We start from the raw sequence: 251885 nt of genomic DNA on the forward strand, positions 1-251885 counted from the left end.
TGACAGCAGAACAACTGGCTCTGTCTCTTACTCCACATATCTCTTCCTCCTTTGCAGCAACAGAAGCACAGAGGTTGTAGCAGATGAGATCTTGGAGCTTAAAGGCAATAAAGTTAGCTATCGATCAATACTCTGCCACCACCTCTAAACCCACAGCTCTGTCTTCCTCTCCAGCAGCCAGCACAAGGTCAGCCTTGGGGTCCACATCCTGTATTTGGACTTGAGACGTGCGAGGCTGCAAAGAAAGCAGGATCAGTGGACAGACAGTGTCTGGGCATGAGTGAACAGAACAAGGTGAAGGAATGAGCTTATTCACTCAGAGCATAGGATGCTGCAATAAACCGCAAGCTGGACGCAGTTTCACAAACTATATTTAGATATTCTGCATCGCTGGTGTCTCTGTGGACAATCCAAAATGAAGCCCGGGACTAAAACCACTGAAACTTTAGTGTGTGATCATGTTTTTTTCACTATGGAAAACAGATGTTTGTTCTCATTCAGCCATTTTTCCCTTGGACTCTCATCCTAATCGAACTCTTCTCATCACATTGTACACTGAAACGCTGTAATATTTAAAACAAAGTTAACTAAGAACATTTAGCAGTCAGTCAGACACAGCTGACACATAACAAACACCTTTTTGATGAAATCTTTTATTTTAGAATTTTTCAGAAAATATAGAAACAACATAATAGTGCTCATCTATTAAGACACAACAACACAATCACAATATTGTTGGTCACAAGTCCCAAAACAGACACACACAAACACACACACACACACATAAGAGTTTTGGTGCAAACGTTTATGTGCTGGTGTATTCAGTCTGTTTCTTTAGACGTAGCTCTCCCTGCCTTATGTGCACGTGAGCTACATGAGGACTTGTGGGTTCAACTGAGCTGAAGTTTGAACTTTACGTCGAACTCCAGAGATGTAGAATATCATATCATCAGCAAGCATTTGGTCTTTGTAGCTTTTAAACTTTCTAAACACAGAGTACTGACTCACTGTAAGCCAGTATCACACAGAAATAATCAGCTGGCTGTAATATGGAACGTCAGGACTGCCATAATGAATTAATTAAATACACCATTAAATGATTAATTAAATGTGGCAATAATTAATTAAAATTGGAAATAATCAATTAAAATGGGAAATAATTAATAAAAAATTTTTTTGACACATTTAATTAATTAATTATTGACACATTTAACTAATTATTTATTTATTTCATATTTTAATTAATTATTGCCACATTTAAATAATTATTTAATGGTGTATTTAATTCATTCATTTTGGCACACTTGAGTCCTTCAGGTCTCACCATGAAATAATTTTATCTGTCAACCTCACCCATCAAACCCAGGGGGCGGGGTTAACGCTGATCGAGTCAAAACCATTGCTTTGGCCTGGTGGCCATTGTTTTGAGCACACAAAAACCGGCATGTGGAAACTAGCAGAACTAAACTTTGAAAAACTCTGTTTGTGTGTCACTAAATACCGTTTTAATATTTTTTTAGCCGAGAATGTAGCGGTTTAATCTTCAGATGTCTGGTCGGTTTGTCAAGATACAGCCTCTTTGCAAAAGTGCTTCGATGATTTCAGAGATGTCCAGCCCAGTCTCACGGCAAAGCGTGGGATAGACCCGCTCGCCTCGCAAACAATCGAGCTGTTATTACCGCCGACAAAGCGCAGGCCCCGGTACACAGCTGTAATAACCCCCGCTGACACTGACTTCTTTTACTGAGGTTATATTTATCGGGTTTTTATTTCCTGATGTTCGTATGTGTCCTACGTGTTTCAGTCGCCAATTCTGAATTATAACTAACATTAAAAACATGTTTAAGGAGGAGAGAGAGCAAATAAATTCGATTAACAGCTGATCTTTGGGATTCAATTCAATTCAATTCAATTTTATTTATATAGCGCCAAATCACAACAAAAGTCGCCTCAAGGCGCTTTATATTGTACAATAGATCGCACAATAATAAATACAGAGAAAACCCCAACAATCATATCATATGACCCCCTATGAGCAAGCACTTTGGCGACAGTGGGAAGGAAAACTCCCTTTAACAGGAAGAAACCTCCGGCAGAACCAGGCTCAGGAGGCGGGGCCATCTGCTGCGACCGGTTGGGGTGAAAGAAGGAAAACAGGATGAAAGACATGCTGTGGAAGAGAGACAGAGATTAATAACAGATATGATTCGATGCAGAGAGGTCTATTAACACATAGTGAGTGGCTGGAAAGGAAAAACTCAATGCATCATGGGAATCCCCGGCAGCCTACGTCTATTGCAGCATAACTAAGGGAGGATTCAGGGTCACCTGGTCCAGCCCTAACTATATGCTTTAGAAAAAGGAAAGTTTGAAGCCTAATCTTGAAAGTAGAGATAGTGTCTGTCTCGAATCCAAACTGGAAGCTGGTTCCACAGAAGAGGGGCCTGAAAACTGAAGGCTCTGCCTCCCATTCTACTTTTAAATACTCTAGGAACAACAAGTAGGCCTGCAGAGCGAGAGAGTTTAAGTGCTCTAATAGGGTGATATGGTACTACAAGGTCATTAAGATAAGATGGGGCCTGATTATTTAAGACCTTGTATGTGAGGAGCAGGATTTTGAATTCAATTCTGGATTTAACAGGAAGCCAATGAAGGAAGCCAAAACAGGAGAAATCTGCTCTCTCTTTCTAGTCCCTGTCAGGACTCTTGCTGCAGCATTTTGGATTAGCTGAAGACTTTTCAGGAGTTTTAGGACATCCTGATAATAATGAATTACAGTAGTCCAGCCTGGAAGTAATGAAGGCATGAACTAGTTTTTCAGCATCACTCTGAGACAGGATATTTCTAATTTTAGAGATGTTGCACAAATGGAAGAAAGCAGTCTTACATATTTGTTTAATATGTGCGTTAAAGGACATGTCCTGGTCAAAAATGACTCCAAGGTTCCTCACAGCATTACTGGAGGCCAAGGTAATGCCATCCAGAGTAAGAATCTGGTTAGATACCATATTTCTAAGATTTTCAGGGCCGAGTACAATAACCTCAGTTTTATCTGAATTAAGAAGCAGAAAGTTAGCGGCCATCCAGGTCTTTATGTCTTTAAGACATTCCTGCAGTTTAACTAATTGGTGTGTGTTATCTGGCTTCATGGACAGATAGAGCTGCGTGTCATCTGCATAGCAGTGAAAATTTATGCTATGTCTTCTAATGATGCTGCCTAAGGGAAGCATGTATAATGTAAACAGAATTGGTCCTAGCACTGAACCCTGTGGAACACCATATTTAACCTTAGTGTGTGAAGAGGACTCTCCATTTACATGTACAAATTGGAGTCTATTAGATAGATATGATACAAACCACTGCAGCGCAGTACCTGTAATACCTACAGCATGTTCTAATCGCTCTAATAGGATATTATGGTCAACAGTATCGAACGCAGCACTGAGGTCTAGCAGGACAAGCACAGAGATGAGTCCACTGTCAGAGGCCATAAGAAGATCATTTGTAACCTTCACTAAAGCTGTTTCTGTGCTGTGATGAGCTCTGAAACCTGACTGAAACGCTTCAAATAAGCCATTCCTCTGCAGATGATCTGTTAGCTGTTTGACAACTACTCTTTCAAGGATTTTTGATATAAAAGGAAGGTTGGAGATTGGCCTGTAATTAGCTAAGACAGCTGGGTCTAGAGATGGTTTTTAAGTAAAGGTTTAACTACAGCCAGCTTGAAGGCCTGTGGTACATAGCCGATTATTAGAGATAGGTTGATCATATTTAAGATCGAAGAATTAATTAATGGCAGGACTTCTTTGAGCAGTTTTGTAGGAATGGGGTCTAAAAGACACGTTGATGGTTTGGAGGAATTAATTATTGAAGTTAACTCAGAAAGATCAATTGGAGAAAAAGAGTCTAACTTAACATCGATGGTACTAAAAGTAGCTGTAGATAATATTACATCTGTGGGATGATTATTGGTAATTTTTCTCTAATGATTAAAATTTTATTTGTGAAGAAGTTCATGAAGTCATTACTAGTTAACGTTAAAGGGATTGTTGGCTCAGTAGAGCTCTGACTGTTTGTCAGCCTGGCTACAGCGCTGAAGAGAAACCTGGGGTTGTTCTTATTTTCTTCAATCAGTGACGAATAGTAAGATGTTCTGGCTTTATGGAGGGCTTTCTTATAAAGCAACAAACTATTTCTCCAGGCTAAATGATGATCCTCTAAATTTGTGACACGCCATTTCCTCTCCAGCTTACGAGTTATCTGCTTTAGGCTACGTGTTTGAGAATTATACCACGGAGTCAGGGACTTCGGATTTGAGGCCTTAGTTTTCACAGGAGCTACAGTATCCAGAGTCGCACGTAGTGAGAAGGTAAAATTATTAACAAGATAATCAACCTCTGTTGGAGTAGCGTTCAGATAGCTGCTCTGCTCTATGTTGGTACAGGGCATTGAAGATGATAACAGTGGGTGGATTATATTCTTAAACTTAGTTACAGCACTTTCAGAAAGACATCTACTGTGATAAAGTCTACTCTCCACTGCTGTGTAATCAATTATTGTAAATGTAAATGTTATCAGGAAATGATCAGACAGCAGAGGGTTTTCAGGAAACACTGTTAAATGTTCAGTTTCTATGCCATATGTTAAAACAAGATCTAGAGTGTGATTAAAGTGGTGGGTGGGTTCTTTTACATTTTGAGAGAAGCCAATTGAGTCTAATAACAGATTAAATGCCATGTTGAGGCTGTCATTTTTAGCATCTACATGGATGTTAAAATCACCCACAATAATTATTTTATCTGAGCTGAGCACTAAATCAGATAAAAGTCTGAGAAATCAGAGAGAAACTCTGTGTAAGGCCCAGGTGGACGATAGATGATAACAAGTAAGACTGGTTTCTGAGTTTTACAGCTGGGGTGGACAAGGCTAAGCATCAGGCTTTCAAATGAATTAAAAGTCTGTCTTGGTCTTTCGTTAATTAATAGGCTGGTGTGAAAAATTGCTGCCACACCCCCCTCGGCCTGTGCTTCGAGGTTTCTGGTAGTTAGAATGACTCGGGGTGTTGATTCATTTAAACTAACATAATCATCCTGCTGCAACCAGGTTTCTGTAAGGCAGAGTAAATCGATTTGTTGATCAATTATTAAGTCATGTACTAACAGAGACTTGGAGGAGAGAGACCTAATATTTAATAATCCACATTTCACTGTTTTACTCTTTGGTTCAGATGTGGATACTGTATTGTTCTTTCTTTGTGATTTTCTATGTTGAAGTTGTTTGTTGCTGGTTTTGGTTTGTTTTTGTCATTTTGGGAGCTGACACAGTCTCAATGGAGATGGGTTTTGGGGGTAGCAGGAGGAGAGAAGCTGCAGAGAGGCGTGTAAGACTGCAACTCTGCTTCCTGGTCCCAACTCTGGATAGTCATATTTTGGGGAGTTTAATAAATTTGTCCATATTTCTAGAAATGAGAGCTGCTCCATCCAAAGTGGGATGGATGCCGTCTCTCCTAACAAGACCAGGTTTCCTCCAGAAGGTTTGCCAATTATCTATGAAGCCCACATCGTTTCTGGGACACCACTCAGACAACCAGCAATTTTGTTCAGTAATCAGCGTGACCTGTGTATAAACGCATAAAAGAGATAACGTTGGTGTTTCTGTCATGTAGTAACTGCTGGCTTTAACTGTACAAAGGTTGTTCGACACTATGAAACACATACAGACTTCATGATGTTCGGCTAATATTTTTATTGTGAATATTAATCATGAGGGTAAACGGCCCTGTACACCACAGAGCGAGGTCAGCATATCCACGATATCTTCAGCTCTCTAAGTTAACCCAGTTTCCCAGCTGACTAATCTAACTGTCATCTACAAATATGTCACGGGTCTTATGATTTTACAGAAAATCATCCTTGTTACTGCCAACTATTCCAGAGACGTGGAAATCTACAGCATAAAGAACAAAAAAATTATAGCAGTCTAACGCAACACTGTAACAGAGATGAACCGTCAGTTTGTCACAGATCAAAGTGGAAAGTGATTGGTTGAACAGGTGTTCGTGATCTGTGTTATCTGCATTTTCATCAGCGTAAGAGACTCAGCAGCAGATTAGAATAACAGTTATACATTTAATAAATCACCAAATTAATACACGAAAGAAACGATCAAACCTGTTCCGACAATTTGAGTTTGTATTCCCTCAGCTGCAGACTCGCTGCTGTTTAAATGTTTGAGAGCGAAGATTAGATATAAAGCAAACGTCAAACAGACTCAGTCTGCGTACACATTTGATATGAGGCCAGCACGTATAGTGGCTGTGTCCTGTTTTAAGATCATATATGTAAAATTGTTGTCTGACCTCCATCGATCCAGCCGCTCAAAGTCCGTGGTTACCATGGTTACTGCATAAGCAGCTGTAATTTAAACAGCTGGCACAGCGGAAACCTACCGGCGACATGACTGTTTATGTTTTTTGTTGCAAAAGAACTGTTTGAATGGTTAACTGAAGTTAACTTGGATAAATTATAGTTATGGAGTATCACAGATAACGCCCACATGAGCTGTGTGAGCCCGTTCTCACTCTCGAGGCTTAACATCCCGACGTTTTGTCACGTCCCGCGGCGTTCCTGAGGAACGCGAAAGGTGACCTTCCACGTTGTTATGGTACGCGGCGGGTTCCAGCCCTGTATTGCAGCCCTAAACCTAACCTTATCCCTAAGCCTAACCATAACCTTATTTGTAACCTTAACCATAACCGTATCCCTACGCCTAAACCTAACCTTATCCCTAAACCTAACCATGACCTTAACCAGCACTTTAATGACGTGAAATAGTCTTTTCCCAAGCGATTTTAAGGGAAAAAGCGAAGATGTGTAGATTGAGTCCAAATGGTCCTCATGTGTCCGCAGTTTTCCGATGTCGTCACGTAGGAACGCGTTGGGTGCCCGAAAACGTAATATGTTGACGATTTGTCACCTAACGTAAAATGTTACGATTTGGGAGTGAGAACGTGTTGGCTGTGTGACTGTTCACCACTACACTGAAATAAGTAGGCTATTACTGAAATGCACGTGCTATATCATAAACTATGATACAAATAGGGAGGTCCTATTAACATGTTTAGTTTTAAAGGACACCTTCCTGCCTTTAGTCTCATTCATGAGCAGTATTAGTTTTCTCCTAACATCCAGAAGTCTGCACGATGCGTTTCATAGTTTGTAACAAGCCTTTGACAGTTAAACATAACATGACCGAAAAAGAAAAAAAGAAAAAAAGAAAGAAAGAAAAAAAATCACAGAAATTATATGTTAACCTCATTTATTTTCAGTTAAGTAAACTCTAAAAATTCTAACAGACAGCTGGTGCTTAGAATACAGTTGAATAACTATTAAAAAACAGATGATGTAATATTTCTGTCCAGGTTGCAGTCTTCATGATGAACATGCTGTTGCAAACTCTGCTCCTCTCGGTGGAAATGCGCCTTCTCTTTCCTCTTTGTATAAAAACATTTTAAAAGTCAGTTTTATCTCAAAATTCACTGTTAAATCCAAAACACACCAGATAAAGAAAAGCAAATGGTTCAGTCTAACACATGTGCCAGTGAACCATTAAACGTCTGTAAAACTATGCAGTTATGAAACATAACTTTGACCTCAGCCAAACCGATTTGCTCAGTTGTAAATAAAACAGCGACGTAAACGTGACCCGACAGACAGAACCTGAGTGAATTAAGTCCAGTGTTTAACCACTGAGAGCTAAAACTCAGGTGAGGTTTCAAAGCTGTGTGCGGTGATTGGACATCAGCCGCTGAAAAAGCTGGTTCGCTTATAAAGTGCTCTGTAGGGAAACAAGCTCCAGCAGCTCTGCGCTCAGGAAAGAAAACTATATTTATTTATCTTGTGCAGAAAAATGCGCCGACATTGCGTTATATCGAGCACCGGCTGCCCAGTCAAACTTTGACTATCACCAGGTAACGTGGGCGTGTTTCTTGAATTAGCAGCAGGTGTTAAACAGCTGACAGGTGAGGAGGAGGATGCATGCAGGTAAACTGAGGGCCTGTTGAGCTGATCGCTGGTGTCATTAGAAAAATGTCAGCTCGTTCTTTATGTTACAGAAGCACAGAGACACAAGGCCAGGCGGAAAAAGACGATCGTTCGGTGAAAATGAGAATCTGCGAATGTAACATGTGGAACACAGAGAGTGGAACATGTAAACAAACCGGTTAACGTAACCCCCCCCCTTCCCCCCCTAAAAACTAACAAACAAACAAAAAATAAAAAACAGTTAAAATGGAACACCGGGGCTGTGAGCTCAGTACACTCTCCTTAGCTGACTGTCAGCAGAGCGAGTGACATCTCTGAAAACATCTGAGCACTTTTGCAAACAAGTTCTATGTTGATAACCTGACCAGACGTGACGATTAGGCCACTACATTCGCGGCTAAAACACTGTTAACACTAGGTTTACTATCCTGCGCAAATTTGCGTAGCTTCCCTAAACCCAACACCCCCTAGAATTACTGGCTTTTTTATTTTCTGGTGCAAGTCCCGAGGTGTTAAGCACCCCTGCTGAGATTTTCACAGGTCGTCAGCTTGTTTCTCCTCCAGCTTTTGTTGTGCAAACCACCCATTATCCTTGAGGCCTGGCACATTTGCATTTGCTCACTCAGAGTTGCTCAGATCCAAGGCAGGCCAAACCTCTGTGTTACAACTTTCAGAAATGCCTGGTAGAAATGCTTCAACTTACTCATGAGATTTTGACCACATTTCTTGCGGAAGTCACAACTATACTGAATGCACGACCGTTGTTGCCAGCTGCAAGAAATGCTTGGTAGGGAACAGCTGTTCCCTGCCAAGGTTCGTTGTCCATTCACACAGTATATTGCAACCAAGCCAGACAAATTTGGGATCAAGTTCTGGATGGCCACGGATTTGGACACCAAATATGTCTGCAGTGCATCTCCTTACTTGGGAAAGGACCCCAGTCGTCAGAAGGGAGAGAGGCTGGCAGAGAACGTGGTCATGAAACTGATGGAGCCGTTTTTGGATGATGGGAGAAATGTCACAACGGACAATTTCTTTACTTCACTGTCACTGTCGCACAGACTGCTGCAGCGCAAAACAACGTTACTGGGCACGGTGAATAAAGTCCGGCGTGAACTTCCTCAACTTGCAAAAGATACTGCAAAGCAAGAGGTATTCTCCACTTCAGTGCTTAGAAGTGGCAGTGTCTCCTTGACAAAGTGTAGTTGGTGACAGAAAAACGGGGTATTTTAAAACTTTACAACACCACCATTGCTGCCTGTGATTTGAAATGTATTCTGGGACACCTGGCTGGCCCAAGTCCACACAAGCAATCGATTATCTAGGCTCGACCTGTCTTGACTGACTTTGCACGGCAACCAATCAAATGTTAGAGAAGCTGCAGTGGCAGCTTTAACACCGCCCACTTAGTTTGATGGGTGAGGCTGACAGATAAAATGATTTCAAGGAGAGACATGAAGGGGACAAAAGTGCCAACATGAATTACATAAATAAATCATTAAATAATTAATTAAAACTGTCAATAATTATTTAAATGTGTTATTAATTAATTAAATATGTCCATAATTAATTAAATGTGTCATTAATTAATTAAATGTGTCAATAATTAATTAATTATATGTGTCGTAAATATTTATGTAATTAATTATTTATGATTTTAATTAATTATTGACACATTTAATTAATTATTTAATGGTGTATTTAATTAATTCATTATGGCAGTCCTGGCGTTCCATAGGGGGCTGTAAACTTATTATTTTAACCTAATATAATGACCTAACATTCCCGTGGATGAGGTCAGAGAAGTATCGATTGTGCTGTCAGTCCTGTGTCAAAGCTATTCTCTGCTATAACTGACAAAGTGACATGATCCATGTGACAGTTTAACCTGAGCACATGTTTATCAGTGTTAAACAGACATGCTGCAGCACTGCGCTGTGCCTGTAATATGAGTTTTTACTAAACACAACTTTAAGTCTCATTTCTGAATTTGTGAGAGAACGACTTGGCTTATGTTAATACAGATTTTTGGACTTTGGTCCAGAGGTGAATGAATGTAATGCTCCAGATGGTTTTAGAGAAACTGTAAGTGCCTAGGAAATATTACTTTTAAATATACATGTTCACAATATGGACGTTTTGTAAATGATAATAGAAACCTGCGGTGTCTTGATTCGTGCTCATCAATAATCTAAATATTTTCAGTGGATGAAGTGTCGTCAGTCTCAGCTGACTGACGGTTTCCCTAGATTCTAACAGGACAGTTACATGATGACCAAACCTTTGACTAACAGTGACGTCGTTTCTTTATTATGTGAACTGTACCACAGAGGGCGGGGCCATGGCTGCACTGCACGGTTAGATGGTGGAAGATGTCTCCTGTTATGCTCACCTGTGATTCTGACATTTCTTCACAACATGTGATGTGACGCAGTCTTTGAGGCGCTTCAGCTGACCTTTGCTCCTCTCAGTTTTTCTTGGCTGGGTTGCACCACAGCGGCCACAGCTGGGTCAGAGGTCGTGTGGGTTTTAATGACACAGAAGCTCCGAGACACACAGATACAGACGGAGATGCTTGAAACTGTGAAAGTTTGGATTTTGCCTTCTTCTCCTGTTATATCAGCGCTTATGTGGCGATACTGACACATGTACCCAGCAGCTCTTTGATGGGGCTATCTTCCATCTTCTTTGTGAATCTAACTCTTACCAGTTAATGGTGGTGGACATTTGCATTTGAATGATGGTGAAACTGAGCTTGTGAGCTCAGGTTTATGCAGCAGGACTGTTTATAAAGCTGTTTAAGGAAACCTGCAGTCAGCTCAGACTGAGACACATGAAACATTTGTTCCACTGAAAACTCGACGATGAGAATGACTTCTGTGGGAGAGACCTGTGGTATTTTTACAGGTTGTGATGTCAGCTGCAGGTGATGTTTCCCACCTTTAAACACATATTTGTTAATGGGCTGTGTTGTTAGACAGTGATTATGCAGGTATATCCTTGCTGCTAATAACACTCACTATATCCATTCAGTGAGGACATTTTAGTCAAAATTATGACCTAATTACCAAATTTAACATTGAGTTGATTTCAGTGGGAAGCCAGTTACATTACATTTCACCTCATGTGTAATTACAACAGAATTAATGTCAGCTGTGGTAATTGGCTTTCAAGGAAAAGTCAAGTAAGTAATAATCACAGACAGGGGCTAGCGGGGAAACGTGATATTTACTTGGGAGAAAATTAATCATTATCATGTTTTTTAGACTGCACCAACACTGCGAGCCAAACACGACGTCACACAGCTGAGATGAAGCTGTGTGTCATTGATGACTAATGTGAAACTTCAATGAACCAACCAGACTATCTGCCTTCAGCAGTTTCCTTTATGTTGATGTAAGTTAGTGCAAAATTAATTCTGCAAAACCCCACAAGCTGTAGACACGCTGTAGACTCGTTGTAGACACGCTGTAGACACGTTGTAGACACGCTGTAGACACTGTAGACTCGCTGTAGACACGCTGTAGACACGTTGTAGACACGCTGTAGACTCGTTGTAGACTCGCTGTAGACTCGTTGTAGACTCGCTGTAGACACGCTGTAGACACGTTGTAGACACGCTGTAGACTCGCTGTAGACACGCTGTAGACACGTTGTAGACACGCTGTAGACACGCTGTAGACTCGCTGTAGACACGCTGTAGACTCGTTGTAGACTCGCTGTAGACACTGTAGACTCGCTGTAGACACGCTGTAGACACGTTGTAGACACGTTGTAGACACGCTGTAGACACGCTGTAGACACGCTGTAGACTCGTTGTAGACTCGTTGTAGACTCGCTGTAGACACGCTGTAGACACGTTGTAGACACGCTGTAGACACGCTGTAGACACGCTGTAGACTCGTTGTAGACTCGTTGTAGACTCGCTGTAGACACGTTGTAGACACGTTGTAGACACGCTGTAGACACGCTGTAGACACGCTGTAGACTCGTTGTAGACTCGCTGTAGACACGCTGTAGACACGTTGTAGACACGCTGTAGACACGCTGTAGACTCGCTGTAGACACGTTGTAGACACGCTGTAGACACGCTGTAGACTCGCTGTAGACACGTTGTAGACACGCTGTAGACACGCTGTAGACACGTTGTAGACACGCTGTAGACACGCTGTAGACACGCTGTAGACACGTTGTAGACACGCTGTAGACACGCTGTAGACACGCTGTAGACACGTTGTAGACTCGCTGTAGACACGTTGTAGACACGCTGTAGACACGCTGTAGACACGCTGTAGACTCGTTGTAGACTCGCTGTAGACACGCTGTAGACACGTTGTAGACACGCTGTAGACACGCTGTAGACACGCTGTAGACTCGCTGTAGACACGTTGTAGACACGCTGTAGACACGCTGTAGACTCGTTGTAGACTCGCTGTAGACACGCTGTAGACTCGCTGTAGACACGCTGTAGACACGCTGTAGACTCGTTGTAGACTCGCTGTAGACACGCTGTAGACTCGCTGTAGACACGCTGTAGACACGCTGTAGACTCGTTGTAGACACGCTGTAGACTCGCTGTAGACTCGTTGTAGACTCGTTGTAGACACGTTGTAGACTCGCTGTAGACTCGTTGTAGACACGCTGTAGACATGCTGTAGACACGCTGTAGACTCGTTGTAGACTCGTTGTAGACTCGCTGTAGACTCGTTGTAGACACGTTGTAGACTCGTTGTAGACATGCTGTAGACTCGTAGACTCGCTGTAGACACGCTGTAGACTCGTTGTAGACTCGTTGTAGACTCGCTGTAGACTCGTTGTAGACACGTTGTAGACACGTTGTAGACACGCTGTAGACTCGTAGACTCGCTGTAGACACGCTGTAGACTCGTTGTAGACTCGCTGTAGACTCGCTGTAGACACGCTGTAGACTCGTTGTAGACATGCTGTAGACTCGCTGTAGACTCGTTGTAGACTCGTTGTAGACATGCTGTAGACTCGTTGTAGACTCGTTGTAGACTCGCTGTAGACACGCTGTGGACACGCTGGCACTGAAAGCTTATTCACTGTCTGCAGTTTAAATCCACTCCACACTCGTTCTCCCACAGACGTTCTCCGACACCTGTCCCCGTCTGAGAACACCTCCAAACGTTTCTCCTCCATCTTTATGTATTTAAAGCCACTCCCTCTACTCAGATTTTAAAGATAGAAAGAGAGACAGAGAAGTGTGTGTGTGTGTGTGTGTGTGTGTTTGAGAGCAACCTGTATTCTACAAATAATGATTTGCTATTAGCTAATTCCTGTGGATTAAAGGATTATTGGAAAAAAATCCCCTCACACTCACACAGACCCACACACACGTGAAGCTGTGTGTCATTGATGACTAATGTGAAACTCCAATGAGACACACACACACACACACACACACTCAAACACGCATAAACAGTTTGTGATTTTCCAAAATTAAATGATAGTTTCTTAGTTTTAAATTGTATGTATTGTGTATCTTTGCAGATGTTTTAGGTTAAAGAAAAAAGTTTTTGAAATTGTAAAAACATAAAATTGGCTCCAAATACTAAAACGCTGTAATACAAACAGTCACAGTTAAATTGAAGCTGTTGGCTGTCGTCTAATCTGAAACATGTTGTACATGTGCTCCATATTTAATGTGGTAAAATGACTACACAAAGGTTATTACAACATCCTGTTAAATACACACGATCGTTGCTTTAGTTGGGAGTTTTGCTGGTGTCCTGGTCACAAACCGCAGCCTGAGACTATTCCTACATCCCACTAACTTTCCAAACCACTGCAGGATGGTTTTTAAATTACAACTGATGCTGATTTTAAATGGAAAATTAAATGGAGAATTACAGGTAACTCTATTAATTACATTTATAAAATAGAACTGATATTTAATGAATGTAAAAACATCAACATATTTAAACCCTTTATAAAGAGTCAACAGTGGAGTGGTTTACACTACTGAGTCTGCTGACTCAGTGTTGATGGTTTTATTTAGTTAGTTTCTGGTTATACTTCAGTGATTGTTAGCTCTGACATAGTTATGTGTCCCTGTCTGTTCTTGTCTCTGTGTCCCTGTATGTCCTGTGTGTCTCCACTCAGTCGTGTCTCCATGTCTCAGTCTGTTGTTGGTCTCCATGTTCGCTCTGTCTTCCCTGTCAGTCTAGTCTGCGTCTCTGTGCCTATCTTGTGTTTCCTGTTTTACTTTGATAGTCTCGTGTTCAGTTTTTTGAGTTTTGCTTCCTCCCAGTCTCGTCAGATTAGGTTCAGCTGTGTCTCCCTCCTGCTTCCCTCGTTGTGTGTATATTGTGTGTGTTGTCCTTTGTTCCTCGTCGGGTCGTCTGCTGATCTCTCCTCGTGTTTCCCAAGTTCCTCGTTTCCAGTTGCTCGATTGTTTTTCGACGTATCCTTGTCACGGCTCGTAGGATGAGCCGTGTGGAATTATTAAAGGACCCAAAACGCAGGCACTTCAGATGTGAGGAAGCTTTATTCATGGAGGTGGTAAATACACAAGGTGAGGGTGGCGAAAAACAGAAGTGAGTAAACCTAAACTGAGAAAACTAAAGAGCAAACCTGAAATGATAACCGAATGGGGAGAAGGACAGAGAGACGCAGACAGATGCAGGGAAACCACTCAGGATGACGGAGGAGATTAACGCAGACGAACCAGCAACAGGCAGAACACACAGGGCTTAAATACACACAGCAGTAATCAAGGGATGAGAGACAGGAGGGGAACACACCTGGGAGAAATCACAGCTGACGGGACAGGGGAAACATAAACAGAACACGCTCACATGAGACAGAGACCTTCAGAATAAAACAGGAAACTCACAGACACAGAACCAGACAAGACACTGAATTTAACAGACAGATTCAAAGGCAGACAGCGTGACACCATGGACAGACAGAGGGAACACAGAGAAGTGGGAGCAGGCAGGCACAGAACAAAACTCTAACAAATGGCAAACCTTAACAAAAGATATAACAGAATAAACCAGAACATAGAATAATATAAAGAAACACAAAACACTGAGTCGTCAGACTCAGGACCATGATAATCCTGTGTGGTTAACCGTCCCCAGTTTAGGTTGCTAGTTTACCATAGTCTCCTGTCGCCTTTTGTTCACAGTGTTTTGTGCAGCCCCAAGTAAAGGCGGACCTTCTGTTAAATTTAGAATAGAATAGAATAATCCTTTAATCCTTTAATTGTCCCACAAGGGGAAATTTGGTTGTAACAGCAGCCAAAAAGTCACATATACAAACAAACAGTACACAGGACACAGAACAGAAACATACACAATGTTTCTTACATATTTACATTAAGGACAATGGTTACTATATACAGAGAGTACTCTACAGTTATTAAATTTCCACCTCTCTCTTTGGCTCCCAGTGGTTTGTTTTTTGAATCGATGTTGTAGTGTGGCGTATTCCCTCGTTGCTCAGTCCTTGAATCTTTGGTACTTTCCCCGCTATGTTTCCTAGTTTTATTATTTACATTTCTAATCCTTAGTTCTTGTTAATTTTGCCAGTTTCCTTTCATGTCCAGAGTGTCTTAGGTTGTGTCCCAATTCAGCGATCAAGACTTCCGTGGCACTGCGCCGTTAAGTGGACTACTTAAGCATGCTGCATCTACTAATTACGAGAAATGCGGAAGTGAGAGGCTTGTGAAATGGGATGGTCTAGCCTTCGTCGTGCTGTTCAGGTTGCCTAGCAACCATGACACTAACCGCAAGAAACATTTCATACAGCTTTGTTTGACAGAAATGAAGGAGCTGTCCGTTCATTTTTTTTATGACATCACTTTGATTAGTTGAGTATCTGAGGCTGAGACCACAGGACTGTAACAACATGATTGTTGGGCTTCATTTCTGTACTGAACAGTCATTTTAAGATTAGTTAGTAAATAACAATTAGCTCATGTTGTTCATGAAATTAAAGTCATCTCACTGTGGTAATGTAAATATAATATGGACAATATTATAGTTATTGTCAGATTATTATGAGATATTACAGCAGTGAGCTTGAACTCTGTGACATTCACTGGACTTCAGTAAAGATTCAGGTTGCATGCTGCAATGCTTACATATACGTGGGACAAGGAAATGTACGAGCTGTGATAACTGTTGCTGATAGAATGAAGATCAGACTGATATATGAAATATTCCTTTATTGGGTGAGAAAATCAGAGCATGTCATAACTGCTTTAAGTCATACAGAATAGATATCAGAGCCTTAAACAGGCTGACTTCTGCTAAATGGGTCAAACTGGGCAGAAAGTCTACAAACACATAACATCCTTATAGAATATGATGTAACACTATAGATCAACTTAGCTCAGAATATATAAAGCATATAAACAATTACAGCAATATGATGCAACAAACACAGCAGTGCTACTAATCCAAAATACTCAAAGCTTCATAGAACTGAAACAAACATGTATTTTTAGCTCCATTCTGCTGCTGATACATACTTTAGGTTTCTGAACATTAAACTTGTTGCTGCCTTTCATAGTGTGTAACTTGAAGGCCCTGAGTACTTTCTCCCACACTGAAAACACTGGGATGATAACATTATTTGAACATTACCTAATAAGACTGATTCAGGACAGACAATTAGTTATGTTAAACTTTCCTAGCAGTCCTTCACAAACAGGGAACAGTCTGTCTATTCTCTCCATCTGTCAGCTGCTGCTGGCTCTTCCTCCTCCTCTTCCTCACACACTGCTGAGTTTGTCCTGGTGGATCATCAGGGGTGCAAAGCCTCACAGATGATGTGCAGCAGTGGGTCCCTCAGTCTGTCCTCACTCTGGACACTTGCAGTTGTCACACATGGAAATCAAATGTGTGATAAGCTGCAGGATTCAAACACAAGTGTAACTTATAAATACATGTTCATACTTTTATTCCACAATCAGAGAGAAAGAAACAGAGAGAGAGTGCAGGACAGACAGACAGGTGACAGTCTCAGGTGTACACACTGCTAAAAAACAGCACAAGAGAAGGAGGATTTAGTGTTTGTGTTATTACGAGTGCTAAACAAGAAGAGTTCCAGATGGTCCAGTGGACACATGTGTGACTCCTGTGATTAAAGCATCTTTCTTTCAGCTTAACGAGTGAACCGTCAGCTCGTTCAAACACACGTTAAAGTCCGTTTGGCTCGACACCACCGAACAGAGGCAGCAATATAACATAGCTAACATTAACAGTGCAGTGAATCCTGCTTGTGCCGTCATATTCAGGACTGCAAACCGAGCAGCATCACTGACTTTCAGCTTGTTGTGTTTGTGGATATATGACTGACTTTAATTATCCATAAAATCATCACATCTCTGTAAGATTAAGGTCGACTATTGAACGGCGTATATTTTAAAGTAAAGGCTTTAAAACCAAGTTAGTACAAACATCACTAATGTCACATAACTTTGCCGACATGTGGCCAACAGTAATGTTTTAATGTTCTTCATTATTAAACATTCGCACATAAATAAGTGACATAATATTCAGTACTTACTTTTGAAAATTCATTCTTCGGCCGCTCCGCTTCAGCCGTCTGCCATTTTTTCGGCAAAATTATCCACACCCACCGCCGTGCTATGAATTGTGGGATATATGAGACCACGAAGTGTACACCGGACCACGCTTCGAATTTGGGGAAATCGGCGGCGCATTTGGAGACCGCATTTGGAGTACAGTTCGGATTGGGACAGTCGTCGTCGAGTCGCTGTGACGTAATAGGTCTCAAAATGCGTACTCCGGAGCGTGCGGTCGCTGGATTGGGACACAGCCTTAGTCTTTCTGTGTGTCCCCTGCTCTCGCTGTGCAGTGTTTCCTATTTTATTTTGAAAGGCCCTCCTCTCATGTGTGTTATATTCAGAGTTCCTTCCCCCATCTTGTTGTGTCTATCTGCTTCAGCTCTGTTCCCATGTGTGTCCACTTCCCCTCATCACCTATGGTGTCAGTGTCCCTTTGTCCCTTATCAGAGCATGGTAAATGGTAAATGGACTGATTCTTATATAGCGCTTTTCTACTCTCCCGGAGTACTCAAAGCACTCTATACAACACGCCACATTCACCCAATCACACCCATTCTCACACGCACTCCCTCTATACTCAGTGCTTTCTAACTACACTCACACACATTCATACTCCGATGGATGCATCGGAGAGCAACTTGGGGTTAGTATCTTGCCCAAGGACACTTGACATGCAGACTGGAGGAGCCAAGGATCGAACTTCCAACCTTCCGATCAGTGGGTGACCTGCTCTACCTCCTGAGCTACAGCATCTGTTCCTAATGAAGGGGTCGCTTTTTGTTAAACCTCCATCTGTCTCCATGTCCACATTTGGGTCGAATGTCACATGTAACCAATGCAAAAACTCCACAGTTGTCAGATTTTGAAGGAAAAGCATCTTGTTTATCTTTAAGGACGGATCCTTGTTTGGTTTTCCATCATTCCTTTGAGGGTAGCTGGTTTTATGTAGCGCTTTTCTACTTTACCTGAGCACTCAAAGCGCTTTGTTCTGTATAACAGTCACACACATTAACACTGCCAAAGGATGCTTGGCTTAGACATCAACTTATATAAATATAATTTTCCATAACTGTTGCTTTGTAGTTGCATGAGCGGTAATCAAACAGCTCAGTGTTGTCTCTGGCAGAGATAATGACCGTGCAGGAATACATGTTTCGTGTTTTTAACATATTCATGCTGTCCCTCTTGTCCCACCTGGCTCCTGGTAAGTGAACACATGCAGAGGAAAGACAGGAAGGAAAGACAAGCTGTAAGGTCAGCAGCTTGTTCTTTGGATAATAATGAAAATAATCATGACAACAATAATAACAGGATGGCATGATATCCTTTTTTTTTTTAACTTAGTAATAAACAATAAATTACAATTTCAGTATTTCCCTCAATAATAGAAGCACTTTGTGATGCATTTGCCTGATTAGCTCAGTGACATCTGGGTCACCAGTGTGAGAAAGTCATTAAGTGTTTAAAAGCTCAGAAATGATTTCAGCTTTAAAGTTATTTCATGTTAAAATTCTCTTTGGGTTTTACAGAGTTTATGTGATCACAGGGTGTGCTGCAACTTTGTTGGAAATACATAAGTGTCTGTGTGTGTGTGTGTGTGTGTGTGTGTGTGTGTGTGTGTGTGTGTGTGTGTGTGTGTGTGTGTGTGTGTGTGTGTGTGTGTGTGTGTGTGTGATCTGCTGGGTGTGTTTTAGTTAGCTGACTTCTATCAGTATGAACACGAAGCCTCCCTGCTGCTCTCTCTGAGTCTCAGGCTCGCTGCCTGCTCCCTCTGTGTCCCAGCAGTGCCAGCTGTTCACTTTCTCTTCAACAACTGCAACGAGGTGCTGTGCTGCTGCCAGTGGGCAACAGAGCTATGCACTGTGCCAAGCCAACACAACACCTCATCACACACACACACACATACACTGGTGTAGTGCATACAATGACTTGCAAATACACAAACTACTTTCATACAAATGGCTTCTCCCTCTCAAGCACATTAACAGCGTGGAGGGATCGACACTCACACACACACACACACACACACACACACACACATTGCAGTTCAGTATGTTGTTGTCTAGTCTAACTTGTGTTTGTGTTGTAACCCTGACACTAACAGTCTGTTCATCCAAAATACAAAGAATTACTCAGTAAACGTAATATTATTCAACGGTGGGGCCATTATTATTTCTGGCTTCCTCCTTAATTCAGTAAAGATCGAGGTATATTTAAAAAATAACAATAAAATGGAAAAGCTGGATGTCACAAGGCTATGGATTAGGTCTAACAGGGTGCAAGTATAGATTAGTTAATTTGAAGACAAAAAGCATTTGCCGTATTTTCTGCACTATAAAGCGCTTTTAAAATCCTTTAATTTTCTCAAAAATCGACAGTGCGCCTTATAATCGCCTTATAATCATATAAGCGCCTTATGTACGAATTCTGGTTGTGCTTACTGACCCCAAACCGATTTTATGTGGTACACGGCTCTCAAAAATCTGCCAAAAATGTTTTAGTACGACTTTGGTAAGCTACGAAGCCACACCGCTTGATGGATTGTCGGAGCATTATGGCTACCGTAGTCAGGAGCCTCGCGGCGTAATCTGGGTCCTAAACTCCGTCCGCTTCAGGTCCCAAAGTCAAACGAACACTGCAGCATCACTGAGAGTTAAAAACGGTCTAAATTCTTTCATCTTTAATAAAATGATCAGCGTTCCTGCTTTACCAGGTGTAACAATTAAGTTTAACATCCAGGCATCCATGAAAACAGGATTTATTACATTTAATGGAGTTAGAAGTTAGCAGGAAGTTAGCGCGCTAGTTTCCACCTAAACATGATATAGCATGTTCTGACTGAGAGATTTCTGAAAAGGGCAGCACGGTGGCACGGTGGTTAGCACTGTTGCCGCACAGCAAGAAGGTCCTGAGTTCAATTCCACCATCAGGCCGGGGTCTTTCTGTGTGGAGTTTGCATGTTCTCCCCGTGTTTGCGTGGGTTCCCTCCGGGTACTCCGGCTTCCTCCCACCGTCCAAAGACATGCAGCTTGTGGGGATAGGTTAATTTGATAATCGAAATTGTCACTAGGTGTGAATGTGAGCGTGAATGGTTGTCTGTCCCTGTGTGTTGGCCCTGCGACAGACTGGCGACCTGTCCAGGGCGTACCCCGCCTCTCGCCCTATGACAGCTGGGATAGGCTCCAGTGCCCCCCGCGACCCTGGAAAGGATAAGCGGAAGCGAATGGATGGAGTTAGAAGTTAGCAGGAAGTTAGCGCACTAGTTTCCACCTAAACATGATATAGCATGTTCTGACTGAGAGATTTCTGAAACATTCAAACGTACAGCTCTGCTATCACTTCCAACATAAATGAAGACAGAAAACTAAACAGCAGTGACGTTTGTAGGGTTACTGAAGTTGGGCTAGCTGGTATATAATGATGTGCTACGTGATTGTTAGCATAACATAAACAGTGAAGCTGGAGGATGAACGCTAACTTTTTTCCACTGGATAAAAGTTAACGTGAGGGTTCCCGATGGTTAGGGACAAATGCAATCGCATGGCAGGATGCTGTAAACGGACCAAACTTCAGTCAGGAGAATAACTGAGATAATCCATCCACAATACCAGGTTAGTCATTAATATACTGCAACAACATGGGAATAGAGCAGCTGCCAGAGAATTCAACATTAATGCATCAATGGTACGGAAGTGGAGGAAGCAAGAGAGAGAGTTGAGGAACGTTTGACTTATCTGAGTGTTTTATTTTGCTTTTAATGCGCCTTATGGTCTGAAAAATACGGTAAGTGGTTTGAAAATGTAAACATGCAAAAATCTAGAATATCCAGACAGGTCTCTTTCTAAAATTCATCCCTTTAGTTTGGTTTTCAGTTTGTTTGCATTAACATGTGTTATGGTTGAGTGTGTGAGGTGTGCAGAGGAGGGACCGTGGGTATACTGGACAAAGAATGATGAAGGTGGAGCTGCCATGCAGGAGGAGGAGAGGAAGACCTCAGAGAAAGTGGATGTAGTGAAGAAGGACATGCAGAGGGCTGGTTTGACAGAGAGGAGCAGGGTGACACCTGAATGAAGCAGCTGAAAAAGAAGAAGGTTCATTATGTTGAAAAAGGAGAAAAGAAACGAGCAAAGAGTTTTTGTGCTAATAGATGGTTTTTGAGAGTGTTGATTTCAGGAGTCATGTAAAATATATGATAGTTCTCTTGAATTGGCTGCTACATACAACACTGAGGAAGCAGCAGTCCAGGCTATGAAGGCAGAGAGAGAGAAACAGAAGGTGAGAGAGGGGAAAGTTGGACGCACATAGAGATTTATTAAGGGGTCAGAGTCAGGTCATGTAGGTGAGTCGGCGTCGGTGAGGGATTGGCACTCAGCAGCTCTGAATGCGATCTGATTGGTAGATAAGAGGCTGGGCCAAACACAGATGCTGTGGGGCCTGACAGGCTTCCATGCTTCTTTTATGAGTGGTAGCTGCAGAGTTTGACTTTCTCGGGCAGCGTGTTCCTGCAGACAGTAGGACTGACTGATCTGACATCAGCTTGATTCAATGTTCAAATGCCAGAGGACTGCTCAATGTGGCGGCACGAGGTGGGAATAAAGTAAATACTCTTCACAGTTTTAAAAGACAACGCCACCCTGGGAATTTCACCCAGAGAATACTGGAAGTAACACTAAATCACCAAAAAGGCACTTAGGTTCGCTATACTCAGTACAGAGACGAGGTTCAATGATAAAACAGTTTAACAATTTATTAATGATTATTTAAAACAACGTATAAAAACACAATCATAAATATCAATGTACAAATATGCTTAAAAAAGGTATTCAGAGCTGAGGCTTACCAGTGGAAGGGCAGGGATGCCACGCACAAACTAAAAAAAAGAAAAGAAAACACACCAAGACACAAGTGCAGCACACTATCACACACTCACACTAATAAACTAAACAAGGCAGGTGTGTACACTCAAAGGATCCCACCACCAAGGCACCCTAGTCTCCTCCACGTCGGCACTCCGCATCTGAATAAAAGAAACAAAGAAAATTTTAATATATTACAACAAAACTAATATGCAGCGCTGGGGGATAACCCAACTGCAGGACCACACTGGTAATCTGCAGCTAGAAAAAGGGCCTCCCACCAGTGGCGTAACAAAAATCAAAACTACAAATCAAAACAGAAAAACGACATACAATCTGAATAAACCATTAAAATCTGGAGCAAACGGAATCGCTGTATTGCTCCAACTTGCCGTCTGCCCGACTATAAGTTAGTCATCCAGTCAATCAATATGCACGCCAGCCGACTCCCAAAACCGGCTGGCATATGGCCGCTGTCCACGCCGACGTCCACTTTAAAAGCTGGCAGCAGCAGGAAAAGTAACCTCGCAACAGGAACAGACGGATAAAGCAAAGTAAAGCAAAGCAAAGCAAAGCAAAGCATAATAAGTATTTACTATAAAAGAACAATAAAAGGCAGAGATCGTAACAAAACTGAATTACGTACCAAGTAAACAGCGTCATGAATCATGAGCAGAGTGGCTCATAGGAGGCTTCTACAGCTACAACCTAAAAACAATATCTGTTTACCACCCAGTAAGGTAATATAGTACGCACTACACTGAGTAAACACCTACCAGCTGCGATGGAGGCTTCAGAAGGGTAACCCGCAGATGATCGCTGCAACACCAAGGGAAGTCAGGTGACCAAAAAGGAGATCACAGGTAAGCGATCCAGGAATGCTCAAAGGGCCACTATTTATACTAGCGCCCCCTAATGCGCCAGGCTGAAAGTGGGTTGAACCGAGGAATAACATTCATCCTGCCACATCAACATGGAGGCATCACACCTGCCCTTCATGTACACTTGCCTAAAGAGATATGCTGAACATGGATGAAGAACAGTCCAGAGTGGACATACCTTTCAACCATACGGTTTTCAGGTACACTGTATGTATATTGTGAAACAACACCTGTGTTAAATTTGAATGGCTTCATTCTGAACACTGACATAGACGAGGAGATCTAGAGCACATTCAGGACGGGGTCTAAAAATACACTGTGGGGGATTTGGAAGCAGTCCATGGGGGGGCACAGCTAGCTTCATGGGGAATACAATGAAAACCATGTAGTTCATTAAACCTGCTACTCTGCTGATTACAAAAGGAGCCACACAATGTTGAATCTACAAGAATATTATAGAATAGAATAGAATAGAATAGAATAGAATAGAATAGAATCTAAATAGTAAAGGGGAATAGTTTTGAGAGTCTGGAGGTGTGGGACGTGACTGACATGAGGCACCTACCACAGGGCAGGGGGGTAAAACAGGTGGTGTGCGGGGTGTGAGGGGTCACCTGTGATGTCCCTGGTTTTCTGGAGACAGGAAGATCTGAGGATGGCCTCCAGGGGTGGCAGAGAGGAGCCAGTGATTTTTGGGTGGTGTTGATGACCCTCTGTGCAGGCTTCCTGTTCTCAGTCATGGTCCCTGAGTACCAAACACCAGACCTTCTTTACCAGGGCGATGGTGTTGTGGGTCCAGGTGAGATCAGCCGAGATGTGGGTGCCCGGAAACCTGATTCCACCTGTTCTCCATTTATAATGAGAGGGGCCCTGTCTGTGCCTCCTGAGGTCAGTTGTGAGTTCTTTTGTTTTAAAGACGTTCAGCTTCAGGTTGTTTTCTGAGCTCCAGCGGGACAAGTTCTCTACCTCCACCCTGTACGCTGTCTCATCTCCATTAGAGATGAGCCCAAACACGCTGGTGTCATCGTTATACTGGAAGATGACGTTGGTTGGGTGGGTAGGTGAAAGTCTCACCAAAACTCCACCAACACATCCATTTCAACACTCGTGGAGACCGGCTTCTTGACCACTGCTACACCTCTTTCCGGGATGCGTACAAAGCCCTCCCCCGCGCCCCATTCGGCCAATCAGATCACCGCTCCATCCTGCTTCTACCCGCCTACAGGCAGAAGCTGAAACAGGAAGCTCCAACCCTGAGGGCGGTGCATCGTTGGTCGGACCAATCGGAGTCTACGCTGCGGGACTGTTTTGATCACGCGGACTGGGAAATGTTTCACGTGGCTGCTAATGACATTGATGAGTACACAGACTCAGTCTGTGGATTTATCAGAAAATGCGTGGAAGATGTCGTCCCATCCAGAACAGTTAAATCCTTCCCAAATCAAAAACCCTGGATTAACGGAGATGTTCGCACGGCGCTAGCGGCATGGAGCACCGCTTTTGCCTCCGCGAACACATCGGACTACAAACACGCACATTACCAACTCCGGAAGACGATCAAAGCAGCCAAACGTGAGTACAGGGACAGGGTGGAGCAACAGTTTGACAACCCTCGGAGTATGTGGCAGGGACTAAACACGATCACAGACTTTAGAGGAAAACCAGCACACCGCGGACCACGGGCCTCTGTGTGAGGATCTAAACGTATTCTACGCTAGATTCGACACAGCGAACACCATGAGACCGGACAGTGTGCGCACCGCGGATGACGTCAGTGCGCACACTGTGTCTGAGGAGGATGTGCGGAAGTGCTTCAGGAGGGTGAACGCACGCAAAGCTACTGGTCCGGACGGGATTCCCGGCCGCGTCCTCAAGTCATGCGCGGCTCAGCTGGCTGGAGTGTTTACACACATCTTCAACCTTTCCCTCTCTCTGTCTGTAGTCCCAGCCTGCTTCAAAATGGCCACCATCGTCCCTGTACCCAAATCCTCCACCATCTCATCATTGAACGACTGGCGACCTGTAGCCCTGACCCCATCGTGAGCAAATGCTTCGAGAAGCTGGTCAGGGACTTCATCTGCTCCGCACTACCCGACTCACTGGACCCTCTACAGTTCGCATACCGCCACAACAGGTCCACTGATGATGCCATAGCCCTGACACTCCATGCTGCCCTGTCACACCTGGAGAAGAGAGACACGTATGTGAGAATGCTGTTTGTAGATTACAGCTCAGCATTCAACACCATCGTTCCTCGAAGCTGGACAGGAAACTGCAGGATCTAGGACTGAGCAGCTCCCTCTGCAGCTGGATCCTTAACTTCCTGTCTGACAGACGCCAAGTGGTCAGACTGGGCAGCACCACCTCATCCCCATCACACTGAACACTGGTGCTCCACAGGGGTGTGTACTGAGCCCTCTCCTGTACTCACTCTACACCACGACTGCACGGCCACTAACAACTCCAACATCATTGTGAAGTTTGCGGACGACACTACAGTGGTGGGTCTTATCACCAACGGTGATGAGACGGCCTACAGGGAGGAGGTCAGCGCCCTGACCCACTGGTGTCAAGACAACCATCTCACCCTCAACGTCACAAAGACAAAGGAGTTGATAATGGACTCCGGAGGTGCAGAGGAGTACACACCCCATCACCATCAACGGCGCCGCTGTGGAGAGAGTGAGCAGCTTCCGCTTCCTTGGTGTACATCTGGCTGAGGATCTTACGTGGTCAGTACACACAAACAAAACAGTGAAGAAGGCGCAGCAGCGCCTCTTCTTTCTCAGGAGACTGAAAAGATTCGGCATGAGCCCCGCATCCTCAGGACCTTCTATCGCTGTGCCATTGAGAGCATCCTCACTGGATGCATCACCACCTGGTACGGCAACAGCACCGCTTACAACCGCAAAGCTCTCCAGAGAGTGGTGCGGTGTGCTGAACGGATAATTGAGGTGAGCTTCCCTCCTCCAGGACATCTACAGGAAGCGGTGCCTGAGGAAAGTGGGAGGATCATCAAGGACTCCAGTCACCTCAGCCATAAACTCTTCAGACTACTTCCATCAGGAAGGAGGTTCTGCAGCATCCGGTCCCGAACCAGCAGACTGAGAGACAGCTTTTTCCACCAGGCCATCAGACTGCTGAACACTTCATAGACACCTCACCCTCACTACTGGAACTTCAACATTATGCACTCCATACTGTACATTAATGCCACTGTTTTGCACATGTCCAACTACCAACCTCTGTATATTTTATATTTTATATATCTTATTTTATTGTTTACTCTATTTCATTTGTAAAACATGTATATACACACTCACACACACACACACACACGTAGAAAAACATATTTAGTACACACATTCAGTAATGTATATACCTTTATATATGGTACATATATTTATTACTTTTAGATTAGCCATTTTATATTTTGCTTGTTGCACGTTATTGTATTTTGCACAACTCTGTTGCTTGTGAAGCTCGCACACAAGAATTTCACTCGCATGTACTGTACCAGTGTACCTGCACATGTGACGTGACAATAAAGGTGATTTGATTTGATTTGATTTGATTAGGTGTGCAGTCATAGGTGTACAGGGCGTAGAGTAGTGGGATGAGAACACAGCCCTGTGGGGATACAGTGCAGAGTGGGGGGAGAGTGTGACTGGTTAGGAAGTCTCTGATCCAGGAACAGGTGACGGGGGATCTGAAGGGGGTCCAGTTTGGTGCTGAGGCTGATTTATTACCTTTAAAATGTTTGTACTGGTTTTAATTGGTAGGTTTAAGCCTTCATTAGTACATTATCTCAATGGTAATGCTGTTAGCTCTTGCTCCAAAAATCCATAATACTGATATCCAAGATGTCCATGATGAGGAATCAGGTATTTCACAGAGCAGTGAGTTATGTGCCAGTGGATAAATCTGGGACTTTTGTTCCTTATGAACAGCTGTTCAAAGTAGTTGGCAACTTTTGACAGTTTATCAAATTTCATACTTGACACTTTTTTGCATTTCAAGCTGCTTTCAAATCATATTACCTGCAAAGAGACTTTCAGCAAAGACAGCACGTAGTCAAGATATGTTGTGTTTTATTGTTTTATTGTGTATTTGTCATGTAACACTAAGTAAAGCAGGTGAGGCCAGCGATGGTGGTTCTTTGTCTCAGCTCGCATTTTTGTAAAAGTTGTTGCGTACCATTGTTTTACTCTCTGTCCACAGGCAAATAAAGCTCTGTCCTGCTGTCTGTCCAGAGTCGTCTCCAATGGTTTTAATGGTTAAAGCCTGATAATCAAAAACATTCAAACGTTTTCCCCTCACTTACCTCCGGCCATCCAGCCTTAACGAGGTTTAACCTCTCGTTGTCTGACATTATTAACACGATCCCTCACACCAAGTCCACCACCTGTGCCCTGAACATTGGTGCTGCACGTTCTAAAGGAACCATTTGTGAGACCTTTGCCTTATTATACTCAGCACTCTTCAGAAAGTCTTTTATGAAAAGGCTTCACCTGGTCAGCAGTCATCTTTTCAAGGTTTCCTACTGAAGTGTTGCTTCTAAAAACATATTTTTTTAAAATAAAAAATCATATTTTTCTTCATATCTGAGGAAATGGATTATAAGCACTGTTGAATTCATTCACATCAGCCTGTTTAAGCTCCACAAGATTTAATAATAACTAAAGTTTGTGTGATGTGGGAGCCAATGAAAAGATAGAACAAACCTAAACAATTTATTAAATGTTCATAAAATGCAAGAGGACATTCCACCTTAAAGGTTGCTGGTAGCTGCTGTTTGCCTTTGATCATTATTGGTTCTCTGGCCTGTATGTGCAGGATTTATGGAGAGAAGTGCAGTGTGTGAGCGGTGAACTGAACATGTTGTTAACCATGAATACAAACTGACAGATACATTAGTAAAGTCTCTGAGTGACAGCAGGACATCACCTCTGCATCATCTCAGTAAGCATGAGCTCCTTACTTTGTGCTCATCTGTTTTCATATTGATGTGTTAGGTTCATTTAACTTTACTTATGTTGTTTGGCCTGTTTAACACACTCAGGTCAGGGTTTGTTTTTAATCAGCTTGACTAAAGGCCTTTTTAATAATGACGAATTTCTACCCACTGACATGTTTGATGGGTTTCAGTCTGAAACTGATGCAGAAAGTAATGATTTTATATTAACAGCATATTAAACTTACAGAGAGCAAACACGTGAAGGTTAAAGCTGAACTTCTGTGAATGTGACATTTTGGTTATGACACTCTGGGTGATTCACAGATTTTGAAACTGAACATGGCCTTGGTTGTACTTTGAACACACCCTTGCCCTGCCTGAGACGCGATGGTGGGATGTGGACTGCTGCAGCAGCCAGACGGTGCTGGGACAAAGTGACACTTTCAGGCAGAAGTACACAAGTGTGGAAAAATCAGTCTGTGTTTCTCCTGAATTATATTCCCTGTTTGTGTAGTACAAAGGGGATTCTTGCTCTGCCTCGTGTCGTCCTCTCACTGCCCTACCTGCTTGTATCCACTCGTTTGGCCTCTGAAATGTCACTTTTCCATCCCTCCATTTGTTCCCACTCATCCCTCCTGCTGTTAAATGAGTCCTATCTGAGGAATCACCGTTCTCTTTCTCATTCCCTTCATTATTTACTGAGGACACAGCTGGACTAAAGACACAGTAATGATATCAGGACAAAGATATCTGTGCCGGCACAGCACTCTGAAGGACCTCTCTCTCCTTTTTCATTGAGGCCTTTCTTGTTATTTCCTCCTCTCGTTTCACAGGTTTTTCCACTGCTCTGTTGCTTTAGCTTGTTTCTTGTTCTGTCCTTTGTTGCTGTCCTACTGTCTCAGTTCTTGAATCTTTACAGAATGATCTAGTTTGCTGGTTTGATACTCTCAAAGACAAATCATTGAGAACAAAAAGAGGACCGTGTCTTCATGGAAACTCTTTGCTGTTTGTTTTTGTGCCTTATATATTTCTCTTCTGCTTGCATTTCTTCTTTCACTGCTTTCAGCAGTTCACCAGCACTACAAAGCATCTCTGAAATGCCTGCTGCTGATGTGGCTAAAACACACGGCCTGTGGGAAATGTAGTTTCCATCCACCCGCCTCATTTCCCAAGATGCTTTAGGCCTGTGGTTCAATAAATCAGATGCACTAGTTTCACAGAAATGCAAATGTTGGTGCCAGTGCAGTTAAATTCTCCCAGAGATATATTACTGCCTCTTGTTGTGTGTGTGTGTGTGTGTGTGTGTGTGTGTGTGTGTGTGTGTGTGTGTGTGTGTGTGTGTGTGTGTGTGTGTGTGTGTGTGTGTGTGTGTGATATATTGCAGCCAGCCACTGGGAGTGCTAAACCTGAACGGGCTGGATTGAGAATTGCACTTCTGTGACGTCAAATCTAAAGAGGCACTGGACTGCATCCTGAGGACAGGACCTATTTTGTTTCAGAAAAACAGACTGAAGCATTTCACCCATTCTTTTGTTCTCTGCAGCAAATGATTGTTTTCATAAAAAAGCTTCTTTGTGTGTGAATGACTGCAGTGGAGCATTCAGATGCACATGCAGAGAGTGAAAGACTGGAGTGATGAGGATGTGACGTCTGCTGTGGCCTTTTAGCTGAGCAGCCAGGCCGTCTGTGATGGTCCTTTAACAGATTTTTGAACATTAGAGGCTCCATCCCTCCACTGTCCACAGGAGAGTTTAGACCCCCTTACGGCCCACAGCCTCTGTCTGGGGGCGACCCTCCTACGTGGAGCCCTGGTGTCAGTGTGAATGAGATACTGCCGTGTCAGGCCCTCCATTACACATCACATCAAACGACAGGAGAGAAGAGAAGGAGGGAGGGATGAAGAAAGAAAGTTTATTGATTCTTAACACCGTCTGATCAGTACCAAAGAACTTCCAGGTCAACACTCACAGGTATTTGACACAGCAGGATGTTAGCAGCACCCAACTGGTCAAAGTCTTATAACAGTAAATGTTCTTAATATATATATATATATATATATATATATATATATATATATATATATATATATATATATATATATATATATATATATATATATATATATATATATATATATATGTGTGTGTGTATATTCAGGACACATGCAATACTTGTGTCAGAGCATTATTTCTGCCATAGCTCTGTGTTTAAAACCCAGGGCATTAAATAAAGTTAAAAAGCATCACTCTGAATGCTTTATTTTAAAGAAAATTTGTGGCGCTGGTGACTACAGTGTGTTGTGTAAAGTGCTTTCAGTGCACGAGTAGGAATACATACGAGTAAAGCTGCCGGTCCATTTACCTGTGAAACAGTAACTGTGAGACTCGTCAGACTCATCTGTACAACCTGCAGAGAAAAGCATCACGGCCACAGTGTTTAATCCACAGTGTATGTCCCGAGCTTCCCATCTGCATCTAATGTTTCTGTGTCTTACTTCCTGTTTTATTGTGTCATGTGCTTTCTGTCTTCAGTCATCTCTTTCCTCAGGGTGCTTTTACCTTTCTTTAGACTCTTAAGCAGGTGTGTACCAGAAGACCCTGTACACGATCAGTCCTGTGGGCCCCTTACTTTTCTCTCCACATTTCTCAACATACTGCAGTTTATTATTATGTATGTATAGCTATGGTTCAATGGTGTGACAATCAGGTACATTATCTCCTTCATTTTTATAGGTATTTATGATTCTCATGGTACTAAAAGCTCAAGCTCAGTTTCTAATAGGCTGCATAATTAAGATTTCAGTTGTATCTGGTGGATGAGACTTTGCAGAAACAGATAAAAGCAATCAGCTTTCCTGACATGCAATGGTTCAAAAACATGAAGGCCAAAAGATGTAAACAAAGTCCTGTCCTCATCCTCTCCAGCACCCTCGGGCCAACCGTTGAGTTTCTCTCTTCACTTCTGTCAGGAGTTTTCCTGTATTGCAACTCAGGTCGGAATAAAACGCTCAGACAGGTTTACGTGTACACGGGTGAGACTCAGGGAGACTCGCGCCGTGTAATAAAAAGCAAGAGTCTTTATTCAGAGAGCACATGCAGGAAGAGAGAAAATAGAACTGCAGGCTTCCTGTGTAACTTCCCCATTTAGGAGTCTGCACAGAGTTGCAGAGTTTAAGCTGAATGCTGAAAAGAGCAAACACATTTAGATAATGAAACGTACTTTTAAGCATAACATAATAAAAATCCCAAAATCCTAAAAAATCTCTTATCATTCCCTCCTGTTGTACATATGATATGTACATAGCAACCACTAACAGTGTATCAGCCTACGGCCACTTGTAAACATTAGTAGTCAAGACATCATAAAATAGTGGGTTTCGTGAGTTGTAGACGGTTCATGTTGTATCCAAGTGTCTATCTCATTATCACCTTCCTCATTCTGTGATAGGGTGATGTAAGCATGAATTGAAGCAGAATAACAGTATTATAACACCAACAAAAACAAGTCCTTTAATCAGCAGGGACTTCCAAGAGCCGCTCAAAAGCCACGTAAGCCAGTCTTCTGTGTTTGCGGCATAGTCTCGTTGTTGTGCATCCCGAAGTTGTCTGAGTGTTTTCAGAGCATCAGTCATGTTCGGTGAGTGCACATTATCTGGAATGTATGTGCAACATGTGTTTTTAAAGAGGACACCTTTCTCCTTTCTCGGCGAGAATCATGTCCAATGCTACCCTGTGTTGCATCACTGCAATGCACAGAGCGTCAATCTCCTGATCCCATTCGTCGTTGAATCTACATGAAGCATCCAGAACCTTTTGTCTTTCAGTCCAAAGTTTAAATTCCTCTGGGACATCGGAACCCCATATGGAATCATGCTGCTTGAGGTCTGGGGTGCTTCGTCTTTTCCTTGTTGTTGACGTTGAAGTTGACGTGGCGTCCATGGTTATCTTGAAAGTGTGGTCAGATATGAAAATGGGAGCGCACTGACCTGTCCAATTCCCAGGAAGGATATCCCAGGCCATCCCTTGCACCCAGAAGGTGCCATTTGAGATGTTGCTGCTCTTCACGGGCCCTCCAGGACCGTGTGTCTGTACTGCTTTGCAGTTGGTGGTGTTTCCCATTGGCGTGGATCCGTTCTCTTGGCGGTAGCATAGGCTGTGGCTCAAATTCCCATTGTTTTCAAGAAAGACTGGGAATGATTTAGCCTTACTTCTGTGCTTCACTTTCAGGTCAACCCAGAACCATTCGTCACATGTGCCATTTCGCAGTCCTATCTGGAGAGGTTCCTCATGGTTGACCACGATTCCCTGGAATTGATGCCCATGGCTGGCGTAGCGTGCGGCACACTTTGCCTGAATTATGTCCATTCCCTTCGCACACAAGGTGGCGTATTGTGTCGTTGGGGGCATATAGGAGCAAACATAGCAGGCCTTTCTGGGTGTGCTGTCATGTATATATCGATACCATGCGTTGTTCATCTTCTTTCTTTCGGGTGAGTGTTAAGAAACTCACCAGGAGTGCAACATTAGCCACTAGGAGGACGAGTGTCTTCATGATGACCAGACACACCTGTGACCTCTGATGAGTAGACTACTGGCAAGAAGAAGAAGGCGGGGTATACCCGATCAGCCCTCCCTCCACCAATAGATCACCATACAGGAGTTAGGGGTGTCGGCGTCTAAACGTTTAGGTTGTCACTCACTTTTTTGCAGTGGCTTTGATGGATCCAGGACGGTCTTTCTGCTATTTTGCAGGCAGTAGGTGTGGTGAGTAGCACTTGATAAGGACCTTCCCACCTTGGTGAACTCCAATTTTTCTTTTGGAGTACTTTGATCAGGATCCAATCACCTGGTTTCAACCTGCAAGATACTGGAGAGTTGTTTAGAACAATCTCTTTATTTTCAAGTAATTTCAAGTTGTGTCCACAGTTTGTTGTGCTGCTGCTTTTGCGGCTTTGGTCTGCCAAGTTATTGCCTTTAGTGACCTCTGAGCAGCCTTTCTGGTGTGCAGCACATTTACAAAATGCTAACCGTTTTGGCAATATAATTACTTCTAATAGTGTCTTTAGAAGATCTCAAAGTGTTGCACAGCTGAAAAAACATACTGTCTGTCAGTGTATATATTTATATCTTGGCCTGCGTGTGTGAGGATGTCAACGGTTTCGCTTCTACAACTCTATCTGCTGTGGTTACTGCATAGCCTACAATAGCCTACACAGTTTCGTCCTAGGCTGAACCGTCTACAAAAACATCACTGAAACCAGCTTCAAGTTACTGAATGCTTCTTCCGCTTTCTTCTTTGTAGATGCAACACTACATTTTGACTTAAGGCATTTTAGGCAATTCCTATTTCTCAAAAAATTCATACATCTTACATATTTCAAACTTTTAAGTTAGGAAAAACTTTGCATTGCTTATAGCTCATAGCTCACAGCTCTAAAACTCGTCATTGTTAAATCATGTGCCTAATCATTATATGTCACTGTGATCCACAGTATGATCACAAATTTGTTTTCCAAACTTACAAAACAAACAAACAAAAACAAAAACAAATTGCCTATGGCCTAAAGCTTTGCGTTCATATTAATTGAGTGTAAGCTGCTTTCTTCATTGCAAGTGTTTATTGCCATAAGGTTTAATCCGTGCATCATATCACTGAGTTCTAAGTTCAAATTATCTCCTCTGACCCTTTCCAGAAATAATTTCACATATAACAATTTGAGTATGTGTTGTCTATTCATAGAGTTCTGTTTCTCTCTGTGGGCTGTCTTGACACTCCACAGGCACACATATTCCCTGTTTCTGCAGACTAATCGAACTCTTTTGTTTCTCTTTGTATTCATAGTCTATAAACCCTCTTTAATTCTACTATATCTTGATCTAAAAACGATACACCTTTATTTCACACACACTTTTAAATTGAGCTCTTTCAGACATCAGGAATCATCACACACACTGCCTTTTCAAAACCTCAAAACCTACTACTCACAGCATTTACACAGTTAAAATCACTCAAAATATGCTTTCATACGAGTATTTCAGACATGCTTTTCAAGATATATAGAGGTCACTCACTGTACATCCACAGTAATGAATTCAAACTCTATTTATACAATTGTGTGAGCAAAACCAGCATCTCCATGCGCGTCACTGCTCCTCATTAGCTTGGTAGTGTCCACATATTTAATTCAGCTTCTCATTAGTTGTTAGTATAGGTTTGCTCTTCATCCTAACAAAGTCTCATCTAAGATGACAGGTTTACAAGCAGGTCAAGTGTCTCTATGCACCCGATTAGTGTAGTTATTTCCTTATTTTCTTCATCTCATATATCATTGTACTGAGTTTGAGCAAACCTTAGGCTTGACTCAGACTACTTTTAACAATCTTCCACCTCACATCATAACTGACTGAGGTGCCTCTTCTTATTAATAGTATGTCATTATTAATGTTATCATTGTATTGTTTTTCCTTTTTTATAACAGCAATAGTATATTACAATACGCTACTTCACTACTTTACTACTAATATACAATAGTATATTAGTTTATATTTTATTATGTATCCATCACGGGTCTGTGTGAATCTGCAGCTTCACACCTTCCCAAGCTGGAGACATTTTCCTTGGCTGAACAATGACACAGCCTTAATATACCTTATGCATCTCTCTTTCTTATTTTTTGTGAATTATCTGATTTCATGCATTCTATTCATTCTAGGCACGGTCGTCATGCCAACTATGTTTCATTGTTAATACCAGTTTACAGGTTGTTAACCTTCCTATTATCTCCTATTATCATGCTTTAATTTAAGTTAACCTTAATTTAACCTTTTGTTTATTCCACTTCATTCCTCTTTCATTTTAAAATATTACAACTCTTGTGTACTCTTTGTTTTCTTTTTAGCTTCCTTTTCAGTATTTATTTCTGCTTGGAGGGTTTCTTATAATTTAGTCAATGCATTTTCCCTCCCACGTGGGACATTTAGGTTTTCTTTGGATTTCTCCATCTGTATGCACTAATTTGTCCGGCGCCTGGACATTTCTTTTCTAACCACTGCTCATCAGCAGTGAGTTACCCATTTTAATCCTCTTAATTTTAACACTTTACAACTACACAACTGCGGCACCTTCTCTGGCACGAGAATCGAGAGAGGTAGTTGACACGGCCTTCTACTTTCAAGCTATTCTTGAAAGCGGTGTCAACACGACCTGTTTCTCTCTTTTCACCAGTACTTGGGTGGCCAACAGCAAACAAAACAGTGGAATAGTTCAGCCTCCTTATTGTGCTGTAAATTCAACTTATTCCACCAACAAAAATAAAACAACAACAATACCTTTTCAACGCGTACTACGTTTTATGGACGAGGTTTATCTAAAAATGCTTCCAGCCCTTTTCCAGGCGAGCCTTTACTTTTAGGAATGCTACCAGCCACTCTGGGCGAGCCTAAACGTTTTACGCGAGATGTCTGAGTGTTAATATTCACCTGGTTGCTGATTCACTGCCGGTCTCTCAGGTTTACCTCATCGACCCCCACCGCCGTGGACCACTTATAAGAACGCCGGCCAGAACCCGAATGTCACGTCTCTGGACTTTATATCCTCTACCTAGAGAGGAGCTGTCGACAGACTTCAGCGCGGGCTTCTCACGGCGTCAGGACTCGATGAGGCTTTCCTGTGGGATCTCACAAAAATGCTGTATCCCATCCAGCTCGAAGGACCAAGAAATGTCAGGAGTTTTCCTGTATTGCAACTCAGGTCGGAATAAAACGCTCAGACAGGTTTACGTGTACACGGGTGAGACTCAGGGAGACTCGCGCCGTGTAATTAAAAAGCAAGAGTCTTTATTCAGAGAGCACATACAGGAAGAGAGAAAATAGAACTGCAGGCTTCCTGTGTAACTTCCCCATTTAGGAGTCTGCACAGAGTTGCAGAGTTTAAGCTGAATGCTGAAAAGAGCAAACACATTTAGATAATGAAACGTACTTTTAAGCATAACATAATAAAAATCCCAAAATCCTAAAAAATCTCTTATCAACTTCCATCAGCCTGTCTGCACAGAACCAAGCCACAGAGATCCCAGAATAACTATAAATCATGTAATTATATTGAAAATTGCAAACATTTCAATAATTGTCCAAGTTAGGTTAAATGAGGTTTGTAATCTTTACAATGATATGACACAATAACCATTATGGTTTCTGACATGTTACTGAAAACAGAGATTAGAGATGCTGCTGGTCTCTCAGGTGTACTCGGGAGCATATGCAGGTATGTGGGAGTTTTTAAATGTTTCCAAAGTGCAGTGTCATGGTGATGTGCTGTTTCCTCAGCCTCAGGCTTACTGGTCTAACACACAATAAAGCTTAAAGCTGCTTGATGTTCATGTCGTTACACTTTCAGATCAAACTATTGACAGAAGTTACTGTTTCAGTCATTTACAGTGGCTCTGTCTGAGCTCAGCATGTAGAACATGTTTTAGTGAGGGACCTGCTGCTGCTTCTGAAATGAAGGGCCATGTGTTGGATGGTGTTAAGCTGTGCCGGGTCTTTTTATGGATGCAGGGTCACATCAGCTCACTCTCCTTTTAGCTTGTCTCCCTTCTGTCTTTTGATTCTTTGCTTTCTTAGCGATAGACATGACCCACAGTGTGCATTTACAGTGGCTTAGCTAGAACAAATTGGCTGTGCTGTACAGGCAAGTCAAGCACAAAGCAGACTAAACCATTACGTTTTTATTAAGGGGTGAAAGTGGCATTTGGAATCTAGATTCAGTTACCCACCTGATTTAAACAGGTAACTGAACTAGCACACTCATTACTTAGAAATTTTAAAAAATGAAAACATAACCAAACATTTTTCATTTGGGACTTACATGGAGTGCTTCCATCACTGGAGGCCTGAGAAGCCGCTATAATGTGTTGTTGAGTCTTCTGCCACCCATTTCCATCACACTCCTATGTTCTATGTTTTTAGCGGTCTTAAGATGAATATTTAAACTAGATGAGAGAACCAGAGACCACTAAGCCAACACATCATGTCCTAAATAGTGTTTCAATAACATTCATTGTGCTCATTACACATTGGTAGCATCTCCTACCTCTATATATGTATGACCCATAGAGTTTCACAGTTTCAGTGTCTTTGTGTCTAGCCCAGGGGTCGGCAACCCGCGGCTCCGGAGCCGCATGCGGCTCTTTAGTCCATATTTTGCGGCTCCGGGTGGTTTGGGAAAATAAATTAGAAGCATTTCGCTGAAGTGTATTTTATTTGTGTTTAGTTCTTTTTTTAACTTGTAGTTCTAAATTGGAAGATTATTGTGATATTGAAATATAAAAATAAAATTATATCTTATTATTTTTTTCATCACTCAAAATACGCGTCACACGTGGAAGCCGGTATACCCGCCGAAACGCCGTGCATTTATCGAGACTTTCAACCCCAGGTAGGCCAATTATGGATCTTCGGATCCACATTATGTCAGCAGCTGTTCTCCACCGTGAACTATGTTAAAGACAAACACCGCTCCCGCCTCACAGATGACAGCTTACAGTCCTGCGTAAAGCCCTCGAAAGCCCCGATTTGCAGACGCTGTGTGCAGAGGTTCGGGACCAGAAGTCTCATTGTAAACATATCACAGCAGACCCGACGATGTTTCCATGAACACGCTTTTCAGCATCTCTTTATTGACCACTTTTCACACACGGTTGCTGTACGCATACAGCCAGCTGTAGCTTTCCAGCTCACAGCCCGACAACACAACAGCAGAGAGAGCACAGACTTTAAGGCGGCGAGGCGCGATTGCGGGTGCCGCTCAGGTGCGTCCGACTCCCATGCAGCGGCACTGCAGACCACGCCCCGCCACACACATTAACAAGGTAAAATACATATTTAGGCAGAATTTTGCAAATATCTATTTTTTTTAGCAGCATAGTGCTTTTTTTTCCAATTACTTTTTAAAAGTCAGGTCAAGGCTCCAACAGCCCAAAGGAGATATAAGGATGGCGGCTCACAACAGTTTTTGTTTGCTACATGGATCATTTTAGTTCAGCTGGGTGTCTTTGCTTTTGTTATATTTCTTTAAGAGTTCAAAATGTGTTAATTACATAAATAAAATGTAATTTTCTCTGTAGCACTTCATGGATTTTATAAGCAGCACACCTTAGTTTCTCTGTGGATTCTTTTAAAAAGCAGTTAAAAACGTTTCTGTTCAAACAAGCCTTTTGTTGATCTACGTATTTTATATTCTTTACATTATTTACATTTGATCTTTTACATTGTGTATAATGTCTATTGATTGTATTGTTTATTTTAATATTTGTGTACAGCACTTTGTGACTGCCTGTCTGTGAAAAGCGCTTAATAAACTTTACTTACTAACTTTAGATGTTCACACAAAGCACAAAGGTAAAAAACAATATATACAGTGTTATCTTCATTTTAGATGTCAAAAAGTATTTGCGGCTCCCAGTGTTTTCTTTTGCGTGGAAACCGGGTCCAAATGGCTCTTTGGGTGTTAAAGGTTGCAGACCCCTGGTCTAGCCAATAGCATTATCTTGCTCCTCCTCTCACAGTTGAATAACTGGTGACCAGACATCAACCATACTTTGTTCAAGCTTTTTCCAAATTACAATTTTTATTTAGATAAAGTTCTTGTACACAAAGCAGCTTTTGTAGCAACAACAAGAATCTGAGAATATAAATGAAACAAAGTTTTCAGTTCAATTCAATTTTTCATATAGGACCAAATCACAACAACAGATTCCATCGAGGAATTTTATATTGTATCGAAAACCCCAACAATCAGATGACCCCCTGTGAGCAAGTGCTTTGGCAACAGCGGGAAGGAAAAACATCCTTTTAACAGGAAGAAACCTCCAGCAGAAACAGGCTCAGGGAGGGGTCTTGTATATTCAAGACCTTGTATGTGATGAGAAGGATTTTAATATATATTTTAATAGAATAAGCTTCTTATTGTCTCTGATTCACAAGAGGCCTAATGTTACGGCAGCTATAGCTCCTTAGCTCCTATAGAAGTGTGGTGGTCTGTTGTAGGGTATTGCGATCCGATACAGTGCAGTTACCATACCAAACAGTGATGCAGCTGCTCAGGATGCTCTCGAGAGTCCCTCTGTAGAAGGTGGTGAGAATGGATGATGGGAGATGGGCTTTTCTCAGCTTCCGCAGGAAGTAGAGACGCTGTTGGGCCTTCTTAGTTATGGAGCTGTTGTTGAGGGACCAGGAGAGGTTCTCCACCAGGTGGACACCAAGGAATCTGGTGCTGTTGACGACCTCCACAGAGGATCTATTGATCTTAAGAGGACAGTGATCTCTCTGTGCTCTCCTGAAGTCAACAATCATCTCTTTTGTCCACATTCAGAGACAGGTTGTCGACTCTACACCAGTCCGTTAGCTGTTGCACCTTCTCTCTGTATGCTGACTCGTTCTTGCTGATGAGACTCACCGGAGTCGTGTCATCGGCGAACCTAATGATGTGGTTCAAACTGTGCATTGCTGCACAGCTGTGAGTCAGCAGAGTGAACAGCAGTGGGCTGGGCACACAGCCCTGAGGGGCTCCAGTGCTCAGTGTGGTGGTGTTGGAGATGCTGTTACCGATCCAGACTGTCTGAGGTCTCTCTGTCAGAAAGTCCAGGATCCAGTTGCAGAGGGAGGTGTTCAGGCCCAGCAGGCTCATTTTTTCAATCAGGTGCTGAGAAATGATTGTGTTGAATGCTGAGCTGAAGTCTATGAACAGCATTCGTACATACGTGTCTTTATTATCCAGGTGGGTGAGGGCAAGATGTAGGGTGGTGGCGATGGCGTCATCTGTTGACCGGTTGGGGTGATAGGTGAACATGAGTGGGTCCAGTGTGGGTGGCAGCAGGGTCTTAATGTGCCTCATGACGAGCCTCTCAAAGCACTTCATCATGATGGGTGTGAGTGCAACAGGACGGTAGTTATTGAGGCAGGACACTGGGGACTTCTTTGGTGCTCAGGGAGAGGCTGAAGATGTCAGTGAGGACATCTGTCAGCTGGTCTGCACATTCTGTGAGCTCTTTCCTGGGGGTGTTATCTGGACCAGCACACCAACCAACAGACAAGTGGTCTGAATATCCGAGATGGGGGCGAGGCTTTGCTCGGCACACACTGGGAATGTTTGTGTAAACAAAATCCAGTGAGTTTTCCCCCTCGTAGAAAAGTCCACTTGTTGATGGAATTTCAGAAGCACTGACTTGCGATTTGGATGGTTGAAATATCTGGTGATGATAAACAGTAAATCGGGGTGTGAATTCTGCAGCTCAGTGATCTCCCTGTACAGCTCGCAGAGCGCCTCTTTAGCGTTAGCGCTGGGTGGGATGTTCACTGCTGTAATGAGCACAGCAGTGAATTCCTGAGATAAATAAAAAGGTCTGCATCTAACAGTCATTAGCACTACCAGCGATGAGCAGTAATTGGACACTAGCACAGAGTTCTTGCACCATTCCATGTTGATGTCGACACACCAGCTACCACCGTGAGTCTTACCACACAGGGCTGCATTTCTGTCTGCACGAAATGAGGTGAGCCCGTGTAGCTGAATGGCAGTGACCAGAACTCTGTCACTGAGCCATATTTCTGTAAAAACAAAGCAGCATTCCCTAAATTGTAGTCCAGGTTATTGTCCAGTGAGCAAATGTTTGAGAGCAGGATGGATGGAAGAGCTGCCGACTTGGATTTGCTCTTAGCCTGGTAAATATGGTTTTATGGGATTTGCAAATGATTACATTCTTTTTTATTTACATTTTACAGTGTGTGTGTGTATCAACTTTTTAGAATTAGGGTTGTATGTTGTTTCATATCACATTCATTTATGTAAGGTCTGGTTGTCATTGCATACTTTTACTGTCAATCCACACATGTATATGACAATGAATAAATGTGCTTTGCTAAAAAGTGTGTTTACCCAGACTGACTCATCACTTCATCAGCACGCTGCTTTGATTCAGTCCCACCCACACCATTCTGCTGGCACATGTACTCACTCGAGCACCAACTGTGAATTAATCCAAATTCAAAAATAGCCCTAAGAAATTCTATTTTCTGTGGTTTGAGTACTTGCTAAAAATCTACCATATCAAGTGCCATGAGCATTGTGTATGCAAAACATATACATAATCAGTGATTTTATAATTGTATCCTCATGTGTGGGGTAGTTGTTTAAACATGAGTTTTATAAATCATCTTTTTTTAATTTGATAATGTTGAGTGATGAATCTCAGTGATGTTTTGATTCATGCTAAATCATCCAGGTAAGGATGATCATCCAGGTGTCATCCACATACCTGTACCAGTGATGTTCTTGGGTGTAACCTCTGGTATGAGGTCTGGCCAGTAGCACTGTCCTGTTCTAAATGCTTCAGACAATCTATCACCCACTACCTGGGTTTCATCGGGCCATAAGTGTTTTTGGCGGGGTGATGAGGTTATGTACTAATTGGAAGGTTGGTGGTTCGATCCCAGTCTCCTCCAGTCTGAATTCCAAATAACTAACCGTACGTTGCTCTCTGACCCATTTAGCAATGATAACATTTTCTCATGAGTCTTGCTGATTTAGCAAAACTTTGCACTAACCCTGGTCTGCCTGAAGGATGATCATGTTGTTGTCATTACTAAGTGATGTGAGTGCCTTCATCTCCTCCATGCTGATGTTGCTTGCTGCTGTCTTTGCTTTGGTAAGACAGGCCAAAACTTTGGTCTGCAGTTTCTCTGCTTCCACATCTGCAATGTTTTTGTTTTGAATTGCCGATTCTGTGGCTGTGATCAGTTCCACTAGCAGGATTTGTCTCACCATTTTTGTCACTCCTCAATGACAAAAATACTTATGAGCCCCTGAAATGAGACCCAGGTGGTGGTTACAGGAAGAAGGTTATCCGAAGCAGTTGAACAGGACAACGCTAGTAACAGAATCTAATATCACAGGCTGTACCCTAGGGAAGCTACACGACGTTTGTATGGTTTACCAAAGATACACAATCAGAGTGCACTTTTAAGCAACTCGGTCACCTATAACATCTCTAAGTTTCTGGCTTTGATCCTCAACCCGCTGGTAGGCAGCTCTGAACACCACATCCAGAACACTTTGGATTTTGTTGAGAAGGTGAGAGATGTCATTATGGAGGCAGATGAAACCATGGTCTCCTGCCGTAGGACAGCAGCTTTCATAATGTCATAATTTAAACTGTCCTCAATTGAGAGCTGTGCATACTTCTTGAGCTTTCCCCACTAGTTTGCACAGGAGCAAGAGAGACCATACACTCATTGGCCAGTGTAGTGCACCTGCAATGCACTCAAACACTGAAATATGAATCTACAGAATCTCTGAAAGCTGGGACTAATTTGATGTGCCTACTTACATCTGGCTTAGGGGATGGTGACTGAGGGGTTGACCAAGGAGTAGAAGGACTGGCAGATACAGCAGCTCCCCGCTCCATCTCCAGAGCCCTCACCCTGACGTGCATGGTTTCCACCTGCAACTGCTGCTTTTTTAACTACACCTCCTTTATGCACAGCATTTGCTGCAGCTCCTCAGCAGAGGTGCCAGTTTGAGAAGGGAGATTTTCCAGTGGGGGAGGAATGCAACTGTGTCTCATTCCCTCGTTGTCCCTCTGTGTATATAAACCCTGTGTTTGCTCTTTGTTGCCTCGTACCCTCTCTATACTGTGTGCTGTTTCCATGCTCCCAGTTTCCCAGCGTTTCTGGTTCCTAGGTTCCCAGTGTTAGATCTTAGTTTCAGGGTTTTTCTTTGTGTTTCATGAGTTTATTTAAATGGAGGCTTTTTCCCAGCAGTAAAGCTGCCGTTTTAAGTTTCGTCTCCGTGTTCGAGTCCTACATTTGGGTCCTTCCTCCTGCCTGTCGCACAGCGAACCATGACAGGCTACTAACTAGGTTAAATTTAGTGATCTGGAACAATAAGCCACGAGGGTCTGTTGATTCAAGGCTAGAGTAACCTGTAAGAAACCTTTGAGTGATGGAATAATAATACATAATTAAGCAGGAGCAAAGACAAATTTAAAAAATAATAATCACAGAATCAAATCAAACTGAATTATATTCATCTAATTAACCCAATCTGATCTGAGTTTGTTCTGGTCTTTGAGAGGAGAGAGAACAGGCACATCCAGGCCTGAAGATGCACTTACTGTATGTCTGAGTTCTGTGTTGATGATAATAATCCAACAGGAGAGCAGCCATACTTGGAAATTCATTCCCCCTGGAATACAATGGAAATCCAAAACTTTTCAAAGTTAAAATCTACAGGAAAACAGTGGAAATACTTGGACATTAAATCCAACAGGAAAATAATGGAAATCCAAATCCTTTTGAATTCATAGTCTAACATGGCAAAAATGAACAGAGAAAAAGCCCAAAAATATCAAACCAAACTGTAAGTCCACAGGTCAGACAGCAGCTGATCATTCCATCACCTCGGCCAACATTTCCAACTGAAATTCCCACTTTCACACGGTGGTCTTTTCCTGTTTCATTTCCTATGTCCTCTCTATTTTTGGTAATTCCACGCCAGTGGAAACCCAAACAAAACACGCATTATGAGGCTCTAATGCCTGTGTCTCAATCTCACGGCCCATGTCACCCCTACTTGCGGCCCGCATAACGACGTGAAGAAAGATTTTTAAAAATGATTTAATATGAAGGCAATAGGGAGAGTCCCACATAGCAAAGTTGGTATGGCCCAGATCTGGCCCACACAATGTGCTTACACATGGCCCACATACTGCAAAGAATGATGGCCCTTTGGTGGCCCAGACCTGGTTTGCCAGAGGTGGCCCACACATGGGCCACCACAAGGCCAGTTGCAGACACACTGGTGGCCCTGTGCTGGCCAAGAACAGTTTCACCTCTGGCCCCAGATGTCAGCCTAATGTGTACCTTAATCAAGCCATGTAATAACAACATGTGCCAGAACATAATAGTGCAAAAGTAACATGACAAAACTCTGTTAAGACAGTGAATGGACTGATTGGATTGGATACGATACAGAGAAGATTAGCATGGCCCCTGCGCAAGGATGACACGCAAATTCGTGAAGCGTTCCACATTTTAGGGGTAGCTGTAGCTCAGGCGGTAGAGCAGGTCATCTACTGATCGGAAGGTTGGTGGTTCGATTCCTGGCTTCCCCTAGTCTGCATGCCAAATATCCTTGGGCAAGATACTAACCCCAAATTGCTCTCCGATGCATACATCGGAGTATGAATGTGTGTGAATGTTACTTAGAAAGCACTTAGAACAATGCGCTTGTGCGAATGTGGTGTGAATGGGTGAATGCACAAGTTGTGTAAAGCGCTTTGAGTGCTCAGATGAGTAGAAAAGCGCTATATAAGAACCAGTCCATTTACCACTGATTCTTATATAGCACTTTATTACTCACCCAGATTACTCAAAGTGCTCTATACAACACACCACATTCACACTCTAAACTGAGTGCGTCCTAACTACATTCATACACATTCACACTTTCGATATATAACTGAAGGAGCGAGGGATCGAACCACTAACCTTCCGATCAGCAGGTGACCTGCTCTACCACCTGAGCTACAGCCACCCATGAGTAAACCCTCACTAGGTTTTGGATAAAGTGTACACTCACAAACCTGTCAAACCTGCATTTGAAACGTTGGCTACCATAGCAGTATAATACTGCAACATGGCCTTTGGGTTTTCAAACTAAAATAGGAAAATAGGAACATAAATAGTGCCTCATTGCCAGACCTGGCCCACATCTGGTTGACATACACCCTGCCACAACACCAGTCAGTCAGAAGTGCCAGCTTGATGCCGGATCTGGGCTAGACCTGTTTTCTATGAGCCTGGGCCACATAAACCAAACAATAATCGGGCCAGATGTGGCATGCCATCACATAAAAAGTGGCATCATCGCCAGACCTGGCCCACATCTGGATGACATACCACTTACCATGCCAGACATCAGCCAGCAGTGCCAGCTTGACACCAGATCCGGGCCAGACCTGTCTGCTATGTGGGGTGTTACAGGCATAGTCCTAAAGAATGTAGCCTCATGGGCAGTGTAGTCCGTGCTGCAGGGAGAATGGACTGCCATGCCCGTTATGTGTCTGTGAGCGTGAGGGAGGGAGAGAAAGTAAAAGTACGAGTCGTCACGGAGCAGAAACGGGAGACAGAAGCATGCAAATATAATAATAACCACTGCAGCCAAAAAGAGTGTCTGAGGAGCCCAGCTGTAAGTAAGCTATTAAGACTCAACTGTACACTGTGTTCGTGTTTTCCTCCAAAACAATAAGTTCCATTGGAGCAGCCTTTCAACGCCTCTCTCTGTCTCTCGCTAGCAAAGTTGACCCACACAACAAAGTAAAGCTAGTTTTCAGCTACGAGCCCGACATGAACCCAACGTATTAGCCAGAGGTCCCTTTACTACGGTTTGGAGCCGCGGACCTGTTTTATATACGCGCGGAACAGTTTTCTATATGAGATCGCTGCAAAAAGTGCAGCCTTACCTAATGTCCACCCTACTGTTATTCATTTATATTAATGTTTAAACATCTAGTTGGTATTGGTATGGTGAGTATCCTTCAGTAATAGTAATAACTCACACAACAATAGTACATCCATGTAGTTGTAAAAGCATGATAATATATTAAGTAATCCAAAGTATTCAGAATACGTTACTCTGATTGAGTAACGTAACGGAATATGTTACAAAATACATTTTGGGGCATGTAATCGGTAATCTGTAGTGGAATACATTTTAAAAGTAACCTTCCCAACACTGACCATAAAAAGCTGGATGTCATGTTTTTTAACTCGGGGGGGTGTCAGTCACTTTCATTCAACCTTTCTCGAAAAAATAAAAAATGACAAATGACAAAATAAAGATTTTTTGATAGTTTTTACAAGGGGGATTTATTTATTTATTTGCACATGAGTATGTTTGCTAATAATGATGGCGCTAATAGAAGCAGTCAACAGAAAAAAAATAATAGCGCTGTTTTAACAGCACCGTCTTTCATCTGCGAGCAAATGCCCAAATGCTTGTTGATGGAGCTGCAGAAGCTGCTGATAGCCTAGCATACCCAGCCGGATGGTGGACACGTACATGCTCATGCAAGTTAGTCGTGTTTGAGTACTTTGCTCGCACTATACGTCTGCACAAAAGGGACACTGCTTTGGTTACATCCTCAGGTTTACCTCTTTCATCTGGTTTAAAGCCAAAGAAATCCCAAATTGGCAACTTTATGTTTTTTTAGTGCTGTCAGCGTTAACGCGGCATCATCACGACTAACACGATTGACAATTGGGGGGGGGGGGCTAGTTCATACCATGTTTGGACTTCTTCTGTGTTGTAAACACGCAAATCAGTCCGTGCATGATTAACCAACCCTATTTCACAGCATCGCTCCTTCTCTTTCTCCTCTGAGTGGAGAAGCTCTAAAAATATAACTTACCTTCACTTATTTATTTAACTTAATAACTTTGTTATTTAGTGAGTTTTGTAGTGGATGAAAAATAAATATAGCAGCAAAATATGAAGAAACTGCTGTTTGCTGTGCCTCTCTGAGGGCCCATAAATTAGGAAGATAGAGAGGGAACAGAGTGGGGTATATACATATTTTAGTGTTGCTCATTATTCATCCATTAGCTGTTTTTTTCAGGGAAAGACTGCGTTTAAACCAAATATCCTCCTCACAGCTGAGCTATAAATTAAATGCAGTCAGCTCTGTCACTCGTATACGGGTGTTAACAACATGCTTGTTTTCATCTCTAACTGAAGGATTATTCCACTGTATGCTGATGTCTTCTTTTCATCCAACCCATTAAACTGTAAGATGTATGTGGGTACAAGACAATATTTTACTGAGCCCATAGTTTGTTACAGCAGTTTAAACCACGATGAAATACTAATAATGGCATGCTGCATATGGTAACTATACTAAAATAGTAATACGTAAAATAATAATAGTAAGACTAAAAATCTAAATTCTAATACACATAATAGTGTTAATATTAAATAATGCTGGATCAGCCTCGTAGAGCTGTGGGTGACCCAGAGCTGTACTGAGCTCTGAGCGGAAAAGCACTATTTATAAGTGCAATAGTTATTGTGCTTAAATATCATTTTCATGTTTTAACCTTCTTATATATTTAAAACAGGCTCCTTACTTTAGGTTTGGTTTGAGTAAGAGAGGAGGCTGAGGGTGGAGCTGCTGTGACCACACAGGAGGGAATGGAGTTCCTTCTTTATTACATCGAGCTGTTGTCTCTGTGGTTCATTCATTTACTATATAAGTCGAGCTGACTCTCATTAGCTAACGTCAGTTTATTGAGTTATTTTCTTAAGTGATTGTCTAAGTAGAATTTTGTTGAGGTGGCCTCCTGTATGTTCTCGGCTGCCCTGATATCCCCGAACCCTGACTGGACTCATTTTCCTGTTTAGGTTTAGGTGTGGAGGCAAAGCCACAATACCTCTTCAGTAATCTAACTTTTAAAGGAGTATTTTTTTAACAAAAGTATTTGTACTTTACTTCAGTAAAGTAAGTCTGTACTTTGCCACCTCTGACCGTTACAGACAGACCACTGCAGCGTGTTTGTCAGGCAGTAATCCATCAGCAGTGACATTTCCTGAAGACTCGATCACAGTAGAAACAGCCAGACTTCAGTAAGTAAAGAAAGTGATCCTCACTGGGCAGCCATCACTGTAATATACAGACGACTGCATCCTCTCTCAGATTCAGTGTGTATGCAGTCTCAGTAGGAGATGTTTCATCAGTGCTGTTAGCTGGACTCTCTGGTATGTTTGAGGACAGGTGGCCAGTAGTTGTTCAGCTCAGCTGGTATGGAGGTGGTGAGGCTGTATGGTGGAGGAGACAGCAGAGGCCTGTGAACCAAACCTGTTGGAGAAACGGTTCAGCACCTTCACAGCCTCATCAGTCCTTAAAGCTCTGTTAGTACAAGAGGAACTTACTTTGGGGTTAGCACCACTCACATTACAGTTTGTTCTGCCAGCGTGTGTGGGCAGAACATGCAGGTCCACTGTTCATGCACGCAGGAGATGCAGTGCTGCATTTTCTCGAGTGGTCTTACTGCTGAAAACCTGGTACTGTGTTGATCAATGAGATACTGATGGTAGAGGCGTGTGTGTGTGTGCGTGCGTGTGTGTGTGTGCGCGTGTGTGCGCGTGTGTGTGTGTGTGTGTGTGTGTGTGTGTGTGTGTGTGTGTGTGTGTGTGAGGAGAGCAGGTCTGCATTAACGCTGGGCTGGTCATGGCAGAGCTGTCTATAGGAAGGGTTAACGATGTGGACCAGCTTCTGTTCACATGTGTGTATGGGTGTGCGCACACAGAGAGATGCACAGTCTCTTATCCTCGTGTGGTTGATGTCAGAATACTCCAGAGCCTCCTCTCTCCTCCTCCCCATCCTCTCCTTCCTTGTTCTTTTCCAGCCACTCCTCTCCCATCCAATCCATCCCTCCTAGTCCCTCTTTTTTTCCTCCAATCACTCCCTTCCTTTTCTTAAGGACCTCCCAGATCTTTTTAGTCCTGCCTTGCCTCCGCCTCCTCCTCTACTCTCCTTTCTCTTTCCCTCCTGCATCTCTCCTCTCTCCCTCCCTCCATAGCCGTTTGCGTGCCTTGGTTTCTGCACCTCTTTCGCAAAGTAAACAGAAGAGAGAAGAAGAGAAGCAGAGGCTTCACGTTCCTACACACACACACGGGATTATCTTTCGCTTCAGCTGCTGAGAGTGTGTGCTGGCATCCTCAGTGGTGTGTGTAGAGCCTATGTGTGTGTGTGTGTGTGCATCAGCTGTATTAACTCTGACTGCTCATTGCTGCCACTGAAAGAAGTAAAGAAGCAAGAAGGGAGGGGACAGGAAGTGAAGGCAGAGAGCGAGAATAGTGAGAGTGAAGTAAACAGAAGTGTAAGTGACTCTCTATGAGTAAGCTGTCCCGCCTCCACATGCTGTGCTCTATGGCGAACTCTGGCTGTGTGCTGCTGTCCGGGTCTGGGATGTTGGCCCAGTCTCTGCATTGCCCGCCTGCTTTTCTCTATCTGCCCCAGGTAAGACATTACACAGCCACCAGCAAACATCCTTCTCTACATTCTCCTCATCTTCTTCTTTATTATTTTGCATCTATTGTTTCTATTATTGCTTCAGTGGCACTGTGACCCAGCTCTGTGTGTCTTATTGATACAAACATGTTCACAGGTTGGCACTTTGGAAAAACTTTAATGAGCTTCATCGACATCCGTGCACACTTCACTACATCCATGTCTTCTGCTCTGGTATGCACACACTCATGAACATGGACTCATAACTGTTAACTAAGCTGTGTGTGCCCGTGTGTGTGTGTGTGTGTGTGTGTGTGTGTGTGTGTTCAGCGGGCAGCAGCACAGGGACAGATGTCAGCTCAGAGCTGAATTTGAGAGCAGCAGTGAGTAAGTGCTGGCTCACTTCTTGAAGTGGCTCCATGCCTGTCGCTCCGATGGCTGTGTTTCTGTTAATCGTGCTGTTTTGCTTCAGTTATTACTCTGCACCTCACTCTGTTTGTTTACTGTAAAAGTACTCAGCAGATCGGTCAGCTGCCGTGTTACGTGCCAGCACATTGCATGGCTCTGCGCGAGTGTGCGTGTGCCTGGTTTTACTGCTGGCACCATGTGCGGTGGCAGGCGGTCCCTTTTTCTCTAGACAGTCTGTTATTGCAGCCGTATAAAATATGATAAGACTGGAGAGAGCTGCCACATAAAATACGAGCACGCCGCAGTGTGCAAACCTGCCACATCCTGACTCCAAATAGTCAGCACACATCACCTTTACAGGGCAGCCCAGACCATGCACAGAGAGATCGCAGCAGCTGGGGTCGACAAACACACACACTTTGTTTCATGTGGCTACACAAATGCCACGACTCCTCGGGGAAGCAGTCTGTTAGAAGCTAATGGTGTGTGTGTGTGCGTGTGCGTGTGTGTGTGTGTTCATTGCCTATGGCACACGTGGGCAGAGCTTGTCGCACCATTTTGCTGTTTTTCCTGCGCAGACTTTTTTCATCTATGGAAAACACAAATGTTGGTCATAAAAAGTGAAACTATTGTTGCTGAAGTGCAGCGATGCGCTTTAACCCTTCACACTCCTGATGTTTTCTTTGGCATGTGAATTTTCTCCCCACGAGTACTAAGAGACGTTTTAGTTTTCACATCTTTATGTCATCAGGTTCAAACTTTTTGTCACAGCACAAACCTCCACATCCTTGACCGAGTGCAGCAGATTCCACAGCTGCTGTTTATGCAAAGCTTTGTACCGATTCCAGCCGGGAAATAGACACGTACGCAGCGAGCAGCTCGTCATTATAACACTGAACACTGCAATACTTAAAAAAGCAAAAAATACAGCATTACAGTATAAGTACTGTACTTTATCTGTTTATATTTTATCCACTGTGTGTTGGACGTACCTGGCCATACATGCAAACTGATGCTCGGTGTGTGCTGATGTGGATCAGGTGCATTGGACATGTTCTGATGATCTTCTCAGAAACTGAGAGAAAGAAAAGTGTAAATCAGTATCTGAACAGCTGGTAGTGGTCAAGGCTCTGACTGTGTGCTGTGTTGAAACCCTCTGTAGGATCCATCCGTCTGCCCGTCCTCTGTTTATCCATATGAACAGACAGCAGTGACTGCAGCTAAGCATACCCCCCATATATTTCTCTCTTCCATCATTGTATATTGGATTTCCTTTCCCTTGCTCCTCTTCCATCCTCCTTTGTCTCTCTCCCTTTTTTCCGAGGCATTGCCTTGGAAAATGCAGTCCTCTTAAGTCAATAGCATGTGCTAAATTTGCTTGTGCAAGCTCCTTTGCACTCCTGAGGGTGGAAGGGTTGGACTGAGGAGGTATGAATCTTTACCAAAGCACACGGACACTTAAACACTTCCTGTCTACTGCACCTATCGTTGGAATTACACTGAGGAGTGTGGAGAAATAAACTGTTCATGTTCCTTTCACTCTCTGCTTGTCTTTACTCCAGTAATAGTGAAACACTGTGTGTGGATTTCCAATAGTACAGCTGAGAGTACTGCATGATCTTTACTGTCGACCAAAAACAGTGTTATGCAAACACATGTGATTTATCTCTGTTTTATTTATATTTACTGATTTATTTGCTGCACACATTCTGAGTTTTGTGCATGTCTGTTGTCTCAGGGCCATGATATCACTGTGATCCAGGGCCATTTGTCTTTCCACACAAAATGAATTCATGATTGTTTATTACTTAACCTATAGTCTCCACGTGAGTGTGTATAAGCACCTGATGACATCTCATACAGAATGCACATGCTTAAACACGCAGACGGCTCAGACGTTAGAAAAGAAAAAGCTTTAGCGGCTCGTTTCACTCTGAATAGTAAAATCTTCGTTATAAAAATCATTCCAGTGGTTTCGAGGGTTCTGGGTTCTCCCAGTGTGAATCCTGCATGTTCTCCTCGTGGCTGTCCAACACCATGTATGTTAGCTTAACTCAATTTCAAAGTGACTGTAGGTGTAATGAGGGTGAGTTTGTTGGCCCTGTGCTGGACTGGTCATCTGTTCAGGCTGTGTCCTGCCTCAGGGCAGCTGAGACAGACGCTGAGGTGTTAAGAAGAGGAGTGAATGTATTTACAGCACGATCCCAAACAGTCTGTGGCTTTGGAAACCCTCGTTTGTGTGTCCTCTTGTTCTCTGTGCTTGATGTGTAAGAATAAAGTGAAGTGCTTGTTACTGCTAGAGGAAACTCTAATCTTTCTATCTGAGCTTCAAAGGTCTCAGTACACACAACCATCAGCATCCTGTACCACTGCAGTTTTACTGCCTTCATGAGTTTGTCGGCATGCACAGAGCACCACCACCGCTCTCCTTTCAAATGTAGTTTGTTTGAACCATCACGCCATTGCTGGTGCTTCAAAACACAGACATGTTCAGTTCAGCCTAGAGAAAAGAGAAAAGCAGGAACAAAGAGCTGAAAATAAAAAAAATAAAAATGGAGACAGTATTTAGAAAAAGGTAAATATTAAAGAATGATAAGGATTTCCTGGAATATAAAGACCAAACTGAGTCGGGGTTAGGGCTGTTCAGCTGAGTTAACTGTGTAGTTAACATTGCACATACAGGCAAAAAAGCAAACACAACAAATTAAAAATAGTTTTTCTCTTAGATGTTAGGACCTGACACACCCACTGTCACAGTGAAATCATCTGTTACACACACGCTGTATCTTCTCAGAGCAGGACAAAGTTTTCCTGAAAGTGGGAATATGCTTCCTAAAGTCAGAGCCGGCCTGTGCAGCAGGATCAGGCTGGATGTTACCACACAGTCTCTAAACATCAGTGACCTGCTCTTTCATGACTTAAATCACTGTTCTATTATTTTTGAACTGCAGGCTTTCATTCCCTCATTTTAAACAATATTAATTACTGTGTTCAGAAAGAAGATTGTTCCTTTGACATTTTTACTATTTATTTCATTTTATAGAAAGTGTAAAGAAAGTGATCACACTCAAAACATGAGCAAGTAAGTGACTCATGTTCGAGTGAAAGTTCCACAGTATGTGCTGAACAGTTTATATAACATCCTCCCTGAGCCTGGATGAGTCCAGCTGCTCTGAGCGTGTTTTACATCTCATGAATTCAATGGATACATGAATCTATAATGTTGCTAAGCATGCACGCACACACACACACACACACACACACACACCTCTGGGTCAGGCAGTCTGTTCTATTCTCTTATTAGCTTTTCTCACCAAAGTCCCAGTTTATAAAACACGAACCGTGTAAATGAAGGCAGGCCTGGTTTCTTCTTTCTTTCAGTTTCATTTTTATTTCCCTTCATGTGTTCAGACAGTGTTGAATAGGGACATGCACCGCCTTCTTCTTCTTCTGGTCAGTGTCTTACATGTTTCATGTCATCAAACAGTTAGTAAAACAAACTGCAGTTTTTAAGTTGTGTTTGAGACAGGACTTTGATCAGACCTCCACAACGTTCGTTTTGTTTTGTAATTTCTTAGTTGTTCTGATCCATTCAGTGGTGGACGTGCTGGTGTATTCTGGATCATTGTCCTGATGAAGCAAAGTGTGTCTGAGCCTCAGCACATGGACTTTCTCAATTTCAGAAGTCGTCCAGTCTTCACCTCTCTGCTCTCCTTCTTGGCTGAAGAATTGTAAAATACTATGATTTCTATTTAAATCAAAAATTTACTACAATTACAAAAACATTTACATATTATTTATTAATTATCATGTTTTTTTTATCAACTTACAGTGACAAGAGGTGGAGGAAGTTGTTAACATAAAACGATATTATTGGAAAATTGTAAAATTATTAAAAGTAAAAATATATATATACTCTGCAGAAAAATGTTCCTCACGAGTGTTAAATGGATTCATTTTACTGCTGCATATCTTTCAGACCGAGCTCATTTTAAGTACTTTATATTCTGCTTGATGTCCAGCATCAGATTGTGTGTGTTCACATGTTTGCAGACGTTCTCCTGTGAGGATCACGTGTTTCTAACAAACAAAGCAAAGCAAAAATAAATAAAGCTAAAGAGTTTGTCATGAGTGTGACTCATGGTTAACTGTCAGTTTTTACAGGTGGGGTTAAAATATTGATTTCAAATTAAGCTTCAATGTTGGCAAAACAGCTGGTTACATTGACATTCAGGTAAATTTGGGAATATCGTTGGTATTAGCCGGCAGCTGATCCCACCTGGTCACCTGTTTGATTACATCAGACATGGTCAGAGCTGCTGTCTCCTCCATTTTCTCTACATCACACACAAAGCACAGATCGTGTGAAACAGTGAAAGCTGAGCCAGCAGCAGCTTGCCTCTCATGCTGGTCTTCCATCAGTTAAAGGCCAGAGGTTTGTCCTCTATGTGCACAAACCACCAGAACAGAGCTGCTGGCCTCTCAGCTCGCCCAGCTGAAGCCTGTATAACAGAGAGAGCTACAGTTTCCTATGAGCATGAAACAAGTTCCAGCAACAATAGCTGACTGTGACCACAAGATGGCAGCAATGTAAAGGATGGTGGCAAACATGTGAGGAACTTTATGACAGTGCTGTCAGAGAGGAAGGGGGGATGTCATCACTTCAACATGTTAGAATTTTTTAGACTTGACAAGGCATGCACTGTTTTTATCGTTTATAGATACAGTGCTTGCAGTTTGTTTTCACCATCCTGTGGAAGGTTTATTCCACAGCTGCCTTCAGCTGTTAGTGATGGTATTTTTATGTTTCTGTAATGGTTAATACATCACTGTGGGGAAGCTCAAAATGTAATTTAAATACTCTCCATAAATTTAAGTTATTTTTCTGCTAAATAGAAGCAGAAAAGTAGATGTTATTATTTTTCTGATTAGAGTGCCAAATTACAATTATTTCAGTTAATTTCAGTCATTGATTCATTTCTGGCTTTACTGAGAAAGTTCAGTGTCCCAGCCCATAAAACAGTAATATGTTATTTGCCTTGACTTTACTAGCCAGCATGTTAGTTGGCAGGCTGTTGAGCGTCAGTCGTATTCGATTCTGTGTCAGTCTAACAAACCTTTGCATTACTGTTTAACTGATGTGCACCTCTTAGAAACAAGTCTGCTTGTTCCTCTTGGTTTGCCATGGAAACACTTACATGTAAACACAGCACACTGAAGTTATTTCCTCCATTAACAATTGTAATATTATATTGGCTTTGATTGTGTCTGGCTTCCTCATAATGCTAATACATCTGGGAAATAGTACGCTCATAATCAGCCAGTCAACATCTGAACCCAGTCAAGTTTCTTGCATTGAACTTAGAGTTAAAGTAATTCATTTTATTATTTTTCAATAGAATTTGCTCAGCTCAGAGCACGACAAAGCTGAACCCAGCATCACAGTAATGCGTGTTTTAGCGAGATACTTACAGGCCATTGCAGACGTGCAAAACATTTCATTTAACACATTTAAGACAGCTTGTTGGGAGCAGTGTTGTGACAGGGCACCACAAGGTCAGAGGTCACATTTTTGTGCTTAAGTGAGATGATGCATCTTTACTCCGGCATTCTTGCGTGTTTGTGTGTGAACATTTCATTTGATGTTTTAGGCATTTGCTTGCATATTTGCAATGAGAGGTTAGATTCTGAAGAAAGTTTTTTTTATTTTGCACATGAAGCACATCAGTGTAAACCTGACTACGCTGACTGAAACCTCAAAACATTTAACTCAACCACATCATCTCTTTCAAGTGTGCAGGTACTAAAAATTTTATTTACTGTTAACTTAAAAGATTAAAATGTATTTTTATATTGTCATTTTATTAATATATTATTTTTAATATCTATAAGTTCTTTATAATTTAACATTTTGATGCAACAGAATATAATTACAATTAATTACAATGCAATTACAATCTCAATAATGTGATTATAGATCAATTACAAGATATGTCTTTTTTTAAGTATTTAAGTGTAGACTACTTATACTGCAATTATTTTATTCAGCTTTGTTTATTAAAATATTTATAGACTTGTAAGAAGCATCACATAAATATCTTTATAAAACCACTAACATGGACAAGAGCACCAGGAAGCGAGCCTGCTAAGGGCAAAGGGAAGAACATCAACCTTTTGGGATTTACTTACCTGGATGATTGAGCTTGCATTGAGACATCTACCTTATATCTTCAAAAATAGATAAAATAACTTCATTTCAAAAACCTTTTTCGAATTGCACTTTAATAAACTGCATTTCAACATCCATTTCCCTTTCCTGTTTGCTCAGGGATTAACATGTGGGTTAGCAGTTGGATTAGCAGTTGGATTAACAACTTCATTTTTAAAATCCTGCTGCTATTCAAATTAGCCACACCGTGGGATGTAAGGAGCTCTCTCATTGGTTGGTCAGACACAGGCTGTCTGCCAGCCTGGATTTTTCTAGCTCATAGCTTCGCCCTGCTAAGAAGCGTGTGTGCTTGTACAAAGGCCGTTCAGCCTCAGGATTTACACTCGGCTTGACACGGATATGTGAAGAATGAAGGGAGCCTGCAGTGAAACAGAGAGCTCAACCTCTGACTGAGTGCCTGTTTACGCAGTCTGACCACCTGTTGAAGGTAAGGTGCTAACGTGGCTAACGCTAGCATCACCGCACGTAGCCCCGTTATGTTAAGGTCATCTTAGCTCATGAAAGTTTTACGTCGCAGCTGTACGAGCTCGCTACGTGTTTTGTAAGCTGCTGTGCTCTTCACAAATAAAGCTGGAAGCAGCTCAGACTGTTAGAACCAGCACTGAGGCCCGTTACATTTATACAGTGTTAGAGCAATGGCTGCAACCTACAGCCTTTAAACTAGCGATTACAATGCTGACAGTAAACTCGTCAGTCCAGATGTTACCACATTACTCTATGGTACTTAGAGTTAAAACAACTGAGACAGGCTGATTAAAATAACAGCTGTCAGTTCTCTCATTCCTTATATCAAGACTGGAGATCACACTACTGATTTCAGTTCATTTAATATGTGAGTGCACAGATTCATTCTCAACTGGACATAAATGATGATCAAGGGTTGATTATATATTGAGGAAGTCATCAAATCCCAGCCTCTAACACAGTGCGCTGAATCTTAGCTTTGAATGTCCAGTATATTCTAATCAGTGCAATGTAAGCATTCACTGAACCTACAGTATCTACCAGAGGTGTGGACTCGAGTCACATGACTTGGACTCGAGTCAGACTCGAGTCATTAATTTTATGACTTTAGACTTGACTTGAAAAAAGGTTGTAAGACTTGTGACTTGACTTGGACTTTTACACCAGTGACTTGGGACTTGAATTGGACTTGAACCTGTTTACTTGAAAAGACTTGATATTTTACCCAAATCTAAAATTTAACATACATATTATATAAAAAGTGCGGACCATTAATTCACTTTATTCATTCATTCATTCTTACCACACTCCGTATGTATGTGAGCGTGGGCTGTAGCACAGCCAATCAAATTAACCAGATTTGAAAAAACAAGAACAAAAACGCTCGAGCCAAAAATGCTGCCAAGAGTAATTTCTTTCGGTACATAAACTATGAAGTAGTCAACAAAAACGAAATGCAATATGCAAAACATGCAAGAAGAGAATCACAGACGGAGATGGAACAACTTCCAACTTTGTCCGACATTTGAAGTTGCATAAAGAACGGTAGGTGGTGCTTTTTTTTTTTTTTTTTTTTTTTTTGCTACGACGAGACAGCTGACTTAGCTAACTTCATCTTATTAGCAAATGTTCTTCGGCTACGTTGATGATACTGTTTGGCTTTAACAGGTATGATATGTTTGTCATGCTATTTTAAATCCGGTCCTGCAAGCGCATCCAAGAATAACATGCAACTTGTTAGCTCAGAATTGTCGGTGAATGGTGAGCAGGGTCCGTTTCAGAAAGTGGGTTCTGTAGCTGTACTCAGTCTCTCTCCGTCTCCTCCCCATCATTAACCCCGTGGAGATTTAACCCAGTTTAGACTGACAAATATTTATTTTACCATCACATCACAATTCAAAATCACTGTGTTTAATTTGCAATTAGTGTATGGTCGTGTTTAACTTTTGCATGTCTGAGCCAGGGAAAATTTTTTTTTTGGTTAGAAAATCTGGCCCACCTTAGTGTGTAATTGAGTAGTCCTGCTATACATGGCCTTTTTCTTCTGTCATTTATGTCAATACATCAAATAAAATACTTTGATCTTATATTATTAGCTGTTGTTTATTTGCAAAGGTTATTCTCAACAGGGATGCTAGACAAAAGCGGCGTTTTCTACAGACAGCCTAGCATACGCTCTCCACTTGCAGTGAAAAAAAAGAAAAACACCTCTTCCCTATTGGTGTTAGAGTTTACCATGTCAGCCAATCAAAAAAAATGATAAGGCAACATGTGACATTTGGTTGTTTAGGAGAAGGGAAGTTTTAGGAGTGACACCCATGACGGAAAGCGGGCGAGCGAAAGAAAGAGAGAGAGAGTTTTCATATGTGAGACATTAGTGACGTTTAGCGTGTATCGAGGCTATAGCTAGTTCGTTGTGTAGTTATTGTTTTGTATTGTGTGTCGGTTAGACTGCTGAATTTCATATTTGATCTAAAAAGCTGTCAAAGGCAGATTCCAGTGTAAACGCTGTCTCCACATAGAAAACTGGACTGTTGCACCTCCAGTTGTCAGACCTGCAGGGTTTAGGCCTGTGGTGTTCTCCTCTGTCTTATACTGAACACAAACTACATTTTTTGGACTGGCACAAATAATTTGTGTGCCTTCTTATTTGATGCAGCACACCTGATTGTTCTGTAAATAGATTTAAATGGTTATATAAAAAACGCCTGAGGCCTTGGCTGCATTTTTAGGTAAATAGTACCATATAACTTTGTTGTTTGCAAAACTTGTGCATAATTTTTAGAAATGTACAATTTCTATTTGCATTTCAAGTTATAAAAATTATGATTCGTTAAACATGTAAAAAAAATATAACTTTTTTCTACTTGGATTCTGAATTTTTTTTGTCTGAATTTAGATCAACTGTGCTAATATAGTATACCAAAATGAAAAAAATAACTCAAATTTCAGATATTTGAGGTTGTGCTGTAAATAATGATACCAAACAAGGCAAGAAAAACACATTTTAAAAGTGCAATATAGAAGTAAAATCAAAAGTAGTCAAGAACGGCCAATTATACCCTGGACCCCAGAGGGTTAAAAAAAAGACTTGAAAGGACTTGAAATTCAAAGTTTCGGACTTGGGACTTGACTTGAAAGTTGTCTGTCTTGACTTGCGACTTGACTCTGACTTGCTTGACTTTACTTGAGACTTGACTTGTGACTTGAGGATAAAGACTTGGGACTTACTTGAGACTTGCAAAACAATGACTTGGTCCCACCTCTGGTATCTACACCTGTGATAAATGTGTGGTAAAGATATAGATAATGAAATTTAATTATTAATACAATATACATCATGAGAAACAAAAGCTGAAATTAATTCAGTTTAGTACTTTTCTCTGTATGCTCTGTGATTATAAAGGCCTTAAATTCTGTGATATATACTGTAAATGATTTTCACAGAGGTCTTAAAGTAGTTAAATCACTGCTGATAGTCTGGTTGTTTATATTTTCACATGTTTTTGTGTCTGTAGGGCTGTTTGATGACGATTTGGACTCCTCTGGGAGATGAGGACACACCCACATCTGTCCCATACTGCAGCCATTGATGGTGTTACAGCTCTGAGTCAGCTTTGGGCCATCAGACGCACACACTGGAAAACCAGCACCTGGACTTCATGCAGGAGAGACGGCCTCAGTGATGATGGACTCTGCATCCTCTACTTTACCTCCTAATCTCTTTCTCTTTAACACACAATTAAAATCACTCCAAGAGAGTGTAAACTTACTGAGGATGTCTCTAACTTGTACGCATTTGTACTTTTACTTGTTTTCTGAGTTATATTTAAGAACAGTAAAGTTATTCACATAAAGTTTTTATTCTTCTGTATTTATTCTTTTGTATCATGTACCACAGTCATACTGAACTTTACAGACCTGGTGAATTGGAGGAGAAAAAAAATCATATATATACATATATATATATATATATATATACACATATATATATAAAAAAAAAACACCCAGCACGCCCCTGCGGGCGGTCTATCCTTCAAGCTCGGGTCCTCTACCAGAGGCCTGGGAGCTTGAGGGTCCTGTGCAGTATCTTAGCTGTTCCCAGGACTGCGCTCTTCTGGACAGAGATCTCCGATGTTGTTCCCGGGATCTGTTGGAGCCACTCGCCTAGCTTGGGAGTCACGGCACCTAGTGCTCCGATTACCACGGGGACCACCGTTACCTTCACCCTCCACATCCTCTCCAGCTCTTCTCTGAGCCCTTGGTATTTCTCCAGCTTCTCGTGTTCCTTCTTCCTGATATTGCTGTCATTGGGAACCGCTACATCGATCACTACAGCCGTCTTCTTCTGTTTGTCTACCACCACTATGTCCGGTTGGTTAGCCACCACCATTTTGTCCGTCTGCATCTGGAAGTCCCACAGGATCTTAGCTCGGTCATTCTCCATCACCCTTGGGGGCATCTCCCATTTTGACCTTGGGACTTCCAGGTTATACTCGGCACAGATGTTCCTGTACACTATGCCGGCCACTTGGTTATGGCGTTCCATGTATGCCTTGCCTGCTAGCATCTTACACCCTGCTGTTATGTGCTGGATTGTCTCTGGGGCATCTTTACACAGCCTGCACCTGGGGTCTTGCCTGGTGTGATAAACCCCAGCCTCTATGGATCTTGTGCTCAGAGCTTGTTCTTGTGCTGCCATGATTAGTGCCTCTGTGCTGTCTTTCAGTCCAGCTTTGTCCAGCCACTGGTAGGATTTCTGGATATCAGCCACCTCCTCTATCTGCCGGTGGTACATACCGTGCAGGGGCCTGTCCTTCCATGATGGTTCCTCATCTCCCTCCTCTTTCTTGGGTTTCTGCTGCCTGAGGTATTCACTGAGCACTCGGTCAGTTGGGGCCATCTTCCCAATGTATTCTTGGATGTTCGTTGTCTCATCCTGGACTGTGGTGCTGACACTCACCAGTCCCCGGCCCCCTTCCTTCCGCTTAGTGTACAGCCTCAGGGTGCTGGACTTGGGGTGAAACCCTCCATGCATGGTAAGGAGCTTTCTTGTCTTGATGTCAGTGGCTTCTAGCTCCTGCTTTGGCCAGCCTATTACCCCAGCAGGGTACCTGATCACAGGCAGGGCGTAGACGTTGATGGCCCGGATCTTGTTCTTACCGTTCAGCTGACTCGTCAGGACTTGCCTGTCCCTCTGCAGGTATTTGGTGGTTGCAGCCTTTCTAGCGGCCTCTTCATGGTTCCCATTCGCCTGCGGGATCCCCAGGTACTTGTAACTGTCCTCTATGTCTGCAATGTTGCCTTCTGGTCGTTCAATCCCCTCAGTTCTGACTACCTTCCCTCTCTTTGTTACCATCCGACTACACTTCTCCAGCCCGAATGACATCCCGATGTCATTGCTGTATAGCCTGGTAGTGTGGATCAGTGAATCGATGTCTCGTTCACTCTTGGCATACAGCTTGATGTCATCCATGTACAGGAGGTGGCTGACAACTGCTCCGTTCCGTAGTCGGTATCCGTAGCCAGTCTTGTTAATGATCACACTGAGGGGGTTCAGGCCTATGCAGAACAGCAGTGGGGACAGAGCATCTCCTTGGTAGATCCCGCACTTGATGGTGACTTGTGCCATGGGCTTGAAGTTGGCCTCTAGTGTTGTACGCCACATCCCCATTGAGTTCCTGATGAAGGCTCTTAGGGTCCTGTTGATCTTGTACAATTCTAGGCATTCCAGTATCCAGCTGTGGGGCATTGAGTCATAGGCCTTCTTGTAATCAATCCAGGCTGTGCACAGGTTGGTCAGTCTGGTCTTGCAGTCTCGGCTGACTGTTCTGTCTACCAGTAGCTGGTGTTTTGCGCCTCTGGTATTCTTGCCCATCCCTTTCTGTGCCCCACTCATGTATTGACCCATGTGCCTGTTCATCTTAGCCGATATGATGCCTGACAGGAGCTTCCATGTAGTATTGAGGCAGGTTATTGGTCGGTAGTTGGATGGGACCGGTCCCTTCTTGGGGTCCTTGGGGATCAGGACCGTCCGACCTTCGGTTAGCCATTCCGGGTGTCTCTCGTTAACTAGCAGCTGGTTCAGTTGTGCTGCCAGACGCTCGTGGAGTGCAGTCAGCTTCTTCAGCAAGTAGGCGTGAACCATGTCGGGCCCTGGTGCTAGATAGAGGAGGTGGCTGATATCCAGAAATCCTCCCACTGGAAACCATTGTGTCCAGTTAAAGTCAATCGACTTTTTTAAGGAGAGTTATTAGATGCTGTGCTCATGAGGACAATGAGTTTTAACTTGCAGCACAACACAAAGCTGCCATACTGGATCAACGATCAAAACACTTAATTGAGCAGAATTAAGGCCAAATGTAATATCCTCATATGATGACACATCACACACGACCCAGCATTGTTCTAAGAATGCAAACTTTCTTATTGGAAGTTTTCACAGCTGCCAGAAAGGGACAGATTTCTGTCTGGTCTTAATGAGTGGTCGTTGCTCTCTCGTTTTCTCTGGAATTGCTGCACAGAGGATGTAACACCCATGATAAGCACTGAGGTGTGTATTCTTGTCAGGAATCAGCCATACTCAGCTTCCAGGTTAGGAAAAGTGGAACCAGAAGATATTCAAATGCATCTCTCCACAGCTGCTGATGAATTCTACAAAAAACAAAGTTTGTTAAAAACATTTGCAGGTGAATCACCACTGATTTATCAGTGACATCCATTTACTCAAAAATTACTGACAAGTGGATAACTAGAATATATAGTTTATAATTTCAACAATGTACTGTACAAAATGGAACTGTATATGACAAATGTGGTGTGGTGCTTGTGGAATTTTTAACAAGGACCCTACAAAACTTTACAGTACTTATTCTGCCAAACTTCTGATGACTACGTGTGCAGTTCCTGCTTTAAATGCATTCACTTTTAAGATTAAGAAATCTAAGTGATAAGAGGCCAGAAATGTTTGAACTACCTTATGTACCAAAATCACTGAGGCCGTCTCTCCTGCATGAAGTCCAGGTGCTGGTTTTCCAGTGTGTGCGTCTGATGGCCTAAAGCTGACTCAGAGCTGTAACACCATCAATGGCTGCAGTATGGAACAGATGTGGGTGTGTCCTCATCTCCCAGAGGAGTCCAAATCGTCATCAAACAGCCCTACAGACACAAAAACATGTGAAAATATAAACAACCAGACTATCAGCAGTGATTTAACTACTTTAAGACCTCTGTGAAAATCATTTACAGTATATATCACAGAATTTAAGGCCTTTATAATCACAGAACATACAGAGAAAAGTACTAAACTGAATCAATTTCAGCTTTTGTTTCTCATGATGTATATTGTATTAATAATTAAATTTCATTATCTATATCTTTACCACACATTTGCCACACAGGTGTAGATACTATAGGTTCGGTGAATGCTTACATTGCACTGATTAGAATATACTGGACATTCAAAGCTAAGATTCAGCGCACTGTGTTAGAGGCTGGGATTTGATGAATTCATCATATATACAAGCTTTGATCATCATTTATGTCCAGTTGAGAATGAATCTGTGCACTCACATATTAAATGAACTGAAGTCAGTAGTGTGATCTCCAGTCTTGATATAAGGAATGAGAGAACTGACAGCTGTTATTTTAATCAGCCTGTCTCAGTTGTTTTAACTCTAAGTATCACAAAGTAATGTGGTAACATCTGGACTGACGAGTTTACTGTCAGCATTTTAATCGCTAGTTTAAAGGCTGTAGGTTGCAGCCATTGCTCTAACACTGTAAAAATGTAACAGGCCTCAGTGCTGGTTCTAACAGTCTGAGCTGCTTCCAGCTTTATTTGTGAAGAGCACAGCAGCTTACAAAACACGTAGCTAGCTCGTACAGCTGCGACGTAAAATTTTCATGAGCTAAGATGACCTTAAAATAACGGGGCTACGTGCGGTGATGCTAGCGTTAGCCATGTTAGCACGTTACCTTCAACAGGTGGTCAGACTGAGTAAACGGGCACTCAGTCAGAGGTTGAGCTCTCTGTTTCACTGCAGGCTCCCTTCATTCTTCACATATCCGTATGGAGCCGAGTGTAAATCCTGAGGCTGAACAGCCTTTGTACAAGCACACACGCTTCTTAGCAGGGCGAAGCTATGAGCTAGAAAAATCCAGGCTGGCAGACAGCCTGTGTCTGACCAACCAATGAGAGAGCTCCTTACATCCCACGGTGTGGCTAATTTGAATAGCAGCAGGATTTTAAAAATGAAGTTGTTAATCCAACTGCTAATCCAACTGCTAACCCACATGTTAATCCCTGAGCAAACAGGAAAGGGAAATGGATGTTGAAATGCAGTTTATTAAAGTGCAATTCGAAAATGTTTTTGAAATGAAGACTTGAAAAGCATTTTAAAAATCAGTTTATTAAATTGGAATTCAAAAATGAATTTACAAATGCAGATTTTATTCTACAATTCATTAATTAAGCACAGAATTTTTTATTTCGATGCAAGTGGCTCTTGTGGTCCTCCGTAATTCTGAATCTCTGTGATGCAGATATACTGGAGGAGCTGCAGTGTGTTTCACATTGACATCGGCGACTTCCTAAAAGGGAAGAGAAAAGAAGAAGAGTTCACTCGGTGCATAAAGTTTACAGGTGTCATCATGACCTTTCTGTCACTCCCATACAAAAGAGCCTGTTTCTTAGTCATGTGACAAAAGTCAGCTCAAGTTATTTACAATACTGTGGTTTGGATCAGAGCTTTGATCTGGATAGAAAACATTAAACAGCTGCCTATGAACATGAGTTCTAAAGCAGGCAAACATGAGTTATTATCAGTGAAACTTTGTGGTAACAAATGTATCTTTATCATTATTCACCTGATGATCACAAACATTCAGCATATTCTGCACTTCCTCTCATATCTTATCGCTGCCTTCTGTCTGCATCGGGTCGTGGTGTGTGTCTGTGTTCAGCGCAGGTTGATGTTTATGACTCGGTGAACCTCCACACTAACCTACAAACACCAGGAACACAGAACATCAAACATGAAGACAAGTAACTGACTTAGCTGTCAAATCTCACTTTTAAAGAGGAATTTCCCAGTTTGTGTGCAGCTTAGATGTTGTCCTAATTACATTTTTAAGAATGGGCACTGAACCTCTTTGTATCACAAAGCTGAAATATATTTTTCAGCCTTGTGAGAAAATGAATAGAGTACATTAGACTGCTTCTTTTGTAAATCAAGAAAACCCCACAGTTCCAACACGCAGTTCAGTTTGATTATAAAACAACTTTCTTCTAACCTACAAATATTTATTGGGCTCACAGACTTTGAATCTGGGTATTAAATTTAATCAATGTGGACAGAAGCTGCTGCTGTTGCTACCTGAGTCATTTAGCAGCAGACAAGTTGTTAATAGGAACCAAAGTTTTAAGATGAAAAACACACTTGATTGTGAGGCTGCTGTAAAAAAAAAGCAGTCACACTTTTCTCAGGTGTGTCGTCGACACGTTTTTGTACACAATCAGTTAAAACTGCAAAATCGACGACGTGTGTTCAGAAACGAGCGCGAACATCAGCTGACTGACCTGCGTGTGCGCTGTCTCACAGCACATTCAAACGCACATTTTCTTTGCTGCCACATAATATCCTTGCACATTTACAACAAGCTAAAACATAATGAAGCTCCTGTTTTACCTCCCAGATGTTCCCTCCTGTCACACGGCAGCCATATTGAACAGATTTTTCTGTCAGCGTTGTTCAGCGTAGAGTGGAAACGTTGATGTGTGTATACGGAGCTCAGAAAAAAACATTTACTCAAACATGGGCTACGTCCACACTAGCCCAGATAGATCTGAAAAAAGCGTTTTCGTCTGATAACGTCTTCAGTCGTTTTCACAGAGTTGTGCGTCCACATTGAAATGGCCGAAAACACTTACGTTCCAGTACTGCACATGGGTGAAATGCAAGAAGATTCGACCTGCCTCATTTCTGTCTGCCGCTTATTTACTTTCTGGCCCTTTGAAACGTCGCAGCAAAATGTGGAGGAAAAGCACCGAGTTTTTTAAATGGACTAACAATGAGGTGGAGTTGTTGCTGCAAGGAACACAAAAGTACAAAGTTGCAAAAGCGAGTGAGAATTAAAGAATTTGAAGAAAAACTATCTGGAGCATGTACAGACTGATATTAATCTTTAATAGGGCTGTCAAAACTGAGAGCAAACATAACAACTGCTGTATAATGCCCTCCGGTATCTTAGTTTAATTGGTCACATGACTGCATCATATGACTAACATGCGTCATCGTTTTAGAAAGTCTGCATTTTTGCTGTCCACACTGCGACGCGAAAGCACTGTTTTTAAATGTATGCGTTTTCGAGGGCGTTTTCAAAACGCTGTGTTTTCCATGAGCGAAAATGCCATCTCAGTGAGAAAACAATGCGGTTTCAAACGCATTAGTGTGGACGTAGCCATAATAATGGAGGAAGCAGTGTTTACTCTGTTCCTGCATATAAGCTTTAAGGTGTTTAAACACTGTGAGAGATTTAGATGGATATCCCCACAGTCTTTATCAGTCAGGTCACCTGTCGGGGTTTACAGTGGATACCAACAGTGAGAGTGTGAACAATCAGAGCGTGTCTCTTCATCTGAGTCAAATCTGGTGAGCCCACCGGTCACTGTCGGCAGGATTTTAGGAGGTACAAGAACAAGTCATAAAAATCTCCCTTAAATCCTTGACTGTGGAAAGCTGCACAGACCACCTCTTTGCAAGCACATGAAGCTCACCTACTGCCTTCAGTGTTCAGCATTATTTCAAAGACCACATACTGTCTGTGGAAACCAACAGAAAAACAAAGTCAGTCCATTTTATAAATTACTGAGTGGTCAGGAGACACGATCAAACATGATTTGAAGGGAGATCCACTGCATTACAACGTGACACTGTGACTAAGCATCAATACATGTGCATTCATTTTTGATTGTAGGTATGCATGCTACTCTCTATTTGCAGATAGACAGATGACATAAGATAAGATAAGAAGAACTTTATTTAGCCTGAGGGAAATTCTTTCGTTATACACATGGTCAATGCAGCAAGACAAACAGAGGATATACACAGCGGTCCCTCGTTTATCGCGGGAGTTACGTTCTAAAAATAACCCGCGATAGGTGAAATCTGTGAAGTAGCCAACTTTATTTTTACAATTATTATAGATGTTTTAAAAACCCGTCACTACACACTTTATACACTTTCCTCAGACAGGCATGAACATCTTCACACTTTTCTCTCCTGTTTAAACACAAAGTTCAAACCTTCGTAGAAAAATAAGTCCAGTATTACAGAATGAAACCAAAGACACCTGCAGGTGACGACGTTTCATCGACATTGTTGTTTGTTGGGGAGGAAACTTACAAACATACAGTGCAGACCTTCAGAGTCACACTGCTGGGATCCAAGATTTATGTAAATTTGACAAGCTGAACGCTTTCTGTACTGTACAGGAGACACGGCACGAGATTGACTGACAAAGGTCTACAGCCAATCAGGATGCAGAACACAATGCGCTGCAATAAAAACAAACAAACAAACAAAAAATAACAAACGTTTAAAATTGCACATAAAAAATCAGCGAAACAGTGAGGCCACGAAAGGTTATAGCGAGGGACCGCTGTATACAATAATATACAATAAGAATTGTAGTAAACAGTGGTATACAGTAGGATATTGCAAATATAATATCAAATAACTCAAACGAAGTAAGAATATAAGTATAGCAGTAAAGTACATAGCATAACTATCAGTGCAGGTGATTCTAAAATTTGCATCCTTATATCTATGATCCAGTCTAAGAAATGTGTATGATTGAATTATTGCTTATACAAAGGTCCATGTTATGTAAAGGACCCACAGCTCACAGACTTGGAGGCTCTTGGTTGTTTATTTAACAATATTTCCAGTCTCAGGTTGTGAAGCCCGTTTCCACCACTAAAAAAAAAAAAAAGTATCCATAACTCGAAATTTTGAGTTATAGATAATTTTTATTTTTAGTGGCGGAAACAGGCTTCCATAGCATACAGCTCTGGTACTAAAGCAGCGGAGGCATGACCGGGTGATGGAGAACGGCTGTGATGGAGAACCCATGGCTCCACCCCTCTCCCGCAGCTGAGCCACAGACCACGCCCCGCACAGTCTATTTGACATTCATGATAAAGATAAAAAACACTAAGAAAAACATTTACAACCCATCAGTATCATTATTCCCTCTTACTGACTATGAGTATGAATATGAGGCGATACTGAGATGAAAATACTTTCTTATATTTGGGACTCACTCATATATAGTATGAGTGCTGCAGTCAGATGTTGTAGAAATGTTCAGCGTGTCAGCAGCTGGATGGTTCTTGCAGAGGGAGGAGCATACACCATAAAGTCACATGCTCCTGTTTACAGTGGAAGATGGCGTTCAGGACATTAACTCAGACCAGCGATGCCCACTGAGGCTTGTTCACCACAACCATGGTTGTTTAAATTTGTTTGCCAAACATTGGGAAAAACTGGCAGTATCCTGGAATATAAAATATCTGAGGATACAGACATGGCTGCTCCACACTGTGGTGGCGCTCCTTTGTTCCAGTCACACAGAAAACAGACGTCAGAGTCGGGATGACTGACACGGTCTCCTCCTGTCTTTACTTCCACTGTTACTAAGCTTGTTCCATATAATACTGAACAAATCTGACAAATGTTTGAAGATTTTTCTTGTACAATAACTGTAATATATATATTTATGGTCTGTTAAACAGCTTCATTTGAGCTGTGAGGCTTCACCCAGTCACACACACATTCATAACATTCACACTGACCCATGCATGGGGGGCAGCTCCAGGTTCAGCATCATGTCCAAGGATGCTTTGACTGGATCGACCCAGCGACCTGTTAACCAGCAGAACCACATACACAGCCTTACCTTCATACCATGACAGTTTTCCAAGTTACAGGCCTTTGGGGAGCATGAGTGGCCTAAAACTTTGCACCTTTGAATTATTTTCATGGCCGATGAACAAACATCTGTTTGTGTCACCATCCTGTGTTTCTTCAGCACATTTTTTTCTATAAACAACTTTAGCAGAAGTGTTATGAGATGTTTCATAACTTCAGCAGAAAGTCTCATTTCTAATAATGTTGCAACTTCAGTCAGTTTTGATGTTGGTGCTATGCCACAGTGTGGACAGCAGTACTGGGCACTACATGGTGACTTACATTCACTATAAATCATCAGTTTGTGTAGATGTCCAGTGGGGAGTGAGAACATGCTGCCTGGCCTCCACTCCATATCCTGCGTTGGCTGATCACACAGCGTGCAGCATGCATGTGTGCGACAGCAGCTGTTGGTGGAGTCCTATATGTAGCAAAGCCCCCTTTATCATAGAAAAATCATGACTGTGGCAAAGACCCCTCGGGTGAAAAGTTCACCAACACAGACTCGCTCACACAGCTCACTTGCACATTATGCAGTGAAAATGCTGTTCTCCAGTGGTGAACGAGGCCACTCTGAGCCATTTTCATTAATGCCACACCATTAATGAGCGAGAAAACGAAATGGAGAAGGAAAATATGGCCATCAATCGCTGGTGTTGTTGGCAGGTGTATAATGAAGTATCAGAGTCCAATTGAATTGGCCCTAATTATACCAGCCTCCAGATATCTCTTCATCTTTACCACTTCTGTTAATGTGTGAGCGTGTCTGTGATTGTGCGCAAGCCTTGGACACACGTGGATTAACACAAACACACACACAGTTAGGCTGAGTGTGTTTGCATTGCTGCCGTACAGACTCACACACTCTGTGATGCTCTGTTAACCAGTGGGAGGTCTGCTCTCTCCATACTTAATTACAGAAGCAGCACTTAAGAGAAATGAGATTATATTAATTGAATTCATCTGATAATATTACGCAGCAGTTTTGCTGGTGGTCTGTCCAACTACTGCAGTTGGACCACAGAGCTCTACGACAGAAGTGCAACAGCCATCAATCTGCTAACACAGTCAGATACCTTTTCTTCTCTTCAAATGACACAGATAGATAGATAGATAGATAGATAGATAGATAGATAGATAGATAGATAGATAGATAGATAGATAGATAGATAGATAGATAGATAGATAGATAGATAGATAGATAGATCTTCATGCCTAAAATGTAGTGCGTGCTTCCAGATGTGTCTGTGGCACACTTCACCTCTGGAGACTGAAGTTTGTCTGTGGTATTGGAGCCTGACTTTTACTTGTTTCGTTTTGTGTTTTTGGTATTTTATTTTATTTGCAGTCATTGTTTGATCAGGGACCAAAACTCCTTTGTTAGGTTTTGGAATAGATCGGGGTGTGAAATGTTAAACGTGCTGATGTTTAGTTCCATTTCCAATCATATTGTGAGGTTGAGTATTTGTTGATGTTCAGAATCTGTGCTATAATGACCGTAGTGACATCAGTATGAGACAGCAATGTTTAATAATGGACAAGCTTTTAAAGAAAAAAATATGTTTCCACAGTGTCATCAAAAAAAGTGGATTTCAAATTAAATTCAACTTTCTAAACCACGTACCGACTTGTAGTAGCAAGATGAGCCAGCCAGAGTATATCCTGACAGAAACCAGCACTCCACAGGACTACAACACAGGGATGGACAGTCACACACTGTCACATCCATGGATTTATTTAAAACTAGCATTCATGTTTTCAGACTATGGGGCAGCAGGAGCAGCTGGAGGAAGCCCACACAGGCACAGGAACATCCAGGCCAACCCAGACACTGGTCAGGCTTTCGGGCTGACCACTGCACCACAGAGTTGTTAGTGCCAGTTCAAAACAGTCAAGGCGATACAGGAGAAGGAACCCCAACAATCCCAAAAGTAGTGGTCAGGAAGACGGAGCAAAGAAGAAACAACATTCAGCATTCAGATCTTTGGAGCAGTAACCACAGACGAGCAGAACTCCATGCAGACAAAGCACAGACTAAGACACAAGGTCAATGTAAAAGCACAGAGAGTGAAACAGAGGAGAAAAAAGGCAACTCGCCCAACTCACCACAGGAGCTCCCCCAGCAGTCTGTGTGCGTAGCAGCACAACAGTGTGATGGTTCAAGGTCACATTAAGCTAAACTGTAAGCTGTAACAACAAAGACAGTTTAGGCCTTCTGTTAAAGTTCACCGTGTCTGCCTTCTCAGACCAAACTGGTAGCTTGTTACTCTATAGTAGGAACATTTGACACAGAAATAATAATCAGCTCAAGTATTTGTAATACCAGCAAATATAAACAAATAAAACACTAAGAGCAACTGTAAATGTTTTGACTACAAGTTTACAGTAAAAAGCCCATTTATCCCTTATACATGAAAATATGAAAGAAGTCAATTCATTTCTTTTATTTGCATTTTTAAAAGTGTGTTTGTTTTTATTCTTATTCCTGCCTCAGAGTGTATTTCCCTCATAAATCAAAGAGCTGTATGTTACTTAGCACACCAACCACATAGCACCTGTACTTTAAACAGGGTGGTGTATTTCGGTCGTACACACTGGAAGTAATTTGGTTGTCGCACATTACTTTGAAGCTGCCTTCGGTCGCCTAGGTTACACTAATTTATTTAAATGACGTGACTTTCAAATTTGATTTCGATTTTCAATGCACACCATGTCAGCATATGACAAGTTTTATGCCTCAAACTTTGTTGTCAGACTGTTTATCATCTTTGTAGAATCAACTAAACAAACTGCTTTTGTGACCGGCCGCTGATAACAAAGAGCTACAATTTAAAACTGGTTCTTTGTTATGTGCAGACACAATACTGGCTCATACCTGAGTTAGAAGACTTTGTAATGCTGGAATGATTCACAGGTGAGTGTTGTGTGGCTTCACAACATAAAACATTCCTGTGAAAATGGTCAGATACAAGGACAGGAAGGAAAATGAGTGGAAACGCAGCCAATGAAGAAAACCGTGTTTTCATGTTTTAGCATGTCAGGCCATCTGTGGCTCAGGAATAAGAGTGACCAGTGCGCCCGGTCTTTTCAGGTGCCCCTGATGTTTCCAGTGTCAGCTCATGTGTGTGGTAGTTAAAGCATACATGCATAGAATAACTGCATGGGAGGCGAATATGAGCTGGAATTTATAAACATTTTGACTCATTAATAAAGGACTTTGTGAATTTTAGCTTGTTTAGCATTTACTGGGTGCTGAGTAAATAGATGCCATAAGTCTGCTGCAGTCTGACCACTTGGAAAAGTTTTACTATTTAGAGTTATACAGTACAGCTGCCAAGTGCCAGTGGATGGGAGCATAATGTGTCTCATTGATTGGAATATCCACATTTATGACATGGGAAAAGTCAGCTACAGACACACCAAAAATCTGTGTAACAAATAAGAGTGTGGGCGGAGCATAACAACACGTAACAGCCACACTGCAGGACTCTGTAGCACGTCCCATACACACAGGCAGCGTCCTGTCAGGAACTTCCTGTCTTCAAAATAAAAGCACGAGCTCCTTTCAACAGTTTGGTTCTCACATCTATTCTTGACATTTTCCAGCACCAATTACCTACCTTACACACACACACACACACTCATATATCTTCTCATGCAGCAACCATTTTTTTCAGGCGTCACCTTTGGCATGTCATGCAGAAAATTAATTTGATTGGGCAGAGTGCTTGCCTTTCAATATTTTCATCCTGGGAGCAGAGTTGTGGGTAACTCTCTAGACAAGTCCCGGGCATCCATCCAAGTTTCCACCCTCTCCTCCCACTCTGCAGTGTCAACATTAACCATGCATTATTCGATCTAGTGGGAAACATATAGCTCAGGACAATGCTCCATCCAGTATTTCCACTGTGTGCTTCTAGACCTAACATCCAAACTATTTGGACGTATTTGCTGTTTTTCTTTGAATAAACGAAAATGCATTTTTTTCCATATGGTCATATTTCTATAAGACTCAAAATATTATGTTTCTATTTAAATGTGAGCAGTTTTAGTCACATGAATAACTTCTATGGTGCAAATTGTATGGAATGTGGGATCTGTGGTGTCTGACATTTTTGGGCAAATTTGATAAAAACAGGAATTAATGTAAATCACCACTGGAATTCACTGTAAGGGCATTGCTGTACTACAGGAAGAAGAGCATTAAATTACATTATAATGTATAATACCTAAAATGTTAGCTATGAGGTGGTTGCCATCAAAAGTCCAACATGGATTTGTTTTGTAAGTGGGACAAACTTAGCAAACAATGTTTTACATAAAACCTGTGTGATGCTTAGGTCTGTGGGAACAACTTTCAGTGTTTACCAAAAGAAAATTAATGCAGTATATTATAATTATTATTATTTCAACCTCACAAGTTCTTTGGCTTGTTTTCTGTGAAGAGTATAGTGTATGCAATAACACATTTTCAGCTACTTCACTGAGACTGATTGTAAATCAGCTTCAAAACAAGCCCATCTGCAAACAGCAGCATGTCAAGAATGGTAACACTGGTGAAACTGGTCTTGTTGTCAAAGGAATGAGATGCCCTGCATGGCTGGCAATATGGTTCAGCCCGGACCGACAGAGATTACTCTTCTGTAGGACATCAAATCTGGTTTCATGTCAGGAAGTGTTTCCTCTGTAGATCCAGCAGCAACAAAAAGAAGAGCTGGATCCTGTGTGGGTCCAAGTTCGACACGAAGAGTATATTTCATGTTGACTCATTTTTACTTACATAGCACTAAATACAACAACAATTACTTATAAACACGTCTCCCTCTGAAGCTCAGGTCCTCTGCCTGGTAGTTTCAAGTTTCTGCAGTATTCCCAAAACCACACTCAGATGTTGTGCCTGGAATCTGCTGGAATAACTGCTCCTAATGCTCCTGCTACCACTGGAAACACTTTGAATTTTACCTCAAGTTGTTCCTTCAGCCTCTGGTACTTGTACTGTTTTCTAATACTCCTTCCTGATGTCGATGTCCACTGGGATCTCTGACATCTATCACAACTGTGGTCTCCTGTTCCTTGTCTACCTCCACTATGTCTGAGTGGATGACCAGCAGTTGCTTGTCTGCTGGATCTTAAAGTCTCACAGGACCTAGCCCCGTTGTTTCAACCTCTTTTGGTGCCGTCTCCCATCGGGAGTTGCAGAGCTTCCTCTTCCCTGAATCACTGTTGGTCCTCCAGTTCAGTCTGTCATTCAGGTGAACATCCAGGTAGCTGTCCACTGTTTCCACCTCCATAATGTTGATGGTTTCCTTCTTCCACAGGTCAACCACCATCTGTTTTCTCTTACTGGCATTTAAATGGACTGGTTCTTCTATGGCACGTTTCCACTCTCCTGGAACACTTAAAGCACTTTATGCAACATGCCTCACTCACCCATTTACACCAGCACTTCTTTCTGTGTAAGTGCTTTCTATCTAACCATCACACATCACATGCAGACTGGAGCAGCCAGACATTGAACTAGCAACCTTCAGATTAGTAGATGCCCTGCTATAACTCCTGACAGAGATGTTCCCCTCCCCAGCTCCCTGTACTCTGACTCCTGCACCTTTAGCACACCCCACCACTGCAGTGTCCTGAGAGAACCTCTGCATTTCACGTTTCACTGATGTACTGGAAACCACCTCATCACCCAGGGTGGCCCCCAGCCGTACATAACCCGGGTAAAGTGAAACAGGGTATAATATATATTAGAGGAAAAGACTCCTTGAAAAAACATTTTAAAAATATCTCATAAACAGATGTAGGGAACGAGAGAAAGGCGGAGGTGCACGGCACAGGAAAAGTGAGGCTGATGGGAGGGAGCGGGCAGAGAGTGTGGCCATGCTGAGCTGTGAGAGACAGGAAAAGGGAGAAGAAAGGCAAAGAAACAAACGAGTGATAGAGCTGAGGACGAATGAGGTGAGACGGAGTGCTGATTTTAGGGGAATGGTACATACTGGCACCGGACTTCTCTGCAGCCCCTCCTCCCTCCTGGTGTTAGTGGTTCCTCCCCACGGACCGGTGGTGACATGCTATTTAATTGACTCCCTGCTGTGAAACAAAGTGCCTCAATTAATTCCTCTGACTGGGCCCTGGCCCTTCATGAACTCTCAAACCCTCGGGTGTGTGTGAGCGTGTACTTTTGCAGTCCTGGTAGTTGTAAAGCTGAACGTGCTACCTGCTCCAGAATGATCTACTCTTTTTCATGATGTCATTCATTTCCATGTCACTGCTTATATTCCCTCAGCAGCATTACTTGTGATAATTTTCCACAACCTTCCTCTGCCAACTGAAGTACAGGCTTTGTGTGGCATGTTGGTAGTAGGTAGGAATGACTCATAGGAGACATAAGTGACACACATGAAGAGTACAGAGTGAAGTTGAGCAAACAGGTTCTGAAAATCAAAGGGAAGTGCAAAGTGATGTGTTTAAGGAGAAAGATATTTGTTATTCAGTGTTTCCAGGTGCCTTACTAAGGCACTGTGTGCGTCTCCTCTGTCGCTTTGTCCATAGCTGAAGCCCAGCTAAAGCTCCAGGAAACTGTCAGCTGATCTGTATCCAGATCTGCAGGTATAGGTGATGCTTTCACAATAAACTGGTATGAATGTGTCTCAGCCTTGTTGTCAGTGCTTATATCCCTCTCACTCCCACCTCTCAGCCCCATCCTCTGCTGCGCCTCATACATGGCAGTGTTTGCTGTACTATATACGCATGAGAACTGAATTAGGGTCACATGCTTCCACTGTGGTGTGGAACTTCTACATCAGACGTGACTTACAGACCATAAAAGGTGTGTGACGTTCGGTGACTTCAAACAACAGACAGTGACACGGGGGAAAGTGGGCTGGTCCCAAGGTAGGTGTTTGATGCAACTACCAATGAAGAATAACAGCGACTGACATGTGAGTGATGGTAAATACATTGGAGCAGCGGTCCCCAACCCCTGGGCCACGGACCAGTATTGGTCCGTGAGCTCATCACAGCACAGAAACAGCTTTAGTGAAGGTTACAAATGATCTTCTTATGGCCTCTGACAGTGGACTCATCTCTGTGCTTGTCCTGCTAGACCTCAGTGCTGCGTTCGATACTGTCGACCATAATATCCTATTAGAGCGATTAGAACATGCTGTAGGTATTACAGGTACTGCACTGCAGTGGTTTGTATCATATCTATCTAATAGACTCCAATTTGTACATGTAAATGGAGAGTCCTCTTCACACACTGAGGTCAGTTATGGTGTTCCACAGGGTTCAGTGCTAGGACCAATTCTGTTTACATTATACATGCTTCCCTTAGGCAGCATCATTAGAAGACATAGCATAAATTTTCACTGCTATGCAGATGACACGCAGCTCTATCTGTCCATGAAGCCAGGTAACACACACCAATTAGTTAAACTGCAGGAATGTCTTAAAGACATAAAGACCTGGATGGCCGCTAACTTTCTGCTTCTTAATTCAGATCAAACTGAGGTTATTGTACTCGGCCCTGAAAATCTTAGAAATATGGTATCTAAGCAGATTCTTACTCTGGATGGCATTACCTTGGCCTCCAGTAACACTGTGAGGAACCTTGAGTCATTTTGACCAGGACATGTCCTTCAATGCACATATTAAACAAATATGTAAGACTGCTTTCTTCCATTTGCGCAACATCTCTAAAGTTAGAAATATCCTGTCTCAGAGTGATGCTGAAAACTAGTTCATGCATTTATTACTTCCAGGCTGGACTACTGTAATTCATTATTATCAGGATGTCCTAAAACTCGCTGAAAAGCCTTCAGCTGATCCAAAATGCTGCAGCAAGAGTCCTGACAGGGACTAGAAAGAGAGAGCAGATTTCTCCTGTTTTGGCTTCCCTTCATTGGCTTCCTGTTAAATCCAGAATTGAATTCAAAATCCTGCTCCTCACATACAAGGTCTTAAATAATCAGGCCCCATCTTATCTTAATGACCTTGTAGTACCATATCACCCTATTAGAGCACTTCGCTCTCGCTCTGCAGGCTTACTTGTTGTTCCTAGAGTATTTAAAAGTAGAATGGGAGGCAGAGCCTTCAGTTTTCAGGCCCCTCTTCTGTGGAACCAGCTTCCAGTTTGGATTCAGGAGACAGACACTATCTCTACTTTCAAGATTAGGCTTCAAACTTTCCTTTTGCTAAAGCATATAGTTAGGGCTGGACCAGGTGACCCTGAATCCTCCCTTAGTTATGCTGCAATAGACGTAGGCTGCCGGGATTCCCATGATGCATTGAGTTTTTCCTTCCAGTCACCTTTCTCACTCAGTATGTGTTAATAGACCCTCTGCATCGAATCATATCTGTTATTAATCTCTGTCTCTCTTCCACAGCATGTCTTTCATCCTGTTTTCCTTCTTTCACCCCAACCGGTCGCAGCAGATGGCCCCGCCCTCCCTGAGCCTGGTTCTGCCGGAGGTTTCTTCCTGTTAAAGGGAGTTTTTCCTTCCCACTGTCGCCAAAGTGCTTGCTCATAGGGGGTCATATGATTGTTGGGTTTTTCTCTGTATTTATTATTGTGCTATCTACTGTACAATATAAAGCGCCTTGAGGCGACTTTTGTTGTGATTTGGCGCTATATAAATAAAATTGAATTGAATTGAATTGAGTTTGATACCGGGCTGTGTGAGTTGAGGACAGTCCATGAAAGTATGGTCAGACGTAAACCGGTCCATGGCACAAAAAAGGTTGGGAACTGCTGCATTAGAAGGCATTGAAGCCTACACACCGGGGGGGTAGAGCGGATCATCTACTGATCAGAAGGTTGGTGGTTTGATCCCTGGCTCGGCCTAGTCTGCATGCCAAACATCCTTGGGCAACATCCTAATCCTAAGTTGCTCATCGATGTGAGTGTTAGTGAGCACTTAAATCATAGAAGAAAGTGAGTGTTGTATAAGTGCTTTGAGCTCTATATAAGAATCAGACATTTCATTGAGGCTTCTGTTTCTCAGGCTCCAAATTCAAATTCATTATCCGACACAGATAATGAACAAATGACCTTTGGAAGATGGCGCCGGTGTGTGTGGCTTGCCGTCTGTCTCTGTCAATTTTGTTTTTGTTTGTTTGTTTTTTTTACAATTTGTGCCACCCAAATCAACTTGCGATTGGTATATGAACGCCAAAAATTTTTTGATCTTCAATATTTTCTGACTAATCAGCAAGGACAAACAACAGGGTATCCACCATCCCTGGCTGATGTTCCTGCTTACCTGCTACGCGGAGCGCTTCCTCCTGCTCCAACGCATCGTCGCAGACGCCGCGGTAAACGTGCCGGCAAGCTTAAAGCTTGCCTTACTTTTTCTCTAGCGGCTGCTCCAGTGGATTATAGTCTGTTCCATCGCATCCCAAGGCATTTCCTGGATCATGTTGCCCCTTGTCTGGTTCCTGTCATAGGCTCGGGTGGACGTGAGCCTGCTCGCCGATGTTTTTCACGTCTTGGGCGTCGTGGAATAAACTTTGTGAATTTGTGCCCATTAATTTGGGCTTCACAGACAACTTCTGCCCAGACTCCAGTTCCAACGAGGATGGCTTTATTAAATGCCCGGTTAATAAATGCCATGTTTTCTATTTATAGAAAACATGAAATATCCTTTCACTGTTACGCAGACGACTGCCAAATTTATTTGCCTTTAGCACCAAATGGCCCAGGCTCCATCCAAATCCTTTTAAACTGCCTCGAAGATGTCAAATCTTGGATGGCTCTGAACTTTTTGAGTTTCAGTGAGAGTAAAACGGAGGTGATTGTATTTAGACCTAATAATATTTCATGCAACCCGCTTGTAAATTTTGGTTGGCTAGGGTCTTATATCAAGCAGCATTTGACAAACCTGGGAGTCATTATGGAGTCAGATTTTAAATTGAACAAACATATTAATTCGGTGTTGCAAAAAAGCTTTTTCCAGCTGAGGCAAATAGCAAAGCTGAAGCCAATTTTGTCAAGACATGACATGGAGAAGGTAATACATGCCTTTATTTCAACACGGCTTGACTATTGCAATGCACTTTATGTTGGAGTCAGCCAAGGGTCTCTTGCTCATCTTCAGCTTGTTCAAAATGCTGCTGCCTGCCTCTTAACTGGTACCCACAGGAATGAACATGTAACACCTATCCTGTCTTCTCTTCACTGGCTTCCTGTTCATCACAGAATTAATTTCAAAGTCCTAACACTGGTTTATAAATGCCTTAATGGTCTCGCTCCCCCATACCTTTCCGAGTTACTTCACCCTTATATTCCTTCACGGACCCTCAGATCAGCTGACCAGCTGCTGTTGGTTGTCCCAAAATCAAGGCTCAAATGCAGAGGAGAGCGAGCCTTTTCAATCATGGCCCCAAAACTTTGGAATACGCTGCCTTTAAATATTAGACGGGCATCTTCCTTTCCTGTTTTTAAAACGCTTTTGAAAACACACCTTTTTTCGATAACGTTCAGACTGGCGTGAGTTGATATTTGTATATGTGTTGTGTTTATATTGATAGTTTGTGTTTTATTATGTTTTATGTAAGTGTCAGTGGTTTACACTTTGTTTTTGTACAGCACTTTGGCCAAACCTTTTGTTTTTAAATGTGCTATATAAATAAATTGGATTTGGATGTTGTCATTTGTCTTTATTTATTATCATACCCACATTTTCACTTTCTACTGAACATTTACTGTCATCCTTTTTGTCCTGATTTCTTTCATCTCTGCTGTGTTTGTGGTGCTGTCTCTCTATGAGTGTTACAGAAGTGCAGTCCTTTGATTGGTTACTTAAATGTTCACACATTTACACTCAGGGTAAAAATCTCACAGTTATTTTATAAAGAGAATGTGTCAAAAATACATCACTTCCCAAATGCCGGTGAACTAGAACCTGACGTTATATCATCGCTCACTGACAGTTTAACTACACCTAGAGCCACGTCTCCACATATTCCCTCAGTGTGGTTGATGTGTAGACTGCTGTAGCTGTAAATCAGGCAGGTCCAGTTGGCTGGCTGGCTGTATTTCTCTCACTCTCACCATGCCGTGATGGCTTCATTAAGGGGAAACTGCCTGACAGTGTTAGCCTCTGGCGCTTAGTGCTAATCAAGCAGCTGACCTTGGGATCCTGGACAGTGCACTACTTTCCACTGGTGTGTGTGGATGTGTGTGTGTGAGGGAGAAAGGGGTTGCTTAGGGGCTAGAGGCTGGCTTATTGAAGAGACTTGGCTGCACATATGTTGGTACTGAGGTAACTGAATGTGGCAGCAGTCATGTGTCGCTGTTAGATCGTACCATCAACCACACAGCTGATGTCAGGATGAGATACATTATTTTACTGAAAATGGTATTTATTCAGTAATTTATAAAAAGATCACAAATGTATCTTCTTGCATGGTTTAAATATTCGGTGATGATGTATGATGTAATCTTTATGCTGTACCTAATCTGACCCAGCATTTCTTAGTGAACAGAAGTATCTTGTATGTTTCTTAGCTGTGCACACTGTGGGAGGACCATGGCTGCCACAGGTCCATACTCAGTAGAGTGTTACCCTGGTTTGATTCAGTTTAATTCGATTCATTTCACTTCATATAGTGAATTATTACAATAAGTAATTTAAGGGCACTTTATATTTTGGGAAAATAAATATTACAAAAATAATCCAGTGATTCTCTGTGGACAAGAACATCATATCCTATGAAATGACCCTGATGTGAAACTGTCAGTAAAGCTCTTCTGACATTAACGCAGCTGCAGAAGAGCTGAGAACCACACGAGCAGCTAAGATGAAGAGGTCAGTCACCTAACAACAGACGAGCAGGATGGATGGTCTGATTAATGTGAGCCAGCTGCTTTGACAATCTTCCAAAACCAGCGACCGCTTTAATAAGAAGGTTTTCTTCTCATCCATCATCTTTAAAAAATCTGTTAATCACACTCAGAATAAACCATCTGTAAGCAAACACAGTTATATATTTCACTGCACAAATTGTATACATTTGTGTGCGTTACCAAGTTTATGTATTAATAATTTCTACAAATGATAACCTCAATTGGAAGTAGGTTTTGCCATCGCTCTGACAAAAACAGCTCTGTGCTGTGGTGCTTGTATACATTGGTGTTCTGATAAATGATGTTCATATGATGGATACGAGCTTGGAGCAGGCAGAGACTGAAGTTAGAGAAACATGATGTTGGTTACATGACAGCAGTGAAACAAGATGCCACATATCAGTGATTTCTTGATTCAGAGGGTCCTGCAGTAATCGGGCTGGGTGTGGCTGTTGAATTGGAGCTTTCCAATAACGAGGTTAATCACAGTTAATTCATGAATTAACAAGCAGGAGCATTTCATTTTTCACACCTGACCTGGTATGCTTGGATAGTGTTTTCCCCTCCTAATAAATAAAGTCCTAATTTAAAAACAGCATTTTTGAATATACTCCTGTTACCTTTGATTAATATTGATTCAATGATTCTTCGTGGTCATTATACGGTCACATGACACAGCAGCCCTCTGCTGTTAAATCCCATGCAGCTGACTCTTGGTACCAAGACATGTTAAGATAGACTTCGTGCACTATGATACTATGTGCCTATGTGGTGCTTACTCTCGCTCTCTGGGAATCCTGCTTGGCTCTGGACAGAATGTTTTATGACCATAAATGAGAGTATAGTTTCCCTCAGCTGCAGGATTTTAAAGGCACACTTGCCTCACTTCCATCACGTTCTCCACTTTATGGATTCTCACTTGCTCCACGTTGAGAGTCACCACCATCACTAAGCATCATACCAAAGACATTATATCCAATGAAATGCATGCTGTGTGGTATGATGTTCATGCATGTTGGAGGTGTTTCTGCTCCTTTGTTCATTGTTGGGGTTGTTACTTAAAAAAGTACTACTATTTTCCTTTTTGGGCACACGAACTGAAATCAGCTGTTGGTAAGTGCAAGTGGAACTGATAAGCAGGATCGATCAGGAAGCAGACTAGCAATTCCAAGTAGCTGAACTACTGGGAGCTGGTTGACTATCCGGTTTTTAAGTGATGACATGATGAATCCTGCTTCAAGGTCCAAACTACCCTGCGTTTATTAAGGCTTTTGTGTTTTTATCATGTTTTAATGTTTTGTATCTTGTTCTATTTAATTCGAACAAGCCCCTAAAAACAGTCAGTGATCACTGTCAGCCTCTGTTGGTTTTTATTGCCACTGTTCATTTTAAAGCTCAGTTTTTAAACCCTTACGATGTAACTACAGCCCAGCTCATGCAGCAGTATATTAATGACTAACCTGGTATTGTGGATGGATTATCTCAGTTGTTCTCCTGACTGAAGTTTGGTCCGTTTACAGCATCCTGCCATGCGATTGCATTTGTCCCTAACCATCGGGAACCCTCACGTTAACTTTTATCCAGTGGAAAAAAGTTAGCGTTCATCCTCCAGCTTCACTGTGTTTATGCTATGCTAACATAGCTGTGTAGCTAGCGATCACATAGCACATCATTATATAGCAGCTAGCCCAACTTCAGTAACCCTACAAACGTCACTGCTGTTTAGTTTTCTGTCTTCATTTATGTTGGAAGTGATAGCAGAGCTGTACGTTTGAATGTTTCAGAAATCTCTCAGTCAGAACATGCTATATCATGTTTAGGTGGAAGCTAGCGAGCTAACTTCCTGCTAACTTCTAACTCTGTTAAATGTAATAAATCCTGTTTTCATGGATGCCTGGATGTTAAACTTAATTGTTACACCTGGTAAAGCAGCAACGCTGATCATTTTATTAAAGATGAAATAATTTAGACCGTTTGTAACTCTCAGTGATGCCGCAGTGTTCGTTTGACTTTGGGACCTGCAGCAGAGTTTGGGCCCAGACACGGCTGATGACGTCAGACTTAAAGACTGGATTACCATTCTTATATCTGACACAAAACAGCAGTGCCCTCAACTCTAAACCCTGTCTGGCTATTTGATCTGATTGTCTGTGCTGATTGATGAGTAGACCTCATTTTGGTTTTTATATAATACCATGTTATTGTGTTGTTGTTGTTGTTTTAATTTGCACACACACACACACACACACACACAGATTAAAGCCTCCTTATGGTTGGTTTTCTCCTCTGTTACTAATGTTTATTAGCCTTTGGGCCCATTGATGTGGAAAATGAACTTTATTTTTAGAGAAAGAGGAAGATAGAGTTCTGTTTCATTCACAAGCTTCCTCCGGCTTGGGTCTGGGAGTTTTATGGTCTGCACAGTATCTTAGTCATTGTTCCTAAGACTGCACTCGTCTGGACAGAGACCTCTGAAGTTGTGTCTGGAATCTGCTGGAGCCACTCTTGGAATGTTCCTGTTACCACTGGGCCCACACTGGGACCACACTGGATTTTACCTTCCACATCTGCTCAAGTTGTTCATTCAGCCTCTGGTCCTTCTCTGTTTTTCTCATGCTCCTCTTTATTGCTGTCCACTGGGATTGCCACATCTACCACAACTGCAGTCTCCTGTTCCTGTGTCTGGTTGGTTGGCCAGTAGTTGCTGGTGTGTCTGCAACTCAAAGTCTCAGAGAAACTTATCCCTGTTGTTCACAACCACTCAGTTTTCTGAACCACCCAGCAGAAGTTCCAGACTTCTAGTCCATATGTGGCACAGGTTTTCCTGTACACTATCTTGTTCGTGGCTCTCAGCGTACGCTGTGGCAGCGTAATCTGTGGCTGTCGTTCTCTTTGATTTTATCTCTCATTTCTTAAAACTAAAGATGATAAACTATGGTTTTTGGTCCTTCGTTAACGTGGTGAGAAATCAGTCTAACCACCCAGAGACAGTCCACATAGCAGACAGGTCTGGCCCAGATCCGGCATCAAGCTGGCACTTCTGACTGACTGGTGTCATGGCAGGGTGTATGTCAACCAGATGTGGGCCAGGTCTGACAATGATGGCACTATTTATGTTCCTATTTTCCTATTTTAGTTAGAAGACCCAAATCCCATGTTGCAATACTATACTGCTATGGTAGCCAACGTTTCAAATGCAGGTTTGACAGTTTTGTGAGTGTACACTTTATCCAGTACCTAGTGAGGGTTTACTCATGTTTACCATCGGGTGGCTGTAGCTCAGGAGGTAGAGCAGAGCATCTAATGATCGGAAGGTTGGTGGTTCGATCCCTGGTTCCTCCAGTCTGCATGTGAATGTGTATGAATGTAGTTAGGAAGCACTCAGTTTAGAGAGATTGGCTGAATGTGGCATGTTGTATAGAGCACTTTGAGTAATATGGGAGAGTAAAAAAGTGTTATATAAGAATCAGTCCATTCACTGACTTAACAGAGTTTCGTCATGTCCCCCCGCACATGTTGTTATTACATGGCTTGATTAAGGTACACATTAGGCTGACATGTGGGGCCAGAGCTAAAACTGTTGTGGGCCAGCACAGGGCTGTCATTGCGGTATGTGGGTCAGATCTGGGCCATAACAATTTTCCTATGTTACCCTAATGCCAGATTGTCAGAAATGAGCAGCATACCTTGAGGAAGCTGACTGGGATTATTATTATGTCAGTCTATTAATGATCTTCTATTAATATTGAATAAATGCTCAGATTGTTGTGTTTGCTGATGTCTCATCAGTATATACAGCTCAATCATTCATTGATATGTCTCATTGACAGAAATCCTTAATGAACAGCTGCAGATTCAGTGTTAATAATGTTCCTACTGAACAACTGTCGGGTACAATGATCACAAACATGATCTGCACATAATGTCGACCTCAGGTGAGTCAGATGTGTCACAGTGAATGACAGCAGATGTTATAAAGCTAACTGTAAATGCATTTGCTTCATCACAGCGTGATTATTGTTGTGTAATCTGGTCCAGTGCATCAACAAAATACATGAATAAAAGTTACAAGTAGCTCAAATAAAGCTGCACACTGTGCAGTGCAGTTCATTCAGAACTAATGTAATTTCAATGTACGGTCGCCTGGGCAGAGATCGGTCTGTGCTCTGCTAAGTTTAATCCAAAATGTACCAGAGACAAAATTACAAAATGTTTTATATGAACGGCTGTTTTCTCAGTTCAGTCAAGACAGTTATCAAAAACGATGTGATTTGCAGCAGAGCACTCAGTGAGTTTAAATACCTGCTGTGAACCATCCAGAGTAATGAACAGTACAGAACAAGAGAGGTGAAGAAGAAAGAGTGCAAAAAGGGTGGAGTGGGTGGAGAGGTGTCGGGGTGATTTGTGACAGAAGGATAGCAGCGAGAGTGAAAGGGGATGCTAGAGAGAGCTGCTGTGATGTATGGTTTGGAGACGGCGACACTGACAGAAAGACGGCTGGGGAGCCAGAGGTTCACAAAGATGTTTTCATTGAGAGTTAGCAGGATTAGAAATGAGAATCTGAGGCTATGATAGTTTAGACGTGCAGAGAGGGGGCAATAAATAGTGGTTTATTGTAGGGTCTTTACCTCACAATATAAAGCACCTCGAGGTAACTGTTGTTGTGCTTTGGCGCTGTATAAACTGAACTGGTAAATGATAAATAGACTCTACTCTGTCTGAGCACTCAAAGGAACAGAATCAGAACATTTTATTAATGCCTGAGTTTGTGGTCGTGGTTCCTCAAAGAGAGCAAGAACTATAACTAACTAAACAAAACTAAATAATACAATATATTACAAAGTTAACAAATAAAAATACAAATATCCCTGTATATTTTTATATATAGTTTTATATATACACCACCGGTCAAAAGTTTCAGGTTGATCGAGCCTTGAAAGCTGGTGCTACTAATTCCTACAGGTGTTCCAGCTGTTCTGGATTACTTCCAAACCCCTCTGTCTGCATAAAGCAGTGTTGAACACGCTGTGGTTTCCTCGTGAGCTTCAGTTGAACAGTATCGTACTGCAGAAAGTAACATGTTAGTACAGAAATGGTGAGAAAAGGGCAATTAACAATGGAAAAGATGCACTGCCTGTGGGAATGTTCAGAAAAAGGGTTTTGAAAGAAGTTTCAGATGTAATTGCACATGTTACAAGAGTTAAGCTGAATCCCTGTCCTAAACTATGTATCTTAGGGATTTACTAACTGAAAGCCAGCCCGGCAAAGTTCTCCAAAAAACCACAATCTGCTGCTCGCTACAGGTGAAATACAGCATAACCAAGTCATGGAAATCCATTATTAGACCACATGTGAAAACCTGGCTGTCTGGGTTTTCCAAATCCCGAGCTTTGGAGAAACCTTATGATTAAGGGTAAATATGCTTCCTTTAAAAAGATGTGGGGACTATTTTAGTTGTTGATGATGAACAAATATAACTGTACTTATCTGGTTTGTATGGGAGACGTACTTTGTTATTTTTAAAGGACTGTTCAATAAAAGGGTAAGAAATGGAGATGTGCATGTCAAACACCCTAAAACAGAAGAGGGCACAGCTCATTACTACAGTCATATAATCTGATGCTGCTCTAACTGACTTCTACTTGGAATCTTTGGACTACACTCCAGCCTGCAGCCCTGGTGTAATGAACTTTAACCCTGTTGTCCCAAGCTGTGCCAGAACTACCTCAGGAAAAAAGAACAAGATGGTGAGCTTGAAAACATGGAGTGTCCAGCACAGTCTCCAGACTTAAACCCTGACCAGCTGGTTTGGGATGAACTGGACAGAAGAGTGAAAGCAAAGCAACCTACAAGGTCCACATTTATGGAAACTTCTGCTACAGATATGGGAGAATATTTGATTTCTATTGTAGACAGAATCCCACGGCTGTGTTCAGCTGTTATATCTGCCAAAGGAGGCTTTCATTTCAGAGTGCAATGAGACATTAAACTGCATAATATTCATAAATAAAATGGAAAAGTTGAGGTGTTCTAAAACGGTGTTCAGGGCTCAGTGAGGAAGGAGGCAGCAGTGGATTGAAGGCTGGTCTGAGCCTTCACACACAGTGGTGTTAGCTGGGATGAGTGGTGAAAGAGACTGGTTTCTGGTCTGTAACTCAGTAGAATCTGTTCGTGACAGTCTACCGTTCTAGTATTGCACCTTGATTTAGCCAGTCTGGGTGCAATGCTAGACTCTGATGAACAGAGTAATTAGAAGTCCTGGTCATGTGACTCAGACAACAAAGTGAGTTCAAAACATTCATTTACAGTCATTGACGTTAAGAGCAGTCAGTTTTTAATTAGCATCTGTGACAGGCACATAAATAACTGTAGATATTAAAGTCAAAATAAACTGTATCTGAACAGGGAAGATCACACCGAACAGCTCAAGAGAGCACCAAAAACTTCCACACTGTAAAATCTAATTAGTTCCCAGAACTCAAAAAAATTATGGAAACTCGTTGCCTCAAAAAAATTGAGTAAAGCTTAGCTAAAAATGACTAAGTTAGGACAACTTATTTACTTTGAGTACTCTGTACAAGCTCATTTGTTCCCAGAACTCAAAAAAATTGGATCAAGTTTACGTAAGATGACCAAGTTAGGGCAACTTACTCATTTTGAGTACACTGTACAGCCTTGTTAGTTCCCAGAACTCAAAAAATTATGGAAACTCGTTGCCTCAAAAAACTAAGTAAAGCTTACTTAAGATGACTGTTAGGACAACTTATACATTGCAAGTCTGCAGTATTAAGAATAACTTGATATTTCTGACTGTACAATACTAATTGTTTACCTACTGACAAACATTTCAAGTTCAACTAAATGAAAAAACAATTTGTGGTACCATGAATATGATTAAAAATAATTAACAACAATTTTTGTAATGATGTTAAAATGAGCCCAACTTTTATTTTCAAACACAACAAAGTATAACAGCCAACATACTGGACACTGTTCTGCTGAACAACAAACAATTATATTGCCATCACTGTTATAATCTTACAATGAAACAAAGTCTCAGATGTAATTATTCTGAAAATAAGTTTAGGTCTACCACAAGTTTGTTTTGTACTTACATTACTTATATAATCAAAATAAAATATTTATTGTTCTGTCACAAGTGCAGTCTCTAATTTAAACAACACATTTGTTTTTCATTCCAACACAGGAGCTGGAATGTTGTATTATTTTAAGGATGCTTGTTTCCAGTCCAGGCATTACTGCCTGAATGACTATCATGGATCGAGGTGATCCAAATGTAGGTGCAGAAGAAAGTCTTTAACTTCCCTTAAGTACAGTGGCAGTGGATGTGGGTTGGAGATGCAATGAGCTTGAACCTGCAGGCGACCATCTTCACTGACCACACCATCTGTGACGGAGGACTCATCTCTCCTGTTGTCCTGCAAGCAAACAATCATATTTTTGGAACATGAACTTAATTGCTTTCTTAAAACATTTTTTCTGCATTTGGTATAGAACAGACTCCAATTTAGACAATTTCAGGCTCCCTCCCCCACGGAGAGGTGACATTCAATGTCCCAAATTGTCAGTCTGCATAGCCCTGACCACCACCCAACACACAATAATGTCATGAAAGCATCATTTTAAAAAGGGCTATGCAAACATGGCCAATAACTTTCATTCTAATGATGTGCAAAATGATTTTGGGCACAAAACAGATTTTGCTGTTAGAAAACTTGCAGACTTCACTATATACAGTGTAGACCCTCTAAACTAAGTTTGGGGGATGTGATCTTTCAAGAAATGCAGACCAAACTGTTGTTGTTTGTTTACTTACACAGCATGTCTTGTAGAATTAACTGGAGTCACCAGCAACAGCATAGTGCAGTCATATCTCAAGTCTAATAACAGAAGACAGGAAAAGATCAGTAAAGAAACAACTTCCCCAAACCAAAGCACAAACAAAACAATAAGTAAAACAGGCTGATCTAAAGTATGATTAAAGTTCAGCCTGATTAATATAAATGTCACTGACAGTTGCTAATATATTGGAAAACCAAAATACTTACCACTGAGTTGATGTCTTCTGTCCAACAACAGGAGTGCTGGTCCCGATCGGCCTCAAAGACAGTAAGAAGCAAGCAGAGGGAGAAAAAACAGAACATTTTTCAGAAACTGATTTGATCCTTAATGGCTGTGCAATCATTGTAACATAGAGTTTGCTTATGTTGTTAAATAAAGGCTAGATTTGACATTAATAGATGCCACAGATGTTCTAAAGCTGCCACAAAGCATGAAAAAAAAAATAGACGTCTCCGAAAACGTCGGAGCATTTTTGCAAATATGTGATGTCTTGATAAATCGAGCAGATATTTGAAATTTACACAGCTACATTCTCGCCTGAAAATATCTTAAAAGTTTATTTTGTGACCCAGAAAAAGTAATAAGTTTTTCAGCGGCGCTCCTCCGCCATTGCGCGCGCGCTTACAAGCACGCACAGGCTCCGACAACCGTGGCCGACAAATGCGATCCTCCTTTTCCCCAGACTACCCTTTCTGGGTCACAAAATAACTTTTAAGATATTTTCAGGCGACAATGTAGCTATGTAATGCTCAAATATCTACTTAATTTATCAAAATATCACATATTTGCAAAAGTGCTCACGTTTTCGGAGAGCTCTGTTATCCACCCCCACATCCCACACCTACCCCCCCCCCTAACGGCTGCACCTCCCGAAGAATTTTGTCTGGGCTCTTATCTCACTTATTTATTTCAAACAATCAACAGAAAATTTCACCACATAGTTTTATGTAAGGTTTTTAAGGCTGTGGTGTTAATTTTTAAGTAAGACGAGCCCAGCGGCAGCAGCAACGCTAGGCTAACACTAACTAGCTAGCAAGATTTTAAACCTGGTGCTAAACTAAGAGAAGCCACAAAATCAGTTTGAATAAGAGTAAACATTTACTCACCAAGTCAGTGTATCAGGTAAAGATCCACAGCAATGACAACAATAATATCTTGAGCTGACGCTTCTCCAGGTTTGCTCAACATATTCCATAAAAAATGCACCGTGAACATGCGGACTGATCCGAGAGGGAGGAGGACGGTAGTCACGTGGCATTTTCAAACCACATCTTTCATCCTTCCGCACTGAGAAGCAAAACTTCCAGCTTACTTAGTTTTTCTAAGTTAAGACAACTCAAATAAATGTAGTTTATCAGCATTTTTGCATAAAAAGTACTGGTAACTTATTTAAATTGAGTTCTAATAACAAATTGATAAAAATTGAGTTCAGCCTATTTAATATTTTTAATTAAACACAATATTACATTTTACAGTGCAGAACATGGAGATAAGAAGTTCAGGCAGGTTTCTGAAAATGAAATGAAACGTTATTGAAACTCCAAAGCCTGACAGAGTCCGCCTGACTGTGTAGGTATGTACCAGGCCCTGCTTAGAGGGCTGGGATGCATTTCCCAAATGAAACGTTGGTTCTTTATCTGAACCATGGACAGAGAAAGAGATGCACTCAAGAAATGCAATTAAGATGGATTTTGCAGATAGACAGAGATAAAAATTAAATCTGGTCATTTTATCTGGTAATTAATGAGTCAGATTTATCAGCATTCTCATAATTGGATCAATCACAACATGTAGAAAGTAGGACTCTTGGGTGATGTCAGTGACTGACTTTATATTTCATGTGTAATCAAACAGCTGTACAGACTGTAGGCGCGTAACAAGAGCATTGGTGGGCTGAAATGTTTGTATCTACACACATATGAGCTCTGAAGCACACACAGTGTGTTATATTAGTTTTTCAGTGTGAGGTGGATGTTACACACATGCACTTATTTGCATTTTCCTCTCTCATCCAGCTTGTGTGAAAGCACTAATGAGCACACCGACGTGATTGAGTAGGCAATGCAGAGAGAGAAGAACAGCAGGTACACACCATGAAAACCATTGTGTTCAGAAAGAATCAATCACTGCCTTTCAGTGCGATTCAGTTTCATTCACAAAGGGCTGAGGAGCAATTTTAAATTGGAAATGCCACTTGACTTCAAGTAGGGGAGAAAGAGGGTGAAGGAAGAGATGGAGGACTGAACTGATTCATTTCAGGCTTTGTGAAGGTAGATCCTTTTTTCCAACACAGCGTGGTTAAACTGAGGTCTATGGAGCTTCAGTAATCATGTCTGTGTGTGTGTATGGGAGTGGGTGGGTGGATGGTGGGTAGGGCAGGGTCATGCATTTAGGTTTTAGTTTTGAATTATAAGACACTTAGCAAAGATATAAGTTTGTCTGGCAGCATCTGTGCCTCTGTTTTATCTCATTGTCATTGTTATTTAAAGTTTGAATGTGAATCCATCAACATTCAAACTTTAATGAAAATGTATTTTATTTACTGAACACTGAATCTCACTTTTACATCCATGCTAATGTGGAACACACATTTTATACAAGGTCTTAAATAATCAGGCCCCATCTTATCTTAATGACCTTGTAGTACCATATCACCCTATTAGAGCACTTCGCTCTCGCTCTGCAGGCCTACTTGTTGTTCCTAGAGTATTTAAAAGTAGAATGGGAGGCAGAGCCTTCAGTTTTCAGGCCCCTCTTCTGTGGAACCAGCTTCCAGTTTGGATTCAGGAGACAGACACTATCTCTACTTTCAAGATTAGGCTTCAAACTTTCCTTTTTGCTAAAGCATATAGTTAGGGCTGGACCAGGTGACCCTGAATCCTCCCTTAGTTATGCTGCAATAGACGTAGGCTGCCGGGGATTCCCATGATGCACTGGGTGTTTCTTCTTCACTAAATATGTGATTATACAACACTCTGCATTTAGTCATTATTAATCTCTGTCTCTCTTCCACAGCATGTCTTTATCCTGTCTTCCTCCGCTCACCCCTACCAGTCATGTAGATGAGCTTCATTCTGCTGGAGGTTTCTTCCTGTTAAAAGGGGGGTTTTTCCTTCCCACTGTCTCCAAAGGTTTTGCTCTGGTTTTTCATTATTATGGTTGGGTCTTTATCTTACAATATGAAGTGCCTTGAGGCAATAGTTGTTTTGATTTGGCACTAAATAAATACAATTGAATTCAATTAAAGCTTTTTGCAGCTGGACTAAAGCTGCTGTGCTGATCAGGTTTAAATAGAAAAAAAGCAAAAAATGTCTGAAATCTGTCTGAAAATATGGGGTGTGTGGGGAGGCGAATTTGTCATGAGAAAGCTGTGGTTTCAGGTGATCTGGAAACGTACACAGTATATACACAGAGGAGAGTGTGAATGAAAATGAAACACGCTCCTCTGCATCGAGCCCACATCAGCATTCCTGAGCCCGGAGTCCTATTAGTCCCACTGTGATAGACAGCTGCCCCTCATCATCCCCCATTACTCTCACACATACTCACAAGGACTGCACACACTGCAACACGCTCACTCAATTAAAGTCTGGCCTTCCACCCTTTCTGGAAACTGTCAGAAGGTGTTGCACCACCATATCTGTGTGAGCACGCGTCTGCCTGTGTGCGTCGTGTGGTGTGTCAGCAAGTGACAGTGACACACAATGAAAATGTGTGTGTGCGTACCAGGAAGCACCGTCAGCTAAAAGAAAACCCAAAGAACACATTAAAATACTGAAATCTGTTCCACACTTGAGCATTTCCTAAAATTAGTGTCAAACAATATTTAGGAGATAACTGAAAGATGCATGTTCTGCTGTTAGTGACATGTTTCATGTTGCAGAAATGTTAGTGTTAAAATAAAACTACTCAGTCAAAAAAAAAAATCATTCAGAATCACATTTACATAAGAATAACCTTCAGTAATATTAATAAATCACACAGCAATAGTACATTCATGTAGTTGTAAATAGCATGATAATATATTAAGTAATCCAAAGTATTCAGAATACATTACTCTCATTGAGTAAGGTAACGGAATACGTTACAAAATACATTTTGGGTCACGTAATCTGTAATCTGTAGTGGAATTTGGGAACAATCAGGGATTTTCATAAAAGTCTGTGTTTTTTATTTCCTTCTGCTTCCTCCATACGACTGGATCCAGTCCATCCACCGCTGCTTCCTTTCTGATCAGTCTGAGCAGATAAAGTGCTTTCTACTAGTCCTGTTCACTCAGTCACACACCTTCATTTATCTATGCCTAAGCACTTTCTAACATGTGCACACACACACACACACACACATACGTGTTTTCGTGAAATATCAGGACCTATGACAAAAATGTGACAAATGGGAACGTGCCTTTCTGAAGGTCCTAGAGGCATGGGAATCACACAAAGTTTGACCCATGCTTCCAGGAACACGCCCATCTGTTGAGATTTTGGCTAGGGTGAAATTTTGGTCAAACCTGAATTTAATGCTACTTGTGAGGACACTGTCAGGTTTATGTGAGTTATGAGTACCATAAGGTCACACACTGATATTTCATGTTTAGGTGAATTGTGAAGCCCATGGAAACACATAATTTTCAAGTATACATGACTTATAAGGACCAGGTAAGGGTAGGTTCTGTATTTTTAGCTTGGCTCCTTTTGAGATTACAATATAATAGGCATGGATGCTCACCAGTCGGGTAACTTCTGACAGAAATATCAGACATTTATGTGTTAATAAAACAGTAAATATGAGCTGTGTAGAGACTTAAAAAAAGACATAGGTCAAATGTGGTCAGTCTACTTTTTAAGTCGTCTTATTATTGTAATGCATTAATTCATTTTGTAGTGAATGTTCATGTGAATAAAAACGTGGAACATTATCTGCCTTTCTTATCATTTAATTGCAAAAGCACCCAGCATAAACCACAGATTTATGAGTAAGAACAATGCAATACAGAAAACTACAATACTGACATAACTGTGGAAGCAACAAAGTATCTCTTTTGGTTGTTTCTTTTTTCCTTGCATCTTTCTTTTAATGCTATGATCCTGTTGTGGATGTAGTACTTTATGGCAACCCAGTCTCTGCCTTTCAGAGCTGCCGGCTCTGCTTGGAAGCAGCAGTCACATTCCTTTTACCTGGTACTTTGCAGCAACCTTTACTTCATCATTTGTCCACTTGCTTCTCACCTTCCCAGCTGTCATAAATGGAAACAAAAGAAAATATCTTAATGTGAATGCAAGAAAAGATAGAAAATATTCTAGTTTATAGTTTATAATGTGAATACAAAATGTTCTTAAACCTTGCTTTCTACTGGAGCACTTTAAAGGAGCAATGTAACACAAACTAGAGTTGTTGGTTCTACCAATTGAGAAAGGCTACAAAAACACATTCATGTCCTTCACAGCTTAAAACAATGTGAGGACAATGTAACACAAAAACACAAAAATATCAAATTTAGTAGGAATAAAGATCAAGCTGATGCTTTAAAGGAGTTTTAAAGGAGTTTCTGTTTTATCAGAGTTTAGCTGGAGGAAGCTGTCATTTAACAATTGCATAATTTCTGTCAGGCAATTACTTAAACTAGACAATTTATGAAACTAAGAGACTTTAAAGAACAGTATAACTGAATGTCATCAGCATAGAGATAGTAGGAGATATTATTGTAGCGCCTAATATTTTGGCCTAGGGGGAATATGTAAAGCAAAACGAGAATTGGACACAGGACAGATCCCTGAGGTACCTCACAAGGCAAAACTGTTGATCATCACTTGGTTCATACGAACAGTAAAAGATCTCCCAGACAAATATGACATGAACAATTTGAAACAATACCAGTAATCCCAAACAGGTTCTTGAGTCTGGTTATCATGATGCTGTGACCTACAGTATCAAAAGCAGACCCAACAGGACCAGATCTGTGTACTCTCCAGAGTCTGCTGCCATCAAGATGTCACTAAACACTTAAAGCAAAGCCGCTTCTGTAGAGTGCAATTTACGAAAACCAGACTGGAAAACGTCCATAGCAGCATTTTTCTCCAGGAAATAGTTAAGTTGTTGTCCTCCAGTTTGTTCCAAAATCTTTGGTACAAAAGACAATTTGGATATTGGCCTGTAATCGTTAGGGAGGCATGGATCTGGGTAAAGTTTCTTTAATATTGGCTCAACAACAGCTTTTTAAAGAAGCTGGAAACTGAGCCAGTATGAAGAGAAATATTTATCATTTCCACAATACAGGGACCAATAGAGTCAAAGACACTAGTGAAAACTGAGGTAGAAGATAGAAAATATTCTAGTTTATAGTTTATAATGTGAATACAAAATGTTCTTAAACCTTGCTTTCTACTGGAGCACTTTAAAGGAGCAATGTAACACAAACTAGAGTTGTTGGTTCTACCAATTGAGAAAGGCTACAAAACACATTCATGTCATTCACAGCTTAAAACAATATGAGGACAGTGTAACACACACTACAACCACTGGTCCTACCATATGAGGACTTCTTCTTAAACACACTCATGTCCTTCACAGCTTAAAACAATATGAGGACAGTGTAACACACACTACAATCACTGGTCCTACCATATGAGGACTTCTTCTTAAACACACTCATGTCCTTCACAGCTTAAAACAATATGAGGACATGACGACTGAACACATGTAGAGTTCATGTTCCTGACTTCTAACTTCTCCTGCTGTTGTCAATAAAAGCTCTAAACCCAACACTGATGTAAAGCCATCTATTTCCCCAGAAATTAAATCATGTAAACTGATCAGCGGGAGGTTAAATGGACAAAAACATGTGTAAAAGGACAAAAATATCAAATGTAGTCAGAATAAAGATCAAGCTGATGCTTTAAGGAAAGTTTGGACTAACAAATGTTACAGACAATTACTTTCTCCTAATGCTAATGTTGATTTTGGGAAACCTTTCCTCAAACTGATTGTTTTAATATAATCAAAGTGCATTTCATTTATGCACTAGGCCCAACTGGCACATATACTTGATACCAAATACAAAAACATGATGTGTAACCTGTTGGAAGAATGAAGTGGGTATGTCACTCACCAATTGGTCTGTATGAGGCTGAGACAGGACCTCAGCACTTGGTGTCTGCAACAAAAGACAACAATATAACGTCAGAAACATTCTCTAGTATAAATCCCGACTAGATGATCAACTACAGATCATATTTGTATCAGTGAACATTATTACAGAAGGATCTGACTTCCTTATACCAGATTCTAAAGAAACTTAACACTGTACAGTTCTGCTACCAACAATATGAGGACAGTGTAACACACACTAGAGTTGTTGGTCCAAGCACATGAGGAAGGCAACTGAAACACACTCATGTCCTTCACAGCTTAAAACAATATGAGGACAGTGTAACACACACACTACAATCACTGGTCCTACCATATGAGGACTTCTACTTAAACACACTCATGTCCTTCACAGCTTAAAACAATATGAGGACATGACGACTGAACACATGTAGAGTTCATGTTCCTGACTTCTAACTTCTCCTGCTGTTGTCAATAAAAGCTCTAGACCCAACACTGATGTAAAGCCATCTATTTCCCCAGAAATTAAATCATGTAAACTGATCAGCGGGAGGTTAAATGGACAAAAACATGTGTAAAAGGACAAAAATATCAAATGTAGTCAGAATAAAGATCACGCTGATGCTTTAAGGGAAAGTTTGGACTAACAAATGTTACAGACAATTACTTTCTCCTAATGCTAATGTTGATTTTGGGAAACCTTTCCTCAAACTGATTGTTTTAATATAATCAAAGTGCATTTCATTTATGCACTAGACCCAACTGGCACATATACTTGATACCAAATACAAAAACATGATGTGTAACCTGTTGGAAGAATGAAGTGGGTATGTCACTCACCAATTGGTCTGTTTGAGGCTGAGACAGGACCTCAGCACTTGGTGTCTGCAACAAAAAGACAACAATATAACGTCAGAAACATTCTCTAGTATAAATCCCGACTAGATGATCAACTACAGATCATATTTGTATCAGTGAACATTATTACAGAAGGATCTGACTTCCTTATACCAGATTCTAAAGAAACTTAACACTGTACAGTTCTCTACCACCAACAATGAGGACAGTGTAACACACACTAGAGTTGTTGGTCCAAGCACATGAGGAAGGCAACTGAAACACACTCATCTCCTTCACAGCTTAAAACAATATGAGGACAGTGTAACACACACACACTACAATCACTGGTCCTACCATATGAGGACTTCTACTTAAACACACTCATGTCCTTCACAGCTTAAAACAATATGAGGACAGTGTAACACACACACTACAATCACTGGTCCTACCATATGAGGACTTCTTCTTAAACACACTCATGTCCTTCACAGCTTAAAACAATATGAGGACATGACGACTGAACACATGTAGAGTTCATGTTCCTGACTTCTAACTTCTCCTGCTGTTGTCAATAAAAGCTCTAAACCCAACACTGATGTAAAGCCATCTATTTCCCCAGAAATTAAATCATGTAAACTGATCAGCGGGAGGTTAAATGGACAAAAACATGTGTAAAAGGACAAAAATATCAAATGTAGTCAGAATAAAGATCAAGCTGATGCTTTAAGGGAAAGTTTGGACTAACAAATGTTACAGACAATTACTTTCTCCTAATGCTAATGTTGTTTTTGGGAAACTTTCACTCAAACTGATTGTTTTAGTATAATCAAAGTGCATTTCATTTATGCACTAGGCCCAACTGGCACATATACTTGATACCAAATACAAAAACATGATGTGTAACCTGTTGGAAGAATGAAGTGGGTATGTCACTCACCAATTGGTCTGTATGAGGCTGAGACAGGACCTCAGCACTTGGTGTCTGCAACAAAAGACAACAATATAACGTCAGAAACATTCTCTAGTATAAATCCCGACTAGATGATCAACTACAGATCATATTTGTATCAGTGAACATTATTACAGAAGGATCTGACTTCCTTATACCAGATTCTAAAGAAACTTAACACTGTACAGTTCTGCTACCAACAATATGAGGACAGTGTAACACACACTAGAGTTGTTGGTCCAAGCACATGAGGAAGGCAACTGAAACACACTCATGTCCTTCACAGCTTAAAACAATATGAGGACAGTGTAACACACACTACAATCACTGGTCCTACCATATGAGGACTTCTACTTAAACACACTCATGTCCTTCACAGCTTAAAACAATATGAGGACATGACAACTGAACACATGTAAAGTTCAGTTTCCTGACTTCTAACTTCTCCTGCTGTTGTCAATAAAAGCTCTAAACCCAACACTGATGTAAAGCCATCTATTTCCCCAGAAATTAAATCATGTAAACTGATCAGCGGGAGGTTAAATGGACAAAAACATGTGTAAAAGGACAAAAATATCAAATGTAGTCAGAATAAAGATCAAGCTGATGCTTTAGGGAAAGTTTGGACTAACAAATGTTACAGACAATTACTTTCTCCTAATGCTAATGTTGTTTTTGGGAAACTTTCACTCAAACTGATTGTTTTAGTATAATCAAAGTGCATTTCATTTATGCACTAGGCCCAACTGACACATATACTTGATACCAAACACAAAAACATGATGTGTAACCTGTTGGAAGAATGAAGTGGGTATGTCACTCACCAATTGGTCTGTATGAGGCTGAGACAGGACCTCAGCACTTGGTGTCTGCAACAAAAGACAACAATATAACGTCAGAAACATTCTCTAGTATAAATCCCGACTAGATGATCAACTACAGATCATATTTGTATCAGTGAACATTATTACAGAAGGATCTGACTTCCTTATACCAGATTCTAAAGAAACTTAACACTGTACAGTTCTGCTACCAACAATATGAGGACAGTGTAACACACACTAGAGTTGTTGGTCCAAGCACATGAGGAAGGCAACTGAAACACACTCATGTCCTTCACAGCTTAAAACAATATGAGGACAGTGTAACACACACACTACAATCACTGGTCCTACCATATGAGGACTTCTACTTAAACACACTCATGTCCTTCACAGCTTAAAACAATATGAGGACATGACGACTGAACACATGTAGAGTTCATGTTCCTGACTTCTAACTTCTCCTGCTGTTGTCAATAAAAGCTCTAAACCCAACACTGATGTAAAGCCATCTATTTCCCCAGAAATTAAATCATGTAAACTGATCAGCGGGAGGTTAAATGGACAAAAACATGTGTAAAAGGACAAAAATATCAAATGTAGTCAGAATAAAGATCAAGCTGATGCTTTAAGGAAAGTTTGGACTAACAAATGTTACAGACAATTACTTTCTCCTAATGCTAATGTTGTTTTTGGGAAACTTTCACTCAAACTGATTGTTTTAGTATAATCAAAGTGCATTTCATTTATGCACTAGGCCCAACTGGCACATATACTTGATACCAAATACAAAAACATGATGTGTAACCTGTTGGAAGAATGAAGTGGGTATGTCACTCACCAATTGGTCTGTATGAGGCTGAGACAGGACCTCAGCACTTGGTGTCTGCAACAAAGACAACAATATAACGTCAGAAACATTCTCTAGTATAAATCCCGACTAGATGATCAACTACAGATCATATTTGTATCAGTGAACATTATTACAGAAGGATCTGACTTCCTTATACCAGATTCTAAAGAAACTTAACACTGTACAGTTCTGCTACCAACAATATGAGGACAGTGTAACACACACTAGAGTTGTTGGTCCAAGCACATGAGGAAGGCAACTGAAACACACTCATGTCCTTCACAGCTTAAAACAATATGAGGACAGTGTAACACACACACTACAATCACTGGTCCTACCATATGAGGACTTCTACTTAAACACACTCATGTCCTTCACAGCTTAAAACAATATGAGGACATGACGACTGAACACATGTAGAGTTCATGTTCCTGACTTCTAACTTCTCCTGCTGTTGTCAATAAAAGCTCTAAACCCAACACTGATGTAAAGCCATCTATTTCCCCAGAAATTAAATCATGTAAACTGATCAGCGGGAGGTTAAATGGACAAAAACATGTGTAAAAGGACAAAAATATCAAATGTAGTCAGAATAAAGATCACGCTGATGCTTTAAGGAAAGTTTGGACTAACAAATGTTACAGACAATTACTTTCTCCTAATGCTAATGTTGATTTTGGGAAACCTTTCCTCAAACTGATTGTTTTAATATAATCAAAGTGCATTTCATTTATGCACTAGACCCAACTGGCACATATACTTGATACCAAATACAAAAACATGATGTGTAACCTGTTGGAAGAATGAAGTGGGTATGTCACTCACCAATTGGTCTGTTTGAGGCTGAGACAGGACCTCAGCACTTGGTGTCTGCAACAAAAGACAACAATATAACGTCAGAAACATTCTCTAGTATAAATCCCGACTAGATGATCAACTACAGATCATATTTGTATCAGTGAACATTATTACAGAAGGATCTGACTTCCTTATACCAGATTCTAAAGAAACTTAACACTGTACAGTTCTGCTACCAACAATATGAGGACAGTGTAACACACACTAGAGTTGTTGGTCCAAGCACATGAGGAAGGCAACTGAAACACACTCATCTCCTTCACAGCTTAAAACAATATGAGGACAGTGTAACACACACACTACAATCACTGGTCCTACCATATGAGGACTTCTACTTAAACACACTCATGTCCTTCACAGCTTAAAACAATATGAGGACAGTGTAACACACACACTACAATCACTGGTCCTACCATATGAGGACTTCTTCTTAAACACACTCATGTCCTTCACAGCTTAAAACAATATGAGGACATGACGACTGAACACATGTAGAGTTCATGTTCCTGACTTCTAACTTCTCCTGCTGTTGTCAATAAAAGCTCTAGACCCAACACTGATGTAAAGCCATCTATTTCCCCAGAAATTAAATCATGTAAACTGATCAGCGGGAGGTTAAATGGACAAAACATGTGTAAAAGGACAAAAATATCAAATGTAGTCAGAATAAAGATCACGCTGATGCTTAAAGGGAAAGTTTGGACTAACAAATGTTACAGACAATTACTTTCTCCTAATGCTAATGTTGATGTTGGGAAACCTTTCCTCAAACTGATTGTTTTAATACAATCAAAGTGCATTTCATTTATGCACTAGACCCAACTGGCACATATACTTGATACCAAATACAAAAACATGATGTGTAACCTGTTGGAAGAATGAAGTGGGTATGTCACTCACCAATTGGTCTGTATGAGGCTGAGACAGGACCTCAGCACTTGGTGTCTGCAACAAAAGACAACAATATAACGTCAGAAACATTCTCTAGTATAAATCCCGACTAGATGATCAACTACAGATCATATTTGTATCAGTGAACATTATTACAGAAGGATCTGACTTCCTTATACCAGATTCTAAAGAAACTTAACACTGTACAGTTCTGCTACCAACAATATGAGGACAGTGTAACACACACTAGAGTTGTTGGTCCAAGCACATGAGGAAGGCAACTGAAACACACTCATGTCCTTCACAGCTTAAAACAATATGAGGACAGTGTAACACACACTACAATCACTGGTCCTACCATATGAGGACTTCTACTTAAACACACTCATGTCCTTCACAGCTTAAAACAATATGAGGACATGACAACTGAACACATGTAAAGTTCAGTTTCCTGACTTCTAACTTCTCCTGCTGTTGTCAATAAAAGCTCTAAACCCAACACTGATGTAAAGCCATCTATTTCCCCAGAAATTAAATCATGTAAACTGATCAGCGGGAGGTTAAATGGACAAAAACATGTGTAAAAGGACAAAAATATCAAATGTAGTCAGAATAAAGATCAAGCTGATGCTTTAAGGAAAGTTTGGACTAACAAATGTTACAGACAATTACTTTCTCCTAATGCTAATGTTGTTTTTGGGAAACTTTCACTCAAACTGATTGTTTTAGTATAATCAAAGTGCATTTCATTTATGCACTAGGCCCAACTGACACATATACTTGATACCAAATACAAAAACATGATGTGTAACCTGTTGGAAGAATGAAGTGGGTATGTCACTCACCAATTGGTCTGTATGAGGCTGAGACAGGACCTCAGCACTTGGTGTCTGCAACAAAAGACAACAATATACCGTCAGAAACATTCTCTAGTATAAATCCCGACTAGATGATCAACTACAGATCATATTTGTATCAGTGAACATTATTACAGAAGGATCTGACTTCCTTATACCAGATTCTATAGAAACTTAACACTGTACAGTTCTGCTACCAACAATATGAGGACAGTGTAACACACACTAGAGTTGTTGGTCCAAGCACATGAGGAAGGCAACTGAAACACACTCATGTCCTTCACACCTTAAAACAATATGAGGACAGTGTAAAAAACACACTACAATCACTGGTCCTACCATATGAGGACTTCTACTTAAACACACTCATGTCCTTCACAGCTTAAAACAATATGAGGACAGTGTAAGACACACTAGAGTTGTTGGTCCTACCACATGAGGAAGGCAACTGAAACACACTCATGTCCTTCACAGCTTAAAACAATATGAGGACAGTGTAACACACACACTACAATCACTGGTCCTACCATATGAGGACTTCTACTTTCCTGTTGGAGGTTGAGACAGGATGGAAGGAGAGCAGGAAGTAGCTGGCACAAATGATTCTATTGACACAACAGGGTAGTGAGATTAATGAACTGAACACAACAGACTCTTTCAAAATAAAACAGGAAAAATGGCATGAAAATACAAACGTTGTAATATACAACCCTAACATAAACTCCTTAAAACAATGTTAATAACGTTAAGCCAAACTCAACTAACCCACCACTAAACATAAGAAACTCAAAACCTTAGAATAACGTCAGAAACGCTGGGCCAGAGACCCAGACCTATTGGTTTGTGCTAAATACGAAAACATTATTATTAACATTTAAATCCCCCCAAACATATCTTGTGTTGAAAAAAAAAAGTGTGTGTTGCAGTTAGCTACACTTAAAAAGAGCTTAGACTGACTGTCTGTGCAGTTGCAGATGCAGAGCACGTGCAAGGTCGCAGGTCCCTTTAACTCCGGTGGAAATTTAAAAACAGTTAAATTTAACTTCTAATATCTATTGTTGAAGATAAATCTTAAGTAATTTTTTAGCATTCATCATCATTCATTACACAGTTTGTTCAAATCGATTGTGTATTGTTTTAATTCCGTTTAACTAGCGTTAATTAGCTTGTTAAACATACAACCTACCTTGCTAAATGTGCGTCGAGTCATGGATATCAAAGGTAAATACATACGTCAAGACAAATCTCTGCTGAGTGCTGAAGGTCCCGGATGTGCCGTTCACTCAGAGCTCCGGCGAGTTTGTATCTTGCCGTGACCAGCAGATCTTTGGTTGAGGCTTTCGAACAATCAGATGCAGCGTTACTCACGTGTTGACCAATCACAGACGTCGTTCTATGTTCCACTGACGAAATGCCGCATCCTCTCACCAGCCACGGGCTCTCCTCGTCCATTTAACAACAAAAACACAGCAACACTCGCTGTATTTGAGGTAGGAACACTTGAGAAGTGTCACAGTGTTTTGCAAACTGCTGTTACAGTTAATTTCGTTCCGTTAATTTGTTTGGTTCCTATTCTTAAGTAACACTTAATACACATGTGGTTAGCTTGCTGGTCTAGTTTAAGTTAGCATGGGCATGCTGTTCACTGATGGAGTAATGCCAAAATTGGCCTGATATTGTCAGTGTGTTATCATAAACATGTCCTAATTTGTCATGAAAAGAAGAGCAGCACCCTTAGACCCTCAGGTGAAAATACAGATAATAGATAAGCAATTTAAGAAAATAAGTATAATGTGTATAATAAATGATTTTACTGTCACTTTCCTGGGTCTGTTGACCCAGCATTTTAAGTTTTAGTTTGTTTGGATGTCGATGTTTATTTATAAGTTCTTTAGGTTAGCTAAGTTCATTTGTTTATTAGATTACCCTTGTGATGTCTGTTTTATTGTGAAAGTCCTTGTCCTATATGCAGTGAGTCTAGTTTTGTTTCCCTTGTCTTGTTAGGTCTGATTTGTCCCAGCTGTTCCTCATCCCCTCATTGTCTCTCTGTGTACTTACAATGGCTTGCAAAAGTATTCGTCCGCTTTTCCACATTTTGTCACATTACTGCTACAAACATGAATCAATTTTAATGGAATCCAATTTCAGCAAAAGGTGGTTCTACAAAGTATTGACTCAGGGGCTGAATAATTAGGCACAGCCCCTTTTCAGTTATTTATTTGTAAAAATGTTTGGAATCATGTATGATTTTCGTTCCACTTCTCACGTGTACACCACTTTGTGTTGGTCTTTCACGTGGAATTCCAATAAAATTGATTCATGTTTGTGGCAGTAATGTGACAAAATGTGGAAAAGTTCAAGGGGCGAATACTTTTGCAAGCCACTGTAAGTCCTGTCCTCATTTGTTCAGTGTCAGGTCATCTGTTGTCTTTGGTGCCACGTTTCCATGTTCCAGGTATGTTTGTATCCATGTCAGGTTTCATGGTTTGTCCCCAGGTTAGGTTATTGTTTAGCTTCACTTCTGCCTTTTGTTTTGTAATCTTTTAATTCAATTAAATTCAATTTTATTTATATAGCACCAAATCACAACAACAATCGCCTCAAGGCGCTTTATATTGTACAGTAGATCGCACAATAATAGATACAGAGGAAAAACCCAACAATCATATGACCACCTATGAGCAAGCACTTTGGCGACAGTGCGAAGGAAAAACTCCCTTTAACAGGAAGAAACCTCCAGCAGAACCAGGCTCAGGAGGGCGGGGCCATCTGCTGTGATTGGTTGGGGTGAGAGAAGGAAGACAGGATAAAGACATGCTGTGGATTAATAACAAGCATGATTCAGTGCAGAGAGGTCTATTAACACATAGTGAGTGAGAAAGGTGACTGGAAAGGAAAAACCTCAGTGCATCATGGGAATCCCCCATCAGCCTCACGTCCACTGCAGCACAACTAAGGGAGGATTCAGGGTCACCTGATCCTGCCCTAACTATATGCTTTAGCAAAAGGAAAGTTTGAAGCCTAATCTTAAAAGTAGAGATGGTGTCTGTCTCCCGAATCCAAACTGGAAGCTGGTTCTGCCTATTTTACCAGCCTTAATAAACAGCTTGCTTTCTGTTAATATTAAAATTTTCTTTCACGTTCCTTTGTGTCTGCATTTTGGGTCCATTCCTCAAATTCATACATGTGTCTAAACTGCTTTTCCCCACTCGGCGACACACCGTCGGGGTCAAACTCTGGTAATTGGTGATTCTGTTCTCAGACATGTGAAGCTAGAGACACCGGCAACCATAGTCAATTGTCTTCCAGGGGCCAGAGCAGGCGACATTGAAGGAAATTTAAAACTGCTGGCTAAGTGTAGTGAAGTAGATTCTGGGGTAGGATTTTACATGATGTCCACAAACGCACCACTAACATCCACACCTTCCCAGTTGACAATTAGCAGGCTTATAAGAAACAGCTGCGCTTCACTACCAGAAGGAGTCATTTGGTAGTCTTGTCCATCCAAGGTGGCATTAGGCAGTTAAGCGCTGCAGATCTCTACAGGAAAGTTACTCAGTTTAGTATTGCCCTTTAGAGAGTGGTAAGTGGGACTCTTGTGTTCATCATAACGTGGCATAGTAGGGTGGACTTTGACAACTGTTTCCCTCTTTTGTTGCTGGCTTGCACTATACTACTGCTGTCTTGTCATATGCTGTTTTGTTTGTTACGCAATGCTTTTATAAAAAACAGTAATTTGGGGTGTATTTGTTTTATGTAGATCTTTTACTAATCTGTTTAACGTTTTACGCTTTCTTTTATTGCTTTAGTGGAGGTGTGGCCGCTTGTTGAGGGGCTAGGCACATGAGGTGGAATCCTCCCGATGCATGCAAGTGTACACACCGGGCATAGGTAGATTGCACCGTTTAGTGTGAGTGAGGTCTGCAGTGAAATCACATGGGTGAGATATTGGTGGCGCCCTTGGGCACTCCTCCCTGTAGGTTGCCTCCTCAAGTGGCCGGTCTCCACCATTTTGTTTAGTTGCTCTTTTATCATGTTGTGATTGTTTTTAGGGTAGCATCCTGGTAGGGAGTCTGGTCGTTTTAATTAACTATTTTGCCGTCTCAACCCTGCTACCTTAGGTGCCTTTTGATTTTATAATTCTATGTTTTTAGTAGTTCTTAATAAACCTTGATTTGTAAAATTCACCTGCCTCACGATTGCCGTTAATAACGAGTCTGTGGGCTTTGGTTGCCAGTGTAACACTTACATTGGCTAGAGATATCTTTCCTGGGTTGTAACTCCCTCCCCCAGGTGGCGTTGTCAACATCTTAGTTACCGTCCCGGTTATTCCTCATTCGCGCCACCACATAAGGGTAAAAGTAAATTCAGTAAAATCATAATTCACACGGCAGTAATGACACCCAGTTACGCCAATCGGAGGTCACTGAAATCAATATCGAATCAGTGTGTAACTTTGCCAAAACAATGTTGACTCTGTAGTTTCTCTAATCCCTCCCCAATCAGACCAGGAGTGACCTGTTTAGCTGCATTTCTCCTTAAATTGCTGTCTGAGTGTTGTCCCAGAAATGATGTGGGCTTCATAGATAATTGGCAAAGCTTCTGGAGGAAACCTGGTCTTGTTAGGAGAGACGGCATCCATCCCACTTTGGATGGAGCAGCTCTCATTTCTAGAAATATGGACAAATTTATTAAACCCCCCAAAATATGACTATCCAGATTTGGGACCAGGAAGCAGAGTTGCAGTCTTACACGCCTCTCTGCAGCTTCTCTCCTCCTGCTACCCCCCCAAAAACCCATCTCCATTGAGACTGTGTCAGCTCCCAAACAGACAAAAAACAAACTAAAAACCAGCAAAAAACAATTTAAACATAAAAAAAAATCAAAAAGAAAGAACAATACAGTATCCACATCTGAACCAAAGAGTAAAACATTGTGGATTATTAAATATTAGGTCGCTCTCTTCCAAGTCTCTGTTAGTACATGACTTAATTGATCAACAAATCGATGTACTCTGCCTTACAGAAACCTGGTTGCAGCAGGATGATTATGTTAGTTTAAATGAATCCACACCCCCCCCGAGTCATTCTAACTACCAGAAATCGCAAAGCACAGGCGGAGGGGGCGGTGTGGCAGCAATTTTTCCACACCAGCCTATTAATTAACGAAAGACCAAGACAGACTTTTAATTCATTTGAAAGCCTGATGCTTACCCTGTCCACCCCAGCTGTAAAACTCAGAAACCAGTCTTACTTGTTATCATCTATTGTCCACCTGGGCCTTACAGAGTTTCTGTCTGATTTCTCAGACTTTTATCTGATTTAGTGCTCAGCTCAGATAAAATAATTATTGTGGGTGATTTTAACATCCATGTAGATGCTAAAATGACAGTGTCAACATGGCATTTAATCTGTTATTAGACTCAATTGGCTTCTCTCAAAATGTAAAAGAACCCACCCACCACTTTAATCACACTCTAGATCTTGTTTTAACATATGAAATAGAAACTGAACATTTAACAGTGTTTCCTGAAAACCCTCTGCTGTCTGATCATTTCCTGATAACATGTACATTTACAGTAATTGATTACACAGCAGTAAAGGCCCTGTGTGGTGCAGATGGCCCCAGCCAGCAGAACAGGACCCGGTGCAGTGAGATGGCCTCAGAAAACAGCACAGGCCCTGGTGTGGTGCAGACAACTTCTGGTAGCAGCAGAGGTCCCCAAAAACATTTTCAAGAATTTACAGAATAGTTTAAAATACTCTTAAAAAGCTTGTTAGAAAAACTAAAATCCATTTAAGATAGTAGAAGGAAAAAAAAACAACAACCTAAAATTCAAAGCAGACATTCAACAAGGAGACATGCTGCTGCCATCTTGGAATTCACAGAGTCAAGACTGAGCCTGATGATCATACTGAATCGCATGACAGCGGCAGGAATCTCTAAGTTCAACTGCAGATTGCAGATGCAATTATATTAATGCAGATTAATGTAAACTCTTCAAGGGTCAAAATCTGCACACACATCATTCTGCTTAGTGAAGGTCAGACAATTTGTGCATTGATCTTGAGAAGTAAGACTCATTAAATAATAGTAATATAATTACACAAATGTTGAAAATTTATATTTTGAGACATTTTGTCAACAAAAAAAACCCCAAGATGTACAGGCACTGATAACTGAATCTAAAGACCTTCATTTTGTCAAGATTTGCCTGATTTAACTGTTGTTACCCTTGCATAAGCCCCAAGAAGGGTATAACCTGGGTCAAATGTGTTATTGTGTCTGACACACCTACAAAATGAGGACTCGCAGAGTGGACGTCACTATAACCTGGGTCAAATGTGTTATTGTGTCTGACACACCTACAAAATGAGGACTCGCAGAGTGGCGTCACTGAAAGTGTGTTTAAAGTGTGTTTTGTTCCAAAACTGGCCAGTAGGCGGCGAAACTGAAAGTGAGCAAAAACGCTAAACACACTTAAACACACTTTTTCATAAAATTGTGATATTTCAGGACATTCGAGATTTTTGGTTTAGGAGCATGTTGGGAGCCTCTAGAACACTTTAGAAGGCTCGGAAAATGAGGACCTCAAAAATGTCCTCATTTTTCCGGCGTCCTCATTTTGTGAGTGTGTTATCATAAAATTGTCCTCAGATGTCACGAAAACAAGTACACACACACACACACACACACACACACACACACACACACACACACACACACACACACACACACACACACTCAGCGTTCAGTATCTTGCCCATACTTTGGCAGGCAGGGATCAATCCAGCATCGTTCCAATTGGTACCCAACTCGTTCCATCCTAAAGCTCAGACACCTCAGAACACACACATGCAATAACATGCACTTTAGTGTAGCTTACAGTTTGCAGTCATTTCCCTCAGATTTTAGGGAGTATTTTATCTTTGCATACCAGATTTCTAAACTTACAATAGAACTGAACTCCCTGCTCTTTTTCTTCATTATGTACCTACATTGTACACACACGTGCTGACCCTGAAACTGTCTTCTTTATGGGGAGGCAAACATGGTGCAAGCCTGCCAGTTCAGACATTTGCCCTCCCCACGCCCATCCCAGAGGAATTTCTAACTAAGCACACATCTTACAATATGTATGTGTGTGTGTGTGTGTGTGTGTGTGTGTGTGTGTGTGTGTGTGTGTGTGTGTGTGTGTGTGTGTGTGTCTAGAAACATGTGTGTTTTCCTTTGTATATGTGTGATGAACTGTCCGTGGGTGGAATGCAAAAGGCCACTTTAGGGTACTTTAGGACAGTCTGCACCCATCAGTTAGGGCAAGCAGACGTGGACGTGGGAGCACTGGTGATGAAGCGGAGGGAAAGAGGAGGTATGAGGAGAGGCAGTGGGAGACCATAAATAGGTTTCTGGGTACTGATGTGAGCGATTATTGGTTTTTAAAGATAACAGAAAGCACAGATTGATGGAAAGGTTATAGGTTTGTTTTAAAGTTTCACACTGAGGCTGTCTGTGCCTCTCATCATAACAGAAACTCTCCAGCAAACATGTTGGTGACTGTGTGCATCCTGACTATGTGATAGCCACAGTAAGGAAACTGCATTTTGTTTGTGCAACAAAGGTTACACGGCCTCTCGATCTCTCGATGTCCATGCACTGCAGTTTAATGCATCTCTTTGAGTTGTACTTCAGCTGTCCTCAGCTTCATGCTTCTCTGTAGAGCCTGAGTGAGGCAGTATCACATAACTGGGTTCAGTGTTTTGACTGTGCAACAAAGGCCCTCGTTTTCAGTACTGTTGTATGGATACAGGTCTGTGTCAGCCATGAACTGTTTCCTGTCCCACTCTGAGCTGGGAGGTAGCTTTGTTAAACTACATATGTCCAGTTTTGGTTGGTTTCCACCTTTTATTGTCTCTTTTTCAGAATAAAGTCAATCCAGACTGGCACAGTCAATAAGATGCTCTTGTCTCTCATTTATGGCACAGAGAACAGTGAAAAGTCTGTGTGTGAAAAGTCAGCGCTGCGGTGTTCTTCATCGGTTACAGAGGTGGTCTGTTTTTCACACATGTAAATGTTGCTGAAGCTCTCCGTGCACCCTCCCGTGTCTGGATTGAACTGAGACTGCCTTGATCCAAACCACCCCAGCTCAGCCATGCATGACATGCGCACTGATGAAGGAGACCAAATTCAAACGCTGATAAAGTGAAATTCCAGGTTCCCTGGTGGCACTTTGACCCATATAGTCTAATATGTATGCTAAGCCCCTCACTCCTTACACCCAGATTGGAATTTGATTAGCAGCACATCCAGTGGAAGCCTGTGGGCCAGTCTCATTGAGCAGCACTTTGACTGGTGGAAACCACTGGGTGGAATCCAGATGTGAGCCGGTGGATCCAATCATCAGTGCCCACCAGGTGAAGGAGACAAGATGCTTTTACCTGTGCAGGCAGGATGTTGCACTAGCTAGCAAGTTAGTGTTCAGGGTCAGCTCAGCATGACGCTGGACTGTAACATGTATGCACTTCCAGCCTCACTGACCACTTCAAAGCTTTTCAGTGGTCAGTGAACCATTGGTGAACATAGTTTGTTAACTGCTATGTTTTCCTTCTGTGATGGTGTGAAGCCAATCAGTGTGCTTTGATCTTCAATGTAAATTTGTGGACTGGATACAAAGATAAGAAACAAAGTCCTTTTGGAGCATCAGTGGTTGGATTTGTGCTTGTGATGCTGATGTGTTTTGACTTGATTTGTACGTCAGAGGGGAACATGGACTGTGACAGAGGTCCTCTGTAATTCTGTAGTGTTGTCGTCAGTCTGCTCTGGTCCTTTAAATGATCTTAAAACAGAAAATTTATAAAGACAAAGGCTCCTAAAGACACCAAAGTTTCTCTTTAAATGGTTTGTGGAACCAGCAGCAGTCACAAAATTCAGGTTTTATTTCTCTGTTACAAACAAACTTAATTATTTATCACCATTGAATGAGTCTGGTCTATAATAACTTTAACCATCATTTAAATCACAGAAACCTCGTATTCACAAGTGTAAACTACATATATATAGTTTGAATAGTTTTAACAACAGAAAACAGATCTACACAGTAAAATTATGGACTATATTTATCATCCTTTTATGAATCAGTGTTTCACTGAAATATTTGTTGAATGGTTTCAGCTCCTTTAAATGAGATACCAAAAAGTAGAGTGATGCTATTGGTTCATGTTAGATGTTACATCTCCAGGTGTGTCAGCCCTTAATGACTGCATAGTGACTAAATACATGTGTTGAACAAGTAACATGTAATATGTCAACATTTTTATTCTTATACTTTTTTAATTTTTGAAATCAGTTTAGAACAGTGTAGAAAGAGTAAACTGGTGAAGAGCTCAAATCTGCTACAACTCAAATTCAAGAAAGTTGGAAAAGTGTAAGACTGCTGTATAAAATGTAAATAAAACCAAAATGCAATGACTTGTAACAGCTGTCACATAAAGAATATTAATTAAATCTTAGAAAACTCAGTTTTTTAAAATACTCTGTTTATTGACCATTCTGATGAAATAACACAAAGAAATATTCATTTGCAATATTCATTTTAATTTGATACATTTGGAATTTTGGGGGTTAATTCATTTCCTAAAAATATATATAATTTTTTTTTTGTTGCTGTTGTTGTTTGTTGTTGTTTTAATGGACTGAAGCAAAGAGGAAACTGTTCTGAGCTTAAAAAATTAACTTTGACATTCCCAAGATAGCAGACAGGTCTGGCCTGGATCCGGCATCAAGCTGGCACTTCTGACTGACTGGTGTCATGGCAGGGTGTATGTCAACCAGATGTGGGCCAGGTCTGACAATGATGCCACTGTTTATGTTCCTATTTTCCTATTTTAGTTAGAAGACCCAAATCCCATGTTGCAATACTGCTATGGTAGCCAACGTTTCAAATGCAGGTTTGACAAGTTTGTGAGTGTACACTTTATCCAAAACCTAGTGAGTGTTTACTCATGTTTACCATCGGGTGGCTGTAGCTCAGGAGGTAGAGCAGGTCACCTATTAATCGGAAGGTTAGCGGTTCGATCCCTGGCTCCTCCAGTCTGCATGTCAAGTGTGTGAATGTGTATGAATGTAGTTAGGAAGCACTCAGTTTAGAGAGATTGGCTGAATGTGGCATGTTGTATAGAGCACTTTGAGTAATCTGGGAGAGTAATAAAGTGCTATATAAGAATCAGTCCATTCACTGTCTTAACAGAGTTTCGTCATGTTACTTTTGCACTATTATGTTCCAGCACATGTTGTTATTACATGGCTTGATTAAGGTACACATTAGGCTGACATCTTGGGCCAGAGCTGAAACTGTTCTGGGCCAGCACAGGGCCACCAGTGTGTCTGCAACTGGCTTTGTGCTGGCCCATGTGTGGGCCACCTCTGGCAAACCTGATCTGGGCCAGCAAAGGGCCGTCATTGCGGTATGTGGGCCATGTGTAAGCACATTGTGTGGGCCAGATCCGGGCCGTATCAATTTTCCTATGTGGGTCTCAGTGTAAAACGTGAATTATGGACTAAAGAGGAAAGAAACCATCCAGCTTGTTATGAGTACTGAGCACACCTGTACAATCAGCAGCTGGTCTATCTACACAGACCCCATCAATGCAGAAACGTACATACATGTTTCACAGCGACAGAGGTTTTGATTCATGGGACGTACTCTTCAGGAGAAACCTTGCATATGTCAGCAGGACGATACTGAAACACATACTGCAGCTATTCCAGCAGCAACACTCTTCAGACTGACAGGAAGGCAACACTAACTAGGAATATATACAGGAGGGGAAACAACAGGCAACCATACAGCCAAGGGCGTAGATTTGGCATGGACGGAAGGGACATGTCCCCACCAATATCCAGTGATTATTGAATTGTCCCCACCAATAATTTGATCTCTTCGAGTAAAGAAAAACAAACCCGATAGAAAGAGAGGAAAAAAACGATCTGTCAACGTCTCATTCACCCAGCGGTGCAGAAAGAGTTAAATTACGTTCTCTACTGGAGTCCTACGTCATGTGACAAATATGGCCAATGTGACTGGCTGTGCCTTTCAGGAAGCTCTGTTTAGTTTTAGCAGCGGCAAGCCTGCACTGCGAGGACCTGCAAGGAGGAGAGGAGGATGGCAGCAAAAAGGAAGAACCTGGCAGTGTTGGTCAAGTTACTTGAAAAAAGTAATCAGTTACTAATTACTGATTACTTCCCCCAAAAAGTAATCCCGTTACTTTACTGATTACTTATTTTCAAAAGTAATTAATTACTTAGTTACTTAGTTACTTTTTAAAAACACGATTTACAACCTGAATAGGTGATAAAGCGATAGATCTTTCAGCCCAATTCTACTTTTTCTGCTTAGTCTCACTGAGCCTAACATGGCTCTCAGTTAAATACCTTCTTCAGGAACAAAAGGCAGTACACAGCTGTTTCACAACTTAAGGTTCACACTTCCTTGCTACCTCCCAAAGTCCTCAAAGAGACAAAAGTTTCTTCCTGTGGAGCTGTCTGCTTCCCCCAACTTCCTTACTAGACCCCCACCATTTGTCTTACTGTATGACTGTGAGACATGTTAAAATCCAGTGGCACCAAGGCATTATACAATAACATAATGTGATTAATAGGGCTTTGGAGCGTGATGTCACAGGGGTGGGCATGGAAAGGATTTTGACCTGATGCGCCATTTTCGGGGTCAAAACAAAGCGCAAGCGAAAAAGGAGTGAAGGCACACACAACAGCCATGGTTCGTACTTGCTGTGTGGTCGGCTGCAATGTTCGATCGCACGACCGGCAAGAGAATAAGCTTGAAAATGGTTTATCTTTTCATTCTTTCCCAACCTGGAAGCAACCTGAGGCAGCTCGTGTATCGGATGTTACCAAACGAAGACGTCTAGCCTGGATAGCAGCTGTGAGACAAGCTGATATCCAGCTCTCTTCCACCTCCAAATATCTGTTGGTGCTCCAGACAGTTTCGTTCCAGTAAGTTCTAAATCTGTTCATATCACTCTTTATAGCCTATTAGTTTTATTTTCGATGCACTCTGAGGTCATAGCAAATTAGAACAAACATCCTACTGAGTGATTTTGCAGAACTACCTTCTATTTCTAGAGTTGCTAATTATTTGGCATTATTGCAGCAAACCAGCCTATGAAATGGATGAAACACATCGTGACTGGGTTCCAGCGCTACACAAGGGACCTGCTTCAAACATGCCACCATGCCAATCAGATTACTTCTTCCATGTGAGGGTGAAGATGTGACCCTTCTGGATAAGACGGTGAAGGTTTGCTGCGTTTGTTGAACAGTGTTGTAGTAAAACCAGGGAAAATGAAACTTGCTCCTGTTAAATATTCTTAAGTCTTGTGCTGTATAAATAGCGGTATTTTTCAGAAGATAAAGTAAATTAAGTAGTGTTAGTAGTGGGTGATATCATGTAAACACTGTCATGATTTTGTGTAAACATTTTGTCATTTGTAAACTATAAATGACATGGATTCAACATTATAGAACATCACATCCGTTACAAAGTTTTTGTAATTAAAAAAAAAAGAGGCAAAAATTAGTTTGTTTCTTTATTCAACTTTTGAACAGTGGTACTCAGTCAGTACATATTCAGTAAATGCAAATTATTTACATGGCAGTGCACTACAGGCATAAATCTAGACCCCTAGATAAAACATTATGTGTCATTCCTTTACTGTTACGTTGAAACCAAGCACACCATTGTTTTTCTTGTGACATTACCAATAGGTTTGATGTGTCACATGGCCCTCTACCTATTGAAAAAACAAAAGTTGTATCCAAGATGGCCAACTTCTAAATGGCCACCATGGTCACCACCCATCATGAGAAGTTTGCCCCCTCACATATACTAATGTGCCACAAACAGGACTTTAATATCACCAACCATTCCCATTTTATTACGGTGTATCCATATAAATGGCCCACCCTGTAGAACGCTGCATGTTATATTCTAAATCTGCCTGTTCTCTTTCAGAAACCTGCCTGCAGAAAATGAACCTAAAGTATGTAATGCAAGGATGTAATCACTTTCAAGATGAAGAAAGCATAAAGTGACAATTATGAATCACTTAATATGATAAGGAGATTGTGCAGGTCATTAATCAATGTATAAAACTAAAGATGTATTTTTAGTGACACAGGATACAAATATGGAAGCAAGATGTATAATTAGAATTATTTATAATAAATATGAATAAATTATTGCAATTTCTTTAACCATAAAGAATAACAAAATTCTTCAGGACAATATGACATCAATGCACTGAACTCACTGTGTTATCCCTCTAACAGCCTCCACATGTTCTCACTGTAATTTCCCCTCATGAATGAATTTATGCTGCGCTAATCTGAATGTTCGGAGGGAAATCAAACGCATTTCACACGCAGTACTCGAGCTGACTTACCTTTGTTTGAATGACGACTTGTACGCGCTGACTCCACAGACAAGGTATGAAAACATGTCAGGCTACATCAATAGCGGTTGGTCTTCAGGGTTTCTACTCCACGGCTGTATTTCATACGGGTCCACATTTCCAATGCACGCGATTTTCTGCAAGTACCGCCGCTTCGCCTCTGGACACAATCGGTCTCTATACAGTCCATTCTCTTTTAAGCTGCTTTTAAGCATCTTTCTTGTCGTCGTCGTTCCAACACAGTGTTTGTGTTTTGATTCGTAGACCCCGAAAATGGCGCCGCGCTGCCACAAAGCATTGCGGCGTGACGTCAACTCCAAAGCCCTATACATAAGTAAAAGAAATTCCTATACAATGTAATCAAATGGCGACAACACGTTAAAAATTACAAAGTTACAATATGTAACTTTGTAATTTTTAACGTGTTGTCACCTCTTGGCCAGGACTCCCTTGAAAAAGAGGTTCTTAATCTCAATGGGATTATTTTTCCTGGTTAAATAAAGGTTATAATAAAAAAAAAAATGAAAAAGTCTCTTTTTAAGACTAGTGTTATTAGTTTTAATCTTTTAACTTTATGCATCAAGCAAAAATTAAATTAAATGCAACATTCTCTGACTGGAAGAAATTTGTTTAACATTTAAACCTATTTTCTGCATATTCCAGCATATAAAATAAAATAGTTTTTTGTGTTTACACTCACTCTTTCAAATAGATGCAAGTAAAACACAGCAGAAAATAAAGAAAATCAAAGACTCAGCGGTCCTGTTGCTCTATTTTCACCTGCACTGTTAGAAAAAGCGTCTTGAAAAAATGGCGATATTCCGGCAGCTGGGGCGCCAAAATACGACCGTATAATTACAGAAAATAACTCCCGCATAAAAAAAAAAAGGTTATTTCCAGTAATGAAAATACAATTAGTTGCGCTAATTTGACATGGGATCTCGCCTGTTTCAAGTGCCGCTAAACATTAAATTAGGAACATGTTAATGTCATTAAACAGTGAAATCATCTATAAATAGGAAAAGAAAACATTCCCAAAAAACAGTAATATTCCGGCAGCTGGGGCGCCAAAATACGACCGTAAAATAACAGAAAATAACTGTCCCATAAAAATACGGCCATTTTCAGTAGTGAAAATAGAGTTTGTTGTGGTAATGTTACATGGGATTCTGCCTTTTCCAAGTGCTTTTAGACATCAAATTAGGAACATTGTAACGTGATCAAACAATGAAATTACCTATAAACAAGGTCAATGAATGTGGCAATATGAATCATAATACGTAAATGTCCAGAAATATACAGTTAACACTTGGCTTAACTAATAATGGATTGCATGCTCTGGGACAGACTGACAGAGGAGAGGTTGCCGTATCGCACCATCGGCCCCTCTGGCCATCGCCAGTAGGCGGTACGTGAAGTGTCTTGACCACGGACACGACGACCGAGAGGGTTCGAACCGCCAACCTTCTGATCGCAAGGTGAACTGCTAACTCATGAGCCATGATCGTCCTAGCAATGATAATAATACTTATGTGATGTAACACAAGCTTATAGGGATCATGTTATATACTTTACCGTAGCATTTGAATTCAACAGTTCAGTCTTTCAAATAACGGACAGATATTTGTGGAATCATGATACATTTGTGAATGTATTTTAACAATCTAAATATGCATATGTACAGACAGATACATTTAATGATCATGACAATTATGTTTCATTACATTACAGTGATTTGACGTTAATTTACATTTGAAATGTGAAGTCAAAGTCTATTTACGTAACTTTAATGATATTCTAGAAGAACAGAACAAAACTGTAAAATGCACGATTCTTTCCTACGGTCGCAGCCATACCCGCGACCTTGTTGTTGTTAGTTCACATTCATTGGCCGATGCTTAGCGTCATGTTATTATGTGTCCCAACATCCAATGGCATATCACATTGTTTTCATGGCCACACCCTCACCCCAGGTGCAGAGGCCTATTTCTGTTCAGGAATGTTGTGAATACTTTGAGATTTATGTTAATTGCAATTCCTACCTCTACATTTATTTAAAAAAATATATAATTAGCACAGCGTGGCCGTGAACTGATTTAGATTGTGGCATGCAAAAGAATCTTAACTAATTAGCTCAAAGATATTGAGCTTGTTATTCAACCCCAAGCTGGTAGGAGGAGCTCTTTATTTAAACACTTTCCAGTGTTTCCATGTGCCTCAATGTTCAACAACAGCAGAACAGAAGTCACTCATGGTACATGAGTGACATCTCGCTACAAAACAACAACTGTCAGTGACTCTGCACCACGGCGTAAACACAACATTCAAGATAACAGTTAAAAGTAACTAACCATAAACAATAAAACAAGAACATCTAAACAGTAGCACATGTCCCAAGGCATGATGAGAGAGAACTAGCTGTTTCTGGATGTATTTTTACGATCTAAATATGCATATGTACAAAAAAATATATTTAAGAAACAAGTAAATTGTGTTTTACTATATTTACAGTGATGTTATGTTGTTTTACCTTTGACATGTAAGATCACAGTCTGCTTATGTAAATTGAATGATATCCTAGGAAGACAGTACAAAACTGTAAAAAATTACAGTAATATACTTTGACATTACTATTTTTTGGAACAGTGTGTTTAGCACACTGTAAACCCGAATAAGTTGACTGAACTTAAACCTTTTGTGGAAAGTGATTACCTCAAAAGATTTAAGTACACAAACTCATCTCTTCTAAGTATGGGGGTACTCAAAAGTTGTATTCATTGTTAACCTAAAAATTTTAAATTATAGTTTATATTATATCAATTGAGCTTTACTCAAAAACTATATACCCGTATTTTCACGACCATAAGACGAAGGCGCAGTCTCAATTATGTGTGCCATTACTGTATTTAACACACACATAAGGCGCACCTGATTATAGGGCGCATACACGTATGCGTATTTAAAAATAAAGCGGGAGCAAAACTGAGTTTGGTACTCACATTTTTATTACCGGTAATCGTCATCAAACCCATCGAAGTCCTCATCCTCTGTGTCTGAATTGAACAGCTGCGCTAAATCTCCATCAAACATTCCAGGTTCACTTTCTTCACTGTCAGAGTCACTTTCCGTGCCGTGCGGCTCCTCGGAAATGATGTCGGCTTTTGCGAAAGCTCGAACAACATTGCCAGTAGACATGTTAGCCCAAGCGTCTACAATCCATTCGCAAATTGTGGCGTAACTCGCCGGCGCTGCCTTCCACTCTTAGTGAAACTGGTCTCCATTGGTCATCCATCGCTCCCACGCCGCTCGCAGCCTTCTGCCTTCTGCTAGCGTTACTGTTTTTAGTCAAATGGTGACCCTCGAAACGCTTCTCCCACTCGTTCTTTGCTGGATGATCCACCGCTCGAGTCTTTCCTCCAACTCAGGCCACCTCGCCTTATGTCCGCGGAAACTCAGCTGCGTCTTCTTGACCCGTCGGAGCTCGTTTTCCAGCTTCCTCCACTTGCGAACCATCGATTCATTAATCTTAAATTCTCTCGCAGCTGCTCGATTTCCATGTTCCTCCGCGTAGCTGATGGCCTTCAGTTTAAACTGTGCTTCATAAGCGTGTCTCTTTGCCATTTTCAGGGTTGTTAAAACAACGATGTTCTGCGTAACGCACCTGTTCTTTTATACAGGTATGTGCGATCGTATATACAGTCAACGCCCACACTTCACCCTTTAGCGTTCTCATGGTGTTCTCTACTACGTCCTCCTTACAACACACAGGGCGCACTGCACTATAGGGCGCGCCGCACTTTTTGAAGAAAATCTAAGACTTTTATATGCGCCTTATGGTCGTGAAAATACAGTACTTTAATTTCAATATTTTTGTGGTTTACTATTTTGATGCAACACAATGCAATTATATTAGAACTTAAACTCAAACTATATGATTATTAATTAAAAGATATTTATATTTAAATGTTTGAGTGTAGGCTACTAAAAAAAAGCACAGAAATTCAGTTACTTTACATTTTGTTTATTTAACATTTTTTCATGGAAATTTAAAAGCATCACAAATGTTTTTTATAAAACCACTGACATGGACATGGGCACCATAAAGTTATTATTATTATTATTATAAATTCAGTGTAGAACATTTATCTTTTTATAAAATCACAAAGGACGACATCAGTCCTAATTCCTATTGCATCTTTCTCAAAACACACAAAAAGGCAAAACAAAAAGTCAAATACTCATCACTTTTGTTTGAAATAGAAATGGAAAACGATTTTTTAAAATGGGTACAAAGAAAGACGATCAGCTTCCAAATAACCAGAATACATGTTTATGAAACTGCATGGCATTAGACTCTACATAATTTTGGAGACATTTCTTTTAAGACACAACCTTTCTGTCTCTTATGACAAGCAGCCTGTTTCTTAATTATTTGACAAAAATCTTACACAGTATTTTAAAATAGTCTTCTCCAGATCAGAGCTGTAATCTGTATAAAACACGGGGTTCAAAGCAAGGAAAAATTGTGTTTATCAGTGAAACTTTTAATTTGTGTTAATTTTATCATTATCAGTATATGAAATCTGCACCTTAAGGGACTTAATGAATGGTTTCTTCTAAAAATTAAAAAAGATTGAGTCATTTCACATCATATGAAAATATTAATTTTTAATACAAATTTGGCCCTAAACTCAGTAACCAATATAATGGAGATTCTCTAAACATGAACAAACATCACAGTAAAATTGTTGATTGGGATTTACACATTGGATGTATCCTCAGTGATTTGGTACAATTATACAACATTATTTTATAAGAACTGAACAATTGATGAAACAACTTACTTATGTGACCAAATATGAAGTGTTATAACTTACCACAAAAGGTGAACTGTGCCACTGACCCTTGGTAGATCTGCACATGATAAAAAAAAAAATGCATTATAAATACTAACACAGCTATTAATAAAAACTGGCGGGTACATTTAAGATGTTAATGTCACAAAATAAAATAGAAAGAAGTACAAGGTAATGGTAATGGGGGAGCCATGAAAATATATCTTTTCAACATGATTCAGTGTGACAAAGCAGGGGCATGATTTAAAAAAACAGGTCTTTTAACCTACAAATGTTTTAATGGCCATGAAGAAAGGACTCTTCAATAGATCTTTCAGCTCACCTGTGTTTACTGTCTCCACCTGAAATTACTTGCAGTCTGAATTTTTTTTCTTCTGTCTTTTTTCCTTCGGTCTTCAGCCTTGGAAGGAAAAATAAAAATACTGAACACCTTATCAGCACACTAAATATACAACACCTTGCTATATTTCAATCTGGTTATTACTTTTAATTGTTTTAGATAGAACTTGCCACTGCTAGCTAAGTCACTTTTGAACGATGCTAATGATAAGAAAAAAAAACCTGCCGAACAATGAGGCTGCTGTTGTAAAAACGCCAACTTTCTTGCGTTGGCAAGGGGTCGTTAAAATATCACTAAGACCATTTCTTTATGTGTAATTCTCATTAAAACTGTGTTTTAATCGGTTAAAATTGTAAAACTGACGACATAATCTGTGTTTGAAAAAGAGCGCGAACAACAGCGAACAACTATTCACCACCTGGGTCTGTTTAACACAACAGCGCATTCGAAAATAAGTTATTGGCTGTAACATATTAATATACTTGCTTTTTTACGGAAAAAATAAACATAACGAAGGATCCGTTTTACTTACAAGTTTCTCCAAATGTGCTCTCCAGTCGCTCGAGAAGGGCAGCCATATTGAACAGAATTTTTTCGTCGTTCAGGTTAGAGAGAAAACGTCATGACGTAGTTCACGTACAGATGCGGCGCTCGGAAAACAAACTGAAACAACAAACTCAAAAATCATAATTAAGAAAGCAGTATTTACTCTTAACTTCTAAGCCATGTACAATTATAACTGTTTGAATCGTTAACAGAACAGAAAAGTTTTAGGTTGTTTCAACTTTGTGAGGAATTTCAATTGTTATATCCACAAACTTTATGAGTCAGGTAGACTGTTGGGGTTTACAGTGCAGGAATGGGGCAGGCGGAGGTTTGCTCAGGTGCAGGTGTGTCACAGCGGTCATTGGAAGGATCTGGGCATTTCTCTGTGAATTTCACACTTCCGTGGTAGCGTACTGAGTGCTTGCTTGGAAGTTTAGGGAGTTTTTTTGCTGTAAAAAGAAATTTTCTTCCCACGCAGTGAACAGCGGATGCTAATGTTTTTGTCACTTTTTACAGAATCAAACTCAAAGTAAGGTCAGTACTTCCACGCTTTAAACGCTGCACAGTCGTAAGTCGTGTCCAAATTCATGGGCTGCATCCTCCTGAGGACCCGGCCTTCGCGGTCTACATCGGCCGGGTCCTCAGAAGGTCGGGTAGGCCAGAAGTAAAAGGCTGTGAAATTGGACGGTCTAGCCTTCAGATTTGCGTCACCGCTGTCTCGGTGGAGTTTAATAAATTCGGCCGTCTGCTCCTTGCTATCTAAAATATAACAGGACACTGGAGTAAATTCTCGACCATCTCACACTTCTGTTTAATCAGTTTTCTGTTTGATGTTTATTCAGCTGTGTGAAAACCACCCGGGGGATTAATAAAGTTTTATTTTTTAATCTAATCTAATATCTTTAATCTCAGCCAAACTGATTTACTCACAAACAAATAAAACACTGAAAAAAGCCCAACAATAACATTTTTAGGTTGTCTAAGTGACTTATATATTACGTTTAACCTGAGTAGCGAAAGACCACGGTGATCTGAAAATGATGTGCCGGGAGTTGTGCCGTTCTCGGCGGCTTCAGTGACCCTCGAGCTCTCGGCTAGCTATCGAGCTGGTGGGTAACAGACGTCTCCGAAAACGTCGAAGCACTTTTGCAAATATGCGATGTCTTGATAACCCGAGCAGATATTTGAAGTTTACACAGCTACATTCTCGCCTGAAAATATGTTAAAAGTTTATTTTGTGACCCAGAAAGAGTAGTAAGAGTAATTTTAAAACTTAGTAGCGGCCGCCATTGCTGGAAACTGAAGTTTGGCTGGGCCGCGCTATGAATTCTGGGATATGGGTGTGTCCTTCGTGGGCCACGAAGGACACACCCAACCCATCCTTCAAATTCGGGGAAAAGGAGGACGCATTTGTCGGCTGCATTCGGAGGAGTCTACGAATTTGGACAGCCTTCGGCGCGTCGCTGTGACATAATTGGCATACAAATGCAGCCCATGAATTTGGACACGACCGTACTCTGTCCGGCACTCGTTATATTATCCATTTTTGATCTGCACACAGCTGTTGCCGCTTACGTCATTGTCATGAGACACTCTCACAAAAAAAAAATCACGGTTTTAGTAACACAGTAACGCAGCGTGCTTACAGGAAAGTAACAGTAATCTAATTATCTTTTTTGCAATAGTAATCCCTTACTTTACTCGTTACTTGAAAAAAGTAATCAGGTAACGCGTTACTGCCCATCTCTGCACATGAGTCAGTTTAACAATCATTCAGGCAGAGTCGGCTTTTGAAGACCTATTGTCTCTTTTTATGTATTATGGTATTTTAATGTTGCAGTAGATGAAAGACATGCAGTATGATTCAGTGTAACTAAGTATCAGCTTGTGCTATTATCCAAGCTGACAGTCAAAACTGAAAAAAAAAAATATACAAAACATCAGCTTCTACTAATGCTCCATGACTGCTGCAGCACTGCATCACCCACAGTGGAAATGTCTGTCAAAGCTTGGATGTCTTTGTGATGATGTTGGGTGGGGTGTGTGGATCAGCGTCAGGGAGGGAGGAACAGTGGGTTCAGGGTGTGCTGTCAGGGGGCTGACCAGAACCTCCATAATGTAATCATGTCTCCCATGTTTGAGTGAGAAAATGCAAAGAAGCAGTTGTAAATAAACATCCACATGTGTCGGGTCCTTCTGTCACAGATGTTCATGTAGATCCTTCAGCATTTGACTTTAGGCTTATATTCTCAAGTACAGCTGGCCTCAGATTAACTAATTTCAGAGCAGAGCAGGTTATATGCTCTAAAGTCATAATAAAGAAATTTATTTATTCATTCATTATTATTTTATCATTAATGGCCAGAATAGAGAACGGTTATTTCAACAATTGAACAATTTATTCAACAACATCTAAAGTCACAGTGCTGACTGGTGACTAAAACAGGATCTGCCAGTTACATGAAATTACATTGTGTCATTTTATTGTAATTATTTTATTTTTAAGATCTTGAAACATTACATCTGTTTTTTTGTTTCCACAAAATACATGGTGCTGAGGCCAAACTGAATTATAATTCCTTGTCTATCAGATATATTTTAGTTTGTATCGAATTATTATAAAAATTGCACAAAAAGTCTATCAAATATAAAAGATTTGTCTTTAATAGACCTTTTCGCCTCCCAGCAGTAGTGCTGACATCTTCACAGCTTTAGCCAAAGTAAGAATAAGACAGAGGAAAGTTTTCTTATCATTTAGGAAAATATTTCTTTTGAAGAATGAACTCACATGTCTCAATGCACATTTTACATTAGCATGAATAAGACAATGAAAGTAGGAATATGCCCTACACTGGCACTTCTCATTAAACCATTAACCAACTTAATTAATTATAGTTTGTACATGGATGCTTTTGGGAGACCTCTGAATCTGCTAATGCTAGTTCTTCCAGTTTGGGGTCACAGCCTTTAACACTTACTGTTTAACCTGCTTCCCATGGCTCCATTAGACCTTGGTACCTGTAGCTCTCCTACATATTTGTTTCTGGCTTTTAAATAACTCTGTCTTCAGTCCTGATTGAAAGCGCATCATTGCACATGTATTTGTTCAAAATGGCATGGGGAGGTTCCTGACGGGGACACCGTATGTCACTGATGCCATGTTCACTGGAACACTTGGTGCACTGTAGATGGCTTTGAAGTTGACTTGTGATGTTTTTCCCACCAACACTGGATTCAAGCACTCCTACACAGTGTGTGTGCCAGTGTGTCATTGACTTGGAGCTTAGCTGCTGTGAGTGGGCTGTAGCTCAGCAGGTGGAGGTGGTTCAGTCCCTGGCTGCTCCGGTCTGGGTATCCTTGGGAATCCCAAGTTGCTCTGTGACGCAGAAGGACCCGACACGGCTCTGATTGCTCACTTTCAGCTTTTTACTTATTCACAATGAACATGCTTTCAGTGCTCGCTGCTCCGGCTCTCTGCTGCAGCCGCTCCGTGCTGCTGGAGACCACGTGTGCAGACACAGTGTTTGTGTCTGTTCCACTCCGACAAGCTGATGGGAAACCTGCGCTGCCAGCATTCAGTCAGATTGCGCTCTTGAACGCCGCTCCATCACAAACAAATCCTTCTCTCTGAATGAGCTCTTCACAGGGAAAAACCTGGATTTTCTGTTTCTCACTGAAACATGCCAGAGGGATGGCGAGTTTATTCACCTAAACAAACTGCGTCCTGCAGACTGCTCCTACTTGGGCGCCCCCCATTTAGGCCGCCGTGGTGGAGGACTTGCTGTCGTCTTTAAGGACAGTTTCACTTGCAGAGGTATGCAAACTGAAAACTATTCTTCTTTTGAGTCGCAAACAATTAAGGTGGGCTCTACGAACATCTTTTATTGTGTTTTAGTCTATCGCCCTCCTGGCCCTGCTACTGAGTTCTTAAAGGATTTTATGGACTTCTTATCTTCTATTATCAAGTTGGAGAAAGTTTTAATTCTCGGGGATTTTAACATTCATATTGATGATGCCTCATCTAACTCTGCAGCTGAAGTTTTATCTATATCTGAGTCTTTTAACTTTGTCCAACACGTCTCTGGTCCAACCCATTTAAAAGGCCATACCTTGGGCCTTGTCTTTTCCTTGGCCCTCAACATTGGCAATGTGTTTGTTGAGGACGTACATTTGAGTGATCATAACTGTATCTTTGTTGAACTTTGAGTTCTCTACTCCTTACCGGAAACAATGTAAATGCTCTTATTCAGTCCTTTAATAGGGAATGTGTCATGTTCCTGGGTCTGTTGACCCAGCGTTTTAAGTTTTAGTTTATTTGGATGTTGTTTATGTTTAAGTTCATTAGATTAGCGAAGTTCATTTGGTTATTAGACTCCTTGTGTTTTCTTCCCCTGTATTTAAGTTTCATGCTGCGTGTCTTATGTTATCAAGTTTGTATTATCATGTCTGTCTCATGTTTCCTGTTTTATTTTGAAGGAGCCGTGTGTTCTTTGTTCATTGTATTTAGTTTCACTTCCCTTGTCCTGTCATTAGGCTCATGTCAGTCAGCTGTTCCTCCATGTATTCCCACTTCCCCTAATCACCTCCTGTGTATTTAAGTCCTCTGTTTTTAGTGTGTCATTGTCAGGTCGTCTGTTGTTCCACGCCATGTTTCTAGGATTTTCCATGTTTAGGTTTTTTGCAATGTTCAAGGTTTTGTTCTTTACCTTTTGTGTTTAGCATCTAGTTTTCCCAGTTTAGTTGTGGTTAGGTTCTTTCTTGTGTGCATCTGCCTTTTGTTTTTGTACCTTTTTATCGGCCATATTGAACGGCTTGCTTTTTGTTGACACTCAAGTTTTGGTCCAAGTTCCTTCGTGTCTGCATTTTGGGTCCGCTCTTCACAACACATACAGTCTGCCTCAGCCAGACTGTGACAGAATGCACATCCATCTTGGATCAAGTGGCACCTATTAAAACAAGCTCGGCCTTACAAAAGAAGACATGCCCTTGGATAAATGAGTCTATCTTAAACTTAAGGAGAATATGCCGCAAAACAGAACGACTATGGAAGAAAACCAAACTTCAAGTACACAGGCTCCATCTTCAAGATCTCATGCTCTCCTTAAATGACACGGTGAAAACTGTTAGATCACAATATTTTTCTAGACTCATATCAAAAAACAAGAGAAATCCCAAGTTTCTTTTTGACAAAATTAGTGCTATTGTCTCCCCAGATGTGGTACCTTTAGATGTACACTCTAAAGTAGATAGTAATAAGCTCCTCCGATTTTTTTGTTGATAAGATTAAAGAAATCAATGCTAAAATCTCCCCAAAGCTTTCTTGTTCTCCGAGTCAGGCACTCCCTTTGCACTCCTGGTCAACTTTTACAATTGTAACATATGATGAAGTAGCAGCATTGGTGGACAAAATGAAGCCATCCTCAAGCCCCTCAGATATTATCCCCACTAAGCTTTTCAGACTGGGGTGTTCCCCAGCTTTTTTAAACATGCCATTGTGGAACCAAGGCTCATAAAACCCAACCTGGATCTGACACTACTTCAACATTTAAGACCTATCTCCAAACTCCCATTTATGTCAAAACTCTTTGAAAAGGCAGTAGCTGTCCACCTTACAGCATACTTGGAGAAATATAACATCCATGACCGTTTTCAATCTGGGTTCTGTAAATTGCATTCCACTGAGACAGCACTACTGAAAGTTACTAATGATATCATGATGTCAGCAGACTCCGGAGAATACACAGTCCTAGTCTTGTTAGACCTTACCTCAGCCTTTGATACAGTCAACCATACCATCCTGATAAACAGACTGAGAGACCTGGTTGGGATGTCTGGCTCTGTTCTAGACTGGTTTTTATCTTGTATATATGAAAGGAGTTTTAGTGTGTCTGCAAACCAGATCATGTCGGAATCTACAGAGTTGTTGTGTTGTGTTCCTCAGGGCTCTGTGCTGGGACCTATTCTGTTTTTAATATACATTCTTCCTTTGAGTGAGATAATACAGCAGTTTACTGAAGTATCTTATTGATAGGTTTACTAGCGTAAACCTATTTCTGGAACGCCAAGACAATTCTACTACACTGGCAAAAGCAAGACGCAAGTCACCAAAGTTCTTTGGTAATCACGTGCACGAGGGAGAGAACTGTGACGAGCGCTGTTCCTGATGGTCGAATCGCAGTTACTCTCAGTCAGCTCCCCCGTAGCACTGCTCTTTACTGAGGTTATATGAATATGCTTAACATATGACATCTTACACAGGCATACATGTGAACAAAGAGTCTGTGTGTATGTGTAGGTATGCGTGTGTGTGTGTGTGTGGGGGGGGGTTAAGATGTGACCCCGTGAATGACTCCCCTAAATCTGCTGGGCCTAGAAGTCCAGCAGTTGCCTCTCTCATGACCTTAGGATGTGTGTGCATGCCAGAGTGCTCTGGGAGGCACACAGAGTCTTTGCAGACTGCTAAAGATCAGACCTCTGTCACTATGCAATCGATTATATACCTCTAAGCATATATGAGTATATATTTCTAAGCATAAATGACTTATCATCTTTTTGCTGACGATATCCATCTATATTTTTCATTTAAGCCTGCTGAAGCTCATAAGCTCTCCAATCTGATTGACTGTTTAACCAACATTAAACAATGGTTGAACAATAATTGCTTACAGCTAAACCCGGCCAAATCAGAAACTTTGATTATTGCACCAGACAGTGCAATACCTGATATTAAACGGTGATTGGATGACTTAGGTTCCTCACAGAAACATAACCTTAGAAACCTGGGTGTTATTTTTGATGAAGCTTTTTCTTTGGAGGGACATTTAAATCAGATAGTAAAAACCTGCTTTTTTCACTTGAGGAACATTTCTAAACTTAGATCCATCGTGTCAACAAGTGAACTCGAGATGATAATACATGCTTTTGTCTCTACAAGACTCGACTACTCTAACAGCCTGTTTACTTGTCTAAACAAGAAAGGGCTAGTCCACCTACAGGTTGTTCAAAACTCTGCAGCAAGGCTACTGACCCGCTCAAACAAGGGAGCTCATATGACCCCTGTGTTAAAGTTGCTGCACTGGCTACCAATCAGATTTAGGTTCCATTTTAAAATTCTAGTTTTAACCCTCTGGGGTCGACGGATGCGTCGGCGCGTCAAAATCACATGACCAATTTAAGACGACACAGCTACAAGATGCAGCGACTCAGAGTCTCCATTTCAACTTGGGTCGAACGTGCGGACTTCAAACTATATACCAGTTTTTGAATTGTGTCGATGGGCCACGTGAAACCAGAGTTATGATAAAAAAATACACGCAATGTTTTTTTTCTGAACAAAACGGTGTTTACAGCGGGAAGAACGGGAAGAACGGTAAAAACGGCGTTTTCTACAGACAGCGCTACCAAACACTTTCCGCTTACGAGTGAAAAAAGAAAAAGAAAAAACACACCTTCCCTATTGGTGTTAGTTTACCATGTCAGCCAATCAAAAAATGATATGGCGACATGGCACTTGGTTGTTTAGGGAGAAGGGGAAGTTTTAGGAGTGACACCCGCGACGGAAAGCGGGCGAGCGAAAGAAAGAGAGAGAGCGAGTTTTCATATGTGAGACATTACTGACGTTTAGTGTGTTTGGAGGCCATAGTTAGTGTGTTGTGTAGTTATTGTTTTGTATTGTGTGTCAGTTATACTAGTGAATGTCACATTTGCTCCAAAAAAGCCATAAATGGCAGATTCCAGTGTAAACACTGTTCCCACATGGAAAACAGGACTGATACACCTCCTGCTGTCACCTGCAGGGTTTAGGCCTGTGGTGTTCTCCTCTGTCTTATACTGAACACAAACTGTTTTCTTGGATTGGCACAAATAATTTGTGTGCCTTCTTATTTGATGCAGAACACCTGATTGTTCTGTAAATAGATTTAAATGGTTATATAAAAACGCCTGAGGCCTTGGCTGCATTTTTAGATAAATAGTACCATATAACTTTGTTGTTTGCAAAACTTGTGCATAATTTTTAGAAATGTACAATTTCTATTTGCATTTCAAGTTATGAAAATGATTCGTTGGACATGTTTGTGGGTTTTACAGTAAAAAATATAACTTTTTTCTGCTACGGATTTTATTGCAGATTTGATTCGTACACATACCCCCACTCGTAACCTGAGGTCATCAAACCAAAACCTTTTAGTGGTCCCCCACACTCGTTTTAAAATCCAAGGGGACCGATCTTTCCAAGCTGTTGCACCCAGACTGTGGAATGCACTTCCTCTATTTCTACCGTGTTTGGACTCAGTGGAGACCTTCAAAAAGCAGCTAAAGACATTTTTATTTCAAAAAGCTTTTTATTATACCAGGGTTTTTATTATGTATTTATGACTGTATTGTGTTTTTACCTGGTAAAGCATTTTGTGACACGTCTGTGAAAGGTGCTATATGAATAAAGTTTACTTACTTACTTAACTTAGATTGCATTTAAATGTCAAATATATAGCTAGACTTTTTGTGTATTAGCAATATTAATTTGAAATATATTCTACAAGACAGAACCGAGACCTGTTTATACACACAAAGCCTCCCTGTGTGTCTAACTTGTCATAGTCAGCCGGGTGTACCAGCAGTGTCACAAGCTTTGTGTAGGGTCTGATTGAATTGGGCACATAGACAGATTTACATATGTTTGCAACTGTTACAGGGGTTAGTGAATATCATGTAGCAGGTCTACAGAGAGCTGGCAGCCAGTGGACTTGCACACACTCTGAATCCTAAACAGTCTCCTCTCTGCACTGGATTCACTGCTCTATTCTCCTCTGAATGAACACGGTTTCTGTCTTGCTGGCTCTCGCTCTGCCTCTCCTGCCGACATTTTTGTTCTGTAACTATCGTCACACACACACTCATTGACACACACACGGCTCGGGTCGTGGAGTATCCCCGCACGGCCAGTGAGGGACTGGGAGTGTCGGCAATCTCTGCTCAGTCGAGTGTTAAATTAGATTCTGTTGCTTCTCTGTCAGTGTGTGTGTGTGTGTGTGTGTGTGTGTGTGTGTGTGTGTGTGTGTGTGTGTGTGTGTGAGACACTCGTTCATAACTCACTTACAGGGACTGGGTCACTGTCACACACACTGATACTCGTATCAGGAAAATGATCAGTAGTGTAAAGTCGTGCAGTCTGCAGGGCTGCAGCTTTCCTCATGATGATACTGATGCAGAGTAAAAGCAGCGTCGTCCTGCTGCTCTCGTCTTCTTCTTTCTTTAAACCCGTCTTGTCATCAGACGAAGGTGTTGTTTTAGCAGTTTCCTGACGATGTCACTGAGCCTTCTTTATTTGACATAACAGATAAGAATGTAGTAACCCTAATACTAAATAATTATATTGACACTGGAGTGTGGCTCCCCTGATCATAGGTTACTGTTACATGTGTGACTTGATGTGTGTCACTGCTACTTTACATTTTTTTTGTTATATTTCTGTAGCACATTTTAAAACAGAGTCATAAGGTGTTAAACACAAAAGCAACATTTAAAAAAAAAAAAAAAGCTCCAATAGGATTCAAATATTATTTTAAAAATTCAATGAAAACACATTTTGTCTGAAATAGCAAAAAACAGCCAAGAGCCAAACACTGAAAACAGGTTTAAAAAACGATTTAACACTGGAACCTTCAAAGGGGCATTTTGACTATAAATACTGTAAATCTGTTGAAAATACCATCAGCTCATATTTTATGACCTAAAGGACTGAAGAATGAGTTTGTTCATCAAAAGAAGCAGCATGATTGCACAGTGGTTAGCACCGCTCAAAGTAAAGACATCCTGGGTTGGACTCCTCCACCTGTCTGGGGCCTTTCTATCTGGAGTTTGCATTTCTTCCACATGAGCTTCCTCCCTGCAGCTGCTCAGGGTAACTGCTGTTTTAAATGATGTGAAGGGTTCTCTATCTGTCTGTGCTCATCCTGTGACAGACGGGTGTAGCTTACTTCTCACCCCACCACAGCTCGCTGGGTGTGCAGAGCAGCAGCTGACCTGAGCAGCTCAGACTGTGAAGAATAATCTCATGTGCAGACTGAAGAGGAGACGTGAGGACAGCTCTGATGAAGAAGAGACAGGTATAGATGATAAAGTTTCACTGTTGTACTTTTACCAGTGTTGGGTAAGTTACTTTAAATTAGTAACTTAGTTACATTACTAGTTACTTCTCTAAAAAAGTAACTCAGTTACTTCAAGTTACTCGTTACTTTCAAAGTAACTAGTTACTAGGGAAAGTAACTTTGATTTTACTCAGACTTCTCTTGTTAATGTGTTGCTTCCGTAACTGGATACCCAGCCAGACTGCCAGTCTTCTAGCTTGCTTACTTGCCACAAGTGCACTGTGCCACCTACCAATAGAAAGGAAAAAATAATGTGCACATTTCCACGAGAGAAATCCCACGCCTGGACCGTCGTTGACCGCCGCCATGATTCTAGCCTGCTTTTTACATCCAACACAAAAACTGCAGTCGTGGTGCTTTTGATTGTACTCAGAACTTGGAAATTCTGCCTTCTGAATAGGAAGATGTAGGTAACACCAGACTGCAGATGAGCTGCATACAGAGCTGGACTGGGACAAAACAATCGTCCTGGGCATTTTGACTAGAGACCGCCCACCATTATAGGAAAAATCATAAAGCCTTTGAATGAAAATAAACACTGTTGTGACAGTGATGTACACTGTTCTGATGGTATATATGTATCAATCTATCAATTGTTTGTTGTAAGACTCAGATAATTATTTTTTAAAAGCGAGACATTTTAAATGAGAATAATAAAGAAAAGTATTTCCTTGTGCCCCCTCTCCCTGTTAATGCCCTACCTGGCCCCTGGCAACACTTTGCTAGACCCGCCCCTGCACAGTTACCAGCTGTCAGCTACTTAGAAAAGGATCCTGGTGTTATTTGTCTCTCAGAAACAGCTCATAACTTCCCTTCAACTCATTCATGTCACCTAAAAGGTAAACCTGTTTCTCCATCACCTGTTCAGCTCTGATGATTCAGTAAGGACATCTCCTGGTTTCATCTGCATGTTTCCTCTCACCAGATAACCAAACCGATATCATGACCAGCAGCTTTACAGCTGTGGCTCCAGCAAACATCAGCTGATACTAGAAATTAATATTAAATAAATTCTAACAACAGCTGATCAAGCTTAAACGTGCTGCTGTTGTTTAACGCGACATCTGCTGGTTTCCTCTTTCTGGCGCAAAGTGGGCGATAAATAAACAAGAGAGAAAAGCCGATCAGCTGATCATTGATCAGTTTCATGACTAAAGTAGAAACGGGAGAGGAGAGAATGAGAGAAGAGGAGGCAGCTGTGCAGCTTCAGCTTTGTGTCTTTTTCATTGTAGCTGAAGTCCGGGACAAACTGTGTTCCTTTTCACCTCAGTACGAAACGCGTAATATTTTCTCTGAATACCAGACGATTCTGTTTTTTACGGGACGGTTGGCAACTCTAATAATTAACCGTATGAACAAAATAAAGTTCAACATCAGTAACATAGCACCCACACAGCTGTATAGAAACTCCGCCATGCTAGCTAGCACGCAGTACGAAAATGTCAGCATACCGAAAATAAACTCCACCTAAACTTGGTTTATATCTGACCCAGATAGACTGCAGGTCATAACTTCTTACCTGAAGTTCAGTTCACCTGACACTCGGACCGTGCCGCTCGGGTCTCTCCTCTTGCCTCCCTTTTCCTTCATCCACCTGCTGGCCTCCACCACTTGCTAATGTTATTGAATCTGTGGAAGCTCCGCGATATCCACCACACGAAGTAACGAGTAACGAGCCTATCTAAATCCCAGTAAGGAGTAACGCGTTCCTGGTTTTGGCATAATAACTAGTTACCGTGCTCGTTACCACAATAATAACGTAGTTACTGTAACGCGTTACTTAATAACGTGTTAGTCCCAACACTGACTTTTACAGTTCAGTTATTAAAATGTGCTTCTTTTTGTAGTGTAGCTACTAGAGATGGACCGATCCGATATTACGTATCGGTATCGGTCCGATACTGACCTAAATTACTGGATCGGATATCGGCGAGAAATAAAAAATGTAATCCGATCCATTAAATATCAAAAAAACACCTCACAAAACTTGCGACACGGTGTAACTCGGCTCATAACCGTAGCACGTCTGAGCAGTATGCCTCACGTGACAGAGCGGCTGTGTGTATTTGTAGTCTCACTACCAAACCAGCATTTCATCTCCTAGGAAGTTATCCCAGAGAGAAGTAAAGCAAGTGTGTAAGTTCATCTCTGAATGTTTGTAAAGCGTACCCACGTTAAGCTTAATAGCCGATATATGGAGCGACTGCCTTTCTCTCCCTCACCTTCCTGCGATCAGCTGATCGGCTTTTCTGTCGCGAGTCCGTGGCTCTTCTTTGTTTTTGGCCCACTTTGCACCAGAAAGAGGAAACCAGCGGCTGAACAACAGCAGAACGTTTAACCTTGATAAGCTGTTGTTAGAATTTATTTAATATTACTTTCTACACCAGGATCCTTTTCTACGTAGCTGACGGCTGGTAACTGTGCAGGGGCGGATCTAGCAAAGTGTAGCCAGGGGGCCGACAGGGCATGAACAGGAAAAGGGGCACAAAGACATACTTTTCTTTCTTATTCTCATTTAAAATGTCTAGCTTTTAATAAATAATTATCTGAATCTTACACCCAAAGTTTTAATCTGATGTAAAATGTATAGAAGTCCATTACTGTATATAGTAACTGTTAAGTCTAATATACCCTAGTAAGCTATAGTACTTTTTCCTTTGGGAAGGTACCATCTGTGAATTCTGCAATTCTGTTGAAGAAAGATATTGAATCTATTTAATTATTCTTGAAAAATAATTTATTTCTGTGCATTTTTTTTCACGCTGCATCAAATTAAAGTTGATTACATCGATTAAGCATCATGAGGTGGAGGGTGGGGGGTGGTTCCCTATTTTTTTTTGCTGGGAGTTTGTAACCCTATTAGTTAGGTTGCTTAATATTTCTGCTAAGTACTCTTTAAAATACCAGAATAGGGAGGATGGAGTAGGTTTAAGTTTATTAGATTGATCAGTGTTGCTGAACTATGAAATATTTTGGGCGCAGTGTATTTTTTACATACAGGTATAACAGAATAGCTTTAGTGTTGTTGTTTATTTAAACCTGAGTATGAACTTATACAAAATGCAGCAAGATATTAAAAAAACAGTTTTATTGATTAAAAAACACACTATATCGGATTCATATCGGTATCGGCAGATATCCAAATTTATGATATCGGTATCGGACATAAAAAAGTGGTATCGTGCCATCTTTAGTAGCTACCATGAGGTCACTGGTTCACAGCGAGGCCTCTAACGTTTACACCCTCTGATTTCACTGTAACTACTGTCACAGGTTTAGGCTCATTTTTAACTGAAGATCTTCCTCTATAATAAATAAATTATTTAGATACGTTACATGTTGTGTTATTTATTTTTTTACCCTTTGTTCTTTGTTGAATTCTTAAATACATCAGGTAACGCTTTATGACACGGCCCGTGATTACAGGATTACAAGTTACTTGTTTTTGTGTCATTAATCAGAATCAGAATCAGAATACTTTATTGATCCCTAGGGGAAATTATTTTTCGTTACAGTGCTCCATTATAAACAAACATTAACAAAGACAGACAATACACTAACTAAGAATAGCACAATATATACAGGCATATATATACATAAAAGTCACTTATTAATAAATAGCTAAAAAGAACGTGCAAGAAGGGTGTAGCTGTTGCAGTAAACAGTGTGTTAAGTGGAGGAGTTGTACAGGGAGATGGCCACAGGCAGGAATGATTTCCTGTGTCGATCAGTGGTGCTTTTCGGTAATCTGAGTCTTTCACTGAACGTGCTCCTGTGACTGACCAGCATGTCATGGAGTGGGTGGGAGGTGTTATCCAACATTGCCTCTCCGACACCACCTTGAGGGAGTCCAGCTCCATCCCCACAACATTACTGGCCTTACGAATCAGTTTATCGAGTCTGTTGGCATCTGCGACAGACTCGCAGATGCCAACAGATAAATGTTATTGTGTTCACACTTGCTGCACAGTTACAGCAGAGATGCAGCTGCAACGATGGGATTGTCTTTGAATGTGAAGTACGCTACAGGCTGTCAGTCTCTCTTAGTTACCTATGACAGAGGGCCGGCGAGGGAACATGCTTGTGATTGGCTGAGAGTGTACAGGGGCGGGGAAGAGTAGTGTGTGTGTTTGCAGCTCCAGACAGGAGAGCAGTGAAGCGGCCGTTGTTGTGGATAGTTTGAGGGTTTCTGCTACGCCCACAGTCGTCAGTGTGGTGTTCAGAATAAACGCTGGATTGTCGCTGTGTCCTGTGGGGAGAATGCTTCAAAACATTTCCTCTTTACATGGATCAACATGAGTTTTTTCACTTCAAGTGTCAAAATTCTCTGGACTCCACATGTCCTCACCTCGTACAGACAGCAACAAATTTATTGTCACTTTTTGATATATCTTGACCAGAGAACCTTAAAATGGGATTTTTTAATTAATTACATCTGTAATAATTTCCAACAGCTATAGAAACATGTGATCATCATATTTCCAATTTTCCACCTGTGTTTGAAACATTTGTACTTTACAGTTTTGTAAGCAAAATAATGAAAGTCAAGGATAAATGGGTTTCTTTGGTTTGTTGGTTTGCTTTTTGTTTCTCGTTCACAAAATTGTAAAAACAAAACAAAAACAAAAAAGAAGACTTTGCTTTCATCAGATCCTGTACAAAGTTTTAAAATTAATTAGCACAAATTTCACGTAATTACACAGATTTTTAGTGATATACTGTAACATAGATCGTAAACTTTCAGGTGGACTCTGTAGTTCATAAAATCAGATTTGGAGTTTAGGTGGATTCTTCAAACAAATCAATACTATATATTTTAATAAAAGTAAATAATTTTGTAATTCTTTATGCCATGGTCAATGCAGCTATCACCAAAATCAGAGACAACGATCATGATACAGTGTTGATGCAGGGACAGTAAATGAAACACACACACTCACACACACACACACACTGTTTCTAAACTGTTATTTTAACATTAATGTTTGTAAAACCTTCATGCCATTAAAATCGTGTTTACTTAAATTTGCTGTAAAATGTAACCAGACGGTGAGAGAGGGAGAAATATGTGAATGATGCAGAGATAGATGAATGGATGAAGGAAAAGAGCGATGGATGTATGATTGCGCTGATAAGAGGAATCATTTACCAGGGCAATTTATCGACAAGGATCTGGGGATGTGTCAGTGTGTCAGCGCCTCGGTCGCTTTGATGGATGATGGAAGTTCACTGACTCGAGCAGCCTTTCTCTCTCACTTTGCCTCACCCTTTCCTCCTCCCTCAGACTACGTCCCTGCTCCTCAATTATTACAGCAGCACAGCAAAGGCATCTTCAGCTCAGTGTGTGTGTGTGTGTGTGTGTGTGTGTGCATCACGCGTGTTGTGAGCTACTGTCAAATAGGCCCCACCTCTAACTTACATATAGTGCTGTGAAAAAGGATTTGCTTTATTGCCAGTTATCACATTTGTTTGATTGCAGCATGCATGTGTGGCACAACCAGGTGTTACCTTAGAGTACAATTACTTTTCCACATAGGGCCAGGTAGGTCTCAATGACCTTTACCCTTAATACATGAAGTCTTTATTAAAAACTGCATTTTGTGTTGCACAAATATTTTTTTTAAAGAAATCAGGAATAAGGAAAAATACTTTGACAGTATTGACCTTCAATTAAAGCTGCTGTTACTGGCTTAGGGATCGATGGTAACAGTACGGTTAAGATTTAGACGAGTAGTCGTTACAGTTGTTTAGGGTTAAAAGTAAAACACATTAAATTCCATCCAGGTCCATGTAACCAACAATATCCAAGGTGCTTTCACTTTCTTTCATTACTATATAACTGCAGGCAAAATTTTAAATGTGAAAAGAAGTGTGTGTGCAGATTTAACTTCAATTGATACAACATAAGAAAAGGGAGGGAAAAAATCGCATGTCTCCAAATATAAGAAGCAAACTCAAATCTACTGTAATGGTAACCTGATGTCTTTGCAGCAGTTTTTATCTTTCTGTGTACGAAAAGAATCAAAGTAAACTCTAAAGTGAGATTACTCTTCTCTACCTTCCGGTATGATGGCGCCTGTGTTTGGTTTTGCCGCTGCTGCCTGCAGTTTGTCCTGCAGTGTCACAGTGCTGTTTTCACTCTGTGTAAATAACGTGTTGACTGCCTTAGTTTACGATCACCTGACACTTTTATTTGTCCGATTTTGATGGGTCAAGATACCGCATCCTCCTGTGTCAGCGTTTTCTACCCTGTATTGCTGGTGCTCCTCGTCTGACGTCCTCAGCTGTGCCCTCCTGGATGTGCACAGACCAGGGAGCAGAAGAAGGAGAAGAGCAGGTGTCAGGTGAATCTCAGCTTGTTGTGGAAGTGGGGTCTCGCTGGTAAGCCACGCTGAGTGTTTCTGATTTCCTGTGCTCAGATAGCTTCCATGGAGGGCACATTTTCTGCCACGCCCCTTCTAGGACCCACAAGGCCTGGTTCTCTGAGACTGTCCAGAATTCCCCAGTGTTTGGCCTTTCACCCCATCAGTGGGTGGAATTTAAGAGGGTGACGGATCCAAGCCTCAGTATTTAGGTCCTGAAGATGGAGGATCTTCCACCTCACTTAGCACGATGGTGTTTTATCTATGCCTAATAAATCATTATTGCTGAACAATTTTATACTTTCCAAAACATTAAATGTTTTTATTTCTTACTGAAATCTGAGCTGTGACGCAGACTATTCATCCCTCATTGAACTTTGCCCAGATGGTTATTCCTTCATCACGTGTGTGGAGGCCTCGCTGTGGTGTTTCAGGGCCAGGTCTCCTGCCGTTCAGCAAAAGTTCTATCTTTGAACTACAGCTGCAGGTGTGGCTGGACGTACTGCCAGTACCGAATAAAGTCAGAGGTTTTTATGGAGCAGCTAAATTGTCTAGGTGTCGAAGCACGAAGCACAGGTTGGTTGCTATGGATCGTGGGATTATGGCAGTCGAGGAGCTTCACACATTGCCTGGTAAAAATCCACAGAGCTGAAGGAGTACCAGGACATAAGGAGGAGGCGTACGTTTATGGTGCCACTTTCTGGGCTGGCATGCCCAACTGTTGTCCCCTGCTTGCAGCTTGGCTCATAAGCCCCAGAAAGTGATTGGGCACTGTGCACTTGTCTAAAGCAGCGGTCCCCAACCTTTTTTTGCGCCACGGCCGGTTTAAGATAAGATAAGATAAAATAACCTTTATTAGTCCCACACGTGGGAAATTTGTTGGTTTATGTATGACAATATTTTCATAGACCGACCTTTAAGGTTTTGCGGATAAATACAACAAAATAAAACCAGTACCAGTACCAAAAAAAAAGCAGTTAACACCAAGTTAACGATAAACCCTGAAAACCATATATTTCACACCCGAGCCTCAACTCTCGTGGCCTGGTACCAAACAACTAATGGACCGTGGCCCGGGGGTTGGGGACCGCTGGTCTGAAGCAAGTGGAAAGTGGAGAAAAATGGGAACAATTGGTATCAGCACTGATGGCAAGATGCCTGTGGTTAAAGCCAAGTAAATCATGAAAGGTTATTTTATAAGGTCTAAAACAGAGGGGTCCTAGATCTTTGGTAAGAATTTTGTCCTTTTGGTATGCTCATCAGTCTATGCACATAAAATGGAGTAACTGTGTGTCTGGTCCCTTTAATGTGTGTAATGACTGGGGGAGGGTTGTTTCCTCTTTTATTTAATGTCTAAATAGATTTCTTATCAAAGCTATTAAACGATTGTGTAACAGGATGTATAATTGGTGATACCATAGTGAACCATCTGATGTATGCAGATGGTTCTTCTCTCCATACAGTGCCAGTCTTAAACAGTTACTGAGGGTCCGCTCTCAATATGTTTTAGAGTTTGAAGAGTAATACTTTGATTGCCAGAAGTAGGGAAGACTGGGATTTGGTATTTCCAGACTTGTATCTGTCTGGTACAGTTCTTAAAGTTATTAAATACTTAGGACATTTTATATCTGATGATCTGTCTAATGATATGGACACTTATAGACAATGCTGCTTACTGTATGCACAGTAAGCAGCAGTAACATGCTGAGTCGTAAATGTGGTATGTGCACCGCTCTACATGAAGACTGGGCTACACTGAATATCTGTGGAGAAGGCAGCATGTGGACACTCTAGCCTTCATGTATATTTGTGATATTTTGGATTTTATTTCATTTTTCCCCCTTCATCTCTTACTTTATTAAAGACACACCCTTGTGCATCTTTAATAAAGTGAACTAACTAAATGGTAAAATGACTGGTTCTGATATAGTGCTTTTCTATCCTGAACACTCAAAGCGCTTTACACAACTTGCCTCATTCACCCATTATATGATTTTCAATCATATATCTCTTTTAACCCCCAATATGCTTCTAAGCTACAAATCCTGAATAGGTGCCTGGACTCATTAAAATGTGGATGACTGACAGCTTTCTCCAACTGAATGAAGAATAAACAGAAGTACTTCTGTGTGCCTCGGACAGAGCTCTTGGCCCCCTTAGGCCATTTGTTGAATCGTCTGTCAGGAATCTCAGGGTAACTCTTGACTCTGCGTTCACTATGGATCAAACCTCTGGTTCACTGTTGTTTTATCATCTAAGTTAACTACCATTGTGTCATGCTCTGAACTGAACATGCTCTGAATCATTATTCATGCACTTCTTTCATCACATTTGGATTATTGTAATTTATTGTTTACTTGTGTAAGTAAAACGACGAGAACATCTATAGGTTGATCAGAATGCTGCTGCAAGGCCTCTGACCAAATCTAATTCCTAATACTAATTTCTACAGCTGTTCCAACTGTTCTGGATTACTTCCAACTCTGTCTGCATGAAGCAGTGTTGAACACACTGTGGTACCATACCCTCATGAGCATCAGTTGAACAGTACTGTACTGCAGAAAGTAGTGTGTTGCTACAAAAATGGTGAGAAAAAGACCATTAACAGTGGGAGAGAGACAGACCATCATAACACTTATAAGAAAGCCAGACGTCAGAATAAGACGAAGAGGCTTGCCCTCAGTCGTGGCACGATTTTGTACATACCAGACCAACTGACATGGATTACCTGAGTTTAAGAATTTGATTGGACAGTTTAACATCATTCACACATTGTCACAACACTAATAAAGTGAAAATAAACTGGCATTTCTATAGTGCTTTTCTAATCTTAGTCAAAGTGTTTTAGATTACCCATACATTCATCTAGCACATCGTCCTCTGCACTTGAGGACACTTCAAGGCTCTTAAGTGCATATCTCACATTTACAGCCATCACAGCTAACACGCAGACCTACACCCCGACACCACAGCCCGTGAAGCTCAGTGATAAGTAATATCCGGGCTATGCATAATTAATTGGAGGTACGACTCCCACATGCTAAATATGTTTTTTCATTTTGCTGAGCTTGTACAAATATTAGACCGTTGTTGACACTTTGGATACCTTTCAATGACGCCGCCATGACTCAAAAATTAGTATGTTAAAAAACATCCACTCTTGATAATGTTTTTTCTGCCCTTATCCACACAGGGTAACCAAGAGGCCCCGGCTCCCCCTGAAGCTATGGCTCAACCTTTCCCACAAGCCCAGTATCCACCTCCTTCACAGAACGGGATCCCTGCTGAGTATGCTACACCCCACACCCACCCACCGGCTGACTACACGGGAACAAGCACAGTGGGCGAGCATACCCTAACACTATACACGGCGGCACACACACAGAGTGAGCAGCCAGGAAATGACAGCAGCACTCCAGCTCTTACTACTAACACAATATCGGTGAGTCTGTATTCACACATTCCTGTGCATTAGTGTCTTTTATATCACAATGAATTTCAGCTTACTTATAAGACTTCATTCATTTCTGGTTAACACAACACTTGAAGCGTGGATTGTTCTTCTGCCCTGTAATCCATCATCACAGTGGTGCTCTTAGAGGCAGAACTTCAACCTGCACCACTGCAAAAACCTACAGTTATGAACTCTAGGCAGGAGTGGTGATCTGGATTATTGTTTGTATATAAAGGTGAATGACAGTCGCATCTCCTGAACAGGGAATAATTAGTTAAGATGCAATGGTTTTGTCTATGGAGTCAACCTAAAGGCAAAGCCAGCTAGCCAATTATTTAACCATCAACAGTCAACACAACCAAGTGAAGCTGATAACCAACGTACACGAGAATGGGCTTAAGGTTTAGACGTCTGTAGTAAGCTTTCACAGAACGGTATGGTGTACACCCCATGGTTCAATAGCTTGTAATAGCAATAAATGTTTTTGATGTCACATTGTTGTGGAGGGATTTTGGTCCACTCTCATTTATATCACTGAATTCAAACAGGAGGATTTCTGGACTTGGCCGAAGCAACCCTTTGTTTCTTTTCTTTATCATCGTGAAGAGTTGCGGCTGTTCTTTAGATCATGATTGAATTTGGAAAAAGTTTTAGCTGTCAGCTTCACATATGGCTCTAGAATACTTTGGTATACAGTGGAGTTCATGGCCAGGAATATAGGCCCCAAGGCTCTGTTACTTTAATTGGTTGGAACAACCTGTTAGAATCATTAAAAAGATTAATCTTTATTAATGAAAATTATAAAGCAACAATGTCCACAACTAGTTTCCCGTCACAGACCAAAGCCAGAAAAAGCTGCTGAAAGCTTTTGTTAATAGAACAAACATCCACATGAAATGTGCTCTATCCTACAAATTCTGGTGGAATAAAGAGGAGAGTCAAGCACACTACTAGAGGCACCAGCCAACTGAGACCACAAGATGGTAGTAATTCAAGAATATGGCAAACAAGCAGTGAGAGAAGCTGTTGGACAGTATGCAGTTTGAGATGACTGTCACTTTGGATTTAACTGATATCTATTTTTGGATCTCACTGAACAAGCACTGCTTGCGATTAAAAACTGCTGTGAAAAAAGTCAACATAAAACATAAAGATAACATAAAGATGACTATTTTGCTGTTTTCACAACATATGTAAATGCATATGTGAATATATGTAAAAGTAAATGCATGCAAAAGCAATAGCTAGTCACACATAAAAACACACACAGATAGACTGGTGTCTCTATAAGCCATAGTTCAGCTGCATTTCAGCACAGACCTCCAAACATACACACACAGAAGTCCACACTATAGTTATGCACCACCACTTCCCTCTAGTTACAGAAGCAAGCTATCAGGCCGCTAAGCCTGGAGGATGGTGAGAAATGGTGTTAATATAAGGACAGTGATGGAGGACTGGGAAGAAATACAGTCAGTGTCCTAGGAAGGTTAGAAATAGAAATACCAACCTCATACCAAACCTTTGCTTCCCCCTTTGTCAAAGATGTATTAAAATGACTTAAATTTTTGAAAAATGTAATGAAATATTTTTGTTAAACCCCTTAAATAACAGATGGAAGTCTGCTCTTCACTGATTGTTTTACTTTTGTGAGAGAACGTTAGACGAGGTGTTTAGGTATACAAAAAAGCCCAAGTATCAGTGTGTGTTTGGATGAATGAGGCTTGTAGTTAAAAGCACTTTGACTGCTCAGAGTAGAAAAAACAATATATAAATGTTAACTGAAACACAACAGATAATGTACACACTTGTTATTTTTGAATTGGCATATTCCAGGTGACAAGGTTCTGAAAGACTCAGGCATCCTCTCATTCTCCAAGATTGTGTTAAACAATCTGGTCAAAAAGTCCACTGCCTCTCTCCTAGACATCTCCATAACTCCACAGGTATGTCATCTGGACCAACTACCTTTCCACACTTCCTGATTCACTAACTCAATTCATTCTCCTCTCCATCTGATTTTCTTCATTCATCAGCTCCTCAAAGGATGTGTTCTGTCTTCTCAACTCACTCTTGTCATTTTTTCACTATCTAGTGTCTTTAGCATTTCTTCCTTAACCACCCTGACCTTCACATCCCCTGGAGCTTGGTCTTTTTGTCAAGCCAATCATTAAAAGCCTTTTTGTCCTTCCTTAGTGTTCAGCCTCACATACCAGTAACTGTAAGACTTTTCCTTTGCCTATCAGTACTCCTCCTTACTTTCTTCATTTCCTTTTAAATTGTTTCCTGTGCATCCTCTTTGTACCTCAGCATCTCTTTGTCCTCTTTCCTCTGTCAAACAGTTTATAGGCAGTTTCCCTCAGCACTAAACTTGCATTTTCTTAGTCATCTCTCCCCTACCACCCCAGAGGTGATCTCAATTGCTCCCTGAACTCTATGCAACATTGTTCCTTGTACAGTTGCAACCACTTCATCCTTGCCTATGTCTTCACTCACTTCCTCTTCTTAACTTCCAAAGTCATCCTACAGACTGTCATGTGATGCTGCCTCTGCCTGCACCATGCAGTCTTCTATTTCTTTTAGACTGGACCTTCTGCATAAGATGTAGAATACCTGTGTGGACCTCTCTCCACTCTTATACACTATCCTATGTTCCTCCTCTTTGAAACATGTTCATCGCAGCCATTTCCACACTTTTGGCAAAATTCACTACCATCTGTTTTTGTGCATTTCTCTCCTTAAGAGTTAAGTCTATTGACTTCTTTTTTGGAAAAAGTTGTGTCTAAGCAAGTTCCAACATTTTTTACACACTAGTACCATTTATGAGGAGTTTCAGTATGGTTTTAAATCCCATCACATGCTGAGACAGCACTTTTAAGACTATTACGTCTTTAACATAAGACATTATAGTCACCAAAAACATAAGAAACTCAAAACACTGGGTCAAGGCTCTGGTGCATCAATGGAACTGGGGGCCTCTTCAGCTGGCAGGGAGGTTGTGACATCCTTTGCAGGAGGTCTTTGCTCTCCAGGGGTTCACTATGCAGGTGGGGGAGAGTTCTAGCAGAGGTGGGTGTCTATTGTCTTATGTTGTATGGAGTTGATTGAATCTTGGCGTGGTTGTAGTTTCCTCTGTGGTAGGGTCGGGTGGGCCGCCCCGGGCTCTGTGGGGCTTGGCGATGCTGTTACTGTGGGCCCCGGTCAGGATGGGCCCAGGCCCTCTGCGCCCCATTCCCTGGAATCCACCAAGGGCATCACACCCCCACACATACAGGACCTTGAGGTACAGGGTTGTCACTGAGGTGCAGGGTCGGCATTCCTCCTCTGTCCCCTTCTGGCCACCTGTGCCTCGACTTAGCCATCCACATTACTCAAACTCTCATGACACATACATATAGGGCATTGGGGCTGGGCTCACCTCTGGACCCACCTCTCGATTTTAAATGCATGTAGATATTAAGGGTTCTCAGGAGGGGGCATGCTGACACCTGCTGCTGGCAGAAAGCACCATGCCCTCCCGTGTTTTAAATGCACTTTAGAACAGCACGCAGCAGAACCACCACATATGAACGGGCGGAGGGAAGTATGGGGTCTTCACACCTCTGTTCTCTGTTTGCCATCGGGGGCGGGGGCCAGGATGAGAAGTTGGCCGTCTGGTGGGGGATGCGGGGCCTCCCTCCTGCTATAGGACCAGGGTCAGTCTGCTTGTCTCCACCCCAGGGCAGAGGGCAACATCTCCTGGGTCTGGGGGTTGATGGCCCCCCTGGGGGCGAGGGTACCTGGTCCTGGGGAATAGAGTATATTTGGGGAGTGTGTGTACAGTGTCCATTTCTGTTTGTCTCCATGTTGGGCGAGTGCTGAATATTTGTATATTCAATTCAATTTTATTAATATAGCGCTTTATATTGCACAGTAGATCGTACAATAATACAGGGTGGGCCATTTATATGGATACACCATAATAAAATGGGAATGGTTGGTGATATTAAAGTCCTGTTTGTGGCACATTAGTATATGTGAGGGGGCAAACTTCTCAAGATGGGTGGTGACCATGGTGGCCATTTAGAAGTCGGCCATCTTGGATACAACTTTTGTTTTTTCAATAGGAAGAGGGCCATGTGACACATCAAACTTATTGGTAATGTCACAAGAAAAACAATGGTGTGCTTGGTTTCAACGTAACTTTATTCTTTCATGAGTTATTTACAAGTTTCTGACCACTTATAAAATGTGTTCAATGTGCTGCCCATTGTGTTGGATTGTCAATGCAACCCTCTTCTCCCACTCTTCACACAGTGATAGCAACACCGCAGGAGAAATGCCAGCACAGGCATCCAGTAACCGTAGTTTCAGGTGCTGCACATCTCGTATCTTCACACCATAGACAACTGCCTTCAGATGACCCCAAAGATAAAAGTCTAAGGGGGTCAGATCGGGAGACCTTGGGGGCCATTCAACTGGCTCACGATGACCAATCCACTTTCCAGGAAACTGTTCATCTAGGAATGCTCGGACCTGGAACCCATAATGTGGAGGTGCACCATCTTGCTGGAAAAACTCAGGGAACGTGCCAGCTTCAGTGGATAAAGAGGGAAACACATCATCATGTAGCAATTTCAAATATCCAGTGGCCTTGAGGTTTCCATTGATGAAGAATGGACCCACTATCGTTGTACCCCATATACCACACCAAACCATCACTTTTGTTGTTCCAGCAGTCTTGGAGGGATCCATCCAATGTGGGTTAGTGTCAGACCAATAGCGGTGGTTTTGTTTGTTAACTTCACCATTCACATAAAAGTTTGCCTCATCATTGAACAAAATCTTCTGCGTGAACTGAGGGTCCTGTTCCAATTTTTGTTTTGCCCATTCTGCAAATTCTGTGCGCTGATCTGGGTCATCCTCGTTGAGATGCTGCAGTAGCTGGAGTTTGTAAGGGTGCCATTTGTGAGTAGCTAATATCCGCCGAAGGGGTGTTCGACTCATGCCACTTTCCAGTGACATGCGGTGAGTGCTACGCTGTGGGCTCTTGCTGAATGAAGCTAGGACAACCACTGATGTTTCTTGATTAGTGACAGTTTTCTTGCGTCCACATTTTGGCAAATCCAACACTGAACCAGTTTCACGAAACTTAGCGAGCAGTTTGCTAACTTTAGCATGGGAGATGGGTGGTCTCGTAGGGTGTCTTGCATTGAAATCTGCTGCAATGACCCGGTTACTGCGTTCACCAGATATCAACAGAATTTCGATCCGCTCCTCACGTGTTAACCTCTTCAACATGTCAATGGCTGTGAACAAAGAGAAACTTGTAAATAACTCATGAAAGAATAAAGTTACGTTGAAACCAAGCACACCATTGTTTTTCTTGTGACATTACCAATAAGTTTGATGTGTCACATGGCCCTCTTCCTATTGAAAAAACAAAAGTTGTATCCAAGATGGCCGAGTTCTAAATGGCCACCATGGTCACCACCGATCTTGAGGAGTTTACCCCCTCACATATACTAATGTGCCACAAACAGGACTTTAATATCACCAACCATTCCCATTTTATTATGGTGTATCTATATAAATGGCCCACCCTGTAGATACAGAGAAAAACCCAACAATCATATGACCCCCTGTGAGCAAGCACTTTGGCGACAGTGGGAAGGAAAAACTCCCTTTTAACAGGAAGAAACCTCCGGCAGAACCAGGCTCAGGGAGGGGCGGGGCCATCTGCTGCGACCAGTTGGGGTGAAAGAAGGAAAACAGGATAAAGACATGCTGTGGAAGAGAGACAAAGATTAATAACAGATATGATTCAATGCAGAGAGGTCTATTAGCACATAGTGAGTGAGAAAGGTGACTGGAAAGGAAAAACTCAATGCATCATGGGAATCCCCGGCAGCCTACGTCTATTGCAGCATAACTAAGGGAGGATTCAGCGTCACCTGGTCCAGCCCTAACTATATGCTTTAGCAAAAGGAAAGTTTGAAGCCTAATCTTGAAAGTAGAGATAGTGTCTGTCTCCCGAATCCAAACTGGAAGCTGGTTCCACAGAAGAGGGGCCTGAAAACTGAAGGCTCTGCCTCCCGTTCTACTTTTAAATACTCTAGGAACAACAAGTAGGCCTGCAGTGTGAGAGCGAAGTGCTCTAATAGGGTGATATGGTACTACAAGGTCATTAAGATAAGATGGGGCCTGATTATTTAAGACCTTGTATGTGAGGAGCAGGAGTTTGAATTCAATTCTGGATTTAACAGGAAGCCAATGAAGGGAAGCCAACACAGGAGAAATATGCTCTCTCTTTCTAGTCCCTGTCAGGACTCTTGCTGCAGCATTTTGGATTAACTGAAGGCTTTTCAGCGAGTTTTTAGGACATCCTGATAATAAAGAATTACAGTAGTCCAGCCTGGAAGTAATAAATGCATGAACTAGTTTTTTCAGCATCACTCTGAGACAGGATATTTCTAATTTTAGAGATGTTGCACAAATGGAAGAAAGCAGTCTTACATATTTGTTTAATATGTGCGTTGAAGGACATGTCCTGGTCAAAAATGACTCCAAGGTTCCTCACAGCATTACTGGAGGCCAAGGTAATGCCATCCAGAGTAAGAATCTGCTTAGATACCATATTTCTAAGATTTTCAGGGCCGAGTACAATAACCTCAGTTTGATCTGAATTAAGAAGCAGAAAGTTAGCGGCCATCCAGGTCTTTATGTCTTTAAGACATTCCTGCAGTTTAACTAATTGGTGTGTGTTACCTGGCTTCATGGACAGATAGAGCTGCGTGTCATCTGCATAGCAGTGAAAATTTATGCTATGTCTTCTAATGATGCTGCCTAAGGGAAGCATGTATAATGTAAACAGAATTGGTCCTAGCACTGAACCCTGTGGAACACCATAATTGACCTTAGTGTGTGAAGAGGACTCTCCATTTACATGCACAAATTGGAGTCTATTAGATAGATATGATACAAACCACTGCAGTGCAGTACCTGTAATACCTACAGCATGTTCTAATCGCTCTAATAGGATATTATGGTCAACAGTATCGAACGCAGCACTGAGGTCTAGCAGGACAAGCACAGAGATGAGTCCACTGTCAGAGGCCATAAGAAGATCATTTATAACCTTCACTAAAGCTGTTTCTGTGCTGTGATGAGCTCTGAAACCTGACTGAAACGCTTCAAATAAGCCATTCCTCTGCAGATGATCTGTTAGCTGTTTGACAACTACTCTTTCAAGGATGTTTGATATGAAAGGAAGGTTGGAGATTGGCCTATAATTAGCTAAGACAGCTGGGTCTAGAGATGGCTTTTTAAGTAAAGGTTTAACTACAGCCACCTTGAAGGCCTGTGGTACATAGGCGATTATTAGAGATAGGTTGATCATATTTAAGATCGAAGAATTAATTAATGGCAGGACTTCTTTGAGCAGTTTTGTAGGAATGGGGTCTAAAAGACACGTTGATGGTTTGGAGGAAGTAATTATTGAAGTTAACTCAGAAAGATCAATTGTAGAAAAAGAGTCTAACTTAACATCGATGGTACTAAAAGTAGCTGTAGATAATATTACATCTGTGGGATGATTATTGGTAATTTTTTCTCTAATGATAAGAATTTTATTTGTGAAGAAGTTCATGAAGTCATTACTAGTTAACGTTAAAGGGATTGTTGGCTCAGTAGAGCTCTGACTGTTTGTCAGCCTGGCTACAGTGCTGAAGAGAAACCTGGGGTTGTTCTTATTTTCTTCAATCAGTGACGAATAGTAAGATGTTCTGGCTTGCGGAGGGCTTTCTTATAAAGCAGCAAACTATTTCTCAAGGCTAAATGATGATCCTCTAAATTTGTGACACGCCATTTCCTCTCCAGCTTACGAGTTATCTGCTTTAGGCTACGTGTTTGAGAATTATACCATGGAGTCAGGTACTTCGGATTTGAGACTTTAGTTTTCACAGGAGCTACAGTATCCAGAGTCGTACGTAGTGAGGAGGTAACATTATTAACAAGATGATCAACCTCTGTTGGAGTAGTGTTCAGATAGCTGCTCTGCTCTATGTTGGTACAGGGCATTGAAGATGATAACAGTGGGTGGATTATATTCTTAAACTTAGTTACAGCACTTTCAGAAAGACATCTACTGTGATAAAGTCTACTCTCCACTGCTGTGTAATCAGTTATTGTAAATGTAAATGTTATCAGGAAACATGTATATCTGTGCATGAGGTGGGAATGCATGTTTGTGTCAGTGTGTCAGGTCAGTCTTAGACTCCACCTCTCTGGGAACATCTCAGGCCCCCCCAGGTGTAGCGGCCTATCTCCCACCACCACACTCCCTGCCGGTGGCTGATGCCCTCAACTGTGGCACTTGGTGTCCAGGGCTGGGCGCTCAGGTGTGTACTGGCTCACTCCTGGTGGCTGCTTGGTGGGGCCTGGTGCTTGGGCCTTGGTTGGGCCCCTTCTGGGGGGAAGGCCCCCCCTTGAACCTCAGGCCTCTGGGTCCGGGGCTCATTCCACACTGGCGCAGCTGGCTGCCGGCAGAGCCTGCGGGCACGTCGCTGCAGCCCCCTGTAGCTTCTGCACTGTGGCTGCTAGGTGACCCCCCGTCTGGGGCTCTCCTCAGCTGTTTTCCCAGGTGGGTGGTGTGACTGCCCCTTCGGTGGTCCTCCTTGGGCTCTCGCGCTCTGGGGGACCCCAACTTGTCTGGGACCTGGATCTCTTCCATGCCTGCTTCATTTCCTGGGGGGCAGGGCTATGGCTCCCCACAAAGCAGGATCATGATCCAAAAAGATGTTGAAGAGGTTGTTAAGACTCTTTGACCCATCATCCATGTTTGCTGAAGGTGGTCACGTTCAGCTGCATTACTGGGTGTAGTTTAGTCATAAGTGAGGTGTAGTTAAAGATATTTAACAGGATATTATTCAATGAGCCAACTTAAGTGTTTAATTTCTATGGCAAATGGATTAGTGTTTGTGTTTACCATGTATAACTCTTAACAGTACAGACTTCAAATTCAGTTGCTGAATTTCAGGGGAAAAAATATCCATATATTTGACATATTTCATTGTTATCCCAGAATTATCTTGTTGTAATATCAGGATCTTTGTCAGTCATTAACTGCTCCCATAAACAGTTAAACTGTTAAAAGCCATCACTTGACCTAGCTGTCTTACCTAATTATAGATTTTTCTCCTATCATATGTCTGTACATCACTCTGTATTTAATTATTAGTTAATTATCATCTCTGGCTCTCTTGCAGAGCAAGTCCTTTGTCCTGTCTCCCTCCCCTGATCCCCAACCGGTCACAGCTGTTCCTCCCTGAGCCTGGTCTGCTCAAAGTTTCTTCCTGTTAAAAGGAAGTTTTTCCCACAAATGTTGCCAAGAGCTTGTTCATATAGAGTAGCCTGATTGTTGGCATTTTCTCTGTATTAGTGTAGGGCTTTTACCTTAAAATTTAAAGTGCCTTGAGGCGACTGTTGTTGTGATTTGGCACTATGTAAATAAAACTGATTTGAACTGAACTGAAATGAACAATAAATACAAACCTGGGGGAAAAAAGCACTTTATGTCACGAGGGAGCAGGGAGGACTAGAAATCACAGAAAACAGGTTTTATTTACACACTCCTGGTGCACTATACACTGGTGAAGGAGAAGGGGGCCAGGGTTCCCAGGGGTACAGGGAAGAATCGGGAAAAGTGTCCTCTCTTACTCCACCCCACTCGGGCAGGGCGGCGCGCTTGGAAAGGTCCTTTCCTCACACATGCCACTCTCACTACGGCACTCACAAACAGGCTTAGGTGTCCAGATTTCCAAACCAAGCACGAGAAATCTGTATACAGAGAACAAGAGTTAACATGGAAAACTTTCACGAAGAGAGCTCAAAAACTGGCTGAGGCTAAAGTAGCACTGACGAGCGTTACTCAATAGTCCAGCGGCGAGATGCTCTCAGTCACTGCCTTAAGTAGCGAGAGCAAACAAGGTGAGGAGCCACAGGTGATTGCCTACAGGTGGTGAAGGCCAGGAGTGGGAGCCCACTATGAGCTCCGCCCAGGCAGCGAGTAGAGAGAGAGAGAAGAGAGAGGAGAGAGACAAAAACAACACATGTAGCCACACAGGGCCAGCCGAGCAGGCACGGGGACCATGACACTTTAATACACTTTGTATCGAATAGTAGCCTGTTTCTTCTGTTTCATATAGACAAACAAAACATTATCACCAAAGGGTGCTCTACATATCCAACACTCTTTATTGATGATCATCTGTAAAATTGAGAGTTTGACCACAGTGGCCACTGCAGTCAATAGAACAATACTGCCATAAACTTACCAAGTTAATGCTAGCTCTGTGAGCCCAGGACACACTCACAAAAGAGATAATGTTCTGCCCTCACTTCAATCAGCACTTGGCCAAGCCTTCATGCATCTTTAAACTCTTCCATCTCTTATGCCACCCAACACACACGCACACACACACGCGCACACACACACACACACACCCTATCTCCTTTTCTCTTTGCTACCTTCAGCACTTCTCTTTCATTGTTTCATTGATCGCTCAGGTTTAGCTGACATCATTGTTCCATCTCTTTCTTTTTAATTCTTTCATTGTGCGCATCAAATCATTGTATTCTTGTTTGTGTTTTGCCCACCAAAAGAATTTGAAAGGAAATTATAATCCAGGAAAACAAAACACAAGAGGAGAAGTCTAACTGCAGGATGCTTCCAGTTACCAGAACCATTTACAATGTTACCTATTAAAAATATGAATAACAGATCCATCTATAAACTGGACAAAGAGGGCATCTTTGGAGTGTTACACGTTAACCAGCTGCTGCTTCCCAATTTGCAAAAGAAACAAACAAAAGAACATCTCTGTATTTTTTCTGTTTTTCACCAATAAAATGATTGAAGTAATTATTTTACCACCCTGACCGTCTGATGCCTTGTTTACCTCTTGACCACTTGCAGCAGGGATACTCTTAGATTAGGAGAAATACCAGTTTTCACTGAAAGAGTCAGTGTCAACACTTTGATGGAGCTATGCTAGGCAGACTAGACCTTCTGAGGACATCAGAGGGCGAGATGGAGCTGGAGGACTATACATCTACTGCCACATCTCCAAAGGTATGAATGATGTCACCACACATAAGAAGGTAACCATCTACCCAAACCAGAAACCCTTGCTGAGGTCAGCTCTCTGCTGAAAGACAGGGAAGCTTCATTCGGGTCTGGTGATGCACTCCTCGGCCAGCTGGAATGCAGTCTGCATTGGAGATTTTGTTGCATCTTTGTGAGCTGGATGGATACTCAGAGAGTTCATGCTCCCGAGTTACTTTATGCACCATGTGTCAGCAGTTTGAGAGACTTCTTCACTGTTGTGTGAGATGGGGTGATTTCTGTTTTTTATTTATGTATCTTTTTTTTCTAACTTTCTAATTTAACCATAACACTACAAGTTTTGAACTCCGCATATTATCAGTTTGGAGGCGCCAAAGCAGAGATAAGTTTATAATTTCTTATGGAAATGTCATCCATGTCCACATTTTTCATATGAAAAAATACATCATGGGGAAAAAAAGACAGTCCTAGGAAGAGAAAAGACAGTTCAAGTGAGGATAATGTTATTTAGGATGAAGCTTATGTGTAGGTTCAATAAGGATAATCTGTGGTCACTATCTGTTTCCCAAGTGTCTGTTGGCTAATCAAAACTTACTTCCACTTTCCCATGCTCATTGTGACATGACTGGTCTAGTCCAATCATCTTCTTCTCTACTCCATGTGCTCATCTAACATTCTCCATCACAGATGCTTTTGTGTCTCCTCCTCCTCCTCCTCCTCCTCCCCATCTCCGCCATATTACTCAGGGCTGGGGGTGGGGCTGGGGTTCCTGCTGTTGTTAGAAAGAATGTTGAATTCCTTCTAATGATCTCTGCTTATTGAACTGATAACAGCTCTTTACATTAAGTTGAATATACATTTCCACATTAATGTTAATCTGTCTAATACAGTTTAATATAGTTAATTTTTTTAGCAGCAACCTCTTGTTCAGTGTGGTGCAGGCACTCTGGATTTTTCGTGTGTGACTTTTTTGCCCTGCTGACCTGCAGAAATGCACCTTGTTTGTGGTCTGGACCTATTGTTTTACAAATATAACACTGCATTTTCCTCTCTGCTCCTCTCCAAATCTAAACTAAACTAACACACACTGACAGAGAGCTGGTGTTGTCTCACCCTCCTTGTACCAAGATAATATGGAACTTGTCCTCTGTGGTGGAAATGCAGTTTGAGTGCTCAGTAACAGTAGAAAAATACTACATAATTCAATTCAGTTATTTACATAGTGCCAAATCACAACAACAGTTGCATCAAGGTGCTTTATACTTTATACGCTTCACATGCAAACTCCACAACATGTGTAAGTTAAGCAAAATATCTCAGCTGGCTTGTTGTCACCTCACTGAGGATTCTTGTTTTGTCTATAATAACTTAGTTAATTGAACAGAGGACATCAGGTCATAGTCAGTGAGATTGCTGAAGACACAAATAACACAAATAGCTAGCAATGATATTTGTAGTTGTTGGAGTTTTTTTAATATACTGAACATGCATGTGATATGGGAGGATGTGCAAATGTAGTGCAATGATATACCTCAGTCGTCACTGGACCGTGGCCACCCCTCTGTAAATCGTGTTATGGACTGGTTTGGTGCAATGTAGCCAGGTGTGAACACAGATCAGCAGTGTTGACTTTGCTTGCTTGTTCTAATGTAGCTAAATAATAAGAATCTAAAAGGCGGCCAGCCTGTGGTAGGGCGTGGTCTGCGGTGCTGTGCAGGGAGGGCGGATGCACCTGCACGGCATCCTTAATCACGCCCACCGAGTTAAAAACACGGGGACTCAGGGGTTGGTGTGTGTTGTGGTGTGATGTGATTTAAATAAAATGGCTCAAAACTGTGACCGAAAGAACGAGATCGCGGATACAAGCGGCAGAAATGAGCTTCCTCCGAAGGGTGGCTGGCCTCTCCCTTAGAGATAGGGTGAGAAGTTCGGCCATCTGGCAGGGCCTCAGAGTAGAGCCGCTGCTCCTCCACATCGAAAGGAGCCAGTTGAGGTGGTTCGGGCATCTGACAAGGATGCTTCCTGGGCGCCTCCTGGGTGAGGTGTTCCGGGCATGTCCCACCGGGAGGAGGCCCCGGGGCAGACCCAGGACACGCTGGAGAGATTATATCTCTCGGCTGGCCTGGGATCGCCTTGGTGTTCTCCTCGGATAAGCTGGAGGAGGTGGCTGGGGAGAGGGAGGTCTGGGCTTCTCTGCTTAGGCTGCTGCCCCCGCGACCCGGCCTCGGATAAAGCAGATGAAGACGGATGGATGGATGGATGGCTCAAAACTATGATCCTTGGACCCGTCGTGCCTTAATTCCACCACACAGCCATTTTCTTTTCCAGCTCAACTGATGCAGATCTATATACACACATATTTACCCATCTGAATTTCCTCCATCACTAGACATAATACATTTCTACAATTTTTTATCCGGAGAAACACAATAACTTGGAGCATAATAAGAATATAGCAAAATAAAGAGTTAAATACATCCATATACTTTTTAATACAAATTGCTTAACTTCATTGTTATAAGGTTGACATCAAAAAAAGAGTCAAAACATTATCTCCACTTTTGTCTTTTGTACAAACTATTGTAATTTACACTGTGTTTTGTTTGACCCTTTCACAGGTCAAGAAATCCTTTGAAATTCTTTTTAAAGGTCATTTTAAAGACCTTCCTTCAACCCAGGGCATCTCAAGCTGTCACTGCATATTAGACAGGATGTGTTTGTTTTAATGCAGATTGTTGAGTCTACAAAGGTTTAGCAGTCTTGCCTCTTACATCAGTCATATTTTAGTTAATTTAATTTAATTTTGTTTATATAGCAGTATATTTACTAGTACACAAATGTGGCTAATTTGTGGAATGTTGTGTGTTTTCTTGCAGCATCCAGAGGACGTGGCACAGACCGAGGGTTCGCAGCAGCTCCACCTGCAGCCCAGCGATTCATTAGAGAAGCAGCAACCCAAGAGGTTACACGTCTCTAACATCCCTTTCCGCTTCCGGGACCCTGACCTCCGGCAAATGTTTGGGGTGAGATGAGACACAATGACACACAATAATTTATGTGCCCCTGTGCACTTAAAAGCAGTCACTGCTTTTCAAGAACATCAGCAAATACAGTCAGGAAAAGATAAATCTATATGTCTGTTTTTGTATAGCTATAATTAAAGAACAAAAGTTAACAGTAGCCTACAATGAAATTTACAATGCATTATTATGCAAATTCTGACGATCCACTTTTATGTTTGTAGATCTACTATAGTCCACCAGGGGGCTCCCTACTTTAAGGTCTTGGTTGAAATACACACTTTGTATTCAGCTTTCCTTCCTGCTATTTTCCCTCAGTTCACATGACACATTTAGAAAATATTGTTCACTATTATTAATTATTCATGTTTGTTCTCCTTGGATAAACTCAACATTTCACTGTGAGTCATCTGAGTGTGGCATGAGATCATGCTGACTGCCTCATCAAAAGCTGTGCCTTTTTCAAATAAAACAGTGAAGTTATGAGAAGTGAAACATGCTATCGAGTAATTGTAGCATGCAGCAGTAATAATGGTTGTCCATTGGGTATGTCTCTGGTGTTCTGGCTTTAACAATAAAAATAAATATTCTCTTATGTCCTCTGGTGCCAAATACAAAGTTCTCTCAAGCAATGGAATTACAACTGAGGTTTTTACTAACAGTCAAGTCTACCTAATTAAATTCACAGACTATAGATTTACTGACATAAATCCACCATTACCATTAAATACAGATGTGGACACAATTCTTGGTACCCTTCTGTCAATGAACGAAAAACTCACAATGGTCACAGGAATAACTGTAATCTGACAAAAGTATAAATAAATAAAAATTCTATGAATGTTAACCAATGAAAGTCGCACTTTGCTTTTTAACCATGCTTCAACAGAATTATATAAAAAATAAATGCATGGAACAGGCCTGGACAAAAATGATAGTACCCCTAGAAAAGACTGAAAATAATGTGACCAAAGGGACATGTTAATTTACGGTGTGTTGATTAATTACCATCACAGGTGTCTACAATCTTGTAATCAGTCAGTGGGCCTGTATATAGGGCTCCAGGTAGTCACTGTGTTGTTTTGGTGACAACATTTTTTATTATTACTTTTGTCAGATTAAAGTTATTTCTGTGACCATTGTGAGTTTTTCTTTTATTGACCGAAGGGTACCAACAATTTTGTCCACATCTGTATCATTTGATTTCCCCTCTCTGACACACCTACTAACTTCCCCATTTCTCTGGTGGAGTTTAATATCTGCTCAAAGTCGGTACTTTGGTTTAGGAGGAAGGACGCCAGCCCACAGGCCTCGTCATGTACAAACCTTTTGTGGGCTGATGAAGAGTTGATGAAAGGGTCCATCAGTTGATATAAATAATGGGATTCCTCAACTAGGGAATTTATCCTCATTAGGTGTATAAAGTGTGACGGCTTCATTTTGTCTGCGTGTGTGCATCTAAAAGAGTGTAATCTTGAAAAGAAGTGGCACTGTGAACTTTCTCCCAACTGTCTCCAGTCACTTAGTGAGGTCTCCAAGGCACTAAACACTTCAACATAATTAAGTAGCGACAGCATCTGATAGAGGCAAAGAAGGAATTGTGAGAAAGAAAGAAACACGGGATGTGGAAGCCAAAGAGGGGGATTAGAAGAGACAGACAATTTGTTAGTTCCCACTACAATCAGTGATGCTCAGAGGTCATCCAGCCTTGGTAAGAGCAGGACAGGAAGGACAGCCAGCAAGTGGAGTCAGGAGTCTGTTTCCAAGTGCCTTCTTCTTCTACAAGCAGGTTTTGCTGAAAAATTCTCTTCTACAAAACATAATGCAAAGTGCATGACATACAATTTTATACAAGTACTGGGAAGGTACATACTAAAAAGAAAGAAAGGCAAGCAGGTACAGTTAATCTTACGGGGTGGGGGGGTACTACAAAGTAATGTCTGTGCATACATTTGATGTATTTGTTTTGGGGGTTTTTAGGTCATTTTTATAGCCATGTTGGTTAAAATGATGTACAATGAGAAAGTGTGGTGCACCTTCTGGTACTAATGTAACCGTATATCTTAACAACTATGTGCACAAAATTGCAGATGATTCATAAATTGTCAAGTGGAGTCAGACTTTGGTGAAATCTAGATTTATAGATGCATTCAGCCCTTGAATCTTTAAAATTATAAACACAGTTTCTAAAATTCCATCTAGATGAGATCATTTCAGCTAATTTTACTCTTTTTTTGTCTTTTTGAAATGGAAACATTGTCAGTAATGCAGAAATACAATTTCCAAATAACTTGTGTTGTTACTTCAGAATGTCTGTTTTGATGAATGATGTTTTCTGCATTAAGGATGTAATGAGTTGTCAGGGAACCATCCCCGCACTGAAAACAGACTCTCTTACACATGGTCACACCATTTTTTTATTTTTAGTGTCAATGTTTTAGCTTCAGGGTTTGTTGGTTATAAAGCTGTGTCACTGCAGTAGGAGTAACTCAGGTTTCACTTCAGTGGGTTCCTCCATTCACTTTAATGAGAATCACAAACAACTGGTTCAGTCTTTCATTACGGTCTTCCAGTCTAACACCAAAATGCAAACAAATACGATAGTTGGAGCATTACACCAATTGATATTGCATCTGTGTAAAACCTGTTAGAGGAAAGTCATACGAGAACATTACACAGAGGCTTATAAACGAGTTCAAACAGAGGTGAGACAGACACAAGCCGAATCTCTGCATATGTGAATAACACAATAATAAGAACAATACGCCTTCAAATACCTTTTGACTCTCACCGTAGAAGAGGTCAATTGTGGTTGTCGTGTACAGTCTCAGCAATATAGTCACAGTCAAGGAGAGAAAACTATGGTTTTAGAAAAGGATAAACTGGGTTCATTACCCTGGCTTATTTGAGTTTAATTCATAATTAGAAAAACACATTGGAGGGAAATTACCAGGCTGGGGAAGAGGTTTTTTTTAATGTTAGAATGATAATTGGCATTCACAGCGCCACTTTGCTTTTTCAGTTCTCTCATTCTCAAGATGTGAGTGAAATCTGTTTTCCAGGACTACACCTCTATTGATTTCCTGCACTCAAAACTTACTACAAACATTTACGTATGCACCTATTAGAAGGAGGCCATCCTGTATGTACCACATCTCAGTATCTGTTGTTATTGGGCATCCAAGACGTTGTCATAATTTCAGATGCATGGAACGAAAAAGCATACAGGCCGTGCAGCACTTGCAGGAGGATACTGTTCATTTACCCACATGTAGAATGAAACTTGACAAGCTGATGCAGCATTGCTGCTATCCCCTGAGCCTCAGCTGTGTTTAATTAATAAGCAGGCACTTAGTGAGCCAGCCGCAAGAGGGTCCTTACTGTCACATTTCCCAGGGATAGGGGTCCTAAATGAGTCATTAGATACTCAGCAGACGCACACAGGCTTTTTATGCACACAAACACTTATGATCTGCCTCACCAGTGTGTGTCTGCGATTGCAGTGAACACTGGGGGCTGGGTTTTGTGCTAATGGAGTTTTAATGACATCTACTCCTGTCTAATCACCTGTTCTGAAGGCTTTCAACATCCAGGTAGCACAGAGCTCCCAGCAAGGGAATTCTTTTTAATGTCTCTTGTTCATGGCTACACTCTCATTTGCCTATCCAATTATTCCATAAAGCTCCTCTCTAACTGGCTCTGTCTCTGAGGAAACGTGGTGTGATTATAATCCACAAATCTGCTAATTCCCATCAACATATCAGTGTAGCAATGGAGTCATTTGCTCTGAGTGGGTAGTTAGAAAGCCTGGGCTTTACTATTGCTGGGCCTAACAGTGGAGAGAGTGTGTTTATGTTGATTAAGACAATTAGAGTGATTAGAAAGAAGGGGGGCACTGATATACACCATTTCTCTGTTTACTACAGAGACTTGACTCATCAGATATGTTACATTTATGGTGCCATACGCAGGATGTTCTTAGCATAACATATTTTGGGGGCTTACAGATAAAAAGTTTGCTAAATTAGTTTCCACTGATGCTGTTCACAATATTTCAGAGTTCAGAGTAATGCCAAGGAAAATAAAACATCTGCAAGGTTGGGGTTAACTGGGTTGTGCAGAGAGAACCCAAACACTGAGAAGATGTTCTTTGGACTTGTTATGCACAAGTCCAAAAAAGGAACATAGAACAAAGATCTGATGAAGATGGCTCAGAGAATAGGACTGTATACAGTTATAGTGCTGTGAAATGTATTTGCCTCCTTCCTGAGTTCTTAGCTTGTTGCATATTTTTAACTTTTACGCATTTCATCAACAAATTTTAATATCAAAGATAACCTGAGTGAATACAAAATGCAGTTTTTAAACGGTTAAAAGATTTATCCAAACTAACCTGACCATGTGTGAAAAAGTCATTGGCCCCTAAACATAATAACTTGCTGCCAGTGATCATAAATGCTACAAACAAGCATTTATGATAAATGAGTCCTTCTCTGATGAGGAATTTTCATCCTTTTTGGCAGAATTATAATAATTCAGCCACAGTGGAGGGTTCTCAACCATGAATGGATTTTAAAAACAGGAAACTAAGAAAAATTAAAAGTAGTGCTGTCAATAGATTTAAAGAAAAATGAACTAATTAATCTCACACTTTTCTATAATTAATTGAGATTAATTGCAATTACTTGATCAATAGCCTGGTTGCAATTAAATTTTTTCAGCTTTATATCTGAGCTTGTAACTGACATTTATGCAATATAATGAAGTAAATGCAGAATAAACACAAAGAATGTTAAATGCTTAAATTCAAAGAGAATTTGAATAGTTTTGTTCAATATTTTAACACAGGTTCTCTCCTGTGAAATACAACTTTTTAAAAAACCTATATAGTAATAGGTAAGTGTACACTAATATATAATATATATTAGTGCTGTCAAACAATTAAAATGTTTAATCAGATTCATTCAGATTATTTTTGATTAATCTCGATTAAATATCATTTTTATTCTATATTATATTATATATGGATTTCATTTTGCAGGAGCAAACAGACTCAGGGAAAAAAGGGAAAATATAGGCACTTAACATGTTTATTGAACATCTTGAACATTCATGTTAACAAAAAACTTTGTACAGCGGTCCCTCATTTATCACGGGATTTACGTTCTAAAAATAAAACACGATAGGTGAAATCCGTGAAGTAGCCAACTTTATTTTTTACAATTATTATATATGTTTTAAGGCTGTAAAACCCGTCACTATACACTTTATACACTTTTCTCAGACAGGCATGAACATTTTCACACTTTTCTCTCTTGTTTAAACACAAAGTTCAAACCTTTGTAGAAAAATAAGTCCAGTATTATATTATAATCCAAAAAATACAGTAACTTCTACCTTCTTTTAGCATATCCAGAAGTCCAACTTCCTGTGCGATGGTTAGAATCTTCCTCTGGCTTTTGGGTGCTACCACAGGTGCCTGTGATGGTGCAAAACGTTTCATCAACATTGTTGTGTTTGTTGGGGAGAAAATTTACAAACATACAGTACAGCACTTCAGAGTCACACTGCTAGCGATCGAAGATTTATGTAAATTTGACAAGCTGAACGCATTCAGTACTGTACAGGAGACACGGCACGAGACTGACTACAGCTTGGTGTAGATGGACAGCAGGTCAGGAAGCTCTGATCAAATGATGCGTTCGGCCGAGCGCACCACTCTTTCCAGATCTTGTCTGTCCTGCTTGGTGCTGTTCCCCAACCAGGTGCAGATGTTTCCCGTCAGGATGTTGTCGATGGTGCAGGAGTAAAGGTTCTTAAGCACCCTTAGTGGCAGATGGAAGTCTCTGATTCTTCTGAGGAAGAAGAGACGCTGGCGGGCTTTCTTAACCAGGGTGTAAATGTGACACGACCATGACAGGTCCTGAGTGATGTGGACACCCAGGTACCGGAAACTCTCCACTCTCTGCTGTTTGTTGTTTGAATTGCTGCAGCGTTGAAGCGAGCATAAAACATGTTAGGCTCATCAGCCAGTGAAGCGTCGGCATTCATCATTGAAGAAGCTGGTTGTTTATAGTCCGTTATTGTCCGCAGTCCCTTCTGGTTTTTCCCTGCAGCTCTGCTTTGCCTTTCTGACTGTGCTGCACACATTGTAAGACGCAGCCTTGTATGGGTCCATATTACCAGAGACAAGCCCTTCTTTGTAGGCAGTGGTGTGCGATCTCAGAGCGTCGCGGATGTTTTTATCCACCCTCGGCTTCAGGTTGGGAAACGTTCGGATGATAGTTCTTCCCACTGTGTCATCCGCTAGTTTCCAGATAAATCCCACAACTGCTTCTGTAAACATGTTGATGTCATTAGAGCTGCGCCGAAACATGACCAGTCTGCGTCATCCAGTGCGTCCTGCAGTGCGGTCACTGAGTGGTCCATCCAGCGTGCAACCTCCCTCCTGATTGGTGCTTGCTGCTTTAGCCTTTGTTTGTAAACAGGCATAAGGAAGATGGCGGCGTGATCCGATTTTCCAAATGGCGGCAGAAGCTGAGCCTTGTAGCAGTCCTTAAATGGAGTGTAGCAGTGGTCTAATGTCCTACTGCCCCTGGTGGGGCAGGTGATGTGCTGGTGAAGGTTGTAAAATGTGCGTTTGAGATTTACTCTGTTAAAATCTCCGATAACAATTTGCACAGCGTCCTGGTGAAGTGCTTGTTGTTTTGTGAGAGCCTCATGTAGCTCACATAAGGCAGTGTCCGAGTCCACGTGAGGCGGAATATAAACAGTGCAGCCAATGACTGCAGTGAATTCCCGAGGGAGATAGAAAGGGCGACATTTAATGATCAAAAGTTCCAGATTTGGCGAGCAAGAGCGTATGAGTGGGGAAATGTTCGCGCTGTCGCACCATCTTTTGTTCACCATCAAACACACTCCACCACCTTTCTTCCCCGACTCCGTTGTTCTGTCCATGTGGTAAACCAAAAAGAACCCCACCGGCTGTACGCCGTGGTCCAGTATCGCTGGATTCAGCCAAGTCTTGGTGAAGCAGAGGAGGTTGCAGTCCCGATGTCTCTCTGGAACTTCTGGCTCTTTCTGGCTTTCTTTTCTGGCTCTGAGGTCATCAGTCTTGTTTTCGATGGACTGAACATTGGCTAGAGTTTTTGTTTGGTACTCTCTTTTCAACTGATTTGACCTGACAGGCAACAACTTCCAGCAGCCACTGACGCAAAAAGTTCACTGTAACCCTGAAGGACCAGACACGACTCAGGAATCTCGTTTAAGGTTTTTTATTTTCTTCACACTGTTTCTATGATTGATACTCTTTGCTTCGGCACTTTGCAGTGCTCCTAGGTCCGGCTCTCTGCTGCAGCCGCTCCTCCCTCCACTCTGACCCGGCCGCTACTGAAATAGAGAAGGCATGATTAGAAGATGCTCACTAGCTGTGAAACCCTGCCTTCCCTGACACCACGCTCTGAACCCACTGCTCCACTCCTCCCCTGCAGCTGCACCACCAACCTTACCCTGCCACACACCCCACCACCTGGCCCAGGAGCCATCCCCCAGCCTATGGACCACTCTGAACTTAAAAGGCTGTAAAGCCAGATCCCACCGTGTGATCCAGGCATCAGCATCCTTCATGTGGTCGAGCTATTGCAGTGGGGCATGATGTGAACAGAGGGTGAAAGGGTGGCCCAGGACGACCGCCCACTGGATGGCCAGGCACTTCTTTTCCACGGTGCTGTACCTGGCCTCCTGCTCCAACAGTTTCCGACTAATGTACACATTGGGGTGGTCAGCCCCCCTTAACTGCTGGGACCAAACAGCCCCCAGCCCTCTGCTCGTGGCGTCACTCTGCAGAATACAAGGGACGGAGAAGTTAGGGGTCTGGAGCAGAGGTTCCCCAAAGAGAGCTTTCTTTACCCACACAAACGCCACCTGGCACTGCTCGGTTCACCAGACCAGATCTGGGGCACCCTTTCACCTGCGAAACCCTGCCTTCCTTGACACCACGCCCTGAACCCACTGCTCCACTCCTCCCCTGCAGCTGCACCACCAACCTCACCCCATCGGCAACATACAATACACGCCCACTATGTAAGTGTGCTGTGTCTCAATACCAGACTCGCAGGATTCCAACTCAGAGCATCGCCACACGGAGCTCACCAGGCAGACAAAAAAATGCAGGTGTCCGTTTTTATATTACCAGTGACTGGTGTAATGATGTGAGTGTTATTTAGCAACACTGCTTTTCTCATCTGGAGTCTTTTTACATTCACTCTAATCCTTTTCATTCCTCGCGTGAGTTTACTTGAAAGTACAGGTTTACCAAGGTTGTGAGAGAGGTTTAACAGCTGTACTCCCAGAAACTACAACACCAGTTTTCAGCTCATGGTAAGGGCTCAGGCGGTTAATCAGCTACAAGCCTAAGCCCCTCACTCCACCAACAAATCAAACCTAGCCAACAGTCTGAAAAGCTTTTAATTTCACATTGACAAATAATGAAACAGTCCTATTACCTGCCAATTCCCCAACACAATCCCCTGTCCCATAACCTCCACCACTCACAGCAAAGGCCCCACATTGCTCAACTCACTCACATCCTTACATTTAACCATTTTTCCTGCATCTATGCATCAAAAATTTTACCTCATCCCTGTATATATCCCACACACTAAGGTGCCATGATGAAGACATAGTCAGTGTTATTCATTTCACCTGTCAGTGTTTATAATGTTATGTTGGCTTCTTTCAGTACTGTTCATCATTTCATTGTATTTATATAGCACCAAATTGCAACAATTTTATATTTTAAGGTAAATGTAAAGATTCTAAAGGCAGTACCCAGGTAATCAAATGATTGTCTGGCAAGGACAAACTTCCTTTTGTTAGGAAGAAACCTCCGGCAGGTCCATGGTCCAGTTCCATGGTCATGGAGGGGCAGCCATGCCGTGATCAGTTGGGGATAATCATTGTACTTCTGGCCAGTGGAAAAAATAAAGTTATATGTTTTAGTCAAACTGAGAAAAAGGTTATTTCCATTAAGAGCTACTACCCATAAAGATGTACATTTTGAACTAAAAAATAACATATTTTATGAGCTTACCATCTCATTCGCTATGCCAATTTTAATAGTTTATCACTTCACATTGCATTACTACTTAACTTATTCTCATGACCTCTGGTTATTACATGGAATTTGTTGCGTCTCATGATGTGAAGTATTTATTTTGTATCAAAGACCACAGGTCAGACAATTCAGTGCACTTATTTACATTGCAAACACAGTTCAAATACAAGATTAACACTTGTGAACATCCTGGGTTTCCACACAACAGGTAGTCCACAAATCCACACAAATTGAAAGCTTCAATCATGAGAACACAAAAACAGCTGACTGCTCTTTGGCCAGGGTTTCCTCAATCAGCTAACAAGGAATCAACAGGAAAGTTTTTCATGTGATGGCAAAAAGCAAAACAGAAGGAAGCAGAAGGTGGGAACCAGAGGAAGGCCCCACTGCTGAACCAAGGCGCACTTCTGGCCCAGAGGAAGGCCCCACTTCTGTGTGTGTGTATATGAACACAATACAATAGAGGAGAAAGAGACTGCTAAGAGGAGCAAGACGGACAGAAAATAGTGAGCCACCACAGTGAGAACAGAGGGACCATGACACTAAAATGACCCTAATGACTAAAAATTACCATAATTTTGTTTTTTGTTTGATGTAGTATTTAAAATATTAGACACTGATGTTACTCCAGATCGCTTCAAAACTCACATGATGTTGACTCTGTTATTGGAAAAGATTCTGCATCTATAAGTAAATTTAAAAATGTTCAAAATTAGAATTATTTACCATCTTGCCATGTTTTATTTCTGAGCAACAAAAACCTCAAGAAAGGGTTACTTTAGAGATGAAGATGGTTAAAGGATGATTTATTGAATGCAGAAAAAGAAATCCAAAACTGCACAAACTAAAGATGCCACAAAAATAGGACAATTTTTCACTCAGATTACTTTAGTAATTCACCAAAACAATAATATTAAAAAAAAAACTTTGTATCATCTTAAAAATACAGTAAGAAATATCTTATTGTTTTGTTTTAATAGCATAATTACAGTCAGCTTTCTCAAATAGTATTTATAAAAGAAGTGTTCATTTACATGAACATTTACATGCTTCCTGGGGCTTAACACATCTGCCTTCCCTCCAAAACAACTCTAATTTGAACTAATGGAGACTGCTTAGCTGAGCAAAGTAATGCAGTTATTTGCCTTGATTTTGATGATTTGATCTGAAGGATCATATTGAACAGATCCCTACACACAGGAAAACACAAATATATGCAAGCATGTACACATGTGCACACACACACTGGATATATGATTGATTGTCTGTAAATATAGATGTAGTTTCCGGATCTCAAAAATGACGCCTAGTGGCTTAAAACTTCATTCTTCTAGTTTCAAAAACTAGAATTGACTTCACTCAACATTTTTTCACTCTCTGTGTTTATACAGCACTCTGCATTTAACCATTAGTTATCTCCCTGGTATAACTCTGCTAAAGAAGGAAGATCATCATTTAGCCTGGAGAAAAAACAGACCATCTTACTATTCATCACTGATTGAAGAAAATAAGAACAACCACAGGTTTCTCTTCAGCACTGTAGCCAGGCTGACAAAAAGTCAGAGCTCTGATGAGCCAACCATCCCTTTAATGTTAACTAGTAATGACTTCATGAACTTCTTCACAAATAAAATTTTAGACATAAAATAACTCATAATCATCTCACAGATGTAACATTATCTACAGCTACTTTCAGTACCATTGATATTCATTCAGACTCTTTAGACTCTTTTTCTCCAATTGATCTTGACCTTTCTGATGATGAGTGCCATCTAAAATTTCTCAAGAAGTCAATGTGCCATATGACTGCATTAGCAATAAGTTTAATAACGCTCTATATGAACAGTTACACACTATATAGAACAACTTTACAGAATTATATTTGTTCTCAGATGTTGGCAGCTATCAGCGAATAGTTATCAGCTATTTTGAAACAAAAAAGACTCTTTTTATCCATAACAGCAAATGGACTGTACAGCAGAAAAAGCAAATGCTATTTATGGTCTCCTCACAACAATGATAAGAAAAATAAACAGCCAATATGGCATGTCTGTTAATACAGAGACACACATGTTAATGTGATCTCTGGTCTCCCACTCAGAGACACAGGTCTCCGAGTCTCCAGCGTTCAGACGGCTACCTGAGGACACTGTGTGAGAGAAAATCTGCTCACACAGATATGTAGAGCCAAATGCTGTCAATAAGGCCTCTGCAATGTTCTGAAGACAGTTAAACTTGTCAGGCAGTGATGTCCAGCAGGTGAAAATGCAGCTCCATGAACACCACAGCTGTGGATTCCAGCTGCGTCTGTAGTTCTGCAAACTTTGACCCCACAGAGTCGAGCTTTTCAGTTCAATCAGCTGCATTTCGATGTCCTCTGTGTTCAGCCAGTTAATGCGAGACAAATCCAGCTGCTCATTAAAGCTTTCTGGTTTGATCAGAAAAGAAAACATTGGTTCATACACCTGAAAGTCCCGAAAACTCATTGGGAATTCTGTCTCGAGTCTACGGATGTATCCGTGTATTTCCGCGGTGCTGATGCTGCGCTGAGCGGGCAGCTCCTGAAGCATTTGAAGTGTCAGAATGTGGAAATTTCAACATCACTTGAAAAAACTGCCAGCTAGCAACGTCCCTCTCACCGGTAGGCTAAGTGATTTTTAGCCAGTTACAAGCTGAATCTGGTATTTGGGGTTGTTAGCTAAGATACCGTCATTAAGAAGCGGCACAAGTAATGTGTCTATGCGAGCTAATTTGGGATGTGCACCGCTTTATTTATTTTTTAATGCATCTTCTCAGATTAACTCACTGCGTGTCGTGCCCAGGGCTGGACTGGGACAAAAAAACGGCAGGCATTTTGACGAGAGACCGGCCCACTAGGTATTAAAGCCATAAAGCCTTTGAATGAAAACAAACGCTGTTGTGACAGTGATGTACACTGTCTTGTTGGTATATGTATGATTTCTACACATTTTACATCAGATGAAAACTTTGGTTGTATGATTCAGATAATTATTTATTAAAAGCGAGACATTTTAAATGAGAATAAGAAAGAAAAGGATTTCTCTGTGCCCCCCTTTTCCCTGTTAATGCCCCCCTGGCAAAACTTTGCTAGACCCGCCCCTGCACAGTTACCAGCTGTCAGCTACGTAGAAAAGGATCCTGGTTTCATCTTCATGTTTCCCTCTCACCACATAGCCAAACCGATATCATGACCAGCAGCTTTACAGCTGTGGCTCCAGTAAACATCAGCTGATACTAGAAATTAATATTAAATACATTCTAACAACAGCTGATCAAGCTTAAACGTGCTGCTGTTGAGAATGAGAGGAGAAGAGGCAGCTGTGCAGCGTAAAGACAGAATAACTCCAGCTTTGTGTCTTTTTCCATTCTAGCTGAAGTCCGAGACAAACTGTTCCTTTTCAGCTCAATACGAAACGCGTAATATTTTCTCTGAATACGAGACGATTTCGGTTTTACAGGGCGGTTGGCAACTCTACTAACTAACCTTATGAAAAAAATAAAGTTCACTATCAGTAACATCATAGCACCCGCCCAGCTGTATAGAAACTCCGTCATAGTACGCGGTACGAGTTATTGTAACTGACTGTAAAAAGTCAGCACAACGAAAATAAACTATCCCTAAACTTGGTTTATATCTGACCCGGATAGACTGCAGGTCATAACATCGGCCATAAAAACGAACGATCAGCCAGTCCAGCTATGGTCGTGCCATCAGTGAACCCTTCGGCACGCGTGCCCAGGGTTGCCGACCCCTGATGTATACACAAACATAAAAAAAGAAAAAAAGCAGTTAATTATTCTATTAATTCATAAGTCAGAACAAATTCAAAGCTTTATGTCTCGTACTGGAAAAATAATAGCAATATTTTATAAATATTGTTTTCCTTTATAATTTGCTCAATATGCTCATCTTAAACAAAAAATTAATTTTTAATATGTATTCAAATTGTGTATGATCTGACATGGAGGTCTTCAGGGATGGTGCTGTGGCCTTGCCTTTGCTATGCTGTCTTTTGTGTTTATTTATTTATTGAAATAACTACTCGATTCAAGGTCTAGTTATGGAGAACAGAAGGCTAAAGATTACCATATTGCCTGAAAAAGTTAGTGCTGCTTTAGTTCACAAAGCCATGAGTTCATCCCAGCTGCTCCTAAAGCAAAGAGCGGTATCTCTGAATATGTTTATGTTAAATTGATTTATACCGGCATCTAGTATCTGAGTAATACTGAAAATAAAAAGTGAAGTGTTAAAGAAAAGACTGAGGAGAGAAAATTGTAATAAATTCCAGTATAGCCATTTCACATCATTTCTTCTTCATTTCTCTTGAAGAGTAAATCCCTCAAATTTCCAAACAGTTAACAGACTGGCCATCAAGTGAAATGAGACACTTCCTGGTGGCCTAAGGATTATTTTGTCCTGCCATGAATTTGAGGAGTTAACAGGAGCTGATGGTTCTCTCAAAGTTCACAACTGTTGTCACAGTCTGGCTGAAGCAGACTGTCTGGGGTGAGGAGGTGGACCAAGTGCAGACAAAAGGAAACATGGAAACATCTTAATATTAACTGAAAGAGAGGCATTTATTAAAGGCTGGTTTTAAACATACCAAACAAGGGGCAAGGGCACTAAATACTAACCTAAACTGGGTGAACTACGTGTCAGGAGTTTTCCTGTATTGCAACTCAGGTCGGAATAAAACGCTCAGACAGGTTTAACGTGTACACGGTCGAGACTCAGGGAGACTCGCCCTGTGCAATAAAAAGAAAGAGTCTTTATTCAGAGAGCACATACAGGAAGAGAGAAAATAGAACTGCAGGCTTCCTGTGTAACTTCCCCATTTAGGACTCTGCACAGAGTTGCAGAGTTCAAGCTGAATACCGAAAAGAGCAAACACATTTAGATAATGAAACGTACTTTTAAGCATAACATAATAAAAATCCCCAAATCCTAAAAAATCTCTTAACACTACGGCTAAACATAAAAGACTCTGAACATGAAAAACCTTAAACGTGACAACTTGGCATGAAGACCTGGGAACATGGCATGGCAAGATAGCAGACGATCGGACGAGGAATGAATGAAAACACACAGACTAAATGCACACAGGAGGTGATCAGGGGAAGTGGAAACACTTGAATAGAATGAACTTAATGATGCCACAGGGAAAGTGAAACCAAACACACTGAACATGGGACACCAGACCTCTTTAAAATAAAACGGGAAACATAACAGGACGCAGACATGAAAACCGTGAAGGGTAAGGGAGACTTAAACACAGTGGTGAAGACAAAAGGAGAATCTAAAAAACAATGAACTATAAATGGCCTGTATTTGTATAGCGCTTTACTAGTCCCTAAGGACCCCAAAGTGCTTTACACGTTCAGTCATCCACCCATTCACACACACATTCACACACTGGTGATGGCAAGCTACATTGTAGCCACAGCCACCCTGGGGCGCACTGACAGAGGCGAGGCTGCCGGATACTGGCGCCACCGGGCCCTCTGACCACCACCAGTAGGCACGGGTGAAGTGTCTTACCCAAGGACACAACGACCGAGACTGGTCGAGCCGGGGCTCGAACTGACAACCTTCCGATTGCAAGAAGAACTGCCAACTCTTGAGCCACGATCGCCCCATATACTATAACATGGCAATATAGGCAAAATAGAAAATCAAAGGCTAGATGGAGGAGAGAGACACACCTAACATATTTTTAGAGCTTCTGTTCAGTTTCAGTAAGTGGTTGTGCTGTTTTCTGATACTTCTGGTTGATGCATGAACATTATGACAGTCATTTGAAAATTTTAGCTTGCATTGTTATCCATTCTCTGTGGGCTGATTAGAACATTGGCTCTGCTGGAAGATGTATGTTAGAACTTTTAGCATTAGTATGTCCTCAGCTTCAGTCCAGCTTTGTCCAATCATGGTAAATGGCCTGTATTTGTATAGCGCTTTTCTAGTCCCTAAGGACCCCAAAGCGCTTTACACAACCTGTCATCCACCCATTCACACACTGGTGATGGCAAGCTACATTGTAGCCACAGCCACCCTGGGGCGCACTGACAGAGGCGAGGCTGCCGGATACTGGCGCCACCGGGCCCTCTGACCACCACCAGTAGGCAACGGGTGAAGTGTCTTGCCCAAGGACACAACGACCAAGACTGTCCAAGCCGGGGCTCGAACCGGCAATCATCCTGGCAATCATCCATCAGATTTTTCAGTATCAGCCACTTCTTCAGTCTGCTGGTGGTACATGCCATGCAGGGGCGTGGCTTTCCATGATGGTTCTTATTCTTGCTCCTCTTCTTTCTCGAGTTTCTGCTCCCTGAGGTATTGTGGGCATCTTCCTGATGTACTCATGAATCTTTGCAGTTTCATCCTGGACAGTGGTTGACTAGTCCTTGGCCTCCTGAGGGTGCTGGATTTGGGATGAAATCCTCCAAGCATGATAAGGAGCTTTCTTGTCTTGATGTCAGTGGCTTCTATCTCCTTCTTTGACCAGTTTATTACAGTTTTTTCTGATGGCTTGAGCACATTTTTTGTAACTATTGGCTATTTTTGCAAAACTCTACACACAAATAAGAAAACTCTTCACCCAATCAGCAAAACATTGTAGTTTTCTTGTAAAAGCGAATAACCTTTGCTTAACTCACCACACTTTTTGTAAAATGGTATTTTGTATCAGACAGTAAACACAAGCCATCAAATTAATAAGCACACAATGCACCAACTACACACTGATGGTATGAATGAAAAACACATCTGGCTTTTGCTTTCTCTGTGCACAAGGTAGGCTATGTCAGTTTGAGCTCATACTTTTGTCATAGATCCGTAAGCATAGAGGGATCCAAACTTCAAGTACTGGTGTTTATTCACACACATCAAAACAAACACAAGTGTTTATTTCCAAGTCAAAATGAAATAGTAATTTCACTGAGGAAAAAAAAGAAATCAGTCTACATTGTGTCATCTCTGTGGATCTGGCCACAAAATTTCGTCTACATCACATGAAATGTCCTCTAGTCCAGCGGTCCCCAACCTTTTTTGTGCCACGGACCGGTTTATGCCAGACAATATTTTCACGGACCGGCCTTTAAGGTGTCGCGGATAAACACAACAAAATAAAACTAGTACCGGTACCAAAAAAAAGAAGATTTATTCATAACACACGTGAAAAGACCCAGGAAAAGCGAGTTAACGATAAAAACGATAACAAAATAATGCTGAAAACCGATAAAAACCCTGAAAACCATACATTTCACACCTGAGCCTCAACTCTCACTTTTACATCTATGGTATTGTTGTGTTTCTCATTAGCATACAGCAGTGCTACAGATCTTAGTGCAAAGTGACTGTACTAACCGACTCTCATTTCAAAATGTCCTTATGATGCTTGCTACAGTGTAGCGGCTCGAGTTAGGCTGAACCCGTTGGCCAGCTTACCTCAGGGTCACTCCATGGTTGATTACATGGTCCACTATTGTAGCTCTGATGTCATCAGCAATTCTATTTCTTACTCTTCTTACCCTTCCTCTCCCCCCTCCTCGTCCTCCTGTTGCTCCTCCTTGTCCTTGTCGTCCTCTTCGTCCTACTTCTTCACCTTCACGTCCTCTTCCTCGGCCTCCTCTACTTCTCACTCTTCCTGCTCCCTCCACTGCACTCCACACACACAGCTTACCTGTATTATAGTGCTTAGGCTGATTGCAAAGTGAACTAATTATCTAAAAGAGTTTTCACATGTGACAGTGTGCCAGACAGTTGGCAAAATAGTGTAAATAATGGCCATAAATGTGTATAGTTTTGTTAGGAGTGTGTTGATCCTTTGGAAATTGAGTGTAAAGCAGTGAGTTGTGTTTACAGTTCTGCAAAAAGAGTGCTGTGCAGTGGATTGTAGCTACAGGTTTGCAAAGTGTGTGGTACAAAATGGCAAACTGAGTGTAAAGCAGTGTTTGTGCTTTTAGTTTTGCAAACTCAGTGAGTGGTTTTGCCATAAGTATTAATAGTTTTAGAAATTGTGCTATAAGAATCACAGTTAGGGTTTAAGCATTCAGAAAAAACTGTATCTCAGCAGGGTATCTAATGACTTCCAAGCCATAGGCATGAACTTGTTCTTCCAATTTAGCTGACTCCTCAGGACTTGGCATCACATCCCCATTGAACCCCCGATGAGGGATCTTAAAGTCCTGAAATGATTCTCCTTAATTGCATTGCATACTAAATATTCATTGGTGTGCATGTCTTAGTGTGACTGCGTCCATCCACATGTTACCAGGAATTTTGGCTCACTCTTTGTTAAAGTTTTGCTCCAGTTTTTTGTTTTTAGCTTTATCTGTTTGTGTTAATTCACACCTCTCTTAAGGTCCTGCTGCAACATTTCAATCAGGTTGAGATCTGCATTTGACTGGGCCATAGTAACACTGATTCTTATCTTTTTTTTAACCATTCTGTAGTAGATTTGTGGCTGTGATTTGGCTAGTTTTCCTGTTTCATGATCCAACCTGGGCCAAGCTTTAACTGGCCCAGATGGCCTCATATTTGACTCTAGAATACTTCAGTATACAGAAAAGATCAGACTTGACTCAGTGACTTCAAAGTGCTGAGCTCCAGTGGCTAAACTCAAGCTCAAATCATCACCCTTCCACCACTGTGCTCAGTCGCTGGTATGAAGTGTTTGTGCTAATATCTTGTGTTCAGTTTGCTCCAAAGGTGGCACTTTTCAGCTTTGCAAACCTAAGCAAGTCCACCATTACCTTCTTTATAGTGAAGAGGCCTTGTCTTTATAACCCTTCCAAGCAATATAAGCCGAACATTTAATTTTTATTTTTTTATTTTTTAAGCCTATTAAAACTGAGAGCTATTGCAATGAGAATCATGATTTCAATGCACTGTTAATTCAAAAATATTCACTTTTATAATGTAGATTATACATTTAATTAACTGTTATTGCACAGTGTGAACCTGGGGAAAATTGGCAAGGACATCCACTCCTGGGAAGATTGTGGCACTGTGTTGACATAACTGAATGCTCCAGACTTCTGTTGTTATAGAGGTGCTCACACTTGCTGAGGATCAATTAATGAAGTGTATTTGATTAGCGGGACTTGGTTGCTACTTACCTCCTTACCTTAACTGTTAGTGTGATCTTACCTTGTATTTATTATTGTTTGTGTTGTTTTGCCCTGTGTTCTTTTAGTGCCTCATACAGCATTTTGTCCACTGTTGTTTTTAAAAAGTGGTTTAGAATTCTATTGTAGTGGATTGGTCATGGCCCATAAATCAGCCCAAAATACTTTACAGTTCGAATTAATTACATGTTTTCCTAACTCGCTTTTGTACAACCTAGCCAAGAATAGCTAAAATTAGAGTTGTTCCTGCAGCAGATACTGGTGTGTTTACATGTTTAGTATATTTATATTTCACAGACACCACACCACACCACACTGATATCACCACAGTCATCAGTGTGTCCGAGTGTGTAGCAGTCAGTTCACAGCAATTAGCCAAATAAAATGAAACATGGAGCTAATTAAAACTATTACTTAGATCTGAAGATAAGCTGTAGAAGCCAAATGCATGATTAGGTGAGATCTGGCAGGCAGTTGGTGGTATGCATACTAAGAAAACAGATAGCCATGATGGGATGTTGCTACTCAACTGCCCACTACCTATCCACAGTGCTCGTTTTTCTTGTGTGCAGACATATTCACTCAAACCTCTTTATTACCATGACCAAGCAAACACATCATTAAAAAGCACTAAGAGTGAATGGATAATTTCCTAATGCTATTATTGGTACAGACTACTTGTCTTTTTTTTTAAAGATGGTTTTAAAATACTTGATTTTCCAGCTGGAGAAAGCAGTAGAGGATTTTCCTAAACATAAATAAAGTATTTCTTGTGTTATAGTCTAATTATTTTCTCCCTCTTTCTTTCTGTCTTTTTGCCCCGCCCACCTTTTTCCCTTCTTCCTTTCTTCAGCAATTTGGGAAGATTTTAGACGTGGAGATTATTTTTAATGAACGAGGCTCCAAGGTAAGTGCAATGTAATAAAACGTTCATTAACACACCACAAACAAACATAAAATGTTCGTTCTGATTGTATTTGTCCCATTTCCTGCGTTTCTCTTGCAGTCCTTCACTTCTGTCATTGTCACCACAGCTCATTCCTGCTGCCTAACAGTAATTACTGTCCTATCAGCGACATGTTCCTCCGGGCGGCTTCTGCACTATACTTACCTGCCGTACACTTTGACAAACAATGAATCTTTGCTATTTTTTTAAGATGACAGTAGGATTGTAGTATTCTTCGTGTCATGGGTGGACTGGTAATCTTGCATACTGTGCATTTGCCCAGTGGGTTGACACATTTGGTAGCCAATGGGTTAATATGATTTTTTTTCTTTTCTCGATATAATTGTACAGACTACAGACCAGTCACTGCACACTGGCCCTAGAAGCACTGAAAGCAGCCTATTAGTCCATATGTATTCCTAACACTGGATTGTCCAACCCAACCTCCTCCCATACTTCCCCTGTGCGCTCGTGCACCTTGTTGAACAGAATTTAATGTACCAGCACCAGTTGTGGAGAAGTGCAGGATCGACAGCGGTCCCAATAAGTGAGTGAGGAAGAGACCACTTGAAGCCATTTTTATTCTTAACCTGTTTGATCTGCTGCTAATCAAAAACAAGCACAAGCATAGGTTTTGGACTTTTAACTGTATTTTTAAGTTTTACAGCTTTTCCTACTGATAAAAACCTCCCTTATGACCATTCATACTACACACAGTAATTAAGTAATACACTATTAACTTGTTGGAGCCCAATGCCACTGGGACCGGAGGCGAAAGCGAGAACGTAGTTTAACAGGATGAACCGTCAGATCTGTTATTCCAATATAGACCTGTGGTATCCACAGAAACGTCAGAATCTCACCTAAAAGCCCACAAAACCATTTCAACAACTACCAAACAGCTAAAACAGCAAATGATTAAAGAGCAGATAAACAGATTCTGCAAGAAGATGTAAACACAAAGCGTGGCAAAACACACATGGACATGCTTTCAGGTGGTGAGATTTTACTGATTCTGAAACTGCAGGTTTCACTGAACCAGCAGCAAAGAAGATCCAACTACACTTCATCTTTGAATAACATTGTAATGAATTCATTCGTACTTTTGCTTTCTTCCTTTCACCTCAATAAATTCCTGCACAGCTCTATCTCTCAGTTTGTTTTAATTCCTGCCAAAAATCTTTATTTTCTGCATTATTTGCTTGCTTAATATGCACCAATCCACTGCTGTGTGCACTGTTGTCAGTCGCTCTTTTTGTCCCCCAGAAATGACCTCTGACAATAAAGATTTATTTCTGCTGTTAAACACCAAAGAAATTTCAACTTTCACAAATTATGCCAAATTAAAAAACACTGCCAAAACAGAAAAGTTTCTATTGAAATTTCCCTTTTTTTTCACAACTACAAAAAATTTTTTTTAAAAACTGGACAATGAGCTACCAAAACTTTTTCTGTAATTTTACACATTTATTTTGTACAGTTAAAGTTCAAAGAGTCATGCTGAAGATTTCCTTTTTTGTCACAGCAGATTTTCCTTCATCATGTAGAGAAAACAGTTAAATATGTATTGTTTATTATTATTTCACTGACAGAAAAAGAAGTTTCACTAGTCCGGCCCGCTTGAGTTCAAAATGGGCTGTATGTGGCTCGCAATGTGAAATGAGTTTGACACCCCTGGTCTAAACCTTAACGTGGAGCTTCAGATTCACTTCAGTTTTATTTATATTGTACTTTTTGACAAAAGTTTTCTGAAGGTGCTTTTGATTTTGCAAGAGAAAGATCCTACACTATTGGAGAGAGAATCTCAATTATCATTTGAGCACCTATGAGCAAGTACAATTTCAAGTACCATTGATCAGTTTCTCTTCAGCACTGTAGCCAGACTGACAAAAAAAATCGGAGCTCTGTTGCGCCAAGCATTCCTTTAATGTGGTGGTAGGGTACAAGGTGTTCCCAGGCCAGCCGAGAGATATAATCTCTCCGGCATGTCCTGAGTCTGCCCCGGGGCCTCCTCCCAGTGAGACTATCCCTGAACACCTTACACAAGAGGTGTCCAAGAGGCATCCGTGTCAGATGCCTGAACCACTTCAACTGCTCCTTTCAATGTGGAGGAATAGTCGCTCTACTCTGAGCCCCTCCTGCATGGCCGAACTCCTCACCCTATCTCTAATGGAGAAGCCAGCCACCCTTCAAAGGAAGCTCATTTCCAGCGGTTGTATGTGCAATCTTGTTCTTTCTACTATTACCCTCAGCTCATGATCATAGGTGAGGGTAGGGACGTAGATTGACCGGTAAATTCTCTCTCCAACACGACGGACATCATTGCAGCCACAGCACCAATCTGTCTATCAATCTCCATCTCCCTTCTCCTGTTACTTGTGAACAAGACCCCAAGATCCTTAAACTCCTTCGCTTGGGGTAGGGACTCTCCCCTGACCCGGAGTGGGCACTCCACCCTTTTCCAGCTGAGGACCATGGCCTCAGATTTGGAGGTGCTGATTCTCATTCCTACCGCTTCACATTCGGCTGTGAATGGCCATCACCTGATGAAGCCAACAGAACCACATCGTCTGCGAAAAGCAGAGATGAGATTCTGAGACCACCCAAGGGGAAGCCTTTCTAGGCTACACCTAGAAATTCTGTCCATAAAAATTATGAACAGAATCGTTGACAAAGGGCAGCCCTCGCAGAGTCCATCACCCACTGGAAATGACTCTGACTTATTGCTGGCTATGTGGACTAAGCTCTTGCAACGGTTGTATAAGGCCCCCCCTTCTTAAAGAAGGTCTGCCAATCTAGAGGTACCACCCCTGATCTGCACTCAACATTGGTCAGAAATTTAGGTAACTGCCTCAGTGACCTCATCCCCAGAGACAGACGACTTGTCCTCCTTGTCCCCAGACTCTGCTTCCTCCATGGAAGATGTGCCAGTGGGATCTCGGTCCGTGAAGTGTTCCTCACACCGCCCAACAATGTTCTCAGTTGAACTCAGCTGCGCTCCACCCGCACTATATAGTAGAGTCCTTTCCCCTCCTGAGTTGCCTGACGGTTTGTCAGGATCTCTTTGAGGCAGCCTTTTACATGGCCTCTCCAAACTCCTCCCCCACACGAGGTTTTGCTTCAGCTACTGCCCAAGCAGCATTCTGCTTGGTCTGTCAGTACCTATCAGCTGCCTCCAAAGTCCAACAGGCTAGCCAAGCCCAATAGGACTCCTTCTTCAATCTGGTGGCTCTCTTCACATCTGGTGTCCACCATTTGGTTCAGTGGTTATCACAACGACAGGGAACAACTCACTCCTCACACCTCACTATACGTTTAGGCACACCAGGTCTGTTCAGCGTCCTCCCCCGCCACCTGATCCAACTCACCACCAGGTGTGGACCAGTTGACAGCTCAGCCCCTCTCTTTACCCGAGTGTCCGAAACATATGGCCCCAGATCCAATGATACAATTACAAAATTGATCATTAACTTGCGCCCTAGAGTGTCCTATTGCCACATGTACTTATGAAAACCCTTATGTTCAAACATGGTGTTTGTTATGGACAAAATGTGGTTTGCACAGAAGTCCAGTAACAAAACACCGCTCAGGTTCAGATCTAGCAGGCCGACTCTCCCAGTCATGTCCCTCCAGGAATTACTGTCATTGCCCCCATCAGCGTTGAACTCTCCCAGTGGGACAACAGAGTCCCCATGTGGAGCACCCTCAAGCACCCCGCTGAGGGACTCCAAGAAGGACGGGTACTCTGAACCATCGTTCGCTGATAAGCGCAGACGACAGTCAGAACCCGTTCCCAACACAAAGGTGCAGAGAAATAACCCTCTCATCCACCAGGAGAAACCCCAATGCACAGGGAGCAAGCTGAGGAGATACTAGAATACCCACACCAGCCCACTGTCCCTCACCAAGGGCAAATCCAGACTAGAGTCCAGCCCCTCTCCAGAAGACTGGTTGCAGAGCCGAAGTCGTGTGTTGATGTGAAACCAACTATATGTGGCTCGTACCTCTCAACTTCAAGCACTAACTCAGGCCCCCTCCCTGTCACCAGAGAGGTGACATTCCATGTCACCAGTCTCGGTAGCCAGGGATCGGTCCCCACATATTGCACCCAAGCCCTAGGGCACCTTCTACGGGTGGTGGGCGTACAGGAGGATGGGTCCATGGCCCTTTTTTGGACTGTGCTGGCCATGCCACATTGACTAAGGCCCAGCCACCAGAGACTCGCCCTCGAGCACCCTCCCCGGGCCTGGCTCCAGGATGGGGCCCTGGTAACCCTTTCCGGGCAGAGTGAACTTTTCCCTCGATCTTCATAGGGGTCCTTTAAATCACTCTTTGTTCTTCACAAATAAAATTTAAATGTTTCTGAGTTAACTTCACTAATTGGTTCCTCTACTCCATCAACATGTCTTTTAGACCCCAATCCTGCCAGATTGCTCAAAGAAGTCCTACCGTTACTGGCAGCATTTAAACCTTTACTTAAAAAACCATCTCTAGACCCAGCTGTCTTACCTAATTATAGGCCAATCTCCAACCTTCCTTTCATATCAAACATTCTTTAAAGAGTATTTGTCAAACAGCTAACAGATCATCTGCAGAGGAATGGCTTATTTGAAGAGTTTCAGTCAGGTTTCAGAGCTCATCACAGCACAGAAACAGCTTTAGTGAAGGTTACAAATGATCTTCTTATGGCCTCTGACAGTGGACTCATCTATTCAATTCAATTCAATTTAATTCAATTTTATTTATATAGCGCCAAATCACAACAAAAGTCGCCTCAAGGCGCTTCATAGGTACAGAGAAAAACCCAACAATCATATGACCCCTGTGAGCAAGCACTTTGGCGACAGTGGGAAGGAAAACTCCCTTTAACAGGAAGAAACCTCCGGCAGAACCAGGCTCAGGAGGGGCGGGGCCATCTGCTGCGACCAGTTGGGGTGAGAGAAGGAAGACAGGATAAAGACATGCTGTGGAAGAGAGACAGAGATTAATAACAGGTATGATTCGATGCAGAGAGGTCTATTAGCACATAGTGAGTGAGAAAGGTGACTGGAAGGGAAAAACTCAATGCATCATGGGAATCCCCGGCAGCCTACGTCTATTGCAGCATAACTAAGGGAGGATTCAGGGTCACCTGGTCCAGCCCTAACTATATGCTTTAGCAAAAAGGAAAGTTTTAAGCCTAATCTTAAAAGTAGAGATAGTGTCTGTCTCCTGAATCCAAACTGGAAGCTGGTTCCACAGAAGAGGGGCCTGAAAACTGAAGGCTCTGCCTCCCATTCTACTTTTAAATACTCTAGGAACAACAAGTAGGCCTGCAGTGTGAGAGCGAAGTGCTCTAATAGGGTGATATGGTACTACAAGGTCATTAAGATAAGATGGAGCCTGATTATTTAAGACCTTGTATGTGAGGAGCAGGAGTTTGAATTCAATTCTGGATTTAACAGGAAGCCAATGAAGGGAAGCCAACACAGGAGAAATATGCTCTCTCTTTCTAGTCCCTGTCAGGACTCTTGCTGCAGCATTTTGGATTAACTGAAGGCTTTTCAGCGAGTTTTTAGGACATCCTGATAATAATGAATTACAGTAGTCCAGCCTGGAAGTAATAAATGCATGAACTAGTTTTTCAGCGTCACTCTGAGACAGGATATTTCTAACTTTAGAGATGTTGCACAAATGGAAGAAAGCAGTCTTACATATTCGTTTAATATGTGCGTTGAAGGACATGTCCTGGTCAAAAATGACTCAAGGTTCCTCACAGCATTACTGGAGGCCAAGGTAATGCCATCCAGAGTAAGAATCTGGTTAGATACCATATTTCTAAGATTTTCAGGGCCGAGTACAATAACCTCAGTTTGATCTGAATTAAGAAGCAGAAAGTTAGCGGCCATCCAGGTCTTTATGTCTTTAAGACATTCCTGCAGTTTAACTAATTGGTGTGTGTTATCTGGCTTCATGGACAGATAGAGCTGCGTGTCATCTGCATAGCAGTGAAAATTTATGCTATGTCTTCTAATGATGCTGCCTAAGGGAAGCATGTATAATGTAAATAGAACTGGTCCTAGCACTGAACCCTGTGGAACACCATAATTGACCTGAGTGTGTGAAGAGGACTCTCCATTTACATGTACAAATTGGAGTCTATTAGATAGATATGATACAAACCACTGCAGTGCAGTACCTGTAATACCTACAGCATGTTCTAATCACTGTCGCCAAAGTGCTTGCTCACAGGGGGTCATATGATTGTTGGGTTTTTCTCTGTACCTATGAAGCGCCTTGAGGCGACTTTTGTTGTGATTTGGCGCTATATAAATAAAATTGAATTAAATAGATGAGTCCACTGTCAGAGGCCATAAGAAGATCATTTGTAACCTTCACTAAAGCTGTTTCTGTGCTGTGATGAGCTCTGAAACCTGACTGAAACTCTTCAAATAAGCCATTCCTCTGCAGATGATCTGTTGGCTGTTTGACAACTACTCTTTCAAGGATGTTTGATATGAAAGGAAGGTTGGCGACTGGCCTATAATTAGCTAAGACAGCTGGGTCTAGAGATGGTTTTTAAGTAAAGGTTTAACTACAGCCACCTTGAAGGCCTGTGGTACATAGGCGATTATTAGAGATAGGTTGATCATATTTAAGATTGAAGAATTAATTAATGGCAGGACTTCTTTGAGCAGTTTTGTAGGAATGGGGTCTAAAAGACACGTTGATGGTTTGGAGGAAGTAATTATTGAAGTTAACTCAGAAAGATCAATTGGAGAAAAGAGTCTAACTTAACATCGATGGTACTAAAAGTAGCTGTAGATAATATTACATCTGTGGGATGATTATTGGTAATTTTTCTCTAATGATAAGAATTTTATTTGTGAAGAAGTTCATGAAGTCATTACTAGTTAACGTTAAAGGGATGGTTGGCTCAGTAGAGCTCTGACTGTTTGTCAGCCTGGCTACAGTGCTGAAGAGAAACCTGGGGTTGTTCTTATTTTCTTCAATCAGTGACGAATAGTAAGATGTTCTGGCTTTATGGAGGGCTTTCTTATAAAGCAGCAAACTATTTCTCCAGGCTAAATGATGATCCTCTAAATTTGTGACACGCCATTTCCTCTCCAGCTTACGAGTTATCTGCTTTAGGCTACGTGTTTGAGAATTATACCACGGAGTCAGGGACTTCGGATTTGAGGCCTTAGTTTTCACAGGAGCTACAGTATCCAGAGTCGTACGTAGTGAGGAGGTAACATTATTAACAAGATAATCGACTTCTGTTGGAGCAGATAGCTGCTCTGCTCTATGTTGGTACAGGGCATTGAAGATGATAACAGTGGGTGGATTATATTCTTAAACTTAGTTACAGCACTTTCAGAAAGACATCTACTGTGATAAAGTCTACTCTCCACTGCTGTGTAATCAATTATTGTAAATGTAAATGTTATCAGGAAATGATCAGACAGCAGAGGGTTTTCAGGAAACACTGTTAAATGTTCAGTTTCTATGCCATATGTTAAAACAAGATCTAGAGTGTGATTAAAGTGGTGGATGGGTTCTTTTACATTTTGAGAGAAGCCAATTGAGTAATAACAGATTAAATGCCATATTGAGGCTGTCATTTTTAGCATCTACATGGATGTTAAAATCACCCACAATAATTATTTTATCTGAGCTGAGCACTAAATCAGATAAAAGTCTGAGAAATCAGAGAGAAACTCTGTGTAAGGCCCAGGTGGACGATAGATGATAACAAGTAAGACTGGTTTCTGAGTTTTACAGCTGGGGTGGACGAGGCTAAGCATCAGGCTTTCAAATGAATTAAAAGTCTGTCTGGGTCTTTGGTTGATTAATAGGCTGGTGTGAAAAATTGCTGCCACACCGCCCCCTCGGCCTGTGCTTCGAGGTTTCTGGTAGTTAGAATGACTCGGGGGGTGTTGATTCATTTAAACTAACATAATCATCCTGCTGCAACCAGGTTTCTGTAAGGCAGAGTAAATCGATTTGTTGATCAATTATTAAGTCATGTACTAACAGAGACTTGGAGGAGAGAGACCTAATATTTAATAATCCACATTTCACTGTTTTACTCTTTGGTTCAGATGTGGATACTGTATTGTTCTTTCTTTGTGATTCTTTATGATTAAGTTGTTTGTTGCTGGTTTTAGTTTGTTTTTGTCTGTTTGGGAGCTGACACAGTCTCAATGGAGATGGGTTTTGGGGGGGGTAGCAGGAGGAGAGAAGCTGCAGAGAGGCGTGTAAGACTGCAACTCTGCTTCCTGGTCCCAACTCTGGATAGTCATATTTTGGGAGGTTTAATAAATTGGTCCATATTTCCAGAAATGAGAGCGGCTCCATCCAAAGTGGGATGGATGCCGCCTCCTAACAAGACCAGGTTTCCTCCAGAAGGTTTGCCAATTATCTATGAAGCCCACATCGTTTCTGGGACACCACTCAGACAGCCAGCAATTTAAGGAGAACATGCGGCTAAACATGTCACTCCTGGTCTGATTGGGGAGGGACCAGAGAAAACTACAGAGTCCCACATTGTTTTGGCAAAGTTACACACCGATTCAATATTGATTTTAGTGACCTCCGATTGGCGTAACGGGTGTCATTACTGCCGACGTGAATTATGATCTTACTGTATTTACGTTTACCCTTAGCCAGCAGTTTTAAATTTCCTTCAATGTCGCCTGCTCTGGCCCCTGGAAGACAATTGACTATGGTTGCCGGTGTCTTTAGCTTCACATGTCTGAGAACAGAATCGCCAATTACCAGAGTTTGACCCCGGCGGGGTGTGTCGCCGAGTGGGGAAAAACAGTTAGACACATGAACAGGTTGGTGGTGTACCTGGGGCTTCTGTTTAAGACTATGCTTCCTCCTCACCGTCACCCAGCCGCCCTCTTTCCCCAGCTGCTTGGGGTCTGCCGGGGAACAGCTAGCGGGGCCTACGCCATCTTCGGCTGCACCAGCTACAGGGGCCTGGCTAGCTACGGGTGAATGAAGGGTGCGAAGCCGAGTCTCCAATTCAGTAATCCTGGCCTCCAGAGCTGCAAATATGCTACATTTGTTACAGGTATCATTACTGCTAAAGGAGGCCGAGGAGTAGCTAAACATCTGACACAATGAGCAGGAAAGTGCAGGACGGACAGGTGAATCTCTGATGTTCTGCAGGGTGCATCTCCCACGCGTGTTTCATTAAAATCTTCGTTGACTCCACCTGACAGAGTCAGTGTGTTATTCCGATCTCCTCCACCTCTCTCTCCTCAAAATGAACCTTAACAGTAGCCATGGTGCCACCGAGTCGGCTACGAGCTAAGCTAAGCTAGCGAAACAGTACAGAGACAGTGAGTGAATAGGTTGGCTATAAATTAGGTAGTGAGTACACAGAAAGTGTGCTTCGGAGATTATACTATGAAGAAAGAAAGTATTTAGAAGTTTTTAATTAAATTGCTAAGCAGATAAGCTACTCAGAAACACCACTGTGTTTGAGCAGGAACAGGAAGTGATACTCTACCGCAGAGCGAGCGAACACCAAGTGACAGCGCCACCAAGAGGTGCCACAAAAGGTACATCTCTGTGCTTGTCCTGCTAGACCTCAGTGCAGCGTTCGATACTGTCGACTATATTTTATTTTTGCAATTAGAGCACGCTGTAGTTGTTAAAGGTACTGTGTCGTGGTGGTTTGAATCATATCTCTCTAATAGACATCAGTTGATTCAAAATGCTACAGAAAGAATACTGACAGGAACTCAAAAGACAGAGCATATTTCTCCTATACTGGCTTATCTTCATTGGCTCACTTATAAATCTAGAATTAAATTTAAAATTCTTCTCATCGCATTGACCTCATAGTACCATATCACCCCAACAGAGCACTTCGCTTCAGACTGTGGTCTTATTTGTGGTTCCAGGAGTGTTTAAAAGTAGAATGGGAGACAGAGCCTTCAGTTTTCAGTGTCATGGTACTGTGTCTGTGACCCAGTGTTGTGTTTTTTGATTAATTTATATTCTTTGATTTAGTGTTATTCATGGGTTTGGTTCTTATTGTTCTTCGTGTATGTTAGTTTCTAGTCTTTAGGTTCCAGTTACTATGCCTTTCCATGTTCCACGTTTTATGTCCCGTCACCCTTGTCTCTATGTGTCCCCAGTCTGTCATGTCTCCATGTCTCAGTGTAAAGTCTGCGTCTTTGTGCTGTCTCATGTTTCCTGGTTTACTTTGACAGTCTGGCATTCTGTACTCAGTGTTTTCAGTTTTGCTTCCCCTCCTTTTCGTTATGTGTGATTACCAGCTGTGCTCTTCACCTGTGTCTCATTCCCTCATTACTGCCTTGTGTATTTAAGCCCTGTGTTTTCCTCTGCCCCATCATTACCTCACATTGCTGTGTGTTTCTCCGTGCTCCTGGTTTCCATTGTTGTTTCTCGTCAACTCCTAGTCTCTAGTCTCTAGTCTGCCCTGGGGCTAATCTCTAGCCCCAGGGCAGCTGTGGCTACAACTGTAGCTTGCCTCCACCAGTGTGTGAATGTGTGTGTGAATGGGTGGATGACTGGGTATGTAAAGCGCTTTGGGGTCCTTAGGCGGGGCTAGTAAAAGCGCTATACAAATACAGGCCATTTACCATTTACCATTAGTCTCTTTGTTTCTAGTTTTCTAGTTTCCTGAGTTCTTAGTTTCCTAGTTTCCAGGTGTTACGCTTTGTTTCTTGTATTTAGTATTTGAGTTTTTCACAGCACAATAAAGCTGCCTCCTGTAGTTCATCCCCACGTGTCTCAAGTCCTGCATTTGGGTCCTACATCCTGCCTGCCACAGGACTAACCATCACATTGAGGCCCCTCTTCTGTGATACCAGCTCCCACTTTGGATTCAGGAGACAGACACCTTCCCTACTTTTGCGATTGGGTTTAAACCTTTCATTTTTGATAAAACTTTAGGTTTTTGTTCTGTCTTTCTCCCCTCACAACCAACCAGTCGTGGCAGATGGCCCCGCCCCTCCCTGAGCCTGGTTCTCCTGGAGGTTTCTTCCTGTGCATAGGGAGTTTTTCCTTCTCGCTGTCGCCAAAGCTCTTGCTCATAGGGGGTCATATGATTGTTGGGGTTTTCTCTGTTTTATCTCTATTTTTGGACAGCACCTCAAGACAATGGTTGTGGTGATTTAACACTATATAAATAAAATTGAATTGACGTGAACAGAACTATGCGCACGTACGCGTGTACACACACACACACACACACACAACTACACAAATATATACATTGATATGAACATCTAAGTCCTGTTTTTCCACCTTTCTTTAGTGTAACTCCAGCTGTTTCCCATATTTGTGTGATCAGCGTGACATCTCTCTGGCTTTTCTGTGTGATTCAGACCTGAAGCTCTCTCATCTGTCCTTTATGTCTTTTTCTTCTCTCTATCTTTCCCTGTTTGTTTCATCGTCTTACTTCTGGATGTCCTTCTTTTGTTGCTTGATTTTTCAACCCCACCTCCTGGCCACTGCAGGGTTTTGGGTTTGTAACATTTGAAACCAGTGCAGATGCTGACCATGCACGGGAGAAACTAAATGGTACAATCGTAGAGGGACGAAAAATAGAGGTGCTTTCCTCTTCCTGTCTCCCTTTACTCCTTTCCCCCTCTTCTGCTGTTCCCCTTCTCCTCCCCTTGAATCTCTTTCCCGTTTCTGCTTGCCTAATATTTCCTGACATACTCCCCACTTTCCTCACTTACTCCACCCCTTTCTTCTTTTCTTCCATCATTTCCTCCACCTCTCTCCCTGCCTGCTGCACCTTGAACGCTGCATGCTGAACCTGATCCGTAAGTGTGCGTGTGTGAGAAAGACACCGATTCAGCACTGTGGTGGTGTTTTTTTTATACATTTTGCCTCCTCTTTTCTCACGTATACTTGTGCCTGTGGCATGTGCATGAGTTTTTTTTTTTGTTTTCTTTGTTTTATGTGTTTGTGTTTTATGTAAGTTAGAAATTTGTGTTTTACAGCTGGACTCCTTCCTACTGCTGGTCCTTTGCTCCTTGTTAAAATTATTCTCCGGTAGCTCCTTATCCTTGGCACCTCAAGTTTAAGTTTCGCAATCTTTCCACGCTTCATAATTTTCAGTTTTAAAATGTTTAAAACTAATGTCTAAATGGGAAGTTCTTCTACTTTGAAAATATTGACCTGGAAAATCTGTCAATTTACATCCAGTTTGTCGCAAATACTCGTAACTGATATTCGGGCAGTTGCATGAAGGGTATACTCTGTTGAGGGCAAGTTGAACTTGATATGCTCTTAGATAGAAATGGGACCAGGTAAAAAATATATCACAGAAGATATTTAGACTTTAATCTAGTTTCCATCTTGTTACCCTGTCATTACAGTTTTTTTCTGAACTAGAAGATACATAATGAAACAGCTAACAACCACGGATTACTGTAATGTGTATAATGCCAACACTGACTCATAAAAATCCGTTTTCCTCTTCAGAATTAGTTTTCAGGGCTGAACATAGTACAGCATTACAGGTTTTGTCGTGTGGAGCAGCCTAATACTGTTGAGACAGTCAGATGTATGTGATGTGGACAGGTTAGTGGGGATAGAAGAGGGGACTAATTTCCATATCCATAAGTGCGCTCTTCATTAATGCGCATCCAAGTTATATCCTTCTAAAAAAAATATGAGTCAGATGTTGTATAGTATTGCAAAGTAGTGGAATTAGCAGCATGCATATCAGAGAAACAGGAATACTAATGCTATTCTGGAAACTGCATTTTGAAACATAAATAACAAAAAAATATCCCACACATTTTTAAGATATGACAACAATTTGTTTTACAAACGTTTCTCCCTATTATATTTTTTCTTTTTCTTTATCGGATGTTGAATGTTATGATTCTTTCAATTAGACTGAGTGCATGTACCCTCACTTGTTGAATTGACAAAATACCAGCATGGAGAGTGTTTATGTTAGCAGTTATTAATTGTAAGCTCAGTTTTTGGTTTTTGTGTATGCTTAATTTTGTGTATCTTACAGTGTTTTATTATACACCTTTTTTTTGTCTGCTGACAGGTCAACAATGCCACCGCCAGAGTAATGACCAACAAAAAGATGGCAAACCCTTACACAAATGGTAAGGTTTCCATTCATTTTTTTACCACTCTCATGTCTTCTTATCATGAGTTCTCTGTGTTTTCTTCACTTTTTTTTTAACAAGACACTTAAACTTTTTGGGGCTGTTTAAGAGAAGAAGTAAACAATTAGCTTACACTTTCATAGACTAAGCTTGAGTGGAATGAAGGTTAAAAGATACAAATAGGCATCAGATTCTGCCTTAATGCCAAACCGATTAACATTTGATTAATGAAACCAATATTTGTCAAGAGGCATTACATTTTGCATTAAACTAAACACAAATAGCAAACTGAAATCTAAGGCACATATGGACGGTAAAAAGGTAAAAGAAAAGGGCAGCAAAGAGAAAGGGCCACATTGCAAAAACTCAAAATCTTACCAAGAGTATTTGTCTTATTTCTAGTCAAAATTATCTCATTACACCTAAAATAAGACAGAATCAGCTAAAGGGCAATATTTCAGTAAGCTAAAGGAACTTGTTTCAAGACAGTAAATCTTAAAACTAGAACATCTTAAAATCTTAAAAGTGAACAATTTTCACTTGTTCCATTGGCAGATTTTTTCACTTATTTCAAGCTGAAATATCTTCTATTAAGTAAAAAAATCTGCCTCAAAGTTTTTTGCTATCAAGCCCACTTCACATTGCCAGTTACCATCAATATTGTTAAGGTTGGCTGTGTGGCAGGCTGGCAAGGAGGAGTGGTGGACCCAAAGTGCAGACTCAGACTCAAGGGATGAACTCAAAATACTCAGCTTTATTTGCTGGCACAGGGAAACAAGCATACAAAGCAAAGCAAACTAAACTGGGAAACAACATAAACTCACAGGAAACACAGGGAGATCCACACAGCATGGGGGACGACGCGACACTGACTCAAAGAAACACAGGGTTTAAGTACACTGGGAAGTAACGAGGGGAATGAGACACAGAAGGAGGGCACAGCTGGGAGAAATCAGAACTAACGAGACAAGGAAGCAAAGCAGGACACATTCACATAAGACCCGGACCTTCAAAGTAAAACAGGAAGTAACACAGACTGAACTTACAGACACAGACTCACAGGCAAGCACTACAGAGGGAACAGAGGTGGGAACAGGGCAGACACAGACACTGACTGGACACGAGGATATAGCCGACAGGGGAGACAGCAACTAAGGATAACACAGAGACATAAACCATCAGACAGAACTTCAAAGAAACCAAAGACTAGAAATGATAAATATAATAAACTCAAAACCCTGGGTCAACGACCCAGGCATCCTAACAAATATGTATGGCTTTGGATCACCATGTGTCACAGAACACTTCCAGCATGTATGCTGGGGCGGCGGTGGAGGAGGTGGGGCAGGTGGGGTTTGCTCAGTGTTTGTCTAGATCACAGGTGTCAAACTCCAGTGCTCGAGGGCCGGTTTCCTGAAACTTTTCCACGTCTCCCTGCTGCAACACATCTAATTAAATTAGTAGGTCATTTACAAGACTCTATAGAACCTGACTGCATGCTGAGGTGGCAGTTCAGCCATTTGATCCAGGTTACAGCAGCTCATGACTGAATGAACATGGTGCAACAAAAGTACTTTTAGAAGTACATTTTTCCAAACACTTAACATTTACTTAAATGTATTTAATTTTACTTGAGTGGGGTTAGAGGTTGGCACCGCAGCATGCAGTCAGGTTCTATAGAGTCTTACTAATGACCTACTAATTTTATTCGAGGACTGGAGTTTGACAGCTGTGCTCTAGAGGATCATCCACTTCTTTTTAGCAAATGAACTTTGTGTACAATAATTACTTTATTTTCTTTTTTCATTCAGAACATGAAAGAAAGATGACATTGTTGGTAAACAAAAATAACAAAGAGAAAAATTTACCAAGGGTTAGGGTTACTGAGTTAACAGATTTTTTATTTCCTTACACCAGGGGTCTGCAACCTTTAACACCCAAAGAGCCATTTGGACCCAGTTTCCACACAAAAGAAAACACTGGGACCCACAGATACTTTATGACATCTAAAATGAAGATAACACTGTATATATTGTTTTTTACCTTTGTGCTTTGTGTGAACAACTAAAGTAAGTAAGTAAAGTTTATTAAGCGCTTTTCACAGACAGGCAGTCACAAAGTGCTGTACACAAATATTAAAATAAACAATACAATCAATAGACATTATACACAATGTAAAAGATCAAATGTAAATAATGTAAAGAATATAAAATACGTAGATCAACAAAAGGCTTGTTTGAACAGAAACGTTTTTAACTGCTTTTTAAAAGAATCCACAGAGAAACTAAGGTGTGCTGCTTATAAAATCCATGAAGTGCTACAGAGAAAATTACATTTTATTTATGTAATTAACACATTTTGAACTCTTAAAGAAATATAACAAAAGCAAAGACACCCAGCTGAACTAAAATGATCCATGTAGCAAACAAAAACTGTTCTCAGCCGCCACCCTTATATCGCCTTTGGGCTGTTGGAGCCTTGACCTGACTTTTAAAAAGTAATTGGAAAAAAAAGCACTATGCTGCTAAAAAAAAAAAAAAAAATACATATTTGCAAAATTCTGCCTAATTATCTATTTTACCTTGTTAATATGTGTGGCGGGGCGTGGTCTGCAGTGCCGCTGCATGGGAGTCGGACGCACCTGAGCGGCACCTGCAATCGCGCCTCGCCGCCTTAAAGTCTGTGCTCTCTCTGCTGTTGTGTTGTCGGGCTGTGAGCTGCAAAGCTACAGCCGGCTGGCGCGCGCACAGCAACCGTGTGTGAAAAGTGCTCAATAAAGAGATGCTGAAAAGCGTGTTCATGGAAACATCGTCGGGTCTGCCGTGATATGTTTACAATGAGACTTCTGGTCCCGAACCTCTGCGCACAGCGTCTGCAAATCGGGGCTGTCATCTTTACGCAGGACTGTAAGCTGTCATCTGTGAGGCGGGAGCGGTGTTTGTTTTTAACATAGTTCATGGTGGAGAACAGCTGCTGACATAATGTGGATCCGAAGATCCATAATTGGCCTACCTGGGGTTGAAAGTCTCGATAAATGCACGGCGTCAAGGGTACACCAAGCTTCATGCGAGTGTGACGCTTATTTTGAGCGATGAAAAATATAATAAGATATAATTTTATTTTTATATTTCAAAATCACAATAATCTTCCAATTTAGAACTACAAGTTAAAAAAAAAAGAACTAAACACAAATAAAATACACTTCAGCGAAATGCTTCTAATTTATTTTCCCAAACCACCCGGAGCCGCAAAATAAGGACTAAAGAGCCGCATGCAGCTCCGGAGCCACGGGTTGCCGACCCCTGCCTTACACCATATAAAGAATACATATAATACTGACATCTGGAGACAGAGTGATAATGTTTATGACAGTCCAGATAAGAAAGTTCACTATACAATCCATCCATCTATTTTCAACTCCATGTTTGGGTCACAGGGACAGCAAACAGGGAAGTCCATCTCCCTCTCACCTACTACCTCCTCCAGCTCAAAGGGGAAGCTGCTGAGGCATTCCAAAGCCAGCCGAGAGTTATGGTAGTCCCAGTAGGACATGCCTACTAGGAACACCTCACTTAGGAGGTGCCAAGGAGGATTGTCTGGTCAGATCCCCAAACTATCTCAGCTGGCTCCTTCCAGTGTAGTCGTACTGCTTTGTCCCTCCAAAATGACTGAACTCTTCACACTCTTGCTAAGGGAGAGCTCAGCCACTCTTCAGAGAAAATTAATTTTCTCCACTTTAATCTGAAATCTAATTCTTTGGGCCGTTTTCCAAAGCTGTTGTGGTCTGTGGATCATTGACCCAGATTTTTGAGTTTTTGGGATGTTTTAGGGTTTTTTCTCATTTTTGATTGGTTTTGTAGTGCTCCTGTTCTATTGGTTCGTTTTATGTTTTAGCTCCACAACCTTCGGTTCATGTTCTTTATTCCTGGTGCCTCTCAGTTGTATTGTCTATATTTCTGGTTCATGGTTTCTTGTTTATGTGAGTTTCCCTTTGTTTCCAGTCTGTGTTCCTCATCAGGTTATGTAATCTTTAGTTATCATCTGTTTGTGTTCCCTTTCTGTCTCCCGAGTCGGTCATGTCTCCATGTTTGTTTGTCTCCTGTCACGGGTCATGTGTCTTAATCCTGGTCTCAGTGTTCATTATTTCGCGTTTTATTTTCATTGTCCCTCATCTCCCATCATTTCCCATTTCCCTAATTACCTGCTGTGTATACAGTATGTTGTCTGAGTCTTCCTTTGCTCTCCCTCTTGTATCCCTCTGTACTCCAAGTTTTCCCTCAGAGTTTCCACGTTTTTCTAGTTCCAAGTTCCGAGTTTCTTCCTTTTCTGAGTATTTGTATTTTGTATTTCCTTTAGAGTTCCTGAATAACAGCAATGAAGCTATCTCTTTAAGTTAGTCTGTTGTCTCAGAGTCCTGCAATTGGGTCCTACAGTGCCTGCCACACAGCTGAACAGCTTGTAGTCATTGTTGAGGGTGGGAATGTAGCTTGACCAGTAAATCAGCAGCTTGACTTTCATGCTCAGCTTTCTCTTCACCACAACAGACCAATGCAGCAGCTTCAGGTGTGGCCACAATCAATTTGTCTCCCGCTCCCCTTTCCCCTCACTCATGAAAAGAAATGCAAAATACTTCAACTCCACTTGGGGCATCGGCTCCTCTCTGACCTGGAGTGATGACTCCACTCTGACACTCAGCTATGAACCACTCAGGTGTGAGAGCTTAGAGGCCTCCACCTGGAGAAGGCAACAGAACCTCAGTCCTGGCAGAGTGTTCACAGAATGGATTTAGCTTATTGCTTGCAATCCGGATGAAGGTCTCACTGTGGATGGAAAAAGACTGAATAGCTCATATCAACGGAGCAAAAAATGTTAAATAGACTGCTTCTTAAATAGTGCTTTTCTAGTGTGCATTAGCACTCAAAGCACTTTATACAACTTGCCTCATTCACCGAAACACCTTTTTATTCCTATGGAGTGCATTCTAGCAAAAAGCACACTCCAGTGGATACAAAGAGTACCTTAAGGTTAGTATCTTGCAGCCAGTAGCAACTAGGGATTGAACCACCAACCTTCCAACTAGCAGACAACCTGCTCCACCCCCCTGAGCTACAGCCACTCCTACAGAAACCACTGTGGATTCCTGTGCAATACTGCTGTACACATGTTTGACCTCACCACCGTCCCATGACTGCCAACTAATCACTCCCGCCAGACATTCTTATTTGTCTTTGGTAAACAAAAGGCTCCCCCTGATGGGTTGTTGCTGGAGAATTTCAGAGGCATGAACTCTCGCTGGTGAAAATAATGAGTAAATCAGGGTAGGGCTGTTCCAGCTGTGGGGAATATGGACTAAAACACAGGTTTTACCATAAAGATAAAGGAGCTGATACTGGACAGAGCAGACCTGCCAGGCCTACATATGTTCAGGATTTCACATTCTTGGGTACTGTGATCTCTGCTGACCTGTCCAGGACTGCAAACACCTCCACCATCATCATGAAAGGACAGCATTGACTGCACCAGCAGTTTCTTCATCACACATCATACACACATAAACATAAGCATCACCACCACACAAGACGAGTGCAATATTTCAGAGCAACAGTCCACATCTGTATAAACATTGTACATCTGTATAGTTGGTATGTTTAGATTTGTTTTTATTGTCAGCAATTATTTGTTTTTATTGTTCTTTATTCTAAATGCTGCGACCAGAGAGTTGCTTCTAATTTTGTCAAACATCCGATGTTTAATGACAATTAAAGGGTTCTGATTCTGATTCTAATTAATGATGCATTTGCACTTACAAAAGATAAGAGCAAAGTGATTCCAAGGAAAAGGTTTGTTATATAGTCCCAGAGAGGTACAGCTTCATGCAGCAATGCTAACGTTTATCCTGTGTGTGCGGCTTTGCTTGCATGTGTGTCTCCTGTGCAGGCTGGAAGCTGAATCCAGTGGTTGGAGCCGTATATGGTCCTGAATTTTATGCAGGTAAAAGAAAAAAAATCATACAGAGATCAAGCTTATATATAGCACCAGCCACCGCTTTTTTAATGTATTTCCTTATGTGTTTTTTTAATGAATGCTGTATATGAACATCTACCTTCTCCACTAAATCAAATCTAAAGAGAAAACAAATTTTTGTTCCCATATATGCATGCCTAGCTGCATTCACTTAGTGTTGGTTTAGGTGTGTTTTATATCTTGCATGTGCAATCTGGTGTGTGTGTATGTGCACGTGTGTTTCACTCTTCCTTTAAGTTTTGGCTAACATACATATATATATATATATAAACCAGAGTTGCCTAGCAGCAGTGGTGGTTCTGATTCAGATACACAACCAGTCAAACGTTTTAGAACACCCCAGTTTTTCCATTTATTTATCACAATTCAAGTCATTCAAGTCCAATGAATAGCTTGAAATGGTACAAAGGTGGCGGTGTGGTTTCTGCAAAGAAAGTCAAGGTGTCAGTGAGCACAGTTTTCTTCAGCATCAAACACACTGAGAAACAAACTGTGACAGGAAGAGGTCTGGTAGACCGAAAGACACAACTGAATCAGAGGACAAGTTTCTGACAGTTAACAGCTTGTGTGATCGGCAGCTCACAGGACAACAGCTTCAAGCACAGCTTCATAGTGGTCGTAGTAAGAAAGTCTCAGTTTCTACTGTGAAGAGAAGACTTCGTGCTGCAGGTTTGACAGGACGAGTTGCAGCAAGAAAGGCAGATGTCAAAATAAGACAAAGAGGCTTGTCTGGGCCATGAAACACCAACACTGGACTACTGAAGACTGGTAGAAGGTATTATGTACTGATGGATCAAATTTGAAATCTTGGGTTCATCAAGCAGGATCTCTGTATGCCGTGTAGGTGAAAGGATGGTTCCACAGTGTGTGGCATCAAGTGTCAAACATGGAGGAGGAAGTGTGATGGTCTGGGGCTGTTTGCTGGATCCAGGGTCGGTGACTCGTACAGAGTGAGAGGCACCCTGAACCAAAACAGCTACCACAGCATTCTGCAGCTCCATGCAGCACCCTCTGGTATGGACCTAGTTGGTCAGGGGTTCATCCTACAGCAAGATAATGAGCCAAAACATAAGACCAAGCTGTGCCAGAACTACCTCAGGAAAAAAGAACAAGATGGTGAGCTTGAAAACATGGAGTGTCCAGCACAGTCTCCAGACTCAAACCCTGACCAGCTGGTTTGGGATGAACTGGACAGAAGAGTGAAAGCAAAGCAACCTACAAGGTCCACATTTATGGAAACTTCTGCTACAGATATGGGAGAATATTTGATTTCTATTGTAGACAGAATCCCACGGCTGTGTTCAGCCCTTATATCTGCCAAAGGAGGCTACTCTGATGAGTCAAAGCTTAGAGTACACTTTGGTCCATAAATTGATTCCATGATTTCTTTTTTAACTCCAACTGCTTCTTTGTACTATGCTTTCATATCAGAGTGCAATGAGACATTAAACTGCATAATATTCAATAAAAAACTGGAAAAGGTGAGGTGTTCTAAAACTTTTGACAGGTAGTGTACATCTCCTAGAAATAAATAAAAGATTTTCTAAAGTGATAGAAGAGTAGAATAGAATAGAACGTAATAGAATAGTTTTCTTATTATCCATGTACAACAAAATTGGGGGTGCTCCTCGCTGTGTGTGTTTCCTAGGGCTGCAACTATCGATACATTTAGTAAGTATTGAGTGTTCTATTAATTTTTCCATTGCAAAATCAGATAAGAAATTATTATTAATGAGCAATAATAAATATTCAAAAGAGGAAAAAAACGCAGGTCTTCACAGTAGATCACAGCAGATGGCCCCGCCCCTCCCTGAGCCTGGTTCTGCCGGAGGTTTCTTCCTGTTAAAAGGGAGTTTTTCCTTCCCACTGTCACCAAAGTGCTTGCTCATAGGGGGTCATATGATTGTTGGGTTTTTCGCTGTATGTATTATTGTAGGGTCTACCTTACAATATAAAGCGCCTTGAGGCGACTGTTGTTGTGATTTGGTGCTGTATAAATAAAATTGAATAGAAATACGTTTTCTTTCACTTTACATGACGTGAAGTGAATGGCTAATGGCTCCACCCTTTTTCTTTTTGTCCTGTGTGTAGACAGACTCCACAGTAAACTGTGGCAGAGTCATCATCACTGTTGCTGTTGTATTATCAGTCTTTTTGTTCAAAAAACTTGGGGCCACATGAGCTTAATGTTGGCATGCTTTTTATTTATAGTTGTGTTTCTATTGCAAGTCTGTTGTTAGTTGCAAATTCTCAAAATTACATGCTGATGACTCGGCACTACAGAGCCGTGTGTTAAACGAAGCATCACAGCAAAAAAATATGGCATTTTTTTACATTTTTTACAATCGAGTTATTCAGGATACATGATGAATCGTTACAGCCCTAGTGTTTGTGTAGAGATTGCTCTGCAGATCTGAGCTTGTTTTTTAAGTCTAAATTGATCTTAGTGTAAAATGTATTCATCAACGGACCACATTTGCATTTTGTTCTGCTAAATAACTTTAGAGAAAGACCACCACCCACCTCTGTCCCTATAATGCTCAATCTAGCCTTTCACCTACCCAACCAAATATCTTTCTGCAAGTTGTAGAAAAATAAATATATATAAAAAGTTTTATATTTCAGGGTCCACATTTTTTGGTTGATTCATTGATCTATGATGGATTCTCATAAAAGAAAACATACGATATAGATCTTTGAGAATAGGGAGTTGGTCTGGGTGAGAACCGCCTCCATTCTTGATTTGCAAGATGACAAAGTGTATAGGGGTGGTACAGCAATAGGCGTGGCTATAGCTGAAGTTGCTCAGTGCAGCCATCAAAGTGTGAATGTTTGTGAATGTTAAAAATGAAGGATTTAAGCATACAAAAAAGTGCTTGTATGAAAGGGTGAATGAGGCATGTTGTATTAAGCACTTTGAGTGCTCAAGCAGAGTAGTAAAACTCTATACAGTATAAGAACCAGTCAATGTATCATTTACCAAACTGGGTCATACAATTATCCCAAACACAAAAGCAAATCAAAGCCAGAGTGACTGAAGTAAAGAAAATAATCATGGACATTTATGACACTGGACTACTAGGGTTTATTAAAGGTGTGAGTGCTAACAAAAGTATCAGGACTGTACTCAAGTGTACAGCATTATACTCTTTGCTCATATTTAATGAAATGCTGCAAAACTGATCTGAATGCAGTCCACAGTGCAAAAGAACAATGACCCAAAGCGTAATGCAGGAAGACTCACAAACAAGCAGCAACTGAAACTGGCTGCAGTAAAAGCCTAGCATAGCATCTTCATGGGGGAAGTTCTTATTAAAATACTATAGATTGTGTATGATAGTGTGTGTGTGTGTGTGTGTGTGTGTGTGTGTGTGTGTGTGTGTGTGTGTGTGTGTGTGTGTGTGTGTGTGTGTTGACTTGGGTGTCTGTGGTTGTAATTGAGGCCTGACCTTCACCTTTGTAGGATGGTAATTTGAAGCCATTTGGTGTGAATTTTGTTGGGGGGGGGTTGCCAAATCTAACATGCAGATCATCAAAAAGATGTCTATGCAGACTGGTCAAGGCCCGCCCAGATTAACAATCACCACCAGTTGATGAAACTGTACTATGGGTGAAGAATGACAAATGGGTGGGGGGGAGGGAGGTGTTCAGAGGCAATGGGACAATGAAGGGCAGGAGTGTGGAGGTGAGAGTGGGGACTTCATGCATGTAGTGAAGGAGGGCATGCATGCTTGGACTAGAGTGAGGTGGAGATGAAGGCAGATGACGCTGCTACAACAGCCCCTAACTGAAGCAGCTATAAGCAGAAGAAGGACAAAAAGATCAGATCTCAGTAACTAATAACAATTACAGGATATTTTTTATATTTATCTTTTTTCAGTGACAATTTCCAGGACTGAAAAAATGAAGCCATCAAGAAAATGTCAAAATTTGCAGTTCATCTGTCGGTGATTTTAACATACACACTTGCTGTACGGATGACCCACTTGCTAAAGACTTCCTTGCTTTAACGGACTCTTTTAACCTGGCTCAGTGGGTTAATGACCCAACGCATGTTAAAGGACATACTTTGGACTTGGTTCTCTCATATGGTCTGGACATTTGTATCAAGGATATAAGTGACGCTGGGCTCTCGGATCATTTCCCAGTTATATTTGATACTGGCTTATGCACTAATGAACTACAACCTGCGGCTCCCCTTCGCCCGCTACGTGTAATTAATGCTGAAGTGGTGTCAAACTTCTCTATGTCTTTCTTGGATTCTGCATTTGTCACTCTTGACTGTTGTTCTTTTCGCTCGGTTGATGGCTGTGCTAATACCTTGTTATCGCTACTTTCTTCAATCCTTGATACTGTTGCCCCCATTAAAATGAAGCGCCCTAGAACCTACTCTCGCTGTTGGCTTAATGACACTACGCACGCTTTACATCGCGTGTGTCGGCGCGCTGAGAGAAGGTGGAAAAAAGATAAACTTCAGGTTTCCCACGGACTAGCCGCTTAAAATTCCAAAGTGCTGCTAAAACGGCCAAAGCGTCCTTCTTGTCTAAAATCATCCTGGCCAATGACCATAACCCCCGTATCTTATTTAAAATTTTTAACTCTGTGGTTAACCGTTCCCCGGACATGCCTTTAATTTATTCTCAGGCTCTTTGTGAGCGATTTCAAATTCACTTTTTAGATAAGATCACATCTCTTAGGTCCTCCCTTCCCCCTGTTTTATGTCCTCTCCCCATTCCTGAGTGCACTTCAACTTTCCACCAGTTTGAGCCTGTGTCTCTTTTGTCTCTTAAGCGGCTAGTTGTTCAAATGAATAACACCAATACTGTGCTTGACATTCTTCCATCTCGCATAGCTAAGGACTGTTTTGATGTAATTGGACCTAGTATCCTATTTCTTATGAACTTTTCCTTGCTCTCAGGCTGTGTTCCTTTGGCTTTTAAGCACGCTGTAGTCCACACGATTCTTAAAAAAAGAAACTCTGACTGTTATGACCTGTCAAACTACAGACCGATCTCTAAGCTTTCGTTCTTGTCCAAGATCCTGGAGAGACTAGTTCTCTCCCAACTCCAGGCGTACTTGGACACGAACAATATCGCTGAGAAATTTCAATCTGCCTTTAAGCCATTGCATAGCACTGAAACGGCGTTGGTTAGGGTTCTTAATGATATTCTTGTAATCACTGATACTGGACGCTCTATGGTCCTTGTTTTACTGGACCTCTCTTCGGCCTTTGATATGGTGGACCATAACATCTTATTACTAAGACTTGAGCACACTGTGGGTATTAGAGGCACTGCCCTCGACTGGTTTAAATCATACCTCGCTGATAGATCCTGTTCAGTTAACTTAGGCACCTTCTCCTCTTCCTCCGCTCCGGTCTGTTGTGGGGTGCCTCAAGGATCAGTTTTAGGCCCTATTCTCTTCTCATTGTATTTGCTCCCTCTAGGCGCAATCTTTGAAAAATACAATATCGCCTTCCACTGTTACGCCGATGACATACAGATCTATTTTGAACTTACTGACGACCTTGCTGTGTCCCTACACTACTTTCAAGAATGCATGCGGGAGGTCAAAGACTGGTTCCTGAGTAATTCTCTTGTGTTAAATAATAAGAAGGCTGAGATTGTGGTGTTCAGTAGTAAAATCCCTCGTGCCCGACTCTGTGCTGCCCTGGGTTCCTTTGCTAGCTTTTCTTGTGACTATTGTGACTATGTCAGTAACTTGGGTGTACTGCTGGATAGCTCGCTCAATCTCGATAAGCAGGTGTCTGCTGTAGTGAGATCTAGCTTCCACCAACTGCGCCTTATCTCTAAGGCTAGGCATTATGTTCCACATGAGGACCTGGAGAAGCTTATTCACGCTTTTGTGACCTCCAGGTTGGATTATTGTAACTCCTTGTACTACGGTCTTCCCTCTTCTCTTCTTCTTAGACTGCAAACAGTCCAAAATGCAGCAGCCCGCCTCTTGACTGGTACCAGGAAATTTTGCCCTATTACTCCTGTTCTAGCTAGCTTGCATTGGCTGCCCATAAAGTACCGTATTCAATTTAAAATATTACTCCTTACATTCAAAACTATTAATAAATTAGCGCCAAGTTATCTCAGTGAACTTCTCAAACCACATATTCCTGCTAGAACACTCAGATCTGCCACTCAACTACTTCTGACCCAACCCAGATCTCGACTGAAGTCCTGGGGTGACCGTGCGTTTGCTCTGGCTGCCCCGATACTGTGGAATACCCTTCCTCTCGACCTCCGCGCATCTGATTCCACTGCACTGTTCAAATCACGACTAAAAACCCACTTATTCAATCTTGCCTTTCCCTCTAGTTAATATTTCTTTTATGATTTTATATTATGCACTTTTATGCTCATTTAATTTCTTGTTTGCTCTGTACCTGTTGCTTTCCTATGTATCAGTGACAGCTACTTGCTTGCATACCTAGTACTTGCTTTGGTCCTATTTCTGTTATCTTCCTCCTACTCTCTATGTTACTTGTTAAGCACCTTGGCATACCCTTGGTTTTTAAGTGTGCTTTATAAATAAAATGTATTATTATTATTATATTATTATCTACCTGGTATCAGCTAAAGACCTATAGACTACATGCACAAGTGATGAAAATAACAACCTGGTAAAACAACGATAATAAAAATAATAAACATTTTCAGTTAACAACTGTCTAACAGGTATGTTAGAAAAGAAAGAATAACCTCAAGAGAAAAACAAAAACACTAGAAAAACAAAACTAGCAGTCTGTGCTCGAATAATCCTGACATAGAGAGCGGAGAGAAAAACTCAACGAAACAAGAGTGAAGCTTAATTCTATTCTATTGCAGACATGGACACAGATCCAACGCCTTCTGTCTTATACTTCTTTGAAGTCTCCCTCCTGGGTGCAGCGATGGTGAAGTGAAATTTAAATCTTCTGCTGACAAATCTACATGGCCCAAAGCACATAGGCAGGCACTCAAACATCCATAAGGAACCAAAAATTCAATGCAACTCAGGTCAATTTTATTTATATAAAACTGATTTGAATCAAATGACAACAACAGTCACCTCGAGGCGCTTTATATCATTAGATAAGGATACAACAACAACAGAGAGAAAACCCCAACAATCAAACCACCCCCTTTGAGCCAGCATGGGAAGAAACCTCCAGCAGAACCAGGCTCTAGGAGGTGCAGCCATCTGCTGTGATTGGTTGGGGGTGATGGAAATTCAAACTAGTAATAATCAAAAAGCTTAAGGGCAACACCGAAGCTAAACAGAAAGCATTTAATAATACACATCGACCAAAATCATGAAGCAACTCAAAACGCCTGAGACCAGGGAGGATGCTTTTATAACTCATACATTTATTTACTATTTAGGCTTAAAATAAAGGCTGGGCTGCAGACAGGTGTCCTCACATTTGACTAGAACAGGTGTGTCAAACACAAGGCCTGGGGGCCAGAATCGGCCCGGCAAAGACATTTTAACTGAATTTTACAGCATTTCCTGTTGATAAAGATCTTCACCATTGCATGTATTACATATTACATCAAAGTGATTAAGTAAAAACTAAACAACAGCAATGGTAAAACACAGTGTAAAAATGGAAACATTTCTATCTACTACAGAAGTTTCTAGTTTTTTTACAGTGGGCCTATAGGGGGGGACTTTTTTTGGGGAGTGAACTACCAGAACGTTTTCTGTAATTTGACATTTATTTATTTGTGTTGACAGATTTGCTGCATTTACTACAGCAGCATTTTTTCCTTAAATTGAATTAAATCTTTACACTGGCAGAAAGGGGAGTTTCGCTGGTTTATCCCACTAAACTGGGTGGCCCACAATGTAAATGACTTTGACATCACTGCTCTATAATACTTTGGTATGCAGAAGAGCAGAGAGAAACATGTGTACCAGCCTTTTTTGTATACACTATCTACGTTAGTAAATCAAGAAAATTCAAAGCCAACAGTTGTATGGAATCTCCATATAATCTGCATACTATCTGCATATTACACCACCCCTTTTTCTCTATATAAGGAAACATGTTTACCTCCAGGTGAAGCACAGAGAGTGTTGACTATGTTGCAAGAGAGAAGCCTGCACCTTTAAGACAAGAAATAAGGAGAAAGTCTGATTAGAAAATTAAATAATAGTCTGCGGTCCAAAGAAGAGGCTGAAATAATGGAAATGCTAAATATGATGTCCCTGAGACAGTCACTGTGGCGCAACTGGAAAAAGAGTTTGTCTTCTACCTGTTTTCTTCTTTTTCTTGTAGTCTGTTCTGTTTCATATTAGCTTTGACTGCAAAGTCCATGTAGCCTCATCTGTCAGCCCCACATGAAAAACTCACTCCAACGAGAAGAAAAAGAAAACATTTCTCCAGCATAGATGCAAGCACTCTTAGTGACGACATCCAGCAATGACAGAATACGTTTAAATTGATAAAATTAGGTCGGTGGACGCAGAGCACCATTCTGTCATGGTGAAGAGAGAACTGAGCGTAACAGCAAAGTTTTCGGTGTCCCTCGGATACGCTGGAGGATGTTACTGGAGCCGTAGTGAAGTGGTTAAAATAGAAGCTTTTAAAAAACTTCAAATATTTCTCAGAGTGCTCTGACACCAAATCTAAAAGCAGGCCAGTTTCTAAAATGAGTTGTACTTCAGTTTCTTGAAGACTAACTGAAACTGACCTCACGGCCCTTTAATAGTCAGTGGTGCCAGTTTCAGTCATGATGCAAAAGTACTGTTTATAAGGTTGGACATTTTGGACAATTTCGTGTTAGGCCTTTCCTGCTTCAACATGACTGCACACAAAACATCCATAGAGACATGGATGATCAAGTTTGGTATGGAAGAACTTGACTGACCTGGACAACCTAATAGAACACCTTTGGCATGAATTAGATTGGAAACTGCCAGGCCATCTTCTCCACCGCCAGTGTCTGACCTCAGAAATGCGCTTCTGGAAAAATGATTAGAAATTCCCATAAACACAGTCTTAACTCTTGTAAAAAGCCTTCATAGAAGAGTTGAAGCTGTTATAGCTCCAAAGGGTGGTCCGAAATCATATCAAACCATGTGGCTTATGAATGGGATCTATCTTAAGTTCATATGTGTGTGAGAGATACAACATGAATGCCTAGAAGAAATGAAACCACAGAACTCATGAAAGAATTACAGAAAGCAATAAACCTGTTTAAAAACAAAACAGTCCCACCTACAGATGGACACAGCACGAGGTTTTAATTCAGCTTTACTGCACACCACCTTACCTGGTTCAAGACTATATTTGTCTACCTGTTGGGTAAAATTTGTGACTAAGTAAAGATTAATTGCATTAATGTTATGTACAGTAATTTACAGATTACTTTGAGAAAACGTTTATGGCTCTCCACATAAATTCAGTTTAGAGAGAGAAACTCTAAGTACTCTTGTTTCAGCCGTGAATTGTTCCACCTTTGGCCCAAAAGGTTAGACAAGACACTCCAACTTATTTATGTATGTATTTATTTATTTATTTATTTATGCCTATTTACATATATCATGGACTAGCATTGTATGAAGGGTTCTCATAGTGGCAGTCATAAATGCATCCCATGTGTTTGCACTGACATCTTGTGGTCACACAGATAAATGATGGAATATGATAAAGAAGGGCCTGTGTGTGTTTGCTGGACTACACACATTGCTTGTTTTATTTATTAATTTTTTTATAACATTTGTCCCACATATCCAGTCCTTTAGCTTTTTTAAAACAATCACTTTGTGCTTTAGTTGATGGATTCTGCAGATGTTCTTGTAATACATTCCAAATAAAACAAAAGGCAAAAGGGGAACTAATTAGAAAAAGGGAAAGTGGAAAACACAAAGATCCACTGGCTTACAGAATTGTCACTTCCTTGGCCCTTTCCCTTTCCTAACACATGTTTTAGCACTTTTTAAAATAGAATCCCCAAAACAGACATCTTCTCAATCTTGAACTCCTTCAAATTTGTCATCTAAGGAGCTTGGAAAGAAAAGCATCAGGAGAGTCTTCTCCAAGCACAATATTCCAGTGCACTTCAGACCTAGCTTCACCCGCAGATAAAAAGACAAAACTCACAAACACAAGCTTAGCAACATAGTGTATGTGGTGGAGTGCACTGAGGAGTGCTTAGACCTCCACATTGGAGAAACCAAACAGCCACTCCATAAACACATGGCCCAACATAGAAGAGCCACCTCAACAGGACAAGACTTGGCTGTACATCTGCATCTAAAGGTCAGAGGTCACTCTTTCGAGGATGCCAATGTTCACATTTTGGACAGAGAAGACAGGTGGTTAGAAAATGGAGTGAAAGAAGGCATTTATCTCCACTGTGAATGGCCATCTTTGAACAGAGGCGGGGCTTACGACATCAAATATCTACCACCTAAAATGCAGTTTTGAAAGCCCTTCAACCTCCACTCACATCTTGCATCAGGTGACCTCAAAAGGCCAGATGATAGGGTGAATGACAGTGGGGAATGACAGGTATGGTATGGGTACAGGTATGATTCAATGCAGAGAGGTCTATTAACACATAGTGAGTGAGAAAGGTGACTGGAAAGGAAAAACGCAATGCATCATGGGAATCCCCGGCAGCCTACGTCTATTGCAGCATAACTAAGGGAGGATTCAGGGTCACCTGGTCCAGCCTTAACTATATGCTTTAGCAAAAAGGAAAGTTTGAAGCCTAATCTTGAAAGTAGAGATAGTGTCTGTCTCCTGAATCCAAACTGGAAGCTGGTTCCACAGAAGAGGGGCCTGAAAACTGAAGGCTCTGCCTCCCATTCTACTTTTAAATACTCTAGGAACAACAAGTAGGCCTGCAGAGCGAGAGCGAAGTGCTCTAATAGGGTGATATGGTACTACAAGGTCATTAAGATAAGATGGGGCCTGATTATTTAAGACCTTGTATGTGAGGAGCAGGATTTTGAATTCAATTCTGGATTTAACAGGAAGCCAGTGAAGGGAAGCCAAAACAGGAGAAATCTGCTCTCTCTTTCTAGTCCCTGTCAGGACTCTTGCTGCAGCATTTTGGATTAGCTGAAGACTTTTCAGTGAGTTTTTAGGACATCCTGATAATAATGAATTACAGTAGTCCAGCCTGGAAGTAATAAATGCATGAACTAGTTTTTCAGCATCACTCTGAGACAGGATATTTCTAACTTTAGAGATGTTGTGCAAATGGAAGAAAGCAGTCTGACATATTTGTTTAATATGTGCGTTGAAGGACATGTCCTGGTCAAAAATGACTCCAAGGTTCCTCACAGTGTTACTGGAGGCCAAGGTAATGCCATCCAGAGTAAGAATCTGCTTAGATACCATATTTCTAAGATTTTCAGGGCCGAGTACAATAACCTCAGTTTTAAGTAACACTTTAAGTTCTGCCACCTTAAAGGCCTGTGCTATGTAGACAACTAATAGGGACTGAATGTTTAAGACTGAAGCAGATCTCTTTGTAGGAATGGGGTCTAAAAGACACGTTGATAGTTTGGAGGATGTAATTGGTGAAATTAACTCAGAAAGATCAATTGGAGGAAAGGAGTTAAATAAATATAAGTGGTACTGAAAGCAGCTGTACATAATGTTACATTTCTCCTTTTCTCCTTCCAGTGTAAGCACTCCTCACAAACACACATTCCTCTGCAGATGATCAGTTAGCTGTTTTACATCAACTCTTCCAAGAATGTTGTATATGTAATGATACATCTTTGAGATTCTTATAAGTAATGTTTTCTCTAATGGTTAAAACTTCATTTTTGAAGTAATTCAGAAAGTCTTTACTACTTAAGGTTATAGGAATACTTGGTTCAACAAACCTCTAAGTCTTTGTTCTTATTGTCATCAGTTAAGGATGAATAGTAAGATGTGTTAGCTTTATGAAAAGCTTTTTATAGAACAGCAAACTCTTTCTCTAGGCTAAATAAACATCTTTTAAATTAGTGAGATGCCATTTCCTTTCCGAGCTATCTGCTTTAATTTCTGTGTTTGTGAGCTTTACCAGAGAGACAAGCACTTGTGATTTTTTGCTTTCTTTTGCAGAGGAGCCACAGTATCCAGGGTCGTACGCAGTGAGGAAGCAAAACTATAATAGAGATATTCAACCTTTCTGGAAGTAGACGTAGTAGCTGCTCTGTACTGTGTTGGCACATGGCATTCAAGAAATTAACAGCAGAGGAATTACACCCTTAAAAGTAGTTACAGCACTTTTCCAAAAAACATCTACTGTAATGACATTTGTTCCTCACTGTGTAACACTTTATGCTAAATTTAAATGTTATTGATCAGACAAAAGAAGGTTTTCAGGGAAAACGGTAAAATGTTCAAATTCTATGCCATATTTCAGATCAAGATCCAGGATGTAAGTAAAGTGGTTATATTTTCAGTGAAGCCAACTGAGTCTATGGTTTTATGTATCTTTGTCAGTGGCAGGTTTTCCATACCCCAGTGCAGGAGCAGCTGTTGCCTATAGAGGGGCTCATTTGAGAGGGAGGGGCCGCGCCATCTACAACACGTTCCGTGCTGCACCTCCGCCTCCACCTATCCCCACCTATGGAACGTGAGTTTTTGCTAACATACAAAGACATTGATATGATAACAGGTAGTGGAAAACAAAAACACCTTGTAATAGAGCAGAAAATTTCTAGACTGTTTTTGTGTGTTTCAAAAGAATGTTTTACACAGAATAAGTTAATAGTGTTAAATAAAGGAGTCATAAGAAGAAATAAAGGTCAGGAAGGCAGCAGGAGATGAATGGCTGAATGGTGCAGGCTGATCATATCCACTGAATAAATTATTTACACCTCTGTGGTACATGCACTGCTCCAAAAATTATAGTTTTGCTCCAAAAATTATAATTTTAATCAGAGTCAGTTCTGGGATATTGATGTGGTCAGTTAAGGACCAGTGTGGATTGTTAATCTGTTTCTGCTGCTCTGGTGTTAATGAAGTTTGTAGCAGGTACATGAGAGTAGCAACAATGAAACAACTCCCCAAAACAGGAGTGGTTTTACAGGTGCAGACCCTGGATATTTGTTCCTTTCTCATCGTTTCTGTTTTTTTAACTAGTTTTGTATTTGACTCGGTCAGTGTCAATACTGGGAGCATAAGGCGATACCTGGACCATGTAGAGGTTCTACAGGTAATCCACTCCTTCAGGATGACACATCAATACATGGCATTGCCAGAAGGTTTGCTGTGTGTGTGGCCCGGTTTGCCATCCTTGGCATCTCTGTGGGGGGTGGTATGCTATGTTGGGCTGGGTACCTATGTTGTTTCCTATGTTGAGGTAAGGGGACTCTTCTTCATGTGTTGTCTCTTGGCTCTGGGTGGGAAGGGAATAAGAACCGATAGAGAGATCCTGCCAGTTCTTTCCAAGCTGGCTTTCTGGCTCCTCTTTTCCTTCTTTTCTCTTTTCCATGCATCGTGCTGGCTGCTGCAGTCCTGGGGTGTACTCCCTGCCTTCAGGTTGGCACCTTTTGCGGCTGGTCCTCTTGCGCCTTACGGGGTGGGCCAAGGTGCCTGGGTTGTGCTGCGTTCTGGGCCCTTCTCTCTGGGTGCCCTTACCACATCTGTGGGGCCAGGATGTGTTGCTTGTGCTGCACTGCACAATGTCTTAAAGACATAAAGACCTGGATGGTCTTTATGTAAGACTGCTTTCCTCCATTCGTGCAACATCTCTAAAATTAGAAATATCCTGTCTCAGAGTGATGCTGAAAAACTAGTTCATGCATTTATTACTTCCAGGCTGGACTACTGTAATTCATTATTATCAGGAAGTCCTAAAAACTCTCTGAAAAGCCTTCAGTTAATCTAAACCCTGTGATTGTTGTTGATGATGTGCATACATTTCTTCATCAAAGTTTAATCACAATTATGCATATTTGAAAGGTTCAGTGGACTTCATTGGCTTCCATCCTATTTGACTCCAGTAATCAACTTTGGGATGTATGAATATCTGCACAAATTATGTGAAGCAATCAGAAAGTGGAATCTCAAAAGAAGGCTCTTTGTAAGCCCATGCCACCAAAATGAGGCTGCTTAGAGCCCAACAGGAGGTCGTGTCCAGAACAGTGATCCTAATGAAGTCCTTGTGAGTATTGTTTGCTCAAGGAGAATATCAGGAAATTTAATTACCTTTAATGTCAGTGAACATTTACAAGATTTTGTCAGAAATGACAGATCATCTATGATGTCATTTAGTTGGGACATTTTTCAGTATGAAAAGCCCTGTCACCCTGTCAGTTCTGTATATTTCAATGTTAAATATATGCTTAATATTTGATATTCTATGTCAACAGCGTGGTCTACCAGGATGGATTTTATGGGGCAGAAATATATGTAAGTCAAAGCCCAATGATATGCGTTTATATTTCATTTTTGTGTAGTTGTTCGTTGTGATCTATCAAAAATGCAAGATTGATTTTTGAGCATTTCTTCTAATAATGACCAACTGGCCAAGACAGTAGTCTGGGTTTGATGCTGAATTTTGAAGATAATCTCTTTTAATCTGTAATGAGAGTGTTTTGAAATTGTTCTGTTTCTCTTCAGGGAGGATATGCAGCCTACAGATATGCACAGCCAGCTGGTACTGCTGCAGCTGCTTATAGTGACAGGTACAATACTTTCTCTTCAATTTCTGAAGCCTTCTTGAAAAAAATTTCTCACAGTTAGAAAAACACTGGTAGAATCATCTTATCCTATTTCTTACTTTATCTGGTATGCTTTCATATCATCATTTGTATGCTCATATGAAAAAGAACATTTCATACAATTCCATAGAGTCCTGCAAAAAACTAAGCATAGCCCATGTTTCTTATGGTTATGGTTTTCTGTATGCCTTTATCTCTCTTTTACAACATTGCTTGCAACATTTCCACAGATCTCTTAAGATCCTGCCAGAGCAAAGACCAAACCGTCCAAGGTCTGGACTTGGACTGACTTTTGGCTCACAATCTTCAAGACTTTCTGAAATCTCATATACCGTACTTATTTGTTTATTGTTGTAGGATTTTTACCTTACAACATAAAGTGTGTCTCGGGAACTGTTGTTGTGATTTGGCAGTATATAAATAAAAGTGAATTGAACTGAAAATTAGATTACTCCTAATGTCTTACAGTTCAGGATCCTGTTTTTTTTCTCAGGTTTGATGATTCCTGTAGAACGTGAGTAGTGTTGTTTAATAATGGGGGTTTCCATACATGGTCGAAGCGAATAGTGCACTGTGCATGCAGTGGGAATGTCTATCACAGGACCGGGTTCCCAACCCTGAAGTCGAGCTGCTTGCATGTAATGTCGCCACTGTCATACACAGTAAAACCTATAAGGAATCATAAACCCAGCATCTTTACTAAACATCAAACATGATGTCAGAAGTTGTGGTTTGGTCATGTGCTAAAAAGCTGCCAACGAAGCGGTAAACGTTTTCTCAGCCCTTTAAAGACATAGCAAGCAAGCAGCTAGCGTTGTTCAGCTGTCATAGCAAAGGCTATTAAACATCAATGACCATGTGGAAGGATTCTGTAGACCAGAACCATTGATGTTTAATGGAAACATTGCCAAGAAGTGACGCGTGTACGAGCAAGAATACGATATATTCATGGCCGCTTCTCATTCAGATAAGGATTCCCGAACTAGAGCGTTCATCCTACTAAACCTGGCTGGCTCCGAAGCATCCAGAGAGCATATGTCTGATTAGTGACCAGAGCAGAATCGAGAGAAGAGCCGGAATTCCTCAAACGTAAATTCTGTGAACTGTCCAATCATCAAACAAACATAACTGTGGAAAGACACAAGATTAACACCAGAAACCAACGACCAGATGAAACAATAGAGTCTTATGTCTTATGTGAGCCACTTAAAAAATAAGGCAGATAATTGTCTAAGGAGCTTGGAAAGAAGAGTGTCTGGACTTCTCTAAGTTGCTTGAAGACGTTTCACCTCTCATCCGAGAAGCTTCTTCAGTTCTAAGGGTCAAATGGCCGAGAGTCCCAGATTTAAACCCAGTGGGAGTTTCCCCCCAAAGAGGGACAAAGGACCCCCTGATGATCCTCTACCTAATCACATGAGCCAAGGTGTGAAAGCGGGTGTGGGTCCCAATCAGCCAGGGTTTCAGGTGAGCTCATTGTGAAACCTGGCCCCAACCTATCATGTGATTTCCTGAGGTCAGATGGCCCAGGATGTGAGTGGGCGTTAAGGCGTCTGGGAAGGTATCTCAAAACTGGATTATAGATGGCAGACAGTTGGTGTCGTAAACCACCGCCTCTGTTCAAAGATGGTCGCTCACAGTGGACATAGATGGCCTCTTTCACTCCTCTTTCAAACCATCTGTCCTCTCTGTCCAAAATGTGAACGTTGGCATCCTCGAAAGAGTGACCTTTGGCCTTTAGATGCAGATGGACTGCTGAGTCTTGTCCCGTGGAGGTGGCTCTTCTAAGGCAGATAATTGCAGATTTGGCCATTTTAAAGACGAGCTCATCAGAGACTCGTTTGTGGACTAACTAGTGACAGCATGAGAAAGCAACTACTGCATGACAGTGACTTAACCTTAAGCAAAGGAATCGAAATGAGTTAAATATTCAAGCAGACTGATCAACATACAAAAGCTCCAGCAGCCCCAAAACAAACGACAGCAAAGGTGGATAGTTTCATCACAAAATAAGTGCAACACGATCAGAACAGAGTCCTGCACATGTAATCACTAACTGCAACAACTGTGGAGGTGGCCAAGAGAGATAAATGCCCAGCATATGGCCAGCAATGTCATAAATGCCAAAAATGGAATCACTTCCAGAAATGCTGCAAGTCATCACAAACAAGGGGATTTAAAAAGAGATCCATAAACGACATTGAGATGCAAGCACCCAGCAGTGATGAGGAAATGTTCTTTGTGAATGGGGTCAATATAGACACTCTGAATCCCTGTTTTCTGCATAGGAATGACGTATTCACCACTTTGCATATCAGTGGAAAACCAATAGAGCTGTCGCCAAATGTAATGTCATGCCAGCCGACTTTTTTGCACAACTGAAACAAAACAGAAGACTCAGAAAACCAAACTGGTGGCATATAAAGGTGAGGAAATTCAAACAGCTGGCACAGCTACACTTTCATGCCACTCTGCAGGCAAGGAATACCCTCTGTAATTCTTTGTAGTGAAATGAGTCAACGACATAATCATTGGTGGAAGAGATATGAACAGAATCTCAGAAAGGAACTCGAGCGTGCGAGGGAAGTCAAACTGAGACTGAACCCCCTAAAGTCCAAATTCCAACTTAAAGAACTTTGTTATGTTGGACATGTATTCACAAGCAAGGGCCTCAAGCCTGATCCAGATAAGACCAAAGCAATTAATGAGATGTCCATACCAGAAATGTCACAGCCATCTAGTGTTTCTTAGGGATGATCAACTTTTTAGGAAAGTTCATTCCCAGAGTGACCTCTCAGCCCTATTTCATGAGCTAACACACAAAGACATTCAGTGGTGCTGGCTAAAGCAGCAACAAAATGCATTCAGTGCTTTAAAGAAGAGGCGGTCCATCGGCGATCGTGGCTCAAGAGTTGGGAGGTCGCCTTGTAATCGGAAGGTTGCCGGTTCGAGCCCCAGCTTGGACAGTCTCGGTCGTTGTGTCCTTGTGTCCAAGACACTTCACCCATTGCCTACTGGTGGTGGTCAGAGGGCCCGGTAGCGCGAGTGTCCGGCAGCCTCACCTCTGTCAGTGCGCCCCAGGGTGGCTGTGGCTACAATGTAGCTGCCATCACCAGTGTGTGAATGGGTGGATGACTGGATGTGTCAAGCACTTTGGGGTCCTTAGGGACTAGTAAAGCGCTATACAAATACAGGCCATTTACCACTCTCTACTATGATGTCCAGAAATCCGTCACACTTACATGTGATCCCTCACAGTACCGGCTTGGAGCTGCGTGCCTTCAGGAAGGTGCTCCGATCACCTACTCCTCTTGTACACAGACTGAGATCCGCACAGCAAAAAAGAGCTTCTTCCTGTTGTCTTTGCATGTTCCAAATTCAATGATTATATCTGTGGAAAGCAGATCCAGATCAAAATTTATCATCAGCCATTAGTCACAATCCCACATATTCTAAATAAAACAATGCTTTCTACAGCCGACCTTTACATAGAGGAAATGGAAACTAAAGCTCTTGGCTTTTTCCAAAGGATAGCACGCAGCCACTGGTACAGATATGTGGATGACACAGTCTGAATCAAAACCTTTCACCAAACATGTTAGCTCAGTGGACAGAAACATACAGTTCACCAAGGAAGATACAAAGGATAATAGTTTGCTGTTTCTGGACTGTGCTGTGCGCACTGAGGATGGAAACCTCGGCATTGAAGTTTACTGGAAACCCACACACAGACCAGTACCTTATTTGACTCCCACCACCATCTGGAACACAGATGCGGGGTGATCAAGGCCCTTGTGTGGAAATTTTAACACTAACCTGCAACACACCCAATGAGCATTTTGAAGAGGGTGTCTGACATTTGGCCACCGCCCTAACATCTTTACATACACAGACAAAGAACATTCCACAAACTCTTACATGTTGGGTTTCCGGTTCCACCCTCTCTCGCGATGGCCGCATAGAGACACCAGTCCTCCGATAAAGAAAGCAATATATCCTGCAAATTGAGATTCAAAATCTGCTCGATGGTAAAGACACTCCAAAAGCAGGATAGCAATGGAAACAAGGGGAAAAAGCAAGAAAAACCTAACGCAATTGAACGAAATGGATGACGACTCACGGGGTCCGCTGGGCGGTGGCTATGCTAAGGACAACACGAGGCAGACACCCAGCGAACCCACTAGGGTAAATATGGAGATAATCTTGCAAGAAATTCAAGAATTCCGAAAGGAGAACAACACTCAGCTGGAAGACATAAAAGGCGAAATTCATAAGAGTAACAGGAGAATCGGAGAGGTGGAAAACCGCATTTAAGCTGCCGAAACCAGAGTTCAAATACTGAAACAGGTGTTGAAACACGTCAAAGCTCAAGCTCAACACGATGAGAAACTCGTGGACCAGGAGGGGAGAGCCAGGAGAGACAACTTAAGGATATATAATGTCCCAGAAAATGAAGAGGGGGATTTGATGATAAGTTTTGTGGAGAAACTCATCAGAGAAAACCTGGACATCCCACCGGGCACTGAGGTGCACATTGAAAGGGCACACAGAGCACTTGCTCCCAAACCTGCCTCCTCTGAGCGACCCAGATCGATAGTGATCAAATTTCACCACTACAAAACAAAAGAGGATATTCTACGTAAAGCGTGGATTAAGAAGGACATAGTGATAAAAAATCTGAGGATTTATTTCGACCATGATTATCCAACAGCGGTGCTGAATAAACGAAAAGAATACAACGAAGTGAAGTGGGCGCTGAAGGAGAATAAAATCCAGTGCCAGACACCGTATCCGGCCAGGCTCCGGGTTTTCTATGAGGAGGGGACAAGGTTTTACCACTCAGCTGAAGAGGCCACAAAAGATCTGAAGGACTGCGGATTCCCAGTCAAAGTCATCCCCCCCCCCCCAGTGGATCATATGGAGCAGCTGACTCAGCAAGCATGGGGCATCGCAGGAGAAAAAGAGACAACACGACCCAGGGTCGCAGCCATCAGAGACAAGCTCCAGGTCTACTGAAGGAAATCTCCCGAGTAAAAACAAAAATAATATTAGAAAAGGAAGCTGCAGGCAAAAGGTATGGATCTGTTTTCCACTCCGATCCCTCCCCCTCACCCCCTGACCTTGCTAAAGCATTATAAGACGACCAAAATGTTTTTCTCTTTGCTCCCTTTCTGAGTAGAAAAAACCTTTACCTCGGAGGACATTTCCTTTCTTTTTTCTTTTATTAACATGAACAATTTTTTTCAACGGACTAAAACACCATGGAGGGCCCTTCCTTTGCAAAAGTGCAGAGGGGACCTCCCTCCAATGCCAGACAGTCCATCTGGCAAGCCAAAGGGACTGTTTATAAACACCCCTATTTTGGAAACCACTGTTTGGCAAATACATGTTCCCCAAAAGAGTTCTTGTTTCATTCTCCAAAGTTACTTTCCTTTAGTTATTAGGGCACTGTTTCCAGAGAGGCTGAATGTAGCAGAGTCACTGTTTCTTGCTACATATGGTACATGAAAGACTAAAAAATTTTTCCTTCAATGTCAATGGAATACTCAACCCTATCAAACGCTTTAAGATTTTATCTAAGATGAAAAAAGAGAGGGCTGATATTGTATATTTACAAGAGACGCATCTAGACAACACAGAACATAAAAAAATACAAAGGATGGGTTTCACTAAGGTGTTTTTCTCATCACATAAATCAAAGCACAAGAGGGGAGTTGCAATTTTGATATCTAACAGTGTTTCTTTTGAAAAAATGTATGAAGAGAAAGATGAGGAGGGTAGATATATTTTGTTCAGGGGAATGATAGAAGGATCTGTTTTCACCCTGATCAGTGTATATATTCCACCTGGGAGCACTTTTTCTTTTTACAAGAAAATAATAGAGTTGATGATTACTCAGTCTAAAGGATTCCTGGTCTGTGGAGGTGATCTGAATATACATTTAACCCAAAAACTTGATATATCAAAACAAACAGGCTCCAACAAAACAAGTGGTAAAAAAGTGAAAGAGCTGATGAAGGACATGGGTTTGATTGATGTATGGAGGGAAATGTTCCCCAATACAAGAAGATATACCTACTATTCCTCACATCACTCATCATATACTAGAATAGAGTATTTCCTTGTCTATAGCAGAGACAGCTCAAGAATTATTGACTCAGACATTGGAACGATAGATCTTAGCGACCATGCTCCAATGCATATTGTAGTTGACTTGGAGGGAAACAAAACCCAGCCTACTTAATGATGCTAATTTTAGGAAAGAAATGAGCAATGAAATCCAACTGTACATGAAAGAAAATGATAATGGAGAGGTATCCCCGCTGATACTGTGGGATGCAGCAAAGGCGGTGTTAAGAGGAAAAATCATTGCAGCTGCCACAAGGAAAAAGAAACTTTACCAGGAAAAACTACAGGATTCCCAAAAACAACTGAAACAGCTAGAAAGCAGCAATGCACAAAACCAAAATCCAGCCACACTAGAACGAATTAAAAAACTAAGAAACTAAATTAACTTAATGTATACTCTGGAAATTGAAAAGAAGATGCTATTTTCTAGACAAAGATATTACGAAAATGGCCCTAAATTCACAAAACTGTTGGCATGGAAACTTAAGAAACGCCAAGCAGACAATACAATATACAAAATAAGAGACCCCCAGAAAAACACATTGGAAAGTAAGCAGGACAAGATCCAGTCGGTCTTTGAAACTTTTTATAAACAACTCTTTTCTAAAACTATGGATGTCGGAATTGATCAAATGGACACATTTCTTGAAACGCTCAATTTACCTACCATGAGTGAAACCCAAAATAAACAACTAGCCTCTGAAATAACAGTAAAGGAATTAGAAAATGCTATAAGAAACTTGAAAGCTAACAAATCGCCAGGAAGTGATGGGTTCACCTCTGAATTTTATAAAGCATTCAAAGAGGATCTTATTCCTATATTGAGAAAAACATGCAATTGGGTACTTGAAAAGGCACAAATCCCACCCACCTGGAAAGAAGCAATTATATCTCTCATACCGAAGGAGGCCAAGGATAAGAATGAGAGCGGGTCATACAGGCCAATTTCTATACTTAACGTAGATTACCGTATCTATACATCCATAATGGCCAAACGAATGGAAAAAATACTCCCTAACCTCATACATAATGATCAGGCTGGTTTTATACATAAACGTCAAACCCAGGATAACACAAGACGCACTTTACACATAATGAACTATATACAACAACACACGGAGCAGGCTGTGATCCTCAGTCTTGATGCTGAAAAGGCATTTGACTCTGTTTGTTGGCAATACCTATGTAGAGTTTTGCATAAATTTGGTTTTGATGAGCCGATAATAAATAACATAAGGGCACTATATGATAACCCGTCTACAAGACTTGGGCTTAATGGCCACCTAACTCAATCTCTAACATTGGAGACGGGAGTGAGACAAGGCTGTGCCTGGCCTCCTCTTCTCTTTGATATTTTCCTGGAGCCACTTGCCCAACATATTAGGCAAAACAGAAAAATCGTAGGTATTGCAATAAATGATGTGGAACATAAAATAGCATGCTATGCCGATGATGTACTCTTATTCCTAAAAACACCTGAGGAGTCTCTGCCGGAGGTAATGAACTGTCTTAAAAACATTGGCCCAATGACAGGATACAGACTGAATCTAAATAAAACTGAAGCCCTTCCCTACAATTATAGTCCATCTGAAAAGCTCAAACAAACACATCCATTGAAATGGAACACAGACTCAATTAAATACCTGGGGGTAACACTTACTAAAGATACAAGTAGACTATTTGACAAAAACTATAACCATTTATATCAAAGGGTCAAAGAGGATCTTACAAAATGGAATCTATCCCATGTCTGAGCATAAGCTCTAGAATAGAAACCATCCAAATTAATGTTTTACCAAGATTTCTATATCTGTTTCAGACCCTCCTACTCCAGATTAATCAAAAAGACTTCATTGAATGGGATAAAACGATTTCTAGATTCATATGGCAAGGGAGACGACCCAGAATACGATACAAAACATTGCAACTGCGTAAAGAGAACGGCGGCTGGGGCCTACCATGTTTAAAAAAATACTATACTTCAGCAATGATTAGGGCCATGTTGCACTGGTGCGATCCCTCATATATAGCAGCATGGAAGGAAATTGAAAGCAAAACAATATCCAATTTGCATATACAGGCAGTCCTAGCGGATAAAAATCTACAGGACTACATTTCCAAAATAAGAAATCCCTTGGTAAAGGCCACACTAGGGGTCTGGAAAATGGTGGTAAAAAAAAATTAGCTGGAGAAGGATATAAAAATATTAAAATGGTGTGCATACGATTCGGAATTTACACCAAATCAAATGGACCCTAGTTTTAAAAACTGGATAGATAAAGGAATTACATCGATATGTGGTATAGTAAAGGAGGATGAAATCATGAGTTTTCAAACTTTAAAGCAAATGTTTCATTTAGAAAACCAAGACCACTATAGATACCTGCAGTTAAGAAACTTCTACACCCGAAGCATCAAAAACCAAACACACACTACAGCGAGGCCAACTCTTATCCAACTCTTTGTAAATGCTTATAAGTCAGAAACTAAGAAAGGTAATCTCACAAATATACAAAAGTCTTCATGATCTCAGCAATTATTCAACAAAGTATATAAAAGAAAGATGGGAGAAAGAGGGAGGTCAGGCAATTACAGAAGAGGAATGGCAGAACATCTGTTCTTTTCATTGGAAGTACAAAATCACATGTATGGAAGGAATTCTGCTGGAAAAGTTTCGCTGGTTTTTTCATCACCCCAGCTATAAAGGCGCATTATGATGAAGGAAGTTGTGAATGTTGGAGGAGCTATGGCTACGAAACAGCACACCACTACCATATATTTTTGGGATTGTAAGAATATTAAGAACTATTGGAGAGAAGTCCATAAAGTGCTGCAAAACATATTTGGTACATATTTACCCTTTGATTTTAAATCCATATTTTTGGGGTACATACCCTCAGACATAAAGGGTATAGATAAATACTTACCTGATGTGATGCTGGCTGCAAGTAAAAAGGCACTGACTAAAAGATGGCTGACACAGGATCCACCAACATTAAACAGCTGGACTGATGTAACTTTTGAAATTTACAAGATGGAAAAGATTACATTTTTAGTGAATTTTGAGTATGAGAAATTTGTAAAACACTGGGGAAAATGGCTCCGCTATATGAGTCCTATAAGGCCAGATATCGCTGATATTCATCATTGAAGGAATGGTTGGGTAAATTTTTGTTTGCTTATTTTGTTTTTGATAATAACATGTACTAATGCTATGTCACCATCTGCTACTGAAAGTGTTGGCTTTTCAGTTGCCCCCTCTCTGGATGTATATAGTTACATACTATATCTGTCTGTACGTATGTTTCTTTGTTTGTGTGTTTTGTTTTGTTTTCTCTTCTTTTTCTTTATTTTTTTTTTTCATACTTATGTGTAGAAAAAGAACTTGAAGTGATGGCGGTCATCCAGACTACTGTATATATGAGTCTAAGAACAAAGGAAGCCATCAAATACTGTACATTTCATTTTATTTTTTGCATAACTTCAATAAACAACTGAATTTTTTAAAAAAAACTCTTGGGGGGGCTTTACCTTCAGCCCCATCCTGCTTGGCCGTCACCTAAAGATTTGCATCCCTGCTGTAAAAGAAACACCAACCAGGGAAAAATGACAAACTGAACAACATCATCATTCCTTGTGTAAATGCTTTGTCAGAGAAACTCAGGTGAATTTGAGCATGAAATCCCAGTGCACCTCAGACTAAGCCACACCCTCAACCAAAACCGTCAAAATCATCTAAGCCACACAGTGTTTGCTGTGCAGTGCATCAAGAAGTGCTCAGACCTCTACACTGGAAAAATCAAAGGTCAAAAGTCACTCTTTCAAAGATAATAATGGATTGGATTTATATAGCGCTTTTCAAGGCACCCAAAGCACTTTACAATGCCATTATTCATTCACGCTCACATTCATACACTGGTGGAGGCAAGCTACGGTTGTAGCCACAGCTGCCCTGGGGCAGACTGACAGATGAAGCATGCAAGGTTTGAAAGAGGAGTAAAAGATCTACGTCCACTATGAACGCCCATCATTGAAAAGAAGAGGTGGTCTACAGCACCATCTATCAGCCACATATGGTGTAGTCTCAATGCAGTCTAAAGATTCCTTCTCAGGCATTTCAACCTCCACTCAAACCTTGACGCCTACCACCAGACCTCAATAGTTCACATGATTGGGTGGGGCAAGGTTTCACAATGGTTTCAACTGTAACTTGCAGCAATGGTAATGACCCACACCTTCTTTTCATTGGCTCATGTGATGACTTACCTGACTTAACCTTCACCTGGGGTTACATACCGGGGTTTTTAGAAATGAAGAAGCCTCTTGGATGAGAGGTGAAAGAAATCCAGCTGGTATGTTCAAGCTCTGTAGATTACATGATCTTGATGACTGAGATGCTACACGGACATATTTCTGTAGCCTTTCTTCCCGTTCATGCTGGAGATCAAACAAATCCAATGCTGCCCTCATGTTTAAAACATCAGTTTTGAGAGAAGCGTAATTTTCATTACATGGCCTGCCAGCCTTTAGTGTGATTGATTAGTGAAAATGATTATAGATCTCAGTTAAAATAAGTGGCTCCAAGATATTCATGGTGGTATGCTTATGACTCTCTGAGTATGATCAAATAAGTAGACTCAAAATAATTACTCTTTGACAGTTGAAGTTGAGAATGCTAACAATATTTTCTGACTGAATTCCCAATCAGAAAAGACTGGTACTGCTTTACATTCCTTCTGAGCTATTTTTCAAAGGTAGCGAGATACATACACAATATAACACCAGTGAGAGTTGGAACTCCAGGTCTCACCTGGCCCAGCGAGTCGATTCAGCACTGCCTTAATGCAGCTAAGTGAAAGCTGCAAACCATTCCTTATTATTGCCATTGTAGACGGGTATTTATAAGGTCTAGCATTTTTCTTTGAGTACTTTAACTGAATACTCAAAAAACGTTTTAATAAGCACACACTTGCAGCGCTTCAGTCTATGACAAACTGTCGTGCACGCCATTCTATATTGAGGCTTGTGTCTTTGAGCTCAGGTACTTTGTCACATTTTAACAAACCAGGTGAAATAATCTTTGGTGTAAAGGCCACTGCATCAGAGCAACACTTTGACAGATGAGGGAGAATAACAAGCAAGCAAAGCACGTCCCAGGTGGTGGCGGGCATGAGAGTTGGGATAGAGTCCCAGCTAATATTGTTATTATCAAACTTTAATTTTTGTCTTTCACCTTCCATCTTTAAAATATGTTTATAATCTTTGTTTTGCAGCAGTTTCTTAAACGACTGTACATTTATACTGCATTTTAATAAAAGCTCATTCTTCCTACTTCCTTTTATGTAGTTACGGCAGAGTCTATGCAACCGCAGACCCCTATCACCACACGATTGGTCCTGCAGCCACATACAGTGTGGGCACTATGGTAAGTCTGCTCCCTGTTTCCTCACTGCTCATTACTGCCCCATACTAGAATATTACAGTAGACTGATGCAACATCCACACACTGTCTTTGAAATATACTGTATGACACACCAACCATACATATTATTGGAGATCGTTATATACACCTGTGAATATTTATATGAACAAAAAAACCAGTACATCAATAGTTCACATGAAAGTTTAAGAGTTTCAGAAGCTCTCCAACAAAAGATTTTATTTTTACTGATTTCTTATTCTCTTGGAAGATCACATTTCAGAAAACCAGAAAGTTCAGCTTTGTTTGTTTTGGAGAAATCAGTTGTGTTTTATTTGAATGTATGTCACTTTCTTAGGTGAGAAAGTCTCATTGTCTTTAGTTAGCTTCTCTCAAACTTCAAAGATGAAAAAAAAGCAATGTAGAACAATCCAGAGAGCACCAGAAATTTCTCCTTTCTTTGTTTTGTGTCAGTCAGTATGAACTACGCAGCACACGCTTCAACACGAGAGAGAAAAGGAGGAGAATATGAAGCTGAATGTGAGCTTCTGTTAGCTGGAGGTGAACGTACTTTCTGGTGCTGCTCATAGATCAGACTTGACACTGAGTGCTGGTGCAGACAAAATCTAATACAGCAAACAAGATAATAAATCTAATATAGGAAATATTATATTCTAATGAATCCACTCATTATGTAGTGGTTTACACATAAAGAGGATCCTAATAAACAATGAGATCATTTTGACAAGCAAGTTTTTTTCTATTCTTTTAGAAAATTGTCATTTTTTGTAGGCAGGACTGGATTAGTAACTCTGTGTGTGGTTTACTACAGAGTCATGAGAGACATTTCATTCAAATCCAGCAAATGTTGAATTTAAATAACAGACGTGGCACAAGCAGTGAGGAAATCTTTCACAAGCTTGAAAACCCTGAACTGGAAATGTAAGAAGCTCTTTTACTTAGCTAGCCAAATCAAATGTTTTACCTTTCTTTATTTACCATAATAATAATAATATATGTGTCACAGATTTTATATGTCAGTCTGAAACTGATGAAGGAGTAAGGATATACACTCTCTTCAGATGAAGCTGTGTGAAGTCTGACAAACAAGCTCCAACTAGAATAACACAGATCTCAAATACTGTCAGAAAAATAGAAATATGAGCTTCATTTGTGTTTCTGCTTCATCAGCTATAACCCAAGTTTAACAATGCTGTCATGCAGTAAGCTCTCTTAACCATACTGCTTTCTATCCACAAATATAGAATAAAATGATCTCTTGGATAAAGAATGGGTACACCACAGTGACAGCATTGAGATTTGTAGCATTGGCCGATATCAGTTTCAGTTGTCTTTAGTCTTTATTCAGCTTTATGCAGGTGACTGACGTCCAGCTTGTTAATGGTGGTGTGAATCTCTTCATGAGATGAATTCTTCACATTGATATGTTTTGGATCTTTTTCAAACTTTTGACTGTTTATTTAGGTTGTTTTTTGTTTGTTTGTTTAACTGCATTGTAAGCACATCATATCGATCTTAATGTATGAAAAAACCCCACAGATGTGATGAAAGTGGTTTTGAGCAGCATCACCTGGTAAATGTCCCTCCTGTCAGGTTGTTATCATTTTGTATCGAGCACTGAAGACGAGCCTCTGTGTTTGTTTGTTTGTCTACCAGTTGGATGATGTTTTATAAAGGGTTGTGAACACTCTGTTTGTTCGGCCATCTTGTTTGTTAGTGCTGGTGCATTTCATGTTTGCCTTCATTAGTCATTAATTACAAATATTCTTCAGTGCTCGTCTTTTTGAAGACTACTCTTGTATGCACTGCAGATGGATGATGCATTCTTCTTTGTGACGTTTGCCTTTGTGTCCTGCATCAGCATATTTTAAACCTCTTATTAGACATGCACCAAGTCCGCCGACAAACACAGATAACCTGTAACAGTAGATTTAAACTAATAAGATGGTCAAAAAAAGAAGCTGAAGACATTTTTATACAAATGAGCTTTTGATTAATTTTTTCACTGTTTTATATTATTTTGTTTGTATTTCTGGTTTGATTGTGAGGCACTTTGTGATTTTTATCTGTGAAATGGCCTATATAAGTAAATTTTACTTACTTACTTACTCAAAAAATAACATTGGAAATCCATATTTTACAGTAAGGTAACATCAGTTTTGATTTATACATTGTTTCCTAACTCTATAACACAAATTATGACAAATAATCCAAATAAATGTGTCAAATTTATTAAAAAAATATAAACAAGTGGGCCACAGATCAACTGGGAAAGAGCTAATGAGGGCACGTTTATGACATCATCAGCATATTTGACAGCTGTGTCCTTGCTGTTAAATTACAATAAAATTATAAATGAGTTTAAAGAAATAATTCTCTCACACTGTTATGAGCTCCCCCTCTAACTAAATCTACAGTGTTGTCAGTTTGTATGAATAGATCTGATCCAAACTATTGTTTTAAAGTGGGAAACATTTTCACAGTAAAAGAGAGCTGAGCCTACTGAACAAATGTCAATTCAACTCAATTCAATTTTATTTATATAGCGCCAAATCACAACAAAAGTCGCCTCAAGGTGCTTTATATTGTACAATAGATAGCACAATAATAAATACAGAGAAAAACCCAACAATCATATGACCCCCTATGAGCAAGCACTTTGGCGACAGTGGGAAGGAAAAACTCCCTTTTAACAGGAAGAAACCTCCGGCAGAAAAGACATGCTGTGGAAGAGAGACAGAGATTAATAACAGATATGATTCGATGCAGAGAGGTCTGTTAACACATAGTGAGTGAGAAAGGTGACTGGAAAGGAAAAACTCAATGCATCATGGGAATCCCCGGCAGCCTACGTCTATTGCAGCATAACTAAGGGAGGATTCAGGGTCACCTGGTCCAGCCCTAACTATATGCTTTAGCAAAAAGGAAAGTTTGAAGCCTAATCTTGAAAGTAGAGATAGTGTCTGTCTCCTGAATCCAAACTGGAAGCTGGTTCCACAGAAGAGGGGCCTGAAAACTGAAGGCTCTGCCTCCCATTCTACTTTTAAATACTCTAGGAACAACAAGTAGGCCTGCAGTGTGAGAGCGAAGTGCTCTAATAGGGTGATATGGTACTACAAGGTCATTAAGATAAGATGGGGCCTGATTATTTAAGACCTTGTATGTGAGGAGCAGGATTTTGAATTCAATTCTGGATTTAACAGGAAGCCAATGAAGGAAGCCAAAACAGGAGAAATCTGCTTTCTCTTTCTAGTCCCTGTCAGGACTCTTGCTGCAGCATTTTGGATCAGCTGAAGGCTTTTCAGGGAGTTTTAGGACATCCTGATAATAAAGAATTACAGTAGTCCAGCCTGGAAGTAATAAATGCATGAACTAGTTTTTCAGCATCACTCTGAGACAGGATATTTCTAACTTTAGAGATGTTGCACAAATGGAAGAAAGCAGTCTTACATATTTGTTTAATATGTGCGTTGAAGGACATGTCCTGGTCAAAAATGACTCAAGGTTCCTCACAGCATTACTGGAGGCCAAGGTAATGCTATCCAGAGTAAGAATCTGGTTAGACACCATATTTCTAAGATTTTCAGGGCCGAGTACAATAACCTCAGTTTGATCTGAATTAAGAAGCAGAAAGTTAGTGGCCATCCAGGTCTTTATGTCTTTAAGACATCCCTGCAGTTTAACTAATTGGTGTGTGTTACCTGGCTTCATGGATAGATAGAGCTGCGTGTCATCTGCATAGCAGTGAAAATTTATGCTATGTCTTCTAATGATGCTGCCTAAGGGAAGCATGTATAATGTAAACAGAATTGGTCCTAGCACTGAACCCTGTGGAACACCATAACTAACCTCAGTGTGTGAAGAGGACTCTCCATTTACATGCACAAATTGGAGTCTATTAGATAGATATGATACAAACCACTGCAGTGCAGTACCTGTAATACCTACAGCATGTTCTAATCGCTCTAATAGGATATTATGGTCGACAGTATCAAACGCAGCACTGAGGTCTAGCAGGACAAGCACAGAGATGAGTCCACTGTCAGAGGCCATAAGAAGATCATTTGTAACCTTCACTAAAGCTGTTTCTGTGCTGTGATGAGCTCTGAAACCTGACTGAAACTCTTCAAATAAGCCATTCCTCGGCAGATGATCTGTTAGCTGTTTGACAACTACTCTTTCAAGGATGTTTGATATGAAAGGAAGGTTAGAGATTGGTCTATAATTAGCTAAGACAGCTGGGTCTAGAGATGCTTTTTAAGTAAAGGTTTAACTACAGCCAGCTTGAAGGCCTGTGGTACATAGCTGATTATTAGAGATAGGTTGATCATATTTAAGATTGAAGAATTAATGCAGTAATAGTTTTTGTGATATCATAGTTAAGTATTTTTTAAATATATGCTGTAAGTACTTTTTCACAAGACTCCAGAGCCTATAATACAAACCTCAGAGCCTACGACAAATGTTTACAGTTTTCTCGGTCGATTTGGTGCTTTTCTCATGTCACTATTAACATTTGCACAGCAGTTAGTGTATTTCTCTAAACAATTGGTGCAAACTGCAAAACCTAGTGGATAACCTGCAAAAGCAGGTCACTTGCTCAAAATCGATAATCCATTTCTGAAAAGCAAGTATTCATGTCAATGAAACTGCCAGTGTGACAAAATGAGAAGTCGTGACTCCATCTTAATGAACAAGACAGTCAAATGGCTTTGTCATGTTTTCATAATGACAGTGTACAGTATTCTCTCAGTGTTTTCCAATGCAAAAAGAGGTCAGAACTCGGTGACACCACCTGAAAATGCTCAAGACAGCACTATACACTTTTTGTACAGCCATTTACAGTAAAATCTACAGTAAAGTTAGACATTCCTGTAGTTAGGGAAGTAAGTGAGTACAAGACACTGAATATGTATGTTTCACATTTCTACTGTGTAGGCTGTTTGTAATTCTACAACATTGTGCCAAATAAAAATACTCTACAGTCACTTATTTAGAATAAACATAAGAAACACCCTTTCGGTCTGTGCACAAATGTGAACAATACAACGGTATACAGTAGAAACGATATGAATTTGGCCAACGGTAGAGATTTTGACTATACTGCTCTACCGCGATAGCACATGTTGATGGTGTCATCAAGCTGCGCCTGTTTTGGTGGAAAGCATCGCAGCGGCTGCAAGCAACATCATCTGCAAATTATGCCGGGTGACAGTAATAGCAAAGAGACAAAGCACTTTTGGAATATGGGGAAAGCCAAAAACTGCGCTTCCTCCTCTTCCGTACCATTGATTCATTAATGCTACCACATTAAAATTTTACCACATGAAATCAGTTCGAGGTCAGTAAGCACAACCAGAATTCATACATAAGGCACACTGTCAATTTCTGAGAAAATTAAAGAATTTTAGGTGCGCCTTATAGTGTGTAAAATACGTTATACAGAAGAAAAGAATATATCGCGATAAATATCGTTACCGCACATGCTTCAAATTATACCGTGATATCGATTTTAGGCCATATCGCCCAGCCCTACAACAGTACATATTGTAACTGAACATATGTAAATCATTCTGGCACATCCAGATATTCCTGTCTGTCTGGCCACATATTTTCATCTACATCACAACAGATATCATGCCTTCCAATGCAGCAAGGAAAGTATCTCCTGGAGTGGCGAATCCACCCTCTGCATGACTCTGCTGTGATGTCGTCACATGCTGCATCCATGGCTGCTAGCAGGGCCATTTGCGCATGTGAAAGCATGTCATAAACCTTCCACCTCCAGGCAGAGAAAACTCCTCTATCGGATTAAGGAATGGGGAGTAGGGAGAGAGATATTCAACCAGCATTCTGTCATGTGCTGCAAACCACTGTCTGAGCAGATGTGAGTGGTGAAAACAGACATTATCCCAAACAACAACATACTTGTTGAGTTGGCCTCTACCCCTGTCATTCTCAGGGATTTTGTCCCTGTGAAGAGTGTTTAAAAAAGTCAGGAGATATTGTGTATTGTATGGACCAAGAAGGGGAGTATGGGTGAGGATGCCATTGTCTGAGATGGCTGCACACATTGTAACATTCCCTCCGCACTGGCCTGGGACATCAGTGGTTGCTCTCTGTCCAATGCGATTTCTTCCATGCCTTCTGCCTATGGCCAGACTGAAACCCGCCTCATCAACGTATATGAATGTGTGCAGTGGTTCCCTGGCTTCCAGCTCCAGTACATGCTTTAGAGAGAGAGAGAGAGAGAGAAATGTAACAACTTTTCCTGTGTAACATAATGCATTTTGTATTTTCTGTGAATACATATACAGAATTGCTATTCTACTCCATGAAACTGCACAAAGTAAAACAGTTTACAGTGCTGAACATTAGAGTATACATAGAAGACATGTTTTACCCGTACATACTGGTGACGGATCTCCTTCACTCTTTCACTGTTGGGTTCAAATGGCACTTTGTACAATTGTTTCCTGCACATTTCTTTTCTCTTGAGCACTCTGTCAATTGTTGTAATTGACACAGATCCAATATTGCCAAATACATCGTTATCCTCTATGAGAGCGCTTTGAATTTCTTTCAACTTTCTTGCATTGTTTGCAATCACCATTGCACAAATGGCTTCCTCTTGCTGCGGGGTAAAAAGGGGCCCTCTTCCACCTCTGCGAGGCTGTCTTTCAGTCCTTTGTGGTGCAGATTACAGTAAAATTACAGTAATGTACACTAAACATGAGATATTATGTCCAATACTATACATACCTCTTCTCCCTACGAAATGTTTGAATGATTGAATTCACAGTGGTTCTTCCAACATTTGGTTGCACCCTCCGACCAGCGCCATCCATTGTGAGGCCGTGATTGACAACATGGCCAACAAGTGTTGCCCTAATTTCATTAGGAATCTGCCTATTTATTTGGCGTCTTCTCCCTCTTCCCCTGTTTTGTCCCCCCCACATCCTCACCCCTCTTCCACGATGCTGACCTTCCATTTCTGTGTCACAGAATTGTAGAAATGGTACACACCATGTCCTGCTCGGTTCATATAGGCTTGCCAATTGAGGGTTCATGGGATTGATCCATGAGTGACTGTGAACAAGTGTCTTGTCATTGGTTACAACTAATTCTTCACACACCTCTTCGTCAGTGAAAGCTGAAGTTCACCTGAGAGAAATTGTTCAATTTCAGGGACATTTCAAGGAGAAAATAATTTAAAAAGGTATAAAATTTGCTTGACAGAATTTGAAAACTAATTCAACAATTTTGTATGTAATGACTCAAGCAATGAAATGAAGACTATTACTTTTATTGGGAATGACTATTCAGCATCCAAAAGTAGAGTTCATTTTGACTGACATGATAATGTTGTCGACAGCAGAGAATTGTATGAAAGCAACTGATACATGTCCAAGAGCATTTGCAATTTGTTCAGAAGGAGACATTGCTACTATGATGTGCACAAATGACTAAATGTTGTGGAGGTTGCACTAATGGTTTTGAGAATTTTCATTCTGATCTGAGAAAAGCACCAAAGCGACTGAGAAAAACTGTAATGTTTCATGGACTGTCTCAGCGTTTGCTTGCTACCATGGCACTAATTGATATTTTTGAGTTTACACAGCAAATCATGTTACAAACAGCAATAAATATATGAGGTATGACCATACAGTAATCATGCCGTAACCCCAACCGGTCACAGCAGAACAGGAAGAAATCTCCACCCCTCTCTAAGCCTGCTTCCTGTTAAAAGGGAGTTTTTTCTTCCCACTGTTGCCAAAGCAGTTGCTCATAGGAGATTGTTGGAGTTTTCTCTCTTTTCTTTGTATTATTGTAGGGTTTTTACCTTACATTATACAATAACTTTAGGAAATTGCTGTTGTGATTCAGAGCTATGAAAATAAAATTGAATCGAATGTGTAATCTATTGTGTATCTGTCAACCTACTGCAGAAAATTATCAATTATCACAATCCAAACAATAAATCTAATTTTTCACATAAAATACATTTTAAAGCTACAGTGTATATAAATGTTCTTCACAAATTTACTATGGACAAAACAGGGAAACAAGACAAACGGACAGACAGACAGACAGACAGACAGACAGATAGATAGATAGATAGATAGATAGATAGATAGATAGATAGATAGATAGATAGATAGATAGATAGATAGATAGATAGATAGATAGATAGATAGATAATGATTCTTTACTGAATACTGATTGGAGCTTTTCATCTTTGATGTTGCAGGCTAGCCTTTACAGAGGAGGGTGCAGTCGCTTCACTCCCTACTAGAAAAGAGGGAGACAGGCCCCCCTTTCCTTTGCCACAGGCATAAAAAGCAAAAACTCAAATCAGCTAAAATCAGCTTTCACCCCCTTCATGAAAAACTCACAGCAAGATGCTTCCAGTTGGCAGATGTAACTCTGACATGCAAGAATCATCTTAAAACTGCTTCCCTGTTTACGGACTGTAAACATTTACTGATGTCATTTATTGATGTACTGTACTTATTGTTGTAAATAACAATGTGTTGATTTGAATGTTTGGATTGAAAAAGTTGAACAAAGACAATATTAGCTGATGTGGACCAAGCTGACCAAAAACTAGACTTTAATGAAATTCAAAGAAACATTTGTTTTGCCCTGTGACTCCTCTGAATGGCCTTTGGTGCCAGTTTAAATCCGTTTACCTAGACTCCTATATACTCCTATATACTCCTATATCCATATGTTCATTACTGTGCAAATGTCTTGAGCCTTCCCTCTTTTCTGTCTGTTGTGCTTCCAAGGGGCCAGACTTTTTTTTCGTTTTTAAAGTGGTCCTGAGCTAATTCTCCAGGCATTCTCAAGACCTTTCAGAGTTTTTCTTTGAGCTGCTTTTTCACATATTTTCAGTCCAGTTCTTGTACCTTGACCATTTTCAGAGAAATTGTTTGTTTAAAGTCTCAGTACCCAGGGTTAGGGTTAGGCTGCTGAGTGATTGTGTGTTTTTGCTGTCACTGACTGATTGTGAACAGAAATGCAGACTCCACCTGTAGGTAGCCACTGTTGGACACGAGACAGGTATATAGGTTACTGGATGGGAAGCATCTTGTCTCACTGCAGCTCAGACTGACTGTAATCTTTCTCAAACAGACTGGCAAAGATAAATTCAAAGGAAAACTCTTTTAAATTTAGAGAGATGCACATGTTGTAACTAGTCTCAGTCAGTCTTCTTTAATGGGCTCAAATACGGAAACAAACAACGTTTTTTGGCAAACAGTTTACTGTAAATTGCATTAAATGTAACCCAGGAAAGCTTGTGTCTTTTTGCACCCGCTGTGTGTGTGTAAAAGTATTTATGTATTTGGAGTGAGGGGGGTGGCTTTGGGTGGCTGGCTGAAAGCTGTGACCACAGTGCCCAAACCTTGGCTCTGTCTCTTTATTTAGCGCATTTAGTGCCAAGCCTGACTTACACTACATACTCAGCGCAGAACAGTGCAGAACCGAACTGGACTCAACAGAGGATCTTAATAAAAAAGGTGTTAGATTAAATGTAACCTTTAATGTCTAAATGTATAATATGTTAGGATTAGTTAAATGAATATGTGCAGTATTCACAGTCTCGTGCTTTTATCTTCAGACACTCTTAGTCAAATAAAAAGATACAAACAGTTTATTATGCCAGAATTAAATTTCCCATCCATTTAGCACTCTGTGACCAGCTGGGCCACTTCACTTTAATATTTAATGTGAAAAATGCTGACAGTTTCAAGAAAGACAGAAAAAATATGACACTATAGTACACTACACTAAGAAAACAGCAGTACAATGATGCGAGTGGCAACAGATTTTCGATGTATTAAAGTAAATTGCTGCAGTATCACAATGTTTGCTTGAACCAGTTCAACTAAAAACTAATAGCAAACTGATATCATCTTATTGTCACTGTTTTCCTGTTTATGGCCATCTTGATGCACTCAAACCTGGTCCCTGTCATTAAACCAACCATGTCAAAGGTTGGGATTTTGTTAGTTGATTACTCACTTTTACAATAATTTTGGTCACACAGCAGTCTCCAACCACTGTTTATTTAAGTCACTCAAACATAACACAGTTTGACAGGCATAAAATTGTATTTTTGTGCCAACCAGGTGATTTCCAAGAGCTGTTAGCTGAAATCTTAGGATATGTTGACATGGTGTGTCAAGATATTTGAGGAAACTGGACAAATAGAGGACAAAAAAAAGACCAAAAAAAAATTTAAAAAATAGATGAACAGTGTCTGAACATCATGTCCTTCAGAAATAGCAAAGCAAAGGCAAAGGCTTGACACAAGACCTGAGAAATGATCAGCTGATCCATGTACTATTCTCTGAAAGCTCATCAGAATTAGAGTGGGTGCTTTTCAGTGGCAGCCATTTTTAAGGAAGGAACCAGCGAGAAAAGGCTGAGGTATACCAAATTATACAGGAACTAGACTGAAAATCAGCAGCAGCAGGAATGATTAACCCAAACAACCTCAACAATGTTTCAGCAGTCTGGGGCAATCTCGACAGATAATGGAACAAATGGCAGTAAACACCTAATGAAGAGCTTTGAATGTCCTGTAAGAGGCCTGGAGAACTTACATAAGTTACAATGTTACTGTGTGTATGTAAAATGTAACAACAACATTTTCCCAGGACTCTGTGCATTCCTGTGAAAAACCAAGTACACCCCATGATTCAACAGCCTGTAGAATCTCCTTTAGCAGCAATAACTGTTTTTTTTTCTGTATGTCTTTACAAGTATATCACTTTGTTGTGGAGGAATTTTGACCCACTGTTCTTCATGATGTTGCTTCAGTTCATTGAGGTTTGTGGGCATTCATTAATGCTCTCTTTAAGTCCAGCAACAGTATTTTAAGTTCTGTCAAGGTCTGGGCTTTGACGGGGATTGCAACACTTTTTTTTTTCATTTCATTAACTCTTTGCAACTGTTGCATGACCCACTTTAAGTATTAGCTGTTGCAGAGATGCCTCAGCTTTGACTCTAGAGTGCTTTAGTATACCAAGGAGTTCATAGTTAATTCAATGAATATAACATGCCCAGATGCTACAAACTGTCCCCCGCTGTGCTGACATCTGGTACACTTCAGTCTCATCTGTCCAAATCACTTTGTTTCAGAAGTCTTGTAGTTTGTTCAGATGAAACTCTGCACACCCAAACCATGCTGTCCTGTTATTTTTAGAGAGAAGAGACTTTCTTCTGGTAACCACGACAAACAACCAATACTTGGTCTTTTTCTAATCTTGAACTTTACAGGCCTCAGTTACCATGTTACACGTTAGAGTCTGAGAAGTGGGTTTTATGCAGTTTATCTCAGCACTCTGAACTTGGGGTGAATTTGCTGGGACACCCACTGCCTGAAAGACTGTGGCATTATGTTAACACACCTGAAAGCTCCAAACCAGCAAACTGCTAAGACTTTTGCTTTTATATATGTTCACATTTGCTGGGGCCTTGTCCGGTTCCCGTCCATGAACAGGAGTTTAGTTTCATATTGACTTAGATGGACTCAAACCTGACCCTACTCTGTCCCTGCCCCTCAAGGAGCTGAAACTGCATCAGAAAAGGTAAAAGAAAGTGTTGCATTATGAAACCTGAAAGGTGAGTGGAAGAGTGGGGTATGTTTTTTTTTAATCTAAACTCAGCATGAATTGATTTTCTAACACAGTATGGAGGAAGAGCTGTGTCAACCATTGCAAAATGAGAACCGTTCAGAGTCTACTGATTGTTGCCACAGTGCCCAGGAGGTCGGAGGTATCCCATTACTGCTGAATGTCTCTAATAGAAACAACAAAAAGCTTATACACCAATACTTCATGTTTCATGACTCCTCGTGTTCTCTGGAGGCAATAATTACACGTATGCACATGTAGGAACAACAGAGGCTGTTTCTCACAATGTTATTATGAAACTGTGGTTTTCTTCCTGCCCCCTGCTTTAATATGTATATGGTCATGATTTATGATGTTCATCATAATGATGATAAATGAATACATCAATATTACTACTAATGATAATAAATAAACAATTAAATAATAATAAAACATTTAAAAGTGCAGCTGATCATGGCACAGTCCAATCTTCTTATCTTGTTGCTTCTCACTCTTAAAAAAGAAGGCAACATTTTAGTTACCAGATATTTCAGTACCTTCAGTCAAATAACAAGAAGATAGTTCCATCCACCTTGTTTGGTCAAAATATTTAACAACTGCATGAATATTTATTGAATAATGATGCTGAGAGATTGCTACAGAGATGGATGTGTGATGGCTTTAGAAACATCTTTGAGAGCTGAATAAGCACCAAGCTTTTCACCACCACGAACAACAACAGTACCTAAGACACACTGAGAGAGGACAGTAACTGAATAGCAAAGTCTTCTGATAACACAGGGATGTTACTGTGGCTTATAAATCGTCTGCTCATTTTTATTTGTTCTCTAAATACTGTCAAAAATGTTGCTAATGTAGTCTAGCTCACTAGAGATTATTAGCTCACTGTAACCTTCTGAGACATTAGACCTGTGGCATGTGTGTTAGTGCCAGCCAAGGAGCTGACCTGCTTTTTTATTTTAGTTAAAAATCTCTGTTCGTATTCTGGTCAAACCAGCACAGCTCCAGATCCAAGTGACAGCAAGTCAGAAATATGTTACCTATCAATGGCCAGCAGCAAGCTTTGTTCACTTTGAATATGACTATAAATTGATATGGATCAGTTTGTTGTGGGTTCTGTATACAACATAATTTATTCTCCAGTCTTGGAACTGAGGTGATGCAGGGCTTGTATGAATTCACTGTATGAACTTTAATGTAAAAGTAACTCTCGTAGCAGTTTGTATAAAGTGATTTTATAGAGTTTAAGATGATGCAGCTTTATTTGCTTGATTGATTTGGTGGACTGCCTCTACTGCATGTGGTTAGAGACTGAAACAAGACTAAAACAAGGCAGTGCGTGTTTCTGCTGTTTATCTGCTTTACTACAAATTGTTCTTAACATACTTTAGACAGTTGTGGCCCAGATGTTTGAGCCTCTGCCCAAGAATCAATAAATAAAGGGTCCACCATATCCCACCTATAGGTCATGCTAAATTTAAATTCTTTAATTCTGTTTTAGAAATTTAAGCAAACAATGACTAACAACATAAATAATAAATGAATAAAATGCTATTATTTAAATAATACGTCCATTCCACGAGCAGTCTGTGTGTGTAAGATGGTGGAAGCTCAGTCATTTAATTCCTGGCTCAGTCCATGTCGACGTGTCACTGGGCATGATTACCTCCACTGTGTCTATTTAGCATGTATTGGACAGGTCAAAAGCATATAAATGATTTCAGTAATGGTTAAAAAAAACATAGGTGCTAGCACCTTTAATGTAAAGCATTACTTAGAGAAATGGCCCTGTGCTATAACATCAGCACTGTAATAAATACAGTGCTGAATTATGTTCATACTGTTTTTCACTACAGTCTTTTATAATAATAATAATAATGGATTGGATTTATATAGCGCTTTTCAAGGCACCCAAAGCGCTTTACAATGCCATTATTCATTCACGCTCACATTCATACACTGGTGGAAGCAAGCTACGGTTGTAGCCACAGCTGCCCTGGGGCAGACTGACAGAGGCGAGGCTGCCATATCGCGCCATCGGCCCCTCTGGCCAACACCAGTAGGCGGTAGGGTAAAGTGTCTTGGCCAAGGACACAACGACCAGGACAGAAAGTCTCGCTGATATATTTTTATATCGAAACGTTCCCATTTTAACATTTTCCTGGTAGGAGAGGTATGATGCTTAAAAACATAGTTACTACTTCAAAAAAGTAACTCAGTTTGGCAAACAACAAAGTTTTTTGCAGCTTTTTTTTTTTTTTAATGCAGCCAAGGCGTTTTTAAATAAACATTTCAAACTATTTACAGAACAATCAGCTGTTCTGCATCAAATCTGATGCCACACAAATTATTTGTTATTATTATTTTTGTGCCAAAACTTAATTTCTGTCCCCTATGAGGTAAAGGAGAACAACAGCCTGATACCTGCAGGCCTGACAACAGGAGATGTATCACTGCTGTTTCTACCTCTAGAAACAGAGGTAGGTAACTACACAAGATTTGCGCTAAACGTCTCAAATCTCTCACATCTCAGAACACCGCCGTCACTCCTAAAACTTCCCCCCGTTTCTTAACAACTAGATGCCACGTTGCCATATCATGTTTTGATTGGTCGACACGGTACTTTTTTGGACGAATAGGAAAAGGTGGGGGAGGGGGGGTTGGTTTTGTTTTTGCTCACAGGTGGAGAGTGCTTTCGAGCGTTTTCCTTATAAAACGCCGTTTTTACCGTTTCTTCCCGCAGTAAATATAAACAACGATAGTATTCAGGAAGAAAACCAAACATTGCAGATATTTTTATCATAACTCTGGTTTTACGTGGCCGATCAACACAATTTAAAAACTGGTATAAAGTCCACACTTTTTCCGTCAGTTGTTCCGTCTGTCCTGCTCACATCTCCAATGGTTGTACACGTTGTCATTAATGTGGCTTCACTGCACATCAGCCACGCCGCTTTGCTCGCTAAAACACCGGTGTCGGCACATAAGGACGCTGTCATAGCCTGTCAGCGACGTTGATTGGCTGCGTATATACGAATGTGAATCGCATCATTGGCTGGACTATGGAATAAGGTGGCATCGTTCTAATACAATATGGGAGCAGCCAGTCACTCACTGACTAACACTGCAAAACAGAAATTAAAGTTTTAATTTTAATTTCAATTCAGGTTAGATTTTTTTTTTTGTGTGCAACGCAGATTTTCTGTGCGCAGAGACCGTGCCAGCAGTGCGCAATTGTGCACGTGCGCAGCTTAGAGGGAACATTGGTTGACGGTCTTAATGTCTTCCTTGATTTTGTCCATCCACCTTTTTTTCGGTCTGCCTCGAGGCCGGCGACCCTGCAATAATGCAAAGAAAATAGAGAAAACAGTCATATGACCCCGATTTGAGCAAGAATTTTGGCGACAGTGGGAAGGAAAAACTCCCTTTCAACAGGAAGAAAACTTCAGCAGAACCAGGCTCAGGGAGGGGCGGGGCCATCTGAGAAAGACAAGATGAAGACACACTGGGGAAGAGAGACAGAGATTAAATGCAGAGCGGTGGGTGTCACTGCCCAATCCGTACCGGAAACCTGATCAGTACCACGCATGTGCAAAACTTACGTCACTTTCTCTCTTTGCCAGCATTGTGACAGTTAATATATTTGAATGACACTGTTAGCGCCCAGTTAGCGCCTAGCATTTCTCAACAGCTCTGCCTCTTTTTCGACTACCGGGACATTTAAACAATGGATACCTCCGTATACAAACAAATTCATGCTTTTCTCCTCAACAGAGAGGGCCCCCCGATTGAATAACAGCGCTGTAAAATAAGAAGAATGCGCCTAATTACAGACTTAACAATACAGACTTAGTAATGTGTCACGTGAAGATTCATCAGCCAGATTAAGTGTTTACTGACAATTGACAGTGATAGCAAACATCATCATCACTATTCCAACAATCCTCTCCACACAGACAAGCATAAACACACTCGACTATCACTAAATCAAATTTAACGCATACACAAACACGATTTGTAATGACTTAAGTTCAGTTTACAATAGGGCTCATTCGCTCGGTCAGCAGGTGGCGGCATCCTCGTACACTGGGGAGTAAACTGCCATTAACTGAAAGAGAAGAAGAGAACATCTGCACATGCGCGGTATGGATCGGGGAGTCCTGATCCGTAACTATCTTTTTTTTTCGTTTTTGTCTACATTATATTAAAATGTTTCATTACTACAAACATTTTAAGAAATACTTATTATTGTTAACATCTTAACAAATACGCTGACCCGTAACTATCGTAAAATGCTTCGAGCGGAAGTAGTGGCCTTTCGCACATGTGTGGTACTGATCAGGTTTCTGGTGCGTATCGGGTATTGACAGTGAGAAAGGTGACTGAAGAAGAAACACCCAGTGCATCATGGGAGTCCCCCAGCAGCCTACACCTATTGCAGCATAACTAAGGGAGGATTCAGGGTCACCTGGTCCAGACCTAACTATATGCTTTAGCAAAAAGGAAAGTTTGAAGCCTAATCTTAAAAGTGCACATAGTGTCTATTTTTAAATACTCCAGGAACCCAGTCCTCAAATGAGGTGATCTTGTTTGTACTGTTCCTTAGCCACCATCGTCTTCTCTTTTGTGGTCCACCCAAGTGTTTTCTAAATTAACCTTGCAGCATGTATTTATGATGACCAGCTTTCACTGTTCTGGCTTAAGGTATGCAAGTTTTGAGATACTTGTACGCTTGGCTGTCAGAAGCTCTTAAACCCAGCAGCTTATCTACCCATGATGCACACCTAAAAACAACAAAAGTTGTCCAAAGTGTTGTATAGCCAAAAGAATTTAATCACATAAAATAATTAAACCAATTTGTCATATTATTTAGAAATTGCTTTTCTAAATAATCACATTTCACTGAAAAACCTGCCTGTATAACAGAAAGTAGTAGAGATATGCAGAAATATATCTATTACTACACATATAAAAATGTGCTTTCAGTGGTGATGGGACATCTCCTTTTTATAACCATGTAAATTATAAATAATACAATACATGTGTTTAATTATCTGTGCTCTTCCAGTCACACACACGAATGTTTGCTTTGATTGTCAATTTAATTTACCAGTATATGTGTGTTGTAGAAAGAAATGTAACAGAGTATTATTACCAACAGTGTGTGTGTGTGTGTGTGTGTGTGTGTGTGTGTGTGTGTGTGCATGTGTGAAAAATTCAGTAAAATTTGTAGTTGCCTTTCTTTATGAACAAGCAAACATTTGTTTGAGAGAATGATCTGCAGTTACATTTTGTAGCCAACATTAAAAGCTGAGAAACATTTTCAGGATTTATCAGATATTTTAATTCCAGGATCAGGAATCCAAAAGAGGCTGGAAATGATTAGGAGTGATGTGTGTTTTAAACCTGTGACATCAGTTCTCTTCACAGCTGAAGTGTTTGGTGTCCTGTTTACAGATGCCCATCACTTAAGCCGGGAATTAAAAATAGCAAAAAAAATTATTTACAAATTAATATTGACCGAAAATCGTCATCATCAAGTGTTCGTGCATTTCATCATTTGAATTTGGTGACAAATGTATCTGTGATCATTGTATCAAAGCAGATCTAATGACTTTTGAAAATATAACAAAAGATCAAATAAATCCAACTGTTTCTTTTTTCATATTGGTGCTTTTCTTAGTATTAAAACTTTACAGAAATGAACTAAATGTGTTTCTATGTGTATGTGCTGTGCTTGGTTAAACTGGAGCATGTTTGAATGGACTTCTGCCCACAGTGCAAAGACTCAGTGGAGTTAACTAGTCTAAGTCGTCCTTTGGCTCTGTGTTTTAGCCCTACAACAGCCTAGAGATTCATCCAGAGTCTAGCCCGTCTCTGAATGGATGGATCGATGGATTTTACTAATTATTTTTTTATTATGATGTTCAGGAAGATTTAATAGGATCATAAAAGCAAACACAAAACTTTGTGAAGACACATGACTTAACGTTATGTTGACATCTGTTGTCCTGAGAATTTGATTAAACTTACAAGGACTAAGACTCCAGGGGTGATGGCAACGCTGGTCCGGAGGCCGGCCAGCAAGCAATCAAAAACTGATTGCTTGTATTTAAACTGCTATAGATAACTTGTTGGTCTATAATATGTGAAACATATGTCAAATGTATCACTCGTGAATGATATCAAGTCATCTTGAGCAACAAACAACATTCCTGTAACAAGGTAGAAGCGCAATCAGTTTTTGGCAGTGACTTTTATGTATCCTTTATTTATGCAGTTAAAAAAACTCTTGTTGACTTTAAAAATGTCTCTTTTAAGAGTAATCTGGCCAAGAGGACAGCTCTGTAAACATATTTTAAGTGGACAAAAGGGACCTGATTGATTATAATGTAAGTATAATAACACTGTTATAAAGATACTTGAGAAACAGGAAATTTTTAACTTTTATATATATATAACCCCTTTGTAATACCTGTTCACCAAAAAAGTCTATTTAGCAACATACGTAACGATATTACACATAAAAAACCCATGGAAACATTGGAAATCAGTTTTTGGCACCGGCACGACCGTGCAGGCACAGCTGTGAGCACCTGCTCACTGCCGGCTGGACCGGCGTCCATTGTTCCGGGACAGCCCGCATCTCGCTCTCGGCCCCAGGTCGCGCAGGTCCCCCTGACACAGGGACCTCCGCGTGCCTCGTCCGCCGCCTCCGACTGGAGCGGCTCCTCCACCGCTCCCAGCAGGAGCAGCCCTTCACCCGGCTGCTCCTAATCCTGCTGTGGACTTACCAACTGTTCTAAGGAAGATCCACGCACAACCAGCCAGTAACATTACTCTACACTGCATTACAGTAAAGCAGCTTGAGGTGACAGTTATAAATCACAGAGAATAATTTCATTCTCAACAAAAAGCACAAAATAAAAAATATAAGCAGTACAAAAGCTGTTAGTGACTGTTGAAAGTTAAAATATTAGGTTGAACTCCCTGCTGCTGTTGTAACTGTGCTTTTATAAGCTGGCAGGAAAGAAATCCTCCAGCATATTTTCTTCTCAGTGGCTGGATACTACAGTAGATTATGCTCATGATGCGTACAGTATAGTGTAAAAGCCAGTGAAGATGTGCAACTTATTTACACTGACTTGCTTATTTTCTGTGCTCTTGCCCTCTTCTTTTAGTAAATAAACGAAACAGTGAGTACAGATGGACACCTGCTAAAAAAAGAGAGAAGATCACCGTGGACACAGAAGGACACTAACAGAGATCAACTAAAAGAAAAAAATGGCCTTCTGTCAAGAATTAAAGGGATGGACAAAAGGCCTGCTTTGTAAGGCCGGGACCTGGACCACTGAGTCTGTAGCCTGGGAGCAGAGAGGAGCCTACCAGCTCTAACTCCTGAAAAACAAGCCTTGCTGAGTGTTAGAGACCAAATAGGAAGGTCACTATAAAACATTTTTATTTTTGTAAACTTTTTTAAGTTTATGGCTTCTGAAAAGATCAAACATCACTCTGTGTATATACATATTAGATACCATATGTGTGTATTATATAAGTATGTTTAAAAAACAGAAACTGTGTGTGCAGTTCAAAGGTAAGATGAGGAGATGCCAGCTCCCCGTGATTTCTGAAGGTCAGCCACCACGCCCCACATGCCTTCTGCTGGATTAGGTGGGGATGTATGTGTGTGTGTGTGTGTGTGTGTGTGTGTGTGTGTGTGTGTGTGTGTGTGTGTGTGCGCGCGTGTGCGTGTGTGTAGGTGTGTGGGGCAGCTGGTCCAGCAGGCCTGTCACTACATAATGAGATTAAAGCTTTTTGAGCCTGTCTTCCACTAATAACGTCTGTATCAGTCAGAAAATCTGCCTTTTAAATCCAAAAGTACACACAGATAAGAAAGAAGGGTTAGGGTTTACTCTACAAGCTCAACTCAAGTTCCAGAGAGGTGGGAACATTAATAACAGGCTGCCTGATGTCACCACAGTCTGGTGGTTTTACTGTGCCGTGTAGTAAAAACAGCTCTTGTGCATTGTGTTGGCATAGGCAGGGTAGGACTGGGGGGACAGAGAGTGGGTAAAAAATGAAAAGTGGAAATGATGATCTGCTACAACACAGCCTTCAGCTTCCACCACTAAGACAGGAATAAGAGAGTTAAAGCAATTCAAAGTTACACAATGACAGCAAGTCTGTGTAAACCCATCTGTTCCTATGGATTCCTACTGACATCCTTCTATATTTACACATTGTACTAATAACATGCTGTCAGCCATGATGCAGAGTCAGCTGTTGTCATCTACTATTGTTGTAGTCATTGTACTGGCAGTAAGAAGAAAGTATTTATATATAAATATACCCATTTGTGATCTCCACCTGGACATACATTTGATTTTTCAGCTTTGACGCAGGACTTGGTGTAAGTGTAATGATGTGTCGTTCTTTCATGTCATTTCGTTTCTCTTTTGTTCAGCTACTGAATGTAACTTAAACTTTTTAGGCAGATGGTGTTTTTTATGTGCTTCAAAAGAACAAACAGCATTCTGTATATTTATTACACGTGTAAATTATATAGTAACATGTTTGTGATAATATGCTGGACCTCCTCCTCACGATCACGTCATGTCCAAAAGGAAATAATAAGAAGTGAACAGACATGTCCTGCTGTAGAGTGAAGTACTACAGAGAGTTTTAGTTGTTTGGTTTGTTTTTCTTTGTGTAGCTGAATCGTAGTGTCATCGTGGTGCTGAGGGTAATGCTGTGGTGAGGAACAGGACAACAAAGAAAACACGAGACCAGTCTGAGGTGGGGAAACATGTAGGAGTGTGTCCTGTTGGAAATGGAGACGCTCTGCTGCAGGACGCTAACATGCACTTGTTTGATTTGTGGGTCGTACTAAGCATGTGATGGTGTTTTACCACATTTATGGATACGATGACATTGAAACCTTTACATCTTTATTTTAATTCAGAGGAGGATTCGAGTCTCACTGCACTATTACTTCACTGCATAGCACTTGGTAATGTATGTAACATGGTTTATAAGACTAAGCGATCCCACGGACAGTACATCAGTTTATAAAGTGATGGAGGTGTTACATGGAAACAACTGAAAGGCCACAGTAATCTAGCTCAGTGTAACAGAACGAAGGCAACCCAAGCTCATGCTGAGTTTGAACGATTGGCTCTTTGTCTGTCCTGATTTATTTAAAACCTGTCAGTAAATAGTTAAATGCATCCTTTTTGGACCAATTCTGTCTATTTAAGCTGATCACTCACTGGCCTTGGAGTGCCTTTAGTTCTGTGACTCAGTTCTTATGACCATTGTGATATCATGTCTCCATCATGTTGATGACCAGAGATCCAGATTTTACTTCCTTTCCTGTTTTTCTGGTGTTTCAGTGAGGCAGATGTTTGTGTGACAGGATCCACTGTTACCACTGTGTTTCTTTCTCCTTCATGCATCACAGTGAAAGACTGGTTGTCCGTACTGTTCTCAACATGAATGTCTAAAAACTCTTGCAAAGACTAATTGAGCATCTGTGAATGTGTGTAGAGACAGATTTTTTTAACGATGCCTCTGCAACACCGTCAGCGTGTCACTGCTGAGTTGTTCATCTGGAAAAAAGCTTCTGCAGTGGGATCAGGCAGCTGGACATGAACTGGGACTTAACAAAAAATATTCTAACGATGTCAATCTTAGCAGAGATCAGGTATCCTCCGATCGCTGCTGTGTTATTCTAATTGTAATTTATTTTTGTTCTTTTTTTCCTTGTTGTTCTTTCTCTTGGCTTGTTTACACGTACTGTATATGATGTTCATCTGTTGCTGGTTGGAGAGATTATCTAAAGGTCTAAAGTAGCTTTTAACTCTAGCTGTGGTATCCCCCTGTGGCATGGCCTTTTACCTTGGTCCTTCCCTTCCCCAATCAGAAAACCCGATGTTTGCATTAAGTACGCGTACTCAGAGCAAAGAGATATGAAAAATCCTCGGGCTTCCTACCAAAACCTGCAAAACTTTTCCCATTTCTTTCTATTGTGTATACCTCAGATACGAGCCCTAAAGCAGCTATTACTCTCTTAAAGATCCTGGCAACCAGACCTCATTTACCTCCTCTCGCCCCTCTTCCACACTTGAGCCCAACATCCACCCATAAGCCAGAACCACACCTACCTCCCCCGTTAACCCACTGACCTCCACCCTAAAGTCACAGAATATTTGCTGCAAAGACACGTTCTGACAGGTTGGCATAAACAGAAGGACACTACATAAGCCCTAATCCTGCATTCAGTTGGTCTGTGGGTGTTTCAGCAGTACTGGTATTTGACAACATTTTGTTTAAATATCTCATTTTTATCTCATTACAAGAAGTTATAAAATCTTATAGACAGATAGAACTTTGTTAATCCCTCGGGTAGGTTCCTCCAGGAAATTCAGTCATCATTATTATTATTATTATTATGATTATTATTATTGAGAGTTGTCTTTTAAATACCTCAGTGAGGTTAAGTTATATTGTGATTCATCTCTGTCCTTAATTACTTTAACGCCCACATTATCCAAATAATAATAAAAGATGTCTCTTATTTATTTCACACAAGATCAGGCTCAGTGAGCACAAATGCAAGAACTATGCACAAAACAAAAGCTGGAAGATATTTTAGAGTACGTACATGTATATAACTTAACCCATGCAAGTGAAAAATCAAGTGAAAACGTGAAATCCTTACTGGAGTCCTTTGAGCAGCCCACTAACTTAGCCTGGAGTGTTGTTGTAAATGTATAGAAATTATACTGTGATTCTGCAATATTTACTCTTTAAATAACCTTTACAGTATTTCCAACAAGTGTTCTTTCTTAAGTAGACTACCAAACTGTTTCCACAGGGATTCAGAAAACACATGAACTATGACTTAAAGTGGCAAAACTTTTCTTCTTTGTCATTAGCAGCAGAACCAACTGTTAATTGGAATAACGATGTTATTGCTATAGAATATCGATATTATTGGCATTTAGATTTGTTACCCATATGCCTCACTTTAACTATGCACTTCTTTCTAAATCTGTATATGAAATAATTTGGGACAATGAAAGCTAGATTTAGGGCACAAATGAAGTGCACCTGCAAAAATGGCACTGGAGATAATGGTAGATTCTCAGTCTCAAGTGTCTGCTGTCACTGTCTTCTTTACGCCATTTCTTCCATTTTATAAAAAAAACCCAACATCAAATAAAACATAATAAAGAATTTCTAACTGCTCTCGAGTGGATAAGCTCATGATTTTTCCCCAGTGTTCTCCTCTGCTCCACCAAACACACAAACCCCTCATTATTGTTACATGTGTGCATGAAACAATACTCAAACTAATCATTTCAAAAATGTTGCTAATTTCACCTGTCAGTAAAAAAAAGGAGTGTTTTACGGTACAGCAGAAAACTGAAACAACTTGGCCTTGACAGTTGGTTGAGTGTATTTTCGATTGTGCTGCATCAACTTTTAGACGTTGATAACAACTAATTAGTCTTCAGTCACAGAATAAATGCAGATGCTAGAATAATTTCTAGTATGTCTGAAGTTTTATTCAAAATAATATAAATTTCAAACTTATGCACACACATCAGAAAGTTTTGACTTAAATGATCTGGTTGCCTTTGAACGTTTTTCACTCCTGAATGCCAAGAGCCTCCCAGTCCTATGCAGATCCCAAAGCACAAAGGTTTGAATGGTGACTACGGAGTAAAATTTAAAGAAAAAAAGACCTAACTTACATGTTTGCATTTTTTTAGTCTGCTTTTATTTATGTGTTCGAGGCTCAAGTGTGCTTTTCTACTCTTTATGTATCAGTTATTCTTTATGTCAATAGCAAAAACTGGTATTAATGTGTATTACAAACAAGGAGACTTTTAATGTGAGACTGAACCTGTGCAAATGACACTGTATATGTACACATGTGTGTATTTCTACAATGTCATTTGTGTGTGTGTGTGTGTGTGTGTGTGTGTGTGTGTGTGTGTGTGTGTGTGTGTGCGTGTGCGTGTGTGCGTGCACGTATGTGTATTTTCAGGCCTGTGCAATGCTGAGTTTGGATGGTATTTCTTTTAACTGGTTGATTTATGTGTGCTTTTAATGTGCTTCAAAGAAACAATACTATTTATTACAATATTCGTACATTATTATCACAGTTATTATTACAGTTATTACTAACATGATTATTAATAAACATTTCTTTCCCCTGAAACTCTTCCTTTGATTGACTTGGTTTGGGTCAGCAGCTTAGGGGTAAGGGATGTTAGTTGTGTTACACCAAGCCTGCAGTTGGTGACTGAATATTATGAGCTGTCAAACAGTTCAGCTATCAAACATACATAGGTCAAATAAATTGGTAAACTAAATATGAATATGCACTCACAAGCCACTTAGACATACCTGTTCAACTGATCATTAACAAAATATCTAATCTCAGTGCATTTAGGCATGCTGACAGGGTTGTAAAAACCTGCTTAACTTGTAATCAAACTTAAGAATACGGAGGAAAGGTGATTTAAGTGATGCAACAGTTTCTAGAGGTCAGAGGAGAATGGTGAGACGGCTTCGAGCTGCTAGGAAGGCAACATTAACTCAAATAACACTCACTACAACCAAAGTATGCAGAAGAGCATCTCCACAGGCACAACATGTCACACCATGAAGCAGATGGGATACAGCAGCAGAAGAGTGTCAATCAGAAGAATGGGAAACTGAGGCAACAGTTTCTCTTTGGGTGACCAAAACTCTACAATAGAAGAAACAGGAGTAGGTTATAAATTTGGCATAAAGAACACAAAAGCACCAAGTGAGCATTGTTTGACTGCCACAGTCTGCTTGACCTTGTCCAACCTTTTCACTTCACTTTGATTTCCCTATCAGCACTCTTGCTGCAGCATTTTGGATTGGCTGAAAATTTAAACAGTTAAAAGTTGAAATGTAAATTGTAAATTTCGTCTTATATGATTTATTTACTATATTTTATGTGGAGCGAATAAATAAAAGTATATTTACAGTGACCCCTAGTGTGTGTGTGAGAAAATGTGTTAAACCATAGTAAAAGCGCTTAGTTAAACTTGTGCTTTTGTAACGTTCAGTATGGCGAGACATACAAGTTGCATGCCTCGGGGGAAGACTTTATTTCAATTTATTTGCATTTGTTTAATCCGAACAAGGAGATTTAGAATCAAACTCAGACTCGCAAAAAAACGCTTGCAATCCCCCCGAGCATAAGCTCACCACGGCTCCCAGTAAAAACCCCTAGGCAAACAAGCAGGGAAAACTCCTGAAAAAACCCTCCGTCTTTCTCCAAAAACGCACAACAAAAACCCCCCTACAATAACTTGATAGGGACCCCTCTATCCTCAAGCCTTGGGTGCGATAACAGGGGAAACCCTTAAAAAATCCTTAGTCTTTTTTCTTCAAACGATCCCTCTTCCTCACATCCAGCGCACAGCCTAAGTTCTCCGTCCCTCTTATTCGCTCTGTCTCACATCCAGCACGCAGCCTAAATTTTCCCTTGTTACTCGTTCTGTCTCAGTACCCCAAATGATTCTTTTCCTTCATTCAAAGTTTGCGCGCGAGACCAACTCCACCTCCGAGGCGTGCCTAACTTCGCCCGCTGCCAATCACATATCAAATGGGCGGCTCCCGCGGCACCCCGGTTAGCCAATCCGCTACAGGTCCGATTTACCTTCTCTGCGATAGGTTCACTGGCTGGCTCTCACTCAGGAGAAATAATTTAACATTTAGGCCTAAATTTAACTCTTTTTTTTTTCTCCCAGAAAAGCAAAAAAACCCAAAAACCTTTCTCTCTTTTTCTTAAAACAACATGGACGCCAGACCTGTCAACCTGGCCATGCTCGCTCAGACCCCCGTAACCAGCTACAGCGCTTCCGCAACTCCAGCGCAACTCAGACGAATGCATCTTTGTAGGGTTCAGCCAGCACCCGCTAACCCAATGTAGGACAGAATCCGTCTCAGCTCCGGCGGATTTTGGGGCTATGCCTTGAGCCTCAGAGAGAGCGAAATCTATTTCTATCAACTAAAAGCAGGTGAAAGTTTTGGCCTTTACTTCGTCTGACTGGGGTGTTTTGAGCCTCATCGCGACACCCGAAGTGCAGAAGAGCCTGTGGGAAACGAGCTCGCAACAACCGCGAACCAGGGATCATCAACAACTGCCGTCGCTTTCGCTATGTGCATATCAATCGGTAAGTGTTAATCTTCCTGTCTAACTACATTTTTGCATTTTCCTTTTGACCATTCTCTCAATCCTTTCATTTAAAAAAATATATCACAATGGTTTGTAACACGTACAATACACCATCCATCCATTTGCTTCCGCTTATCCTTTTCAGGCTCGCGCGGGGCGCTGGAGCCTATCCCACGTACAATACACTTTAAAAATATATATAAGCTCGAGTTTAACTCCCGTGAAAGCTTATACATTACATGTCTACATCACCTATCATTTCCTCATCAGGTATCTCATATCATCTTGTTATTGTTATGTTATGCTCCTTTGATATTTTGCTAGTTTGCGTGTTTTAAAACTCTTTTTGTTTTTCTTTATATTTTTACACTCTGATTTAAGCCAAATGTGTTAACCTGATCCCTGCGAAACACCAGCTCTGCGGGGATTTTGACCGCGAGTGACCGGATGTTGTTTCCGGCCTGAGTTTGCCGTGAGGCTCGTTTGAAAGATTGCACCCGAGACGGCGTGCCTACCTTTAGCTGCCACCAGTGAGATATCAGAGCAGAGTTAGAGAATAAATGCTGCGCGTTTAATTTGTGTCGGGTAAGAAATAGAGATGGACCGATCCGATATTACGTATCGGTATCGGTCCGATACTGACGTAAATTACTGGATCGGATATCGGAGAGAAATAAAAAATGTAATCCGATCCATTAAATATCAATAAAGCACCTCAGAAAACTTGCGACACGTCGTAACTCAGCTCATAATCGTAGCACCTCGGAGCAGTGTGCTCACGTGATAGAGCGGCTGTGTGTATTTGGAGCCTCGCTACCAAACCAACATTTCATCTCTGAGGAAGTTATCGCAGAGAGAAGTAAAGCAAGTGTGTAAGTTCATCTCTGAATGTTTGTAAAGCATTCCCACGTTAAGCTCTCTTAAGCTCCTACGTTAACAACCGATATATGGAGCGACTGCCTCTTCTCTCTCTCCCTCTCCTGCTGCTACTTCAATCATGAAACTGCTTTATGATCAGCTGATTGGCTTTTCTGTCGCGAGTCCATCTCTCTTCTTTGTTTTTGGCCCACTTCGCGCCAGAAAGAGGAAACCAGCGGCTGAACAACAGCAGCACGTTTAAGCTTGATAAGCTGTTGTTAGAATTTATTTAATATTACTTTCTACACCAGGATCCTTTTCTACGCAGCTGATGGCTGGTAACTGTGCAGGGGCGGCTCTAGCAAAGTTTAGCCAGGGGGGCCGACAGGGCATGAACAGGGAAAAGGGGGCACAAAGACATACTTTTCTTTCTTATTCTCATTTAAAATGTCTAGCTTTTAATAAATAATTATCTGAATCTTACACTAGAGCAGGGCGATATGGCCAAAAATATTTATCACGATATACATTTGAAAATTTGCGATAACGATATAACTGACGATATAATTGACACTAGACAAAATACTTTACAACTTCACAACTTTATTAGTGCAAAATCCCCATCAATGTATTTTCACTTAAACAAGCAGCTGTTTTTTATGTGCATTAAAGTTATATAAAAATGTAACAGTGCAAATGCAAATTCCTCGCTGACAGTTTAACCAAAAGGCATTTCCAGTGGAAATTGGCCGACATATCCTCAGCATAACCATGTATAATATCCACAAAACTTAAAAAGAGGTTATACACACACAATACGGTAATATTATGTTGAAGCACAGTGCGTATCACTCCGCGAAGCGCCCGCCTACGATAGCCGTAATGCTCCGACAATCCATCAAGCGGTGCGGGTTCGTAGCTTAGCAAAGTCGTACTAAAACATTTGACAGATTTTCGAGCGCCGTGTACATAAAATCGTTTCGAGGTCAGTAAACACAATCAGAATTCATACATAAGGCACACGGGATTATAAGGGGCACTGTCGATTTTCAGAAAAATCAAAGGATTGATTTTAAGTGTGCCGTATTTTCCAAACAACACGGTAATAACGACGGCCCGCTAGCATGCTCTACCAAAAATAGTGCTTTGTTGTGTACCTGACGGACGAAAGCTAAACCAGTTCCACACCACTGAAGTTGCAGCATTTTTACAAACCAATTCTGGTTCATCCGTTTCATTCAACGATCCACTTTCGCTCTTCTCATTCTGCGTCGCCGCCATGTGCATATGTAAACATAGGCACTGCGCATGCGCGTTTTACCCATATTCTATCGCGATATTTCATTTTCCTATCGTTGCCCAAAATTACACCGGTATTACCGTGAACGGTATGATATAGCCCAGCCCTATCTTACACCCAGTTTTAATCTTATGTAAATGTATAGAAGTCCATTACTGTATATAGTAACTGTTAAGTCTAATATACCCTAGTAAGCTATAGTATTTTTTCCTTTGGGAAGGTACCATCTGTGCAGTCTGCAATTCTGTAGAAGAAAGATGTTGAATCTATTTAATTATTCTAGAAAAAATTATTTATTTCTGTGCATTTTTTTTCCACACTGCATCAAATTAAAGTTGATTACATCGATTAAGCATCATGAGGTGGAGGGTGGGGGGTGGTTCCCTATTTTTCTTTGCTGGGAGTTTGCAACCCTATTAGTTAGGTTGCTTAATATTTCTGCTTAGTACTCTTTAAAATACCAGAATAGGCAGGATGGAGTAGGTTTAAGTCTATTAGATTGATCAGTGTTGCTGAACTATGAAATATTTTGGGTGCAGTGTATTTTTTACATACAGGTATAACAGAATAGCTTTAGTGTCGTTGTTTATTTAAACTTGAGTATTAACTTATACAAAATGCAGCAAGATATTAAAAAAACAGTTTTATTGATTAAAAAACACACTATATCGGATTCATATCGGTATCGGCAGATATCAAATTTATGATATCGGTATCGGTATCGGACATAAAAAAGTGGTATCGTGCCATCTCTAGTAAGAAATCATTACAGCGCATGTGTGGTAGCAGGTTTGAATGAGCCAGGACGGCAATGGAAATGTGCGCTGTGGCAGCAAATAGTTTTTTGACCGTGACATCATCTGTTTGTATGTACGAGTCAGAAATAAATCTGGACAGCTCACATTAAAAAGTGGAAGAATTATTTTTTCAAAGCTTGGGACAGAAATTCGCCACTACAATTGGATCTAAGAAGTTAACGCTTAAAATATTTCAGCAGAGATGCCAGAGGCAGGGCTCTAGACTGACCTTTTGCCACGGTTGCACTGGTGCGCCTGACTTTTTTTCTTAGCAGCACCGTCACAAAAGTTAGGTGCACCTAAATTTTTCAACCGCATCGCTTAACCCCACTGTTTTACATGTTCACTTCTTTTTTTTGTCTGTATGGAATTGCTGTCCATACAGACAATATTGATTTGTAAATGATTAACTAACAATCTTGTCAACACAAAGTTCTTTATTTGGAGCACCGTTCTACAAGAAAGATAAGTTAATGAAAAACTGCCTGTGCTTAAAGTGCTTTGGCAATGTTAAACTTAATCATCACATCGACCTCCTCTGACGACCTGTTTGCTGCTCTGCCTGCTGCTGAAAGGCAGTGGGGAGAGGGGACACTTGGGCAGTGCATTTGTTGCGACATATAATATGTTTTCTGGATACACTGTGCTTTTTCAGCGTTCAGAGATTGATGGCTCCATGTCAGAGCACTGGCTATGAATTTCAGACGGATCAGGCCTTAACTGTTAGGATGCCTGGGTCGTTGACCCAGGGTTTTGGGGTTTATTATATTATTTATAATTTCTAGTCTTTGGTTTCTTTGAGTTCTGTCTTATGGTTTATGTCTCTGTCGTCTCTAGTTGCTCTGTCTCCCCTGTCAGCTGTATCCCCTTGTCTAGTTCGCGTCTCTGTGTATCCTTAGTTGCTATATCCCCGTGTCCAGTCAGTCTGTGTCTGTAAGTTCAGTCTGTGTTATGTTTCCTGTTTTACTTTGAAGGTCTCTGTCTTTTCTCAGTGTGTTCAGTTTACGCTTCTTTGTCTCGTTAGTCCTGATTTGCCCCAGCTGTGTTTCCCTCCTGTTGCCCATTCCCTGATTACTCCCTCTGCGTATTTAAGCCCTGTGTTTTCCTGTGCTCTCGGTCGCGTTCTACTGTTTACCTAGCTGTGTGTTCTGTCAGTTCTCTGGTTTAAGTTTATTTTGATTTTCCCAGGTATGTTTTGTTACCCTTTTTGAGTTCAGCATTAAAGCTGTTTTGAGTTCACCTTTTTGTCTCCGGAGTCTGCACTTTGGGTCCTTTTCCTGTCTGCACACAGCCGTAACATAACAGAAGAACGCGACCAGAAAATGGACCCCGCAGACTCTTTTTCCTCAGAGGACAACGCTGAGATGGAGCGAATGGTGAGCCTGCTTGACCGCATTGCCCAGTCACAGGATTTACGGACTATGGCAGTCGGGTTAAGTGCAGTGGATGCCATCATTCGGCATAACCCTCAGCTTTGTCAGTTTGCCAAAGATACTAAGTTGGATCGCACCATTGCTGCCTGAGAGAGCAAGTCAAGGCTAGTGAGCTTGCCCTCTCTCACTAACTCTTCCTCTTCGCTGCCCCACTCCCCCACCTGCCTCAACACTGCCACGGACTTCCTCTCCCTCGCCACACCATCCGGGACCTTGTTCACCTGCCTTTTTCCTGGCAGCTATGTGGTCGGAGGATGAGGAGGTGGTCTCCATGTCTCCACCAGTTCCTGTTCCCTCATCCCGGAGGAAACGGCGCCCTCGCCCTCGCCACTCCTCTCCTCCGTCGCCCGTCCAGCCTCCTGGTCCCGCTGGAGGGTCCGAGGGGCCCGTCCAGCCTCCTGTTCCCGCTGGAGGGTCCGAGGGGCCCGTCCAGCCTCCTGTTCCCGCTGGAGGGTCCGAGGGGCCCGTCCAGCCTTCGCCTGCCCTCGCCTGGAGGGTCCGAGGGGCCCGCCCAGCCCGTCTGCCTCGCCTGGAGGGTCCGAGGGGCCCGCCCAGCCTTCTGTTCCCGCTGGGGTTCTGGAGAACCCCACCAACTTTGTTTGCCTCCGCTGGGGTCCCGGGGCCCGCCCAGCCTTCTGCCTCTGCTGGAGGGTCCGAGGGGCCCGCCCAGCCTTCTGTTCCCGCTGGGGTTCTGGTGAACCAAACCAGCCACCTGTCTCCGCTGGAGGGTCCGAGGGGCCCGTCCAGCCACAGCCACCTGTCTCCGCTGGAGGGTCCGAGGAGCCCGTTCAGCCACAGCCACCTGTCTCCGCTGGAGGGTCCGAGGAGCCCGTTCAGCCACAGCCACCTGTCTCCGCTGGAGGGTCCGAGGAGCCCGTTCAGCCACAGCCACCTGTCTCCGCTGGAGGGTCCGAGGAGCCCGTTCAGCCTCCTGCCTCGTCGGCTGGGGGTCTTGTAGGACCCAGCCAACACATCCTCATCTCTATTGACGGTTCCGGGGAGACCGTTCAGCCACCACCTACGTTGCCGCCTGCAGCGCCCACATCGTTGCTTGCAGCATCCCCGCCTGCGGCTCCCACGCCGTCGCCTGCAGTGCCACCGCCTGCGGCTCCCACGCCGTCGCCTGCAGTGCCACCGCCTGCGGCTCCCACGCCGTCGCCTGCAGTGCCACCGCCTGCTGCGGCCCACGCCGCCGCCTGCAGTGCCACCGCCTGCGGCTCCCACGCCGTCGCCTGCAGTGCCACCGCCTGCGGCTCCCACGCCGTCGCCTGCAGTGCCACCACCTGTTTCGTCGCCTGCAGCTTCGTCCTCGCCTGGTCCGGCTTCAGCTCCAGCTTCGTCTCCTGGTCCAGCTTCAGCCTCGTCGCCTGGTCCAGCCCCAGCTTTAGCGCCTGCAGCGCCTACGCCGTCGCCTGGTCCAGCCCCAGCTTCAGCGTCGCCTGCAGTGCCACCACCTGCGGCTCCCACGCCGTTACCTGCAGTGCCACCACCTGCGGCTCCCACGCCGTCGCCTGCAGCGCCACCTTCGCCCCGTCCGGCCTCCGAGTCTTCGCCTTCGCCCCGTCCGGCCTCCGAGTCGTCGTCCTCGCCGGCTGCGGCCTCCGAGTCTTCAGCGTCGCCGGCTGCAGCCTCCGAGGCTTCAGCGTCGCCTGGTCCAGCTCCCGCTTCATCGGCATCGCCTGCAGCGCCACCATCTCCGGCTTCCGCGCCTGCGCCTCGACAGTGCCGGCCTCCTTCCACGCCTCCGTTTGCACGTCCTCGCCCTTCCGGCCTGCCCGGCCTACTCGTCCTGCCCGGCCTGCTCGCCCTGCACGTCCTGCCCGGCCTGCTCGCCCTGCCCGGCCTGCTCGCCCTGCCCGGCCTGCTCGCCCTGCCCGGCCTGCTCGCCCTGCTCGCCCTGTCCGGCCTGCTCGCCCTGCACGTCCTGT

General features: G+C 41.3%; 1 protein-coding gene, 1 long non-coding RNA gene and 1 other non-coding gene across 5 annotated transcripts; 2 read left to right on the forward strand and 1 right to left on the reverse strand.

Annotated features, from left to right (window-relative positions):
* Nucleotides 1-44282: 44282 nt before the first annotated feature.
* Nucleotides 44283-44389, forward strand: LOC116331620. The gene has a single exon (XR_004200318.1). It is a non-coding gene; the product is annotated as a U6 spliceosomal RNA (small nuclear RNA).
* A 4547-nt stretch (nt 44390-48936) lies between these two features.
* rbfox3a (RNA binding fox-1 homolog 3a) lies at nt 48937-243560 on the forward strand. 3 transcript variants are annotated; one of them, XM_039616279.1, is made up of 13 exons: nt 48937-49371; nt 140733-140981; nt 154974-155120; nt 174233-174286; nt 185809-185901; nt 187368-187428; nt 193369-193422; nt 205907-206039; nt 207781-207820; nt 208031-208095; nt 219604-219682; nt 237664-237734; nt 238524-238578. In XM_039616279.1, exons 1-12 carry the CDS (start codon nt 49246-49248, stop codon nt 237691-237693), a joined length of 1131 nt encoding a protein of 376 aa, XP_039472213.1. In that variant the 5' UTR covers nt 48937-49245; the 3' UTR covers nt 237694-237734; nt 238524-238578. The 3 variants fall into 3 exon arrangements, with proteins under 3 accessions (XP_039472213.1, XP_039472212.1, XP_039472214.1); XM_039616278.1 differs by lacking the exons at nt 185809-185901; nt 237664-237734 and adding an exon at nt 208362-208464 and having other exon boundaries at nt 238524-243560; XM_039616280.1 differs by lacking the exons at nt 185809-185901; nt 237664-237734; nt 238524-238578 and adding an exon at nt 227949-233319.
* Nucleotides 93698-97578, reverse strand: LOC116319995. Its single transcript, XR_005614057.1, has 2 exons — nt 97530-97578; nt 93698-93881 (listed from the first exon to the last, which is right to left on the reverse strand). It is a non-coding gene; the product is annotated as an uncharacterized LOC116319995 (long non-coding RNA).
* Nucleotides 243561-251885: the final 8325 nt, after the last annotated feature.

This window comes from Oreochromis aureus, linkage group 8 (assembly GCF_013358895.1).
Source record: "Oreochromis aureus strain Israel breed Guangdong linkage group 8, ZZ_aureus, whole genome shotgun sequence".
NCBI lineage: Eukaryota > Metazoa > Chordata > Actinopteri > Cichliformes > Cichlidae > Oreochromis > Oreochromis aureus.

Coding starts and splice junctions, on each gene's coding strand:
- rbfox3a (XM_039616278.1), top strand. CDS start 49,246: ATGAGTAAGCTGTCCCGCCTCCACATGCTGTGCTCTATGGCGAACTCT. Junction 206,040..207,780: donor CCTATCCCCACCTATGGAAC/GTGAGTTTTTGC, acceptor CTATGTCAACAG/CGTGGTCTACCAGGATGGAT. Junction 208,465..219,603: donor TTTCTGAAATCTCATATACC/GTACTTATTTGT, acceptor CCTTTTATGTAG/TTACGGCAGAGTCTATGCAA.